General features: G+C 42.2%; 3 protein-coding genes and 2 pseudogenes across 6 annotated transcripts; all 5 read left to right on the plus strand.

Annotated features, from left to right (window-relative positions):
- Positions 1–40,279: 40,279 nt before the first annotated feature.
- IL1R1 (interleukin 1 receptor type 1) lies at positions 40,280–112,240 on the plus strand. Its single transcript, XM_035001849.1, is given in 14 exon segments — positions 40,280–40,569; positions 49,287–49,325; positions 87,695–87,835; positions 90,492–90,558; positions 93,309–93,543; positions 93,869–94,058; positions 95,038–95,206; positions 98,171–98,236; positions 103,460–103,577; positions 104,333–104,484; positions 107,144–107,287; positions 108,033–108,200; positions 108,956–109,320; positions 109,322–112,240. Coding segments are annotated over 14 exon segments (1,911 nt in total). The 5' UTR covers positions 40,280–40,566; the 3' UTR covers positions 109,376–112,240.
- Positions 98,424–101,711, plus strand: LOC118007493 (annotated as a pseudogene). The gene is made up of 2 exons (XR_004678427.1): positions 98,424–98,519; positions 99,950–101,711. The product of XR_004678427.1 is annotated as a small ubiquitin-related modifier 1-like (transcript).
- A 10,658-nt stretch (positions 112,241–122,898) lies between the features above and the next one.
- On the plus strand, positions 122,899–164,116 carry IL1RL2 (interleukin 1 receptor like 2). Of its 3 annotated transcripts, XM_035001852.1 has the most exons (12): positions 123,558–123,632; positions 124,091–124,160; positions 124,988–125,222; positions 127,709–127,904; positions 135,915–136,074; positions 139,990–140,064; positions 147,734–147,863; positions 148,635–148,771; positions 150,500–150,643; positions 159,394–159,555; positions 160,247–160,367; positions 161,244–161,347. In XM_035001852.1, exons 2-12 carry the CDS (start codon positions 124,103–124,105, stop codon positions 161,260–161,262), a joined length of 1,437 nt encoding a protein of 478 aa, XP_034857743.1. In that variant the 5' UTR covers positions 123,558–123,632; positions 124,091–124,102; the 3' UTR covers positions 161,263–161,347. The 3 variants fall into 3 exon arrangements, with proteins under 3 accessions (XP_034857742.1, XP_034857743.1, XP_034857741.1); XM_035001851.1 differs by lacking the exons at positions 123,558–123,632; positions 160,247–160,367 and adding an exon at positions 122,899–123,343 and having other exon boundaries at positions 161,244–164,116; XM_035001850.1 differs by lacking the exon at positions 160,247–160,367 and having other exon boundaries at positions 161,244–164,116.
- A 45,706-nt stretch (positions 164,117–209,822) lies between these two features.
- LOC118007579 lies at positions 209,823–220,730 on the plus strand (annotated as a pseudogene).
- Positions 220,731–245,928: 25,198 nt separating this feature from the next.
- IL1RL1 (interleukin 1 receptor like 1) lies at positions 245,929–279,411 on the plus strand. The gene is made up of 12 exons (XM_035001854.1): positions 245,929–246,234; positions 260,979–261,218; positions 262,036–262,232; positions 263,128–263,338; positions 264,582–264,756; positions 264,849–265,011; positions 267,343–267,414; positions 268,846–268,987; positions 269,087–269,226; positions 273,891–274,037; positions 275,005–275,172; positions 277,690–279,411. The coding sequence occupies exons 3-12, from the start codon at positions 262,172–262,174 to the stop codon at positions 278,073–278,075; spliced, it is 1,665 nt and encodes a 554-aa protein (XP_034857745.1). The 5' UTR covers positions 245,929–246,234; positions 260,979–261,218; positions 262,036–262,171; the 3' UTR covers positions 278,076–279,411.
- The last annotated feature ends 3,908 nt before the right edge of the window (positions 279,412–283,319 follow it).

Genomic DNA, 283,319 nt, shown 5'->3' on the forward strand with positions numbered 1-283,319 from the left:
CCCAGAGCCCAAGGTAGAAAATTAGGTTGAGACGAAAAGCTTGGAATTTATTCTTGACAAATCGCAAAGCCTTGCAGTGTGTCTCTTGTTGGTCAAAATCCAGGGCTGGTGTGTTCAAGTGAAACATGGTGATCATTTGCATTATTTGAGTTATACTCAACATCATGCTGTTTCAATGAATGGTTTGTCTAGTACGGTGGCTGTGGTAGAAAGTGATTCTTTTTCCTCTCCAGAGATGAGGGACACCTCCCTTGCTAGGAAAGCCCCTTGAGAACTGAAACGAGTCACCATTTTCTCAGGCTATGCTGAGAGCTCAGTGAATTGGTATTAATTAAAATTCCCCTTTTTGTGAGATTTTCCTTCAAGACCCGGAAACAAATGACTGGGGGAAAAAGAGTAACATGACACCTTAAGTATTGGAAGACCTGAAATGGTTCCATCTGCGTCGTCTTACTTGGAGAGGCAGGGAGATGGGCTTGCGCTGGGTTTGTAGGTGGAGAAGCTGAGGTGTCACCTGAGTCACTTGTCCAGCGTCACAGGCTAGTTGGGGCCCAGTTGGAACCCTGACTCTTTCTCTGGGTCTCACAAGCTCAGACACAATTGTACATTTGGGGGGACTTATTTTCATATCCTCCTGAGGAAACCAGACCTCCCGTAGTCAACAGAACTTAATACCACACATCCTAAAATTTAAAAACTCACCTGGCCAAAAAGACCTTGCAGTTTTACTCACTTGAACGGGCCTCATAACCTCCCACAGATCTTCCATGTCACACTCTGAATAAATAATCACTCCCCCTGTTATCAAATGTCCTTTGACCTCTTTTCAAGAACGCATGACCAGTTTTCTCTTTCAAACAGCTCTTTGAAGTCTGTTTACGTGTGAGCACAGGGCCTTCCCTCCCCTGTGGGTCACAGAGCAATTACTGGAAGGTTGGTGGGAGGTGGTTCTTGGCTTCGGGTACACATGAGTGCATCTATGAGCAGGTTGGTGTTTAATGTTCAGGAACTGGAGCCCTTTGGTCAGAAGAAATGTGCAGGTCACCTCAAAATACAGAAAGAAAATGCAAAGCTACTCCGGTTGCAGTCAGGGAGGGAAGGCAAGAGCCTGTGCCCCTGGGCACCCCCGAGGTGCATCAAGGAACCCTAGGGTTCCTCTGAGCACAGTCTGAGAACCACTGGACTGGAGTTTCTGTAAGAAGCTCTGGGTATAAGAACCTGTGAGGCCTATGGTGGGGGGTTGCTAGCAAAGACCTGCCCCTCACCAGGGCCCTCCCAGGAATAGACATTGGCCCCACATGCCAGCACATTCCTTTCCTCTCTTCACTTCCTACACACCAGCCAAGATGGTAGGTTTCAGGGGAAACAGAAGGCTATGACTTGACCCCTTTCCTCAAAGAACTTATCACTAAGCTTTCATAGTAAGTGTTCCATACATGTTTGATGAATAGATGAGAGAACCTATTTGAGGTATACAGAAGCCAAAACGTATGCCTAAAGTCCGATCCTCAGTAAGAGATACATTTGACATTGCACCCAGAACATACATCCATATATATGGATGCAATTGAAAACCCGGATGTACTCCATTCTCTTTCTTACATTAAAAAAATGCCAGTAGTGACCCACTAAAGTGTTTTCATAACCTGTTAATGGGGTCCTGCTCCAGAGAATGCTGGTGAAGGTATGCTCACTGGTCATTCCCCCGAACTCATACTGGGTTACCTTTAAGGTTCCCCTGCTACATCAAGGGTCAGCAAACTGCAGGCCCGAGGCCAAGAGCCACCTATCACCTGTTTTTGTATGGCCCGGGGCACTGGCTGAGCACCGTGAACCCAGGCTGGTGTGTCCCCCTCTACCCTGTTCCCCACTCTGTTCCCAATACCTGTTGGGCATTGTGCTTTGGGCTCCCAGTCTGGGAGCTGGAGCCTTGGTAACCTCACTTCTGGCCGCCTGAGGGCAGACAGTCAGGCTCTCCAGGAGAGGGTCTGGGTGTCATTTGGCAAAGAGGATTGACAGTGGGGGCTCAATCCCCTTCCACTCCCCCATTGCACTGATCTGGCCTACAGGTTGCTCTTCTTCCTGAGACTGTCTCCAACAGACGCACCTGGGCCCCAAATGGGCCTACCACCCAGTAGGCTTCTTGGCCCACAATGTCTGAAATATTTACTATCTAGTATTTTATAGGAAAAGTTTACCCAACACAGTGCTCTATAATGATGGGCTGTGCATGACATAATTCTATAAAAACTCATCCACTTTTTAAAAAATTAATTTTTAAAAAGATTTTATTTATTTACCTTACAGAGAGAGCGAGCAAGCAGGGGGAGGGGCAGAGAGAGAGGGAGAGAAGCAGATGCCCCACTGAGCACAGAGCCCGACATGGGGCTCAATCCCACGACACTGAGATCACGACCCAAGCCAAAATCAAGAGTTGGCTGCTTAACTGAAAGAGCCACCCAGGCACCCCAAGACTCATCCACTTTTAATAACAATAAACACTAGTATTAGCGATCACTTATTGTGGCTCAGAAAGGTTAAGTAACTTGCCCAAGGCCACACAGCTAGTAAGTGGCAGACTGGGATTTTGCAGCGATGGTTTGGCAGGAGAAGAGAAGAAACCACAGGGTTGATACCCTGCCAAGCTGCCGGTGTGTGTTGGCACCCCAGCCTCAGCTTCTCCAGGGCCCACCCTTGCCCCAGAACCGCAGGGCAGCTCTAGAGAGAGTCTAACTTAGAGAGAGTCTAACGGCTCTCCTCGTGAGCCCTCTCTGGGGTGGCTGCCAATGTTTCTTTTTAATTATCATGGTCCCGCATCGGGACACTGTGACCAGAAGCTTCTATCTGTCCGGCATTTTCTTTCCTGTGTGGCCTCCCAGATTTAGTGGCTCCTTTCTGACTTGGCTAATTCCCCTCCGGAAACTTAAGTTTCCTCTTCAGGGAGGAGACGACTGTTTTTAAGTGGTGCCCTGCTCAGTTTCTGGTGTGTCAGAGTTGACAAGCCCCCTGCCTCTTGTCCGCCCCTGGCTCATCCTCACGGAGCAGACACATCTCACTTACTGGGCATCATCCAGGAATGTGCTCTTAAGTGGATTTTCCAGAATTAGAGCTCGCTGCTCTGAGCACCCAACTTTGGAAACTTGTAACTATTTTGCACAGTCATCTTTGTAAGATAAATTACACCGCGTCTGGTGTTCTTAAGCAGAGCTCCTTGAGCACATTTAATCTTTTCCCGAAAATGTAGTAGACTCATTAAAAGCATTAGTTATTGTCAGGGCTGTGACCGAAAGGCAGTGTAAGGTGGTGAACTGCATGACTTAGAGAGATTTACATAAAACCTTGAAGTTTCTGTTTCTTTATCTGTGAAATGGGGATGATACTGTGACTGACCCGGTAGAATCAGGTGAGGGGGAAATGAGAAAATTCCCATAAAGTCTTTGGCAAAGTGATGGGCACGCAGTGTGTTCCCACTGGATGACTGATGTTATGATTCAAACATCATCCCACCTGGGATGAGTAGTTCTCAATCCTGACTGTGCACTAGAGTCCCCTGGGGGAGTTTTGAATGTATGATGCTGCCCCCCCCCCCATCAACTAAATCACGATCTCAGGTTGCTTGTGCTTCAGCATTAATGCTTTTGTTTTGATTTGTCTGCATCTACGCCTGCTTCCCTCCACCCTCCTAATCCACCACTGCCCTTGGCCTCTCTCAAGTGCAGCTAGAGCTGGGGACCCATGCTTTGAGGTGTGTCCAGCTATTTCCTCCAACACTAAATAGCCTGATCCTCTTGACAGTTTTAAGAATTTCTAGTTTTATTTCAGAGCTTTTCTGCTCCTCTTAAGAGCAGCTAATATTTATTAAGGGCTTTACAAGGCTCTTTGCCTGCCTTGATCAACCCTTCCCTGCACCCCACCTAGTTCCAGGCACCCAGGGAACACAATTTAAGGAGGCACTCACCCTTAGGGCCTTGCAAGTGCCCGCAGTGTGCATGTCATCATCAGTTTTGGGCCCTGGGCACCTGTTTGTCTCTCCCAAGTCTCTGCCCCATCCCACCGACCACGCTCCTCTGTTTTTTTCCCCTTCCTTCTCCATAAGGACTAGAATCTATGTCTGTTTTATTGTCCGATACAGCACAATGCCCCTAGAACTGCGACTGAACACATTAGGGGCTCATGCATGCACAAGCAAATGGTCCTTGCAGGAATCCTGTGCCTTAGGTACCATCACTATTCATCATTCCTCTTTTACAGATGGGGAAACTGAGGCACAAAAAGGCTAAGTAGTTTGCCCAAGGTCCCCAGAAAGTGGCAGCTCCAGCCTGGGCCTGAGGTCTTGTCACTTGCACCCTGCTTCCTGATTCCCTAACTCTCACTGCCGGGAGAAGCGCTGGCTCCCAAGTCTGTCTGGTCCAGGAAACCAGGAATCACATTTCAAAAAAAAAATTGGCTGGGTAAGTAACCAAGCCCTGAATACCTAAGAAATGTTATTTCCTTTCCTCTTCCTGATACTCGAAGCCCAGCTATTATTTTTCAACAAATAGAACTGTTAGCCCAGAAAGTTGGCAATGTCCTTTCTTTCTATAGTCACAGCCCAAATCCCAGGCCTGCTTGCTGTCACTGCCCTCCACCGCGGAGATGTCATCCCTGGGGGCGCTGCGGGGCCCACCCTGACCACCTCCGGCGCTTCTGATCCAGCCACAGGGGAACACAAACATCTCAGAGGGAGAGTTAGCCCCCCACCCCCCAGAAGGGGACGGCCCCTTCTCCCTCACGGGAACCTGGCCAGGGTGGGGGCCCTGACAAGCTGTGGACACGCAGCTTGCACCACTCTACCCAGCTTCTCTCTCCATGAATCAGCGGCGAGCGGGGGGTCTCCTGGCCAGCTGGGCAGGGCCCAAGCTCGGGTGGAGGAGGGGCTCTGAGGACCGAGGGGTAGGGAGTTGTCAGTGTGGCCGCTCAGGCTGCTCACCGCATGCAAGGCTGAGTCAGAGGGACGAAGAGGCGCTTCTTTCTGAGAAGCCGAGTGAATTCCGAGTCATGGCACACTCTGACCCTGTCTGACAGACATACCGCCAACCCTAGGTTTCGGGGCTTAGGGTCGAAACCCTGCCATGGAGCTCCCTCCTCCAGCCCAGAACCCATCTCCCTCGGGATTTGTTTACCAGATGCCCGGTTGCCCATTCATTCCCCAAATACGAACAATACGCTCGCCTCAGACTTTTCTAGACTGTGATTTTGAACTGTGTGCTTCGGTTGTTGCCTAAATTTATTGCAAATACACCACTAAAATCATACATGCTCAGCGCCTCAGAATTTTGTGTTGGTCTTTAACCTCTCCGCAAGGAGGGTTGGCTAATAATGTTGTAAAGACAGGGATAAAACTGGGCTCTGAACTCGTTTCCAGAAAACTCTACACTGGGAGAATCTGATTACATACACTCCCCAGTGTGCCAGGTTTTCTTGATACATCCCCTGAAGCGAGAACCTTATGTTGTCGTATCCCGCAGAGTAGCTTCTTTCTGTCAGGACCCATTGCCTGTCCCTGAGGGTGGGACTTCGTATTGAATTTCTGAAGTAGCATTAGGCTAGGTCTGCACGGCCCAGAGTGAATGGAGTTAACTAGGGCCACCCGTGTAATGGGAGAGAGCAGGTGATGGGATTATTGGCGAGTGAGAGCCCACCTCTCTCAGCTGGGCTGGTGCTCTTGTCTCTGGTCTGAAGTAGGTAATGGGGTGCACTTGGCGACAGGTTATGCTTCCAGGAAGCCTGATGTGGAGCAAATGTGCCCGGCAGAGAGCATCGAGGAGGGTTTTGTTTTGACTTTTGGTAAAGAGCAGAGAAGATCACGAACACGGGCCACTGGACACAAGACCACTCGCTCCCCAACCACCCTCCTTCTTTTCGATCTTGCCCTGAATGATGGTCTGGCTACTCACCAAGTCACCGCTTCATGGTTTACCCAAGTTCCTAGTGTTTTGTTGTTGTTGTTGTTGTTGTTGTTGTTGTTGTTTTAGTAGGCTCCACGCCCAGTGTGGAGCCCAACATGGGGCCTCAACTCACAACCACGAGATCAAGACCTGAGCTGAGATCAGGCGTTGGACACCCAAGCGACTAAGCCACCCAGATGCCTCCCCCCACTCCCCCCTCAATGCTCTTAATCTTCCAAAGTGCTGCTGCATCTGCTGCCAAAACATAGATTTACGTTCTTCCCCGTGTCTCCACTGCCTTAACCCAAACCCCATCATGGCTGGGAGTCGGGGGACAATTGTCCCAGCCTGCTAACTGATCTCCCTTCTTCTAGTTTCACCTCACTCCAATCCTCCCCTGACTCTGTAACCAGAGCATCTTTCTGAAGCCCAGACATCTTCCCAGCCATTACCAACAGCAGTGGCCCCTGACCGTCTGTTACCCTGCAGCGTGGGGAAGGTCCCACCCAGAGGGAGTGCTCTCCTACTCCCTCCCTTAAGAAAACCCAGCAGCCTGCACATGAGGGGGCTGCACTGCAGGGATCCCCTTGACAGAATCCTCGTTAGGAACACATTACTTGCACCACTCTACCCAGCTGCTCTCTCCATGAATCAGGGCATCGTGATTGAGCAACACTAGCCCAGAGGTAGAGTCCAGGAGGCCTTTCACAAACTCTCCCCAACCTACCTTTTGATTCTCATTTTCCATACAGTGGCCTCCACCCACTCCTTCTTTGCCATTCCTGCAGCCCACGGTTTGTGTTCTTCCTTGCACGGATGGGCGGTCTCTGCAGGGGAAACCCTTCCTTCTCTTCTCCATTTGCTCTGTTCCTTTGACTTTTCTGCCCCAGCCCAGTGGCCAAGGCTTCTTTCATCCCCTCAGTGTTTTGTGTGCATGCTTGTTACAGTGCTTTATTGCATCCTATTACATTTTCTCGTTCTGATTTTTTAAAAATCAATCTTTTTAAGGAATAATTCAAGAACAGGAAAAGGCACCCATTTTAAGTGTGCAGCTTGGTAAGTTTTGACAAGTGTGCAAACCTGTGTAACAACCACCACAGGCAAGATATAGGATATTTCCGGCACCCTGAAAAGTTCCCTTGTGTCCCTGCCTGGTCCCTGCTGCCCACCCCAGCCCCGGGAACCCACTAATCCCATTTCTGTCATTACAGGTGAGTTTCGTCTTTCCTGGCATTTCATATACACGGAGCATGGAGTTTGTGCTCTTTTGTGTTGAGCTTCTTCCACTCAGTGGAAGGTTGTGGGGATTCATCCGTGTGTGTGTGTGTGTAGGTCATTCCTTTTTCAAGAGCGCTCTTCCATTGTACAAATATGCCACCATTTTGTTTGACAGCTTTCCCGAGCTTTTGGCTGTTGTGACTAAGTTTGCTATGAAGTAAAGGTCTTTTGTGGACATAGGTGTTTATTTCTCTTGGGAAAATATCTAGGCTCGGACTCACTGGGTTCAAGGGTAGGCATATATATAGTTTTATTAAAAAGGTATCACTATTCCCCAAATTGGAGGCGTCCCTTATGTTCCCACCAGTGCATATGAGGTTCCTGCAGCACCATGTCTGTGTCAACATTGTTGTCAATCTTTTCGATTTTAGCCATGCTCGTGTGTGGTACTATCTCATTGCATTAATTTATATTTCCCCTTATCACGCTGTATTTTCATTATTTAAGAATGGTTCTCCCCCCTCAGACTTCAGCACGGGGACAGCTGTGTTCAGCTTTGCTGGTTGAGTGAACATGTTGTGAATACGGACAGTCTCTGCTCCTCACTCAACCTGGGACATCCTGAGAAGAGGCTATGTTAGCACCCGGACTGAGGAAGTTCTCGGGCCGATGTGTTAATCCCGGGTCGGTCCAGGGCAAACTGGGACGGTTGGTCACCCAGGGGAGGCGGGTAGCTGCTGGATGGCAGGTGTGACATTGAGTCACGATTACACCCAAATGGAATTTCTTGTGTGGATGGTGGAAAAATGCCATCTTTCCAGTTCAAGGGAACTCAGGCTCTCTCAGTCTTATGTATCTCCTCAAGTATTTAGACTGGTCCAAGATTCTCCACTTGCCCCGTCTCACTGGGAGCTGCCTGTTGACCTGGTCCCTGGTCTCATGAGGCATGTGCTTTCTGGGGGAGGTTGGAGAGCCGAGGAACTTTTCTGAGGCCTCCTGCAGCTCACTGAGGCTACTGGAACCCTGAGGCCTCCCTCAGGCCATCTTCCTAGGCATCCCGCCTCCTTCACCCCAGCCCCCTTGCTCCTAGCCCACAGGCTTCACGTTGGAGGTGGGGCTTCAGCGCAAGGGTTGCCTAGAAATCCAGACACAGATGCCTCTTTGTCTTGGGTCCCCTGCACCCCTCTTCCTCTGCAGCCCCAAACCCAGTCATATTCCCTCATACTTCTTGTGTTATGTGCTGGTTCGAATGTGTTCTCCCTCTCTGGTGGCTTCCAGGCTTTGGCCTCTTGATATATAAGGATATGGTTTTGAATTACAGCAAATAAAAGCAAAAATAAAAGCAAAAGTCTTTTCTCATGGCTTTTAAGATGAGCACGCTGACAGTCAACCTCGTAGCCATGTTGGCACCTGGCTTCTGTTAGGGTGGCATCCAGGGAAGTTTGCCTGCTGCCTTACAGGGAGGGTGGTGAGCTCAGGAGGGGAGGACGGGAGAGAGAGGCACCTCCAGAGGGTGGTTTGAAGGCTTCTTGGAAAGCTGAAACTGAAGACTGAACTTGAAAGGGAGGGCAAACTGTGCTAAGCGGGTGGCAGGCCTGGAAACTCATTTCAGAGGAGCCTGGCCTGAACCAAAGCACAAAGCTGGCTGAACTTGCCATGTGGGGACACTGATAAGGCAGCCTGACTGCAAGGAGGTTGTGCATTCTAGGGGAGATAAGAGTGGAGGGTGGTGGTACAGTTCCTTGGGAAGTTCACCTCAGATCACCCGCTGGTTTCTGATCGGCATAGCTGGACACCAAGATTGAAGTCCCCGCCATTCCCAGTGTCTTACAGTCACAGCGTGCCTTTCCTTGACACAACATTTCACCTCAGCCTTCACCACCATCCCACAGAGCGGGTGCAGTTATTTCCATCTGTAGAGAGGAAACGGGGCCCAACAAAGGCAAATCATCTGCATCAGGTCCTAGGGCCAAGTCATTCAGTCATCCCGCAAACACTTGTCAAGCGCCCTTGTGTGCCAGAGATGAGCACCCTGAACTTTCATTTCTTTTGTACTTCGTAAAATTTTCAAAAGACTCAGTAGGAGGTTGCCTCCTTACATGAAAATCTGCATGGATTTTGTATCTTTCCTGAGTCTCCATAGCACACAGAACATGCATGGGACTATCTCTGAAATTACATATGCCTACGCCCATGTACATATGTCTGGGAAAGGTAGGTTCAAAGCCAAGCCTGGCTCAACAAGAACTGCTACCCCGATAACCAACAATAACTGAGAGCAATTTAAAGCTCTACTGAAGGCTCTTAAAAAAATCAGTGTGTGTGTGTGTGTGTGTGTGTGTGTAACATTCATCACTGCAAAATGAAACAGAGCTGTGAGCTGGGATGGAAGGCGACCTCAAAGCTGGGCTCGGAGCCCCAGGCTGCTGGTTTCTGGGGAGACCGCGGCCCTGACTGACTGAGCTGCTTCTCAGTTCTCCTCCCCCGGGGGGAGGAAAACCTGGCTCCAAGTATCTGGGGGATGTGGCTCAAGACTCCACTGGCTGGAAGCTCTTCCTTTGTATTTTCTCATATTGAAAACAGAAGGTGACATCCAGTTAAGGAAAATTCCAGGGAATTTGTCTTGATTAATCCTCTGAAAAATGAGCAGGGCAGCCAGATGACTTTTCCAAGGCTCCTTTTCAGCTGGTTGGATCAGTGAGTCTAAGGTTCCCATAAAGGACCCTTCCTGGTTTCCCCGGGGCTGTGTTTGTAACCATGTCATTTCCAGAGGCAGGAGCCCCGGCCCATCTCCTGAGCTGGACTCAGGGAGCTTTTGCTTCTTCTAGGGTGTTTGAAGACACGGACTGTCCGAGGTAGCTTCATTGAGCTCCAAGCAAAAATAAATTTCAGGAAGGGCTCCCTTTAAGAAAAATGAAATAATGAGAACTGGCTTTGATTGGCCATTTTGTGCCAGGCCCTGTGAGGTATTTTCTATTTGTTTTTATTATTCTGGAGATCAAGACACACATTCTATTTCAAGGCAGGCAAGGAACTGGAGAAAGTGATCGAAAGCTAAATAAGCATAGGTTATGCAAATTGATCTCATGTAAAAACTGTATGATATTTGGAGACTAAGCCCTTAGTATCTGTTAGACCATAACTTTTTAGATGGTGGCATCTAGAACACTTCAGGGCTCTAAAACTGAAATACATATCTATGCATATACATGTACATTAGAAGTAACACGTATTTATTGCCAAAGCCTTAAAAAATCAGTTCATAAAGGTAGAAATAAAAGCTTCCTCTTCCCCTCAGATTCTAATCTATATCTCCCTCCATAGTTTATTTTTTTAACTAAATGGAGTGATACCAGGGGCGCCTGGGTGGCTCAGTCGGTTAAGCGTCTGCCTTCGGCTCAGGTCATGATCCCGGGGTCCTGGGATCAAGTCCCGCATCGGGCTCCCTGCTCGGCGGGAAGCCTGCTTCTCCCTCTCCCACTCCCCCTGCTTGTGTTCCCTCTCTCGCTGTGTCTCCTCTGTCAAATAAATAAAATCTTAAAAAAAAAATAAATGGAGTGATACCATACATATGATTTCCTAGCGCTTTCCTTATTAATGGAAATATGCGCACAACACTGCTTATACATCTATCTATACTTCTTCTTATCCTGTGAACAGGCTGTGCCATAATTTCTTTAACCACTTCCCTACTGATGGTTCTATCATGAGGTTTTTGGCTGCAGTATCAGAAAATGACTCAAACAGGCTTAACCAATGAAGAAAGTTATTGGCCCATGTAACTGAAGTCCATGGAAAAGGTAGTTTCAAGATAGGCTTAATCCAGTGTGGTTCTAGCTTCACTGGTTGTTGGTCTTTTTATCTTTGGCATTTCCTCTGATGTGCCCTCCTCTGCGAGTTGTTTTTTTTAGAAGGTTGCTTCCCCTCACTGTTGTAGCAGTACCAGGCTTTATAGTCTCTCCTCAGGGTGATGAGGGAGAGAGAAACCCTGCTACCTCCCATGCAAAGCGAGAGTCATGTGGTTCACCCTGTTGGAGTCCTTGATGTACGTGTGCCTGGCCATTGGCCAAGGACTGACCAATGGTTATCTATGGAAGCATTTGGGCCATACATCCCCCACAACGGACTCTTAGAATCAGTCCAAATCTTTCAAGGTTGGAACTGCTATTAAAAAAAAAAACCCAATAGCTTTATACTGTGCACATAGGGCTGCTTACTTGTGCCAAGGCCAGTTTTGGATAAACTTCGAGAAACAAAACTGCTGGGTGAAACGGAATGTGACTTTTAAATTTTGCTTGGCATTGGCACTTTATCCTCCAAAAAAGATTTTAACAAGTTCTGTTTACAAAAGCTGTGCCTGGTTCCTTTTATCTCACTTCTTAGAAATCTTTTGGTCTCTGCCAAAACAAGTTATTTTCCTATTATGTTAATTTATGTTTCTTTCATTTTTAGTAATCTTGAACATAGTTTTCATGTTCATGGGCTGCTTCTCTCCTTCTGTAGATTGCGTATTCATATGCTTTGCCCAGTTCTGTCTTGGATTTGTGGGAATTATTAATTTCTTATGAGCATTAACCCTTTGTGGGTGATGCATGCTGCCAACATTTTTCCCTAAGTTTTCAGTTGTTTGGTAAACTTAATTTTTTCCTAATATTGTCTTTTCTAGATGAAAGGATTTCGCTTTTATGTAGCTGAAATGATATGTTATTTTCCTTCACAGTCTCTGAATTTTAGGTCATGCTGAGTAGTTCTTCCTCTGTTGACGATTGTAAAAATAGCCTCCTACATTTGTCTTTAATTTTTTAATTTTAATCTCTGATCTATCTAAAATATGTTTGTTGTAAAAAGTGAGGTTAGAAGTTGGATTTGAACTTTGTCTGTCTGGCCCTCAAGCCGGGGGCCCCTCTCTGCCTGCCCCCCTCAGACAAGCAGGCCTTCAGTCTCCTTGCCAGCTTCACCTTCCAACGGACTAACCCCAGAACCACACACACACTCACACGTCAGGAAAAAAGATCAGGGCTTGTCATCTAGCCATGATATGCCTAGAAATAGTGTCAAAGAGCTGTCAGGAGGATGTTCCCACAGTGCAAGGACTGAGGGACTACACTTCCTGGCCAGTTTTGAGCTTGAACCAAGGAGAATGAGCCGATTGGTCTGTTTGGAAACAGCCCTGGGGGCTGTAGTTATAAAACTTCCTCTGGATTTCTTGGTCTGGAACATCATGAAACGTCTTCAATCTCTTCGTTTGTCCTAAATGTTCTTGTTTGATCCAGCCATTAGGTCTGGTGGTTCTCAGTCTCTAGAGTATGTGAGGATCAACCACTTAGAAAACTCAGTAAGAGGGGCGCCTGGGTGGCTCAGTCATTAAGCGTCTGTCTTCGGCTCAGGTCATGATCCTCGGGTCCTGGGATCGAGCCCCGCATCTGGCTCACGGCTCAGCAGGAAGCCTGCTTCTCCCTCTCGCACTCCCCCTGCTTGTGTTCCCTCTCTCGCTGTGTCTCTCTCTGTCAAATAAATAAATAAAATCTTTAGGAAAAAAAAAGAATACTCAGTGAGAGACAGATTCCCAAGACTCTGTTCCTGGTGCAGTAGGTCTGGGACCAAAGGGTGAGAGGCTCTGTATTTCTTCCGTTGCTATGGCCTGAATGTTTGTGTCTTCCCCAAATTCATATGCTGAAAGCCTAGCTCCCAAAGATGATGATATTAGCAGGTGGGGCCTTTGGAAGATGATGAGGTCACAAGAGTGCAGCCCTCACAAACGGGATGAGTGGTGATGAGAGAGCCCTCAAAGCTCCCTGCTCCTTCTACCATGTGAGGATACGATAAGAAGTCTGCAACTCAGAAGAGAGCCCTCAACTGACCATGTGCACAGTCTGACCTCAGACTTTCAGCCCCTAGAACTGTGAGAAATAAGTTTCTGTTGTTCACAGGCCACCCAGTTTGTGTTGTTGTTGTTGTTGTTTACTTTTATTTGTTTATTTGAGAGAGAGAGGGAGGGAGAGCACAGAGGTAGAGGGAGAGGGAGAAACAGACTCTCCCGCTGAGCAGAGAGCCCGAGCGGGGCTCCATCCCAGGACCCTGGGATCGTGATCTGAGCTGAAGGCAGACGCTTAACCGACTGAGCCACTGAGGCGCCCTCAGTTACAGCAACCTGGACAGACTGAGAAATTCATTGCTAACGTAGTAGATAGGTTTCTGTTCTCATGTAGCTGACATCCTAGTTGGGGGAGATAGATCCTAAGTAAATAAAGAAACAAAAACTCACCTGGGCACCTAAAGGGTCCATTAGGCAACATGATGGTTCTGAACATGTTGGGTTGGAAAGAGGGGCTGTGGCCTACACGAATTAGGACAGAAACAAGAATTCCATCACCGGAAAATCTCTGCTATTAGTTCCCTCCCTCCCTTCTACTCTCCCTACCTCCCAGGTACTGACAATTGAGAGTAGACTGGTAATGATGAAAAAGGGAAGCGTGGTGGATTTCTCAGAAGTTCATGGCGTGCTCCTCCATTGCTCTTGTCAGCCCTTACTTGGAATTTTCACAAACCCTCAGTGAAATGGCTTACAATTCTGAAAACGTACGAATCACCTTCAGAACTCTTTCTTGGATGTCAAATGGATAAAATAGTACCTCTTTAATAGCCTAGATCTCACATCATCTTGCCATTCCAAGGCAGGAGACAATAGTGCTCCCCTTTTGAAAAGCCATGGTTCATGGTCAACAAATCTCCTAGCTCAAAGACAAGAGGAGAGGCAAAAATGCAATCCTACCTTACCCAATAAAAAGATTCTTTTAAATGGTTTCATTTGGCCTTCCTCAGAACCCCCTAAAATTGGTGTTAATTGTATGATGAGAAGATGGAGGAGCAAAAGGTCAAGTGACTTACCAAGGTCAAACAGTTTACAAGTAGCTCAGTTAATTCTCAACCCAGCTGTTCCACTCTCAACCTCATGCTCTTTTTATCTGATCAGTGATGACCAGCACATGGTCCCCAAATTCACCATAAGACTTGAGGTTTGGTTTTTGAGTTTAGTTTTGGTAATTTTCAAAGAGGCTCAAACATTAAGATTTTTGCTGGCTGTCTTAATTATCTATTGCTGCGCAAGTACCCCCCCCCCGCCCCCGCCAAGTCCAGTAAAACCACCACCATTTTGTTTTCTCCCCTGATGTTGTGGGTGGGCTGGGGTCAGTCAGGCAGTTCTGCTCCACGTGATGTCAGCTGGGGCTGCAGTCATGTGGAAGCTTACTTGGGCTGAGGGGGGTTCAGTGTGGTTCTCGCACATGGTCGGCATCTTGGTGAGGACAGCTACTGACAGGGTGTCTCTTCTCCATGTCGTCTAAGGGCCTCTCTGCACGTATTTGCTCCTTTGGGGTAGGCTATTTCTTACACAGTAATTCAGAACGCTTGAAAGTATAGAACTGGAAGCCGCTGGGTGTTTGTGAGGTGTTGGCTGCAGCTGGAATAACACTTTCCCTGCTTTCCTATGGGTAAAACAGTCACACCAGATGCAAGCGGAAGGAAAACAAAGCACTCCTCTCAAAGGAGGGAGTGACAAAGATCTGCAGCCTTCCATCATCCACTGCAATGTCTCATCAGGAGTTCTCACTGACATGTTGCTAAGTGAAAATGTGGGAATTTTTTCACAGTGGCACTCAATAACTCAGAGTCTGTAACGTTCCTTCAATAGAAAAGGATATAGAAACTGAAGGAGAAAATTCTACAAAGCTGGCACTAAAATAGATGACTCCAAGGATGGGTCTCAAGTCCTCTACTTAACCAAGTAGGTGTTCAGGTATGGGTGTTGGTTCAAAGGCAAGGTGAGGATTCTGCCAGATATGAGAAGCTCTTTGCCATCCACAAAAGGGTTTATACCTTCCTTGGTCTCCTCCCACATGACTGTTGAAGACTCACGACATGTCTACCCACTCCCCAGGTGCAAATTTTTAGTGCAAAAACCCCCACACATTCCTAATTGTCTACTACAGTTTCCAGAAGTGTCCCAAGGAGGCCCGGATGCCATAGATCTATTTCTTCACAGCGTATGTAAAGGTTATCTTGACAGGTGAGAATGGAAAGATAGATTTTAGCCTTCAGAATTTATTGGGGGAGATTAGCAGCAGAGCCATTTAAATTTTTACCAGCAAAGGGTTGACCCAATCAGCTTTAAGAAGGTCAGTCTCCTGGCAATATTGGTGGTGGACGGCAGGTGCACGATCATGTGAATTACAATCTGTGCCATGAAGGGATTTATTAAGCACGCCTTACACTTATTACAGCCTAATTTCAAGAGATGTTACACCACTTCATGTATAAGAACCTTATAACACTTTCATTTGTCTCTACCCAGCATTTGTGCTGTTATTTTTCTTCCACATGTTACAAGGCCCATAATACATTGCTGTTATTTTGGTTCAATCACCTTTTAAAGAGATACAAATAATAAAAAAATATCTTATGTATATTCCCATGGAGTTGTCATTTCTGTTGCTTTTCATTCCTCTGTGTAGATCCAGGTTTCTATTTGCTACAGTTTTCCTTTTGCCTGGACGACTTCCTTTAACATTTCATGTACTGTAGGTCTGCTGGTGATGACTTCTGTCAGCTTTTGTGTGTCTGAAAACAGCCTCATTTCCCCTTCATTTTCAAAAGATATTTCCACTGCATAAAAAACTGTAGGTTGACTGTTGTTATTTCTTTTAGTGCTTTAAAGATACTCATCCAAGGTCTTCTACTTTGCATCATTTTTGATAAGAAATCTGCTGTCATTTTTATCTTTGTTCCTTTGGCAGCTTTTAAAGTTTCCTCTTTATCACAAATTTTAAACAACTTGATTATGATGTACCTTCGTGTAGTCTTTTTTAGGTTTCTTGTGCTGGGGGTTTATTGCATTTCTTGGATCTGTGGGTTTATAGTTTCCATCATATTCAGAAAATTTTTGTCCATTATTTCTTCAAATATTTTTTTCTATCACCTCATTCTGCCTCACTTCTTGGCTACCACTCTGGGGACTACAATTACACATGTATTTGGATACTTTCAGTTGTTCCACAATTTATCAATGCTCTGTTCATTTTTTAAAAAAGATTTTAGTTATTTATTTGACAGAGAGAGCGAGAGAGAGAGCACAAGCAGGGGGAGCAGCAGGCAGAGGGAGAAGGAGAAGCAGGCTCCCTGCTGAGCAGAGAGCCCAACGTGGGGCTTGATCCCAGGATTCTAAGATCATGACCTGAGCTGAAGGCAGACGCTTAACTGACTGAGCCACCCAGGCACCCCTATTTTTTTCTTTTTTTACAATTTCAGATTTTTTAAAGGCCTTATTTATGAGAGAGAGAGAGTGAGAGAGAGAGTGAGCATGAGTGGGGGGAGGGGTAGAGGGAGGGAGAAGCAGACTCCTCACTGAGCAGAGAGTGCGACATGAGGTTCAATCCCAGGACCCTGAGATCATGACCTGAGCTGAAGGCAGACACTTAACTGACTGAGCCATGCAGGTGCCCCCCTCTGTTCATTTTAATCCAATATTTTTTCTCCTTATTTTATTTTGGATAGTTTCTATTCCTATGTCTTGAAGTTTATTTTAAACATTTCTTTTGCAATATTGAATCTGCCATTAATCCCATTCATTAAAAAAATTTCAGACATAGTAGTTTTCATTTCATTAAATATGATTTGGATCTTTAAAAATCTCTTTCATGTCTCTACTCAATGTGTTTGATCTTCACTTTAGCATCTTCAACATGTGAAATACAGTCATGATAACTGTTTTAATGTCCTTGTTTATTAATTCTATAATCTGTTATTTCTGGTAGTTTTGATTGCTTGGCTTGTCTTCTCATTATGGGTTATATTCTCCTGCTTCTTTGCATGCTTGGCAGTTAAAAAATTTTTTTTTTCTTAAGTAGAATTGACACATGATGTTACATTAGTTTCAGATGTACAAAATAGTGATTCAACTTCTCTATACGGATGCTATGCTCACCACATGTGTAGCTATCATCCGTCACCATACAATGCTATTAAAATATTGACTACATCCCCTATGCTTGGTAGTTTTTGATTGGGTGGTAGACATTGTGAATTTTCCATTGGTGGGTTAGACCTAACAGACATATACAAACTACTCTACCCAACAACAGCAAAATATACATTTTTCTCAATTGCACATGGAACATTTTCCAGGATACAGTATACGTTAGGCCATAAAGTAATCTATACATTTAAAAGAATCGAAATGATACAATTCTCCAATCACAACAGGATAAAATTAAAAATCAATGAGAGAAAGAAATTTAGAAATTCACAAATGTGTGGATATTAAACAACACAATCCTAAATAATAAATCAAAGAAGAAATTAAAAGAGAAATTAGAAAATACTTAAAGATGCAAGAAACTGAAAACACAATATACCAAACTAAAGCAATACACAGAGAGAAATATAGGAATGAAAATTACTATATTTTTAAAAAATCTCAAATAAATAACCTATTTTTCCACCCTAAGAAACTAAAAAATGAAGAGAACATAGAATCCAAAGCAAGCAGAAGTATGTGCATAATAAAGATTAGAATGGAAATAGATGAAATAGAAAATTGAAAATAAAATAGAGAATATCAACAAGACCAAAAGCTGGTTTCCTGAAAAATGGGCAAACTTTTGGTTAGGTTGACCAAGACAAAAAAAAAAAAGAGAGAGAGAGAGAGAGACTTAAATTATTAAAATCAGGACTGAAAGAATTCACTTTACTAGTGGCCTCACAGACAGAAAGGGATTATAAGGGAATACTTTGAACAATTGTATGCCAATAAATTAAAGAACCTAAATTAGATGGACAAGTTCCTAGGAAGGCATCACCAAAACTGACTCAACAAAAAAGACAATATGACTAGATTGAATTGGTAACAACAACAAAAAACTTCCTGCAGAGAAAAACCCTGGCCCAGATGGTTTACTGGTATTCCAGTGAATATTCATTTTTATCAAATATTTAAAGAAGAATTAATGCCAATCCTTCCAAAAACACTTCTAAGGAACAGACGAGGAAGAAACACTTGACAGGGGTGCCTGGGTGGCTCAGTCGTTAAGCGCCTGCCTTCGGCTCAGGTCATGATCCCAGCGTCCTGGGATCGAGCCCCGCATCGGGCTCCCTGCTCAGCGGGAAGCCTGCTTCTTCCTCTTTCACTCCCCCTGCTTGTGTTCCTCTCTCGCTGTGTCTCTCTCTGTCAAATAAATAAATAAAATCTTTAAAAAAAAAAAAAGAAACACTTGACAACTCATTCTATGAAGCCCATATTACTCTGATACCAAAACAAAGACATGAAAAGAAAAGTAAAATGAAGATCAATATCACTTATACATATAGACAGCGAAATCCTAAGCAAAATACCAGAAAACCAAATAGAGCAACATATAAAAGGATTATATACGACGACCAAAAGGAATTTATTCTAAGAATGCAAGGTCGTTTCAACATCCAAAAATCAATCAGTGTAATACACCATATTAATGGAATAAAGGATAAAACCACATGATCATCTCAATAGATGCAGACAAAGCATTTAACAAAATACAACACCCTTTCATGATAAAAAGAAAAAGCAACAGTCTAGGACTAGAAGGGAATGTCCTTAGCTTGGTAATGTGTATCCTTGAAAAACTCATGACTGACATTATACTTAATGGTAAAAGACAGTTTCCTCCCTGAGATCAGGAACAGAAGGATATCTGTTTTTACTGTTTCTATTCAACATTGTACTGGAAGTGCTAGCCAGACCAATTTGATCAGAAAAACAAAGCATCCATATGGGAAAGGAAGAAATATCTTTATTTGCAGATAATTTTAAAGAATTCACAGAAAACTGTTAGTTCTAATAACTAAGTTCAGCAAGTTTACAAGATACAAGATTGATATACAAAGTAGTAGTATTTTATACAATAGCACTGAAAAATCTGAAAATGAAATTAGAAAACAATTTCATTTCTAATAGCATAAAAAGGAATAAAATACTCAGTAACATTTAAAGGAAGTACATGACCTGTATACTAAAAATACAAAGCATTGTTAAAAGAAGTAAAAGGAGACTTAAATAAATCGAAAGACATCCTATATTCACAGATCAGAAGACTTAACATTTTTAAGATGGCAATCATCCCCAAATTGATCTGCAGATTTATCATAATATGTACGAAATCCAAGCTGCCTTTATTGCAGAAATTGAGAGGCTGTTCATAAAATCCATATGGAAATGCAGGGGATTCAAAACATCCAAAACAATCTTGAAAATAAAACAAAAACAAAGTTCAATAACTTGTAAGTCATTTCAAAAGTTAGTGCAAAGTTGCAGTATTCAGTGTGGTGCTATCATAAGTCTAAACATAAAAAGCAATGAAAGAGAATAGAGAGTCCAGAAATAAGCACTTATATTTATGATCAACTGACTTCAGCAAGAGAGACAAGACAATTCAATGGGGACAGAACAGTCTTCTCAAAAAATGGTCCTGGGACATGGGGATATCCACAGACAAAGAAAGAAGTTTGCACCTCTACCTCACACCATATACAAAAATTAACTCAAAAGGGATCATAGAGCCAAATGTACAAGCAAGAATGATCAAACTCTTAGAAGAAACCATAGGTGTAAATCTTTATGATGCTGGATTGGGCAATAGTTTCTAAACTATGACACCAAAAACACAAGCAATAAAAGAAAAATAGAAAAGTTGCACTTCATCATAATTAAAACCTATTGTTTTTTGAGAAAATGAAAATATAACCAATGGAATGGAATAAAATTATATATCTGATAAGAAACTTGTATCCATACATATAAAAAAACTTTTATAAGTTAACATAGAAGGGCAAACAACCCAGTTGAACAATGGGCACAGGATTTGAACAACCATTAAACAACCATTTGAACAAGCCAACGAGTACTTGAAAAGATGCTCAACATCAGTCATTAAGGAATGTAAATCAAAATATAATGAGATACCAACTCACATCCACTAGGATGACTAAATTGTAAAAGACAGGTAATAGTAAAATGTTGGTAAGGATGTGGAGAAATTGAAACACTCATTCATTGTGGCAAGAGTTCACGGAGATGACCTAAAATAGTTTGGCAGGCCTCCAAAATGTTCAACATAGAGTTACCATATGACTCAGTTATTCTACTCCTAGATATATACCTAGCATAATTAACAACACAAGAACCTGTTCACCAATGTTCATAGGAACATTATTCATTATACCTAAGATGTAGACACAATCCAAATGTCCATTCACTGATGAATGGATAAACACAATGTGGTATATCCACATAATGGAATACTATTTGGCCATGAAAAGGAATGAAGTCCAGATTTCCCCCCACTCCTCATAAGTAGAGTGTTCCTAAGAAATGTTTTGTAAGCTGAAATGATGTAAGGGAAAGAAGATATTACCATATCATAAAAGTAAAAAATCTCATTGGAAATGTTTTGGTTAGTGAAAACAGGTACTAATGTCTTTTGTAAAAGCCAGTGGTATAAAGTGAACTTTCAGATAACGAGGGAGATCTGTAGTATGGTACATACTACATCGTGGACGAGCTTTGAAATCATTATGCTAAGTGAAAGAAGCCAGTCACAAAAGGCCGCATACTGTTTGATTCCATTTGTATGGAAAGTCTGGAATAAGCAAATCCATGGAAACAGAAAGTAGTTCCTCAGTGGCCAGGGGTGGGTGCAAAGTGAATGGAGAGTGACCACCTAGGCACATGAGGTTTGTTTTTGGGGTGATGAAAATGTTCAGAAATTAGGTAGCGCTGATGGATGCACAACTCTACAAATATAATAAAACTCACAAAATTATACAATTTTAAAAGGAAGAATTTTATGGTATGGGAATTATATTTTCAATAAAGCTTTGCTGAATGTATGAGTATCTGAGAATACCTATTTCAAAATGCAGAGGTTTTAAAAAAATCCTGTAGAAATAAATATACTGCATTAGTTGAAACTGGTTGGGAGAATTGGAACCACACTTGATGGCCTATCTGGCACTCTCCCAAGAACCAGAAATAAAATCTATCCTACAACCTACCAGAGCATCTATCAGTCAATCTGGCTCCACAGTGGTTTCAGCTGCTGCCCTACACATGATCAAGTTTTTCATAATAGAGTACAAATGAAGATTGAGTTAGACTAATTGTACCCAGGGACAGGAAATAACACTCCTTCCCCAATCTTGGGTCAAAGGTTTGGGAAGCACCTCAGCTACCACTGAGTAATCCAGCTTCCTGCCAGGGAAGAAAGCCAGAGATCTTGCCACCCCTGACTAGAAGGCCAGGGCTCATTAGACGTGAATGACACCTTGATTCTCCAGTGAAAACCAGAGTGGATATGCTGGAACACTTGTGTTGCAGGTTACCACTACCCCGGAAGTCATAGTAAAGGTGTCAAGTTGCTGGTGGGTTTGGGCTCACTGGACAAGGGCGGTTCCTGGGGCTCCTCTCTTGGTTATCTCAGGGACTGTACTAGGAACTGCCCATCCAGTCACTCATGGTTACTAATAGCCCATTTCCCTGGGACACTGAGGGAATGCACGAGACTGAGAAAATGCAGTCCCACCTTTAAAGAAGCAAAAATGTGGGTCACAGAATGTTCCAGATAGCCTACCACCCTGCCATTCACACACGCATTTTCTTCTTTTCCTCCTCCTTCGGTTTCTTCTTCAAATTTTCTTCTGTTTCTTTTTGGTTTTATAACTATCTTTGCTTTTGTTTCCCTCTCCTATATATTGCCTCCATAACATTTTGTATCCAATCTTTTAATTTGAATGTTATTTCTGGAAAATTTCTTTTCACATGGTCCGTTCTGGTTGAAAACACGAGAGAAGAAAATACTAATTGTATTTTCTCAAAAATGGTTGCCTTGTTTGTCCTGGAGCCAAGGATGTGTAGTGCATCTGGAATGCTTTGGATCAAAGTGCATCCTGTAAGTTTTCGGACATCATTGATTCACTTGATGTAAAACTCTGGAATCAGGGTAGACTCAGAGCAGTTTCTTGGAAACGTTGCCATGATGATCCCACACACTCCGCCATAGGCAGGTGATAACAGAGGCTTTGGTTTTCCTGCTTTTTCCTCTTCCACCTGCTCTGACCAAAAGAGCCCCTGGAGACAAGAGTCCTATCTTCCTAGCAATACCATTTCTATTTCTCTCTCTTGACATGCTCCCAGTGAGCATGCCATCAGTTGGGCTGTCTCTCAGAGAGATTTAGTGCCAGGAGCTGTTTGGTAAGTGCAAGTGAAAGTCTAGCTTCTAACATTGTCTGGATTTTAGAGATTGTTAGGGTTTTCCAATGTCTTTCTTAATTAACCATGTGATGAGCATGGAGCTTCGCACGTGAAGACCGACTTCTTCCCAGGAGCTGCAATCAGGGCTGGTGTTTGGGCCTGTGTCGGTTTTCTGAGAGAACCGGAATGATGTCAGAAGCATCGTGAGGCTTAGCGGGGGCCACTACCCTGGGACCGGAAGCTTCTGTGGGGCAGGCTCGTGAGTTAGCACGGCGGTAAATGCTGACTGGCTTCTGAGGACATCCAGTCCTGCCCTGGGCTCCAAGAAGGTCTGCTGTTGCATCAGGAGAGTAAGCTTCATGTGCTGACTCATTTCCACAAGTTAGAGGGCACTTTCTTTCAGTGGGTGTTCGGAAAGAAAATGCAAAATCGACATAACTTTCCTACCTGTCAGTTGCTGACTTATACTGAGGGTGCCTAGAATAGAATCTTTTTTTTTCTTTTGGGTAGTCACCTTCTCCCCAGCTGCTTTGGTCCCCAAAGCGCTGCAGTCTGGAGTGTGTGTAATGTAATCCTACCGGTGCCTTTTTCGATCAAAGAGCTGCAAGTTCTGAGTGGTCGAGGGTAATCCCTGAGCTGGTCTTGACCCAAGCATATGGGCTCTTCATCTCAGGCTACTAGGATCCAATGTCTGAGGGAAATAGCAGAACAGTTGCAATAGGTCTGAGCACTGCTGATGATTCAGTTTCTAAGTATTTTCCTCAAGTACCTGCAACCATAGTTACCAGTTATTTTAAAACAACTGTATGTGGGCTAGTGCTTGAGGCTCAAGAGAAAGGCCGTATAAAAACCCTGACTGGGAAAGCCTATTTAAATGAAGACCTGCGATTAAGAATTCCTCCTATCAGTGAGATCACTGATAGGAGGAATTCTTAATCGCAGGAAACAAACTGAGTGTTGTTGGAGTGGGGGGTGGGGTGGGAGGGATGGGGTGACTGGGTGATGGACACTGGGGAGGGTGTGTGCTCTGGTAAGCGCTGTGAATTGTGCAAGACTGTTGAATCTCAGATCTGTACCTCTGAAACAAATAATGCAATATATGTTAAGAAAAAAAAAAAAAAAGAAGAAGCAGGTAGTGGGAGCGGAAGAATGAAGCGGGGGAAATCGGAGGGGTAGACGAACCATGAGAGACGATAGACTCTGAAAAACAAACTGAGGGTTCTAGAGGGGAGGGGGGTGGGAGGATGGGTTAGCCTGGTGGTGGGTATTGAGGAGGGCACATTCCGCATGGAGCACTGGGTGTTGTGCACAAACAATGAATCATGGAACACTTCATCTAAAACTAATGATGTAATGTATGGGGATTAACATAAGAATAAAATTAAAAAAAAAAAAAGAACTCCGTGGAAGGTAGAGAGTTCTAAAGTTAAGCATCTTACAGGGGATTCTACTATGTAATATATTCAAGGGAATAAGGACTCAGTAAAAGGGTATATATTTAAAGAGAAATAGTACATAAGGTATGAGATGACCCATGGGCGCTTTTCTATTGCTGATGCTGGGTATTTAATGGCAATAAATTCCTTCTTAACTCAAATAAAGTAATGACAGATAAAAAAAATAAATGAAGACCAATTAAACACAGCCCACTGATGGTACAGGAGAGTGACAGTTCTAGAAGAGTGAACTCGCTCAGCCTCATGAATATGATGTTCAACAATTTCAAAAAATTGGGGGCCATTACTTTAACCAATCTGAAGGGGTTCACCACTTGGAGCGCATCAAATTGAACCCAAGGAAATTTGGAAAACAAAGAACTTTCTATTACTTGTTCCATAAGAAGGAGCCCGGGGGATAGCTCTCAAAGCCACTGTCTCCCTGTGGAGTTAGTACTGGTATCTGTATTCAGTGTTTTTAGGATGGGGGGGTGGGGGCGGCTTGCATGGAATTTTTGGTTCAATCGAGTGTGTCTCTCATGTCAACACGCTAGTGCATAAATCATATGTTCAAAAAATGGTGGAAAGCTCCACCTACAGGAGGAGATCTTTGTATTACAATGAACTAAAGGTAACATGAGGAGAACTCAAGGGGGCTTCTGCACAGGTCCTCAGCCAGTCTGGCTCAGACTGGCTCACATAAGGAGCTGTCAGGTGAGGCACCTGGTTGGGCTACTCCGTGGCTGGAACTGCTGATTCTGCAAAAACAAAACACATCCCTTCCCTGCCTTTGTTCCTTCTTGTCCTCCCTTCTGCGGGCAGCATTCAGCCCTCTTATTTGAATAACTTCCTGCTGTATCTTAGCTAATATTACCTCTTCAAAGATTGCTTTTGACTTGCTCTTTCTCTCTTTCCCTTCTAAGATTAATTTTACGTTAGACTTTCTAAGTATGTCTCACATGTCTCTGTGCTCTTTTAAAAATTACTCTTTTTTCTATTCATGCATTAGTTCAGACATTTTCTGTTAAATTGTCTCTCAATTCATTAACCCTGGGTCTGTGTGTAATTAGTTGTTAACCCATCAATTGCATTAAAAAAAAGTTTTATTTATTTATTTGAGAGAAAGAGAGGGGTGGGGGCGATGGGCAGAGGCAGACTCCACGCTGAGCCTGACGCTGAGCTCGATCTCATGACCCTGAGATCACGACCTGAGCTGATACCAAGAGTCTAGATGCTTAACCGACTGAGCCACTCAGGCACCCCATCATTAATTGCTTTCTTATTTCAAATGTTAAAGTTCTTAGTTTGAGACTGTCTATTGGATTACTTTTTATAGATTCCCCTTTGTTGATGTTATTATCCTTTTACCTACTTAGGTCATATTTTTCTCCATCCTCTTGAATTGTATTAATTGTAGTTATTTTACAATCCTCATCTGTTAACCATAATTTCTTGGTCATCTGTAAATAATTCTGTTGTCTGTTTTTTTTCTCTCTAGATCATTGGTCATCTTTTCTTGCCTCTTCAGTAAGTTTTTAATTTTGCCAGACAACATGTGCAAGAGGACCGTAGATACTTCAGATGTTATTATTTATCTGAAAAAGTTTCCTTTTTTGTTAGGCAGCTGAAATGAGGTGTTGGTTAGCTCAAACCAGTCAAGATTTGCAGCTTTAAAAAGACACATTAGAGCCTGGTTTCCCCAGGGGCGTCATGATTGAGGCTTTTCTGGGCTTTCCATAAAGAGCCTTGTGAGTCTTTGTTTCCTTAGCCTTGAAAAATCGGGAGATCCAGATATGCACGCGAGGCGTTCACAGCCCTGTTCTCCAATGTTCAGTACCAATGAGAGAAAAAATCTGGCAAAAGTCTTAAGAAGAGAACAGGTGATGTGCTTGAGGCAGACTCTAGGAGGTTTTGATTTAGAATTACTTCAAAACTCCAATAGATTTCACTCTGCTTTTGGAAAGTTTTCAGACCCTGTCTCCAGCTACCTGCCTTACTCAGGCCTCCGCAAATGTCCCAGTCATGTGTTTGAGGTCCCTCATTTCTAAACTGTCAGGGTTGTCCCACACAACCACTAAAAGCTTTACTGGTTTCTCTTTTCTCCAGAGGGGTTCTCTTCCCGGGCCAAGCTCAATTCTCTGCTGGCGGATAGAATTGGTAAATGTCATTAGAGAAAAAAGTGGTTGGCAATCATAAGCTCATATTCTAATTGTTCTCTACTGTCTGAAAATTTTTTCCAACTCCTTATTGCTTTCACAGTTCTCTGATGTTTTCAAAAATACAGCTACTTAAGTATTTCCTAATTTGTCCAATTACTGTGGCAAGATCCAGCGTATCTCTTATCTAGCACATCCTTCCCAGAAGCAGAAGTTCTTGACAATGTTATCTTGATACTCATTTCCAACAGATTATATAAACCCTGTGTTTCTCAGTGTTCTTTAAACCAACTTTTTTTTGGTCTTCCTTATTCATTTCCTCATTAATGAGTTAAATAACATTTTGGCCTGTGCTAAAAATGACATTGGAAATTCTACTTTGCACACCACATACGAACTCAGAGAATAGAACACAAGGAAGCTATTGTGGACATTTCTGCTATAAACATCGGGGTGCACGTACCTTTTTGGATCCCTACTTTTGTATCTTTGGGGTAAATACCCAGTAGTGCAATTGCTGGATCATATGGTAGCTCTATTTTCAACTTTTTGAGGAACTTCCATACTGTTTTCCAGAGTGGCTGCACCAGCTTGCATTCCCACCAAGAGTGTAGGAGGGTTCCCCTTTCTCCGCATCCCCGCCAACATCTGTCGTTTCCTGACTTGTTAATTTTAGCCATTCTGACTGGTGTGAGGTGGTATCTCATTGAGGTTTTGATTTGGATTTCCCTGATGCCTCACTGATATGAGGAATTCTTAATCGCAGGAAACAAACTGAGGGTTGCTGGAGTGGGGGCTGGTGGGGAGGGATGGGGTGACTGGGTGATAGACACTGGGGAGGGTATGTGCTCTGGTAAGCACTGTGAATTGTGCAAGACTGTTGAATCTCAGATCTGTACCTCTGAAACAAATAATGCAATATATGTTAAGAAAAAAAGAAGAAGAAGAAGAAGAAGAAGAAGAAGAAGAAGAAGAAGAAGAAGAAGAAGAAGAAGAAGGTAGCAGGAGGGGAAGAATGAAGGGGGGGAAATCGGAGGGGTAGATGAACCATGAGAGACGATGGACTCTGAAAAACAAACTGAGCGTTCTAGAGGGGAAGGGGGTGGGAGGATGGGTTAGCCTGGTGGTGGGTATTGAGGAGGGCACATTCTGCATGGAGCACTGGGTGTTATGCACAAACAATGAATCATGGAACACTACATCTAAAACTGATGATGTAATGTATGGGGATTAACACAGAATAAAAAAAACCACAAGGAAGCACACTTGCAGGACTAGTTCCTCTAGAAGCGGAGATCTCATTCTATAGATCTGGGGTTGATCTGCATAATGGGACACATAGGAGGGAAGCAAGAGGAAGCTGAAGTCAAAACTGATGTCTGAGACAACGGGGGTTGGAGTGGTGTCCAAGGCAAGATGTGTTTCCACGTTCCGGTTCCAGGACTAGGATTTTTGCAGGCAAAGAGTAGACTATCTTGTCAGTGTGAATTTATCCAGGATCATGTGAAGTTTTGCTAAAATGCCCTTAGAAAATTCAGAGTCCTGAAAGGGAGATAACTCTACTCCTAAACCAAAGGTACATATAGATGTCTCTCTGTGATACATCTTAGGATGAGAGCCTTTTGGAATGAGAGGCTGAATAGTAATTGGTTTCCACCTTTTATTCACGAAGAGGTTGATGAGAAAATAATATTTGGTATGATGGACTTGTTTGCGATTCTAGTAATGCAATGTAGAACCTATGTGGGGATTTAGGTTTCTGTGGTCCCAACTGCCCAAGGTAGGTGGTGGTGAAAGGTGGTCAGGGAAGGGAAGAGTGAGTTGAAGACCAAATGGAAAAAAAAAGAAGAGCAGTTATTCTAAGGGACAAAAAAGAAAATGCCCCCAATCTAACTCATCTTATTGAGAAGGCTAGCAAAACCCTGTAAAACTCTTGTGCGAAACAAAACAAAATAAAAAACTGAATAAAGCAAGCAAACAAACAAAACCCTTTTCTTTTCTTTCCAAGTTTTTATTTAAATTCCAGTTAGTTAACATACAGGGTAATATATTAGTTTAAGGTGTAGAATTTAGTGATTTTAGTGATTTAGTGAATTTAGTGATTCAACACTTCCATACAACACCTGGTGCTCATCAAAAGTGCCCTCCTTAATCCCCATCACCTATTTCACCCATCCCCCCACCCATCTCCCCTCTGGGAACCACCAGTTTGTTGTCTTTAGTTAAGAATCTGTTTCTTGGTTTTCCTCTCTTTCTCCCTCCCCCATATTCATTTGTTTTGTTTCTTTAAATTCCACTTATGATCATACAAATCATATGGTATTTATCTTTCTCTGACTGACTTATTTTGCTTAGCATAATACTCTCCAGCTCCATCCATGTCATTGCAAGTGGCAAGATTTCTTTCTTTTTTTATGGCTCAGTAATACTCTTTTTTATGGCTCATATATATATATATATATATATATATATATATATATATATATATATACACACACACACACACACCACATCTTCTTTATCCATTCATCAGTCAATGGACATTTGGGCTTTTCCCATAATTTGGCTATTGTTGATAATGCTGCTGTAAACATTGGGGTGCACATATCCCTTTGAATTAGTATTTTTGTATTCTTTGGGTAAATACCTAGTAGTGAAATTGCTGGATCATAGGGGAGTTCTATTTTTAACTTTTTGAGGAATCTCCATACTGTTTTTCAGAGTGGCTGCACCAGTTTGCATTCCCACCAAAGTGCAAGAGGGTTTCCCTTTCTCCACATCCTCAGGAACACCTGTTGTTTCTTGTGGTTTTGATTTTAGCCATTCTGACAGGTATGAGGTGGTATCTCATTGTACTTTTGATTTGCATTTCCCTGATGATGAGGGACGTTGAGCATCTTTTCATGTGTCCCTTGGTCATCTGTATGTCTTCTTTGGAAAAATGCCTATTCATGTCTTCTGCCGTTCCTTAACTGGATTATTTGGTGTTTTTGTTTGTTTGTTTGTTTGGTGTTGAGTTTTGTAAGTTCTTTATATATTTTGGATACTAACCCTTTATCAGATATGTCATTTGCAAACAAATAAAAACCTTTATGCAAGACAATGCATGCTCTATGGCTAGAGCAATTAATCAATAAGGCCTCCAGGTTTGCCACATTACCCCAGAAAAGCTATTAACCCATTCCTACCAAATTTTTGAATGTTCATTGTTACTGGATATTGAATCTAGGAAATGGCTGCATGTATTACTATATTCAGAGACAAGAATCTAGGACCTGGACACATGATGCAGGTCAGTGTATGCCTGTGAGGAGATGTTGCATTTACACTTAAGAAAGTGATGAAGGTGACACAGATTTTATACTTGATTGATTTTCTAGAAACAGCTAATAAAGCCTAGCAGTGGAGATATGTCGAAGGAAATTTCCTAGGAGAAATTTTTATTTAGCAAAGAAATAGTAGTCAGTTCTTTGATATCCTGATACACACGTGTGCATGCACACACACACACAAGCTAGGGAGAGGAACAAAGGCAGCTGTCCCCTAAAAGCTTAACCTTTGAACTTCACTTCCTCTCCCCACAACAGGGCTCTTTCTTACCACCATATCATGAACTGTCCATTTTTAAGATTTATCATAAAGCTACAATAATTGAGACAGTAGGATATTGGCATAAAGGCAGACAAATAGATTAATGGAACAGAAGAGAGAGTCCATAACTAGAGGTACACACATATGGACAACTGATTTCTGACAAAGCTTAAAAAGGTATTGGAGACAGGACAGTTTTCTTAACAAAGGGTGCTGGAACAATTGGACATCCATATGTGAAATGAAGGCCCACATGCCAAAAAACAAAGAAACATTGATCCCCATTTCACACCGCTACAAAAATTATCTTCTTATAGAACTAAAAGTAAAACCTAAGATGATAAAACTTCTAGAAGAAGTTATGAGAAAACACTGGCGATCTCGGGTTAGGCAAAGATATATACGACCAGAGCACAATCCATAAAAGAAAAAAAATGGATAAATTGGGCTTCATCATAATTAAACATCTTTAGCTCTTTTAAAGACACTCAAAAGAAAAGAAAGGTGAGCCAGAGAAAACATTGCAAATCTTGTATCTGATAAAGGGCTTATATCCAGAATATATAAAGAACTCTCAAGATGCAATAGTAAGAAGACAAAAAGTCCAACTTAAAAATGGGCAAGAGGTTTAAACAGATGCTTCATCAGAGAAGATATGTGGCTGGAAAAAAAGCACCTGAAAAAGATGCTCAACATCCTTAGTTCTTTGGGCAATATCTGTTAGAATGGTTAAAATTAAAAAGATTGATCATATAAAGTATTGGTGAGAATGTGGAAGAAATGGAACTCCCGAATACCACTGGTGGACATGTGAAATGGTCCAATGCTTTGGGAAGCAATTTGGTAGATTCCCCCCAAATTTAAAATATACCTACTATCTGATTGAGACATTTCATTCCCAAGTATTTACCCAAGAGAAGTGAAAGCCCACAAAGATTTGTACACAAATGTTCATAGCAGTTTTACTTATAATAGATTTAAACCAGAAACCATCCATCAACAATGGAATGGATAAAACCAGTGGTATATCCATCCAATGGAATACATGCAGCATCAAAGGGAACCAACTACTGATACATACTACAATATAGATGAATCTTTTTTTTAATAATTGAGATTTTATTTATTTATTTGTCAAAGAGAGAGAGAGCATAAGCAGGGGGAGCGGCATGCTCCCCGATGAGCAGGGGGGCCAATGCGGAACTCGATCCTAGGACCCCGGGATCACGACCTGAGCTGAAGGCAGATGCTTAACCGACTGAGCCACCCAAGTGTCCCCCAGTATAGATTAATCTTAAAATAATTACGCAGAGTGACGAGAGACAGACAAAAAGAACATATACTGTATGATTTCAATTCATATAAAATTCTAGGAAATGCCAACTAATCAGTAGTAACAGAAAGGCAGATCAGCAGTAGCCTAGGGAGGGATAAGAGGGATGAATTTACAAAGGGGTTTTAGAAAATTTTAGGGATGATGGATATATTCATTGTCTTGACTGTGGTGATGATTTCACAGGTTTATACGTATGTCAAAACCTAACCAAAGTCCACTTAGCAGCATTTCCCAAGAGTTTAACCGTTGGCTTTTACCTCCCTGCTCCATGCCGGTGTCCTTTCTTACTGCCACATCATTGAACGAGACATTTCCTCTGAGAGTCACATACATCCAATTCCCACATGGCCAGCAGTGATGATGCCGGTTTTTTGGTAGTAATGATGGGGGAAAATACAATTTCTGTCATGGTAAAAAGGGGTTGCAGTGATGATAAAGAATGTAGGAAAGGACACCAATGTATCTATGAGGAAGAAAATTTCTGCTTGTTTATAAATTGTTTTATCTGATGAAGTTTCACTCCAACATTGTTTTCTTTTTCTTTTTTTTTTTTTTTAAATATTTTATTTATTTATTTGGGAGAGAGAGGGAGAGCACAAGTAGGGGGGAGGGGTAAAGGGAGAGGAAGAAGCAGACTCTCCATTGAACAGGGAGCCCAATGTGGGATTTGATCCCAGGACCCTGGGATCATGACCTGGGCCAAAGGCAGATGCTTAACCAACTGAGCCACTCAGGCGCCCCCGTTTTGTTTCTCTTTAAAAGAAGGATGCAAGGGGTATCTGGGTGGCTCAGTCAGTTAAGCGTCTGTGTTCGGCTCAGGTCATGATCCCGGGGTCCTGGAATTAAGCCCTGCATCGGGCTCCCTGCTTATCAGGGAGCCTGCTTCTCCCTCTCCTGCTCCCCTTGCTTGTGCTCTCTCTCTCTCTTTCTCTGTCAAATAGATAAATAAAATCTTAAAAAAAAATAAAAGCAAGAAGGCGAGAGAGGGGCATTGATTACTTTTTTAAAAGATTTTATTTATTTATTTGACAGAGAGAGACACAGCAAGAGAGGGAACACAAGCAGGGGGTAGTGGGAGAGGGAGAAGCAGGCCTCCCGCAAAGCAGGGAGCCCGATGTGGGACTCCACCCCAGGACCCTGGGATCGTGACCAGAGCCGAAGTCAGACACTTAACCAACTGAGCCACCCAGGCACCCCTGATTATTTTTAAATTACAAAATACTCGAAATTTACAAAGTGATAAATGTAAGAATTAGGCCGTAAATTAAAAAACCTATACCCATGAACCCACCAAGTAATCTGAGAAATAGAACATTATCGATGTCTTTAAGGTTTTCTGCATGCCCTTGCCCCTTCCCACTTGAGGGCTGCAGTTAGAATCCGAATTTCTCTTCCCAGATAAGGGCCTTTTCTCCCTTGGCAATAGATAGAGGAGAATATCAAGAAAATATCTTATTAAGAATCATCCCTTTAGGGCGCCTGGGTGGCTCAGTTGGTTAAGTGACTGCCTTCGGCTCAGGTCATGATCCTGGAGTCCCCGGATCGAGTCCCGCATCAGGCTCCCTGCTCGGCGGGGAGCCTGCTTCTCCCTCTGACCCTCCCCCCTCTCATGTGCTCTCTCTCTCTCATTCTCTCTGTCTCAAATAAATAAATAAAATCTTAAAAAAAAAAAAAGAATCATCCCTTTAGACAAATAGCACTCACATGAGGAAGAGAGGAAGTTGGAGAGAAAGTGGAAACACCACTTGTAAAGGAAGAATTACTTAAAATAACTTTAGGGAACATGATTAGTTAGATTCCTCCACATTGAGGCAACTGGAGACGAAGTAATGAAACTGAGCTGGTGTTTTAAGGAGAACTACTTGTTACAAAGAACAACAGAGTTTGAAATTGAGTCAAGAACGGAGTATAGTCCCCACAGCCTTTTGTTAACCAATAGGTACGTTTGGGCCTTTTTACAAATTTTTGTGGTTTCTATGACTGAAGCCACGTTGGCAGTAAGCTGGAAAATGAATGTATTTTTGCTCATGAAATCTTCATCTCTGAGGATATAGGAATAATAAACGTGGAAAACTATGTTTTCAGGCCACACACACACACCCACCCCCTCCCAAGGCACTTCATAATGGCTTCTGACGTTAGGCGAATTAAAATAATACAAGATCTATTGACTTCCTTGTACTGAATGTAATGGTGTTTGTGATTCCTGTTAAGTATCAGCACATGAGTGCTCCATTTGTAGTGACTGGGACTTTAATGTCATACTCTATAGATTTTTGAAGTTTCTATTAGAAGTAATACAGACTCGTGGTAAGGTATCTACAACGTACAGAAAAGTATGAAGAGGAAAACAATCCTGGATTATTGACAATTCCTTCCTTCCCAAATAACCACTGTGAATGAGACAGAGCTGTCCATCCATCCAGACTCTTAAAATGTAGTGTGTGAATATAATCTGTTTAATTTTTAAATGTAAAACAAAAGCCACAAAGGAAACTACGTAAACTACCCGTAAAGGGACTTCAGAGAAGGGGAAATGTGTCAGAATAGGAGGTGGTATGCACTATGTGATAATTTTGTACTAAAAATGATAATTAGGAAAGCCATGTAATAGCACAAAAAAACCCTGCTTGTGATGTAATGTTAAATCAAAAGCGATCATAAAGAGGGGCACCTGGCTGGCTCAGTTGGTAGAATATGTGACTCTTGATCTCAGGGTCATGAGTCAAGCCCCACATTGGGCACAAGTTACTTAGAAAGAGAGAGAAAAAGAGAGAGAGAGAGAGATTACAAAGACATATGTGCATAGAAAAAAAGAGTAGATGGAAATATTCCAAAATGCTAACAATGATCGGGAAATAGGTAGCAAGATCATGGAAGGACTTTCTAAACTTTATTTTCCCTGTCTTCCGTATTGTGGTTATATATATTTTTAATAACAAAACTACTTAAAAAATCTGTAGTAATCAGGACCTTTTGAACCTTCTTACAGTTAGTAACAGCATTAAGTTCTGTCAAAGAACTACTGAAGATAAAATAGTTTCATTTAATGTTTAATGGCACAAGAAGTCAGACACTTTTACTGGGCTGGGACTCATTTAGAACTTGACATATAATGAGTACAAGCAATATATCACCTTACCTTATTAAAGACAGTGAATTCCTTATTCACTGGAAGAACTGAAAACGGTACCCAAAATTCATGTAAGTGTACAGCTAGAGAGAAAATGAGGAAAGGACTTGAAGTTTGTAGATCTAAATTCTAGACTTGGGGAAGCCCGGGTGGCTCAGTCAGCTAAGCATCCGACTCTTCGATTTTAGCTCAGGTCACGATCTGCCCCGTGTTGGGCTCTGTGCTCAGCTGGAGTCTATTTCAATCCCTCTCTCTCTGCCCCTCCCCCACTCATGTGCATTCTCAAGCTCTCTAAAATAAATAAATAAATCTTAAAAAAAAATAAATTCTAGACTTGGATTGCTCTTACTAGCCCCAATTTCCTATTTCAGTGTGTGAATGGTGAGAAAATGCCCTTCCTAACAGTGATTGGCCATGAGAGCAAACAAACCAAACCAAACCAATCCACAGACTGAAAGAAAAATCAGGGGGCCAAGAAGGGATGGCAGAAGGGAGTCCTATTAGATGTTCATGCCCACCCCAAGTGGCCTTTGTTTGAGTACTTCAGGGTTGGGGCACACACATCATCTTTGGATTTGGTGCATTTCATTGCTGAGAGCTCTATTGTTACAAAGGTCTTTCTTATATTGGCCTCCAGAACTTTCTGCCACATTGTCCTAGTTCCATCTCTGGGTTAGGATACCTTGGCCCCTGGCATGGCCTGATGGTTTCCAGGTGTGCAGCTATCAATCCCCTTGATTTATGGGCCAACAGGAGAGTCTGGATGGCCTTCTCAGGCCAGGAAAGCCCTCGTTATCATTTTGTCAGTGTGCCACGATGGGAACATGTTTAGAAAACACTGTTCTGAAGACTGATCTTGAGAGTGACCACCCTCCCTTGTGTTAGAAGTCACACTTCCACCAGAGCAGCTAAGCATGCAGTCTCCGATCCCACTCAGGATTCATCAAGGACGTCTCAGTCAATCAAGATCCCCCAGTTTGTTTGGTTTTGTTTTCCACCAATGTTTCTGCTTTTTGTGTGCCCTGGCCTGTACTTACAAAATTAGGTTTGGGAAGAAAGAATAGGGTTTTACATTTGTCTCTGTTAAATTTTGTTTTGTTAGATTGGCCCTGTGGTTCCCTCCTAATGGGACATTTTGGTTTCCTGATTTACCCACTCAGTGAATTTTCAGTCCATTCTACTTCCGGGTCCCTCATCATGTAAATATGCCAACTTTGCCTTTAGGCTGCAGGAACTTGCACTCGGCCCACCAACTCTGCCTCCAGCCTCTAACTTGGCTTTGTTACCTTCTCTTCTCATCCATACATGGCCTTTGGAAATATTACCAGGATCTACCTCTACATTCTCTGGATCTTTTTGGCAATGCTCACTTGCTAAATTTTTTGGTTTCAGATTCTTCCAGTTCTGCTTTCTACCCTTGAATTTGCTTTTCTGGGGGGGAAATGTATTCCTTCCAATCCTCCCTCCCCTCATTCTCCTTTACTCTTGACTTACTACAACTAGTGGGTCACCCGTGACCGTGTGTACACCCAGCCTGGCTGCTATTTTCCTAGGAGGGACCAGAGAGGGCACCTGAGGTTTTTCACTGGAGACCACTCTTCAGGTTGATCCATTTGTCATGGAGCATGGGTGTTTATGAAAGTATCCAGTTCTACCAACCGTATTCTTCATTTTGCTCACAAGAAAGAGGTTTGCAAATGCTTGCATGAGTTCTTGATTCATTAAGTCTGCAGTGTTCTGCATAATCTTCCCATCTATAACTCCATCAAACAGATTTAATGAGCCTCCCCAGGCTTGGCTCATTCTTAGTCAACTCATGTTTTCTCTTAGTGATCATGGCTTCATTAAGTGCTAAAAGACTAGCTCTATAATAATTCATCCAAAATCTTTCCTGTTCACTAATCTGTACTTGCAAAATCCCTCAGACCCAGTGATGGATGAGGAAGCTCTCTGGACGTATGAAGTATTAAAAGATGGCGTACTCTTAAGAGGTTTGGTAGGAAGCTGGAAAACACCACGTGACTTGGTGGTCTGGAAGGGTCAGGCGGACAATCCGATTTGTTTATATGTTGGTTGCCTGGAGCAGGAGTGAAATCAACATGCAAGTATCAAACCAGATTCTCCCAGGGCTTAACCACAAAGGTTACAAGGCAGTCATTTGGCATGATGTGTTAATTTTCCTGTTTAAAGGAACAAAAGTTAAACTAACAGAATGTGTCACTGGAAGGCACTTCAGAGATCATGCAGACCAGTGCTCCTCAAACCTAAATATGCACTCGAGTCACCTGGGCACTTTTATTAAAAATGCAGATTCTGATTCAGTAGTTCTGGGGTAGGGCCCCGAGAGTCTGTATTTCTGATCTGCTCCCTGGTGATGCTCTTGGCCTATGGCTACACTTTATGTCACAAGGACTTAGACTACACTGCATTTTTTTTTTCAGATGTAGAAACTGAGGTCCAGAGAGGTGATTGCTCCAAAAGCACAATGATGAAGTTAAAGCAGTTTCTTTCATTCAGGTCTCCTGGGACCCAGGTCAGTGTCCATTTAATTGCAAAATTGCTGGACTGTAAAGCAGAGGTTTACCCTTTCTTAAGGACTCACAGCCTATGGTAGGAGAGTCAAGGTTAGAGTCCAGGTATGGCCATGGGTGCACACAGATACACACACATGCACCCACACACAAGCTCATGCTCAAAGATATTGCATGTGCTTCTTTATAGTCTTCTCTCTCATCAAATGTGATGTGTAGGAAACACATGAATTACAAACACATTAAAGATATTCTTAAATGCAAGTCAATCCTGAATGTGTAAACTTTTTCTTAAGAATATTCTGGGAAAGTACATGAGTTGTTTCTGACTTAAGTATAAATACAGAATGTTCCGGGGTTCTACAGAGACCATGTTACTAATAAAAGTGTGTCATAATGACGTTTTCTATAGTTTGAATAGTCAAAGCTCTGGGCTTGGCTCAGTGAGTCCTATGCGCCAGCATTTATAAAGGACCCTGGAGTTTGGAGATTTTCCATTAACTTCTGGTATTGAATTTTTGTTGCCAACTATGACTACTTGTTTTTATGAACTCTGTGGAGGAACTAAGCAACTGAGAAATCCCAGGAACAAGTATGTGTGTGTGTGTGTTCACACATGTTAACTAAACATTGTAGACTCCTGACATTTTTTTTCTCCTGGCTGAGAAGCGGAAAGAGGAAGAGAGAAGAAATTGTCTGGAATGGAAAAAAGGGTCAGAAAAATCCTTGAAATGAAATCTCTCCCCTTCACTGGAGGTTTAGATAAGATGATAAACTAAACCGATTAGAGAAAAATTGGGGTCACAAACTTCTATTTTGGGAGGCAAATACCTTTGGTGGATTAAGCTCATTGTTGCATCTGTAGCCAACTATCTACTGGATAGTAAGCTTCTTGAGGCCGAGGCTGGGTCTTCTAGGTCTTTTTTTTTTACTAATTCCAAAATGCTTAGAAGAGGGTCTTGCACCCAGTGGGAGGCCAGAAGCCTCTCAGGAATAAAATATCATTCATCTTCCAGCATCAGTCACTCCTGGCCAGCAGCCCTGGAACCTGCTAGCGTGTTTCAGAGTGTAAAAGCCATGTCTGGGAGCTCATGAGTTGGTGTTTGTCTGGAAGTTGCAAACCACTGCTGACTGTGGCTTCTTCTCTCCTCATTGGCCTCTTCTTGTCTACTCAGAATCTCTGTTGGCGTTCTCTCTTTCTTTATGGGAGGAGAAGGAGGAGAGGGAGGAGAGGAAAGAGGGGGAAGAAGGAGGCCAAGGAGGAGGAGGGAGAGGAGCAAGGGGAGGAGAGGAAGGGAAAGGGGATGGGAGGAGATGGAGGGGCAGGGCTGAACTGGAGGCAGAAAGATAGCAAGCTTCTTGTGCAGAGGAAAAGTGGTCAGCCTCCTTCCCCTGAGATGCCTGTCTGGGAGTCTGTGTTAGTCAGGACACTTTGAAAACCCAACTTGGCTGACCTGGCTACACCAAAAGGTATATTCCAGAGATAATATGGGTTGGATCAGTCTCTAGCACTTTCTCTGTAGTTCTCTGGAAACCCCTCCCTTGTGTGTGAGCTTCATTCTCAAGCTTGTTTCTCTCATCTTAAGAAGGGTTCACGTATCAGTCTTAAGTGGATGCTTCCTACCATTGTCAGGTGGAAGCCCCAAGCCTTGCTCTGACTAGACCGCCCCCTGAGCCCTTGCTAGGGCCAGGAGGATGCCGTGTGCCACCTGGCTTTGCCCTGTAGTGCCCATCCCACGATCTCTCCGGCAGGAATGGTGGGATGACCCTGGTTGGCTCAGACCAGTGGGGCCAACCTAGAGTTGGGGATGGAATTAGTCCCTCAAGGCTCATGTGTACTCCGCATTGGAGGAAGGGTGTCAAGTTCACTCTGAACTTTGAGGGTCTTCTCAACTTTCTCACTAGGATTATGTCTTTAACAATCTGTTGATTTACCAGATGGCCAAGACCTGAACACTCATGTTATAGATAGGTTTTAAAAATGTCAGCAAGGGGCACCTGGGTGGCTCAGTTGGTTGGGCATCTGCCTTTGGCTCGGGTTGTGATCCCGGGATCCTGGGTTCTCTGCTCAGTGGGGAGACTGCTTCTTCCTCTCCCTCTGCTGCTCCCCCTGCTTGTGTTCTCTCTCTGTCAAATAAGTAAAATCTTTTAAAAAATAAAAATAAAAAAATAAAAATGTCAGCAAAACTACTGCAGGAATGTTGCCTTAAACCTCAAGACCGTTGTGCTTGTTCTTAATGTTGTTAAAATCCCTGCCCATGGCTAAAGTAGAACATTTGGTCTCTCAATTAAATTTCATTAACCTACCAATTAATCATGGCTGTTTGGTAATTACCCAGAATGGGAATGCCTTCCGGGACACCCTCTAGAAAGGATACCAACAAGCGTGAGGAAACTGCCTTGTCCCTGAGTACATACATTCCCAAACAAACAGCACTGATTCCAGGTAAGACGAGAAGAGCAATGCCAGACCGGCTCATCTGGGCTCCACCCAGTCTGGGTAAGGGATCTTGAGGAAGGTGTTGACTTTTTTTACACGTTTTCTAAAATGGGTCTAAAAAATTTAAATGTCCTAGACAAATGTCTGATACATAATAAGTGGCCTCTCTTGCTGTCTGTTGTTATCATGGAGGCGTGACATGGGTGCAGAGCAGGAAGAATCACCCCAGGATGCAGGGGCAGGTTACGCTTCAGTGAATGGTGGTAAAGATCAGAAGCATGGGGAGCGGGGCAATGAGGAGGGGGGAAATGCGCATGGGGGTGCTGTCACATTCAAGAGGATAAGGAGAGATAATGGGAGGGTGGTGGCTACAGAGCATGTGCAAACAAAAGTTTGAGCAGCGTCTTCTAGAGTCAGTGGGTGGCCATCCAGATGGACAGAGCCCGAGGGGTTCTTGTGAAGGGCAGTGGGAACAAGGCAGAAAGGCATGTTGAGGCCAGCTCATGGAGGAACCTGAAGGCCAAAGTGGGAGGTTTGGTCATGCTGGAGATTTTTGAGCAGCACTGTGAAAAGCTGGACCCCGTGTCATGCGGAGAACGTGAATCTGAATCGGGGCATAGGAGGGGCCAAAGGAGAGAGATTAATGAGGCAGCGGGGCAGTACCATCTCTCCTGGATGGACTCGGCTGCCTCTGTTGGAAGCCAGAGGCTCTGGCTACAGCCCTGCCCTCCCCTTCTGCCTGCCACAATCCGATCATCACCCCAAGCTCAGGGCTGATCAGCGGGTCTCCCACCTCCAGGACGCTGACAAGAGATTCTGGCGGTGCTCCCAGGGCCTGTGGCAGGCGAACGGGCACATCACGAAGGGGCCCCAGGGCTGAAAGATAAAAGGAACTGAAAGGTCCTCCAGGCTCTTGTCTGTGGCTTTTGTTACAAGAAGGATCGGGAGGTTGGCAACCGAGGGAGAGTGTATGAGTCCCCATTCCTGGCCTTGACCCATCGGCTGATGGGACCCCTGCCAGGCTGGACATGCTGGCAAACTTTGTCTAGGTCTAACACAAAGTCACATGGGGATAGAGACACAGGCTTGTGAAGCGTTCGATGTGAGCGTGCGGTAAAGTGTGTTGGTATTTCGTAAGGGTTTGGCACGTTTTCGGAATGATTCTGGCTGTCTGCCCAGCTCTGAGTTTCCTGTTCATAGCTCCCCACATGTGTCACTGCTGAGGATTAAAGCCCACATAGGCTCTGACACAGACGTCACTCAGAGTCTCCTTTCAGCCGCGGTAAAACTGGGTCTGCTGACAAGATGTGAGGGACACCTCTTGGGCTGCACGGACCAGACCCAAAGCTCTCTGGAAAAAGAAAAGAGGAATTAGCAAGTCTCTCTAGGGCTGACTTCAGAATGCACTTTTGTTTTCTCAGTTGACTTATTTGGGGGAACAAACGCTGTGGGCTTACCCTCCAAGTCACCGCCTTCTGCGAGGCCAGCCATCCCCAAATGTCTCCACGATGAAGAAAGGAGATGGTAAGATGATGAATTGCACTTCTGGTTTTTGGTCCCGTGTTTCCCCCTTGTTTTCTTTTTGCTTGCTTCTATACGGATGAAAGATTTAGGAGGGACAAAAGGCTTTGATAAAACTGATCATGTTATGCTGTTCGTTGAAAACAGGATTTTAAGAATTTCTTGGAGTTATGTGGCTCTGTAGGCATATTTAACCTTAAGATGTGTCTGTGAGTCATATTAAAAGATCGCCTCTGATAATGCATATTTTACTCTATGGAAGATTAACTATGAAAGATGTGGGAAATATATTTTATAACTACACAGTACTTAGAAGCCATAAATAGTTGCATGACGGTTGGTAAATTGTGGGGTTTAAGTGAACAGTATTATAAATAAGAATCTTTTAAAAATGTTGTTGCTGATGTTAGAATTAAGACTTATTTGATCACTTGCCATTAAAATTTGTCAGTTTGAGAGGGGCACAATCTGGCCCGATGTTTGACTGAAGGCATTGCGTTACTATTAACAGATACCCACTGGTTGCATTTAAAGTTATAATGTGTTGTATTAGCAAGGCTTGTATGTGTTTCCTCCAGTAAGGGCTTAAAATGTCATTTTAAAAGCACAGCATTTTTTTTCCCCCAAGGCTTAACAAATGTTACACCCAGAGCTGTAAGGAAAACTCTCAGAAGAGATGATAAACAATGTCCAGTATTTTTTTATTAGACACGCTTGACTTTTATAATCCTATCAGTAACATTGTTGTGGGAAAGAATAAGAAAATGGGACAGAATCTGGAAGATTAAAGATAGGAAATGAGAACACAAAAAGGAGAGCAAAATGAGGTTTACTGTTCAAGACATTCAATTCGATTGACAACTCCTTACTTTTATGCAAAATGCTAGTTGGCGCTGTGGTGAACAGAGCCTGGGGAGCTGGGTTAGGGAAGGATGTTTCAGATGGTGCAGCTTGTTTGTGAATCCCGCTACCTGCTCACAGACTGCTGGAGACCACCGCGTGTGCTAGAGGCCAAGGGAGGGTTTGTGCTCCCTGGAAACGTGTGGATCTGTTGGGGAAAGGAAGAAGATAATGCTGCCCAGAAGGAGCAGAGAGCACTTCTTGAGATGAATTTAATCTTCCTAATTCTGGTGATGAATTTAGAGCGATACTTATGGCCTTTTTCAAGTCAGCGTGCTATTGCTAATCTTCTCTCCCACAACACCTTCTGGGCACACGCCTGCTTGCTTACTTAGGAGAAAACCTTGCCGGGCATGGTCAAGGAATGGCTGAAATTCACTTCTAAACTATCCCTTGCAAAACTGACAGGGCTAGCACATCCTCACTGTCAGAAATAAAATAAAGGACATATAGATTAGTAAATAAGATGAAAGATAAAAACCTATCACTGTGAGATAAACGCTCATTTCTTTCTACAAAAGTTGTTTGATCACATTATACAGAGAGTTTATTAAGTCATGTTGGTAGGTACTAGAGTGTTTTCTATTATCAACATCACAAAACCAATGTACTTATAATGAAACCTTTGTGTCTCTTCTTGATTATTTCCTTGGACTATATTCCCAGAGGGAAAACTGTGGGGTCAAAGGGCATGAGCATTTTTGAAGCTCTTGATCCCTGCCACTAAATTTAATCTAGGAAAGTGCTATTAATTGACACTCCCTCCAGCACTGTATGAATACCATTTTACCACACTTTCACCAATGTTGGGTTTTGGCTTTTTTTTTTAATAAATGTGCTAATCTGATACCTGGCAAAGGCTATTTTGTTTCTTGATTTGTTTTAAGGGAAGGCTTTGTAATACCTTTCCACTTCCTATTCTGCCCCTTTGGGTTCAGATTCTAGTCTTTTTTGGTTACTCACAGCAAAGCAATCATTTCTTACAGTAACTTATGCCAACCTAATTTCTGGGGACTTTGACCTCATTTGGTGTCGCTCAGCAGGCCTGCTGAGAGTGTGGGGACTCGGATGCTTTTACTCTGACTTTCTACTATTTGAACAACCCAGGGCAAAACTCAGTCTTTATGATTTTATTTCCTTTTTGTCTATAAAATTTAAAGGTAAGGATTGACATTTCATCCCACCACACGATTGTACTGGGAACAGAGATGAGACAGAGGAAAGTTCTTTGAATAGAAAAGAAGTGAAAAATATAAAACGGTACAATTACGATTGCTGTTATCATGAAGTTTATTTGTATTCTCATCTTATAAAGTATGTAGTGTTTGGAGAGCTGCATGCTGAAATTTTGACCATGTGTTCTAATTCTAGACTTGGAAAGTGTGTGTGTGTGTGTGTGTGTGTGTGTTGCAACATATTTCTTGGTTCTTGGATTCAGTGCTAGCATTTGGTATGTTCCAGCAGCACATGGAGATACTTTAGATGGAAGATGGTTTCTATTTTGTTGCTTACTTATCTCACTTGCATGCAGGACGGCACACCATTCTTCTTAGATTGCGTTGTTGTTGACCACTTGCTTTGCTCAGTTCTCCTTCTCAAAGGCGGGACTTGTTTATATGTGTTTCTCTCCCTAGCGCCTGGTCTGGGGTCTGATACCGAGCGGGGGCTCAATGAATGTTTCTAGAATGAGTCCACAGAAGGGAGCTAGGAACATTGTTACCTAACTCTGCAGGGAAAAGAATTTCTTAAAAAGGAATCACAGAAGATTTTGAAAATGGAGATTTTTCTGGGGCAGGTTGATGATTTTGTTTAATTTCATTTCGGTTGGTGCCCATTTTTATTGAGTGAACCTTTAAAGCTCTTCATGGATATTAAGCAAATGAATACAAGCCAAGGGTAGAACCAGGAAAATGGAGATCATAACTTGTAAGTGTAAGACTCATGAACTTGGTGTGAGGATGAAATGTGTTACAGGGGGGTACAGAGTTTCACTCTGACCCCCAGCTCAGTGCTAGGCTGTTAGAATCAGAACCAAACTGATAGCAATTGTTTGAACTTGGTACCGGATAAATAATAATGATGGCTAATACTTAATATGTGAGATCTGGTTTTAAGCGTTCATTGATGAGGTAGTCATTGTTATGATCTTATTTTGCAGATTAAGAAGCTGAAGTACAGAGAAGGGATTTGCCCAAAGTCACACCACTAGTCAGTGCACAGCTGGGATTCATGACGCAGTCTTACTTAGAGTCCACAGGTTGGTGGGGGTAGGGTTGACTGAACTCTAGAGACAACGGCATATAGGTTTGGGACCACTGATGATGTCTGTGCTCTTCACTTGGGTACATAGTCACCATTTATTGAGTTCCCACTAAGGAACATGTGCTGATCTGGGTTCTTGCCTCATTATGTCTAATCTGTTCACAACCTTGCAAGATTGGTATCATATACCTGCTCAAGGACCAAACCCACTGAGACTCTGAGAAGCTCAGTAAGTGGCCCAGAGGTGATGAGATGAGCTAGTGGTGAGAGGTGCCCATCAATCTATACCAAGTCTATTAAACTTTCTAGCCTATGTGCTGCACTGCTCTGGACAATTGAGTGCTGATGTGCTTGATTCTTTATCCAAAAGTGCTGAGTCCAGTTCTACCTTTGGAGGTGCTGGGCCTGGAAACTCAGCCAATCCATCCTTCACTTGAGGATAGTGGGGAGGTGGGGGGCTCTGCCTTGGTCTCTGAATCTATGTGGGCCATTGTGAAATGGTACCTGAAGTTGATTTTCGGGCCGACATTCCCAGGCAGGATTATCCAATTTATGACCTCATCCTAGACACGTTGAGTGTTTAATATGTAGGGACACTTTCCTTATACGTTTTAACCATTGAGCCCCCAATTCTGCACTAAGAATGTCCAAAAAATGTCTCCAAGGAGGATGGGACAGAGTAAGGCAAGTTCTAGCTTGGGAGCGGAGGCCGGCTGTTTTCTCCCAGGAAACTTACCTATCTTTTCTTTGTTTAGTTGTTCCAGCTAGAAGATGGGCATAAGAATATAATTCAAAATAGTATTTTACACAATTTGCTATTCAACTTTTCAGTAAGATTTTGGAATTTAAAAATACTTTTCAGCAAGGGGCGCCTGGGTGGCTCAGTTGGTTAAGCATCTGACTCTTGATCTCAGTTCAGGTCTTGATCTCAGGGTGGTGAGTTCAAGCCCCATGTTGGGCTCCACGCTGGGCATGGAGCCTACTTAAAAAAATTTTTTTCAACAATTAACATAGAGTTTGTGTACTTTTGAATAGTTAACACACAATTTAAAAGGCTATTCAGTGAAGTCTTTCCTCTCCCTTTTCCCCAGACACCTCTTTCCCTCTCTTTCACCAACAAGTAGCTAAGTAACTGTTAATAATTTTTTCCCACCTTTCCCACACTGTATTAGGGTTCTCCAGAGAAACAAGAGCAACAGGAGATAGCTACATCAATCTCCTATTGGTTTTATATGTAAAATTGGGTGTATCATTGGGATATTTTGAGAGAGAGAGAGATGAAGAGAGAGAAAAGAGATTATGAAGTATTGGCTCAAGTGGTTATGGAGGCTGAGAAGTCCCTTCATCTGTTGTCTACAAGCTGTAGACCCAGGAGAGCACATGGCACAGTTCTAGGGCCCGAGAGCTGTAGAGCCAAAGGTGTAGATTCTAGTCCAGGTCTGAAGGCATGAGAACCAGGAGCACATAGGGAAAATAGATGTCTCAGCTCAAGTAGTCATGCAAAGTGAATTCAACCTTTCTCTGCCTCTTTGTTCTATTTCAACCCCCAAGGGATTGGATGATGCCCACCCACACTGGGGAGAGCCTTCTGCTTTACTCAGTTCAAAGGCCTGTCTCTTCCAGAAACCCATTCACAGACACACACCAGCTAATTGGGCTCAGTCAAATCAACACATAAAATTAGCCATCACACACACTAATGGTTTATACTCTTCTGTACCCTGTTTTGTATGCGCATCTAACGAGGTGCATTTTTAACCTTTCGGTGGACTTTTTTTTTTTTTTTTTAAGATTTTATTGCTTTATTTGACAGAGAGACACAGCGAGAGAGGGAACACAAGCAGGGGGAGTGGGAGAGGGAGAAGCAGGCTTCCCGCTGAGCAGGGAGCCCCATGTGGGGCTCCATCCCAGGACCCTGGGATCATGACCTAAGCCGAAGGCAGACGCTTAATGACTGAGCCACCCAGGCACCCCTTTCAGTGGACTTTTAAGTTGTTTGCAATCTTTTGTTCTTACAACCAGTGTTGCAATGAATAACAGCGTCGTCTGTGTCATTTTGCAGAAGTGCAAACAAGTGTGTTTATTGGCTAAATTCCTAGAAGTGGAATTGCAGGCCAAGGACTTAGGAATTTGTGATTTTGATATGTATTTCAAAACTGCCCATCCACCTCCCTCCTAAATAATACTTCTGGGAATGTTAGAGAGCATGTTTCCCCATGCGCTTGTCAACATAGGATGCTAGCCAACTGGTTTTTATTCAACTTTTGTGGTCTTTTGTGGGGAACAGGTTGATTCAGTGTGTTTTTAAAATTTTCATATCTCATTTCATGATGGAGGTTTCTTTATTTAGACTTTATTTTTGACAGCAGTTTTAGGTTCACAGTGGAATTAAGGGGAAGGTATAGAGATTTCCCATGTATGTTCCTCTCCCCCCCATTATCAATAGGATCCCCCACCCCAGGGTGGTACATTAGTTATAGTTGATGAGCCCACACTGACACATCATTATCACCCAAAGTCCATGGTTGATTGTAGGGTTTTCTCTCGGTGTTGTGCCTTTTATGGGTTTAGACAAGTATATAATGACATGCATACATCATTACAGTATCATACAGAGTATTTTATTGCCCTAAATGTCCTCTGTGCTCTACGTATTCATTCTCCCCACTCCCAGCCGAAACCCCTGGCAACTACTGATCTTTTTACTGTCTTCATCGTTTTGCCTTATCCAGAATGCCATATAGTTGGAATCAAGGAATGAATAGTCTTTTCAGACTGGCTTCTTTTACTTAGTAGTATGCATTTAAGTTTCCTCCGTGTCTTTTCATGGCTTGATAGTTCATTTCTTTTTAGTGCTAAATAATATTTCACTGTCTGGATGTACCACAGTTTATTTGTCCATGCATCTACTCAATAATATGTTGGTTGCTTCCAAGTTTGGGCAATTAATGAATAAAGCTCCTATAAATATCTATGTTCAGGTTCTTGTGTGGATGTAAATTTTCAACTCTTCTATGTAAATACCAAGGCACACAATTTCTGGATTGCGTGGTAAGTCTGTTTTTAGTTTTGTAGGAAACTGTCTGTCTTCCAAAGTGACTATGCCATGTTGTATTCCCAGCAGCAATGAATGAGAGTTCCTGTTGCTCCATATCCTCACCAGCATTTGGTGTTGTCAGCATTCTGGATTTTGGCCATTCTAATAGGTGTGTAGCGGTATTGGGCTTGTTTTAAAAATTGTGATCATAATTTTGGTTCGCTCAGTGATTGTTTTTTGAGGCCTTGCTGGGTGTCTAGCCATGGGATGCTGTAGTGGCTGAGGGTGATCTGGCTGCTGCCTGCAAGGGCCACACAAAACAACTGGGCAGCAGTATGTATTACACCCATAGCGATTAGTACCATGAAAGAGGCAGGCTGGTGCTAAGATGGTGACTGATGAGCCAAGATCTGCCTTAGCCTGGTGGTGGGAGTCCTGGTGGAGGAGGGTGAGTTCAGAGGCACACAGGTGGAAGGCAGAGGGAACAAGTGATGTAGAGCCCTGTTGGAGGAACAGGAGAAGACATGTACAGGGCTGGCCAAGTGTGCGGGAGGGGGTTGGAGGTGAGCTTGGAAACAGGGGCAGGGGGCAGATCACTGTGGGCATTTGAGGTCACTGTCAGGAGATTGGATTTTATTCTGAATTTCGGGGAGTCTTCAGTTATGGGCTGGAAAGATGGTGGCAGAGTCTGTCAAATCTTACACACGCACATAGACTATAAATGCTCACCTGGGTGATGGATGCCGTGGGGAGAAGTCATTGTATTTGCCCCAAGAGATAGTGACATGGGTGACCTCTGGTAGAGGGCTGGCTGGCACCCAGGATGCTTCACTCTCTTGTCCAGCCATGAATTCCTGTGTGTGTTTGACAAGTGACAAAAGCTTAGTCTAAACATGTCCACGGAGACATACCACCAATACACATTATACCTCTCCCAGAGATAAAACTCAGTTTACAAAGGCCTTCTCCTTCATTATCTCACACCTTACTAAATTAACTGATCATTTTGACAAATTGTTGTTGCCATGTCCAGTCTGGGCTAGGCCCTGTGCTCCATGCTCTTGAGAGGAAGAGGAAGAGGAGGTGGGAGGCAAAATAGAAAAGATTTAGAAAATGAGCAGCAGCTTACAGTCCGGCTTTGAGACCGAATCAAATGTCAATAACCAAAAGGAAGGCAGGAAAGAAACAGCAAAAGTGCCCTGCCACTTCTGGGTTCCAGAGGAGGACTCTGGCTTGGCAGTGTGGGCCACTCGTGTGCCCGAGGGTCGGCTTCGTGCTGAGGACCCCTCCCAGGACCAGAGCTTCTCCCACATCCTTCCCTGGAGGTACAGGTAGTGTTATCATTCTAACTTCAGAGGTGAAGAATCGAGAGCTTTCCTCAAGGACACTGAGTGGGCCAGGGGCAGAATGGGACTGTCCTCTGAGCACTGAAGCCATGATTTTCTGTGGTCCAGAAGAGAGCAAATTCTAAGTTTTATTCTCTGGGGAAGGCCCTGAGGAGAGGGCTTCTCTCTACTATGTATCCTCTTGCACTCTGGTCCCTCTGGTTCCATTCTAATGGAGTTGCTTTGCTTATGAGTCTGCAGTGCTGGGAGAGTCCCGCAGAAGGGGTGTGGGTGGACCATAGCCTCAGGTGCCTAATGGTAAGGACAGAAGCCAAGAAGCGCTTCCATTTTGTGAAGAAACATAGGGGACCAAGACAAAGTATTGATGATCGGGTGGACTCTCGGGTCGTCTCAGTGGCACAGGTGGTCATTTGTGGCCAGAGCAGAGTGGGGATTAATGTGCGTGTGTGTGTGTGTGTGTGTGTGTGTGTGAGATCTGGGATGAAGGCTCCAGGATCTGTTGGCCCCAAAGAGGTGTGAAGGGATGCAGGTTTCTGTGGACATAGGAACATGGAAGTAGGAAGCAGGAAGACTATGAGGTCAGTTTCTTAACTTAAGCTCAGGAAGCTTCTCCTCTTGGTCCAGGGAAAAGAGGGCAGGTTTGCTTCTGAGAAGAAAGGACTCCTCAGGTGAATTCTAGGTACTCAACCTGGACAGAATCGTCCAATCAAAAGCAACGTGGGGAAGGGGATTGCTAAGTGAGAATGGCAGGTAAGAAAGGCAGCAAAAGGAAAATTTACCAAAAAAAAAAAAAAAAGTCCAGAAACATATTTGTAAAATTTGAAATGTGTCTGTGCTAATTATGATTGAAATAAATATTTTAGGATTCCTAGATTTTTAGGCTTTTGGTTTTCTTCTGTGTTCAGTTGGTCCATAACAATGGCGTGGTTTGCTTTAAAGACTAAAATTTCAGAAAGGATTTTAGCAAGTTTGATGTCTGAAGTATTCCTGGAATGAATGATTGATTGAATGAATGAATGAATGAATGAATGAATCAGTGAATGAATGAATGACATTGCTCTAGAACTAGGTGATGGCATGTTTGTGTCTTTTGTGGATGTCTGCCTCTTTTTATAGTTTGAGGGGGGAAATTATTGGACTGTGCTTATAAAGTATTCCCTATCTTGTTTCTAAAGATGCTGAACCTCTTGACAATGAGTTCCTTCTTGACTGAGGTAAGCAGTGCTGCTTTCGATGACTGTAGCCGCTCAGTCATTTTTGCCAACAGTAAATTCCAACATGGGCGGCAAAACCAACACATTCCAAAGCCATGAGTGCATCCCACCCTAAAACTGATGTGGCTTCCCTAATTCTATTCCCGGAGTTAGTGAGAGGGTAGCACTTGACTGGAAATCCTGGGGCAACTTTCCATAGATCTTTTATTATTATTACTTCATTTGTTGGCTTCTTGATCTCTTCGCTGTGGGCCGACTAGCAGCCGCTCTACCCTGGGAGCACCAACAATGCAGCACCCTGCCGCCCCGCCCCGGTCTGTCTCCTCCCCATGATTGCTGGGTGCTTTTCAGACATTACCTGTGTTCCTTACACAGATTTGGACTGAGGGAGACAGAGACCCAGAGACAGCAGGTGGTTTCTCAAGATGGTAGTGGTTGATTAACAGAATCAGGATATGAACATGTGTCTGGTGGACTCCCAAACTTCTTTGTATTTCATTGTGCTGAAATGATAGGAGAACTTGAAGAAGGGAAACACAAGTGTATGGAATTGTTCTTTTTCAGATGTAGTTAAGGTAGTCATATTTTTATGAGTGTTGCCATTTTTCAGAGTTTGTTCACAGGGAGCATATGATTAAGGCTCCCTCCTTCCACCTCTGATGGGAATTTATCATCCAAATTGGCACATGCTATCTGTAAGCTAATTTTTTAAAAAGGTATTATATGCAAGGGTTATTTTCTATGCTCTGAAATGGTCAGTAGGTAATATTTACACTAAAATCAATACAAAGAAATATATATATAATAGTAAGGTACAAATTAACTTGATAGCTAATTTCTCTGGAATGATTCAGCAGATGCTGCCTGAAGTAGATGGGAGAAACCTGGTTTTTCAAATACTATCATCTGTCCATTAAAGAATAATCTGTATATCAAAAAGGTAACTGATAACAGGTATTGGCAAGACTGTACAGAAAAGGGAAGCCTTGTGCACTGTTGGTGGGAATTTAAAGTGGTATAGTTACTGTTGAAAATAGTATGGAGGTTCCTCAAAAAAATTAAAAGTAGAACTACCAAATGGTCTAGCAATCCCACTTCTGGGTGTGTATCCAAGGAAATAGAAACAGGATCTTGAGGAGATATCTTCACTGCCATGTTTATTGCAGCATTATTCACAATAGCCAAGGTATGAACACAACCTAAGTATTCATCAACAGGTGAATGGATAAAGAAGATGTGGTATATATATGCAACGGGATATTATTCAGCCATGAGAAAGAAGGAAATCCTGCCATATACATATACATCCATATATAACATGGATGAAGCATTAGGCTAAGTGAAATAAGCCAGACAGAGAAAGACAAAGATTGTATGATATCGCTTACATGTAAAGTCTAAAAAAACTGAACTCAGAGCAGCAGAGCAGAGTGGTATTTCCAGGGGCTGAGGGGAAATGTGAGGGAAGTGGAGAGATTTTGATCAAAGGATAAAAACTTCCGGTTATGAGATTGACAGTTTTGGGGATCTAAGGTACAACATGGCGATTATAGCTAATGTATCATATTACATACTTGAAAGTTGTCAAGAGAGTGGATCGTAAATGTTCTCACCACAAAAAAGTAGTGGTAATTATGTGTTGGGTTGGAGGTGTTAGCTCATGCTATGGTGGTAATCATTTTGCAATATATAAATGTATCAGATTAGTACCTTGTACACTTTAAACTTACACAATGTTATACTGATACACATATACATTACACAGTTATATTGATGTACATATACATACACATATAATGTAGCTGGGAATGCAAAGACTCATGGGATTTCTTTCCTAGAAGGAAAATACAATATATAATTAGTATAATCAGTGGTGATAGACTGTGTGCTTAGATTTCGTTGATTTAAAAAATCTCATGTGAACTTGCCATGACTACCTCTTTTGAATACATTTCCCCAAGGATTAAGCATTTCTCTAGATGAACGCAGTGGGTTACTGAGCTGACTCACAAGGAGAAAGGGAGGTTATGGTTTTGCTATTGTAATAATGTGGGAAATTACACCCAACATCACTCACCATGCTTGAGTATTTATCATTAACCTCAAATTCTGAGATTTATTTAACTGCAAGATCAGAGATCAAAACTTCTTTTTCCGCATTGAAATTGTTAAGAATGCTGGTAAGATAATGTGACAAGTGTACAGAAACTATGTTCACAGGAAAGTGAAAAATGCTGGGGGAGGAGGGGAGGGGTGGTGGAGACAGGCACTTCCTTGAGTCTGGAACTGATGTCCAAATTGTAAATTATTGTTTTAGAGAAACCTGTTGTGTGTCCCTGAGGCTGAACTCTCTCTTCCTTTACCTGGCCACAGTCTGCTGGGGCCCTGTAGAAAATGGGTTTTGCTGTGTTAGTGAACCACAGTTTTGTACAAATAGAATAATCCAGGTCTGCTGGATAGGATCACCCTCTATGGTCTAGGCCAGTGGTCATCAATCCTGGCTGCGTGTTGGAATCACCTGGGGAGCTTTAAAAAAATACTGCTGCCCGGGTCCCACCATCCGAGGTTCTGATGTGATTGGTCTGGGTCTCAGCATAGGGATTAAAAAAAACTTAGGTGGTTTTACCATGCAGCCGGTATAATGTGGGTTGAGAACCACTGACCTGGGAAGTAGACAGCCATAAATTCAGTAAATTACATGAATAAACAAGAAGCTGGCTAGAACAAGGCATTCCAGAGTGATTGCCAAATCCTACCTGCTGGGGGAATTGAGGTCCATTTCCCAGAAAACCTTGTCCCCAGAAGTTATCAAAGGCTCTCTCTGTCCCGTCCGTGTGGTTTGAATTTTCTAAGGCATGGTGGGCATCGTCGTGTAAATGTCGCTGCTGTCATTTATTTGGCAAAGATGCAAATGTCTACTCAGTTCAAGCTACAGTCAGTCAGAGAAAGAGCCTACCTTCAAGCATTTGAGTATCAGGGGAGTGAAGAGCTCATGTAAAATGAAATTGGGGGTTGCCAGTGCCATCAGAGGGCGGGAGGTGAAGCCAAGCATTCAGGGGAGTGGGAGAGAGTAGTCCCCCCTTTCCCCTGGTTGGAGGGGTGGGGAAACCCTCTGGAAGGAGCGCACAATATTTGGGAAGGACTTGGAAGGGTGGGGAGGAGCGCTTGAACTGGAGGAGGAAGGGTGACATTCTTGGGGGAAGGAAAGAGGTAGCCCCTGGGAAAACTGGCAAGGAGGCAAATGTCTGCAAAGAGGTAGAGTCAGGGGAGAGCAAGGTGGCTCTAGAACCTGAAACCGAGTGATCTGGCTTCATCCCAGGAGCAGTGGGGGACCCTGCACAGCAGGGTTTGACTGCCAACGTTGAAGCAAAGGGCAAGTAGGGGCTTGCCTACTATTACTTATTCAGCTAACATGGATCGTTCGGAAGAAAAGTGTGTTTTGGTCTAACCATCCATTTTGACGGGGTGAGAAAGAAGCCCACATAGGTTACACAGGCCGGTTTTGCTTTGACAAGTGGGTGTATTGCATTCAGGTGGTTCAGACTTTTCTTTAATCTCCTTCTCTCTAGCTTCTACTGCTTCCTTTGTTCCTCCCCAGTCCTCCTGAGGAAGAAATGTAAGAACTTCCCCCTTTCCACCCCCACCCCCACATGATCTTGTCTAAAGTAGTAGCAGCGAAACTATGAATATAAAAAGATTAGGTATGTTTCCTTTGAGATTCTTTGGAGTGTATTGCTTCTTGGAAAAACAAACTCTTTAATGGATGAGAGAAAGAACAGGGGCATATGAATCGTGAAGGTGACTGGGTAGACGATTTTCTGTGATTTGTCCCAACTTTGAATTTGTGGTGTAAACCACAAATTGTAAAGTCATAAACAAGAATAATCTTTCTATAAAATTTTAATATTAGAATTCCATCAAATTATACCCTGTTCTTGAACGGATAAACTTTAAGCTTTTTGTCATTTGTAGAAATATGAATCCGAACTTCTACACTAATCAATAAATATTTAATTCCTCAGCAGTGGAAAAAAAAAAGATTGGGTATGGCCATTAAGAGGTTTGATGGTTAGCATGGTATTTACTTAACAAATTGGGACCACATTGGCTGTTAAGTAGATATGGCAACTTTTTTTCTTCTTCTTCTTTTCAAAATACAAAAATAAAATGTAAACGTAAGCTAGATTTTGGAATAAACGGCCAACACACTTCTGCAAATGATGTTTCTGGATTAATTTTATTTTATTTTATTTATTTATTTTTTAAGATTATTTATTTATTTATTTGACAGAGAGAGACACAGCGAGAGAGGGAACACAAGCAGGGGGAGTGGGAGAGGGAGAAGCAGGCTTCCCACTGAGCAGGGAGCCCGATGCGGGACTCGATCCCAGGACCCCGGGATCATGACCTGAGCTGAAGGCAGTCGCTTAACCAACTGAGCCACCCAGGCACCCCTGGATTAATTTTATTGCATCCAAATGTTCTTCAGTGTATTTTGGGAATTTTATTTATAAGAAAGTCTCTAAGTGCTGCTAGTACATCAGCCTAAAAGGGGAGTAGACACCACTCTCCCTATAGTTGAGATCACTTTGTCTAAGTCTGACTTTAAGGTGTCAAAATAGTATTTACTGAGTGCTTTGCATTGTGTTAGACACGTTGGAGGATACAAAAAAATTTAAAAATAAAAATAAAATTAAATTAAAAGGATGGCCATTGTCCTGAAAACCGCTTGAGTTTGCTTTTTTCTCCCTTTCTCCCATTGGAAGGAATGGGAGAAATCAGGAAATCATGTTAGCAGACTTTCTATACTCGATCCTAGTGTGTTTATGACCAGGCTACATTTTTCTTTTCTTTTTTTTTTTTCTGTTTCAAATTTTTATTTAAATTCTAGTTAGTTAACATATGGTGTAATATTGGTTTCAGGAGCAGAATTTAGTGATTCCTCACTTACCTATAACACCCAGTGCTCATCATAACAAGTGCCCTCCTTAATGCCCATCACCCATTTAGCCCACCCCCCACCCACCTCCCTTCAGCAACCCTCAGTTGGTTTCCTATGATTAAGAGTCTCTTATGTTTGCTTCTCTTTCTCTTTTTTTCTTTCCCATATGTTTTTTTTTTCTTTCCCATATGTTCATCTGTTTTGTTTCTTAAATTCCACATATGAGTGAAATCGTATGATATTTGTCTTTTCCTGTGTGACTTATTTTGCTTAGCATAATACTCTCTGGCTCCATCCACGTCATTGCAAATGGCAAGATTTCATTCTTTCTTATGGCTAAGTAATATTTGACTGTATATATATACATATATATATATATATGTATATATATGTATATATACATATGCCACATCTTCTTTATCCATTCATCAGTTGATAGACATTTGGGCTCTTTCAGTAATTTGGCTATTGTTGATAATGCTGCTATAAACATCAGGGTGCATGTGCCCCTTCGAAACTGTATTTTTGTATCCTTTGGATAAATACCTAGTAGTGCAATTGCTGGATCCTAGGGTAATTCTATTTTTAACTTTTTGAGGAACTTTTATACTGTTTTCCGGAGTGGCTGCACCAGTTTGCATTTCCACCAACAGTGTAAGAGGGTTCCCTTTCTCCACATCCTCACCAACATCTTTTGTTTCCTGTGTTGTTAATTTTAGCCATTCTGACAGGTATGAGGTAGTATCTCATTGTAGTTTTGATTTGTATTTCCCTGATGATAAGTGATGTTGGGCATTTTTTCACGTGTCTGTTGGCCATCTGTATGTCTTCTTTGGGTAAATGTCTATTCATGTCTTCTGCCCGTTCCTTAACTGGATTATTTATTTTTTGGGTGTTGAGTTTGAGAAGTTCTTTATATATTTTGGATACTAACCCTTTATCAGATATGTCATTTGCAAATATCTTCTCCCATTCTGTAGGCTGCAAAGGTCTTGTCAATTGTTTCCTTTGCTCTGCAGAAGCTTTATATTTTGATCAAGTCCCAGTAGTTCATTTTTTGTTTCCCTTGCCTCTGGAGATGTGTCTAGTAAGAAGTTGCTATGGCTGAGGTCAAAGAGGTTGCTGCCTATGTTTTCCTCTGGGATTTTAAAGGTTTCCTGGCTCATAGTTAGGTCTTTCATCCATTTTGAATTTATTTTTGTGTATGGTGTAAGAAAGTGGTCCAGTTTCATTCTTCTGCATGTTGCTGTCCAGTTTTCCCAACACCATTTGTTGAAAAGACTGTCTTTTTTCCATTGGATATTCTTTTCCACTTTGTTGAAGATTGGTGGGCCATAGAGTTATGGGTCTCTTTCTGGGTTTTCCATTCTGTTCCATTGATCTATGTGTTTGTTTTTATGCCAGTACCATACTGTCTCGATGACTACACAAACTACATTTTTCTAGATAAAATTTGCACATCTATATTTTCTTATTTCTGCTTCTAATTGTTCTCATATTTATTTGTTATTGCCATAGGTGTTTGACCTAGTTTGAAAGAATCTAGTGATAAATAGGGAAGGGGAAAAAAAACACTTTAAAAAGATAATGCTATTTCCATATGAATCTTAGATACATGACAAAGTAAATATTGTAAAGTCTTAGTTTTAACTTCTTGGTTTTAAATATTGGGAAGTAATGTCCCAAATCTCATCAAACACACATCCAATTTTGGATGGGGAAGACATCCTGACTCTACACTTAAAATTGTAGCACCTTCTCCACTTCTCTTTGGGGGACCAAAAATAACAACGCAAAGCACCTACCATGAGCCAACTACCACAATAGCCACTTTACCTGTGCTTTCGCCATCCTGGCAAGGTGAGGGAGGGGGGGACTGAAGCTGATGTAGCCCAGCTGGAAAGAGTAGAGCTGGAGGCATCTTGGTCTCTCTTATCGGTGGGTTAATGCCCTTTGTGGCGTCCCCATACATGGTAGTTTCTTGCTTGGCTCTCTTGTTGACATCACAAAATCAAGTGGTTGCATATATTACTGTTAGTTACCTCCGACTTCTCAGACTATTAAACAGCCGCCAACATTTCTCTTCAGTTACTTCTAGACTCGAAGAGCTGTCTTTGAGTCTCCATCCTAATTTTCTTCTGGCTTGTTCCCTGCTTATTTGTTTATGTAGGTGAGTCTCACCTTGTGCCTCGGGCACTTGAGGCAGCTTATTGTGTGTTTACTTGTGTCCAAGTCTGTATGGCCCCTCGGGGTTGTGTAACATGGGCTTCTCAGAAATGGCCTTTGTGGGTGGAGGACACTGCTGGGCAGAAAACATTTACTCTGTTCCAAACACTTGAGTTTCAAGGGTTATCCTCACTTATTAAGACTTTGGAAAAGTGCCAAAGCTGCTACTTCCTGGGAGTTACCCATCAAACTCAGTCCTCTGGCGTGGTAAAGAACGTTTTGCAATGTATCAAGAAAAAAAACATATATATACATATACATATGTATATATACATTATATGTGTGTGTGTGTGTGTGTGTGTATATATATATATATATATATATATATATATATATATATTGCTCCAAATAAAAATACAACTCTGGAAGCAAAGAAAAAATTTGCCAGAGGATAATGGTAAAAACTGTAACGTCATGCTGAAGTTAGGTTGGACCTTCTTTTCAATAACTCAAGCATACCTAATTACAACATAAGCTCCTTACTGCACTTCAAAAATATGCCTTTGTCCAAGGAGGGTTTCCCTTTGTACTCTCCTGTGAAGTTGGAATATTTATCATGGAAACCACATTGAATTTCCTTTGGTATATCGAAAATTAGGAAACAAATTATATGCAGTTAGTAGGTTATTGTTTCAAACATAACGGCATCAGATTAACTTCCGGAACAGAAATCCGGATGACACCATCTCACAAGGCAATTGTAACATTCATTTAAGCCCCAGGTGTTGAGAAAGATGTCAGGTACACCTGGTGCCAGATGTCCTTCTCAGTTTAGCAGGGACAGAGTTTGGAGTATTAGTGGGAATGACATAGTAAGCGCAGACCATTTGCTCTTAGCTGTGCAGGTGGATTTTAGTTGGAAATCATTCTCATGGCCATAAATCCCTTCAGAGAACTCTGTAAAGGCTCCTTTGGCAACGCAGGTGGACAAACGGTTTTGTCTGAACTAGCTCAATCAGAGTTTCCTCCTGAGGTCTTAAAGCTTTCAGTTACCACCTCAGTATAACTAACTTTCACGTGCTTATTTGACTTGATCAACTTTCATCTCCGTCATGTGGTCTTTCATGTGAAAATACTTTAGCACAGAGACTTTGATGTGTGTGTGATGTGAGCCTGTGAATGTTGTGTTTGTTGTATGTTGTTGAATGTTGTTTTTGGGGTGTGTGTTGTATGAATGTGTTTGTGTGTTGTGTGTATATTGTATGTTGTATGGCTGTGTTGTGTGACTGTTTTTTGTGTGTCATGTGTGTCGGTGAGTGTTGTGTGTGAGTGTATATATTATGTGTGTGTTGTGTTTGTTGTGTGTGTGTTATGAATGTTTTGTGTGTTGTGAATGTTTTATGTGTTGTGAATGCTTTATGTATTGTGTGTATATGGGTTGTGGGAGTCTCCAGTGCCTAGCATGTATTTTAGCAGGTGCTTGGTAATATTTGTTCCATGAAGAAAGGATATAATTCCTTCATAATTCCCATGAAGCTCGCTGACTGTCAGTTCCTTGATGGGAAGGTCTATCTCCTGTTCATTTTTCTGTCCTTCAGTGTTATTCTGAGGGAGGCAATGCTGGCGTAAGATAAGTAAGTGCAGGGGCTCAGATGAGAAATATATATAGTGTAGCTAACCACGGTCTTGCTCTCAAGCTTGGTCTTCCTGAGGCAGACACATTTTCCACATTCACTTTCTCATATACTATAGAGTTTCCTTCTTTATTATGTTTACTGTCTATTGTCTGTCTGCACCCTAGAGAATGTAAGCTCCATGTGGGTAGGGATTTTGTCTGCTTTATTCCCAGATATATCCCAAGTACCTAGAACACTGCCTGGTATGTAGTATGTGCTAAATAACCATTTATTGAATGAATAAATGTAAGAAGAGAGGAGTTCCAGCATGTTGGGTCCAAGTCAAGGTTTTTAGCCAAATACAGGTGTTGTCTCCGTCACAATTTACTTTCAGTCTCAGTAAGTCTTGGTAGATAGCCTTCCAGAGTTTCTCCCTCTTGCTTTTTTTCTGGTCCTCTCCCTAAGGTTGATCTAACACCAATAGGGATTTCTTCCCATGCTGGCATTGTGAAGGGGGTCCCAACCCAAGCTGGCCCTGGTGAGATGTCTCATTCCGCTTGGTCAATGGTGGCAGCCCTGTCCTTGGGTTTCTGCTGCAGTTTGTCTACCGTATGTCTACTGTGGTGTGACAGGTGTCACCTGGGTGTGGGCTATCAAGCTACCCCGTGCTGATACCTCTAAGCCTTGCCACTGCTGCGGATGTGAGGTCCCTGGACTCCACCCATCTTCCTGGTGTCAGGAATTCACTCTGCCCGGTGGCAACTCGCTCAGCTGTGCGACCCTCCTTGGCTAGCCGGAAGCCAGGTCTCACTCTGCACCCACCTTCTCTGAGGGAATTGCCATCTGCCCAAGCTACCTCAAGGGGAGGAGGCCACCCGCCCTCTGACCATAGGTTTCTGCCCCCCTTTCAGATGTGACTGTAGGAGCTGAGCTTTTACTTTCTCCTTTTTCTGTTTCTGTGGGCTCTTCCCATCAGCTTCAGGACGTTCCCCGCCCAGCTGTGTGGTAGAAAGTCTCCGTCACCCGAGTCTAGCACTGCTTAGTCTTCGGTGTATGGATCCAAGGCTGCCTCCCTGACTTTTAAGAGGTGTAGTCCAGTTTGCAGAGCTCCAAATAAATCCCTTTTGTCTCTCAGCAAATCCCGGCACCCTTTTCCAGTACATTTTAAGATTCACCTTGCAATAGATGATGTCATAGTTAATTGGCAGCATTTTTTTCTTTTCTCTTACACATATTACAATGAATGACATTTTAGCTTAGGCTATTGCCTGGTCATGGCCTTAGACTCTGTTCTGGAATTCAAAGATGAGCAATACCTTCTTTGTTCTAGCCTCTGTCTTCCTCTTCCCAAGGTAATGGATGCCTCTTCTTCAAAGGTATGAAGCCACCAGGCAAGCAGACACAAAGGGTGACCCAGAAAAAATATATGTTGTTTATATATTCAAGAAATATAAATCCTAGTATATAGGATCATTCTCTGAATTAATATAAATGGGATAGGAACAACTTAATGCAATAGATTGGCTTCCATGCTGTACCCTGGAATGCAGCCAAAGAAAATATGGCCCCATCTCAGAGAAGTCCAGCCTGCCATAGAGCAAAGACATAAGGACTCCCAGACAAATGGGGCAAAGCCCACCTAGGCTGTGGGCCAGTCACAGTCCCTGAGAGGTCCTGGGGCAGGGTGAGGATGAAGACCCCCAAACTGATGCCATTAAATACTAGAATAACCCTCCTGTCTGATTCCTTGATCATTCAGAACACTTCTGATGATATCTTGGTTTCTCAGTGTGTCCTTCCTGGAAGAAGAAAATGTATTATCAGTAAATAATAATACCTTGTCCCTTTGGCAGTCCTCTCTCTGTCTCTCTGCTGCTCTCTGTGCACCCCCCCCCCCCCCCCCTAATTAAATAAAGGACATGAAATATAGAAAAGCCAAATCTTGCAAAAAAACCAAATCTAAGAATCTACGAAAAAAGTCTGATAAGAATGAGGGCTGTCAGCTAGATGTTGATTACAGGCAATAGGAGTTGGCAACGGCAAGAGCCACTGGCATGTTTAAATGAATTAAACTTGCTCAAGCAGAAAGGAAGAAATTAGTCAACATTCACAAGTGCCTCCGGGAACCCAAGGGCAGGGAAGCAGCCTGGCTCCTAGAAGGGCCGAACCAGCCTTGGCGGCGGGGGCGGGCGGGGGTTGTCTTTCAGCGTCTGAAGGAGTCCCTTTTCATTTTTTGTCTCCACTTCTCGCTTTTCTCTTTCTCTGAAAACTGGCTTTCTTTGCTTCTCTGGTTCATATGGAGGAAAACGTGCCCCCCACCCCCCGCCCCGCATCTCCCAAAGGTATCCAAAGGAGAACAAAACCTCTGTTTTGACTCCATCCATGACACATAGAAATAAGCTCTCTATATTTCAGGCTTGATCCAAAATTCTTGGGAGAGAGCATGTAAATGTTCCAGCTTTGGGTCTAGTGAATACTCTTGGCCCAACCATCCATGGCCAAGAGTATCTCCCTAGGCCTACACCTATGGACTGGAAGTGGGGGTCAGGGAAGTTGGTTTACTTTCCCGAGAAATAAGGGTATGCTATGCACTGAGTAGACACCAACCCAAAGGCATCCATATAAGTACAGAAAGATCGAATGTAGCCTTAAGTTAAATATGCAAGTACATTAGGCTATTTCCTTAAGGTGACATAGTGTCCCAATTCAAGGTGTAGTGATTCAAAGGATGATATAATATAATGTCTAAGTTTCATCAGTCAGAGACATTTAACCACCAATGTATTAATGCCAGGCTACCCCTGTTACATTTGAAGTTGTGTTTTTTATCTTGTTAGGAAGAGCATTGTGAAGTCAACTTTGAGAAGCAAGCTGAGTTTTCTCATAAATACACTTAGTTTCTTTGGAATGAAGAATTCCCAGAATTCCATGCTGAAAGCAAATATGAGTACGTCAAAAGCACATTTACCACAGTTAATGGTAAATGAAAGGGCCAGGGGAGATGTTTCATATATGTGCTTTATATATATGCCACAATAAAATGTTATGGTTGAAAATAAAGTACCCTCATACAATTCCAAGAAAATATAGAAATATGAGTAGAGTGTCTTACATGGATTGTTCTTGGTTGATGGAGAGCGAGGAAGGGGACATAGAAGAAACTGTAGCGGGAAAGGAAAGGAGGGGAGAGGTTGGGGAGGTTTTTGAGTGAGGTTATTTCAGTGGAGCACCCAGATGCTATCCCCACTATTGAGCCAGGGAAAGGTCTGACAAGGGTAACGCAGGAGATGGCAGAGTGCCCATCCTCATAGCCCTTGAGGCTGATGGCTGGAGGCTCTTTCTCAGCTACTCCCCAAACATCTAGAACCCACTGATCACTCAGCATGTGCTGTGTTCTCCCTGCAGAGCAACTTGGTAGGAAAACCACAGTAGAAGATTTACTTTTGCAACTTCATCGTCTTGGCGCGAGAGAATGATTCTGAGCTGAGATTTAGTTTGGCACAGATAATGTTTTTCCCCCTTGGTCAGAAGTCTCAGTAACATTGTTTCTTGGACTGAGGGCTTCCTGGGAGAGTGAAGGGAAGAGTTTTTGACATGGGTTGAGGGCAGTTACAAAGGTGAATTCAGAATTAAGTTGCATTTAGCAGCCAGAATCCACCCGGGGGCACACAGGTGAGAAATGAGAATAAGGAAGATGTTTAAAAAGGTGAAGCACAACATGTTAAGAAGTTTCAGCCTCCCTGTGGCACTTATGGCTCTGGCATGTCCGCCAACCTGGTTGGGTTAAGCCTTTCTCATGGTCTTGGGTGTACTATTTCAAAGCGGGCTCACCAGGAAAGTGGAGAGGGTCTCTCACGGGCGGGGGTGGGGGGTGGGGGGGTTTCCCGTGAATTAAAGACTTCTTTTGTGATGCTTTGGATGTTGCAAAACTTGGAATTTGAAGTGGTTTTCCTAGAAGACTTGTCATTGAATAGGCCACCAAGTGAGATGAAGTCAAGGGTGAACAAATAGACAACAAGGACAAGTCAAAGACAGTAGTGATGTCATCTGCAACCAGTAGCCTTGTTTTGAGGGATGAATTAGATGGTTTTGATCAGTAGTTCTTAACTTCAACGGACTTAATGCTCTTTTTCTTAAAAAATATCTTATAAATGCCCTCTACTATTCTATAATGAAATTTACTGATAACATTTCCTAGCTACACATGATATTAAAAACTTAACGATAGGGGCACCTGGGCGGCTCAGTCAGTTAAGCATCTGACTCTTGATTTTGGCTCAGGTCTTGATCTCAGGGTTGTGGGATCGAGCTCCGTATCGGGCTCCACGCTCAGCACGGAGTTTGTTTGAGATTCTCTCTCTCTCTCCCTCTCACTCTGACCCTCCCTCCCCCATTCTTTCTCTCTAAAATAAATAAAATCTTAAAAAAAAAATTTAACTATATTACCCTAACCATGATGTGAAGGAGAAATGAAAGTTATTCCATATTCAGTTCCATATGTGCAGACATGGGTATGACTGAACCGGAAGACACAAAGAAGTTGTCAGATGCTCGCAGTGACACACAGAGATGTCTGTAATGTGGCAGCTGCAAACACTCTGAGAGGCAAACAGCCTGTCTCCCTGGAGATTCACCTATCATTAGTGGCATTGCCTTTGATGATGTGATTTTCCCCAGTGGTGAAAAATCTTTTTTAAAGTTCCAGAAAAAATAAAGTTCTACTTCCCCTCAATTTTTGTGGTAGCTGCATCTCCACTACATCTTAAAATGGCACAAAAATTACTCTGTGCTTCTTTGAAAAACAGAGTTAGGCTCCAGACTCAGGTTTTATCCACATTCTGGTCTGGTGGGATATTTAAAAGTTTTGTAGGATGGAGGACATTTTATTGTACAGTGCTGTCCTGGGTATTGCAGAACCTCTAGTATCCCCGACTTCTGTCCACTAAATGAAGCACCCGCCCAAAGAAACAACCCAAAGTACTTACATCTAGATTTAAAACTCCCCTAGGGCAAGCTCCACTCCTTCGAAGACCCATTATCTCATAATCATGGGTTGGAAGAGCCCTTGGGGCTATTGTTGGTTAACAGGTGTTGATCTATGGAGCAGTTGGTAGCTCTTTAGTCATACAGATTTCCAGGCACCATCTGTGGTGAGAGTCTGCTCAGGAAGTAGGGCTCTAGAACGTGTATGAGACGCTGGGGCACTGCCAAATGTGGGGCCCACTGACTCAGCCATTTCTCTATCTGATTCATGAGGCCCTTTTCCCATATCTAGGGCCAGTGGCTATCCAGTCTGTGTTGGAAGGAGGAGGGTTTGAACATCAATTCTCTTTCCAGCCCACTTATTAGTCCAAATGTAAGCCATGAATTGGAACAGTTCCTACATAGATCCGTTTTCTGGGTCCTTCCTTGTATACAGCAGTCTGGGAGATGGTTGATTGGTGATTTGGTCTTTAGCTTCTCTGCTGTGCTCATTCCCATGTTCAGACCCCCTCACTTCATCAAGGGTGAGAAACACTTTGCTCCAGGTCTCCATATTGAGAAGTCTGCTGAGTCTGCTCCCCACCTACCCTTAGAAGGATCCAGGACAGATAAGTTGTCTTCATGCTAACAACCTGCATATTCATGCCTAGTGCCTGGTGAGACAAAACAAAGATGGTTGAGAGAACTATACCTGGTTGTGGAAGAGTTGGGGCAAAGAAGATAAAACATTGTTAAATGGAAGGGATGAAAAATACTGAAATCAAACATACAAGAGCCTTCAATATGCAGAATTAAGTGATTCATTCATTCATTCATTCAGTAAATAATTGAAAATGTACCTACGACATGTCAGGCTTTCTTCTAGACAATGGTAGTACAACAGTGAACGATACAGACCCAAACCCTACCCTCTTGGGGCTTACATGTTAGGAGGCATAGACGGTTAAGAACCAAGATCGCAAGGGAATAGAGACAATGAGTTAGATGATACGTGCCCTGAAGCACCAGGAGGGACTTCAGATAGGACACGGGTGTGTGTGCACACTCATGTGTGCACGTATGCATGGGACATCCAAGGGCTTCAGCTACCTCTTTGCCAATGAGGTGGAGAATTTCTTTGGCAATAGTGATTTGGAGGTTAGTAGTGGAGAAAGAACGGGAAAAAGATATTTCAGTTGTCAAGACAGGAAATGATTCAAGTTTTGGTAGAACTTTTTAACAATGAAAAATGAAGAGAAACAGAACAACTTTGGCATGGCAATAATTGAATTTCTGAGTTTACGTAAGGAATGTTGAGAAACTTCTGGTTGCAAACTGACCTTTTGTTTGTTTTAAGTGCTTCATTATCTTTGAGGACTGCTCAGATTTCAGTGCCCGATAGCTCCTCACGATATCAACGAAATTCATTGTCCTATCCCACAGAGACCAAGTTCTTTTACATTTCACACTTGGTTACTTTAGACTTGTGTTTGCGCAGAAGTACCAGGCTTTTTAAATGTGGTTTTGGTTAGTGTTTTTGGAATGAGGAATTTATCAGCAGTGGTGACAAGTCCATACTCTTTCAGCCAGAAATACTGATGTACTCTTTACCAGAATACTCCCTATTCAGAAATGACATCACATTAGGAGTTCATGCCAAATAAAGCTTCTGTAATGTTTGCTTATTTGCATATTATTCAGTTAAAAATACTGTCAGGTATATTCATTATCTGCGATTTTCTCAGTAACTCTCCGATGTAACTGGGCAGGTATTTTATACCCATTTCACAGGTTAAAGATTGTGAGTAAGTTACCCAAATTTAACTAATGTATGGCAAATAATGATCATTTCTATTACTGACTATGTATTAGACCATGTTTAAATGCTCTTTACATATTAACTTATTTAGTCCTCACAATAACCCAATAAAGCAGGTACTATTAGAGAAGTTTAGTGACTTGCTCAGCACCACACAGCTAATACATGACAGAACTGGAATCCAAGCTACGGCAGTCCAGCTCCATTGTTTACACTTGTAACCACTAGGCTATTCTCCTTCTAGTTGTGGAAAGCAGACTTCCCATATTTTAGGGTGTTTTTTACTTCACAAACAACGACACAACAGTGATAAATGGCAGGGCAGTGAAAGGTCGCAATATGAATGGCAAAGACCATCAGCTTTGGAGAATGAGCTGAGTCCCCATTGGGTTATTCCACTCACTGGATAATTTTAGGCAAGTGCCCTAAGCTTTCTGTTTCTGTCTATAAAACAAGGGCATAGTGACACTGTTCATAGTGTGGAGAGCATAAATGTGATGTCCTATTAAAGCATCTAACTCACTGTCAGACACATAATAAGGGCTTGATAGTTAACACATTTCCTTCCTTCATAAATGATCTGTTGTTAGGCATGGGTCTGATGAAGAGTGGGAAGGTTATGGTGAAGGAGACTGGAAACAGCATTAGCAATTTTGCAAACCCTTTGAGAAATTCGGGGTGGGACATGTACTACCTAAAAGAACATTTCAGATCTCAGTGATGAGTTAAGACCCAGTTCTTTGTGGGTCTTACTGGTGACGCATATAGGGGCTGCTGTTCTGTGAGTTATCATTTCAAAGTCTGGGTAAAAGATGAAGCAGCTGGTGTTGGAGGTGATTCTCCCTTCTGACTTCTTGACCTGCCCTTCGTCCTTGTTCTTGGGGAGATACTTCCATGAAGTACACAGGGGTCTCCATAAGGCTGCAAAAGCTTTAGGTAGAACAGAGGTTCTCAGATGTATGGGCTAAGACCCCTTTAGGCTCTGAAAAATTATTGAGAACTTTAAAGAGATTAGTTTATGTGGTGAACTCTATTGATTAGAAATTATTAGAAATTAAAACAAATTAAAAAATAAAATTTTATTGATCATTTAAAAATAAAAATGAATTCGGGCGCCTGGGTGGCTCAGTTGGTTGGGCGACTGCCTTCGGCTCAGGTCATGATCCTGGAGTCCCTGGATCGAGTCCCGCATCGGGCTCCCTGCTTGGCAGGGAGCCTGCTTCTCCCTCTGACCCTCCCCCCTCTCATGTGCTCTCTCTCATTCTCTCTCTCTCAAATAAATAAATAAAAAAAATCTTAAAAAAAAAATAAAATGAATTCATTACCTATTAACACAAATAACATTTCTTTTACAAAAATATATTTTGAAAACAAAAAAATTGGAAAAGTGACACTGTTTCACATTGTTCTGGAAATCTCTTGAATATTTGGCTCAACAGAAGACAGATGAATTCTCATATCTGTTTCTGCATTCAATCTTTGAGATATACATCATGTAGCTTCTGGAAGACCCACTGTATACTTGAAAGAGAATATATGTGAAGAAGACACATGCCGTCTTTGAATCATTATCAAAGTAGTTTTGACCTTGTGGACCTGTAAAAGGATCTCAGAGACCTCTGAGAGCCACTAATATAAAATATTTTTTCTTTTTAACAATTTTTTGGAACACTCATAGAATTTCCTCTCAACTTCTCCCTCCTGATACCTGTATTCAACCCATGACAATTGCTAATAATTCTTCCTTTGAAATTCTTGGGTTTGGCAACCCTGGAGATAGATAACTTGGTTCTTTGGACTTTATGTACCTTTCTCCCTCCCTCCCTCCCTCTTTCCTTCCTGCCTTCTTTCCTTCCTTCCTTCCTTCCTCCTCCCTTCACTCTTCTTTCCTTTCCGCACCCTGTGGCACAACCTTGGTCTCTCTGCCTCTCGGACCCATGAGTTGCCACACTGTCCTTTACCTGACATCATTCACAATTTACTTCCTTCCTCAAAAGTCTCAGTCTTGACTAACATTTATTAATTCTGGGTTATGTTTTATAAATATTTCAAAATTTTCCAACAAAATTGAAAGGAAAAATTTTTCGAGACATGTAAAGAATTTTGGACATGTTCATGGCCAACTGTCATGGAAACTCTGGAAACTGTAGCCAAGTTCTGCTGCCAGCAAGATTGACTAATAGGGTCTGGATTTACTTCTCACCCCAGACAACAAAAAAACTGTATAAAATGCATGAAACCAGGGTTTTTAAGACATTGGGCCTCAACCATTGAAGGCCATGGACCCCTGAGAGACAGGGGAAAAAAAAATGAGATAAGCCCTGCAATTGCTCCTACTTACCGACTTGAGAGAGCTTCCAGGCTATGGAAGAGTGTCCAGCCACTTTCATGGGGAAGGGAGACCCAGGCAGAACTCAGCAAACTTCCAAGCAAACTGAATTGAGACAAGCTAAGGGTCAAGGGAGACCAAGGTAGCTATAGTTCACAGGACGGATACCAGAGGGGAGAGCTGCAATGAGGAAGAACTTCAAGTCTGCAGGTGGTCCTCCTTAAGAGAGTAGCAAAGTATGGGTGAGCATATGTGTGAGGGAACTACCTGAGGCCAGAAAATGAACCACCCTACAGGAGTAGATGAAATAGTAGACAGCACACAAGGCCAAGAATAATTTCTGTTCGCATCAGCCAGACTGGAGAACCTCATAACCTGCAGGCATTTGGTAGAGCATGAGGATCAAGTATTTCAGCAGTGGGGCAAAATGAGCCCCACAGTGAATGCTGTCACGGCCCTGCCTAATATGTTGTAAAGGCAAGACCCAAAATAATTGAGGCACTTCCAAGAACTAAAATGCATCCTCCAACACAAAAATATGTGGCATCCAACAAGTTAAAATTCATAATGTTTGGCATCTAAAAAGAAATTACTGTGATTGCAAAGAAGTAGAAAAATAAAGAGGAGAAAAAAATCAATCAATCAAAATGAACTAAAAACCAACACAGATGTTAGAATTAGAGATCAAAACATTTGAACAGTTATTATACCTACATTCCATATGTCCGAAGCAGTAAGTAGAGAAGTGGAAGATATTTAAAAAAAAAATATCCATCTCTAACTTCTAGAGATGAAGACTGCAGTGTCTGAGATCAAAATATATTGAATGAGATTAATATCAGATTGGATGTTGTGGAAGAATAGATTAATGAATTTAAAGACACAACAATAGAAACTATCAAAATGAAACAGAGGAGAAAAACAAATGAACAAACAAAAGAACAGAGCATCAGTGAACTGTAGAGCAATTTCAAGCAGTCAATTACACACATAATTGAGGTCCCCCAAATAAAGGAGGGGTGGCAGGAGAAATATTTGAAAACAATGGCCAGAACTTTCCCAAATTGGATGAAAATTACAGACCCATCAATCCAAGAAGTTCAATGAACCCTGAGAAACACAGAGAAAAATACATTCTGTGATAATCAAATTGGTTAAAACTGGTGGTACAGAATAATATCTTAAAAGCAGTCAGTGAAAGAACACACAGAAGAACAAGGATGAAGGATGGCAGATTTCTCACAGAAACAATGTAAGCTAGAAGACTTTGAAACATTTCTCAAAAGTACTGAAAAAAAAATACTGTCAACCTAGAATTCTATACACAATGAAAATATCCAAATACAAAGGCAAAATTAAGCTGTTTTAAATGTACAAAACCTGAATTAATCACCGGCAGACCTGCACTACAAAATATTAAAGGTAATCCTTTAGGCAGAAGGAAAATGATGACAGGTAGAGATCTGGAGCTATCCAGAGGAATAAAGAGCTCTTGAAATGGTAATGGAATTATGACTTAAATTTCTTTAAAAGAAAATTGACTATTTAAACAGAAGTGGTGATAGTGTGGTGTGATGTTTATAAGATATGCAAAAGTGAAATGAATGACACATATAGCAGAAAAGCCAGGCAGGGAAAGATGGAACTATAGTATTGTAAGTTTCTTCTTTAAAATTGAATTATAGTTGACGTACAATATCATATTAGTTTCAGGGGTACAACATGGTGTGATGATTTTCTACATTACAAAATGATCACCTTTACCCTCTGTCACCATACAAAGTTATTACGATATTATTGACTATGTTCCCTATGTTGTACCCTTCATCCCCATGACTTATTTATTTTAAACTGGAAGTTGTACCTCTTAATCCCCTTCACTTGTTTGCCCACCCCAAACCCCTCCCCTGTGACAACCACTAGTCTGTTCTCCATATCTATGAGTCTGTTTCTGTTTCATTTTGTTTTTTGGATTCCACATACAAGTGAAATCATATGGTATTTGTCTTTCTCTGACTGATATACCACATCTTCTTTATCCATTCATCTGTCGATGGGCACTTGGGCTCCTTCCATATCTTGGCTATTGTAAATAATGTTGCAGTGAACATAGGGATGTGTAAGCCTTTTCAAATTAGTATTTTCATTTTCTTCAGATAAATACCCAGAAGTGGAATTGCGGGATCATATGATAGTTCTATTTTTAAGTAAGGCTCTTACATGTGGAACTATATATCATTTGTGGAGAAATTTTTCAGCACAAAATGCCTATTTAAAAAGGCAGAAAAGTGTTGGGATGCCTGGATGGCTCAGTTGGTTAAGGGTCTCACCTTGATTTTGGCTCAGGTCATGATCTCAGGGTTGTGGGATCGAGCCCTGCATCAGGCTCCATGCTCGGTGTGGAGCCTGCTTGAGATTCTCTCTCTCCCTCTGCTCCCCATAGGCAGAAAAGTGTAAAATCCATGACGTTGGCCTCCACTGTAACCAGAAAAAGAAAAACAAATTGCACCCAAAGCAAGCAGAAGATAAGAAGTAGTAAAGATCAAAGCAGAGAGCAATGAAATAGGAAACAGAAGTATAATAGAGAAATCAATGACACCAAAAGCTGATGCTTTGAGGAGAGCAGTAAAATTGATAAATCTCTGGCCAGCATGATCAAGAATAAAAGAGAAGACAGAAATATCAGTATCAGGGCTTAGGTAATATCACTGCACTACACAACAAATATTAAAAGGATAATTATAGGGGTGCCTGGGTGGCTTAGTCGTTAAGCGTCTGCCTTCAGCTCAGGTCATGATCTCAGGATCCCGGGATTGAGCCCTGCATCAGGCTCCCTGCTCGGCGGGAAGCCTGCTTCTCCCTCTCCCATTCCCCCTGCTTGTGTTCCCTCTCTCACTGTCTCTCTCTCTCTGTTAAATAAATAAATAAAATCTTTTTTTAAAAAAGGATAATTATGCTAAGTGAAATAAGTCAATCAGAGAATGACAATTATCATATGGTTTCACTCATATGTGGAATATAAGAAATAACGCAGAGGATCATAGGGGAAGGGAGGGAAAACTGAATGGGAAGAAATCAGAGAGGGAGATAAACCATGAGAGACTCTTGACTCTGGGAAACAAACTGAGGGTTGCTGGAGGGGAGGGGCTGGGGGATTGGGGTAACTGGGTGATGGGCATTAAGGAGGGCACGTGATGTGATGAGCACTGGGTGTTCTACGCAACTGATGAATAATTGAACTCTACATCTGAAACTAATGATGTACTATATGTTGGCTAATTGAATTTAAATTAAAAAAATAAATAAATGGATAATGACAGAATATTAGGAATAAAATTATGCTAAAAGCATTGACACTTACATGAACTGGATAATTTCTTTGAAAGACACAAACTACCAATCTCACTCAAGAAGAAATAGATGACTTGAATAGCCTCCTATCTATTAAAGAAATTGAATTTGTAGTTGAAAATCTTCCCAGAAAGAAAATTCTGGGCCCAAATAACTTCCCTGGCAAATTCTACCAAACACTTAAGGAACAAATAATATCAATTCTGCCAGACTTTTCCATTAAATTGAAGAGAAACACTTCCTGACTCATGAGTTCTCCCCAACTTTTTGAGGTTAGCATTACTCGGATATCAAAACCAGATAAGACATTACAAGAAAAAATAACTATAGACCAATATTCTTCATGAAGAAAGACATAAAAATTCTAAGCAAAATACTAGTAAATCCATTCCAATAGTATATAAAAAAGCTAATACATCATGGCCAAGAAGGCTTTATCCCAGGAATGCCAAGTTGGCTTAGCAATGGAAAGTTGATAAATGTAAGTTACTGTATTAATAAAACCAAAAAAGAAAAACCATGTAATGATCTCAACAGATGCAGAAAAAGCATTTGACAAAACCCAACTTCTATTCCTGATAAAAATTCTCAGAAAATTAGGAATAGAAGTGCACTTCCTCAACCAGATAAAGGGCATCTGTGAAAGACCTACAGATAACATCATAGACTGGAAGCTTTCCCCTAAGATTAGGAACAAGGCAAGAGGGGCGCCTGGGTGGCTCAGTTGGTTAAGCGACTGCCTTCAGCTCAGGTCATGATCCTGGAGTCCCAGGATTGAGTCCCACATCGGGCTCCCTGCCCAGTGGGGAGTCTGCTTCTCCCTCTGACCCTCTTCCCTCTTGTGCTGTCTCTCATTCTCTCTCTCAAATAAATAAATAAAATCTTTAAAAAAAAAAAAGGGAACAAGGCAAGAATGTTAACTTTCCTCACTTCTATTCAGCATGGTACTAAAGGATCTAGCTGGTGTAAAAAATCAAGAAAAGAAATAAAAGTCATCCAGATTGGAAGAGAAGAAGTAAAACTCTTTATGTGCAGGAAGCATGGTGGTTTACATAGAAAATCCTATGAAATCAATAAAAAGCTACTAGAACTAATAAGCGAGTTTTGTGGATCACAAGATCAATATACAGAAATTGGTTGTATTTCTATACACTAGTAATACGTAGTCAGGCATCGAAAATTAAAAGCCATTCCCTTTACAATCGATAATATCATATCAATATTATTGACATCATTTTCTTATCAGTAATATGAAAAACCTTGGGATAAATTAGAAAGAAGATGTACAAGGTCAACATGTGAGGGGGTAGCAATGGAGGCGCTATTCTGCCCTTGAGCCCACCGTGTGCCTGCACTGTTCTTGTCTGTGGTCTCTGCTCCCTGCCCTGCCTGGCTTGGGTTTCTCTCTATACTATTTCAGATACTATTTCAGGCTTTCCCAATTGCTGCCTTTTACTGGGGCCTCCAGGTACCTACTTCACTACTTCCACACAGAGAGCACGGGAAGTGGAGAAAGTGTCCAGTACTTTCTAAGCATTGTGTTTTATTCTCGACTTCCTCTCCTTTTCCTGGGACAGCTTAGGGCTTTTCTTTGCATTCAAAATGCACTTATGTTTCTCACACTCTTAGGAAAGCCTGGACTCTGAATGCCACCTACACCTCTTCTCCTTGGGCGCCTTCTCTGAGACTCTTTCTCTGTGTCATTATTTTGATGTCCAGATTGGGAAATCGCCAAGTTACTTGACAAGCACACAGTTAATATGTCAAAGAAATAGGGCAAAGCACTGTAAATGATTTTTTTTCCCCTTGGAGAATAACAAAAAGGAATGACAAAAATGTAGTGTGGTAAGATTTTACTAATGCTAACATAATTGTATTTTAAATCTTTGGTCTCTCTCTCTCTTTTTTTTAAAATTGAAAAGTAATAAATATCCTATTGCTGATTTTATGAACTTGTGTTGCCTCTGCTAGAAATCATTGTGGGTGTAGCAAAAGTTTGGGGTGACACTTACCATAAAAAATTTCTCTGCACTCTCCTCCTTACCTGGTCGGTTGACTACTTTTGACATTCAGGGTTGTATATAAGTATTTTGGGACAGGGGATGGAAAGATCCACTCTTTCTTTAATACATGGTTCCTGTCCTTGAGGATTTTATGTTTATTTTCATTAGAAAAATAAAAATATAGACATGAAACAATTATGGTAGAGCATTATATTGATGAATGTAAAGTAATTACAAAAAAACAAGCACATAAAATATGGAGAAGACATGTGCTCTGGTGTGATTTAGCTGAGCATTGAAAGATAGACTGAACGATGACATGGTTGATTGGAAGGAAAGAGGAAGGTGTGAAGAAGATTCTTACTTAGGTATAGATTTAAAATGAGCAGATTGTTTATTTTGGATGCAAACTAGCATGCCGGAGAAGGACCATCTAGTCCAGAGGCCTTGAATTGTCTAGGCTCTAGAGTAGCAATGTCCAATAGAACACTCTGCAGTGATGGAAATGTTCTATGGCTGTGCATCCAATATGGTAGTCACTAGTGACGTGTGGCAATTGAGCTCCTGAAGTATAGCTAGTACAACTAAGGAACTGAATTCTTAATTTTATTTAATTTTAAATAATTTAAATAGTTTCATGTTTCTAGAGGTCCCATGTATTGGATAACACAGATCTAGAAGAATACAAGAGGGAGTCCTTGGACCTATCTCCTGAGAGCTACGCATAAGTCACACTCAGGGGACCTTCTGTGTCTCCTCTCCAAAGTTTGGTCTAGTCTGGATCCTAAATCTTTTATGCCATTTTTGGCAGAAATGGTATTATAGGCTTCTACTATTGTCACTCTCAGGAGGACTCAGAAGCCCAGCAGCACCGGCCTCCTATGAGAACAATACCAGCTATGTTCTAGACTGTAAGCCGAGCTCATTAGGTCTAACTATCCCAGAGTAGGAAAAGCTCAACACCCACCACCCAGGCTCCTAATTCAGTTATTTTCCTATGAGGATGCAAGAGGCAAAGAAAGAATCAGTGGTATTATGGCCTCTTCTCTCAACCTTTGGACCCAATACAGAGAATTTTCCCAGCTCCCATCCTAAGGGCAGTCATGGGTAACAGTAATTGCTGTTGGACAATAGTCCACCTGCTGCTGAATTGTGGCCAAATTGTTTGTTGTGAGGAAAAACAGAAGAATGGAACGGGTGTTAACATAATCTTTGGACATTAAGAAAATGATTCAACAAATATGGCACTCTTGAGTCTGACCAGATTTTTCTTTTGCTTCTATTGTCAGAAGTAGTGGCCTGCTCTTTACTTTTCCAAGTACCTTTGTCTATAGAGGCTTACTTCTCCTGGGTTTCTCTATTTCTTGGAAAACCATTGAATAACAACACTAGAAACTAAATCATTCTTGCAGTTAGCACTTGCTGAAAAGTACAAGGTTATAGCTATTTCTTTTACTCAAAATAGCATATTTAAAGCTAAACCTGTTTGATTATCCCATAACTCTCATTTTCCCTTTATTTGCTGGTGAGATAGTCATAATCACAATCTTCAGGAAGTCTGTAACTGGGCAGTGGTCAGAGGTGATGCCGGAGGAAGGAGGCTAGGTGTCATTTTAATTCAAAGGGACCTTGCATGCTCAGCTGACTCTGTATGGTACAGGACAGGCCAACAGAGAGTTGTGACACATTCCTGAGTAGGGTCATTGCTTTGCTTACCTATTATTGTGTTACAAACTCAGTGACTTAAAACAACAAGGAACTATTTTGTTTTTCATGGTTCTGGGGTTGATGGGACTCAGCTGGGTGGTTCTCCTTTGGAGACTCTCCTGTGGATATAGTCAGATAGCGGCTTACCAGGGTTGGCTGGCTTAACATCCAGAATGGTGCTCTCCCACGGTGGGAGTTGGTTCTGGCTGTCAGCTGGGGCTGTGGACTGGAGTGCCTCCATGTGACCTCCATGTGGTTTAGAATTTCTAATAGTGTGGCAGTCTCAGGGTAGTAACACCTCTTACCTGACAGCTTTGGGCACCAAGAGTAAGTGTTTCAAGAAACCTAAGAAGAAGCTGAAAGGTTTTTGATGATCTGGCCTCCAAAGTCCCAAAAAGTCCATTCTACCACATTCTATTGGTTGAAATTGGTTGAATAAGGCAGCAAGACCAGCCCAGATTCAAGGGGAGGGAAATTAGACTTCACTTCTTGATTGGAGAAGCAAAGAAGTTGCAGCCATCTTTAATCTACTACAGTGATCATATTAAAAGGGAACCATTTAGAGAAAACACATCGACAGGGATATTTGGAAAGGATCAAAGAATTGAAAGCCTGCAACATGAATCTGGATTTTGGAAGGTGCTTGTGGAAGAGAGAAAGTGACAAACATAGAGAAAAGTTACCGGAAACTTGCAGAGAACCAAAGATGGTGGGACTGTGTAGAAATACCAGGGAAACGCTTTCCCTGGTATTTCTAAGCAATGACCCTACTCAGGAATGTGTCTTATATATGACTGAGGACAAAAGCTTCGATAGGCCCTTCTCAGATGATGTGGGAAGCTGGTCACGGCTGCCTTCTGGATGGTGATGGGTGGTTTGGTTATTGGTGCTTTGACTTTCATGTGTTGAACCAACGATCGAATCAGGATCTGGCATAAGAAAGAGGCCACCAGTCTGGTTCCATTAGGTACAGCTGTTCTTAGAAGCCACTGAGTCTATGGGTCTCCGGAACTTGCTGTGCTGTTTCTGTGTTGTTAGCATGGAAAAAACCAGGTGCAAGAAGCCGCTTGCACTCAGCTGCTTTTGCTGAGCAAGATTAAAGCTACAATTAGGACAAGAAGTTGGCAGGGCTGCCAGCCTCATCCATCTTTTCGTCCTCCTCTTATAAAGGAAGTTAAGAAATAGTTTATTGCCCGAGGCAATTTTATGATATTCTCCACTTTCTCCTCCGCTCCCACCTTGAGGTCACAGGCAGCTTTCTGACTGGTCTTGCAAAAGCGGAGGCATTTGAATGGGAAGATGATCAGAGAAACTCACATCTAACTGCTTGGAGAAAGGGACAGTATTGAGCCAATTAAAACTGAGAAGTGGCAATAGTGGGAGGTACTAAGAGACACAGATTGAAAAAGTGGTTATTTGGAGGTCAGGAGGTGGAAAATGTGTGAAAGGAACGCAAAACAAGGCTGTAGAAGGAAGTCCATGTAGGACAGTGGTTTTTAAATCTCTCTCAGGGAACACTGTGGTTCTGTGAGCAGTTACTGGCAGTTCTATAAATAACAAAAAATAGGCGTAGCAAGAATCACAGAGGCCCTGTGTGCAAAGATGTAATTTTATTTTCCACAACGGAAGTCAACTTAGCCCATGGATCCTCATTTCCATCTCTAGCACTAGAAAAAAAAGTCTTGCCAGGTCAGAGTTGCTTAGTCTCCACGGGCTCGAGACTCCGTCTCCTCTATTCAGAATCCTTTTTCTTTCCCAACCCCTTTTGTCCTTCTGGACCGTAACTGAGGTTCTTTGGAGGTGGTGGAGGTGAAGGGCATGGACTGCTCACGGCTTTTCCTGGTGTCTGGGGAGGGTTTCTGTCCATAGGTCACCTTCTGGACTTAACGATCCCAGCTGGGATCACGCTTGCCCCGGTGTCTCCAGCTGCAAGGGCTGCTCTCAGTGTTGGCCTTCTTACCCCTTAGCAGCCCCTTTGGAGGCGCTGGGGACTCAGAACACTCTGAGAGTGTTGCATCACCGTTTGTGAAACAGCCTGTCCTCAGGCCCCAGGCAGCTCTGAGGTCATAGCTGCCCCTTGGCACACACCGCTCAGGACACAGGGCTTTGCTATGATGGTCCTGATGGACCGTGACACCAGCTCGGAGTCTCAGAGAAGGGAAGGTAGTGAGGGACACACACTCTAGATTGTGTGCAGATGCAAGCGCTGGAACCAGATAAAATTAAAAAAAGAAGGAAAGAAAGAAAAGAAATTGTCGTCACACCAGGCCACAAGGCAGCATTAGGATTGATGAGTTATTGCTGCTGGTTTCTTTATCTGGGCCAGCGGAGCCCAGGATTATCTCAATTCTTGGGTTTCTGACAGAGATATCACGGGATGGGTTAGGGAAACCAGCCCTTGCCCAGCCTGGAAGGGATATAGGAAGGGAGTGTGTGAGTTCCATTAGGAAGGAAGGCATTATCATCTACTCAATGTCTCCTCAGAGGAAGATGGCTCATTAGGTCCTCAAAACAAGTCAGGGTTGGGTCACTTGCTGGAGGCGCAGAGCGGAAAGGGAAAACCTGCTTCCAGGCCCCTGGCTGTTGGGCTTAGAGCCCAAGCCAGCACTGCTGGTACCCCAGCGTCCTTCTTTCCGCCACCAAGGTCCACGCAGGACCCTGGCCATTCATTGCATTCCTCTGAGTACTGGTTCTCATGTGCAAAACCAATGGATGGGAGTAAGCGGGTTTTAAGCTGAAAAGAATACCCGGTCTGGCCAAGAAGTCTGTTATCAAGACTGTACCACCTGTAAGCTGCTTTTTCATCTGGGCACATAACAATAACAAATAGCAGGTGACTCCTGTGTTGTATCAACCCCGTGCTTGGCGCTGGTTTACAGTATTAATTTGTGTCATCTCCCCATGAGATGGGTGCTGCGACGATCCTTTTTCACAGAAGAAACGGACGTCCCAAGAAGTCAGTGAGTCCTGCAAGTTCACAAAGCCAGGGCGAAAGAGCCAGGGCCAGGCCTCAGGCTCCAGCGGCTGACCCACACTGTCTTGTCTCTTTGGCTGGAAAGTGTGCGGCCTGAAAGCCCAGTGGCGGCTCGCGAGCTCCATTCGCCCAACTCATGCCCAGGGGCCCCGCTGTTGGATGGTAGGCAGGTTGCGATGTCCCGGTGAGTCGTCCCCAGTCACTTCGGGTGGGACCACCGTCGCTGCCCCCCCGTGGTGCGGGGACCCCGGGCCCGCGGGCATACGCGGGGCAGGGCGGCGTCGCCGGCTCCTCGGCTCCTCCGGGTAGGCGGGGGGCCCCGGCCAGCTCGCTCCCCCCCGGGCCCAGCCAGCCCCGGCGTCTCCGCCCGCCCCCGTCCGTCCCCGCCCGCGGCGCCCGAGCGGGAGCCCGAGCCCGAGCCGCGGCGCAGCAGGAGCCGCGCCCCGCAGTTCCCCGGCGCGAGGGCGGTGCGGTTCCTGCTCGTGCCCGCGCCCGGACCCCGGAGCCGACCCGGAGCGCGCGGCGGCGGCAACCGGGAGGGGCGGGAGCGCGCTCGGCCGGCGCCCCCAGGAGCCCGGGCATGTGACCGCCGCCCGCCCGCGCCCCGGAGCCCCGGAGCCCCGGAGCCCCGGAGCCCCTCGCCCGGCTCCCGGGGCGCTCGCCCTGCCGCGCTGGGCCCGGGGCCGCCCCGGGCTCGCTCAGGTAGGAGGAAAGTGCAGTGTGCGGGGCTGGCGGGGCAGGCGGGCGGGGAGGGGGGTACCCGCCGTGGTTTTGACACCTTCCCCCTCGGCACCGACCGCGCACCCTTGCTAGTCAGTTTGTTGTGGAAGAAGGTGATGGCGGTGAAATCTGTGGGGTTTTGTTTGTTTCTATTCCTGTGTGAAGCCGGAATAAGGGTTGTTCAAATCCCTTCGGGGGCGAATTTGCGATGGTCCTGGAGGGTTGTTCTAGGGTGTGTGTGTGTGTGTGTTTGTGTGTGTGTGTGTGTGTAAGTAAATTGCTTCCAGGCATTTGACTCCGGCCAAGTTCAGCTGCTTCGGGAGTGTCCCTCTCCGGGGTTTGGGCTCAGAGGGGTCATTCTGGTCAATAAGATTAGGGACAAACGGTCTACACAGTGGGGGAGGGTAACTTGTGCCGCCCCCCACCCCGGAAGGGCTGATGCTGAGTGCAGCTACAAACAGACATGCGGAAGACACTCATTCACAGCAGGCAGGGCCAGTACCTCACAGTTTCTAAGGCCCTTTACATTTCTCTTTCATCCCCCCAGCAGTCCTGCGAGAGACAGGCTATTATCCCTTTCCTTCCACAGCAGAGTGAAGCAGAGGCTTAGACTGGCACCCAGAAGGAGAGTGAGCCCTCTGGACTCCAAACCTATGCCTTCTGCTTTACCTGACGATGGCTCCCAGGGTCAGTGCCTACCAGGGCTTTATCCTCTGTGCTGCTGAGGGTGCCCAGATTCCTGCCAGAAACTTTGCCTCTTTGAATAGGGTGTGGGCACCCTGGCTGCCCACAGGCTGTCCCCAGTGATTCCCGCTGGCAGGAGATGCTCCTCAGATGGGCATGTCCTAGGGGTTTTAGCTCCACAGCCTAGGAACCAAGTAAGGGAAGTCTCGGCCACGGATGCCGTGGAGAAAAGGGGAGCTGAGATCCGTTCATCATTGGAAGGTGCTGTCTGGGTTACCCTGGCTTGGTATCAAGCTTCTGGAAGGTCAATGTATCAAATGGAACTCAATGAATATTGGTGAACTGAGGGGAGCGGGGGGATGCAGCGGGGTGAGGGGCGGGGGGGGCGGGTAGTGCTGGGGAAGTTTGCTGCCCCTTTCCCCACCCAGTTTATGTGCAGTTGTGGGCATCTTTTTCTCTCTTGACTGCTTTTAATTTCTCATTTAATATCCTATTTAATATTTCATTTAATATTCTGTATTCATATCCTGTATTATGTTTTGTGCTAGACAAAAACGTGGGGTCTTTGGGATGGGATTTGATGAGTGAAGGGATGTGGAACACCTTATTTTCGGTCTTATTTGGCTAGCTGCCACTGTACTGCGTGTGGAGCCTCACTTGCACCTGTCCACCCTTGGGTAGCCTCCATGTGGTTCCAGAAAGAACGTTTGACCTGAATTCTCATATGACCTTTGCATGGCCGAACTACAGCCTCCTTTTTAAATAGGCTTTGCTCAGCCCTGTGTGGCGTAATGTGGCAAGGACTTTCTTTATGGCTTTCTAAAAAAAAAAATAGCATCTTTTGAGTAAATCTTTCACTGTTGGCGAAACACTGTTTAAAATTAGATCCACTTATTTATTTAACAAATGTTTATTGAATATCTACTATTCCAAGTACTGAGGATAGAGCAGTGAACAGGATAGATGCAAATCCCTGCCCTCTAATGGACATGAATCCTCTTGGTGAAGTCCCGGGACAACTGCAGTCTCTCTGCATAAGGAGGTTCTGTGAATTTTGCCTCTTTGAATAGGGTGTGGACACCCTGGCTGCCCACAGGTAGGACACCATTCAGTGTCTCCAGTGGAGAGGGCAGAAAGGTAATGGACACAGATATGGCTCCTGGGTTCCTAAGGATTGGCAGGGGTGCTGAGATATACTCTAGGGCTCGGCTGTGCCCTCGGATCAGGGAAGATGGAAAACTCGTGGTTGGGAGGCATCGGTGGGAAATGGGCGTCCACCTGGAAGCAGGTAGAGATGTTGTCAACAGAGCTTCTCATTAGTCCATGTGGCAAAGCTGGGCAATTGCAGTGAAACTACCATAACACGGGGGTAGGCAGGTACAGAGATTCTGCTGCATGATGGACCCACTGTGAACTTGCCAGTTGAAGGAGGCAGGCCTCAGGAGGCACTGGGACTCACTGGCCGTGGTCTAGCCCCACGAAGTTTCCTATCTACTGCTGTGCACGGGAACTGGGTTTGTGTTTTCCTTTCTTTGAGGTTTCCAGGTGATCAGGTGGTCTTGCAGCCTCTGTTCCGTCAGCAGCTTTGTGCCTCACTCCCTGCACCCTTGCCCTTGCCTGTTGTGACCCCAGGAAATGTGCTGCAGCCTCCAAGCCATGCTCAGCACTTGGGAGCATGTGGAGGAGCCCTGGTCCCAAAGTGATCTCACCAAGTGTTGAAAGGGCCTGGGGTTTCCGAAGGTCACCTGCATACCTGTTTTTTTTTTATTTAATTTAATTTTATTATGTTATGTTAGTCACCATACAGTACATCAACCTGCATACTTTTGAACTCTGTGCTGTCTCTTCTCATACACGTGGCTGAATAGCAGAGGCTTTTTTTTTTTTCCATTCCTACCTGAGAAAGGATTTATAAGGTGCCATAGATTAAAAATCAGATGAAAGAAAACCAAGAGTGGAGATGAAGTGGCCCCTGCAATGAGTCTAGAAATGCGTCAAACATGAACCTTCATGAACTATATATTTGCAGAGTTGCCAATTGGGGCTGCAAATAGGGAAGTAAGCTGGTGCCCCAGCCTTGCCTATTCCTTAGCATTGCCTGAGGAGCTCTGATGAGAATGGCAGGACTTGACCACAGAGCAAACAAACTAGCATCTCTAGGGGTGCGCCCAGGCACTGGTATTTTTAAAGCCCCCAGGTGGTTCTAGCGTGGAGCCGATGTTGACAACACCGATGTACTTTCCTGGCGGCAGTGGGAGAGGGGGAACCTGGTGGGGCACAGCTGTCTGTGTCTTCAAGATGTAAAGGAAGTGCTCAGGAGAAATAAAAGAATTCCTGGGACGGAGAAGAGTGGGACCTTTCCCCTGCAGGTCCCCGTTTAGGAGGTGCCAAGAGCAATTTTAGGCTGTCTCTTGAAATGATTCCCCATTGCCAGTGCAGTTGGGTAACCGAGTTTCAGCTGGACTTAGGGTGCTAGTAGGAAATGGGGGAGGTGGTCTGTGCACCGCGAGTTCCGCATGTGTGGCCTCCCAAACCAGAGAATGTAGGGACCCCGGCAGATACAGCCAATGACTCCTGACCCTGAGTTCAATCAAGAGTTACATGCTGTCACTTCGATCAGTGCTTCTCAGCTCATTCAGAATCCGCTACCCCCTTTAATGCAAATATTTGCAATTCTGAAACGATATAAGAAAACTTACCCGCAACTGAATTTCCAACTAATCAGTATCATAGCTGGATGTAAAGAATCACTGTGTGGATGGATGCATGGGCAGAGCCAAACTAGAACCCAGTGAAGCCACTAAGTGCGTTATGGAGACTGGACTATAGGGTCGCAGGGGACGTCTCCAAGTGTGGTCCAGAACAGAGACTTTCTGGTGGGGATGCAAGTACCCCTGAATGATGAGTGACTTTTGCTCAGGGTCTAAGGTCTAAATGGTAGTCAAAGCCAGTCCTCTCTGTTTTCACAGTAATCACATTCCTGGAAAAGTCAGTATGTCTGAAAAGTGTGCCAACAATATATATTCTGTTTAAGTGTAGGATGGAGTTAGGCACTAGGCTCCCCAAATGATAAATGACGTGCACGGCTTGGAGGTCATGCAGGACAAGAGACAGTCTTTACCTTGCGGAACTGCCCTGTGTTGTTCTGGAAGTAACTCTACTACTCAGTGCTTCGTTGTGATCACCCAAAGTGTCCCCTTCTCCATACTTTCAAAAGTGCTCCTTTAGCAGCCATTCCAGCCCCTTTGAGAACCAGGGGTTTCCCCTCATCACTTGGTAGTAAGTGATTAAAGCCCTAATGCCACTGTGAGCCCTGACATAACAGGGCGTGGATGGGGTGAAAGCCAGCCATCCGGAGTGCACTCCTGTTGACTGTTACACGGGGTCATATTGGTGGTGATAGAAATCAGAACAGTGGGGCCGTGTGCCGTGAAGGGTGGCTAGTAAGGGACACAAAGGAACTTTAGGGGAGGATAGAAATGGTCTGTATCTTGATGGGGTATTCCTGGGGTATGCAGTTGTCACAGTTAACGGAATTATACACTTAAGACTTACTGTGTGTTTCACCGTATACAGTAAAAAAACCCAGAGGAGTGAAGACAAAGAAAAATTCATACAGAGAATGTCTAGTCTGCCGTGAGTGCCCATAACTCTCACTTTGAAACAGAACTGTTGTCACTGGACTGGCGGGCAGTGCTTGGGGACAAGCCCTGGGAGGCAGGACTCAGTATGGGGGCTGTGGCAAACAGAACTGGAGCCGTGCCGGAGGGCTGACACGGTCAGGCAGATCATTTGAGAGGGACAAGGGATGGGAGAGCAGGGCCTTTCCCATCACCGGGTCTGGTTGCTGTGATCCAGGAGCCCTAGCAGATTCGTTGTGGAGAAGTAGACCCTGTGTTAAAATTCAATCCAACCATCAAGAGGCTTGGGTCTGGCCCATTCCTGTCTGTGGCCCTCTGGTGATGGTAATCCTGTCCCTCTGTGCCTTATTTTTCCCTTTGCTGTTAAAACCCACGTGAAACCACCAATCTGGTGGCTTTGTGCCTTGTCATAGCTGAACAACTTAGACCGCCTAGCAACACCTAAAACCTCTGTGGCTATTTTTACTTTATCTCCATATCCCTGTGCACGATAGCCTTTGATGATTAGAAAACCTTCCTTGCCTCATTTGTGTGAGTAAATAAGCCAGATGAATCTGCTGTGAGCCAGGCTTTTGGATCGTCTGATAAGATTGCCAAAATTTCAGTGTTTCTCAGACCTTCTGAGATGATGAGTGTTTCTGTTGGCTCCGTCATGGGAGTGGTTTTGTTTGTTCATAGTTCTGTATAACTTTTTCTCTGGGGGAAAATCAGGGATAGCCATGCTGAACGAACACACGGTGGGGTTTTAGGATGTCTGTGTGTGGTGGGGTATGTGTCACTCTTCTCTGCAGAAGGGAAATAGTCGTATCGTACCGTGGTGACCCCCAGACTCCTTTGTGTCCGCATCCTGGTTCTCCTCCCATGTCTCGCGTGTGGGGCCATCCTGGGGGGCCTCCTCAGTGTTAGGGTGAGGTTGCTCTGTCTGGCCCCATGGGTGTGACGTTGTGTGGCCCCCATGGTTCCATTTCCCATGACTGGGACCGGGTAGAGATGATTGTTGTCTATGTAGGTAGGGCAGTGCCTCCCAGATTTTACCACCAAAGGACTCCTCTTGGGAAATGAAAAGTAAACGCTCAGGCTAGCACTCCAAAGTGGCTCACCGTAAGGGCTAGTTCTTTGATGACTCATGTTTTACCTCTGGGAGATTTTTCTTTCCATTTCATAATATAGCTGTGTTTTCTCTAATATAAAAATGACTCTGCCCAGAAAATCCTTGAGTCAAATCAATACCCCAGGAAGTTCGACTCCGAGTTCCCTGGCTGTCTACAGCTTCCCCTTGGGGATTTGCAGATTCTAGATTAAGAAATAGGGACTTGTGTAAGACCAGAATGCTAAAGAATTTTCCACAATCACGTGGTTCTATGGCTTTATGAGTAAGTTCCTTTACTCCTTGTCTTGAAAACTGACATTTTTGGTCTTAACGATACTGGAGACTGTTTAATTGCCATTTGAGTCCTTATAACAGATGAAGATCATAATTACAGGCTTGATTTTAATACCATGCCCTGCTCCCCATAGGCGTTCACGATGGTTCACGTGGAGGTGTGACAATTCAGAAAAAGCTGAAGAACTTGCTTTCGTCTTTGCTTCTTTCAGGGAACAGTCCCTTCTCAGTTTTACTCAATGTTGAATAATGCGTGGGATGAGAAGTCGTATTAAACAATGCTGTGTATGTATTTGTGAGGCACTCAGTGGGAAGAGTGAGCGGGTAGGAGGTGGAAATGTGACAACTACCAGTAGGATTTCCGTTTAAATTTCAGACGTGGGGCCCTTCAGATCCCTGGAAGGAGGAGGAGGCTTCTGCGGTTGTCTTCCCTCTCTTCTTGGGTTTCTACCGAGGTGTGGCTCCTGCAGAATTTCCCTTGGAGACAGGCGAGAGGGGTCTCATCCAGGCTCTGTACTTCAGAGGGTCCTGCGCTACTTCGCAGCCAGCCGCAGGCCTCAGCATGGTCAGGAGTCTGTGGGGCTAAAAGGCTGTGCCTCCTTGGAACGTGCCCACCAGCAGGGCCATAATCCAGGGACCCGGGACCCTGGAAATTCCTTGTTCCAAGAGCCTGGGCAGAGCTTATATATAGGTTTCTTTCTTAGGTCATTCCCCTGTGGACTCCACGGCCACTGCGCCTCTCTGATCTGCTCAGGGGCCCGGGCTGTACGGGCGGGGGGAGGGTAGACTTGGATGTGTGGATTGGGATGTCTACCTGTACGCTTGCTCAGGGCCCCTCATGATACGTGACCAAGCTGGGGAGCCATCCAGGGAGTCCAGCTGGGAGGTTGACGTGGACAGGAAGAGCATGAGCCCCACGAGGGGCTGCTCCATGCAGATGCTGTGTGGGACAGTCCATGCTCCCAGAGCCACGTGCCTGCTGACCCCCTCCCCAGAAGTGGATCCACACAGTGCACGTGTCTTCATGAGGTCCGGGGAGTGTCTGATGCCTGCCATCTCTGTCCTGCGCCTGGCTTCTGGCCTGGCAGGCAAGACACACAATGTGGGGGAATTCCTCAGGAATAAGAAGGAAATTCCTCAAGGTTGTGGGAAATTCTTCAAGAATAAGAAGGCGTTACTAGATGCACCATGACTACAACATGGGAATGACGGCTCCTTCCCTCTGCACCGGGGCCCTGGGCCTTGGGGAAGCCTCTTGGGTTCTGGTGACTGTCCCTCTGTCCCTCAGCTGTCACTTTTCCTGTGTCTGCACGGGGTACGGAGTTCCTTGCAGCTGGACAGGACAGCTCTAGGAGATGAAGCAGGGCTTCTGCTGGGGGGCCTGCACGTCCATCGTTAATTCTTATACTCCGTCTGTGCTTCTGTAGTTGAGCTCCTGCTGAAGTTGGTCGTGCTAGGTCTAGTAGGACATTGCTGTATGCCTCATGGTCACGTTGCCACTTTCTCTTTATTTTATTTATTTATTTTTTAAAGATTTTATTTAATTTATTTATTTATTTGAGACAGAGAGAGACAGAGAACACATGAGACGGGGGAGGGTCAGAGGGAGAAGCAGACTCCCTGCCGAGCAGGGAGCCCGATGCGGGACTCGATCCAGGGACTCCAGGATCATGACCTGAGCCGAAGGCAGTCGCTTAACTGACTGAGCCACCCAGGCGCCCCAACCACTTTCTCTTTAATAAACAAGAGGCTTCGCATGTATCCATCGTGTGCCACAGAACCATGGTGTGTACTGGTTTCCAGATATGTTGTAATTACCAAAAAGCAAGGGGAACTGTACTTGGAAAGTTCACAATGGCTCGCTTTTTCATGTGACTGTCATAGAAAGCTCTGCTTCCTGTTTTCCCACCCCGGTGCACTGCAGCGAACGGGCTAGACAGCTAGGGGCAGGGGGCGTGACCAGCCGAGTCGCCCGTCATTCTGGGTCCGGTGGGGCATCAGTAGCTCGGAGCCCCTGGGCCACTGCCCCCCAGCTGGAATCCACTCTGGAAGGGATGGTAGGCAGGGCGGGAAATTTCATATGTAATGCAGACATCACTGCATGTAAGGGAAGGAAAGGAGCGGTGTGTTAATTTTTGGGAGCATTAATCCTTTCCCCTTCCTTCATCCTTTTATTTTAGGTGGAGGGAAATTCATCTGAACAATAACACAGTGGAGTAAATCTGTGACGTTTTTTATTGTCAATACTTTCTAAAAATATTTTGAATTTTACTTGTAAACTGATTTCAAAAGTCACAGCAGGTTTTTGCTCAGTTTCCTCTGGACAAGGGAGGTTGACTTAGCCAGTATCCCTCCTGGCGGGAATCATGTCCAGTGTCTGGTCCTGCTCCTTCTGCTCTCCCTCTGTCCTCCCTGGCTTCCTGGCTGTGCAGCCTTTGTGTAACCCAGGAAGTAGTAATCTTCCTTTTCCAGTGCCATTCCCAGCCCCATAATGGTTCCCCTCGCATTTCTCTTCTCTGACTCACACTCAGTACCCGTATTCCATCCTTTCTCCCCCTTGATTCGAGGCCAGGTTTTTGTCCCTGTGTAGGGGTATGGGAGAGGGAGATGATCTTCTCTGTACCTTTCTCTCCTGGCCCAGTTAGGGAAGGCCAGCCCCCAGGGGAGCTGTGGGTGCCAGAGCCAGAGGTCTGAGGCACCAGGTGCCCTGGGCCAGGGAGAACCTATGTGACTTGATGCTCCTGGCTGTGGAGGAAGGGGGTGTCTACAGGGGCCCCCGGGATAGGCCTCAGATCAGAATCGGCTCAGAGCTGGTGGGAAGTCATAGAAGAAGCAGGCTGACTGGAAAGGGTAGAACCAAGTGACAGGCCTGGGGAGCACCGTGGAGGCGCCACAGAGGGAGAATGGCAGAATGCTTTCAGATGGGCAAGGAGAAGAAGCCGTGAACCAAGTAGCAGAGGATGGGAAGAAGAGATAGTGAAGATAAAAGTTCTTTTAAAAACTTTCTGGGGCAAAGAGGAAGAGGGAAAGTGAAGTGGTTTGGGGGACTTGGGAAGTCAACTCTGCAAAAGGTTTCCTGGACTTTCCAAATAAATTCATTCCTCTTGCCCATCCTTCTCCCCCTCCCCACCCTATTCATTTCTCTGACATTCTCCCTACAAGTCCCCCCACCCCAAGCTGTGCTCATTTCTGGGCCACACTGATGGAGGTGGGGAGGGTGTTGTGCTTTGGACAGGGGACAGGAAGACCAGGGAGTCTTTGATTTTGTGTTACGATTCATGTGGATAAGCCTCTCTGCCTCTGATCCCTTAATGTTAGGCTGTGTACCTTCCCATAAATCTGACATGAATGATCAGATGCTAGTTAGTCCATTTAATCTAAGCAGAGTGTTTGGTGTTGCATTAGTCAGGCTATTTTATGGATCGGGCATTAAAAGGCCTTATGCTTCAGCCTTACCAGCATTGCAAAGGCCTCAGGAAATGAATCAGACCTGAAACAAATACCAGACTCCGAAATATCAAAAGTAAACTGTAAAAACCAGGGAATGGATGGTGGGATGTCTATAAGACATAACAAGTAGGACACATCACAGCTCAGCTTTTTGGAAGTTCTTTCAGATTCTGTAATTTGGAATGCAGGTGTATTGATATGCTTGATAGAAGGAAGCCTGAGGACTCACAGTGTGCCTGTTCTTATAAAGGGCCTGTTCATTTTTTTTCCTGGCATCTGGTTCTTTCTCTGAGCTCTGTTGCCTAAGGGCATATAGTGGCGAGATGCTGTAGGTGGTTCCACCTTTCTGCCTCCCTGGGCCCAGCGAAGTGCCAGGTTATATGTGTTTATTCCAAAAGAGATGGTGGTTGTCAACCTCTTGGTATTCCTGACCCCCTGTGATTCAATTTTCTGAAACAGTTGTCTCAGAGGACTGTGGAACAAAGTGCTCTTTAAACATGTGACTCATTTTTATCAGCTTTTGTTGGTTATTTCTGGACACCTCTTGACGTCTGGGCAGCAGTCGGTAACTAGAAGCTTCTTCATTGAAGCTCATGCTGGCGTGCGTGCTTCCTTCCCCAGGTAGACTTGCCCCTCAAGGATGCTGACTCGGTCCTGAGAAGCAGGAGCACTTCACACAGGAAAGGGCCATCTCCAAGGGAACAGGGCTGCTTCCATCAGCCCTTTCTCACAGACGGCTGGAGTCTCCAACCTCAGCTTCAGGTGATCCTGGCGTCTCTCTCACTGCGTACAGAACGTTCTGTTTGTCCGTACACTTTCCTCTGTCCCAGATGACAGAGGGGCTCGGTGACCCCACTGAGGGCCACTGCTCCCCACTTTCCCAGGGTCACTTACCAATCACTACGGCTATGACCAGTGTGCAGATGGCTCCCAGTGCAGTGTGTGCTGTCCAGTTCCAGCACATTCCAGGCCCTATGTCCAAGTCACTCAGCTTTCAGCTGACACATCGGATTCTCCATTTCTGTTGGAGGCAACACTGCTAGCTAGCCCCAGCAGACCCAGGCCCAGTGGTGCTGTGAGTGATATCCTTGGGGCATCTCCTCGGGCTCTGGAGTGTGGGTTCTGGAACCTGTCCCTTTACCTGGCCTGGCCCTCGCTGGTACCCGGTCTGCATGAATTGAGGCTGCTGCATCCCAGACCCCCCCTCTCAGCCCTCCTCTTGCTGGCCTCTGAGCGAGTCTGTCTGTCCCTCACTGCTGGCTGGCTCACGGCCACATCCTCTCTCATCTGGACACCCTTTCACTGCAGCCTGCTCTCCCTGCCTACCCTCTTGTCTCCGGTTTATATTCCACACGGGTGCCAAGATTTCCACGAAATCTGATTGTACACCACCCTGTGGCTTAACACCTTTAAGTGATTCTCTTTTTTGCCATCTACAAATTGTAGCCCCAACTCCACAGCCGGGCTCTGTGTTCTGGGCATTGTCAGCTTCCCCAGCTTTGCTTCTTGGCTTCCCACCTTTGGTTGATGCTCCAGAACTGGTTGGGACTGGTCTCCTCCAAGTGCTCCCCACCACCTCATGAGGTTCAGGTAACCCCTCCTCCAGGCTAAGTTAGGGCCCTGGGCATTCCTCTCCCCATAGACACCCCCACATCATCAGATAGCTCTGTAGACCTGCCCGCTTTCCCCACTGGCTGATGAGCTGCTTGAGCCAGACCCTGGGTCATTATTCCTGTTTGTTCCCATGGCCACGTGTAGTTATTTACTACGGCATGTAGTAAATATCCAGTATACAATTGTTGAATTCGGCAGTGAATGAATAAAGAAATGAATGGATATCTGGAAACATTTCACCAAAGCTTGTACTTGTCATCAGCATGGGGGTGATTATAACAGCTAACATTTGAGGGTGACTATTTGCCAGATGGGTCTACACCTCTCACACCTGACAACTCATTTCACCCTCAACAGTTGTCAATGATAAATACTGCTCGCGTCATCCCCATCTGACGAGATGGGGAACTGAAGCACGGAGGCTGGGCTTTGATTCAGTGCGCCATTGACGGGAGGGTGTGGGACTCATCCGTGATCACATGGGGCTTATGCCTAAATTGTGGCCATCTTGAAGGTGGTTTCTTGATTTTATTATTTTATTTCATTAATTATTATTATTATTATTATTATTATTATTATTATTTGTCTCTGGGACTAGCACTCTGCCTGACATACAGCAGAACACAGATGCTGTTGAGAGACTTCCTCACTTGGCCACCCTTTCAACTATTGGCAGTGCAAGTCTAGTCAGGTTTGGCATCATCCTTGGAATTTCTGTGTTGTTTGGGGGGTGCCTAGTGGGGTTTGTGTTAATTTCTGCCCGGAGCATGGTTAGTTTAGTCTCAGGTGCATCTTCACCTCCCTTCCACTGTCCTTCCTTGGACATATGACCCTTAACCACATCTCATGGCCAGGAGCAGACCCCCTTGCCCTAAGGTTCTGGGGACTTATATGGATTCAGAAAGTCCCCTGTTGAGAGGAAGGGGCCATTCTCTCCCCTGCTTTTTTTCAGAGCAATTCTGGGGCAGGCGAAGCAAAACCTGGACCCAGGGGGCTTGGCTTCCATGTTTTATAGACTATCGGAGTGGCAATGGCTCAGTGATCGTCTGACTCCTTGCCCACGGGTATGTATGAGGGCATTGAGGCCTTGGGAGGCGTTGTGTCCAACATCACACTGCCCTGTGGTGGCAGGCCATTTGCCTTGGACTTGTAATGAATCAGCATTTCCCCACAATTAATTCAGAATTACATCTTGAGATATAATCTCTATAAAACTCACTCTGGCACCTTCCTTTTCTTCTCCCATGCTTAGTAATCAGACAAGTCAGACCTTGTAATTGCATGAACTAACAGCTAGCCCTGTTCACTTATTTTCCTGGTGTCTTTATATTGTTTTAGATAAACTAACATGAGCAGTTGATTGGCCTGGAACCAGCCATTGGGAAATAATTTAATCCTTTATTTTCTGCCTCTCTATCATGGAGCCTTAAAACACACACCCACACAGTTACAGAAAGAGCTAATAAGCCAGGCTGCTAGACTTCTTATTTTAATAATCAAAATATAGTTTAAAAGTAAATATGATAATAATGCAATTAATCTGGGCGAACTTGGGAGAAGGCCAATTTACGTGAATAAAATGTCAGAATTACAGGATATTTAAGGAATGCAGTCTTAACTGTTGTGAGGTAGGTTCCCAAATCTGACCAGAAGCATGATCACATTGATGTGGGGACACTAACCCATCATTGTGACTTGGGGATGAGGGTGGAGGCAGGTGGGAGTTAGTATATATGGTTTTAGAGATTTTTCTGGAATAGTAACATTTTTATTTTTGTTTCACGTCCATTCCTCTCTTTTCCAGGAGAATATGAAAGTGTTACTCAGGCTTGTTTGTTTCATAACTGTACTGATTTCTTCTCTGGAAGCCGGTAAGTTAAGCATTTCTTCGTGTTCTTGTCTGCTGAGAAATCCTATTATTTAGAATACATGAAGTACCTTCCCTGACAGAGTCATTCTTTTCCCTCACCTATTTCTGTTGAATTCCAGAATAGAGAGCCTCCTGATCCCAGAACTGTAGTGTACATTCTCTCATTTACGGATTGGGAAACTGAGGCACAGTGAGGCTAAGAGCCCAAGCTCACATAGCTAATGTCAGAGCAGGAGCTAAAATCCAGGCCTCCAATGTCAAGGCCAGGCCTCCTCCGACTTTGTTGCTGATTGAAGAGTGTGATGGGAGATCCTGGCTTTCATTCAGAAGAGGTGTTAAATGTAGTCGTTAAGAACCCACAGCTGAGAGCCATCAAGAGACAGTTCTTTGTTTGTTTTAGTCTGGCTTCTTTTAGTCAGCATAATTTTTTTTTTTTTTTTCAGCATAATTTTTTTGAGATCCATTCATATGGTATAAATTGATAGTTATTACTTTATTACATGGTAGTTGTCTATTGTATGGGTATATCACCATTTATTTATCCATTCACATTTGATGGACATTTCAGCTATTTCTAGTTCTTGACTATTCAGAGTAAAGGTGCTATGAAAGTTAGCGTTCAGGTCTTTGAATGGGCCTATATTTTCATTCCTCTTGGGTGAATACCTCAGAGGGGAATGGCTGGGTCATATGTTAGGCTTATATCAAACTTTTTAAGAACCTACTGAAGTGTCTTCCAAGCAGTTGCACCATTTTATACCCTCACCAGCAGTGAACGAAAGTTCCACATCTCACCAACACCTGATATTGTCGAGCTTTTCAATTTTAATACTGAAAGGAGTAATACCTGTTTGTAGTTTTAATTTCCATTTCTTGCTAGTGACAATGAATTTCTTTTCATGTGCTTTTTTGCCATCCATATATCATAATTCACTTTATCTCCTTTGTTTGGCATATACTAATAGCTTGTCTTTTTTAAAATAACTGCTCTCAGGCTTATGGTATCCGTCTTTAACTTACTGCTGGGTGATACTGTACTATTTCACATATACTATAAAAAACTTAAAACAATATACATCACTTCTCCCTTCTTGAACTTTGTCTAATTGTTCCTAAACATTTTACTTCTTTATATGTTATAAATCTCACAATACTTTTTTTAATTTTTGCTTTAAACATTCAGTTATCTTTGAAGAGATTTAATAATGCTATGGCTTGAGGTTCACTAATCTTTTTTTCTGTAGTGTCAAATCTGCCATTAATCATATCTAGTGTATTTTTTAAGTCAGCATTGTAGTTTTCAGCACTAGAAATTTAAGTTTTAAAAAAAGTCTCTATTATGTCTCTACTCAACATGTTTGATCTAGTATCTTGAACAAATGGAACACAGTAGTAATAACTATTTTAATTTTCAATCTGTTATGTCTGTCATCTGTATTATTTCTGGGTCAGTTTTGATTGATTATTTTCTTCTTCTTTTTCTAAAAGATTTTGTTTATTTATTTTAGAGAGAGAGAGTGTGAGCACAAGTGCGGGTAGGGACAGAGAAAGAGAGGGAGAAGCAGACTCCCTGCTGAGCAGGGAGCCTGAGGCCGGGCTCAATCCCAGGACCCTAAGATAATGACCTGAGCCGAAGGCAGACACTCAACTGACTGAGCCACCCAGGCACCCTGATTATTTTCTTCTTATCATTGATTGTATTGTCCCACTTCTTTGCACACCTAGTAATTTTTGATTGAATGCTAGACATTGTAGGTTTTACCATTTTGAGTGCTGGGTATTTTTGTATTACTAAAAATGTTCTTGAACTGTTCTGCCACAGGGTTGTCACTTGGAAATCATTGATCCTTTCAGGTTTTGCTTATAAGGTTTATTAGTCAGAATCAGAAAAAGGCTTATTTTAGGGCTAATTTGCCCCATCTCCAGGGTCAAAACCCTCTGGGTACCCTACTGATGTTCCATGATTAATGAGGTTTTCCATTCTAGCTGTTGAGAACAGAAGTATGTGCTCCAGTGGATATTCACTCTAATCCTTTTGGCAATTCTCACTCTGGCCTTGGGTAGTTTTCTTATATACTTATACTAATTGGTACTCAGCTGAAAGCTTGAGAGAGACTGTATAGATCTCCAAAACTCTCTGTCTCTCTCTCTATATATACAGCTCTAATCCCTTTGGTACTCTTTCCTGCAAACTTTGGTTTACCTGGATTTCCAGCTCTATCTTCTCCATTCAGAGAGAACCCTGGGCTTTGCCTATGTTTCCTCCTTGCAATGTCACGACCTAGAACCTTTCCCTAGGCAGTAATTTGGGAAATTGTAGGGCTCACCTACTCTGTTTTCCATCTTTCTGGTATTTCTGTCCTTTGTTCCGTGATGTTCAATGTCTTGAATATTGTTTCATATACTTGGTCCATTTTTTTAATTGTTTAGGTGGGAGGGCAAATCCAGTCCATTTTGTACTGAAGCAGATCTCTCTCCTGCTACATTAGCACCAATTTTCAGATGAATAAAGAGGGGATAAGAGAGGTTAAATAACTTTTCCAAGGGCACACAAATAGTTAGTGGCATGACTAGATTTGAATATAAATCTTTCAGACTTCCAGGATGATGCTTTTAATCGTAAAGCTGTTAAAACTCATATATAATATGAACTGATGTATTTTATAATTGATGTGTTTAAATGCTGATATTACATTAAGAAACATGGATGAATTTCTCACAGAAATTGCTTTCTCTTTTTCCCTTTAAAAGACATATGCGAGGAACGTGCAGAACGAATAATTTTAGTTTCAGCTGCATATGAAATTGATGTTCGTTCATGTCTTCTTAACCCAAATGAAAAGAAAGGCCCTATAATTTGGTATAAAAATGACAGCAAGACACCTATATCTGTGGAAGCAGACTCCAGGATTCATCAGCATGAAGATAAACTTTGGTTTGTTCCTGCTAAGGTGGAGGATTCAGGACATTACTATTGCGCCGTAAGGTATGAAAGGAATCCATATGGGGCACCTGGGTGGCTCAGTTGGTTAAGCGACTGCCTTCGGCTCAGGTCATGATCCTGGAGTCCCAGGATCGAGTCCCGCATCAGGCTCCCTGCTCGGCGGGGGATCTGCTTCGTCCTCTGACCCTATCCCCTCTCATGTGTTCTCTCTCTCTCATTCTCTCTCTCTCTCAAATAAATAAAATCTTAAAAAAAAAAAAAAAGAAAGGAATCCATATGTTGCAAACATGTGTTCTGTGTGCCTGCAATAGTTAAGGACAGAAACATCGTTAATTGTGCTGAATTCACCTATTTTGATTGATTTTAGGAATTCAACTTACTGCCTCAAAATTAAAATAACTATTAAGTTTGTACAGCATGAACCTAACTTGTGTTACAACACAGAAGCTATATTTACACAGAGACTACCTGTTGCAGCAGATGGACAGCTTGTGTGTCCTTACATGGAGTTTTTTAAAGATGAAAAAAATGAGTTACCCAAAATAGAGTGGCATAAGGTAATTTTACATGAAATATGGTATTTTACTTTTCCAGCAGATAAAATTGTTTTCTGTCCTAGACAATAGGGTGAATCTGCAGGGTACTTTTTCATTTGACGTATTGCTTGCTTTTGCGTGGTAAAACTTAATAGGAAAATTTTTTTTTTTTTTAAGTTGTAAGACTGCATACATTTAATGAAAGTCTTACTTTCTGTTAATTTTATTTAACAAGATAAAGTTGAGAAAAGGATAGTAGAAATAAAAGATGTAAAGATAAGGCTGATTATAAATTTAAGGTGTTTGAGAAATCTCTATTTATTATAAAATATATTTTGTTTTTGTTTTATTAAAAATATTAAGTGGTCCTTAAGAAACTGAGTGGTTTCTGTAACTGTCTTAAGAGTGGATTGGCTAGCATTCCATGGAACACGTCATGTTTTGGCACCTTTGATCTACCCAGTTTGTTGGAGCTTACATGGGTAATCATCTTATAGAGGTTAAGAAATACAAAATAAATAATATCAATGCAGAAAGGAAGTACAGCATTACTGAGAAATTATCACATTAACATTCTGTCCTCAAACATGATTTTCTTGCAAAGTAAATTTGTCTTCACTTGTCTTCAAAGTGCAAGGCTCATAGGCATAAAGATTTAATATCCTGGGAATGTAATTGGGACTATTGCCAAAAAAATACTATATTAAAACTTACACGCAAGGAACATAGTCATATATATTCACATATATGCTCAGCTTGTGATCATGTGTCTGGTTGACAACAGAGGAGAAATAAACAAGTGTATGATGATTATTCTTGTAAATTTTCCTGAGGTATTCAATTCATGTATGTAGAAATATCTATGAATATGAATATATATGTATATATACATGACATGCATAAGACATTTGTCAATGAGAAAAAATGGAGTTTCTTTTGCTGGTAGGCTGCGGAAAATCATTAATTGGTTTTAATACTTCTTACCCCTCCCTCTATCTAGGATTGCAAACCTCTACTTCTTGACAATATAAACTTTATTGGAGTGACAGATAGACTCATCATAGCAAATGTGACTGCAGCACATAATGGGAAATATACTTGTGGAACATTCTACACGTACTTGGGAAAGCAATACCGTATTACCCGGGTTATAGAACTGATGACTATAGGTGAGTCACAGCTCCAATCTTAGGAGTTTGAATCTGGGAAGGCCCAGAAACCATGATTCTAATACTACCTTCATTGTTCAGGGAGGAACTAAACCCAAGAGAAGCTTGATGACTTGCCAAAGGTCTCATGGCTTTAGCTTTTTTGTTGCCAATACTATATACATGTTTTGCATTCCTGCTTCAGATGCAGTGCTAATTAGACGGTAAGAGATGTTTTCCAACTGAAGTAAGAGGCTTGTTCTTTGCATGACTAAAGATGGTTCTTCCAGAGAGCTCTTGGGTTCCCTGTGACTGGTGTACGAGGAAGGACAGTTCTGAGCACTTTCGCTTGGGGAGTCTGAGTGTCTAGCAGTAAGGAACATTGACTTGATCTTTTTTGTTTTTTTAATTATTTATTGTTACGTTAATCACCATACATTACATCATTAGTTTTTGATGTAGTGTTCCATGATTCATTGTTTGTGCACAACACCCAGTGCTCCATGCAGAACGTGCCCTCTTTAATACCCATCACCAGGCTAACCCATCCTCCCACCCCCCTCCCCTCTAGAACCCTCAGTTTGTTTTTCAGAGTCCATCGTCTCTCATGGTTCGTGTCCCCCTCCGATTTCCCCCCCTTCATTCTTCCCCTCCTGCTATCTTCTTCTTCTTTTTTTTTTCTTAACATATATTGCATTATTTGTTTCAGAGGTACAGATCTGTGATTCAACAGTCTTGCACAATTCACAGCACTCACCATAGCACATACCTCCCCAATGTCTATCACCCAGCCACCCCATCGCTCCCACCCCACCCCCCACTCCAGCAACCCTCAGTTTGTTTCCTGTGATTAAGAATTCCTCATATCAGTGAGGTCATATGATACATGTCTTTCTCTGATTGACTTATTTCGCTCAGCATAACACTCTCCAGTTCCATCCACGAACGTTGACTTGATCTTGATGGGGTGGATGCTAATGGGCTTTGGAATATGTTGCATTCCCAGAGTGCGCTGTACCTCTTGTTAGTTTCTTGTTAGCTCAGTTACTTTCCCTCTCTAAGCCTGCTTCCTCCTCTGTAAGATGATACAACTTTCCAAGGTTGTTGGGGAGATTAGAGATCAAGTATGCTCAGCTTGTGACCATGTGCCTGGTGCAAAACAGAGGAGAAATAAATAGGCATAGATAATTATTCTTGTAAATCTTCCCGAGGCTTTCAGTTCTTTATTAATTATGTTTCACCTTAAAAGCTATTTTACAAGAAAATGCACTCCTACAAATTACCTGGGGATGGGCAGGATGCTCAGCCTTTCTGTAAATAGTAGATTTTGTAAGCTTTCAGTAATAAAAGAAGAGTTCCTTTAACCAGGACTTTAAAAGTTAAAGGGGCCTTATTAGTAATTATGCTGGGACAACCAACATAAATGGGGACTGTCTCAGATAAACCCTAAATATGATCACTGTACATATAGCTAGGTTTTCTCAATTCTCTAATAATTTATATTTTTCAAATGTTAATTTTATTTATTTATTTTTTAAACATTTTTTAAAGATTTTATTTATTTTTTGGGCGCCTGGGTGGCTCAGTTGGTTGAGCGACTGCCTTCGGCTCAGGTCATGATCCTGGAGTCCCTGGATGGAGTCCCGCATCGGGCTCCCTGCTCGGCAGGGAGTCTGCTTCTCCCTCTGACCCTCCCCCCTCTCATGTGCTCTCTCTCATTCTCTCTCTCTTAAAAAAAAAGATTTTATTTATTTTTTGACAGAGAGAGAGAGACAGCGAGAGAGAGAACACAAGCAGGGGCAGTGGGAGAGGGAGAGGGAGAGGGAGAAGCAGGCTTCCTGTGGAGCAGGGAGCCAGGAGCAGGGAGCCTGATGCGGGGCTGGATCCCAGGACCCTGGGATCATGACCTGAGCCGAAGGCAGACGTTTAACGACTGAGCCACCCAGGCGCCCTTTCAAATGTTAATTTTATTGAATCAAAATGAATTCCTTGCCCAAGTCCTACAAGCATCAGCGAATTATAATTTTCAACAGTCCTTATATCACACCCATCCTGGGTTTTTAGCAGCCTATCTCTGGCCATGGGGTAGTTCTGGTTTGTCTTTCTTTACATACAGCAACCAGACCAGCAGATAGAATTTTAGAGAGAACTAGGGAATTTTTTTTAATAGGTCAAATATGTTTTAAATACTCTGTCTTCTTTCCTGATACCCTTTATAGAAATAATACACTTCATCAGAGAAGGGGTCATATTTTGTTTTCGTAAAACAGATTCAAAAATATTAATTGAGCATCTACTATATGCCAGGCACTGTTCTAGGTGTACATTAGAGAACAAGAGAGACAAGATCCTGCCCTGATGGAGCCTACTTTTTTTTTTTTTTTGACTGTGGTGGAATATGGGCATTTCAATTCATAGTTTCTCAGGCTTGGCCACAGATGGACCTTTGAAGTCCATCTTCTTGTAAATAAAACTCAGATGAATTTCTGGAGCTCCTTAATACTCTTCTGCCCTTTTAAATAAATTCTGTCGAATCGCTTGGCATTCCACTCTTGGGTCATTACTACAATTACTAAAGACAAACAGGTCTAGCACTGGATGGTCTCTCCGGTTAATGCTTCCTCCACGGAAGTCCGTCCCCAGAGCTCCTTGTTGTTCCTGATTTGCTTCAAGAGAGGAACTTGTCTGGTGTCCTGGTGATGTGTGTGTTTGTAGCACCAAACTCGATGGGTGAGCAGGGCTCAGGCTTGGTAGCAGGTATTCGTGGTTTAGCTGTGACCTCCTCGTGGTTTAGCTGTGACCTCCTCGTTGACCTCCTTCCTTCACCTCTTGCCTTCTGTCCCCTGCCGTATACGCTTTGGGCACTCAGGGGAATATCTGGCCAGCTGCCACGTGGTATTTTTAGTACATTTTGCTAACTGTTGTCATCAGTTGAGATTCTGATCTGTAAGAGACTAAGAAGCCCTGCGGATGTTTGTCTTTCAGAAGAATACAAGCCCGTGAGGCCTGTAATTGTGAGTCCAGCTAATGAGACAGTGGAAGCAGGTCTGGGTAAGTGGGTTCCAATCACGCTATGCTGAAATCTTTATTCTGAACTCAAGATTAAGATAAACTGTACCTTTACTACACTTAACCGAAACCATTTACTGAAAAGATCTATAATTAGTGGGAAAATAGCACAAATTATGTCTTTAAATGTTTCTTTGGATTCCCTGCCTTTCATAGCAGAAATCTAGCCATGTCTGATTTGTCCACCCTCACTTTCCTGTGGATGCTTATTACCCATGAAAACATCAGCCAAAGGCTAAGTTCAACAGGACTAGAAATGAGAAATGTAATTTATCTGACTGGCCCAGGATGGAATTCTTAAGACCAGAGCTAAGCTTTTAGACTGAAGGGTAAGATAATAGACCAAAAAGGAAAAGTATTTTTCTAGAATGACCATCAAGTCAGTGAAAATTTTTTATTTCGAGAACAAAGACATAATCCTATAAGCATCCAGACCTATACAATACACTCCAATAGCCACTAGCCATATGTAGCTATGAATATGTAAATTTAAATTAAGTAAATTAATTAATTTAGTTCAATTAAAAATTAGTTCTTCAGTCACATTAGCCATATTTCAAGGGCTTAATAGCCAGATGTGACCAGGGATTACCATGTTAGCACAAATATAGAACATTTCTGCCGTCACTGAAAATTCTCTTGAAAACCACTGGTCCAAACATAAAATCAGATTTTCGTATCAGAGGATCAAAAACCAGGCTGGCATGCAAAGTTCTCTTCTGTAAAAGTCACTGCATGAAGACAGTGAATAGTTGTACGGAGATTAGAAGGTAAAAGTTTGTGACCAATGCGTTCTGTACTTGGCCAAGTTGTTATTCATGGTGGAAGGTAATATAAAGACATTCATAGATATAAACAAGCAGAGATGTGAAAACTCAAATTAAATATAGGCCGATAGAATCTACAGCAGTTTTCCTCAACCCTTTTTTTTTCCTCATTAATGCTCCCCTGTAGAGTCTAAAAAGGCATTTCCCTTCCCCAATCCTCTTCCCTTCCTTAGTTTTAATGCCACATATCTATTATATATCTGTTGATGTACCATGGCACTTGTCAGGGCCACAGACCATTGCAATATCTAAGATTTTCTTGCCCTCTCCCCAAGAACCACTTTTTGCCCTGTTGGCCCTAGCTTCTGTTAAGAATTCATATTCTAGTGGTATACATTTTAGAGTTCTGAAGTTCAGGTGGCATTGATCTCCAAATCTAAAAAATAGCTTCATATTAGGAAATAGTTATTTTAATATATCCTGTCGACCAGATGCACACATCACCCTGTCATATGATTATCCTGAAGGGTGTCAAACAGGCATCTGCTAAGATTCAATACCAATTACCAATAAAGTGACTTCAATACCAATTACCAATAAAGTGACTTAGAAAAATAGATACTTCCTTAACTTAATAAATAACATTGATTCAAACCAATAGTCACTAACATTCTTAATGGTGAACCACTGTAGTGTTAGATGTTCTACACGCATAGATGCCCAAATAAGGCAGCATTACTTAACATATTCGAGAATTGCCCACTTGAGGCAATCATACATAAAAGAACCAAGGCATGTTTACTGTAAGGGAGAAAAGGACTTTATTATTATTTTCAGATCATATAATGTATGTATAACTCTCAAGAGAATTACCGGGGAGAAGTTAGAATTAATATATTATTATATAAAATTAATATTCTAGGTGTAGTGGAAGTCCCCTCTGCTGTGGTGGTGTGCTGTGGGGAAGAGATGGATTTGTAAGTCCCCAGGCGAGGTCCTGCCTCCCCAAGGCCACTACTTTGCGGAGGAGACTCTGGGTGAAGCTATCATCATTACGTTTGACCAGGAGGCAAAACCTTCTACTGGGGACTTGAGGGATAAGGAAAGAGCATACATTAAACTCAGAGTCACTGGACATGGTGCAGTGAGATTCACTTTGAAGTGAGGATGGTGGACGACACATCTCCGGCAACTCAGAGAATCATATTGTCAAAGACTGGATGTTCCAGTGAATTCACTCAGGTTTCTCTTCGAAGGTCAGAGGATTGCTGATAATCACAGTCCTAGGGAGCTGGGAATGGAGGAAGATGTGATTGAAGTTTATCAGGAACAAACAGAGGGTCATTCAACAGTTTAGATATTATTTTTATCTTTTCTTCTTTCCCCCTTAATCCTCTTTTAGTTTTAAAAATAGTTCTTTTGTCATGTGGCGTTCAAGATGGAATTGAAGACTGGCACCTCACCTCCTTAAGACATCTGGTGATGTGAATTCTGGTGTCCATTAGTCATTATCATTTGTTTCCCTGGTGCTGAGTTTTGGTGATGAAACCTCAGTGCCCTTCCTGTTGCCCTCTCCTTTTTACGAATTACGCGGGTACACTGAGGGGCCACCTTTTCCAGGACTGTGGGTCTTCAGGCTTATGGTAAATAAGACTCACCAATGCAGTGTTCATAATGGCTTTCCGATTGGCCCTGAAGTTCTGGCAACTTCAGGAAGTTACTTCCTTCCTGGACTTGTGGCTTTCGGTGGGAAATGGAAGTTTCTCAGAGAACCGAGCTGTGGAAAAATGGCCTTTCCTTCACTTAAAGCTGCTTTGAAAATCTGAGGGTTTGGCCCCAAAGAAGAGGAATATCGGGCTGGAGTCAAGGTGGCATAGAGACAGTGAGAATAGGGACTAACTCCAAAGATGGCTTCACTGAAGATAAATCATTTTAAGATTAAAGAAAAATCTTGTCAGAAGATCCCCAAAACTTGTGATTTTCCTAGGTAGTTAATAAAGTTATTCATGCAGAAGTGTCTATAACAGAGCACTGCTCTTTTTTATTTTATTTGTACTTTTTGGCCTAGGCATCTGGGTTTTAAATGGACATTGTCTATACCAACTTCATTAAAATAAACAAAATATTCGTAAAAGCAAGCGAATGAATAAAATTGATATTCCAAAATGGTAAACTTGTTTGGCAATAACCAACTAGAAAACATAATGGGGAAAGAGATCCCATTTGCAACATGTCATAGAGATGTCTATAAAATTTCTTAGCAAAATCTTTTCAAAAATATATAGGATTTATAGGGGAGAAAAAATGCAAATTCTGACCTATATCTCAGGAAAATTGAGATTTAAAGCTTACATATCGACAAAGAGTGGGAGTGATGTTGTTTCCAATGGGGAGAAAATTGGTTCTTATTGGAAAAAAAAATCTAAAGCAATATCCTGTATGTGGTATTAAAAATTCACTGGGAAGGAGGCAATTAGGATAAAAATGTCTTAAAAGGCTCCAAGGGGAACAATAATGAAAGAAATCTTGAGAAACACCGATATAAGGAAAACTGTAATAGAAATGTATGTTTTTTCTTATATGGAAAACTGGAAATTGTAAAAATAGCGACTCTTAAAATTATAGTTTTAATGGAATTCCAATAAAAATATGAATGGGCTCGGGCACCTGGGTGGCTCAGTTGGTTAAGCCACTGCCTTCGGCTCAGGTCATGATCCTGGAGTCCCTGGATTGAGTCCCGCATCGGGCTCCCTGCTCGGCAGGGAGTCTGCTTCTCCCTCTGACCCTCCCCCTTCTCATGTGCTCTCTCTCTCTCATTCTCTCTCTCTCAAATAAATAAAATCTTTAAAAAAATATATGAATGGGCTCAAAAGTTGGCAGGTGGTTCTTAAAATTCACCCAGAAGATTAAAATGATGAGATTATTAAAATAACATTGGGAAGAAGAGCTCTAAATGATACTAACATTTACCCTAAAACTGTTAGATACTGTTGGCATCAGTATACACATTCAGATCAACCAAGAAAGTCCCAAATAAATAATTTATTTTCTAATAAAAATGGAATTATTATTCAATAAGCAGTTCTGAAATGATCCATCAGCTATTTAGATAAAAGCCTTAGGTTCAATCTCTCCCTCCTACCATACTCAATTATATTCTAGACAGAGTAAAGAACTCAAACAGTCAAAACAACAAAACAATGAAAACATTTTATATATCTCAAGGAAAATGTATATAGATATTTTCCTGATTTGGTGGTAGAGCTTTTAGAAAAAAATTGTGAGAACAGAGAAAACAGAAATTTGACCAAGTAAAAAATAAAAATATCTACACCAAAGAATTTCCATAAACAAAAATAGAAGGAAAGTAGTGAACTCTGAACAGTATTTGGAATATCATACGTGGAAACTTCCACGTATGATAAAGAGTTAATATCATGGATGAATAAAGAGTTCCTACGCAGCAGTGAGATTTATATGAGAATCAATTAAGTAATAGACAGTAAACATAACAACAAGTTCTTAAAGGCAAATTAATACTAAACTTATAAAAGACACGTTCATTCATCATGATTTCAAGAAATGCAGATGAATAGGGGCGCCTGGGTGGCTCAGTCCTTAAGCGTCTGCCTTCGGCTCAGGTCATGATCCCAGGGTCCTGGGATCGAGCCCCGCATCGGGCTCCCTGCTCCACAGGAAGCCTGCTTCTCCCTCTCCCACTCCCCCTCTTTGTGTTCCCTCTCTCGCTGTGTCTCTCTCTGTCAAATAAATAAATAAAATCTTTAAAAAAAAAAAAGAAATGCAGATGAATATTTAAATGGAATTTTTTCTTCTCTTATTGGGCAATGACCAAAAATATTTGAAATCTGGGGGTTTGGGAGGTAAAAGTCACTCATCTACACTGCTGGACAAAGTGTAGATACGTACAGTCTCACTTGGGGGAGGGGGTCTGGCTTTTTAAATCCGTACTTCCAGATTCAAAGAAGTGCTTCAGGATATATACGATATTAATGTACAAGAATGGTCGTTAGAATATTAATCCTAATCGTGAAAAAATTAGAAACCAATTGTGTTTAGCAATTGGAAAAGCATCAGTCATAGTGTGTTATGGAATACTAAACAGCCATGAAACAGACTATTTTGGAAGGCTGATCACGTGAGCTGGAATTCCCAGTATACAATATTTACAAATAATAGACAATAACACTCCATTTTTAAAATTGCATGTGAAAAAAATTGCATGTGTACACAGAGAAGATGAGGAATAAGATGCACGAAGTTACTAATCATGGTTATCTCCAAGTAGTGGGCTTAAGGGCAACTTTTCTTTTTCTTTGTACTTTTCTATAATTTAAAATTTTTATTCAATGGCCACTTATTAATCTAGATAAATCAGATAAAAGTCGATTGCTATGATTAAAACTACATTGCTTTGCAGGATCCAAGCTACAACTGATCTGCAATGTCAGTGGCCACATTAGTGACTATGTCTACTGGAAGTGGAACGGGTCATCAATTCAGGATGAGGACTCCGTGCTGGCAGAGGAATATGTACCGTAAGTATGCTAAAAGCCACTCATGCAATGGAGAAGTTTGGTATTAAATTTCACGTCATGAAATTTATACAACCTTGATGGTTTAATTGGATAGCAAAAGTTAGTTGATTGGCCCTTGACCCTTTGCTGCCCATATTGAGTTTTGCTGAGCTAAACAGGATTTATAAGATCTTACACACTTCAGGTAAAAATACGTGTCATTGTGGTGCAAATTCTGGACCACTTGGAAGGCTTTCTCTTGAATTTGGATAAACATGTTACAACATTCCAATGAAGCAACTTTCCTGAATTACCTGTCATGTTATTCCGTTTTTTAAACAGTTTAGGAAAGACTCATTAAGTGGGACTGAGAATCGGGCACTCCACCTCTCAAGTCTCTAGTGGTTTTCTGTTTCCTCTCTAGGGATCAACTCCTGACTCCTTAGCATTCTCCTTGGTCATCTGCTCCAGTCTCCTCTTGTTTCATGTATTCTTCTCTCTGCCCCCATGGCGACTAGAATGCACATCCATCTTTTTCTTCTCGGAAGCTGGTAATTTTACTTTGATCTCAACTACTGAGTCTTTGACGCACAGTGGTCTTTGGGCTATAAAATCTCAGATTAGTGTTGCTAAAAGCCTGATTATTATCCCTGTGCATAGGGCTGGTGATAATTTCTGCTGCAATTCATGTAGCGAAAAAAGAGATGAACCATGTATATGTGTCTCAGTTATAGTTTTACTTAAACAACTTCATTTATTCTCTCTCTTTTGAACAGAGTGGAAAATCCTTCAAATAGAAGAAGGAATACAATCATCACCATTCTTAATATTTCAGAAGTGGAAAGTAGATTTTATCTATATCCATTTACCTGTGTAGCCAAGAATACAGACGGTATAAATTCAGCATATATCCAATTAATACATCCAGGTAAACAACAGAATATTTGAAATGCAGTTTTGGTTTACTGTCTCAAGAGTCTATGACCTTGAGGTTTACAATGCTGTTTCCCTCTGACTGGAACGCTCTTGGATTCCTCTTAACCTGGCAAACTTCTTTTTTTTCACTTGTCAGATGAACTATTTCTTCTAGGAAGCTTTCTGTTCTCTTGCCTGCCCTTAACCAGCTCTCTGACCAAACAGACAATGCCTCTGTTATATACTTTCAGAAAACCCTATGTCCCTGTCACAATATCTGTCATACTTAGTTTTCTTTGTTGACTTAAATTCTGTGACAGTGCTGACCACTTATCTTGCCAATCATTCTATTTCTAGAGCTAGTAGTGACTTAAATCTGGCATATCATAGGTATATAATGAATATTTTTAGGTAAATGACAGCATAGGACAGCCTAAATATCCACTTTTCAGAGAGGATGTCAGAAGTTACTGGGTTTTTTTCAATTATATAATCAAACAATATTAAAAATATTTGTGAAATATTTTGATTATTTGTAGTTGAATTAAATATAGGGTATTTATGAATGTGTACATGGAAGAAGATTTAAAAACCTATAGACAAACTGTTAGAATTAATAAATGAATTTAGCAAGATCACTAGTCTCTACATGTAAACACATATATATGTACATATAGTATTTCTATGTACGTCAATAAATACCAACAACAAATAGAAATTAAATTTAAAATATTACATTTACAATAGTATCAAAAATTATCAAATACTTAGAAATAAATCTGGCAAAGGTTGTTTAAGACTTCTGTGATACAAACTAAAAGAATGTCATTGAGATAAATTAGAGAAGACCTAAATAGGTAGAAGGATATACAATGTTCATAGATTGAAAGACTCCGTGTTATAAAGATATCAGTTCTCCTCAAATGAATCTATAGATTCAAAAAAGTTCCAATCAAAATTTCAACAGTATTTGTGCAAGTGTGGGTATATATTTGTGTGGGTATGTTGTGGGTAGATTTATTCTAAAAGTCATATGGAAATGTTAAGGGGCAAGAATAATCAAGGTGGTCTTGAATAAAAACAGCAAATCTAGAAGATTTACACTACAGGTACCACAATCTTGTGTGAAGCTACCATAATTAAGACTATCAATGTGAACTATCCATTGGGCCAATTGGATATTGGTCTGGAAAATGGTATATCTCTTGATTCCTATTTCATACTCAAATCAGCTGTAGATGGATCAAAGACCCAAACTGGGAAATTATTTTTATTTTTATTTTTTTTTATTCTTGTGTTAATCCCCATACATTACATCATTAGTTTTAGATGAAGTGTTCCATGATTCATTGTTTGTGCACAACACCCAGTGCTCCATGCAGAATGTGCCCTCCTCAATACCCACCACCAGGCTAACCCATCCTCCCACCCCCCTCCCCTCTAGAACCCTCAGTTTGTTTTTCAGAGTCTATCGTCTCTCATGGTTCGTCTACCCCTCCGATTTCCCCCGCTTCATTCTTCCCCTCCCGCTACCTTCTTCTTCTTCTTCTTTTTTTTTTCTTAACATATATTGCATTATTTGTTTCAGAGGTACAGATCTGAGATTCAACAGTCTTGCACAATTCACAGCGCTTACCAGAGCACATACCCTCCCCAGTGTCTATCACCCAGTCACCCCATCCCTCCCACCCCACCCCCCACTCCAACAACACTCAGCCAAACTGGGAAATTAAATATAATAGAGCTTTTAGATTCTCTTTTCTGGATGCCTACATGACTCCTGACATTTAGAAGGCACTTTTTTCTTCTTTCTTCTCTACACCGCACCCCCTTACTTCTCCTTCACCTTGCTTCTCTGCCCTTCTGTAATCATTGGATGAATAATTAGGGAGTGAAGCTAGGAAAATGTGGAAGAGTGACACATTCTGGATGGCATCCCTATGCCCCTTTTTTCCTTTCCCCCAAACTTCAGCTTTCCTCCCCTGACTCTTCTACACTCCAGAAACTTCTGTAGGCTTTTGAGTGACTTTGACTTGTTTTACTCTGAAGTGCTCTATCCTATGGGCTTTGGCATCTTTTCTGTGTTATTGTATATAATGGACCCTTAAACAAAATGGGAATTAGTAGCAGCAACACTCCCATTCCCAGTCAAAAACTCGAGTATAACTTTGAGTCCCCGCCGAACTTTACTACTGATAGCCTGCTGTTGACCAGAAGCATTACTGATAACATGAACAGTTAACACATATTTTGTATGTTATGTGTATTACGTAATGTGTTCTTACAATAAAGTAAGCTAGAAAAAAGAAAATGTTATTAAAAAATCATAAGGAAGAGAAAATACATTTACAGTAATTGTATTGTAAAAAAAACTGCATATAAATGGACCCACACAGTTCAAACCTGTATTGTTCAAGGGTCAACTGTATTATAATATTTAGGTGGAAATTTAATACAGTGCACCTCAGTTTTATAAAGTATCAATTCTAGATGGCTTTGTATGTTAGTTTGTTTTATTAAGTGATGATAATGAACTGGTTAATATTATCTGGGATTTAGGATTGCAGAGCCGTCCGAAAAATGTTTCTCTGGGATGATAATATTTAATTTGGTATGCCCAAGTTTTTAATTCTTTTGTTTCTAACATATTTTTTTCCTCTTCTCCACAATAGTGCCTGATTTCAAGAAGCACACAATTGGTGTATTTGTCATGCTAACAGTAATAATTACATGCTCTGTTTTCATCTACAAAATCTTCAAGGTTGACATTGTGCTTTGGTACAGGGATTCTTGCTATGATTTTCTCCCCAGAAAAGGTACGATTTTGTATTCTATGCAGTGTTTCCTTGTTGGAGAAAGGGGATAGTTAAGAGATGTAGAAGATAACTGAGAGGGTTTTTACTTAAATTTTAAAATGAAAAGTGGCATATACAAGCATAGTAGTTATTCTTATACATAATTATAGTTTGGGGACTGAACAGACTGAATAGCATTGTTTTCCAAGTTACTGCTTTAGTGTTCATAATGGTGGGATAAACAGGCATTTAGAGCATTTGTTTGCAAATCCAGTTTGTATTGCTCAGTGCTGGTTAGGACATAGATGACCCCATGATCTGCCTTCAGAGGAAAGAAATGGCGATTTTCATGCATCAGGGAAGCTCTCACTTTCTCTTTTGTTTAAACCTTGCAAAAAATTTTAACACTACAATAATACATAAAAGGAAGAATGGATAGAATTCAGGGCTGAGACACCAGGGAAGAAGATAAGACCAGGGAGCTAAGGATAGTTCCCAGACCAAGAGGTAAAGAATCTCTGCACTTGAGGTGGCCATTGAGTAATAAAAGAATGCCTTCATAGTAAAACACAATAAATAGAAACTTGTAGGAGAGAACCACTTTAAAAAGTTATTGTATTTTTGGTATTGCTGCTTCATTCATACCCTCACACACAAAAATTAATTTATTCTGAAATGCATGTTTGGGATACTGACTTTACCAAATCTCTTGGGGTTTTTTTGTTTTTGTTTTTTGGATCTAAATATTTTGCATTTCCCCCTCTAGATTCAGATGGAAAGACCTATGATGCATACATACTATATCCAAAGACCCTTGGGGAAGGGTCCACCTCTAACTCAGATATTTTTGTGTTTAAAGTCTTGCCTGAGGTCTTGGAAGAACGGTGTGGATATAAACTGTTCATTTATGGAAGGGATGCCTATGTTGGGGAAGGTAAGTGTGTCGTGGAAAAAAGTAAAAGTCTTTGTTGTAAAAATAATTGCTAAAGTTATGTTTCATCTTTCTAGAAGAACTGTGGCAAAGGTATACAGATTTGGCAGTTTTAAGAACCTCCTCGGTGGTGTGTGATGATGATTTTCACATCTATTAAATGCAAAGTACTTATTTTTCTCATATTTTGCTGGCACAAGAATTAACTAAGTTTTATTTAGTTTTGAAAAACTTCACAACTAGTTAGATCCAATAGTTACTTTACAACTGAGATAGCAAAATAGGGGTGGAAGAGATCAAATGGTTTAGGGTTTTAGAATTTCTACTGGAAGTATTCTGAGTCCTAAATGAAATATTCAGCTTCTGTGGGTCAGGTTTTGAGCTGGTCTATAAAATCGGAAACTTCTTTCATCTTAATTAAGATGAGAAAAAAAGAGGGGGCATCTGGGTGGCTCAGTTGGTTAAGCGTCTGCCTTCTGCTCAGGTCATGATCTCAGGGTCTTGAGGTCGAGACCTGCATCAGGCTCCCTGATCAGCAGGGAGTCTTGTTCTCTCTCTGCCCTTCCCCCTGCTCATGCTCTCTCTCTCTCTCTTTGTCTCTCATATAAATAAATAAAATATTTTTAAAAAGGATGGGAAAAAAGAGCATTAGAAGACAAAAGGGATGGGGTGGGAAGAACCTTGTCAGGTTTTGGTTTGGGAGAGAATGATTATTAATTGAAATTTTACTTACTCTTGCTGTTCTTCATGTTTTTCAGACATTGTTGAGGTCACTAATGAAAACATAAGGAAAAGCAGAAGACTGATTATCATTTTGGTCCCAGAAGCATCAGGATTGGGCTGCCTGGGGAATTCATCTGAAGAGCAGATAGCAATGTACAATGCTTTCGTTCAGGATGGAATTAAAGTTGTCCTGCTCGAACTGGAGAAAATCCAAGACTATGAGAAAATGCCAGAAACCATTAAATTCATTAAGCGGAAACATGGGGCCATACGCTGGTCAGGGGACTTTAGAGAGGGATCACGGTCTGCAAAGACAAAGTTCTGGAAGAACATCAGATACCACATGCCAGTCCAGCGGCAGCCCCCTTCATCCAAACCCCAGTTTCTGTCCTTGGCCTCAGGGCCAGACTCTTAAGAAAACGCTGCAGAGGGAGGCGCAGGTGCCTCTCGGGTAGCAGGGAGAAGCTTAGCCCAGAGTTCCTTGGGTGACTCCTGTCTTTGGGCGTTGCGGGCTGGGCTGTGCCCCCACTGAATATACAGTCATAAAATGCACCTGTAGCATCAGGTGCTATCCCTGAGGTCATCTGGAATCGGATTGTTAAGGGAGCAAAATGTGGTGACGATAGCAGGTCAGAGCAATTCACACCTGAGGGCTTGGAAATCCTTTTAGAAGGCAACAGATGCCCCATCTGAATGTTTGCACTGCTGAAAACAGGCACGGGGACCGCGAATGAGAGGGAAGAACAAGCAGGAAATATTTAGCACCTATAAACGGTTTTATGAAGTTGTCTACAATCCGAGGGCGGGGCTGTGGCCCAGTCTGGGGATTGCCCGGTCCCTGGCCCCCCACTGGCTTTCCTTGGCAGTGCTGCTGGCAAAGTGAGACTGGTGTTTCACAGAGGAGGGTAGAAGTATTCTTGGAGAATTTTACATTTGCTTCCCACTTTCCATACGCATTGAGCAGCCAGCTGTCCGTTTCCAAAGACCGAGTTTCATGTTACAGACCGTTAAAATTCTCATTTCGGTGAAAAAAGGGATCCTGCAGGATTGCACGATTTTGAAATAACCTTAGCTTTTTGCTGGAAAGAGGAAATTTCAAAAGCAGGAGTAGCAGAGACCTGATCCAGCTCTGCATGCTTACACCCCCTGGAATGACCATTCTGTTCTACCTTCCTTTTCTGCGTTCCACTTGACTCATGGCTTCTTTGGAAGGACAACTTCAAGTCACTTCCTCTTTCCTCTGTGTCACACACCTGGCCCACGGATTAGCTGTCCATCATAAAGTGCAGCTCCAAGCTCCTCCTGCTCTTACTAAAACACCTCTGTGGGGTTTCTCCTGGTTGAGGAGCTAAAGCCCCCAGATTCCCCCAGTCCATCGGCACAGCTGTTCCCCTCACTGTCCTGCTCTGTGAGTTCTCAGGTCAGCCTCGTGCAACTTCACACCCGCCCCTAGGGCTCCCTCATCTCTGTTTCTCCTTCCTGTCTCCTCTGACCAGAATACCTTCTTGAATTTTCTCCAGCCGACCAGAGTTTTATGAAATTCAAAGTTTACTCCAACTCTGTTTCTCTAAGAGATTTCCCCAAGAAACTGCCCTAAGACACCAGCTGTCTCCTCTGAGTCTGATAGCACTTAGTCTGTTGGCTGTCACTTTATGAGAAGGCTGTTCTGCCTCGAACCAGAAACCCTGCTCCATGCCGGGGAGCCGGGGGGTGTGTCTCTCCTTGTCCGGGTGACTTCACAAATAATTTGCCCACTTGACATAGATTTGGGTAGGGCTTTCTTGTTGAAAAATGTCCACAGATTATCATATTTAAGTTTTGCAATCATCCTAATTTTATAGAGAAAGCAAGTGACCTATTTTTTAAAAGTTATGTTCTTAGTCCTCTCAGACCTAGGGCTCACAACAGTGTTGCTGCCTTCGAATGTAATGTCTTGAACACTTGACTTCAGGTCAATAAATGTCCCCCTTCAGTCCTACCCCTGGCACTTTTGTGAGAAGAAATGGTTGTTTTCTAGGATGGTGGCTGAGTCTAGGAAGGCTTTCATTTAAGAAACCAAATTCTAAACTTTTGAGTGTTGGAATTTACAAAAATTATGGTTAGGTTTTCTGAAAAACATTTCTGCTTTCATATATTCCTTCCCCAAAGGTAATTATTTCTTAGTGAATTAAAAATGAAAGCAAGTTGGTTTTTTGGTATAGGAAAGTATTTTTTGAAACTTGATGATAGTCAACCCCAGAAACCCCGGAAAACTGCAAAGCCAAGTTCATGTGCTAGTTGCCCCATTTTTTTTTTTTTTTTACATTTTTAATGTTTAATGATATGGGTGAACACAGACTTACACAGTATATATTGCACCCCTCCCCGCCAAAGTGATCAGAGCCAAACAAAAACAGAGTTGAATGCCCTGCTTGTTCTCCTTCCACCTGCTTTCTCTTGGATCCGATCTGGCAGCGTTGAGTATTTGCACTGTTTTGGAACTGCCGTTTTTTTTTTTGTTTTTGGTTTTTGTTTTTAAGTGCCTTATTTTTATTTGGCAGCACACACAGGGCTGGGGTGTGGGGCTGTCATGACCAAAAGGCCTATCAGATGCTTGCTGATGATGTTTAGTCTGTCATCTATAAAATACACTTGTATGTGTATTGCCAAGAAAGCCAATTCTGAAACTTAGACTCACAGCAAAGTTGGCCAGAAAGTAAAGAGCGGGGAGAAAAACCAGGAATTGCCAGTGGCATTGCATCTGGAATTTCGGGAGGGACAAGGGTCAAGGGATGTGCCCGGAGCCAGGAGGAGCCCCGACAGGAAAGTGCATGTCACTGTGTCACTCCCATTTCCCAGTGGAGGATTCTGGAGGAAGGAGCTATACTCCTAGTTCTCTGGGCACTTCCTCTGTTTTATTGTTTTCCCTGAAAACCTCTTTTAAGCTCTTCCTTTCAGGCCTTCCCCATTGATTAGATTTCACTGCATTATCTGATGGTGATTTTTTTTGGTCAGCCTAAGTGTTTGGAGGGAAGTTGGCCAACAAAGCCTTTCGCTTCCAGTTGTGAAAACGGGCTTAGCAGAATTTGTATTTTCCTTCTCCTACCCCTCTTTGTGTATTTGTGATAGAAGAAAAGGTATTGAGCCATTTTTTTTCCAGGGGTGTTTTTGATAAATTATATTTTTACTGGTTAATGATGAAGGGTTTTTAGAAACTTGTTTGTACAATTGTGAGCAGATACCAAGTATTTTTATATAGTAAAACTCCAGATCCATGTACAGCATATATCACTGGTCGATGGACTGAACTTATTTTCCAATAAAATTGGCAAAACCTGGTATTGAGTATTCTCATGAAAATCTGTTTCTGCACCAGCCCTGTCCTGGGCTCACTGGGCCACACTCCCACATCTGATAGAGGGTGAGGACCCCCGTGCTGCCTGGGGAATTCAGAGGCCATTAGCCAACCAAGGAGCCATGAATCCCATCTGTAGCCTCAACAGCAGTCCACTTGTTTGCTTGCTTTTGAAATGGATTAAAATGTGAGGTTTTTAAAAAAATTATTCACCCTTTACCAGTCCAGAAAAAGATAAGGGCAACATTTGTATGGACTTTCTCACATTTTACAAAAGGTTTCCGTTGATTTTCTCCTTTGACCCAGGAAGTGAACGAAATCCGCAAACATGGTGTCCACGATGCAAGCTCGCAATGCTCATGAACTCCAGGGATCAGAGAGGCCCGCACCGTCCACGCTGCTCTGTTCTGACCTCACAGCTGTTCTCACAAGCAGGTGGCTCTGGCAGCACCCGGGGAGCAGGCCTGGGGGAGGCAGTCAGCTCGGAGTCTGAGGGCCCACCCTAGATCCTGCCTTCTCCTTGGTGTGCAGACTTGGACAAATGATTTGAGCCCCAGTTTCCTCACCTATAAACTGGGTATAATATCTCCTTCGTAGAGCTATGTAAGGATTAGAAAGATGAGGTATATTCTGACAGGCACCGTGCCTAGCATACAGCAGATCCTCAGGAAATGGGAGCTTGGTTAGTAGCAATCTATGAATAAACTTGGTCATATTAGAGTCTGCAAATAGAATGGAGTTGCATAAGAGCATCTGCAAACCAGAAGTTGCAGCTGACACCGAGGGAGGTGGGAAGTCAAGCAATTAGAAGAATAAAGTACAAATGCTCAGATGAATCTGTGTGACTTGGAGGCCAGGAGCCCTGCTCCCGTCAGTCCTGGCGTTCCTGTGTCACCGAGGACCGGTGACTGATGCTCATTCACACTGACCCTCTGCTTCCCTGGGGATTTCAAGGGATGTCTGGTGTCTAAAGAAAGGGATTTCACACGTTCCTGAAGGATTTTTCAATAAAAATGAAAAAAATGCAAGAACCCCTGAAAATTTCAGGATAAGCTATCCAGAAAGCTATCTGGAAAACAATTTCTCACCGGAAAAATTCAGAAAAATTTTCACCAGATTTTGGTTATTTTACCAGTTAATATATATTTTAGCAAACAAAAATGTCAATGCTAACAACCATTTAAAAAAAACATTTAAAAGTGGGTTTTTTTTTTTTTTTTGTCATGAGAATTTTTATTCTCTTTACCAAATAACTTGCCCAGAATAGGGTTTTGTTTTGCTTTGCTTTTTGCTTTTTGGTCTTTGGAAATGTTTCTCAGTTGGGGTGCTATCTGGTGGAAAAAATGCCTGGTTATAAATTCCTGTACTGTCACAGTTTTGAAGCTAGAACAAAGCACTTTGTTTACAAAGGTTGTTTTGTACCTCTGTTTTCTCATCTGTGAAATAGGACTTCCTGTGTTTCGAGGCTTTTACATGTGGAAAGCCTCTGTCCAGAATCTGAGAGAGAATCTCAAAATATATTTTTTAAAAATTTTACCTTTTGATCAGATAAAACAAACAAAATTCATTTATCCAAAATGTATCTTTTTCAGATTCTGGGGTTTTGGTTGTGGAGGGAGAGGAAGGCATGTCATCTTTTATTTTATTTTATTTTATTTTATTTATTTATTTATTTGAGAGAGAGAGAGACAAGCAGGGGGAGGGGCAGAGGGAGAGGAAAAAGCAGACTCCCGACTGAACAGGGAAGAAGGCATATGTCTTGGAGTTAACTTCTAAAATGATAGTAGCTTTTATTTAATCCAGTTTTAGCAAGTCAGGATCTGGTTTGTTATATTTTATGTACACTTGACCCTGGAACAATGCAGGTTTGAACTGCGGCATTGTTCCAGGATCGACTGTAGCAGGTTTCCCAGATATTAATTGAAGGACTTTTAAATATAAGTATCATAGAGTTATAAAACCAGATTTCCTCGAGTTAATTTGTCAGAAGCAAATCTTTTCACCTCTGAGGTTAGAATCTGTGAGTGTGGTGAGTTGGGCTTGAGTGAAAGCCACAGAGAGGGTAGTAGGTGGCAAGACAATGTTCTGTTTGGAATGGGGCCAGTGGTTCCTTTTTCACCAAGATAAGATACACAAATAGATCACGACTTCAGCCAAAATTCATAAAATAGGAAAAGTAGATTACACATGAAAATGTACATAAGGAGATAGGTAAGAGGGACCTTCTTTTGGTTCACCAACATTTATTTTACAACCTATATGAGTGTGTGTGTGTGTGAGCGCGCACATACTAGTTTTAGGGAGAGGAAGAGTTACAGGAAACAGAGAACACTATCCAAAGTGAGTATTAACATTTCAAAACAAAAAACACGTTCATCTTAACACATGTTGCTCAGGTTTTGGCTGATTAAAGCACGTAGGCCCTGTGTGTTCACCTCAACATTAACACAGCAGTCGGAGATTTGTAGCTGTGAGACCAGCTGAGCCTGTAGCACCTGAATCTAGACGCACAGGATGCTGGGAATTGGGACATTAATTTACTCAGAGTGAAAGTCAGTGAAGCTTGTTTTTCTCAGAACCTTTGACCTGGAAGTGATCCCAAGTGTCACTTGGTTCACCCTCCTGGGTCTGGGACGAGCGGCACTGACACCCCTCCGCAGGGTTCCCTGGTTTTCCTTTCACTAAATATATCCTGAGAGAGAGAGAGAGAGAGACTCCCGGGACTTCCGCGGTGGGCGGGGCATTGCATGCGGAACAGCTCGCGCGAGGGAACCCATTTCCGCTTTTGCCCTGCGGTCGTTGCTGCCTGGCGGTGGCTCCTTTTTTTCTCCTCGGCCTTCTAACGTCACTCGTCCTGCTGAGCCTGAGACAGTCCAGCTTCTCGTCGCCTTCACGGCTGTGCACAGTGGCCATCTGCTTGAACACCATTGTTAGAGGACATCCCGTAATCCTGCCTTCTTCGGATTTCTTGTTTCCTAAAATTGGACTCCATGTCCTCCCTCAAATTCCCAAACGTAGGGGAATTATTTTTGCTCTCAAGTTTATTTTTGGATTGTTTTAAAGGTGCTAATTATGTGCCTCACATTATACTAGACGCTGAGAACATTTCAGAATCAGAAAACACTTAAATCTGGCCAAAGAGAGGAGTGTGAAGAGAAGGTACTTCAGGAAATGAACTCCTACTGTAGAAGGTCTTAAATCCCTGACTAAAATATCTGCTCTTTATCATTCAGAGATGGTATTAGGGAGTTATTGGAGATTTTGGTTGGGAGGACATTTGAGAAATGTTGGCTGGGAGGCATGATGATGCAGGGGGATTAGGGAGTAAAAATTTAGGGAGGCCTAGCCAGTGGGGATAGTAATCCCTCTGCAAGTTGATGGTATTAGAACCATTTTTCTTTTTTTTTTTTTTTAAGATTTTATTTATTTATTTGACAGAGACAGAGACAGTGAGAGCAGGAACACAAGCAGGGGGAGTGGGAGAGGGAGAAGCAGGCCTCCTGCTGAGCCGGGAGCCTGATGTGGGACTCGATCCCAGGACCCCGGGATCATGACCCGAGCCAAAGGCAGTCGCTTAACCAACTGAGCCATCCAGGTGCCCTAGAACCATTTTTCTTAAATGAATTTAAAAAAACATTTTGTATTATGGAAACAATATTGGTTTGAGAGAATGTAAAAATTTCTGAAAAGTACAACTAGGAAAAAAGTCACTCATAACATTACAACTTAAAAATTATTACTAATGGGATGCCTGGGTGGCTCAGTTGGTTAAGTGCCTGCCTTTGGCTCAGGTCATGATCCCAGGGTCCTGGGATCGAGCCCCACATCGGGCTCCTGCCTCAGAGGGGAGCCTGCTTCTCCCTCTGCCTGCCATTCCCCCTGCTTGTGTTCTCTCTCTGACAAATAAATAATTACAATCTTAAAAAAATAATTACTAACATTTTAAACAAAGATTTTATTTATTTATTTGAGAGAGAGAGTACGAGAGAGGGAGAGACTTAGCATGAGCGGGGGGATGGATCCCAGGACTTGATCCCAGGACTCTGGGATCATGACCTGAGCTGAAGGCAGATGCTTAACCAACTGAGCCAACCAGGCACCCTTAATTACTAAGATTTTATCATTTTCCTACTGAAGTAACTGAGATCATTTAATATGTGCAGTTTAATCCCCAACTTTTTTTAACTTAGTAAAAATATTTGCCCACATTACTATTATTTGAGATGTGATCTATGAGATGAGTGATGATTAAGCCTATCAAATGGACGGTCCATAATTTAGCTTTACTGCTTTGTTTGGACATCTAGACTATTTCCAGTTTTTAGCCATTGGTTGTGAAAATGAAATAGTCAACGTTGCCTAAATATCTTTGTCCACTTCCTTCATTATTTGCTTAGCAGAGATTCCTAAAATTGGTGGGCCAGAGGGCACTGGACCTTTTCAGGTTCTTCACTAATTGAATTTCATAGAGACATTTGTTCTGCCTTCCCACAGGAAGTATGTGGCACCGAAAATACTCATTTTTAAATCCTCATCAACTTGATAGACAAAAACGGTATCCTTTGTGATAAATATTTCTTTGTAAGTTAAACAGTGAAGTCAAAATTTCACTTGGCATTGACAGTTCCTGGGGGGCGATCCTTACCCGCAAATTCATTAAGACTCTCAGCCAATCAGCAAGAGGGCTGAGAATATAGCCCAGATGTTCCGGCTCCCAGATACATGATCTTTTTAACCAGCCACTGTTAACAGATGACATTGTCTAGGGATAAATGTAAGACCCTTCACTTCAATAAAGGAAGTGTGTAAGCACAGGTGCAGATAAGATGGCTTAGCAGCAACAAAAGTGAAAAAAATATTTAGCATGTTCGTGTACAATAATTCTAGAATGAATGAATGAGCAATGTGGGGGCAAAATAGCATACAAATCCAGCCAGAGCAGAGGTTATATCGAAACAAGTCTAACATTTAGAATTGCAGTGATGAAGTTCCCACGTCCTCCATGTTTCAGAGGCCAGGAGACAAGCCAGCAGCTGAGTGGCCTTGTGGCCTGGTGGAGTCTGTGATGTCAGGTACTTGGTCCAGAGAGGAGGATCGTTGTAGGAACATCAGCAACATTAGATGTGTGGCAATGTGGAAGACTAGGTTCCTCTTTCTATCGACCCAAAGGGTATAACCCTAAGTGGATGAGATTTCCTCCTCCCACTCAGAAGGATTGATTTGCTAGTAGGCCTACAATTTGGAATGGACTGCCTTAGAGAGAATGAATTCCTCCCAGTCTAAGCTAAGCAGGGATATGAAGAAATCCAAACACCAGATGTGAGATTAAACCAGGTGACGTATAGCAAGTGTCTCTAGTTGGGGGCTATGCCTGAGCCAAATCAACTGGTGCTGGGCGGCTGTGGGGGATGCTGCTATGATTGTGTGCATGTGTGGGTGTATAACATAAAAGTCCTTAAATTGTGAGGGCTTAAAAGTGTTGATGATTGCACCATGTGGTGCCCCATGTATAGGAGGGTGCTTAATACTCTACCCAAGAGAGAGCCAAACTGTAGGTTCTATTCCAACTCTGTGATTTTGTGATTCTCTGAATCAGACTGAAGATAGACTGCAATTGAGAAAGAACAGAGAGACATTCAAATGTACCCCCAAATGGGTCCCCATGTGTTCATTTCTACCAACATAGACCTAGACCTAGCCACATCACCTCTTCTTTGGTGTACTCTGGTAACCTCCTACCTGGAGCCATGTTTCTCCTCTTGCTACCCTGCTTCTCATAACCAATTCTTCATACAGCATCCCGAGTAAATTTTCTTTGCTTTTTCATTGAAGTATAGCCTACATTTGGAAAAGAGAACATACGGGAACAGCTCCATGAAGTTTCACAGACACAATATATCCATGCTGCCAGCATCTAAATCAAGAAAGGAAGATGCCCAGCACTGGGACATCTCCATCATGTGCCCCCTCAAGACACTTACAGCCCCTGCCTCTAGGGGAACCACCATTCTGACTTTCAACAGCATAGATTAATTTTTCCTGGTTTTGAAATTTATGTAAGTGGAGTCAGGTAGCATGATGTCTTTTTTAAAATCTATTTTCTTTTGCTTGATATTATATATATACACATACATATATACATATACATATATATATGTATGTATATATATATGTATATATATATGAGATTCATCTGTGAGATTCATCCATGTTGCTGCCTATATTTGTGTGTAGTTCCCCCTCATGGCTCTCCAGTATTTCATTATGTGAATCTACCACACCTGTTTTACCTGTTCTATTGTTGATGGGCATTTAGGTAATTTCCAGTTTTTGACTGTTATAAATACCACTGCTGTGAATATTCTGGCAAATGTCTCTTTTGTGAACATATGTATGCATTTCTATTTGGAGTATCCCTCAAAGTGAATTTGCTGACTTAGCTTTAGAAAATAGTACCAAATAGTTTTCCTAAGTAGTCATGCCAGTTTGTGCTCCCACCAAGAGTAGGCAACAGCTCCTGTTGTCCCACATCCTTGTCAACACTTAGTAGCGTCAGTTTTTATAATTTCAGTCATTTTGATGGGCTTTTGATGATCAACATGACATTTAAGAAATGTAAATAAGATTATATCTCTTTTCTGCTTTAGACCTTCTAATAGCTTTTAATTTTACCTAGAATAAAATCTAACCTTCTTTTTATTGCCTATGGGCCTGTGTATGGTCTCGCTCCAGCCTACTCTGTGACTTCTTTTACCCAGGGTTCCTGTTGATTCACTCTATTCAGGTCACACTGGCTTCATCTGTGTTATCTTGAAATGTGCAAACACTCTCCTCCTTCAGAGATTTTATACTAGCTGTCCCTACTAGAAGGAGAAGTCTCTCCCCTGATAGCTACCTGGGTGGGCTACTTGTCATCACTCGGGTCTCAGCTACGGGGTCCCTTCCTTAGTGAAGCCTTTCCCAACGTTCTATCATTTCATCGTATTTCATATCCTCTCTGGTTCTCACCAGCTTGAAACCATCTCTTACTCAGTGATTCTCCCATACCTATTGTCCCCCCACTCCACACACCAGCCACTGGACTGTAAGCTCTGAGAGGATCTGTCGTCTTCTCTACAGCTGTTGCCAGCACTCAGGATGTCTTCCGGTGCACAGTGGGGGCGGTGTGAATACTCAGCAAGTGAGCGAAACGGCTGATCATGGGGCTTGGGGGAGAGGGCAGGCACGGGAGGGACCTCAGGAAACCAAAGGCTGTCTCCCTGCTGCTTCTTCCGTCTCTGGAAGTTCATGTCATCGCAGCAACGAAAGCCTGCCACAGCATTGCTCGTGTAGATTTCAAGTCTCCCAGAGAGGACAAATGTGAGAATGTAAGAACCTTAAAGATATAAAGATCTGGGCAGAACCTCCACCCCCTCACTCCAGCCTAACCTGCGTTTCAGAGCATTTGTCCATTACACGTGAACATATTTCTGCTTCATTTTCACTGAGAAACTTTACATGCAGGTTCCATTCAGTGGGAAACTATCAGATATTTAACTAGAACACAGAAAAGCCACTGCACATTATATAAAGTGTGCATTCATATATGAGACCTTTAATAAAAATCATTGCCCTGCTACTCTTAGGTAGCTGCATCACATCCTTGTCTGAGGATTGAAGGTAAAATTCAGCCAAGCTGAACTCAGCAATGCCTCCATCATCCATAGATTGTTGCTTTACCCCTGCTTGTAGGATGAGGCAATGAATCTGTGGAGGGATACTTTCACTTCATAAAACAAACAAACAAAACAAAACAGCAAAACAAAACAATTGGAGAGAGTCCATTACCCAAGGCTTGTGCCTAATGGCATAAACTTCCCAGAATGTTCCCATTGCAAGAATGTCTGCAGTTGGGAAAGACTGTGAAGAGGAGGAGTCAGTGGGAGGATGAGGATAAACTGCATGCTCATCAAACATCTGTTGCTGTCAGGAACTCAGCAAGGAGGTTTTTACAAACGTCATCTCTGCAGAGTGGGTCTAATCATCCCTATTCTATAGATCAGGGCACCGCTGGTGTTTGAATTCCCAGGCAGGGACAGGGCAGCGAGATACATCTGTGCCTCCCTTTGAAGGCAACTACAGGAGACATCAGAGGTAGGACTTAATGAGCTCTCTGCAAATGGACAAGATGAAGATAAACAACCAGGTGGGTAAAAGGGCAATACACAAAAGGAAATATCACAGAAACACACACACATGGCTAATGAACATAGGCAAAGATGTCCCATCTTACCAGTAATTAGAGAAATGTAAAGTAAAATCACAAGATCACAAGATAGCTTTCTGCATCACTGGGCTGGCGAAACTGGCAACATGGAAAAGTCTGTCTGACATTACCAAATATTGACAAGAACACGAAAGGATGAAACTCTTATCCTCTAAAAGATGCTAATGTGGAGAAAATGAGGGATTTTTCTAATATAGTCAAAGATACACCTACCCAAAGATGCTGCAATTTTACTCCCTAGATAACCTCTCAAAAATCCACACAAGAGAACATTACAAAAATCTTTACTGCAGCACTATTTTTTTTTTAGAGGAAGTGGGGTGCAGGGAAAGGAAGAGAGAAGGAATCTTAAACAGGCTCCATGCCCAGTGTGGAGCCTGTCTCCCAACCTTGAGATATGACCTGAGCCAAAGTCAAGAGTCTGACGCTTAACTGACTGAGCCACCCAGGCGCCCAACCACAACATTATTTTTAAGAGCAAATATAAATTTGAAACAATGTCCAAAGGAGATGGATACATAAATTGCAGTACATTAATACAATGGAATATCCATACAGTAGTGGCCTTGCATGAACTAGAACTACACTTCTCAAAATATTTGCATATCATATTTTATATTGCTTAAGGGACACACACACACACACTGATCAGAAAGGTAAGCACTAAAGAGGATAATGAGTTTGGGTGGTGGGAGAAACACATATACAGGAAACTTGGTCATTGTGATTTCTGAGGCTGGGTCTTGCTCCCATGACTTATGACTTGTTTTGAATTACTTAGCTGTTAATTATTGCATGATGCACATTTAAAAGGAAAATTTTAAATATGAAAATCAGAGAAGAAGAATAAAGTGATTGAATTCAGGAAGTTCCTGCATAAAACAGCAATTTTCTCATGACTATAACAAAGCAAGCCTCGAAGCTCCATAAATAAATTGTTTTAATTTCTTCCTCCCCTTTTCTCATTAGCAAACAATGTTATCAGGTTTCTCCAAATTTTTAAGGTAATTGAGAGCCTGCAATAATGTTTTGGTTTTCTGTTGTTTTTAATTATGAAGTTTATAATCCCGTCCCACCTCTGCCCCCCATCAGTTCTGCCTTCAAAGCCATGTGGTTTGCTCTCCCTGTATCAGGAAACACACTTGGCATAGAAAACATCCTTCAAAGTCTAAGTTTCCGGTCCAGAGCCTCACCAGTAAAAGGAAATACCAGAAATGTCCCATAGGAGGTGCTGCCGGGAGGCTGGGGTGGCTCGTTGAAACTTCATAAGCTTTGGGGCAACTATACTGATTGGACTTGGCCCTCACACCTATATTCAAACGATAAAAAAATAAGATACGATCCAAATTTGTTCATAAGGTAGAAACCTGAAACAGACAACGAAAATTAAGAAAAATTTGGAAATAACTTTTAACACTGCTTATAGTAGTTCTGTATGTGAGTCACCTGATGGTTTTCATAATAACACCTTTGTTTTGTTTTGGGTGGGGGCTGAGGCTTGCAAAATGTGTATGTACAGAGGAACCTCATTTAATGCTAATGTTAGGGAAAAGTAATAAAGATCTCCATTTATAGCTTAGCAAAGGGGTCCTCAAAGTGTGAGAGCCCTAAGGGTCCCCAAGATCTGTGAAATCGTTTTGATTTCACAATAATACTCAGACCTTATTTATCTTTTAAATTCTCATTCTCTCCGCTGAGTATAGCGGACTTTTTCAGAGGCTGCCCAGCATGTTACATCCTAAGAGATTTGATAGAGAAGAAGGTATGGGAATCCAGCTGTCTTTTATTAGGTCACACACCAAAGAGATTTGCAAACACTAAGTAGGGGTATGTGGTAGTACGTAGAACAATATAACTTTTCTCAATAATTTTGTTTGTTTTGGAAAGTTCAGTTATTTTTCATAAGATGTACCCTATTTATGCTAACATTTATGTTAAGTTTATTGTTGTTATTTAAAATAAATAAGAACATAAATGTTTTACATGCTCTCCATTTTAATTTCTAATATAGTAACTATTGACAGACATAACCCACATAAACAAGCACTTTGGAATCCTCAATAATGTTTAAGACTGAAGAAATGTGCAAACAATCCACTGGCCTCGGGCCGTCACAGAAAGCGCTGCTGGCAATGCAGATACTGAACTCCTGGCCTGTTCCTCTGGTTGCCCCCCCCCCCCCGCCCCCGCCGCCGCCTCACTGTCTCTAAAACCACAAAGACCACCAGATAGAGCTTGGCTGGGAATCTGCTGAATGGAGATGACATTTTATATATATTTTCTAAGTCCCAGCGCCCCTCAGGGGGATCTCTCTGGGGGTGTTTCCTGAGGGCTAGTCCTGTTTGATATCATCTTATTTGGAAAATCAGACAGGACCAGACTTCGTGCTCCAGGTAGTTCAGGATCACACTGGGATGTCTGCTCTACAGAAGTTGACAGCACGACTCAGGCAGATAAAGGCTATTCCTTGGAAGCCACTTGGGGGCATTCTACATAGGCCGAGAAGGGCATGTAATCACTGCTCAGATGAGGTTTGGAAAGGAAAGAATTCGTTTACGGGGATAATTCGGAATAGATTTAAGCAGACATGACTGCCCATGAAAGACGTGTTAGCTGCCAGAAAATCAGGTAACACGCCTTTAAACCCACTTCTTAGTGTGATGCCACCGTTCCTTCCTACGCAACCCCTGGGGGAAGGTAGGCCTGCCCTGCCCACGGTGGCAAGGAAGTAGCGTGCTATGGAAACGCCTCACCTGGGTTCGGTGCCTGTGCGCTGGATTCTCCACTTTCCAAGATCCTGCGCGCTCCAGTCCCGTCGGGCAGGTAGGCGCCGGTTGGGAGTGTGCGGCTGAGCCAAGCGGGTGGGGCCCCGACCCCCGGAAAGGTGTGGAGGGAAAGAGGTGGCTGGCAAACATGTGCGCGACCGACCCGGAGGCCGGAGATCGGGACGCCGGGGCCGCCCCGGACCGGCTGGGCGACCTTGGGGGAGCGGGTTCCGTCTCTGGGCGAAGGCGTGCAGCTCCCGTCTATACCTGCCGGTCCGGCGGCGCTCCGGCTTCCTCTCTCTTTCCTGCCCGCCTTTGCCAGGTCGGCCTAAGAGGGCTTCTCCCAGGTGAGCCGGTAGTGGGGCTCCGTTTGGACCGCCGGGCCCAGGGGGACCCCGAGGCTAAGGACGCGCAGGGGAGGCTACGCGCGACGACGCGCAGGTGGGGATCCGGGGTGGGTGACGTGTCTCCCATCGGGCGCAGGACGCAGACCCTGCCTCGCTGCCAGACAGGGGCGACGGCGCACCCCGGGGGCTGGGGGCCTCCCACCTGCAGCCACCCTACCATGACTTTCTGTCCCCGGGCCCCGGGCCTCCCAACCCCTCCCGCTGATCCCTCTTCCAGCCGGGATTCAGGAGGTTCGTGCGGGGAGGAGGGAGTCTTTGGGGGCACGTCGGGCTAATGTGGGGCCAGAGTTGGAGGGCTCCCCACGAAGAAAGGGAAGGCCAGGGGCCTGGGTTAGGATCTCTGAGATTCATTGTCGCCGCTGTGCCCCATCCCCTCCCACCTTCTCTCTTCCTGGTAGCCCAACAGGGGGATGCTGGCCTTGGTGCTCTGCGGAGTGTCCCTCGCGCTTCCACCCTTTGTCAGAGCAGGTACGTTCGGCTGCCTCGCAGGCCACCCTCTCCTACCTGCCTCCCTGCGGCTCTGCAAGAGCCCCTGTGCAGACCCCTGGGGGATCGCATGACACCCGAGCCTTGTGGTTACACTTACCCTAGGGGACCAGGCAGAATTCCGTCCGAATGCGGAAACAGCAAGTTTCAGTTCCCAGCATCTGATTCTCAGCCCCAGTGTCACGTTTGAGTTTTGAGATGACTTTGGTGGGGATGGGGGTGGGGGAATAGGCAAATTTGGAAGTCTTGAGTCAAAATGCTCAAATGGATATAATACTATTTTATATGACAGAGGGTCATTTTATGACCCAGGGTAAAAACACAGAAACCATCAACACAGCAGATTTCTTCCAAGAAGAAACAGTTTCTTCAAAGCAATTCAGTAGAAATGAACTTTAAAATGAGCAGATTTTTTTCAACAGTCCTTTTAGGGATGGTATACTTACACCTTTTAGTGAAGACAGAGTGAAATAGCTGGGTGGCAGAGCAGAAAGAAATGGGACAAGGAGGGCTTGGAATAGGAACGTTTACTCTGAAGGAGGAGGATCAAGGGATTCAGGGTCTTAGAAAAGAATGGACAGAGAGAAACCATTCCAAATGGGGAGGATGAGTCAGTGTGTTTTATGAACACATTTGAAGGACTTCCAGTTATGCTTTCAAATCAGCAGACTATTTTAGGGAACTCCCACACTGAGAAAACTCTCCAGTAAAATTTTAAGTTGGATAGAAAATTAAAGAGGCATTTGTTAAAACTAATAATCAGTAACGCTAGAGTTCTCTTTCATGATTTCCCCCCTTTCTTTCCCTAGATGCATGCAAGGATGTTAGTATGCAAAACGAGGCACCTTCAGCAGGCCAGCCTTTTGCTTTTAACTGTACGCATCCGCCACTAACATCTGGGAAAGTACGTGTGACATGGTATAAATATCCTAACAAAATCCCAATATCCAAAAACACACAGTCTAGAATTCACCAGGAGCAAAACTGGATTTTGTTTCTCCCCCTGACACAGGAGGACTCTGGGATCTACCAATGTGTTATAAAGTAAGTTTCTCATTTAAAATAGAACTCTCTCTCTCTGTCTGTCATATATATATATATATATATATATATATGTAAAAATATATAATGTTACAGTTATATACATATACAATTCTTCTAGGAAAATTCTTAATAAACTCTTAATAAACGTAGAAAATTCAGGGAGAAGAATAAAATACAGTTTTATAATTGTTACCAGATGGTTTCCAGTGAACATATTTTAAAACAGAACAGATTTATAAAGCAGTCGTTGGAACATGAGATGCATCTTTTCCCATTGGAATGAGGCCACAAGCCAGGCCAGCTTAAAAACCTGTTTCTCCCAATATTATTGCTACCTTCTTTCTTGGAATTTGGGAAGTGTGTGTGGCAGGCGGCACAACCAGATAGGAATAAACCTCCTTTGAGCACCTTTTTGTAAGGGCTCTGTGATAGGAACTTGAGTGACTCAGCATCAGCTATGTTTCAGGCTCCATGATGAGCCCTGTGCTAGGAAATAGTGTAGGTGAGTGGCACAGATCTGGTGGGAGACCCCTGGTGGGGGCTGCGGTGAGCCAGAAAGCATTTGTCCCACCAAAGGCAGTGGTCTATTCAGCTCAAGTCCATTTTCCAGTTTTTCAAGGGAACCTGGAAATTGCGTTTGTGTGTGTGTGTGTGTGTAACTTTTCAATAAGCTTTGTGTGTGTAGCTTAAATAAAACACATTCATGGATAAATTTTGCCTAAGGCCCTCAATTTTGTTACCCTCCCTTACTGATGTGCTCGTCCTTAACAAATTATTCAATAAATTGGAAGTTTGATATTCCTATCTGTAAAATGTCAGCCTGATAGAGTTGAAGGGACAATTAGTGGAGATGATGTGTGAGATAGGTACTCCAGGAGGATGATTGTGCTCTCCCTCTGCTGCTTTGTCTCTGTGGTCTTTGCCTCTGCCTGTCAGTGTTACAGAAATGGGAGAGGTCGTGAGCCCCTATTTCCTGACTCCTTCCCAGGTGCTGACGTCTTGTGGTGGGGTCTGCTGTCTTGTGTGACTCTAGGTTAATGAAGTAAGAGGGGGGAGATTGTACGGCACACAAATTCCATCCGGATGTCTAGACTGGATTTGAAATACTTAAATCTGGGAGCTGTAAACGGGGAAAGATAACCTTTCATAGAAGGTAGACATAGATGCTATCCGTCATGAAATAAATGTGAATTCTCACAAATCTTTAACATACAGAGATGATACATACCTAGTAAATTGTGTATTTTTACTTTGAAGTAATTTCAAATTCACACAAAATTCGCAAGAATAGTATAAAAAAGTCCCATCTACCTTTTATCTAGATTCCTCTTATTTAACGTTTTGCCACATTTACCTTATAATTCTCTCTCTCTCTCCATATGCAACTGACCGTTGAACAACATGGGTTTGAGGTTCACAGGGCCATTTATACACAGATATTTTTTGATAAATACAGTACATTACTATAAATGTATTTTCTCTTCCTTATGGTTTTAACATTTTCTTCCTCTAGCTTACTTTATTTAAGAATACAGTATATAATATACATAACATACAGAATATGTGTTAATCCACTGTTTATGTAATCAGTAAGGCTTCCGGTCAATGGTGGGCTATTAGGAGTTCAGTTTCAGGGGAGTCAAAAGTTCTATGCGGATCTTCAACAGTGCAAGGGATCCGGTGATGCCCCTAACGACTGAGTTGGTCAAGGGTCAACTCTATATGTATATTTACATGCAATAGTTTTTTCTAAACCATTTTTTCCAAAATAGTTTTTGGGGATTTCTCCAAATTTTGAGTTGTATGCATCCTTAGCCTGGAGTAATTCAATGTGCTATTTGCTATCAACAAGAATATTCTTGTACATAATCACAGTATAGTTATCCTACCCATCATGCAATATTTTTATCTAATTCCCCATTCATACGCTAATTTTGCCAATTGTCTCGATTTTTCTTTATAATTTTTTTCTTTCCTTTCGGGAGAGGGTCCAATCTGGCCTCATGAATTGCACTTGGCTGTCATGTCTTTTCAGTCTCTTTTCATCTGGAATAGTTCCTCCATCTGTTCTTCACGACATTGACATTTTTAAGGAGTACAGGCGATTATTTTATATACTAGCCCTTAATTTGGGTTTGCCAGATATTTCTTCACGCGTAGGTTGAGGTTGAACCTTCTCGGCTGGAGTACCACGTTAAATCGTTTGTGTCCTCTTCGGACAACACACCCCGAGGCTCACGGTGTCCATTTGCCCCTCACTGGTGCTGTTCAGCCTGATCCCTTGGCCATGGTGTGGTCCTGCATTTCCACAATAGAACTATTTTCTTTTCTTTTGTAATTAATGATTTCTGAGACGCATCCTGCCTTGGCTGAGGTAGGGCATTTGCACGGTATCTTGATGATTTGGCAAGATTGGAAGATGCACAGCTTCATTTGATTTGTGGTTGTTTGAGTTTTTGAGGTTTCAATTTGTCATTTTCTTACAGCAGCACAAACACCTGTCACAGAATCCCCGTAAACCTCACTGTATTAAGAAAATACTGGTGTGGTGTTTCTGGAAAAGGCCAGCTGATTTTATCGGATGAATACAGACAAATATTACATGCTGGAAGGGACGACAGCCTTACCTGTCATCTGAACTTCCCACAGAGTTGTGTTTTGGATTCCCTAAAGTGGTATAAGGTAAAACACAAAATGATTTTCCTATTGCTATTTTTCTTCTTCTTTAAAATTTATTTGCTTTTTGGTTCAAGTTGGATCTTTCAAGGCAGAATTGGTAAAGAGATTTGTGTACCTGAGACAGATTTGTTAGCCTATTGCTACTGATAATTTTACCCTGCTAATTATTGTTTTTAAAATTAATGGTTATTACAGCCTTGTAATATTTTGTTACTTGTGTTCACCATCTCCCCACAGTTATAGTTTTCAGACTCTCCTTGGTTATTTTTTTTTTTCTGAAGAGATTAATTAATTTGTTTGAATGTGTACTACTTATGCCCATGATTCAATAATCCCAAAGTATAAAAAGTCATCCCTGGCAAGTGCCCTCCCCACTCCTGAGCTCTCTTTGCCCTGGGCCCATCACACCTTTCCTAACCTGTGGCTGCCAACTAGGTGCTTGCTTTCTCTGCATTATTTTTGTATAATGCTATACAAGCAAATGAAACTATACCCTTGTCCTTCCATTTTTATGCAAACGGGGAATCCTAAACTCACCTTTCTGCAGCTTGTGTTTTCACCCTCCAACACTCTTTTCTTGGCTCTCCTGGCAGATGATAATATTTAAGACATAATCCAAGGCACAGGGGAGCACAGGTTTCTTACTTAAGATTGGATTAGTTTTCCTGTAACTCTCTGCTTGTCAGCACTTGCCAATACAACCATCTGGGCGGTGAGTTTTCTCTGGGGAAAGCTTTTTATCTGCCGATTCAGTTTCTTTAATGGAGATAGCCTTATGCCAATTTCTCATTTCTTCCTGAAGGAGGTTTGGTAAGATTCCTTTTTTTGTAGGAAATCACTCGTTTCATTAAATATTCCAGATACTCTGGCACGTAACTGTTTGTCATCTTTGCTCTTTTCATGTCTGCTTCTGAAATAAGGTTCTTCTTTTAATCGCTGTTACGATGTATTTCTCTCTCACTCCTCACTTGATTAGTCTCATAAGAGAGTTGTCAGTTCTATTATTTTTTTTTCAAAGAATCAAATTTTGGTCTTGTTCATCCTTTCTATTATATGCTTCGTGTTCGTTTACTTTGTTTCCACTTTCCTGTCTCACAAGGACCATGGCAATATCCTTATCCATGTCTTTTTTTTTTTTTAAGATTTATTTGAGAGAGAGAGTGTGTGCCTGTGCATGCATGGAGGGCGGGGCAGAGGGAGAGAGAAAGAATCCTCAAACAGACTCCATCCTGAGCACAGAGCCCAACTAGGGCTCGATCCCAGGACCCTGAGATCATGACCTAAGCCGAAACAGTCGGCCACTTAACCGACTGAGCCACCCAGGTGCCCCTTATCCCTGTCTTTTAACGCACATTTGCCAGTGTGTGAGTTTTTTTAGGATACATGCTGATTAGCCTTATAACCATTAGATTGTAGAGTATGTATATGAATAAAGTATTCAATTTTACTGATGCTGCCAAGTTACTCTACAAAATTTTATATTAGTTTATACTCTCCTGTGCAATATTCTGGGGTCCCTAAAACTTTAAGTGGGACTTTGTATTATGAGACTTATATTTTTAAAATTAGTTTGATGGGTACAATTGCTACCTTATTTTTGTTTTAGTTTGCTTTTCCTTAATTATTAGTGAGGTTGACCAACTTTTTCATACGTTTATTGACTGTTTTTGAATCCTCTTCTGAACTTGTGATTCATGTCTTTTGCCCTATTTATTTTTTTTCATTTTTTTTTTACCATTTCATTACTGACTTACAGGAGATTTTATATATTTCTATATCCTGGGTACCAATGTTTGGAATGCAGGAACAGTTTTCATTGAAGTATAGTATATGTATAGAAAATGCATGAAGCATAATTGGACAAGCTTGATGGATCATCAGAAAGTGAATACAACTTTTGGCTACCCCTTCCATCTATCAAGGTCAAGAACAAAAATACTACTAGCACCTCAGAAGGTTCACTTCTGCCATCTTCCAAAAACTATGCCTCCCGAATCCCCTGACTTATAATAGCATAGATTAGTTTTGCCAGCTTATGAACTTTATTGAAATTGAGTCCTACTATATGTAGCATTTTGTGTCTGGCTTGCTTGGCTCAGTTGTAAACTTGTGAGAATCATCCTTTGAAGTGAGGATTGGTTCAGTCATTCTTTAGGGCCCTGCTTTTAGTGGTTCAACCAAACCACATGGCTTGGTCACATCCCCAATGACAACTAGAGAGTTTGGCCGGGATGCCCCTCATTGTCAAGTCCTGACTCTAGCTTTTGTCCCCTACATGCGTAGATCTGTCAGAAGCACTGTCGTATCAGTTTGTCAGCCATCACCTTCAGAATAATTGGTGATAGTTCTAAACATCAACTGTTCCATTCATGAAAAGTTCATCTTGATCGAATTTAAAGCTCCCACCTGTGCTGTCTCCACTTGCAAGGCTAATACCTGGCCCTTAGGTATTAGCCTTAGTTCAGAAAGTTTCTACTGAATAGGTGGATGGCTTCCGAGTTCTTCCTACCTCCAGTATTTTTCACTTTCTGTATCAACTATTGGGCTAATGGAAAAATTACACAGGTATTCATTTAATGTGTGTCAGGATGTATAATAAATGCTCTGCATACTCTCTCTCATTATCCTCTTATTAACATTGGATCTGGCTACAATTTAATTATTAACAATAATCCTGTTCCAGGGGGCGCCTGGCTGGCTCAGTCGGTGGAGCATGTGACTTTTGATCTCAGGGTTGTGAGTTCAAGCCCCACGTTGGGCGTGGAGCCTACTTGAAAAAAAAAATCCCCTCACAGTATTCCTGTTCCATTCAGAGGGTATTGGTTGCCAGGCCACAGTCCCCTCAGCCTCAGTTGGCTCTGACTGTGGCATTACCCATTTTCCAAGTTCTGCTTTGGCCTTCTCAGGATATGGTGAGTCTCAGTTCCTCTCCGAGGCTTCTGTAGACTCTTCCTCAAGCATCCTGTCTCCCAGCTTGCAGCCTTGCAACCATTATCTCATGGGACCAGCATTAGGACCCTCTTGACAGTAGGACTCTTCCGGAAATCTTTTCCTCCTGGCCTGGACCTGTTGTGGTCATAGACTGAAAAGCACTTGACATCTGTAGAAAGGTAGATGTTTACAATCAACTTTGTTACTACCTCAGCATTAAGAGCGATGGATTTTTTTTTTTTTTTTTTTTAAAGCACTTGCTTGGACTCTGCCTCTACTCACTGAATCAGATTATCCATGGGTGGGGTTCAGGCATTTTTATTTTTAAAATAATGCTCAGGGATGCCTGGGTGGCTCAGTCGATTGAGTGTCCGACTCTTAATTTCAGCTCAGGTCATGATCTCAGGGTCATGGGATCGAGCCCCATGTCGGGCTCTGCATTCAGCGGGGAGTCTGTTTGAGATTCTCTCTCTCCCTCTCCCTCTGCCCCTCCCCCCTCAAATAAATAAATAATTATTTTTTAAAAAATATTTTATTTGTTTATTTATCAGAGAGAGAGAGAAAGAGCACAAGCAGGGGGAGTGGCAGGCAGAGGGAGAAGCAGGCTCTTTGCTGAGCAGGGAGTCCAACGTGGACCTTGATCCCAGGACCCTGGGATCATGACTTGAGCCGAAGGCAGACGCTTAACTGGCTGAGCCACCCAGGCGTCCCAATAAATAATTCTTTTAAAAAAATAAAATAACTGCTCAGCTTGAGAAGACAGGAGGTTAGGAGCCAAGCCATATAACGAGGAGAGATCCTTCTGAAACTGTCCCACCTGTTCAGATTCAGTGACCTCAGTTATGGCTCTATTTTTGCTACTATCTAGTTCTCAGACCTTGAGTTACTATTTGGGCTTCAGTGTTTTCTTCCGTCAGATGAGAGAGTTGGAATCAATTCTTCCAGGATGTAGAGCTTCGTGTTAATCCGCTTGCAGCTGTGCTAGGAAATGCTTCCTGGAAGAGGTGACCGTTGCACTGCTTTAAGAATGAATCGCAGTGAAGCCGTGGCAGGCAGAAGGGAGGATGGTAATTAGAAAAAAACCCCAGCAGGTTCAAAGGTATCAGGTGGGAAAGAGAATGGTGTTTGGGCGCATTGGTTAGAGTTTGGGGTCCATGTCAGAGTGGAGTAAGGTGATGCTAGGAAATAGATCGTGTATGCTCACCTACACGTAGCCTTTTCCCCACTTAAAGTATGTCAGTTACACCATTAGGATAATGACATGCTCAGCTTCTTTATGTATTAGTCAACTCCTGTAGGCACCGCAGTGCACACATTGGAAGGGCTTGAGAATGGTAGCATGTGGGTCATTGAGGCTATTTCAGAAATTTAGTGAATGAGTGGGGACCATGTAGGACAGCGTATGAAGTAGAACTGATAGAATGAGGGGGAAGGAGAGGAGAGTCAGTGGAGGGAACTCGTTCCTGGTGGCCCCTCTCTTCTCCGGGATATTAGGTGGACATTTAGAAAGAGCAGCATAAGTGAATAGGTGAACGAGAGAGTCGAAGGCGAAGAATGTCTAAGGTGAGGACCATGAGTTGGTAGTGGTGCCACGATGCATGTCGATGTGATTTTCTCCTGTAGTGCTCATCGGGTTGTAGGCTTGTAGGAGGAGGATGATGGAACCGACACAGATGGGATTTTGCAGGCTGAATGTGCTGGATGGATAAAGGGTGACAGTATCGAGGAACCGAAAGGGGGTGAGTAAAGTAATGGCCACAGGTTGGGAAAGGAAGTGATGCCTGAAGGAAAGTGGTCATTAAAACAAAATAGAGGGGCCAAGGGGACTGTATGTCCAGGATAACATAGAAAAATGAGTTTGAGAGAAAGTTCAGGTAGAAAAGTATAATGAATGTGGTGGATAGACGCTCACTATCCATGGTGAGCTTCTTTAAACTAGAGCGGCTATAGAGCTACAAAATAAGAACAAAGCAACCCCAAACACACCCTGTGCTTTCCCCGAGTTGTCTGCAGCTGAGGTTCTGGATGTGATTCAGTTTCTTCAGCCGGCTTCCCCGAAAGGCTTAAATGAGAACAGTAGCTCTTCTTGCTTTTCTGCTAGGCAGCATGGCCATGGGGATTTTCTGCAGCGGTGTTCCGGGCCCAGACCCTAGCTCTGTGGGAGCTGAGAGGCCGCGCATCTGCCTTCTGATGTTGTTGTTGGTGTGGCTTTCGTTAGAGATGACATGGCCTCGCACACACTGGCCGCACCGTGGCAACCCCTGGTCTCTGACTGTGGTTCAAGGTCTTGAGTCCCACCTCAGCGCTGTGGTGGAGGGTAGCAGGTATCCTGCGAGCTAGGTCCGCAGTTCTGTTCTGGCTTAGATCTCACTCCCTGCGTACTTCTTAAAATTTTGTGAGCACCAAATACCTTGTGTTAAATCCTTTTCCACCTGGAACAGCCAGAATGCTTTTTGTTTTCTGCAACTAAATCCAGTCAGAGGGACATAGCCCCCTAGATTTGTTTTGAAGAGTAAATAAAATAATCTATCCATTAGGCCCTTAGTTCAGCATGGATGCATAGTAATTACTTGATAAATAAACATCAAGTATTATTATTTGGTGAAAATAAAGGAATGGAAGAGAAGGAATCATAAGAAATGACGATCAGAATGGTATAGATGTTTTTAGGAATTTAGAGACATAGCAGTTCTGGATCATGACAAAGTCCAGCTTGTAGGTGGGAGAATTGGAGATGGAGAAGAGTAGAGGTGGTCCTTGAAATTGAGGTGTTATGGAGGACAAGGTTCAGGTATTAAAATATCCATTCTCGTAGATAGTGAAGTATTCACATTTGGAAATGCAGTGATGTCTCCAGGTTTGTTTGTTTTTTTTTTCAATTCCAAATTACTTCCCAATACATTGATTTCTGCTTTGCCACTGTGCTAAATCTATATTTGCTGAGATCATTCTCAAAGGCAAATGGAATCATGTTATTCCCTTGCTGGAAAAGCTTCAATGTTCATCCCCTTTTCATGATCTTCTGGGATTGGGCCCCTGGCTGCCTGACCAGTTCTATCTCCATTACTCTCCTATAGGCCCTGCACCTTAGCCAGAGTGCTCTGAGCTATTTTATGTCTCCAACCAATGTATATGCTGGGTCAAAAGTGTTCTTCTTGGTGCTTGAAAGACAAAATATATTAAAATGTTGGCTGCTATTGGTATTAATATTTTAACTTTAAATCTTAATGAGATGTCGCCCACAAATTTTTAAATAAAAATCAAGACCTTCTGAGAATTTAAACTCTAAAATGATGCTCTGGTGGATCACAGTAGAAGCAGTCTTAGTTACCGTAAAGGGACAGAATGGCTCTTCAGCTATCAAGGCTGGGTTTTAATATGATTAAATATTTGTACATCTTGAAAGAAAGAATGAGTTGATCAGAAGGGGACTGGTCAAGGATGGAAACATAGAAAGGGAGGCCCAGGGATTGCCCCTCTCCAAGCTCTCTCCAGAGAATTTTTCATAGTCAAGGACTCAATACTTTTTGTTTGTCCCTACTCTAAAGAAGGTGGCACCACATTATTGGAATCTGATGCCTTTACCCATCTGACTCTTAACTAGTAATTCCCATTCTACTTGGTAAGCAATTGTCCAATTATAATTGGGTTTCCCAAATAGGGTATAATGTAAGACTTCTAGAAATTCGCATTGTAAATAAACAAATGCTCATTCTGGCATGATTGCATTTCCTCTTCCAAGGTGGATCCATTCACATTGTTCCAGTGGTGATGAACAGGCTCTGATGCTGAGCTAGCTACAGGTGACTCAGTGATGAGAGAGCTGGACACTTGAGCAATTAAATTTTTATTAGGGCTTATAAGTTTGTCTTCTATATTAGGATTGTGAGCTTTCTAAGGACAAGGACTCCATCCTATTCCTGCATGACAGGGCCTCTCGCAGCCTAGCAAAGAGCAGAAACCTGAATGCTTGAATGAATAAGCAGACTCAATAATCCAAGAGCTCTGTAGAGTGGCACTTTCCAAAGAAACTTTTTTTTTTTTTAAGATTTTATTTATTTATTTGAGAGAGAGATAATGAGAGAGAGAACATGAATGGGGGGAGGGTCAGAGGGAGAAGCAGACTCCCCGCTGAGCGGGGAGCCTGATGCAGGACTCGATCAGGACTCCAGGATCATGACCTGAGCCGAAGGCAGTCACTTAACTGACTGAGCTACCCAGGCGCCCCACCAAAGAAATGTTTTGAGAGAGGGGAAATGTTTTGAGAGAGTTCAGAAGTGGGTCTATGAGATGGAAGGAGCATGAGAATGTGAGCTTCTGACAGTGTCCTGCCAGTGGATGGTGAGGTCTGCCCTGGGAGTGGTTGCTGAGGATGACAAATGAGAAAGGCATTCCTGAGGCTAACCAGGCCTCAAGTTGGTTTGGCATGAGGTTGTTCTTGTTGATGCTGTGGAAACATGGGTGATGTAACAAGCTACGTGACGTCTGTCCATAAGCCTAGCCAGCATACTTTGACTGTTGTTCAGGCCTCCAAGCAGAATGTTCTTGAAGAATTATTTTGGACCTCTGTGAAGAGGTGTATTTGGGCCTGGAACACAGCGGAAGTGGTCATTAATCACCTGGGCTTGCAGTCTTGGCATAGGGCCTTGGTGCCATGAGATAGTGGTCCACTGGGAGATATAGGCCCATGTGGGTGGAGGGCTTTCCTGCCTGTTCACACCCGCCTACCACACTACTTTGTGGGCCCATGCAATCTTCCTCCATGTGGTCTGCCTTCTAGCTCATGTAGGCCTCTTTCCTTTCAACTTTCATTAGACTTAATATTTATAGTACTCACTGTAACCTATAACATATTCTTTGTCAAATCTATATCTATCTATCTGTCTATCTATTTTTCTATCTACCTATTGATATCTATAGATATAAATATCGTCTTCAGTTAGATTATAAATTACCCTGGGGATCACATATGTTTCTTGCATCTCCCCACAGTTCATAGGATGGTGCTAACTAGAAATGTAACTGATACACCAAAATACTCTTTGAATTAATTTATGTATGTATATATACTTTTGTATTTAGGGCTGTGAAGAGATTAAAGGAGAACGGTTTATTTCCTGGGAAACAAAGCTTTCAGTGAGCAATGTTTCAACAGAGGATGGAGGGAGCTACGCATGTCAAGCCCGACTGACACACACAGGGAAACAGTACACTGTTTTAAACAGCATCACTGTGAATATTGGTAAGTATGCTCATATCCATTGCCTTGGCTTCCTCTTGGCTTTGCGTGAGATGGCTGGCTTTTTGGGCAGTAGTGATTCTTGATCTTGATTTTCTTGAGGGTCTGCAGGCTCTCAGACTTGCCATTGTTAGAATCAGAGGTAGAAAGAAGAGGGCAAAAGGCATGAGCAGTTTCGTTTCCTCATCTGGAAAAACAGAATACCCAACACTCTTGGTATGAAAATTAAATGAGAACATGTATGTAAAGTGGGTACTGGGGTCCCTGGCAAAGTATAGGTGTTCATCTAGTGGTAGATATTATTGTTACTCTTATTTCCCTCAGCCATCATTGGTGTGACTACTTTGCTGGGCCATTCCAGGTTTGGCCTCCCCAGCCCAGGGCATGCAGAGTTCAAGGTCTCTAGACTGGGCTCCAGGATACTTGATGCTCATGGGGCATCAGTTCTCAACCCAGAGCAGCCAGTTTGCTTGAACATATGACCTGGAGATTTGAAAACAGAATCTTTGGGGTAGAAGGAACCCTAAAGATAATTTAGCTTAAGCCATTAATTTTATAGAGACCCAGGAGGGGTGACTTAGGAAGCTTCTAAAGCTGGTTAGTGACAGAAACAGGGCCAGGACAAAGACTTTCAGTGCCCAGATGAGCATCATTTCTTCTCAACACGTTCAGCAAGGAGTTCTTGCTACATTGCCTTTTTTTCCTTTGTCAGTAGATAGTTGTCTTCTATGTTGACTCATCTAAATGGAAAGAACTGAAGACGGAATATTTCTTTGACTTGGACCATCATGTCTGTCACTAATTTCTGTCAGACTTCAATGTATGGGGTGGTACCTAGCAATTTCTTGATGGCATGGCTGTCTTGGGGCATGTGATCAGCATGGGTGGCTTCCTGCTTCCCACCCAGAACTCTTTAATTAAGAAAATTAATTGTATTACATTTCATGATTTTTATGCTCTTGGGTTTTATGTTACCTGTTATCTCTCCAGATGTAGACAAAAAAGATCTTTGTCTTGTTCAGAGTTGAATCTCCCACACCTAGCCCAGTGCCTGGACTAGACTAGGCACAGACCCATTTAATAACTGAATGGTTGATGACTATCATGCTCAGTTTTCCACTGGTAGCTGAAGGAATTCTTTGAAAGGCAAAATGAAGACTACCTCAAGTAAATCCCATAGGGGATTCAAGAGGTCATTGAGTTCAATAGTCTGTATATCGTGTCGTTGCAATAAGCACTTATTTATGATCTAGTATATGCCCCAATTGTTGGAACCTAATAATTAAAAATTAAAAAAAAAACCCATCATTTCTTCTATTGAGAAGTTGTCATCCTGGTGGTAGTGGAGTTATAGATATAAATGAATCATTTTCACATTATGTAGTAAGGATAGAGTTATAAATAAAGTTATAGATAGTGTCTGGGGGACCAGTAAAAGAATCAGAATTAGCCACAGGGGTGGCAAGTAAATGGTCTTAGAAGGCTTTCAAGAGGAAATGGCTTTTCAGCTGAATTTTGAAGGATGAGTCAAATTTATAAAAGTAAAGAGTGAGGCAGGGCAGAGAGAATACTATAAGACAAAGCATAGAAGTGTCTACTAGCATAGTTTGTATTGGACCTAAAACTAATTTTGTTAGAGCAAACCTAAGCATGAGGTAAGGAGTGGTGGGAGCTGAGGCCATGGAGTTAAATAGGGTCAAGGTTTAGGGGGCCAATTACATGTAGGCTTTACCATGTGGCCCCCAAAGAGCCCTTGGATGCAGAGCGACAAGGCTGCATTTGTGATGGACAAGACCAGTCTTGAGATGGTTGAGCAAGAGTTGAGGAGGGTCTTGAAGCCTGTAGGCCACTTTGGCAGCTGCTGCAATACCCAGTATTGATAAGAGTGCTGATCATCTGAACTTGAGTGGAAGTGGCAGGGGATTCTTCTTCGGGTAGTAATTTAGTGGCTCTTTACTGAGTGCCTAATAAAGTCAGGTCCTGTGCTTTGTAGAGAGAGCACGAGAAGGAGGAAAGCCACCATGACCACCACTCTGATGGAGCTTTGAAGTCTGAGCAGGGAAGGGAGGCAGAGATAAATCAGATAATCTGTTAATGAGATGTGTAATTACCAAGGAGATGAATGCCATGAAGGAATGGAAAGTATAAGACTGAACAGACAAGGACCTGTTGAGAAGGCAGAGGGTCAGGGAAAGCTTCTTGATAATAGTGACGCTGCCGGTCAGGATGCATTAACTGAGTGATGGAGTGGGCGAGATTTTTCCAGATTGAGGGAGCCCTGTGACAAAATAGACCATGGTATGTGTGAATAATGGGAAGTAGGCAGGGGGGCTGGAGCAATGCTGAGTGGGGGAGGTCATGTGAGGTAATGAGGTTGGAGAAGTAATCAGGGCCAAGAATTGGTAGGAGCATGCAATCCAAAGCAGAGAGTATGGAGTTTATTCTATGAACAGTGGTAAACAGCCAGAGGGATTGAGAGCAGGAGAGTGGCACAATGTGACTTACATTCCAGAAAGCTCAGGGTGGCTGCCGTGCATGAAATGATCCCTATAGAGTTAAGAGTGGCAGGGAGGAGGCAGGTACAGAAATGAGGGTGAGATATCAGGTAGGCACAGGCAACATGGTGGCACTGGAGATGGATACATGTGGATGGATTCAAGGCATCTGAGGAGGTAAATCCCACAGGGATTGGTGTTGGATTGAATATGGGATAAGGGATGTGGCAAAGTCAAGGGAGCTAGGCCTTTTGGCATATGCAACAGACTAGATGATGATATTATTCAATGAAATAGTATAACTCTGGAGGAAAACTGGATTTAGGAGTGAGATCATGAGTTTGGTCATGGGTAAGCTGAGTACTTGGAGGTGCCCATGTGGAGATATCAAGTTGGCCTGGTCCTGGTCTAGAGAAAGGTCTGGAGATGCAACTTTCAAAGTCCTTGTCCTTTAGATGGTAACGGAAGAGGTGGATATGAATAAGAGTACCAACGAAAGACTAGAGAGTGGAAAATAGAGGGTTTAGCCATGAAGAAGGAGGCACACACAGAGAAATGTTAGGAGCTGAAATTAGTTTGGTTTTGTGATTGATAATTTGAAGAGGTGAGAAGAACTGTTGCCTAGAGTGACTTCCAGGTTTGAGCTGTGTGAGATCTAGTGCAAAGTGGTACATCACTGGCCCATGATGACCTCTGTTTGGGACACACTGAACTTGAATAGTTTGTAGAATGTGCACATAGTATTGTCATTATACAAGACACATGTTTTTGCATTTTCCTAGCTTCCCTCTTATAATGTCTCCGCATCCCACCCCAAATATAGAGGACGAATGTGGAGCTAGGTAGGTGATTACTAGGTGTTGGTGGGGAAGGGAAGAAGTAGAGAAAAACAAAGGGCTGGGAAGTCAACACGAGGAAAGACAGTCTTACAGCAGGGTGAAGGAATGGAAGAGCTGAAGAAGAACAGAAGAGGACAGGATGTAAAGAATACGGAAAAGCAGGGATGGAGGATGGAGCAGCGGGACCGAAGATAAAACATTGGCTCATGCTCTCTCTCTATCTGGGACCTAGACTGGAGCTTGGCTTAGAGCCACTGTTTACAAACTGTATTTGGATTATTAGGTAATGAGATTTTATTACACAACCTCATCAGTTTATATTTATACCAAATATAGAACGGCAAAGCAAACTCTCCTGGTAGCCCAGCTTTTAGGGTTTTTCCTTAGCATTCAATTATTTGTGGTTTAAAAATATGCATTTATGCGGTGGTAGTTTATCACGCCATGAGTTTTTTTCTTTCCTTGACTCATGCTTATTAAAGTCCTGCTCAGTGCCATGTTTTCTTCGCACTGTCATTGGATAAATAGGTGGGAATGTATCATACATGATTCTAATGCAATTTCATGTGGGTATGATTTCTTAGCAGAAACAAATGGATATGCCAGAAGAATTCCTAAAATCATTTATCCAAAAAACAATTCAATTGAAGTACAACTTGGTGAGTAAAATTATCAAAGCCATTGAAATCACTAAGGGCAGATTAATATAAATATTTAATATAAAACCAGTTAAATTTCATTGAATGTCCTGAAACTTGACAAAGCATTTTAAAAATTCATGTTGAAAAATATTGGAAAAATTTAGCAGGAAAATAATTGAATAGAAGAAATAGAGATCTTTTCTAGTGAATAGTAAAGTATGTTTAATTATAAAGCAACAGTAAGTAAATACTGGTATTTGTATCCAAATAAGATTAAAGCAACATAATGGAAGATAATAAGCATATCCTACAATATACAACAGTTTAGTAAAGATTTGTGGCATTTAAGCATGTGTAGAGAGAGAGATCTAGTATATATGTGATATTAGTGTAACTTTTTAAATGTGAAGAATATGTAGTTCATTCTTTACCTCATATCAGACATAAAAATACATTTTTGATGAATCAAGGAACAACATATAAAAATAAATCCACAGAAGTACCATTAAAAACTGAGATAAATTTATATCTAACCTCAGAATGATGTACTATCTACACATAAAATCAGTGGAAGACATCACAGAAGATTAAAAATTAGACTCACATAAAAACTGTAAATATCTGTATACAGGAAAAATGGTAAAGTGAAAATGTGATGACAAACTAGGAGAGAATGTTTGGAACAGAGACATAAAAAAACAGGTAATATCATTAAATACCAACAAATCAAGGACTAGGAATAATCCAAAAGAGTCAAATGAATAATTCACAGAAGAAAAAAAAGACTAACAAAATATGAAAATATATTCATCCACAATAAAAGAAATGCACACAAAAAAATGATATGTATCTATGAAATTGGTAAGGATTAAAAATATAAATACCAAATATTAGGAAGGGTGTTCTAATACATTACTGGCCATGAATATGAGTGCTCCTTTTAAAACATTTGTGTTTAAAGCTCTCCAATGGTTTCCCATCTCACTCAGTGAATAAAATTCCCACTCACTTGAATAAAATTCAAAGTCCTTACATTCCCAACATGGGCCTCCATGGCTGACTTCCCCTTACCAGTGTTCACACTGGTAAGCTCACACTTGATCCCCCTGGTATTCCTGCTGTTCCTTGAACATCTCAAGCACACCTCTACCTCAGGGACTTTGCACTTGCTGTTCCCTCTATTTGAAATGCTCTTCCCCACACAGCTCCATGGTCCCTTCTTTCACTTCCATCAGGTCGCCAATGAATGTCATCTCACTTGACCACCACATTAAAACAGCACACTTCTGGGGTGCCTGGGTGGCTCAGATGGTTAAGCATCTGATTTCTGCTCAGGTCATGATCTTGGAGTCCTTGGATTCCAAGGTCATCAAGCTGAGCGGGAGCCTACTTCTCCCTCTGCCCCTCCCTCTGCTCATGCTCTCTTTCTTGCTCTCTCTCATATAAATAGATAACATCTTAAAAAACAAAAAGTAGCACACCTCACCCACCATCATGCTCTATCCCCTGAGCTCTCTCTATTTTTGGTAAAGTACTTATCACTACCTCACATATTTTGTCCTGGTATCTCTAATTCTATTTGAGTCAATGCTCCTTAGGAGCAGGCTTTTTGTCTGGTTTGTTCCTTCCTATATCACCAGTGCTCAGAACAGTTTCTAGAACAAAGCAGATACTCAAGAAATAGTTGCTTATCTTTTTTTTTTTTATTTAAGATTTTATTTTATTTATTTGACAGAGAGAGAGAGAGACAGCTAGAGAGGGAACACAAGCAGGGGGAGTGGGAGAGGGAGAAGCAGGCTTCCCGCCGAGCAGGGAGCCCGATGTGGGACTCGATCCCAGGACCCCGGGATCATGACCCGAGCCAAAGGCAGACGCTTAACGACTGAGCCACCCAGGCGCCCCAAGAAATAGTTGCTTAATAGCTAAATAAATGAATGGACTGGTATAAACTTTGTAGAAGGAAATGCCAGTATGCATTCAGAACCTTCACAATAACTTTTGACTCAGTAAATTCTAGATGGTAAACCACATACAACAGAAACAGACCCCCAGGGCCCCAGAGATAGATAGATAGATAGATAGATAGATAGATAGATAGATAGATAGATGATAGATAGATATTAATTGTGCTTACTATGTGCAAGGAAGGAAAAGACATGATTGCAATTTTCAGAAGACACTGCAAACTTTTTAAAAAGGACTATATCAGATTTGAAAAAGAACAAATAAAATATCAGAATTGGCAAGTACAATAACCAAAACCAAAAACTCAATAAAGGGTTTAATGGCATATGAGACATCTGAAAAAAGGATTACTGAACAAAAATATAGGTCAGGAGAAAATGCCTATGATTAAGCACAAAGAGACAGAAGAATAGGAAGTACAGAGGTTAGAGAGAGAGGATACCCAGAGCTAATATGTATGTAATTGTAATCTCAGAAGAAAGAGAAAAGAGAAAAGGGGAGCAAAGGCAGTATTATTTAGGTGATAATCTGAGAATATTCCAAACTGATAGACACATTAATCCAAAGACTCTGGAAGCTAAGGAGACTCGGCAGGACAAATAAAGGCAAACCTACACCTTGAAATACCAAAGTGAAGCTGCAGAAAAACAAAGGAAAAATATCTTAAAAGTTAGGAAAAAAGGAAAAAAAAATCTGCTGTGCACAACAGTAAGCTCACTGTTTGAATTTTTGATGGAAATAATGGAGGTTGTCTGCTGAAAAAAGAATGCTAATTTTATAGTCAGTGAAAATACGACAAACCTAAAATGACAAAATTTGCTAACCACAATCTTACATTAAAGGAGCTACTCCAGTGTTCTTTAAGCAGGAGGAAATGTTTCTAGATCGTGAATCAGCTTTGTAGGAGGGAAGGAAGGAGCGCATGTTGGCATAAATATGTGAGTAAATCCAAATGAATCTTGACTGAATGAGGCAATAATAATGACGATTGTTCATGGAATTTAAAATATATATGAAATTAGAATTCACAACTGCATTTGCCTGTCTGCTGGGAGAAGGTTAAATGCAATTGCATCCTAATACTTTACATTCTCTTAGAAGACGATAGAAATAATCAATAATATCAGATTTTGATAAGTTCGAGGATCTATGTTTTAATATTTAGGGTAACACTAAAGTAATAATAATTTAAAAAATACAGCTTTATATGGAATAATAAAAAATAATCAAGAGGAAGGTAAGAAGGAATCCAAAAGAAGGAATCAAAAGACAGCAAGAAGGAAAAGACAGATATAGGACAGACGCTACAAATAAAACAAAACAAAAAATATATATATAAGATAGTTGATTTAAACGTACATATATCACCGATTACAGGATGGGCTAAATGCTCCAAATAAAGATCGTCATACTGGATTTGAAAGAAGAAATCAAAACTCTGGGCTGTTTACAAGATGCTGGAAGAGAAAAGACTAGAAAATGATATATGTTATAAACACTAACCAAAATAATGTTGGTATAATTATACAAGTATTAAAGTAGATCTGAAGGCAGAATGCATTATTAGAGGTAAACAGAGATACTTCATAATGATTAAAAGTTCAATGGTGAACCTGTAGATACATAATAACATGGCCTTAGAAGTGTGTGTGTGTGTGTGTGTGTGTGTGTATACACGTGCAGGAAGAGAGAGAGTTAGTTCAGGATTATGGAGAGAAATTAAGTCCACACTAATAATGGAATAATAATAATGACACTTTGCAAGGTAGCTGGTAGAACAAAGCAAACAGAACACCCTATAACGACAAACAAAATGTGCCCAACAGATGGCCTAATGTTCATATTATAGAGCCCTGAGCCCATCTACTACAGATTACACATTCTTTCCAAGCACAATAAAATGTTTAATAAAGAGACACCTGGGTGACTCAGTGGTTAAGTGTCTGCCTTCAGCTCAGGTCATGATCCCAGGGTCCTGGGATTGAGCCCCACATGGGGCTCCCTGCTCAAGTGGGGAGTCTGTTTCTCCCTCTCCCTCTGCCCCTCCCCCCAGCTCGTGCTTGCTCTCTCTCAAATAAATAAATAAATAAAATCTTTAAAAAGAAATAAGAAAAAAAAGACATGTTTAATAAAATCCACCATATATTGGGTTATAAAGCTAGTCTCAACAAAATCCAACAGATTGAAATCATATAAACTATATATTCTCAGACCATAAGACACTGAAGTTGGAAATAAGAAATAAAAAGACAGAATAACTGCATAGGTTGGAAAACAATCAAATAAAAAAAACCCTCCAGATAGCCCATGGATAAAAATAGAAATCAGAAAATAATTTGACAATGAATGCTCATGAAAAGATTACACCAAGTTTGGTGGGATACAAAGATTTGATCAGGACATACTTGATAGTCTGAATTAGAAAAGGAAGCTAGTTGAAATATCCATGAGCTGCACGCTCACCCCTGAAGACAGAAAAGGAGAAGCAAAATAAATCCAACAGAAATGGAAGACATGAGGTGAGCAGTAATAGCGGAAAATAGTGAAATAGTAAATGAACATGCAATTGAGTGATTAACAGAGAAAGAAGTTCTTTTTTTGAAAAGTGGAATGTGATTGCTAACCCCCTGAATGATTAAGAAAAGAGGGAAGGCACAATCTGAAGGAAAAAGAGGCCATCACCATAGATAATATACACATGAAAAAGGTCATAAAAGAATATTCTGGAAAACCTAGCGCCAAACAATTTGAAAATCTAAAAAGAAATGGGCAGTTTCCATAAAAATCAGCACAAAGGATCTGGCAAAAGAAGATACAGATTTCAGAATAGACATATGACCAGAAATGTAAAATCTTACCACAAACAGAATTCTAGATCCACTTGGCTTTACTAGTGAACTCTACAAAGCATTTAATAAAGAAATTTGACAGATTTAAACAAATTGTTTCACAAAGTAGAAAAAGAAGAAATAGTTGTTAACGCATTTTATTAGGTCCGGAAAATCTTGACAGTCAGACCCAACATGGACAAGGAAATTTCAGGCCAGTCTCATTCCTCAACACAGATGAAAAATTTTAAGCACATTATTAGCAAATTTATTTTAGCAGCATACCCAAAGGATGATACATTGCGGCTCAGTTAGGCTTACATGAAGCAATGCCAGGTTGCTTCATATTAGGTAAGTCTTCCTTTTATTTTACATTAACAAATTAAAGAAGAAAAAATACATTCGTAGATGCAGCAAAGTCACTCAGAACACCTGAACTAGGAATTTATTATTTAAAAAAAAAACTTCTAAACTAGGAATGTAAGGGAATGTCCTTAATCTGATTTTTAAAAATCTGTTTTTAGAAGCCCTTAGAAGAAACAACACACTTAAGACTGAACTATTAAACATATGTCCTTTGTTTTGAGGGAGAGCCAAAATCTCAACAAATTTTAGTTTTTGCTGAATTTGATAGGTTGATTATAATGTTGGTATGGAAAAAAGTAAAGACTGAATAATAGTCAAGATACTTTTAATGAAAAAGGACTAGCTGAGGGGATTTGTACCACCAGATTTCAAGATTTATGAAAAATCTACTGTAGTTTAGACAGTGTAGTTCTGATGCAAAGATAGACAACGGGTTAGAATTGAAGGCCCAGAAATAGATCCACCATAAAACACACTTGATTTTGGCAAGGTTGACACTGCTCTAGGTAAGGTGTGATCTTTTCAATAAACGGAACTTGACAATGGGATAAAGAATAAAATAAAGACCTGACCCCTTTCTCACACTATTTATAAAAATAATTTCCAGTGAGTTGTAGATCTAAAGAAGTCAAAATGATGCATTTCTAGAAAAAAAATCCTTCATGATTTGGGGTAAGGAAAGATGAAAAAAAAATAAAGACATGCTAGTCAATGACTAGTCTTGAGGTAAAATTTGATAAGTACGACTACGGTAAACATAGTAACTTCCGTTTATTGAAAGACAAGTCAACCTACCAGAAGGCGAGACAGACCGCTGTGACAGTTTACAACAGAGGGTATCAACACGGCCAATGAAGGTCGAAAAACGTGCTGCGGCAGGTGCAATCTAGGGCAATGCAAATTCAATCCACGGTGTGATGTCCCAACACACACATCGAGCTGGCAAAAATAAATAGACTGACAACACCACATACTGCTGAGTAGGTAAAGTAACAGGTGCTCTCCTACACCGCTGGTGGTGGAATCGTTCTCCAACCACACTGGAAAACGATTCGGCATCTCCTTTAAAGTCGCAGATACCCATAACCTAAGATCTACCGATTTTACTGGTAGATAGAGAGGCACATGCACAGTCACGTACAAGGGTGTGTATACAAGAAAGGTGTGCACCGTGCCCCGGGGGGCATGCAGCGGAGAGCTCACAGCAGCCTTACGCATCGAGGCAAACACTACAACAATGAGATGTGTGCATAGCAGCTGTACAAGAAATAAACAAGTGCTAGTGCATTCTCTTATCTGAATGGAGTCAGCTACATGCAGCAGCACGGATCAGCATCACAAACAAAATGTGGGCAACAGAAGCTACAGTTCAAGAGCAAATGCATAAGTGATAAAGTATAAAGTAGGCAGGGGCATGTGGGAGGCTTCTGGAGTTCCGGCAATATGCTGTTTTCCTGATGGGGTGAAGGTGGTATGGATGTGTGCTTTACATTTATGTTCTATACTTTTTACTATACATGTGTTATAGTTCATGATTTTTGAAAAATAAATTCCACCTAGGGGCGCCTGGATGGCTCAGTTGGTTGGGCTTCTGCCTTCGGCTCAGGTCGTGATCCTGGAGTCCTGGGATTGAGCCCTGCATCCGTCTCCCTGCTCATGGGGAGCCTGCTTCTCCCTCTCCTCCCCACTCGTGCTCTCTCTCATTCTCTCTCCCTCTCTCTCTCTCAAATAAATAAATAAAATCTTTCAAAAAAAAAAAACAAATTAGAAAAAATAAATTCCACCTAGAATAAAGAAACATGAAGTAGACTGTGTAGAAATAAAGTAATTTTTTATGTAGAGTAAATAGATGGGATATATTAGGCTCATGGAGCAAAATCAAATAAAAATAGAAAATAAATAGAAAAATCAAATAAAAATATAAAATTATTAAATATAATTTGTGAATGTGTGCAGTGGAGTCAGGAGAGGGGTCACGACTGGTGAAGTAGAAATATCACTGGATTTGGAAATAGAAAACCAGCGTTCATGTCTCATTTCTTTCTCTCTTGTGTGACCTTGGGCAAGTCACCAATCTCTCTGAACTTCAGTGTTCTCATTTGTAAAGTGGGCATTACAGCTCCTCCTCTTTCCTGATTGTAGGATGGTTTTGAAGATAGGAAGACTGAAGAAGACAATGCATGTGAAATACTTGGTCCGAGGGTTGTGGGTTATTGTTCAGCTGTGAAATACTTTGTAAAGTTCTTTGTTAAGTTTCCTAAGACTGGTGGTAGTATCTGTGTCCCTGATATTCAGGAGGACATTGGCCAGAAGCTGGTGGTATTTGGATATCACATGGATATCTCTGTACAGTAGACACTCTGGAAGGTAACTTGTCCCTTATCATCTCTGTCCAGGGAGAGAATAAAGTAGAGGAACATTGACCTCCAGGGTGAATTTTTGGTAATCAAAAGATGTTCAAGGATATTGTTTAGCTGATCACTTTTTTGTAGGCTTTTCATGTAACATTTATAAATTTGTTTTCATAGGCTCCCCCCTTACTGTGGACTGCAATATCACAGACACAAGGGATAATACAAATCTCCGATGCTGGAGAGTCAATAGCACCTTGGTGGATGATTACTACAGTGAATCCAAACGCATCAGAGAAGGATCCGAGTAGGTGTTGTGTTTTTCTGGCTTCCCTAAAAGCCGACAAGAATTTCCTCACTTACATTATTTTGGTGCTAGTACTACTTCTTTTAGATGCTTCTCACTGACCCCTCATCACTCCTTTTGGCTTTGCCTCTCAAAGATGTCCTCAGCGCTCGGCAGGGCTGAGCCTCCCCTTCAGAGAAGTGTGAGGGGCTCATCTTATCAACATTCCCACATCCTAGTTAGACAGATGAGGCAAAACATCAAGTATGGGCCTCACACAACAAAATCCATTTCTCTCAGCTAGTCCTTAAAACCAGCCTCCTTCCTATTTTGTTATATCATGAGCCATAAATCTTCAAGGCTCCAGTAGCAAAGCAGGGAGCAGCGTGGGGACTCTTGGGGGAGACAGGACTTAATCATGCGCTAATTACGTGGTAGAAACCCAATTTGTGGTGGTATAAATTGGGTGGCGTAAAGCAAGATTCACTAGTCCGAGGGCGGAAGAACTGGTGTTGGGCCCTGCAGGGTAGACAAGTTAGCCTATGTGGAGACAACCAGAGGAAGGCTCTGGAGGGTTCAGGATGACATCTGTCACTGTCCAGAAGAAAATGGAAATCCGGAAGGGCCACAACTCACGCACCTCACCGAGCTAGTCCGTGAAGCATTCCCAGGGTAACTGTGATGGCCTAAAGTGTTCTCCAGAGAGAGAATTTTATTCTCTGGACTGAAGATGATACACTATGCTGGGTAACTATGCCTCACATATAAATGGTTGGCTCCTTTCTTTTACAGATCCCACATTTCTTTCCAGAAACATATTTTTTACACAGTGAACATAACCTTCTTGGAAGTGAAAATGGAAGATTATGGTCATCCTTTCATTTGTCACGCCGGAGTGTCAGCAGCATATTTTATTTTAAAACTCCCAGGTAACGGTTCGGTGGGGTACACGCTGTTCAGAAGGTTCAAAACAATGACAAGGAGACACTTGGTGTGAGGCAGCAGAGTGATATTCAATAAGGAAACTCGACATTAATTTCTTGTTTGGAATTTGTTGGTTTCAAACTCATTTCCAGAGTGGGGGGAGGGGTGTTAATGCTCCTGAAGGCAATGAGTGACCAACTCAAGAATTGCCAGCCATCACTCCTGTCTACTTACCAGGGGCTTTATGAATCTCATAAATATTGCATGGCACGGTCTTCTTATCATGACCATTGCAGTACCAAGATCCCTGAAGTCTATACATTACAACTTCCCAGACCTGGGTCCTCCCAAAGGGGGAGGTGGCATTGTTGCTCCAAGATCTGGGGAAGGACAAAGAGAAGTTGGAAGGATGGGAGGGAAGGGCCAATCCATCTAATAGAAGCTAGAGGCTCAAACAGGTGGTCAGGATCAGATCGGGCGCCCGCGTGCAGAGCAGATCCACTTGGTTGTGCTGGGACTTAATCAATGGATTGCTATTTCTGTTGACCCAGAATGTGTTTTAGTTATTGTGCTTTATTGTATTTAAAGACATACTGCAGTGCATAGGGATGTCTTTGACCTCAAACTGTTTGCAACATGGTGTGACCTAGGGCAGGTCATGATAAACTCCTTAGGGAGTATTTTTTTTTTTTAAATGAATGTGTTCTGGGGGGTTCAAAGAAAAGACAATTTCCCCTTTTATCCCCCCCCCCCATACACACATACATACATACACACATTTTAGTGGAGACTGGAGCATCTGGAAGGGGCTGATGAAGGAAGTGGTGTATGCGGTGGATTCTAAGAATGGAGAGACTTTCTCTTCCTTTGTCCTTCTTCCTCTTTCCAAATTCTCTCCTTCCTAGAGCCTCCTTCCATGGCATCATTGTTTTGGCCTGTGGTAAGGGAGCAAACTGTACTGTTCCTCTTCTGGGATGTGTAGGAGCCTGTTTTCAGGGACTTGACATTCCAGGGGAACCGGTTCTGCTTCTTGGTCGTCTCCCACCCACAGCTTTTGCCATAATTGCTCTGCAGTGTGTTTGCAAAGCAGAGCAGGGATAGACACCCTTTCTGCCCTTTCAGAGACTGTGCCTTGCAGACAGGCCCCCGGCCTGGACCTTGTTGGCACAAAGAGGATGAGGGGGGAGTTTGGCTCTCTGCCAGTCTTCCGGAGACAACAGAGTTGGCTTTCAGGGGAGGCAGCTGATGGCTCTTTATTTACGACAGGTGCCCTGCTGCTCAATTTTGAGTGCCCATGAAAGCAGTTATGACAGTGGAATAATCAGGAATGTGCAACAGAACCACCGGGGAAGGTCTTCCAATAAACATGTCCAAGGCTCTACCTCGGGAGAGTCTAGTAGAGTTGGCTTAAGTGAGACCTGGCCGTGTGTGTTTTGAGAGAAGTCCTCATGCACTCCAGCCAGCCCCATCAGGAGCTAGGCTTCTGCAGAATTTCCCTCCTCAGGTTCCCAAGAGCACATTTGCTTTCTGAAATTCGTGGGCCACACCAGATTATTCTACTCCCATATACCTATTATATTTAACTGTAAACAAATATTTAAGCATTATCCTCATTGACCTCTAACCCATTTCCATTTGGCACTTGTAATGTGATCTGTATAAGTAAAGCATAGAGTTGACTCTTTGTTTTATCATTATTATTTGTTTATATCTTTATTTGCTGTCATTTGTAGCTCCAAATGTTCAAGCTTACTTGATAGGTGGGCTTCTCGCCTTGGTGAGTGCAACAGCATCTGTCATGTACCTCTACAACATTTTTAAGATCGACATTGCACTCTGGTATCGAAGTGCCTTCCATTCTACCGGGACCGGAGAAGGTAAGCGTGGGTAACCACCGAAGATTGTCTCATACTTGGCATCCGCTCATCCGTATAACCATTGTAAATACACTTTATCATATTTTACTAGCTTGCCTTTCATGTTGTTGGCAAATTGGGAGGAAGGACTCTCCCTGGACTTCTCATGCTTCAGGGAAACCATTGGTCCATGGTTACCAGCATTGTTCAGTCGCATGAGGCTTGCAGGCTAGTCGTGGCCGAGCAAATCTTTGCTAAGAAGCAGGAGCACGTCATCTTCTGGGTCCCACTGTGACTGTTTTAGAGAGGTTCTCACATCTACTGCTGTTTGCCAAGGAAGACAATTTCTCCTAGAGCATCAAAGGGCTCTCCATCCACGATACGTCTTCAGCACGATGGGCGCATGAGCAGAGTTTACGTTATGGAGAGAGATGAGCTGCCTGTGGGGGAAGCTCTTTTAGGCCCTGTACTTGGGGCCTGAAAGATTTAAGTCCCTGACTCGCAAGGCTAGAGAGAGACCTGGGTTTGCATCTGGTTCTCCCCTTACTCCCATGTGATCTTAGGAAGTGTTGAATGCTCTTCTCTTTCTTGGCTATAGAATGAAAGAAAAAAAGAAGCAAGGAAGAAGAGAAGGGAGGAAGGAGAGGAGGAAGGAAAGTAGGAAGGAGGGAAGGGAGGAAGGAGGGAAGGAAAGGGAGGAAGTGGGGAGGGAGAGAAAATGATCAGAGCCTGCCTCTCAGAGTATTGTAGGAACAACTGAGTTGAAGTCCAGGAAAACCCTGAGCAGGGACCTGGGGCACAAGGGGCACCCTGTAGTCTGAAGGCCAAAGTGAGCTGCCTCTGCCCCTTTGCCCCAGGTTTCAGCGTGGTCTCTGGAGCTCTCGTCCTGCCAGCACGTCTCAACACACAAATGCCTCAGTGCGGTCCTGAAACTCTGAGGAATGAGCACGTCCCACCATTGTGGTATTTTTTTCTTTTTCTCTTTGTTTTATAAGTAGGCTCCATGCCCAGCATGGAGCCCAATTCGGGACTTGAAATCATGACCCTGAGATCAAGACCTGAACTGAGATCAGGAGTCGGACACTTAACCAACTGAGCCACCCAGGCGCCCCACCCCCAACCATTGTGGTTTTTTAAAAACTCTGTGCTGTTTTCTTGTTGTCTCAGAATGGTTGTGGTCTATTAAGGCCTTGAAAAAAAAAAAAATAAGTCTGCTTTAATGTCCTCTGATTGGATGGAAAATTAATACACAGCCGAGAGAAGTCTATGCGCTTCACGTACACGGAAATACCCTCATTTATACCATTCAGGTCTGGAGACCAGCGATGAGGACTAGAGTTGGAGTTCAGGGAAGTGGGTGTCCAAGCACGTTTTATGAGTACCCACCAGTAAGAAAGGCATTATTTACACCGAGGGTCTGCTTTGCATATAAAACACACAGTACAAGTTGTTGTCCATCTATTTGAGAAAACAGGTGTCCTAACTTGGACTTCATTCTAAGGTAAGTTTCCGAAATCAAAACTGGCAGTCCCAGAGCAGTGTAGAAAGCAACACGTTCTTTCTTGAGGGCCAAATTCAATCGCGGAAACGCAACTGTGCATGTCCAATGCCTCTTGAAGCTTCTCTAGTGCTGAGGCCCGTCGGCTGGATGTGGGGTCCCCTCGGAGCCTCCCTGTGGCTATGCTCCTGCCTGCGAATGTGGCAGAGGAGACCAGCACACCACCACTTGCTTTCTGTTTACTGACTGACTGGACACTGCGGGGACTTCAGTGGTGTTCCCAGATCTCTGGTCTGGGTGCGCGTCTCACTCCATGACTCACTGTGACTCCCAGGAGCATGAGAGCCGAGGGCCAGTGCAGCTGCCTGCTGGTGAGGTCGAGTTTAGCAGGAAGAGAAGAAAGGAATGGTGACTCACCCAGAGCAGGGGAGCCGAGCAGATGACAGACTCAGGGAGCCCCACCCTCTGCTGAGACTGGGCTCCAGCCCAAATTCGGGCTGAGAATTTGGACATCGGGGCTCACAGTCAGCCAGGGCTCCTTTTTTTTCTTAATTCAGAGAAGTACTTGCATACTTTATGACTAAATCTCTAATCTCTACAGCTCCATCTATGAGAACGACCCCTGTAATTCCTCTCTGAGTGTTGGCTTTGACAATGAGCTAGAGATGAGACTTAAGATTTGTCCCTGATGCTATTTCCAGCATTGTGTCCCTGGGAGATATTTTCTGAGTTATTGGGGGGAACCTGTGGAGTAAGGGGTGGCAAATACAAATGAAGAAATAGACAAATTGTGTCCTTCTTATGACAAAATATTTCCCCAACTAGATGAGTTACACTTTATAACATGAGTAACAGGTGGGTATAGCTCAGTTTTACTGAGTCATCAACAGCCCTAATCCATGAGTTCTGTATGTTCTCTAGTAAATTATGGGAGTTACTTTAAAAATTCTCCTTCCGGGTGTGCATGCGTGTACAAAAATAAAAGGGCCAGTTTCCACATCTAGAGAGATTTGCATATGTCTCACCGCCTTCCAAATAGGTTTGTGGAGAACATACATGTAGAACACAACGATTAAAAACAAAAACAAAATAAGTATAGTGAATGGAGGGTAGAATGGTAAAATAAAGCTTGGGGGTAGAATTAATGACAAATTCCGGACACTTTTTAAAGATGAGTTAGCTTTAGAAGTAAAGGTAAAAGCAATGACAAGACACATTATGTGCTGTTCACAAATGCACTTCAATTGCTTACGAGAGCGCGTAGCTTTTTCTGGGACAGTTTTCCAAGGAAAAGCTTTTGTAGGGAGACTCATTTTTAAAGGGTGTAATATAATGCATCTTGTCTGCAACAACTTTCCTGTGGTAAATGTAGTAGCATGTTGAATGTGGCTTTTCTTCTAGTGTCTTCCATGCTAGGGCTAAAATGCCAAACCTCATGCAATCAAGTAAAAGCACTTATGTGAAGACCAAACTGATTCTGTCTGATTTTTCCATTGGTTCAGTCTGATTAGGTTTGAAACTTAAGAAAAGAAAGTAAGGGGTTGAATAATCTTTAAGCAATCTCTCATAAACATTAATACATCCCAATAGACTTTTGTATTTCTGCCAACGGCCAATAAAGGCATATGCAGATGTTTTAACATCAAAATTAGGGCTGAATGTCTTCAGGAAATTAAAGGAGCTTGGCCAGAACCTAGATAAACTGTCTAGGTTTATCCACTATATAAAGGCAAGTTGTGGGAGTATCTGCTAACAGGCCCTTTCCTTAAAACACTTACTAGTAGGTCTACGTTTCTACAGTTTTCTGGATGAAATAAACAGTTGGGGGGGGCATGTCAAACTCATCATTATCTATTGCCATTCATTGTTACCTTCCCAACCGCTCTTACAGTTACTATGGCTGGGAAGCAAATTACCTCAAAACTTTGTAGCATAGAGCAGCCATCTCTTTTGCTGATGGGTTCTGCGGGTCAGGACGTGAACAGGCACAGCAGGGATGGCCTGTCCCAGCTCCATGATGTCTAGGGACCCCTCTGGAGGACTGGCAGTTGATTTTGGCTATCAGTTGGTGGCCTCAGTGACCAGTGCCCTCTCCATGTGGTCTCTGTGTGGGTTACTTTGGGCTTCCTCATGGCACGGTGATTGACTTCCGAGGGCTAGTGTTTCAAGAACAAGAGAGCCAGGAAAAGCCATATTTTCTCTTACGACTCAAACCCTAAATCTATAGAGTCAATTCTACCACATTCTATTTATCAGGGCAGCTACAGAGTCCTCATCAATTTTAAGGGAATGGAAATAGATTTCACCTCTTTGTGGGGAGGTATGGTCGGTTCTGAAAGAGCATGTGGAACTGGAAATATTGCTGGGGCTATTTTCTTTTTCTTTTCTTTTTTTTTAAAGATTTTATTTATTTATCTGAGAGAGGGAATGGGAGACAGAGAGCATGAGAGGGGGAGGATCAGAGGGAGAAGCAGACTCCCCGCCGAGCAGGGAGCCTGATGTGGGACTCGATCCCGGGACTCCAGGATCATGACCTGAGCCGAAGGCAGTCGCTCAACCAACTGAGCCACCCAGGCGCCCCTGCTGGGGCTATTTTCTGAAAAAAATGCAGTCTGACACACTTGCAAGGGACTAATCAGGTATATGCTTTGTGACGTTTCCTCCTCCTGATTCTCGTCTCAGCCACACCAGAGGGAGTGGTGGACTTGGATTTGAATCAAGGCTATGCACTTAGCAGCTCAAAGACGAGAAATAACACAGCCTTGTCTGTCTCAGCTCCCTTTCCCGTAATCCAGGGATACAAATGTGACCCTCACAGTGACCGTGACGGGCAAAGCTGGCAGGCAGTTGTCTGAGAGCGCCCTTCAAAACCTCAGGCAGAGGCTAAAAGCAAAATGGCCTCAGCTTGATATTTTTTGCTAGACTGGTGAATAAAGGACGAACTGATCATTTGGAAGTGATGAGAACCCACTGCATTTTTGAGAATAAGCCACAGAGGTTACATTACTACCCAAAAGCTTAGAAAGAAAAAAATAAAAGATGACCCAAAAATTGGGAGCATTTTGTATTTTGCTTTTCGAGAAGGTGTGAGAGTCCCTTGCTGCCTAAGTCTCTTCTGTCTCAGAGTCTGCATTTGCCCAGCATGGAGCACCTGTCTTTTCAGACACCTCGCCTAAAAACAGGGAACGTGGAACACAGTCAAAAGAGAGAATTCACTCAGCAAACATAGGGTTTTGTTTTGTTTTGTTTTGCTTTTTAATGAGAAGGAAGAAAGAGAAATGGCCTGAGAGAAGAGAGACACCGTGGCAGGGTTTCAGACAAAGGTGGTGATGAACACGGATGTTTGCTGTAGTTTACAGACCAAGAAATACTGTATTCATTTGGGAGGCTCTGCTATGTGATGAGGAGAATGCCAACCCAACCAACCCTTTATCATAAAAGGATTAAATATTATCAAATTTTTAAGGACATTTAAATCCTTTTTAAAATGTTTAAAAACATAAAGCCTTTATGAAATCCTAAGAAAAAATTTTTTTTTCATATGTCCCCTGGCTTTAGAAAGTCAAGTATATGACATTAAATTTAATTCAGAAAAATATCCACTTATGGAGTGGTGGTATAGACTAGTAATATTGAAGACGTTACAGAAGGAGTTTTAGCTGGGTTGGGTTTCTGCCGACTCCAAACACAAATTAATCATCCCTTGGGTACCTGCCTTATGACTCCAATTTATTAAAAAGCTGAATCAGCTCATGATCTAAAACTTCTCTCTCCCCTCACAGATTTAACCTTCTTGAGCCTCTGTAAAATCAAGCTCCATTCAGACATTTGGCAACTACTGATAGGACCTCCTCTGTCTCAGTTCCTGCTCCAGGCACTGGGGGTGGAACCCCACCAAAAAAAGTCCCCATTCTCATACGGCTTCCTTTTATGACAGGGGTTGGGGAGACTGAGGAAGAGTGAGTGTGCATGGATGCCCATGTGTGTGTATTACCATTTCCACAGGATGGCCAGGAATGGTGGGCAGAGACTTAAAGGTTGTCAGTGGTGGTTGGCGTGAGAATTTATTGAATGGGAAAAGGCTACAATGTAAACTCTAAAGTTCTGTACACATTTTAACTACAGATCTTCCTTGATTTATGATAGGTTATATCCCAATAAACCCATTATAAGTTAAAAATATCATAAGTTAAAATGCACTCAAGGGCACCTGGGTGACTCAGTTGGTTAAGCAACTGCCTTTGGCTCAGGTCATGATCCTGGAGTCCCAGGATTGAGTCCCACATCGGGCTCCCTGCTCAGTGGGGAGTCTGCTTCTCCCTCTGACCCTCCCTCCTCTCGTGCTCTCTCTCTCTCACTCTCTCTCAAATAAATAAATAAAATCTTTAAAAAATAAAATAAAATGCATTCAATGCACGTAACCCACAGAACATCACAGCTTAGCCCTGCCTACGTTCAATGTGCTCAGAATACTTACATTAGCCTACAGTTGGGCAAAATCATCTAACACAAAGCCTATTTTATAATCAAGGTTGACTGTCTCATGTGACTGATTGAATACTGCCCTGAAGGTGGGAAACAGCAGGTGTATGGGGACAGATGGTTGTCCGTGTATCGACTGTTGACCCTGGAGATTGCGTGGCTGACTCGGAGCTGAGGCTTTTTACACTGCCTACCATAAGAGAGAGGAGAGGACCGCATATCACTAGCCTGGAAAAGATCAAAATTCAAAATTTGAAGTATGGTTTCTCCTGAATGTGTATTGCTTTTGTACCATCATAAAGTCAAAAAATTGTAATCGAACCCTCCTAAGTCAGGGACTGTCTGTACTATTATTTAGACAAAAACTAGAAGTATCCAAGATTTTACCTTCTTTCTTTGGGCTCAGAGCCACCCTTCTTTTCAAGTCTGTTCAATCAAACAAACTTCCATAAAAAGGGAATAAAAAGGGATGACTTCTTCTTGGGTCCCATTAGGTTAACTGTGAATTTCCAAATAGCCTGGAGCTCAAAAAAAATATCACATTTTCTAATGAGATGTTCACTCAAACCTTCCAGCCCTGCTAGAATTTCTTACTCATTCATATGACCCCTGAGTAGAGCATAAGCATCCCCCTTCCATGTGCTTCTCAAGCTCTTCCCCTTCTTGGACTCTTTATCCTCCACTCCTAGCGCCTCATTTTTTTCTAAACCCTTTAAAATCCAGGAACTGCCCTCCATCCTTTATGAATTTTCCCCAAGAGTTTCATGCTATGGGGAAGTTTTGTTTCTTTCCATCTCTCCTGTTCATTCAGCCATGTGATCTTGTAGCGCCTCATGTTTTTATTTCCAAGTCTCTGAATGGTCTTTCCAGTTAGATCTTGTGTCTTGTTCATCTGTCCAGGGGTGAGCACAGTGACTGTTACCTGTGGTTGGTTGCTCAATTAATGCTTACCTCATTCCAGTGATGACGAAATGTGCTGTTGTATTGGACTTCTCTGTACTGCACAGCAGATTCCTGGAGTCTGCTCAGAGGCTTGGTCTCTACAATGCCGTGTGCAATTGCAGTGACAAAATTCACTAGTGGGTCTGAATCACAGAGACTTGGCCCATTTTGCCTGGTGCAGTTTACGACAGTCCGCCATTGCACAGGACCCATCAAGAGTGAAGATGATGGAGACTCCTGCTTTCAATTCTCATTTTCACCATGGGGACTGGTGGACTTAGAGTCAAAGGTGTCAGGTTGGAATTGGGGCTGGGTGACCTTGGAGAAGTGATTCTTATGTAACGGGGATAGGACCACCTTCCTCATAGGTCAATGCCAATGGGGTAGGAATACCAATTGTAACTGACAAATCACTGGAGGCTCAATGTGGATAAATCTGAGACTTAAATTCTTCAGGGAACCTAGTCATAAGGAGTAGAAACCCACACTTTTGTGAGTTTTCCCTCCAGAAGCCTGACTTGGTTCTGACTGTAAATATCAGAGAAAAAAATCTCTTTGTGCTTCCAGCAGGGGGAGGAGAAAAATCATTCTGAAATATCCTAGAGCACTCAGTTCTTATTAACAAGGCCTGCCCTCAGGAGAAACTAGTTAATGAAAGCCTTACCCGCTAAGGCATTATCAGAGTCTAACTGACCTGCACAGGAGGAAATATCCAACTCCAGCCCAATCTAGCCAACCTGCCCCACCTAAGTGGGGATAAAAAACGGAGAAATGCTTGTGAAGTTCATAGTCCAGAGTCACTAAAAGACAGATCTAATCACAGGACCATAGAACATGTCCCCTCCCTCCACACCTCACCACTCTGTAACTAAAGGCCAGTTTATAGCACTTTCTTTTACCGATACATTCTATCCAGCTCTCAGAGAAAAGTATAAGGCATATTAAATGCACAATTTGAAGAGAGAGCAAACTTGAGAGCCAGAAATGGCAGGGATGTTGGAATTATCAGACTGGGAATTTAAATCATCCCTGATTAGCATGCTAAGGGATCTAATGCATAAAAGCAGACAGCACACAATGACAGATGAGAGATGTAAGCAGAGAAATGAAAATCCTGAAAAGAACCAAAAAGAAAGCTAGCAATTAAAAAAAAAAAAAAAACTGTAACAGAAATGAAGACTGCCTGTGATGGGCTTACTAGTGGAGTGGACATGGCTGAGCAGAGAATCTCTGGGCTTGAGGCTATCACACTAGAAACCTCCAAAACTGTAAAGCAAAAGGAACAAAGACTGGGGGGAAAAAAAGAACAAAGTATCCAATGAGTGTGGGACAACCACAGAAGGTGTAACATAAATGTAATGGGAATACCAAAGGAGAAGAAAGAGAGAAAGGAACATAAGTATCTGAAACACTAATGACTAAGAATTTCCCCGAATTAATGTCACAATCCAGGAAGCTCAGAGAATACCAAGCAGGATGAACAAAAAAACAAAAACCTAGGCATATCATTTTCAAACCACAGAAAGTCAAAGGTAAGGAAAAAAAGTCCTAAAAGAAGCCAGAGGTAAAAAACAAAACAAGACATTACCTATCGTGAAACAAAGATGTGAGTTGCATTCACCTTGTCCTCAGAAACTATGCAAGCAAAAGAGCATTAGTGAAATATTTAAAGTGTTGAGAGAATGAGAACCTAGTGTGGCAATGCTTGGAGCCAAGGGAGCCAACTGGGTACTCTGAAGTCATTGAACCCAAGGGAAAAGGACATCATGGTAGCAAGTCAGACTTTCGCTCTGTTAACATAAGAGAATTTGGTAGGAATAATTCTGAGTTTATCCCATTTCCTTTTCAGATGGCAAGCTGTATGATGCCTATGTCTTATACCCCAAGCCTCAAAGAGAAATCCAGAGCCATGAGGTGGACACGCTGGTGTTGAAGATTCTGCCCGAGGTGCTGGAGAGGCAGTGTGGATATAAATTATTTATATTTGGCAGGGATGAATTTCCTGGACAAGGTATGTTTTGAGTGAAGTGTAAAAGCCACAAATAAAAAGGAAAGGGAAGTCTCTTTTCCTTCACTTTAGAAGTGGTGGGGTGGGAGGATCTGCTTGCTTTCCCCAAGGAACCATGGGGAGTCTTGCACCTCCTCAGCCCACAGCCCCTGAGCCGAGTTAGGACCAGCTCTCTTCTCTCTGGGGCTCATTCCTGTAACAGGATAACCGGGATTCCTGGTTGAAATAATGTGACTCTCACTATGAGTAACACGAGCAGTTGGCTGATGACAGCCTTGGCCAAGGGACCAAATGGAGAAAAGAGGTCATTTGCCCTCATGCCCTTGAGACTAACTGCTGAGTATTCTCCATCAGTTCGAATATGTAAATCAGCTCATGTTTAAAGATGATTTTATAAACCTTAACTGCCCAGGCTTCTCCTACATAAATAAAATAGAATTTATTTATTTACGTCTCCCTTTGAACAAGAGTGTAGCTTTGGGCAATGAAGGCAACATCTCTGAACCTTATCTGTCGAATGGGGAGGAGAATACTTCCTTAACTCGGGCGACAGAATGAAATGAGGTAAAACCTGAGTGGGGACCAATATGGAGCTTAGCGCATATTAGACATTCGACAGATAAAGTTTCCCTCTTGACCTACATGTTTTCTTTCTTGGAACGCTATACAACAAATGGCTGAAATTTGAAATAAGCATCCTGCACTAGTCAAGAGGAAACCAAGATGACGACTTTACAGCATTTGGTAGTGGCCTTCTCTGGGTCATTTGGAAAGGTTGCTGAGTACTTTGGATTTGTAGGTTGCCCATATCCGTGGTGAGTGACAACTATATCTCAGCCCGCATCTTTTCAAGTTATAAGATCAGCCTCCATGAGGAACTGAAAATCTGATCTAGTGCTCGCCATAAATGTGTGGAAGACTTCAAATTTCATAAGCATATTCTTTCACTCACTTATTCAGCAAATATTTATTGAGCACCTGCTATGTGCCTTGTAAAATTCTAGGGGCTAGAAAAATAAGCCAAAGAGAAGAAGAACATGAACTTGGGGAGGTCACAGTGTATTTTTATATTCTAAGAAAAAGGAGGATATAGAAGTTAGTCGTTATGCTAAAAAAGACCAAGTTTCATCCATAGCTGGATATTTCCAGAACTCTCCCCAAGAAATCATCAGGGGGTGTTATTTAGTTTCAAGTTAGTCCTATAAATCCTGGGCATTTAGCTAGCTACGAAGCCCAAGAGGAAAACACAAATAAAGATTCATACAACTTTGGAACTACCTACATTTTCCCTGTCCTTTTAAAATCTATTTATTTAAAAAATGTGTTCATCATCTAATATATACTAGACCTTCAGTTAAGTTGGTGATACAAAGTTAGGCACGGTAAGACCCTTGTTCTGGGTAGGTCACGGTCTGTGGGTGCAGTCAGTGGGCTAAGGAAAGTGACCTATCAGCAACTAACTACCAAAAAATATGACTTATGAACACAAAGGACCAATTTTTCAGGGAAAATCAGGAAGGCTTCACAGAAGATAGGATATATGTTAAAAAAAATCACTTTTGTTACCCATTCCTAAGTCACATTTATTTTAAAGCCCATGTTGCCTTTATCCAGGGCCCATTTCTAATATTCTCAGAGATCGATCTAGGCTCTTCCACTCCTGAGACAGTCTGCATCTTCTTTATTTGCAGCAGTGGCCAATGTCATTGACGAAAACATCAAGCTGTGCAGGAGGCTGATCATCATCTTAGTTCCTGAATCCCTGAGCTTTGACTTGTTAAAGAACATGTCGGAAGAACAAATTGCAGTCTACAATGCGCTCATCCAGGACGGGATGAAGGTCATCCTGATTGAACTGGAGAAAGTCAAGGACTACGCGGCCATGCCGGAGTCAATTCAGTACATCAAGCAGAAGCACGGGGCCGTCCAGTGGAGTGGGGACTTCACAGAGCAGTCACAGTGTGCAAAGTCCAAGTTCTGGAAAAAAGTGAGGTATCACATGCCACCCAAAAGGCCGCCACCATCTTCTTCTGCCCAGCTGCTGAAGCACACGTCCTGACACCTCCTGGCTGGCTAGTGGGGGGCCAATGTGGGGTTGGTCACCCGTGATGGCGTGGTCGGCATGGGGTGGCTCATGGTTGGACAAGGACACATGGCATTTGGGCAGTCGGCTTGAAGCTTGCCGTTGTGTACTTGTTGCTACAGGTCCTCTGTTTGCTGCTCATTTTGATCAGAGCTCCTTCTTTAGGGAAAGGCATCACCCTTCCAGAAGGCCCTCATTCACTTATGGGCTCTGATGAACACTCCCTGAACACAGAGCAGATGTAGCATGTGAGCCCCTGGGGAACGGGACATGGAGGACTGTAGAGCGGCAGTTGAGTTGTCAGGAAGTTTGGTGCGTGGTGTGGCACCCATGGGGCCAGAGATGGAAGTCAGGGGATGGCAGGAGGCAATCTGTGGGCTTGGGGAGGGCTGGCAAGGAGAACCGCACTTTTTTCGTGACCATGATTTTAGCACACTCATACTGGAAGCCACTGAGTGGTCACACAGACCAGTGGGGACCAAGTGTGGCCCCACTGGGATTGCCCATTAATCACCATCCTGTTGGGCCCCAGCCTTGAAAGGAAAGGATTTGTCAAGTCAAAATAAGTAACAATTCACTTGTTTTTCCAGCTGGCCAAGAAGGCTGGGATTCTGAGCAACATGTGAGAGAAACAGCGCACCAAGATGATGCGATTCTGGTCCACGTAAAACAAAGTAATCTTTCAGTTAGCCAGCGTCCCCTCATCACAGGTCCATTTATGATTTAACAAGGTGCAAGGACTTTTGATGCTCAAAATTAGCTGTAAACTCATCACTACTTTCAAAGACCCCCACCTGAGGAGCTTAGATAGAGTCCACGTCTCTCGTTCTGTGGCTGATGACATCAAGCCCTAACAAGTGGCCTGCTGGGGTCAGAATGTTTGTGTCCCCCAAATTCACATGTTGCAGTCCTAACACCCAGTGTCATGGTATTGGGAGGTGGGGCCTTCCAGAGGTGATCAGGTCAGAAGGGTGGAGACGTCCTGAATAGGATTAGTACTCTCGTAGAAGATACCCAAGAAGTCCATTGCCACTTCGGCCATGTGAGGACACAGCAAGAAGTCTGTGATCTGAAAAAAGGTCCTCACCTGACCACGAAGGCACCTGTTCTCAGACTTCTTGTCTCCACAGCTGTGAGAAATTAATTTTTGTTGTTTGTAAGCCACTCGGCCTATGGTATCTCATGATAGCGGCCCTAATGAAGAGTCCATGGGGGCTGGAAGGGGGTCAGCCAGTGGGCAGGACAGGGGAGGGGGAGGTGGGGAGGAGCAGGAGGGGTGAGAACAGGGACCCCAGCATGCAGGGAGGAGCAGAGTGTATGGGGAGCAGGGAAAAGGACCAGGGGCTCTGTGTCCTTCTCGGGCTGCCGATTGCATAAAGTGTCTGGTGGGACTTTGTCATCTTTCCCAAATGGAACTCTCTCCCTGTTAAACACTACCTCCCCCTCTCCCCTGCCCACAGCCTCTGGCAACGTTCTGCTTTATGTGTCTATGATTTCGGCTCCTCCAGGCACCTCATGTAAGTGGAATCATACAGGATTTGCCCTTTTGTGCCTGGCTTATTCCACTTAGCCATAGGTCCTTAAGATTCACGTGTAATATTTGCTTTTTGTTTCATTCTTCTTATGGAGTGCCCCCTCCCTTCTTTCTTTCTTCCCTGGGTGAACGGTAGCAGGTATCGATTTTATTATGGTGACAAGGGACAACCAACAGAAATAAGAAGCTCAGGAGGATTCTTCTAATCAGATGTTTGTGAATTCTTTGCTTCTCGGTTTCTGTCTCCAACATGGGAGTCGTGATTTTTCATGGAGAATTTGCCAGTTTAAGTAAAGGAAGCTGCTTCTCTTGGTGCACCCAGGAGCGAAGTGATGGTGGCTGATGTGTTCCTCCTTCTGTTCCTCTCACCCCTGAGTTTTCTCTCCTCTGCTTGGTACCTGGAGATTGCCATTGATGCTGGAGAAGGCTCTATGGCCACAGACATCAGAGGGGCACTTTGCCCTTCACTGTGTCCGATGTGGAGCCCATCCCCTACAGCCTTCCCCTCCCTTCCAAGCCCTTTCTCTCCAGAGAGTGAAGAAAGGCAGAGCAGCCCCACGAGTCAGGAGACAGGGTGAGACCCTGGGATGTGTCCTCTTGTCAGGCTGTCCCAGTTGCCTATGAATTTTAGAAAGAGATTCTCCAGGATTCTTCAGTGACTAACCTTTTATAAATAAATGACAAGTTGAGGGTGTCAGAAAAAAAGAAAGCCAATCCATCAGAGGTAAAGGTATTTTCTGAAAATCTGTGACTTATGGGAGACCGGTACTGTTGGTGAATTTCTTAATTGGAATGATTTTTTAAGTCAAAAACTTCCTTCCCCTCCAACCTGTGCCTTTTTTCTTTTTGTCTAAAAGTATGTAAAGCTGTATTATTAATGCAATAACATGAATGAATTATATCCGCACATTGCAATTCTGTTGTTATTAAATATGTTTTGTGTCCTATACAAGAGGTGCCTTTTCTCAAGGGTTCTGGCCTTTCATGTATTTGGACATGGTGCTGGTGTTCTCAGGCTTGAATATACTCTCCTAGTGATGGACCAAGTGCTCTGAATCAGGATTTGTACAGTACAGCCACATGGCTTCAAAGATGGATAAAACTTGTCTTATCCCAGTAAGTTCTGTCCTTTTAAACAGTGGCCCTTTCTGATAATTTGGGGAGCAATGTGGATATCTCCCTAGAAAAAATGTACATACACACAAAATTTTGGCTGCATTTTGAGAAGGTTGACAGAGTTTTTCAAGCTCCTCAATGGGACCTTACAGAAGGTCCCCAGGCTGTGGGAAAAAGACCCCTTCCCTGGAGGGACTTTCATTTCTGTACTTATAAGATGTGATCTCGGAATTTTACATGGTTCTGTGTAGAGATCCAGTGATAAACGTGCCGAGTGAGCCATTTGGGGGTCCTCCTAAAAGTTGTTTGGAAAGGAACACAGACTTGGGATTTTCGTGGTATTTTAGTCATCATCTAGACCAGGGCTGCCTTACTGGTCTGCCACAAATGAGCTGCAGGTCTCCGAGGACTGTTACTCCTGAGATATTTCCTCATGGCGTGTCTGGAGCTGTAGGCCTTACCTGTGTGTGCACCATGATGTAAAAAAAAAAAAATTGGGAAACAGATCCTAGTCAGATAGGGGCCGGAAGAGTGAAGGGAGTAAACTAAAGACGCTTGATACTTGGTGGCAGAGCTGGGACAGATGTCTCCTGTCTTCTCACTGTGCCGTGGCTCTTATCCTACGACAACTTTTCTGACCCTCTCAGTCCTGTGACAACAGCCACTCAATGGAACTAACTCCTAGAAATCTGAGAATGGGCTTCTAGAATTACACAGTTAGGGCTTCAGAGTGATTTCCCTTGATTTACTCTGGGCTTTGTCAGGATCACACACATTTTTTGTTTGGTCTTGTTTCTACCTGGCAGTAAACAAAACTGTAGCATTTAGGTTCATACAAAATTTAACATTCAGGATTAAGGATTTCTTCAATAAGTTTTACCTTTCTTGAATGGATCCATCTGAATGGCTAGAGGTTTTAGATGAGAGAGGTCAGTGAAGGAGGCTATGTCCTTTCCTGGGACAGCTTTATCACAGCTAACACAAAGCACTGGAGTTAACTGAATTTTACCTCTTGCCTGGAGCCTCATTACCACTTGGGGGCCTGGGGGTCCAGGGCTCTTCCTAGTGGGGAAGAGCTTGTATTTGAAACTTGACTTTTCCACTCACTGTGGGGCCTTTGAGAAGCTGGTCAACCTCTCTGAGCTTGTCATCATTCGGGGTTGATGTGAGGAAAAAAGAGATGACATAAGTGAGTATGGGCATGATAAGTGGTTGCTATTTATGGACAGATTGGACACACTTGAAAGAACTCTGGTCATGATATTCAGGGGAAAAAGTTCAATTGAAAGGGAAAAAAAATCCATTGGCACTGAATGTTTTGCAGTAGGCAGCTCATGGCTTTTGGAGAATCCTAAATTTTCTACTAGCTTCTTAAAGTCACACACACAAAAAATACCCCTGGAGACGGGGTGCTCCGTATTGGCATCGATGGATCTATGACTGTGCCCCAAGCTGTGGGCTCTCGGCTGGAGTAATTTTCCAAACCATCCTGCCCTGTCTGCTGGCTGGTGTCCTCTTCCACATATGCAGGGACCCCCAGCCTTCCTGATCCCCTGGGTATCCACACAGGAATATCTGCTCTGATGGAGACTTTGATTATTGTCCTTGCTTGCTGCTTGGTCTTGATGGTGGGGAGCTCAAGGAGCTTTGAAGCCTCGTCCTGGGAGATGAGTGCCAGGAATAAGCTTCAGCAATACTCATTCTACCACACAGTAGCCCAGGCCAGAAGAGTATTTGAAGGAAGTACCTGAACTGGGAAGACCCAATTGACAATCCTATCCCTCTCCTGGGCCTCTGGAGGATAACGCTGTTACCCCGCCCCTGGCCTCAAACCCGTCCTACCACCTCTTAGATCATGTTCCCTTCCCCCTTAGACACTCAGTAGCTGTGATTCCAAGCACCCTGCTACGGTACTGGGGATTGTTCACTTCTTTTCTCAAGGGTTTCACCCGAACACTCCTAAAATGAGATTTCACCCGAACACTCCTAAAATGAGAATTGACAATTTGCCCTGAAGACTGCTTCCAGAATTTCTGTAGCAGGGGATCAGAGGCACTCTTTGGTTGGGGGGTGGTGGTGGGAGAGAAGGGCTTGAAGTAGCATTTGTGTCGACAGCCCTTGGTCCAAAATGGAGAAACCATTAATGACTCATTAATGACTCATGTCAGAGAATGGGCTGATTCCTAACAGAGATTTCAGGGAAGGGGTGCTGGAGTTTCACTGAGCTCCCTCCATTTTATTCATAACGCAGTCTCCAAAACGTACATTTCCACTGTTTTGTGGGTGTTCTTTAGCATTTAATCTCAGCATTTAGACCCATAATTAAGCTGCTAGAGATCAAGGAGCATTAAGCCTCATACTAAATATTTGTCATTTTGAATACTTGGTGATACCCATCTCATTTTCCATTTTATTATTATTAGTTTACTACTTTGAGCATTTCCATTGTTAATTTCCATGAGTATTTAATGGAATAAAGGGATACAATCTGGTAAAGATATAAGTAATTGAATTGCCACTGAAATGGTGGTTAGAAGGTAAGATTTATTTGCCAGCTGATGGACTCATGTCTAAGTGTGCATAAGAAAGAAGATTTAGATGTCTGTGGATAATGGACAAAAAGGCAGATTATATGAAAGCTGAAGGTCACCACCCATTCTCTCATGTCTCCCCAGCGGGGCTTGATGAGGTAAAAGAGGCCTTCACCCCATTCCTTGGGGGCAGGCCCCAGGTCTCTTGGGATAGCTTGAGGGGACAGGACTGACCTGAGGGCAAGGGTGAGAGGTGAATGGGTCAGAGGAAAGATGAAATATAGGTGTTGAACCCCTTGGTTACCTTTTGCCTCACCTTCCTATAATGAGTCAGCCCCAGAACCCACTTCCTTTGGTTTCTCCCCCTCAAATACTGTGAGTCTGCCCATGAGAAAGTCCTGGGTGAAGATTGAGTCACATCAAATAAAGGGCCCAGGAAGGTCTGGTCTTTTCCCAGAAGGTCAACCGAGATAAAGACACACGTGAAAGTGCTTGGCAACCTCACAGAGCTACAAGGAGCTATCTGACCTACATGGGGACTGGGGGGCACAGACCCTCAGTGTCTTCTGCCCCTGCTGAGCCCCACAGTGACTCAGAGAGCTGCCTGCTGTGGCCCAGTCCGTTGACCTTTCCTTGGCTCTTGATCCTGATTCATATTTTCATAAACTTTCCTTCAACACATGCTTTGTTTGGTTGATTTATCCAGGGCTGTGTCTGGAAAATTAAGAAAGTGGAAAATTCCTCCCTGGCTTCCCTCTTAGAATAAAGACTATCGATGACAAATCCATGATGTCTAGAATAAGTGACTGGGAGTGACGCTGGCTCTCACAGCTGCAGAACATCAGGTCTCAATGGCTGGAGGCCACACATCTCAGATGGAATTCTTCTGGGGTCCTTGACGGATGGGAACCCTTCTCCCTTCCATACACAGGTAGCTTCGAAGGGGTGCTGCCATTTGCTTTTTTTTTTTTTTTTTAAGTTTTTATTTATTTATTTGAGAGAAAGAGACAGGGATTGGGAGACTGAGTGTGGGGAGGGGCAGAGGGAGAAGCAGACTCCCTGTGGAGCAGGGAGCCCAACGTGGGACTCGATCCCAGGATCCTGGGATCATGACTTGAGCTGAAGGCAGATGCTTAAATGACTGAGCCTCCCAGGCGCCCCTGCCATTTGCTTTAATAAAAGTCAAACCCTAGTCCTCAGAGAGAGAGATATTCTCCCCTTAAGAAAAGAAATTAGACCCGTAGCCCTGGCTCTTGTCCTCCAGAGTCATCTTTCTTCAGAGGCTTTCTTATTAACAACACTTGTCACTGTCCACCTTGGATGCTCCGGCCTAACTACCGTTGACTAATTCCTAGGAGCACAGCTGACATCTGCAAGGACCAAAAAGATTTTACAGGAGGAGAAGAGATAACAAAACAGAATGGAATCAGGGCTTCTGGGTGGCTCAGTTGGTTAGGCGACTGCCTTCGGCTCAGGTCATGATCTCAGGATCCTGGGATCAAGCCCCACGTCAGGCTCTCTGCTCAGCAGCGAGTCTGCTTCTTCCTCTCCCTCTGTGATCTCTCTTACTCTCACTCACTCTCAAATAAATAAATAAAATCTTAAAAATAAAACCAGAATGGAATCTACAGGGATACACCTTCAAATGGTTTGGGCTACAAGATACAGGTTTTCTTGTCTTCCTCAGGAGACTACTCAGCCCTCACCTCCTCCCACCTCAGAAGAGGAGAAAGCACATCTTTTCCAATTCAGGCCCAGAATGGGCTCAAGGCGGACACCCAGCTGAAAGACGTTGCACCAAAATGTTTTTCGAGCTTATGCTGTGTTTTGCTCTGTTCCTTCTCTCCTATGTGACAGCAATCTCTTGCTGTGTGGTGGGGCTTCTAGCAGCTCAGTCACGGGGTGGGGGGCGGAGTTGGACATGGTGAGAGCTGGTGGAGCATCACCACGGGCCATGGTAGGCTCAGTCCTACACGGAAGCCTGCACCCTAACAGTGTGTCCCCCTTCCCCTCTCTGTCCACCAGGAGACATTAAGCTGCAAGTCTTGGAAATCTCAGAAGTCCATCAAGTCAATTTCATTCTCAATTTTGAAATATAAATCATAGTTTTATGTGTTTAGAACGCAGATGAAAATGACAATTTTTTTTTAAGAATCTAGAAATTAAAAACCCTTTTCTCCTACAACCAAGTAACCAGTTTGTCACCATTCAAATAGTTACAGCTTGATGACACTCCCCCGGTGGTTGTGTCAACTGAAAAATTGGGTGAATCCCAAACTGTGATTATTGTTATAGAAAAATGGGAGAATGATGCATAATAACTTATAGACTCTAATTTGAGTCACTGACACCTACTCTTTTATTTGATTTATTCATGTTGTCCCTTAACTTACCCGGAGAACCCTGGAGACCAAAGGTTTCATGGTGATGGTTTTGTGGTCACTCCCTCATTTCTCTGCCCCTTATTGCTCTCGATTTCCCACCTTCTCTTTCTGTTATCAGCGGGATGTACTTGCCCTCCCCCTAATCATCACCACCACCACTCTGGTTAGCATTTTTCTAGAAAATGAAACATTTCTAAGGCGTGAGCCTTGCACGTGGGCTGGATGATTTTTCAACACACCTATCAAATGTGGCCAGCCTGAAGACCCACATCTTAGTCTCATCCCACCCCAGATGGAGCCACATGCAAGACAGGCCAGGGGTGCAGAACCTAGAGTCCTCAAGCTGAGGTTATAGGTGAAGTGCTGGCATTTGCTACCAAAGGCATTCATATTTTGAAAACTGCAAACTACAGGATTAATTACATTTTACATTGCAACTCAGTACACACACACACACGTAGGGAGAATGGGAAAGAAATCCTGTTTCTTATTATGGGTTCAATTCTATTTTGTTCTAGTCTGGCTCAGTTTTTCAAAATGCGGGTCACAGTCCACCAACCTATTTAATGACCAACTTCTGTGTTTCCAGAGCAATTTGAAAAACACAGCTCCAGCTTCCCAGACTGCTGGTGACCCATTCCATCATGACATTCTGCTTTCTTTAATCAACAAGGCTTTATCAAGAGCTTATTATGGCTCTTCTTTGATTATCTAACTTCCCGGTCAATTAGCTTTGTTTGTTATTTTAAATGACCACAGGACAGCAGAAGTCTCCCCAACAGCAGTTTTAAATGAACAGCATTTCCTGCCTGTGTAAAAGGATGACATCAAGAGGAAAAGAAAGCAGCCCCGTGGGTGACAAGCATTGAGAAAGAGAAAAGCATTTCCTCTCATGAGACAGAAGAAAATGAAATTCACGCCTTAACCTAGCAAAAAAAAAAAAAAAAGGGGGGGGGGGGGACAACGCAGGTGCCCCGCCCCCTCACGGCGCCACGTCGCCCTCTGCTGGCGGCCGAGGCAATGTCCTCCATCCCGCCCCTCACCCGGCCCACCTTCCCAGGCAGAAATGGGTGTTTACAGGTGCGCATGCAAGAGGACACCGGCGGCTTTTGGAAGGTCTTTAACTTAAAGCCAAGAATATCTTTCTTCTTCTGAGGCCGTGGGAAAGGTTGAGGTAGGGTCATTTTCTTTGTCTGTCACCGTGCTCCTAACCCATGGGCTGCCTAGACTACAGCAATCTGCCCAAGAGTTGTGAGAGGGGCCAGGAGGTCCTCCTTTTTCTGTGTCCACAAGCCAGGGGTCTCAGCATGGTGGTTCCAGAAAGGTGACCCTGACCTCAGACTGCCTGGACTGCAGTCACTGCACTCCACTACCTACTAATTGAATACAATTGCGAAACTGGTGATTTTTTCAGGCAAGTCACAAACTCTGTGCCTCAGTTGCTTTATATGTAAAAAGGGGGTAATAAAAGTAACTTCGCTGCAAACTAACTAGCAAATAAAATGCCAATTGGCACGTAGTGAGACTTCAATGAACATTGGCTCTTAGTATATTGTAATAATCTCGTTTTTACTATACTTTCATTTTTACTATAATTATCATTTTGCACTTATTATTGTCATTACTGCATTAATGCTCAGGATGATGATGATGCTAGTTAACATTTGTGGAGCACTTACAACCTTTCAGATATTCTTCTACATGCTTTACATGCATTAATCTGCTTTGCAGAGGAGAAAAAAGAGGCAGAATATGCGTTCAAGGGATCTAATCCCTCTGTTCCATCAGCCACAGTGTTTTAGCTCCAGGATCCAGGTGAGAATAGTACTTCCTTGTGAGGGTGGTTGTCAGTATATTTGAAAAGCACTTTGAGCCCTAGACAAGAACTGGTTGGTGGTATTGCTGTGAACATGGTGAACCCAAAATTATCTTATATACTTTATAAAGTTAATTTATAGAGTAGCTCTACCATAAGAAAAACCTGATTCTGTAAAAAATAGAAGCTCATGAATTAGAGAATGATTACATTTTTGTGTGTGTTTTAAATGAAAGAATAGATTACAGATTACATTTAAAGAGTGTTTCTCCAAGTTTATATGTGCCAAATGAAAAACCAGGAAAACACAAAATATGAGAAAATATAGATTTATCTTATAATAAGTCAAAACGAAAGAAAGGTTGACATATTTTACTACATAATCATAAGTTAAATAAAAAAGCATAGAATAAACTGAAAAACTGGGCAAAAGTATGAAGTTAAGGATTGATATCCTTAATGCTCACTAGAAAAAGGGCCAGAGGAAATGAGCAGGAAATGTACAACATGAGGGCTAATTCATACAAATGCCTAGTGAGTGAGAAAGTGTATAACATCACAAATCATCCAATGCTACTAGTTAATGATGTTTAGAATGTTCCAGATTCTGTGCTAACCTCTTTAAATATACTGTCTCGTTCAATACTCTCAACTAGCCTATATTTTCTCTTTTTTAAAATAAAGAAATTAAAGATGTAAGAGATTAGGTAACCCAACCAGGGTAATACAGTTGTAAGAGATGGCCCCAGGGAAATTCATCACTGATTGGCTGTTTGATGATTTTGGAACATTACTGTTAATAGTTTTTGGCATGACAATGGTAACATTGTTATGTTTCCAAGAGTCCTTGTGTTTTAGAAGTGATATACCGAAACACTTATGGATTAAACACCATGATATCTGAGATTTGTCTCCAGTGCCGGGAGAGGTGGAAAGTGTGGGAGAATTGATGAAACAAGATGGCCATGAATGAGGTTCGTGAGGGTCTAGCATACTATTTTCTCTATTTTTGTATATGTTTAAAATTTTCTCCAAAATAAGTTTGAAAAATGAACCAGTTAAAAAGAAGATTTTTTTAAAAAAACAAAAACCCAGGGCTCCTGGGTGGCTCAGTCGGTTAAGGGTCCAACTCTTGATTTCCGCTCAGGTCATGATCTCAGAGTTGTGAGATCAAACCCTGTGACAGGATCTGCACTCAGCGGGGAGTCTGCTTGAGATTCTCTCTCTCTTCTGCCCCTGCCCCTCCCCCTGCTCATGCTCTCACTCACTCTCTCTCTCTCAAAAAAATAAAAATAAAAAAATAAAAAAACAAAACACAACTCTCTGACACTTGAGCAAATTTGCCTGGGGAAAAAGAAAGACTGAGTGTTCTATAGGGTAGGATGAAGCTAGGGAAGGAGGCATTTTGTTTTGTTTTATTTTGAAAATATAGACAGATTTTTCTTTTCTTGACTCTGCTCACTAGAAAAACTCATAAGACAGGAAATTATGTAAAAACAGTATTTATTAGCCTTTTAGTATATCACTTCTAAATATATGAATATTTACAAAGATTTGATCTTGCAATACATACCTAATTGTTCTCCATTAAATATTAATATACCAACATAGCAATATAACACAGACATAGTTATAAGCCAAGAAACATAGAATTACATTTTTTATTGAGGTATAACTGACATATAACATTGTATTAGTTTCAGATGTACAACATAATGATTTGATATGTGTATATAGTGTAAAATGATCACCGTGATAGTCAACATCTGTCACCACACGTGGTTATGATTTTTTTCTGGTGATGAGAACTTTTAGGATCTATTCTCTTAGCAACTTTCAAATATGCAATACAGGTGTTATTAACTAGAGTCACCATACATCACTTTAATGGTAGCATAGTGTTCCATTGGATGGATGTATTGTACTTGATTTAATCCTCGATTTATGGATGTTTAGGTTGTTTCCAATTTATAATTTGGCAAACATGGTGCATTCATCTGACGATTTCCTTGGATAAATTACTGGAAATACAATTTCCAGATTAAGACATCTGATACGTCCTTCCAATGTTGATTGAAGGTGCCAGAAAGTGAAATAGTCTAAGGTGTCTCAGTGAAGAATTTCAGGCTCATGTTTAAGTTCCTATGTTGGTAACGACAATGGGAAACTTCTTGTTTTATACGTTTTTGTACATTTCGAAGAAATGATCGACAGGACGTGGGGGGGGGATGTTTTTGATCTAGCAGGACCCAGTAACACACGTCTCCGTGCTGGGATGTGGTTGTGTAATTCCCAGGGCTGTCTCCCTCTAGTGCACCTGTTGGATGAGCATGCTCTGTCCCTGGTGACTCTTATCAGGGCTTCTTCTCTAGCAGGGTTTCGTCATGGTGGCTGGGGCGCTCCTGCAGGTCTGGGCTCTGCTACTGCTCCATTCATTTGAGGACATCTTGAAAACCTGACGGTCCACACTACAGGGTGAGGAGAAGCCCAGGCTCCACATGGAAAGAGAGAAACATCCAGCCTCCCACTAACCACTCTGATAGAGTGACTTCAACAACAGTGAGGACAAAACCCACCCAGGGCAAAAGAGGCTAATGTTGTGTTTTGGGGTCTTTTGTATTAATGGCCCAGTGGGGAAGACCTCTCTTCCCAGAGAGGAAAAGGACAGAGACCGTGATTGAGGCAGGCAGGCAGCGGAGGAGAGATGCTCCCTTATGGGGATGTTGAGATCCCCTCAAACTAAGAGGGGGTTTGGGGTTTTAGGATGTTCCTGGTCCTGCTTTGATGTCATCCTCTTGATTTCATTTCCTATACCACAACTGATAGAGCACAGATATTCTTTTTTCTTTTTTAAGTTTATTTACTTTTTTTTTTAGTAATTTCAACACCCAACAAACTCACGACCCCAAGATCAAGAGTTGCATGCTCTTCCAACTGAGCCAGACAGGTGCCCCAGGGCACAGATATTCTTGGGAAGAGATGTTTGAGGCACTGAGAAGGTCTTCTTAGTAGGCATTCAATGTCTGTTGGAATAAATCAACAAAACCAAATATCTTATTGAGGGTGGGTGGACAAGAGCTAGAAATTCACCCCTAACCGCCATGCTTGAAAATCAATTCCCCACTCAGTTTTCCAACTTTTCTGTCTCAAGCATTACCAGCTAGCTTTGAAAATCCCCACAAAGGACTTTGTGAATGATAGACCGGCTTTGTCTATCTTATTCAAGGTGAAAATAAAGCGTCGTATCTCTCAACTCGGACAAGAGCTTGTTTGTGCCCCAGCAAGTGCAGCCCTTTGCCTCGTCTAAAGTTGAGCGCCCCCCCACCCCGCCCCTGCATGGTGCCGGCCCCTACAGGGCCCTCCCAGGGGTCTGCCAAATGAATGAGTAATGGGAAAGGGGGGCTCAGGGGCATCGGTGACATGGGCTCGCAGTCTCCTTCCTGTCCAAGTTTGATTGGTGAATCTACATAATGGTTTCCAAGCAGGATAAGGATAATCTGGCCTGACTTTATTTGAATCCATGCTTTGAGATTGGGGTTTGAAGGACAAATATCAAACGGGAAGCAGATTTCTGTTCTACTGCTGCAGTACCTAGTACTCCTTCAGGACTTTGCACAGTGGGCTCCAGGGAGAGGAGGAGGGCAGCCCAGCCCCGGAGCTGTGCCTGTCGCACATCTCAAGGGTGTGTCCTGAGACAGAGAATCCAAAAGATGTGCTTTGCTTGGGTTCCTGGAAGTTCTTTAAGACCCCCAGCAGATGAGCAGTGGGAATGTCCCAAACCCATAAACTCCGGTGAGGCCAGAGGCTGCCTAAGGGGCTCCCATGATTGCTCCAAGTGTCCTGCAGAGGGCGCCCTGGCATTTTTTCTTCTATTTTGAAGGGCTTCTTTTTTTTTTTTATTCTTATGTTAATCCCCATACATTACATCATTAGTTTTAGATGTAGTGTTCTATGATTCATTGTTTGTGCATAACACCCAGTGCTCCATGCAGAATGTGCCCCCCTCAATACCCACCACCAGGCTAACCCATCCTCCCACCCCCCTCCCCTCTAGAACCCTCAGTTTGTTTTTCAGAGTCCATCGTCTCTCATGGTTCGTCTACCCCTCCGATTTCCCCCGCTTGAAGGGCTTCTAAATAGAATTGATTTGACACAAAGCAATATAAATCAATAGTGACCTCTACGCCTGAAACCAACAATACATTATATGTTAATTAATTGAATTTAAATAAAAAATAAAAAGCACACTTATGATGGAAAAAATAATAAAATAATAATTAAAAAAAGATGAATAACTTCCCAGTATCTAATGTATAATAGGTGACCGCAGTTGATAATACCATATTGTATAATAGAAATTTGCTAAGACATTACAACTTAAAGGTTTTCATCCAAAAAAAAAAATAGATAAATATATGAGGTGATAGATGTGTTAATTAACTCAATGGTAGAAATCCTTTCATGGTGTATAACAAATCATCATGTATAATTTAAATATCTTACAATTTTATTTGTTAACTATACCTCAATAAAGATTTAAAGAAAACCCTATAGTGCTGAATAACATACAGCGGAGAGTAGATTGGCACACTGATCCTACATTCCTCTTTTTTTGCCTCAGAAACATGCAGCCTTGGGCTTCTTATATGATTGGATGGGTATTTTCCTGTAAGACTTTTCTAGAGATGTCTTATCAAGGAAGGAAAAGTGGAAAATGAAATCTCACTTTATCATCCCAACCATTACGTTAGGCTGTTGCAGCAGGTGGAAGACAGGGGTACCCAGGTCATTGAGCTCAATGAGCGTGGTACAAACATTTTCCCTCCAATGCTGAGCCCCCTTTCCCACGAGGTCCCTTAATGATAATTTGGCTAGATTTTATAGCTTCATAGTCACTTTTGGTACTTTGGGTTTATAGGATGCAGCTCTAGTCCATATTAAAATGTCAGTCATTTGATTCAAAGCCTATCTTTTCCTTTTGTTCTCTCAGGGGAGATGGGAGACTACCCTCCCGTGGCTGGAGTGAAGGTGGGCATGGGGTGCTGTCATGCACCTGTCCCCTTGCTCTGTCTCTCCGACCCTAGTTAGAGCAGTGAGAGACAGAAATGAAAGATGTCTACCTCTTTGACTGCACGTGGTGGCAGCCCCCTCCCTGTGGCATCTCAACTGCAGTCCTCGCTCATTGCCCATGGGCCTCAGGTGGGTGAATGGTGACTCCTTCACGTCCTACCTACCAGGAGCTCACATATGTCTATTTTTCCCACTGATGAGCAGTGGGGGCCTTGTACCATGTACTTATGATGCTTGTGTTCCCTGCACCTGAAGCTCCCAGCTCAGCTTCCTGCCGCAGTCTACTCTCAGCCCTGCAGGTGCATGCCGATCCATCATTCTTACTTGTTGAAACTAGAACCTCTGGTGGCTGGTGCACACATGGGCATGGGAGCTGGAGCGGAAGCATGCATCCATGTCCTGCTCTACCTGGCCGTGCTCACCAAACCACCTCTTCTCAAGTCTACTTTTCTCTGGTGCAGAGGCCCAGGGGCAGTTGTGTAATCTATCAGCTAAGCAGACAGAGCAGGAGTTGAAATTCCATCCCCTGACCTCTCTCCAGATGTGGCGTGGTTGTTCTTTGGTGAGGGGTGAGGTGCTGGGGGTGGCGAGGGGGTAGGACCAATTCCTCTGTAGTGTCCTTCTCTGTGGGCCTTTGGCTAGAGCTGTTTGTACTTCTGTTATGGGGAACCAAGCACATTCTCAGTCTCACTCTCAGCTGAAAATCAGGGACCAGACAAAAAGTCTTGCTTGGGTTCCTTGTTCCCAGATCTTCAGATGAGAAAGAAGGGAAGATTTTAGGTAACATGGTTGGCACTCCATGATATGAGAGTTAGGTCCCTTGATCCAGTGTTCTTTGTGGTATCACCCAGGGAGGCACAGGGCTAGAGATGGCTTCTTTCCCTTTACTCTTCACTGGACTCCGGCCCTACACACCTACCAATCAGTATCGGTACAAGAAAGGAGATGGAAAGGGCCATGAGGGTCGCAGCCAGATTTGGGGGGGAGTCCTGACATGGGTTAAGTTCAAAGCAATGCTTTTTTCCCCCTTTTTTAAATTTAAATTCAATTAGCCAACCTATAGTACATCATTAGTTTCAGATGTAGAGTTCGGTTAATCATCAGTTGCACATAACACCCAGTGCTCATCATACTTGATGAGCTTGCCCTTTTTAATGCCCATCACCCAGTTACCCCATTTGCCCACCTACCTCCCCTCCAACAACCCTCAGTTGGTTTCCTAGAGTTAAGAGTCTTCGAAGCAATGTTGGTGGAAAGCTGCAGAAGGGTACCCACCATAGGTATACTAGTTAGACATAGTAAAGATACAATAACACACAAAACAGTGCTATGTGTTATTTATGGCTATGCAAAAATGTTATGAAATTGTGAACATGGTGGCTACCTTGGGGGTGGAAGATAGTGAAATGGGCCTGAGTGGACCACAAGGGGGTGTCTGGTTGCATCAACAAATGTTCCATTTCTTTGAAATAAAGAATAAAGAAGAATGAGGAGGAGATCTGGAACAAATGTGACAAACTGTAATTTGGGGAAGCTGAGTGGTGGGTGCATGTGTGTTCATGATATTGTTCTATGTATTTTCACATGCATGAAACTTTTATTATTAAGCTAGGTTTGAATAGGTGCAGAGTTTCAGCTGGGGAAGATGAACAAGTTTTCAAGATGGGTGGCGTGATGGGTTGCACAATGATGCAAAGGTACTTAGTGCCACAGAATTGCACACTAAATAATGGTAAACTCTATATGTACATTTTACCATAATGAAAAACTTAAAATTGGTCTGACTCTGTGTGGTTCTTGCATTCCTATAGTATGCTGATGAAACAAAACAAAGGGTGATCTTAGTTGTGAGCTTATCGTAATCTTACTCACCTTGAACTCGAAGGCAGGATCTTTTGATTCTCATTTGTCACTGTGGGCTCAAGCTTTTGAGAACAGCATGTCACTGGACACCAAAAACCTTTGGTTCTGTGCTTGTTACTGACTTAAATGGTCCTTGACGCCTATTACGTAATCTTGTGTCTCAATTAGATCTGGCTTTCTGCATAGTGCTTAGCTACCTAGTAACATTTTAGGGGTTCTAGAAAGCTGTGTTGCTCCAAAAACATCTCCATCAGTCTACAACTACATACCTTTCTGGAATTAAAGGAAACAAAATAGTAAGTGTACACAGGATCAGCAAGAGTAGGGTTTTGTTTTGCTTTGTTGTTAATGAAAATACCTCCAGCAACTTCATTCACACACTCGCAGGCAGGGGTAAACTCAGTTGATTGAGTTACAATGTGATGGCTAGCTGAGACAAAACAGAGAAATAGGGGCGCCTGGGGGGCTCAGTCAGTTGGATGTCTGCCTTCGGCTCAGGTCGTGATTCCAGGGTCCTGGGATCCAGCCCCACGACGGGCTCCCTGCTCAGCAGAGAGCCTGCTTCTCCCCCTCCCTCTGTGGCTCCCCCTGCTTATGCTCTCTCCCTCTCTCTCTGTTAAATAAATAAATAAAATCTTGCAAAAAAAAAAAAAAAAGAACTGAGATATAACATGGAAGCTTTGTTTCAGGAAAAGAACAAAGAGCTGACATTTAATGTGGGCCACTGTGGGGAGAGGATAGCAGTGGGTACCACACTGGAAGCAGTGTATATGCTCTTTGTAACCAGGAGAAAGCAGGGCAAGGTTGACTGAATGTAGGTATTTTGCACAAACACATAAACATGTCACAGAGAATGACACCTGGTGTCTCCAATGGTACTTCTGATGACTATTGGGATTAACATTTTGTTGAGCCTCTCTTATGTGCCAGGCACTTAGCATCCAACTCCTCACACCACCTTTCCCAAATATACAATACTATTTGACACAGGGTTAGCTGACTCCAAAATTCAGTATGCTATGATGGCCTTATGTGATGGTTTTCTTCCTAGTTTTGCTTATTCCTTGACAGGGTCCAGGTTTGTGGTGGACTACACTTTGGGTCTGATCCTTCTTTTGATTCCATTAGGAAACTACTTCTTGTATACATATGGATCCCATGGTCCATGATCCAGGCTTGATCCGTCCTAACATGGAATGGTTTGCACAAATTCAACCACAGCCTTGTGCCCCAGGATGGGTAAGCCAGAATCATTCAAGAATATTTTCAGCTGGTCTAAGTGGGGAAAATTGTATGCTTCTCTGTCATTCTCTGCTCCCCCCACCCCCCACCGCAACACACTCTCTCTCTCAGAAGTAGATTTGCCAGTAGCATTTTTTCTTTCCACGAGCTTAGAATTTGTCAGAATCAAGAAAGAATCTTGCCAAAAATGAAGAGCTAGACAGATAAGCACAATCAGAGAAGGAGAGGAAGAGCTAGAAAGAATAAGAAAGCCCTATGACGTTGTTGATCTTGGATCTTGGATCTTGGATCTTGCCATGCCTGAATTCCCTTGGAATTCTCAAGTTCAGGAGTTAATTCTTCCTCATTTCTGCTTAAGTTGGGTTTCTATTTCTTGCAGTTGAAAGAATTCTGACAAAGTCTCCTCAACATTCAATCTTTCCTTTTAGATTTCCTTTCTGATCAATATCAACCATAAACAATGCAGATATTTCTCCAGAATTGTGTTGCAAGTTTCTTCCCTTAGAAAAGAGATAAAAGAGACATATTAAGTGTGGGACTTCTATGATGAACATGTTTGGGTTTAAATTATAAAATGACACAATGGCTCAGAAGCAACTTTTTATGTATCTATTTTGTGTAACCTAGTCAGATACATGTTTTTAATAATCAGTAAAATGAAATTAAAGTTGAACCAACATTGTCATGCTTCCCTACCCCTCCCTCACTACCCCCTCCCTCCACAAACCTTGGGAATCAAAGAAAGAGTGAGGGCTGATCTCTGCTTCCAATGGAGCAGCTCGGAGTAGACTGGCTGGTTATCAAAGGGTCCCTTCTGGGGGCCAGTGGGCTAGTGAGGGAGAGTGGGGAAAGGCATATTTGGATTGTTGAAATGATGCTTCAGGTCACAACTTTTTTATAGGAACAAGCCAAGGAGCCACAAAAATGGGGGTTGAACACAGGCACGTGTTGGCGTAAGGGAGGATCGCCATCACCTGCCTCTCTACCTTCATCCGCCCTGAAGTGGAATGCCCAGATTGTGAGCATAGCCCATCTTGGTGCCAACTGGGACAAGGCAGGACACTTTTAGGTTTTCCTTTTTATATCTGACACATCCAAATGAAAAGAAGTCCCTTTCTTTATCTCTTTTTTTTTTCCCCCAAGAGCTAGTTTAAAGACTACTAAAGGAGAGAAGAATATACCATCCCCAAGTATGCCATTTTTGGCATGTTGATTATTTTGAATTAAAGATACTTGAGAGGGCGCCTGGGTGGCTCAGGTCATGATCCCAGGGTCCTGGGATCGAGTCCCACATCGGGCTCCCGGCCCAGCGGGAAGCCTGCTTCTCCCTCTCCCACTCCCCCTGCTTGTGTTCCTGCTCTCGCTGTCTCTGTCTCTGTCTCTGTCAAATAAATAAATAAAATCTTAAAAAAAAAAAAAAAGATACTTGAGAAACGGCCAGCGTAAGGAGGACACTCCGACCTTCCTTTGTCCCCCCGAAAGTGGGAAATACATTTTCCATGTGAAAGGGACCCTCTCTGCAGAAGGAAGGTAGAAAGCATCCTTATCACCAGCGGTAAGGAATTCACAGCAGAGAAAGCTGTATAGACAAACCTTGTTACTTCCTCACTACTTTACCACTCCAAGCCCAAACGCCTTTGTCTTGTCAGTTCTTCACAGATGGATTGTTTGTCTAAAAGGTATAAAAGCTGCTCGCTTTGATCACTTCTTTGGTTCTCATATTATTATGGAACTCCTGCGCATAGGAAATTAAATTTGCTTTTCGCCTGTTCATCTGTCGTATGTCAATGTCATCAGTACATCAGTGGACGAACTTAGAAGGGAAGAAGCGAAGCGTTTTCTGCCCCTACACTGCCTGAATCCCTCCACAGAGATGGGCTTAGATGTGGCATTATGCAACAGCAGTTTTGCCATCGTGAGGCCAGTTCTGAATGTGGTTGTGGCTTGGTGCTTTGGGTTTTGCTTTGGTTGTTTGAAAGAAGGGAGGGGCGCCTGGGTGGCTCAGTTGGTTAAGCAACTGCCTTCGGCTCAGGTCATGATCCTGGAGTCCCGGGATCGAGTCCCTGGATCGAGTCCCGCATCGGGCTCCCTGCTCGGCAGGGAGTCTGCTTCTCCCTCTGACCCTCTTCCCTCTCATGCTCTCTGTCTCTCATTCTCTCTCTCCCAAATAAATTAAAAAAAAAAAAAAAAGAAGGGAGCCTATAGGAGGGCCCTTCTGGGACAGTTGTAAGAATTGTGCCTTTTATTTTAGCTGGAATCATGAGCTAGAATAATCAGTGCATAGCCAAGTCCGTCTGTCTGTCTTTGTTCTTTCTCTCTCTCTCTCTCTTCCCTACTTTGTTTCATATTGCTGCCGAAGACATGTAGGATAGACTATAGAAACATGACAAGAAAATTCTGCTGATGATATGCACTTGTGTGTTCTGGCCCGGAAGCCCTCATTTGCTTACCACCCCACCACCCTTACCATGTGTGAATTTTTTGTAAAGAGGTAAGTTTGTTTACTCCCGGTCACTCCTGAACAAAAGAGCTGATTTTTTTCATGGTTACAAACCACGGAGCTCACTAATTAGGTGTCCCTCTTTAAAGAAAAAGAAAAAGCCGACAAGCAGATACTGTAGAGGAGAAGGAAGAATCACGAGGTACCCCTTGGGGGGAGTTCAAAGGAAACCGTTGAAGACCAGAAAGGTCAGAAAGAGATTTGGATCGCTGATGCTAGAGATAAGCAGAGAAGCTGGGGCCACAGAGTATTTTGAACAATAAAACAAGAAAATGTAGCGAAGACCACTTTCATGAACCCACTGTGCCTAAGAAACCTCAACAGAGGACTGACTTATAAAGACTTTCAAAGTCTCTGAATTTTAAATTTCTTTGTGCCCATTTTCAAGCAGACTGTTGGAATTGGACTGAGGAGCAAAAAAAACTATAAGCATTAAATATCCCTAGTAATAGAACCAATCTGTGTTTAAAAAAGGATTGAAGGGTTGTAGAATGTCCCCCTCCCTCCAAACATGCTTCTTGGGCACGAGGATTGTTTTGAGCTGATTCTTTTTAAGAAATGAGAGAAGCGCTGAAAACAGAAGTAACCCTTTTGTATGGAATATTTCCATTTATAAGGGGAATGTTCTTGTAAGTTTCCCTCTCTGTACTAGGAGGAGAAGGATGACTCTAAATTATCAGAAACATTCACCAGGGGGGAAGACCCCCTATTTAAGTCTGCCTAGCAACCTACTACTGTGCTCTTCCTCCTAACCTCCCATAACTACACCCCTGTGCCCCCCACCCAGCCCCCAACAGCTTTCTTCCATCTTTAACTGGAGATGGTATTGGGCCATTTCAGGGAGTTTTACTCAGTTTCCTGTTATCTCCCATGTATACAAGAGATATACAGGTTACCAAACTTCTGTTTGCTTTTCTGCTTTGGCTGCATTCCAGAAATTTGATATGTGACATTCTTCTGGTTATGATTGTATTACTTTGGGGATCTTTGAATTTTGATTTTCATTTTGACCAATATGGTTGCCTTTTTTTTCCCTTAGTGGTTCAGTTTGTTTGCATGTAACATTGTTATTTCTGGCTTTGTTGCGTCCTGACCAGAACATTTGTTAAATAATCTCTTGGCACTTATTGTCATAATTCCATTGGCATTAGAAGCAGGATGATAATTTTTCTATGACGACTTTAGTGCCCAATTTGCACATTCTCAAATCACTTTACTCACAATTGTTAAGCCTATGGTACCATGTCCAACCAAACATTGCTGGGACACAAGTCCAAGTGCAGTTAGGATACCTATTGCCAAAAAAAATGTGAAGGGACCCTCACCTTTAATGTCTGTTACCCATGCTCCTCACTGCTCAGGGACTGGGAGAGGTGCTGTCACCTCTGGGGCATGAGATAGTGAAGGTTTGGGCTACAGAAAACTGGCATTTTGGGGTCTGGAGTAAGTACAAGGTGGCTGGGACAACAAGATGGTGGAAGACACAGGGACAGCCTTGCAGGGAGGTGAGGTGTTCCCCGTGTAAGCAAAGCTGCCCCCGCAGGGCGCATCCAGAATATCGTGGGGGATGCTGTGGTCACTGTCCTGGCTGCTCCAGTGGACACTGCATCACGGGGCCTCCTCGTGCAGGCCACTCTGTGGACCACGGCCACCATCTGCTCTGGTCTCTTTGGCCATAGCTCCTTCTCCCAAGTGGGGTCACCCTTTCCCCCCCAAGAAAATAGCTCCTCTTTTCCTGGGACCTACTCTTCTAAGGGAAGACGCTGTCAGTGCGTGGAAGGTGATAGGACTTTCTAAATGAGTATGGCCTCCCACGTGATCTTTTATCCTCCCTGACATTACGGCATAATGGAAACGTCTCTCAGTGAAGAGCACTATTCCTTGCACATACACCCAAGTTTAATTTCTGGTTGGCTGTCCCTCTGGTAGGGCCATTTATTACATAAGAAAAAAGAAATATCCCCTGAATTTCTACTTTTTCTTTTCTAAAAATTTCACGTTTCTGTCTTTCAGCTTCTAACTGGACCATAACTAGTTGCTTTGCTAGGACTCTGTTATCCTTTCATACTGTCTGGGCCTTTTTAATTATCCCTGAACATTTTTTCCCCTAAAATTGACATTTTGGCTCAAAGCCAGTATCTACTGCCTATTAAAAAGTGTCCAAAGTCAGTGAGAAGGATGTCACTTGCGTTTAAAAAAGCCAGTTGCTCATTTTGATAATCTAGGCCCTTTCTCATGTGAACCCATTTTACCTTGTTCTGTTGAAAATTCTACAGTTGCTCATGAGTTCGGTGCCTTGTGATAGCAATAGAAAGAGCATGTGTGACCCGGGTCAGATCCTAACCTGGTGACACAGTGTCTGGGTGACCTTAAGAATTAGCCTTTGTGTTCTGATCCATAGATAGAATAATGTTTACTCATGGACGCGTTTTGGGATGAGAACACGAGCCCAGGACGTGGAAGTCTCTCCCACTGCCCCTGCTCGTGGTGTGAGAGCCAGCCAGCCTGCTCTCCTTGTAAGACTGCAGACAACCGTTTCGTTCTCCAGTCTGTGCCTTTCATAAGTGCCCCCCGCTGATGCTCTCCGCACCTGCCATGTGTAGAGGGGTCAGGGATGCTGCTGGACACCCTACAACGCACAGGACAGCACCCCCAACAAAGAGTTACCAGGCGCCAACGTCAATTGCGCTGAGGTTGAGAAGCCCTCAGAACCATCTGGGAAGGGCCTCCGGGTGCAGTCACCTAAGGATCCCGACGTGCCCAAAGTTTATCATAACTCTCCAAAAACAGGAAAAGATCATCTCCTGGATGAAGATGTTCTGGTTTCTCCAAACACTTAGCTGCTTTGTCCTTTGGCTTAATTGCTCCAGCAAGCAGAATGGCTTCCGGGAATGTTGCTGTTCTTTGTCTCCCATAGGAACCTTAAGGGAAATGAGAATCTTGCCTGCGGGGTAAGTTGTGAACCCACTCCCCCTCCCCGTTTCTGTAGCCTAAGCTCTTTGGGGTCCCCGGCCATGTCTGCTGCCACTCCTTGCAATGCAGGGGAGGGGGCTCTCATTTACAGAGTTGTTCACTGACTGATCAATACCAAAACCAGAACTCTGTCCGTTTCATTAGCGGGAGTGGTAAGGTGGATCTAGCGATAGGCAACTCAGACTTTCAAAACCACAAGCTGTGTATCTCCTGAGAACAGTAAATAGCAAAGCAAAAAGACCTTTTCTTTCCGTTCTGAGAATGTTTCCTTTCTCAGAAAAAAAAAAAGGTGCTACAATCACTTTCTTGTAAAGTGGTAACTGGGAGCAGCCATTGGTCACAATTGCTAATTCAGCTGGTCTCTTAAAAACAATGCTTGTCAGGCACGATTCCTCAGCTTCTCCTGCCCAACACACACACTCACACGCACACACACGCACACACATGCGCGCATACACAATTCTCCATGTGCTTATGTCTGCAGGAAAGATATGTCACACCATTTACAGTTCTTCTTTAACTCTAGTTAAGTGTAACCTAAAATAAATACAAAATCCAATTGTGCCCTCCTGCCATTCACTGAAGATTCTTAAAGCCACAAAGCTACAGTATTTCCCTCCCCCTAGGAAGTGTTTTCATTTGCAAGTGCACGGTTTTGTTTTGTTTTGTTTGCTTTGTTTTCCCAACAAAGAAACAGTTACTTGACTTATACTATCAGGGTTGATTTTTGTTTAAAAAAGAATTTTTGTGTCTTTTTTTCCTTTGTCTTGACACCAACAAATGTACTTGTTGGAGCTTTTTTAAAAATAAACTTTACTTATTTTGTAAAAATAAATTAATGCAGCGTTTATCTATGGGAGTCCATGCTCCTTTCCTCTCTTTCTTTTAAGGATAGACTTTTTTTTTTTTTTTAAAGATTTTTATTTTTATTTATTTGACAGAAAAAGACACAGCGAGAGAGGGAACACAAACGGGGAGTGGGAGAGGGAGAAGCAGACTCCCTGCTGAGCAGGGAGCCCTATGCGGGACTCGATCCCGGGACTCCAGGATCATGACCTGAGCCGAAGGCAGTCGCTTAACCAACTGAGCCACCCAGGCGCCCTTAAGGATAGACTTTTAAAAATGCAGGTTTTAAAATGAGCAATTGGTGATGAACGGATTTTGTGAGAATGGTTTCTCCATGGAATGGAAGAAAGATTAGCATTCCTTCTACTCTATGTTCTTAAAGAGTCTGCAGACTAAGAATGAGATTTCTAATATAAACACCTAGGGACTACCACTCTCTTATCCGTAATTAACTACAAGTGGTCATCACTTTATTTCCCATCTAAAAATCATCATTTTCTTTTTCTTTGTCTTTTGGATATATTTTCATTTTTGTTCCGCCAATGGGTCAACTTAAGCAAGTTACACACTTTCTCTGATGCTTAGTTTCCTCAAACCTGGAACATGGGGTTTGGACTACATCAGTGGTTCTCAAACCCGGCTGCACAGAGTCACCTGGTGAGCTTACTAAATAGGTAAGGCCCCGCCTGGCCCCCAGTGATTCCAGTGTCAGACAGGGATGAGACCCTCCCTGTGGATCATCTCTTCGGTTATTTTCAGCCTTAAAACTCCATGATCTGAAACACCCATGTTGGCAAGGGTGGTGAAATTGGCAAGTCACTGATCTCAAAGGGGAAGGTCAGGTGGGTATGGTGATTCTTGGGGCAGGTTTAATTACAGATGTCAAAAGCCTTAAACATGTACCTGACCTTTGACCCAGCGGTTCAATTTCTAGGCTTTTATTCTTAAGAGAAAATTTATGTTGTATCCAATAGTTAGGTACAAGGATGTTGACTGCAGTATTACATAAAATAGAGAAAAATGGAAGTCTACCTATTTGGGGAATGTGTAAATAAATTATGGTACAATTACCCAGCAGGATACTGTGCAGACATTAAAAATATTATTTCCATAGAAAATATTTTATATCATCAAAAATGCTTAGGTTATACTAAGAAGTAGGTAATACATAAATCTCATTTTTTTTTAGTAAATCATCAATATATAATAACATTTATAAAATTACAAAGCAAAATGAGGATAATGGTCATCTGTGGCTGGAGGGATTAGGAGTGATTTTGATTTTGTTTTACCTATCTGTGTTTTTCTAATTTACCTAGGGTCATTGTGTTTGATTGCTTTAATTTAAAAAACCTATTTTAAAATCATTCTCTAACCTGGCCCCTTCAAAATATACATGTTTCCTCCTTCAACTCTGCTCTATCCTTTTATTTTCCAGATATAACCCAATAGTGCTTAGCTACAAATTCAGGTTTGCCAGGAATACCGACCTCAGAACAGCAAATGTGAATGGGTTCTGCTCTGGGTTTTGCTGTCAGATGACCCAAAAACAAGTGGAAGAGATAGATTCCCAACCAAAAGCACAGTCCAAGCCAGAGTGACATAGTCCTCAATAACTGTGTTACCAGGATGTGGACTAAAGAGGAAATTCCAAGTTGGTGGGATGCACAGAGCCTTCCCAGACCGAGGAGCATTAGAGAATGAGCTTTTCCCCAGGAACACAATCAAGGGACAAATTGCTGCAGAGATGATGGAGACACACCCTGGGCTGTTCGAGTACCTGGTATATTTGGGAAAAATGAAAGATTTGAGTCTGAGTATCAAGTAGCAGCAGGAAAATATATGTATTACAGAAGAAATCTGGGAAGTCCCAGTCCTTACTGAAGCATTGGGGAAATTAGGGAAAGGCTTCTTCCAGCTCAACCAGAGACTCAGTTTAGGCCACTGATTTGGTGATTGGAGCATGAGTTGGATTTTAGTTTCAACTTGTTCCATCATCTGGGTACACTTGTGCAGTGTACAACCTGAGCAACTGCTCCTACAACAACACTGTGAGGCTCAAAGAAGGCAAATAATTTCTCCATAGCCTTGCAGCTCTTTTGGAGTAGCGACATGCATCCAGAGTGAAGACTCTTAAGCAATGAATTTGGACACTATTCTATGGGCTGTGTGAACCAGTTTTCTAGAAGGAAACTAAATTAAGTGCACTAAGACGACACTAAATGTGGAGAGTAATTAGGAAGCCATTGCACTAGTCCTGGTGAGATGATGAAGGCCTGAGTCAGGGTAATGTCAGTGAGTACTAAAAGAAGTGGGTGAACACAATGCATATTGTGTGGGTGGCATGCAAGAATTTGCAAGTAAGGTGAAGTGAGGGGGGCTGAGACAAAGGTCTACCTGGATGTGCTGATGGTTGCGGTTGTGGGAATCCACAAGAGTCCCCGGGGAGAGATGTGGTGGCAGATCTTGAGAGCATGCCTGCATTTGAGCTGTAGGGGGAGAGAGGGATCAGAGTGGTAATCCAAAAAGAGCCATCAGCGGAGGGAGGGAGGGCAAGAAGGGAGTGGGGTGTGGGTTGGAGTTTCGAAGAGGAAGTGGTCACGGCGTCAAATGGTCCCCGTGGAAGGTAGATGAGAATTGAGAGCATGCTACTTGAAAGGTCTTTCAGTTACCTTTGAATTAGCAGTTCATGTAGGACTCTAGAAATCATAACCTAAGTGTTCAAGGAGTGGGTGTGCAGTGGGGGGTGGTGAAGGCTGGACTAGGGCTTTGGCAAGCACTGGGCAGGAAGGAAGGACAGACGGAGGGCAGCAGTTGCTTAGGAAAGTGAATGCAGGGGAAGGCTTCTGTTTGGGCAGGGAGTCCGCACCAGCTATAGAGACTGGTGGGGGTGCCTGTAGACTCATAAGAATGGGACAAGGCCGAAGCCTTTAAGAGATAAGATTGCACTCAGGGCTGGGGAGATTGAGAGATCACACAAGGGGAGAGCACACAAGTGGAGGGGCTAGCTATGGGGGAAAAAAGGGCACCTTTCTCAGGGAGGAGGAGTAGCGGGGGGAGGGAGAACATGGGTGAAAATCCCAGAAATTTTGTGTTGGGGAAGACAGGTGGGGATGGCCCATCCGATGGTGTCCGGTTTCCTTTGTAGCTAGAAAACAGGACCAGGGACGCATAGTGAGAGATTCCAAGAGGGATTTTCAAGCCAAACCTCGGGTCAGGAAGCAGCTGCGGGGGAAGATAAGGGAAACAGGCTGGGGTGGGGTGGGGGGGCGGGAAGGGTCCCTCAGCACTGTGGCAGGCCTCCCACCGCAGCTGGGTAATGTGAACGTGTGAATGCTGGGAGAAGAGCAACCACCTTTCTCTGGTTGATGAAGAGAAACTTGCGTTTCTCTTACCATTGCATTTCCAGTACACTTGCGTGATGTAACAATGCCTGGCCTGAGCAGAGGCCCGGTAAATAGCGGCTTAGTGACTAAATTCTGTCGATGTGCTGATCAGTAAATGAGCTGAGTGCCACCACGTTTATTCAGTAACCAGTGGAGAAAACAGGATTAGGGAACGGGAAGAGGCATGACCAAATGGGAACCCCACCCTGGGTCCACTGCCAAAGGCAAGGTCCCTTTGCCGTTGATGCCCATGAACTTGCCCATTATCGCTCTCAAATGATTACAGAGGGATATACCTCGGCCAGGGCGCACGGAGGTTTTTCAAGTTCTCCTTTTCGTTGGTTTCCTCTTCTCCAGCCAGTCCACCGAGCACAGCCCAACCCGTGACAGGCACAGACGAGTCCTGCTACCCAGGCTGGCATTGATCTGGGCCACAGGGCCTGCTGTAGCTCAGCCATGAGGGAAGCCCTCTGTCACCCCAGTTCTGCGAATGCTCTTCTTTAGAAGCTGTGGCTGCTACCACTGGCTTGATCTTTTTGCACAAAGATTTTCCCTTTTGATTTTTAGTTCACCTTTAATTTCTATCCTCCAGTCACACACCCATCTGTTCTCTTGAGCCTCCTTCCCATTCCCTGAACCCCACCCCCAATTCTCTTCTCATCTTTGAAGGCTGAAGACCTTTTCCTTGCCTGGAATCTCTGCCCTGACCCTCTTTGGCTTCCGGCTGGAACATCTGTCTGGAAACCCATGGCCTTACTGCATGGCTGATATTCTCTTCTTTCATGACAATTCGTGAATCTCATTTTCCGTAACGGGTGTTCTCACTCTTACTCAGTTTCCCTGTGTTGGATCATACATTTCCAAGACCGCTTGCAGGTGGGGTGTTGTCTTCCGCATTGAATTTCCTGGGAGGCCCCTCATGACACTCTTCCAGCAACTGTTTAGTTCTTGTATATCTTCTCTCGATAAGATCTCTGGCTTTCTCTCCCGCTCCCTGAACTCGCACTTCCACCCCCAGCTCTCTCTACCCTCCAGAAACTTTTCTCAGGGCCACCAGCTTCTCCGGACCCTCTGGAGGCTGTCTTTTAGAATTTATAGGTCTTAGAACCAAAAAAAAAAAAAAAAAAATTCTACTTGTGTTGCTGAAAAGCAAAATGACACACAGATGATGGTACCAGAAAGTGATAATTTCGAACAGAGAGTATTGAAAAGTATAGGAGAATTATTCTGAATTTGAGGCCAAAGAGTCTCGTAATTTTATGGAAACGAGTAACTTTCCTTTCAGGAGATGGAGGCTCATTTCTCCTGCCACATGACTTTCTCTGTGCAGTTTTTTGTTTTTTGTTTTTGGCTCCTTCTGGTGTCCCAGAGGCTGCAGGGGAATGAGTCACAGAGTTGGTGAAGCCCTGACATCTCTGTGGTGCTGCAGGCCATGGGAACGTGTAGCCCCTGGTGAAAATAAGCCTCTTAGAGCCACTGAAACCACTGCCACGGGGGCCAGGTCCAGTGCTGGAAACGTAAGGTGTTGAAAGGTCATCCACGGCCGGCTCCTGGGCAGGCTTAGAAACCACATCCCTCTCAGTATGAAGCATAAATGTAGAACCAAGTACCCACTGTGCTCCATGCCCACAAGTCAGATGGGGGAGGGACTACTGCTAGTTGGAGGAGGCCACTGTGTGACCCGGGCCCCGCGTGTCTGCAAACGCAGCCAGCCACGTCCACATTGGTCAGCTCCGGCGGCCGTAACAAAATACTGCCGCCTGGGTGGGCTCAACAACAGCCGTTTATTTTCTAATAGGCCTGGGGGCTGTGAGGTCAAGGTCAGGATGCTGGCAGCTTAGGTTTCTCCAGAAGCCGTTCTCTGTGGCTTGCTGATGGCCGCCTTCCCACTGTGCCCGCAGGTCCTCACATGGCTTTTCCTCCACGTGCTCCCATCCCCGATGTCTCGCTTCTAACAGTGACATCAGTCCTATTGGGTGAGGGCCCGGCCACATGACCTCATTTAACCTTCATTACCCCTTTAAAGGCCCTATTTCCAAACATAGTCACATTCCAAGGTGTACTGCGGGGTAGGACTTCAACCTATGAATTCTGGGCGGGGGGCGGGGTGGGGGGACACAATGTAACCAGAATGCTATCTCTAGCAAAATCAAGAAGATGGGCTTAAGTAGCAGAAAGGCACTGTGCAAAAATGCTGGATTCTTAACCCAGGGCTTGTGGGATTAAAACCACCCTCTGCGGGCGTCTGAGTGGCTCAGTTGTTAAGCGGCTGCCTTCGGCTCAGGTCATGATCCCAGGGTCCTGGGATCGAGCCCCGCGTCGGCCTCCCTGCTCAGCGGGAAGCCTGCTTCTCCCTCTCCCACTCCCCCTGCTTGTGTTCCCTCTCTCGCTGTGTCTCTCTCTGTCAAATAAATAAATAAAATCTTTAGAAAAAAAAAACAAACCAAAAAACCACCCTCTGCTATGGTTCTGCTTTCCCTTGGGGATGTAACGCCAAGTAAAATAAGCCAGTCACAAAAGGACAAGAACTGTGTGATCCTACTTCTGTGAGGGACCTAGAGACAGAAAGTAGTACAGGGTTGCTGGGGGCTGGGAAGGTATTAGCTAATGGGTCCGGAGCTTGGAGGCGAGATAATTTGGGAGAGGGACGGTGGTGATGGTTGTACAACAGCGTGAAAGGACTTAATACCATTGAACTGTACACCTGAAAATGGCTAAAATGATAACTTTTACATTATGTCTATTTTAACACAATAAGAAGAGAGGGTATGAGCTGAGGAGACCAGGCTTTCAGCCCCTGTCGCCCCCTGCCCCATCCCTGCCCCCACCATTATGGCACTGTATTAAGCCGCAGGTTTTGGACCTGCAAAATCAGGATAATGTTTCCTACTGTGTGAAAAAGGAGATAATGATGCTAAGGGGTTAGTAAAACCTTTGTCATACAATGAGCATTCCGCCAGCAATAGCTAATCATAGTTACGATACTAGAAGGATAGAACATGCAATATTCAAGTGGATGGTGGCATTTACTTTTGAGTGATTTGTTTCAGGATGGGGTCAGAGTAAGCAAAGCACCCCACATGGGCTCAGAGACGGAGGCAGCTTCTCATCACGTCTGAAGCCTCTGGGCCTGGGAGGCTCTCCAAAAAGTTTCAAGGGAGTCATGTTCTCAGCATTCTTGATTCTTCATCGTGCATGCGGAAAAGTCTAGCAGATGCAGGAAGAACATGCCAGAATCATAAAAACACTGTTAGCCTTTGCCTTGTTTCTTGGCTTCTGGATTCTGTCATGGCTCGGGGTAGATCCTTGGAGGCCCTGGCCTCGCTGCTGGCTGCCAGGCCAGTCCTGAGCCTGGTCGGTCATGTGAACCTGGTCTCATGCCCATCTGCAGCATCCTGCCAGCACATGTGGGCCTTTGGGTAGCCTTTCCCTCCCACAGCCGCCCCCCCCCCCCCCCCCCCCCGCCCTGTCATGGCCCACATCTTGAACCATGGGCTGCTTCGTTGTCCCAGGCCTAGGCTGACTCCTGTTACTGTCTCCTTGCCCACAGTGACCTGAAAAGTAGCCCAGGGCCTAGACACAATTCACTCTTAGACATTTATTGGGATGTAATGACATTTAATTGCTCTTAATAAGAATATAACCCAGGGTGATGGATATTAAGGAGGACACATGATGTAATGAGCACTGGATATTATGCTGAATCACTGACCTCTACCTCTGAAACTAATAATACATTATATATTAATTAATTGAATTTAAATTAAAAAAAAAAAGAAGGATACAACCCAGAGCTTCCACCTGGTGCCAGAGGAGTAGTTTCCAAACATGGGTGTAGAGCACCTGTACCAAAGCTTGAGGATGGTTAGTCCAGAGGCTGACCTTCCTAGGGGAAGGAGGGTGGGGCCTGGGTGGCAGAGTCGGGCTTTTCTGAGATCTATCTCACTGTTGTCTTCTTAATTGTGGCACTGCTGTGAGAAATCCAGGTGAGTGCTGGTTGCTGGGTCTTCAGTGCTCAGCCCCCCCACCCCCGCCCAGCCCTGAAGGGGGCCCACAGCTCCCCTGAGCATCACCCCCTCCCTGGAGCTCTCGCCCATCCAAATTTCCGTCTCCATTCAGGGCACACTGAGCCCAGCTCAGCTCACCAGTTGCAGATTGGTTGGTCCAGGGGAATTTCCAGTTTTCTGGGTTTTACTCTGCCTTTTTTCACCTGTCCACTTATTTATACTTTCTGATGCTGCTGGCTTCACACTTCACTCACATTTTCCTTATTACCCCTTTTGGACTGGGTAACCTGGCTGAGACTAAATGCATGATACTAGAGGAGGCTGCATTTGGGACTGAACCCAAATCACACAGGAGTGCTCCCAGTACCTCAGGGTAAGCGTACCTTCCCAGGCCCATTGATTTCCACTGCCAGGGGTGAGGAGGGGACCCATGTGTTCAGAGTAGAACTGTCTCTCCCCCTGCCTTCAGGCCTCCTATGAGGTCCGGCTGCCCCCTTTCCCATCTCCCTAGTTCAAGGTCTCACCTACGTCGTCTATCTTGGGATCTCAGGTCTCAGCCTCTCACCCCTTTACCCTGACTTGAGTCCGTCACTGGAATGCCACATACCCCAGATCACCCCGTCTCCCACAGCCTGCGTTACCCATGTTCCCCAAACCCCCATAAATCTCTAATTCTGTTTCCATCTCTTGCCCTTCCTTAACCCTTGAAGACCTTTCCTGGTTTCTCTGGAACTCATCCCCCATCTTTGTTAAAGAAAAAAAATTATTGAATGGCGCTTGTTCAAGACGGTAAGACAGACTTTATTCAGGACCACTGAGATAGGTAGAGGGCCCAGTGCAGGGGGAGTTTGCAGTGGGGGAGAGAGAGAGTGCTCAACCTCTCACACAGCAAGGGTAAGTGGGGGCTTAAAGCCAACAAACAGGGTAGGGGTGAGTAGGTGGAAAATCACTGAGAAGAAACATCAGGGCTAAGTGGGGGGCGGGGGGCGCTTCTGGCTAAGCCTTGCTGAAGGCAGGCCTGAGGGGGATTAGACATCACTTGGGGAAGGGTGGAGGGTGACAAACCTGGTCAGACATTGAGGTGATCAGATATTGAGGGTGGGGGTTTCTTGCTAAACTGATGAAGCCGGGTTCTTGCTAAAACTGGATTTTATGGGGAAGTGTACAGAAGGGCCTAGGAGAAGGTTCAGGAGCCTGACTAAAGTTGGATCAAACAAAGAGGCTTTCTCATCCTCAGCAATGTCCCCTGGATCGGAAGCTCTTCTGTGATCTCACTAATCATCAGGGAAATGCAAATCAAAACCACATTGAGATATCACCTCACTCCTATTATGACGGCTACTACCCAAAACAACAAAAACAAAAAAGATAACGTGTGTTGGCAAAAATGTGCAGAAATTAGAACCCTGTGCACTGTTGGTGGGAATATAGAATGGTATAGCTGCCATGGAAAATGGAGTGAAATTTCCAAAATTAAAAATAACTTCATGACTTTAAATCAAATCAATAGGCTGATAAACTCTTAAATTTATATCTCTGGCCTGGACTTCTCCCCTGAGCTCCCAACTGTCTACTCAAACTTGCCACTTGGATATTTAATAAACATTTCAGACTTAACATATTTAAAACAGCCCCTCCCCAAACCTCCCCTACCTACAGCCTCTCTTACCTTATTGCTGCCTGTTCCATCTTTCCAAGGGCTCAGGCTGAGAGTGTGGGGTCTCCCTTTCCTTCTTTCTTGCCCTCACACTCAAACCCAATCCAATGGCATAACCTGTTGGTTTCCTTTCAAACTGTATCCGGAATGGAACCACTTTTCATGACCTTCACCACCCTAGCCTGATCTCAGTCTGCCATGTAGATGACTACAGTCCCCAGCTGTGCCTCCTGCTTGCTCTCTTGACCGCCTCCCCAATCTATCAGCCGAAGTAACAATTTTAATAGCAGGTTAAGATTTTAGATCATACTCCTCAAGCCTCTAAAGGCCCGCTGTCCCAACCAGAGTAAAAGCTAAATGAAGTCCTTACAGTGGCCAGCAAGACCTCCCCATTGAGTCTCCCTCAGTTTGTGATGCACTTCCTACCCTTCTCTTCCTCCCTGCCCACCTTCCTTCCTGCTCCAGCCTTGCTGGACTCCTCCCTGTGGCTTGAGCATTCCAGGTCCCCTAGCATTAAGGCTTTTGCAGATGCTGTTCCTCCTGCCTGGAGTGCTCTTCCCCCAGCTATCCCTATGGCTTGCTCCCTTATTTTCTCTGGTCTTGCTCTAATATCATTTTTTCAGTGGGGTCTTCTTTGGCTCTTGTATCTAAAATGTTTCATCTCTCCCTAGGTTCAACACACTCTCTCTCTCTCTCTCTCTCTCCCTTCATCCTTTTTCACTGTTTCATTTTACTCCTTATACTCATCACTTTGCAAAATTCCAATTATCTTATTTATTATCTCTCCACCAATCTATAAGGGTGGGGGTTTTTGTGTCTTTAATTCACTAGAGTGTCACCAGCCCTTAGAATAGTGCCTAGCCCTCAGTAAGCTTTGATGAATGAATAGGTAGGATGGATGGATAGATGGATGAATGGGTGGATGGATGGATGGATGGATGGTTGGATGGATGATGGCCCTTAACTTGCTACCCATGCACCAGATCTGAACTTCATCACCAGATTTCTGTTTGGACACCTGAACAAATGTTGAGGACCCTGCCTGCACCATGATTAGTGGAATGCTACTAATGAAGTATCAAAAACAGAGATATCTTTAGACTGGAACCACAGGCAGAGTCCTGCAACTCATTTTGTTCCTCATCCAAGTCCTTCTTCACAAACCAAGATCCACATACCTCTGAGTGACCTGCTTCCTCTGGCTCATTCCAATACTTCCTTATTTTACTTCCCTGTTCACTTTTTCTCCCACTGCTACCCCTGCCGCCCCAGACGAACCCTTTTCACTGTGAACTCTGGATCTCTATTCAGAGAATGATGGACTCATTCATTAATCCCACACATTATTTATTGAGTTCCTATTATGTGGGGTTACAATAGTGAAGATACTAAATACATTTCCTAGCCTCCTGGAGCTCTCAGTCTAGAAGAAAACAGATTTTGAACAAATTACATATATGAAGAGTGACAGAATGGGGAAAGTATCCCGGGCTATACAAAAGAAATAGTTTGAGTCTAGGATTCCTCAGGAAGTCATTTAAGCTGAACACTGGGGATCTGAGGAAGGAACTAGTCATGGGGTGCTGGGGGAATGGGAGACAGGGCAGAAAGAAGGGTTACTGTTCCACTGTTGATAGACTGCCTTCATCCCTAAATTCTTCAGAGAACATTCTTTATAGCTCCTGGACTTAGCTGATACCTGATTCTTCTCTGAGTATACCCTGTCTCCTGTGGGGGCTTCTTCATCTCCCCCTTTACATGTCTCTGAGAGGAGAAGATTGTGGTGTTCGGATTCAAATGGCAATTTGCCATTTGCCAGCCCCCACATGTTGAACTTCATTTCTTTCCAACCCACCTAGGATTTCTTTCCAACCCACTCTGTCCTGCCCATGCCATCCTCAACACCTCTGAAATCACTTTCAAAAATGTCTTTAGTGACTGCCGGGGTTGCTAATGGAAACCTCTCCGTCCTTCTCTGTCTTTCCCTTTCCTGTGTGAATGCCAGTCCCTCTCTTGCCCACTAGGAGTTCATGCTCCCCAGGGCTCTGTCATTGCCCCTTGCAGTTCTTGCTCTGTGCTCTCTTCCTGAGTGATCCCAGTCATCCCCATGACTTGACTACAATTTATACACTGAGAAATCCCAAGTTCACAGGGCTAGCCCATAATTTTGCTGACCTATATTTCTAACATCTTGATGTCAAGACAGCACCTCAAAATTAACATATCCAAAGATGAAGTTACCATTCTTTTCCTACTAACTGTTCTACCTCCAGTATTTGGTATCTCTGTGAATGGTTCTCTACCATCCCACCTTGGGTGTCCCCCAAACTCCTCCCCTCTTTTCCTTCCAATGCAAACTAAATTAATAGACCTAATTAATTCTACTCTTAAACATAGAAAGACAATTTGCTCCTCCTTCCTACTCCATTCTAAAACACATTTTATAAATTTAAGCCCTTACTACTACTTGGTGGGAGCCTTCCAACTAGTATCTCACCTTCTCATTGGTTACTTCTGATCCTCTATGCTGTTACCATAAAAATTTAGAACCTAAACTGACTCTTGTATTTAATTACAATGAAGATTGGGTTTCATAGCATTATGGGATGAAGTGAGAACCCTTCCCTATTTCTCCTTTCTTCTACATTTCTTTTCTCTGCATAGCTCCTTCTCTTCAACCATAATCCCTTGGATCACTATTATTTCCTGAATATTCTAATGAGTCCTGCATAAACACAGAAACAAAAAATGCCATAGATATGTAACCTCCGAAAAACATTTAAAGTCAAATTAAAAGGAAAAAGCTTAAATTTTGCTTATGTATTTCTCTTAGTTTCAGAGAACCTACCTCTAAAGAATGGGGAGCCATATCTGAACACACTAGGATTTGGTTTGGGGGGACTGTCAGGCACAAACGTTCAGACTACCACCTGCCCCATTCTCAATATACTGTTTTCCTCATGTATCTTTTTATGTTCCATTCTTTGTCATAGAATTTCAACATGTAGTTGTGATGTTTTGTTCTTTTAACAAAAAAATGAAAATTCATCTAATTTTAAATGTTGTCACAAAAAACTATAAATTAATTTTTCAACATTTCTTACAGTAATTAATTCATCTGTAACATCTTTGCTTTGCATTTTATTCTAAGCATGTAAAATATCTTGTATTATCTTACAGCATTGGGTCAATGTATTACTATTTTCAAGTGTTCTGTGTTTAAGAGAGCTCGGAAAATGCTGATCTAGAGAACTCTTGAGACCCTCTGTCATTTCCAAAAACATGTTAACTTTTTGCTTCCAAAAGCATTTCTTTTTCTCTTTTTTTTAAAGATTTTATTTATTTATTTGAGACAGAGAGAATGAGAGACAGCATGAGAGGGAGGAGGGTCAGAGGGAGAAGCAGACTCCCCGCCGAGCAGGGAGCCCGATGCGGGACTCGATCCTGGGACTCCAGGATCATGACCGGAGCCGAAGGCAGTCGCTTAACCAACTGAGCCACCCAGGCGCCCCAAAAGCATTTCTTAAATAGTCTGTTCTGTTGGACACATATTTATACTTCTCTAAGCATATATGTTTGTCTTCAGATACCTTATCTGTCTCTGTAAGTGCTGTCAATACATCTGTCTTGCCACAAAAAGTTCTAGAGAGCAGGAAGCTTCTGTGTGGTCTATTCTCATAACATGTTTAGATCGGTGACCTTTTAAGGTCTACTGGGCATCAGTTACAAATGTAAGGCCACCAAGGTACAGCAATTGCTTTTGTTACTGCTAATATTACTGATTAGACAAGGCCTGACTTCCTTACTCTATAACTCTTGCTACAGGGAAACCTTTTCTGAAAGGAAAGAGATAGACCGGTCCCAGGAATTCCAAGGTAGAGAGGCATAGTGGTGGGCAGTAGGATGGCCCTACCCAAGACCCTCAAGTTGTGAGTATAGACTGGTGACCAGAGTTTTAGGCACTTACCTAAAAGACAGGTGAGAAGTGGACAGTAAACACAAAGGTTTGGGAGACAGATGTTGCAGTCCAGTGACTTGATTGAGACTTGGATCCTGGCTTTCCCCCTTATTAATGATGTGACAGCTACTTCTATGTACCTCAGTTTCTTATACCACAATGGTGTTAATAATACCTTAATCTGGGGCGCCTGGGTGGCTCAGTCGTTAAGCGTCTACCTTTGGCTCAGGTCATGATCCCAGGGTCCTGGGATCGAACCCCGCATCAAGCTCCCTGCTCCGTGGGAAGCCTGCTTCTCCCTCTCCCACTCCCCCTGCTTGTGTTCCCTCTCTTGCTGTGTCTCTCTCTGTCAAATAAATAAACAAAATCTTTAAAAAAATACCTTAATCTCAGAGTTGTCTTTAGCATACAAATGGGCTAATATATTGTAAAGAGCTTAGCTCAGGGCCTGGCATATAGAAAGTTCTCCAAAAAGTGGCAGCCACTCCCTGGCAAGTGTTAATATCCTCCTTCTCCATTGATTTCTTTTGTAGGAAGCTGTGGAACTATCTTTGTGTTTAACTAACGCATGTGGAAATATTGAGTGTATTGATTTCAACAGCTGCTATGATCACAGAGGCAAGTTAGTTCCTCCCTTGGGGCTCTGTTGAATACTCAGGTGCAGCTTAAAAGCCAACATCCCTGGTTCCGCAGGAGATGCTCCCAATGGCTGTGGATCTTCTCAACTTCCCCTGGAAGGTACATGTCATGGTTGTCAACATGCCGATGGCATAGCATATCAGCTGAACACTTGTCTTCAAATCATAGGCTTTCTGACCCTAAAGAAGGTAGCAAAAAGCCACTCGTCCAATTCCCCAGGTCCTAGAAAGACTACTTCCCTGGGTGCAGTGATTGGAAAATGGACATGAGAGACATCTACAATCAGACCTTTCTTCTTTGCAAGTTCTCAGATGAGTTTGAATCCATGGAAAGATCAACCTAGTAGTAAATCTCTAGAACTGACTCCTCTAGTTGAACATGTAGGTGATCTGTTGAAAATTAAGAAATGAGGACAATCTTTCTGTCCATTCCCTAGTAACTTTCTGCCTCAGGGCTTCTGGAATGGTTTACCTGATGTTTTCAGACTGGTGAGTCTCTCTGAGGCCAGCAAGGAAGAGGAGGTTGGCTTAAGTCAGATGCTTGTCTGCATACTCTATCTGCAAATGAACGACCATTGTCAACAATTCTTGATCTCAGTAATCTGACCACAGGTGCAAGACTTGGACTGTTGCATAAAGATTCAGAGAGTGCAGTGAGTCATTCCAAGAGGCAGTTCTCCCCAGTGGACCTCTCATTCAATGGCCCCACAAAATCAAAATGGATTTTTGCTTTTTGGTCAAAATTAGGCCCTTAAATAATAGCATACTTTTCTTCATTAAAAATCCTTTCCAGTGATTGCACATACTATCTCCAAGGGGGCATTCAAGGGGGTCTGGAGTCTGATGCCACAGTGCTCCTCTCCGCACAGTTATTGCTTGGGTGGCCATGATGCTCTCAGGATGTACTTGCCAGGATGTACTGACCAGCCTCAGACATGCCCCTTTCCAGGTTGCACTCCTTGTTTTCCAGTGGATGGCCAATGTGTTGAGAACTCTGGTCACCAGTCTATACTCACAACTTGAGGGTTTTGGGTAGGGCCACCCTACTGCCCACCACTATGTCTCTCTACCTTGGAATTCCTGGGAACAGTCCATCTCTTTCCTTTCAGCAAAAGTTTCCCTGTAACAAGGTCTATTCCCCCATAGAGACAGCCCATCCAAAAGAAGTTTCAGGGGCGCCTGGGTGGCTCAGTTGGTTAAGCGTCCAACTCTTCTTGGTTCTGGCTCAGATTATGGTCTCAGGGTCATGGGATCGAGCCCCGCGTCAGGCTCTGTGCTCAGCAGGGAGTCTCCTTGAGGATTCTCTTTCTCTCTCCTTCTGCCCTTCCCCGCCCCTCTCTCTCTTTCTCTCAAATAAATAAATAAATCTTTTAAAGTTTCAATTATATTGTTCTCTGAGGACAGTGACTGCCAACTCATCTATGTTTCAAACCTAAGAGCACACTCAAGTGACCTCACTCAAGAAAAAAAAAAGGTCTGTTCCAAGATAACTATTCATCTTCCAAAGAAGGTGGGGTTGGAAAGGTCTTAGGAATTAAAAAAAAAAAAAAAGAAAAGAAAAGAAAAGAAAAGGCCACCCACTATTACATATAAAATGCTACCATTTTGGGTACTTTTATTATGGACCCAGCATTTTACATTTGCATTTTCTCATGTAGCATTGCAATAATCTTAGGAAGTCGTTAATAGTTACCTCCATTTTACAGATAAGGAAACTGAGGTTTGGAGATGCTAAATAACTTGCCCAAGATTACACTGCTATAAGCAGTAGGGGAGTTTCATACACAGGTGGTGTGGCCTCAGAAGTCTGTTCCTAACCGCTGTGTTTGTCTGCCTTCTGGGTCCTGATGTGGCTAGCCAAGGCCTTGAGTTCCCTAAAACATTTCCTGTTAGGTTCTGCACTGTTCTCTGTCACTTGAGGTAACAAACAGGTTGGGCAGTTTGCTGATCTGATGTGATCAGGGGATGTGATGTAATATAATTTGCGTAGATGGTGGGGACATTTTCAAAAAATCTGAAAAGGGGAAAAAAAGCAAAAAAAAAAAAAAAAGCTCTAAACGAAGTTTGATCTGTATAAGCAAAACAGCTATCCTGGAATTTCTTGGTCGGTAAACAATAACAGAGGTACTATTACCAGCTCACTTAGTGGGCACTACCAGTGTCTTGGCACTTGGAGATTGAAGGGCAGCTCCAGCTTGCAAGAGGACACATCTGTGTAGGAGGGCTTTATGCCCATTCTTCAGGTCAGTGACAGAGTTTAAATCACTATTAAGTGAGGTCAACTCCTAAAAGCACCCTTCCCTACTAGGAAAGGAAAGGCTTCTATACACATACACATACAGAGAGAAAGAGATGGAGTCAAATAGCCCCAGTGGGGTTTAAAGTTCTTGTTTCATTTTTGGAGTGCATGCATCACAGAATTCCTTTATTTGAAGGGGCTGATGTTGTAGCCTAAGGAATTTCTTCTTCTTTCTGCAAGTACGTATTGTGCTAAAACAGACCAGCCTTCTTGGAGTTACTTTGAAGGTGGTCGCTTTCTGGGACGGCAATGCCATCTGTGGAGCATGCTGGAACCTCTTGCCTGGTTGTTCTGCTCACTCCTTGGGGATTCATTTCATCATCTCTGGATCTTCCCTTGAAGACGTCACCCCACTCTCCTCTTGGCATGCCCCGCCAGAGGACATGCCATGACTGTTTTCTGTGCTTTCTGGTACCACAAAACCTGTCAAAAAACATTTAAAATATTCTACCCTGATCCTCTAGATCTGTCTACACGTGCATAAACCACGCTGTCTGTCTCTAAGTGAGGACTTCCCAAACACACCGTTGTCCCCATCTTGAGTTTAGGAAGCACCTTCTGGCAGTTCTGAACTCGGGGCTCCCTCCCGGGTGGCCATCCCAGCCCACTCCTGGATCTTCCATTTCTCCCCTTCGTAGTTGTCTCTGGGTCAAGAGCTTGCCCCAGTCTTCAGGAATAGTTAGGTCCAGTGCATCTCCCTTTCCCTTTTTTAAAGGTCTATACTATCCTTTAAGGTCATTACTTTCTTCCTAGCAAAATTCCTCTCTTCTCCAGCTGGATATTCATGTGTCCTCCTTCATTTAAAAAACAAAAGTTCTAACACTATACTTGTTCCAACTTACAGGACCAACACTTGTTTTTGTTTGTTTGTTTGGTTTTTATTTGTTTCTTTAAACAAACACCATTCTTCTTTAGTGTCAGATCAACAGCACTCTTAAAGATGAGGCAAATCTTTTGAAATGTCCTTTAGGTTCTTGTTGAAGTTTTGTTTGTTTTTTGTTTTAATCTCAATTCAAAAAGCTAACTGACTTACTATGTGATGAGATCATCCATCCTTTTTATGAGGATCCTCTAATAAAAACCAGCCACCCCTGGTGGTTGAGCTTACAGCCTGAGTCCCACAAACTCATCAGACTTGGTGCAATTACTGATCCAGAATTAACATAAAGCTTTGAAGCACGGGGTCTTTCTCTATGCTTGAGGGATTGTGCGCAGGCCCCTTGAACCCAAAGATAGCCCTGTTGACAGTAAGTTCCATCACCAACTGGGGGATGGGCATTAAAGAGGGCACGTGATGTGATGAGCACGGGGGGTTATAAGCAACTGATAAATTATTGAACACTACATCTGAAACTAATGATGTACCCTATGTTGGCTAACTGAATTTAAATTTTAAAAAACCCAGTAAGTTCCCCCTGTATTTTTTAAAGAGGGACAGAACGTGGGCTGCAAATCTGGTGCTGTCATGGTCCACCCCCCGCCCCGTCCTGGGAATGATACCAGAACAAAAAGTCTCATGCACATGTGCCCTGGAACTTTTTCAATTTATACCTCTAGATTTGAAACAGAATGAAGGGGAGAAAAATAGATGGACTTCTGCCTAAAATCCCATGCACTTGAGATCCCCTCGTCTTTGCCTTCCAGTCCCGGGGGGCCCTAGTCTTTAAGGCACTTAGAGACCCACCCATCATGTTGTTTTTGAAGCCTGCAGACTCACCTGAAGTTGAGAGGTGAGGTCTTGCTAGAAGATTGGATTTCCAGGAATCCACTTAACCAGAGCACCTGAAGCCAAGTGGCTGCCACCGCAAGTCAGAGTTTGGTTCCTCGGTGTTGGACTTTGCCTATCAGAGGTCACTATGGCAGCTGGCTTGGTAGTTTCCTGAAAAACACAGTGTGTGCTGCACATTTGGGAATGTTATCCCCCGGACCTTGTCCTAGGTAGGTTCTATGTGGTGGATAACAAGACCCCAAAGACCCAAGGCTCCCTCAGTGAGAAGGGGGGTACAGAGGAGGATTTCTTTTCCTCCAGGATGTGGTGAGCACAGTGCCACAATTACCATTTAGAGGAAAGCCTCCATCCACATGTGAGGAAGTTCAGAGGCTAAGGATGCTGAGAAAGAGTCACAGACTAGCCAGCATCTTGGTAAAGCTAACAAAAGACTTTCTCCTTTTCTTTGCATTTCCTTGCCCATGCTCCCTCCTCCAGGCAAATCAGATATCTTCTGTGGTCTTTGCAAGGCGACAGGACACTGGTCTAGAATGCACTGTGTCCTGGGCTCTGACAACATGCAGTTCATCCTCCTTATTCATGGATTCTGTATTTGTGATTTTGCCCATTCGCTAAAATTTCTTTGCAACTCCGAAATCAATACTCCTGGTGCTGTTGCAGTGTTCATGGACATGCACAGAATGGCACAAATTTGACTCACCCACTGTGCATGTTCCCACCTGATGTGGAGCAAGGCAATGCTCTGCCTTCTTGTTTCAACTCTCATATTGCAAACAAGGGTCTTTTTTGCGGTCTAGTTAGTACCAAGATCTTTGCATTTTTGTGCTTTTTGTTGGTGATTTCATGGCTTAAACTGGCCTCCAAGCCTGATGCTGAAGTTGGCTAGTGTCCAAAGCACAAGAAGTATTTGCAAATCAGTGTTCACAGTGACTTTATAGAGTAATTACTGGGAGTAATGAAAATCAATTGTATTTGATTGGGAGATGAGTTGTAATGGCCGAGATTCGTTTTTTAAGTTTTACGAGTATCAGTGGGGTTGGTGATGTAAAAATGCTTTAACCTTGGAGCATTTTGGGAAAATACGATGCATGAAGGATACCATTGGATGAAATACACTGTGGAGGGGTATCTGGTAGGAAAGGACCAAACTGATGCTAAATAAAGGGATCAAGGACTCCCCTGGCTGAGTCGTAGAATAAAAGAAATAAGTAGAAAACGACTTGGATTTTTGGTTTTTAATTCAGAGTAAATTGACTTAGAGGTTAATTTCTTCTTGAGGTCTTAATAATGGAAACCAATTTAAATTGGGGACTTTTTTTTTGTTGCTGGAATTGGGATATGATTGTATTATCATCCTGATTTATTGTTTATTTCCCCTGGTCTATAAGAATATTTTATTTGGCTTCACTTAAGGCTAGAAGGAGATTAAGCCATGAGTTTTTGTCCTCAGTTGAGAAATGTATTTAATGTCCTGTGCTGACCCCTTGTAGAGCTGTTTCAGTGCTCAAGCTAACCTTTCTCCTAGGAACAGAGGATAGTGGAACAGTCTCAAAACAGGAAACAAGACTCCCCTAATCAACCACAAATCTCTTCTCCCAAAGAAGATATCGAAAGAGTAAGTCACACGCTTGATTGCTAAGCCTGAGGAGTCAAGAGAACTAATAACAGGGGAATGTTAGAAGTTGCCTTATCCTCCCTTCTTCATGTTTCTCTTAAAGGGCTTTTGTTACTGATGAGACTGGGGTCTAACTTTCAAGCAGCACCTTATTGAAAGGATGGACCTGAAATTCTATCAGGGTGGGTGACTCTTTATCTCCCTCTGTCCCCTCCTTCTTGTCCTTAATTCTCTCCTTCTTTTTATATAGAAGACACAGGCTTACCTTACCCATGGAGTTATGAAGGTAAATCAGAGTCTTATGGTTCCAAGTCTCGTGTTGAGGTAAGAGGCTCTGCTTTTTTTTTTCTCTCTAATCCAGATTTACTGTTAACGTTGACTGTATATCTTAATCCATAGCAGATGTTTTGTACGTATTCATCAATGATAAAACCCAGAGAAGATTAGTATCCTGGAAACCCCATTAAGAAAGAGCACAGGGTTGAGCCAGAACCATGATATCAGGGAATGACTCCAAAGGTGGTCTGAAGGGGAGTGGCTGGGTGGCTCAGTTGGTGAAGCATCCAGCTATTGGTTGCATCTCAGGTCATGATCTCAGGATCGTGAGATGGAGCCTCACGTTGGGCTCCACACTCAGTGGGGAGTCTGCTTGAGATTCTCTCCCTCTCCCTCAGCCCCTCCTGCTCACACATTTGCTCTCTCTCTCGAATAAATAAATAAATATTTTAAAAAATAAAACAAACCCCCCCCCAAAAGTGGTCTGAGGAGTCCAATATCACTGGTCAAAGGTGTAGAGGGCAACCTCAAGTTCAATCAGCACCTGATTTAAATCACAAAGAATCCGACCTGCAGAAGAGATGAACAGTTTCAAAACTTCTGTTTGATGTTTTATTTTCTTCAAGCGGGCATCTGGGTTAGTGATTCATAGATATCTGAGGACTAGAATCTAACATGGGAGAAGGAGAAAGTCAGCAATGAAGTGAGGCTCAGACTCCTTGGCCACTGGTGCCATTGAGGGTTCATCTGAAGGGGAGACCCGAGAAGGTCAGGCTTCTCTCCATTCTGCAGGTGCAGTGAGGGGTGTGGTCCTGTAGGATTTCAGCCTGACAGGTGCATACACAAGGAGTTGCTCCCACTGGCATGCTCACTGTGCTCAGGGACAGAGATTTTCAGATCCTCCTTGTTAGGGAAGAGAAATAGCAAAAAAAAAAAAAAAAAGCAATTGAATTAAAAATGGTCAGAGGACCTGAACAGAATTTTTTTTTCTGAAGAAGACATACGAATGGCCAATAGGTACATAAAAACATGCTCAGTATCACTAATCGTCAAGGAAATGCAAATCAAAACCACAATGAGATATCACCTTACACCCGGAAGAGTATCTATTATCACAGAGACAAGAGAGAACAGGTGTTGCTGAGGATGCGGAGGAAAGGGAGCCCTCATGCACTGTTGGTGGGAATGTAAATTGGTGCAGCCACCATGGAAAATAATATGGAGGCTCCTCAAAAAGTTAAAAACAGATATGATCCCACATATGATCTTTCATATGATCCCACAATCCCACATCTGGGTATATATTTAAAGGAAATGAAATCACCACCCCCAATAAGATACCTGCACCCTCATATTCATTTCAGCATTACTCACAATAGCCAAGAGATGGAAACAACCTAAGGGTCCATCTATGGATGAATGGATAAAGAACATGTGGTATGTGTATGTATATATACATACAATAGAATCTATTTCAGCCACAAAAAGAAGGAAATGCTCCTATTTGTGACAACATGGATGGATCTTGAGACATTACACTTAGTGAAACAAATCAAACAAAGATAAATACTGTTTGATATCACTTATAGATAGAATCTAAAAATGTTGAACACATAGAAGCAGAGACTAGAATGGTAGTTTCCAGAGTCTGGGGGAAGTGGGGAGATTATAGTCAAAGGGCACAAACTTTCAGATATAAGATGAATAAGTTCTGGGCAACTAATGTACCACATGGTGACATAGTTAAAAATACTGTATTGTAGGGGCTCTTGGGTGGCTCAGTCGGTTAAGCATCCAACTCTTGGTTTCAGCTCAGGTCATGATCTCAGGGTCGTGGGATCAAACCCCACATTGGGCTCTGTGCTCAGTGTGGAGTCTGCTGGAGATTCTTTCTCCCTCTCCTTCTGTCCCTCCCCCTGCTCACTCTCTCTCTCTCTCAAATAAATAAATATATGAAACCTTTTCAAAATACTGTAGTGTATAATTGAAAGTGGCTAAGAAAGTAAATTTCAGTTGTTCTCACTATACACACACAAAAGAAGGTCATTATGTGAGGTGATGGATGTGTTATTGTGGTAACCTTATTGTGGTAATCATTGAGCAACAGATATGTGGATCAAATCAGCATGTTGTGCACCCTAAACTTACACAATGTTACATGTTAATTATATCTCAATAAACCTGGAAAAAAATGTTCCAGAACATTCCAGAAGCCTCTGGTTCACTTCTGTCCTTAAACTATCCCTTTGTTCCTGTCACACCTGACCATGGCTACTTTTTACACATATCTCAACCCTCTTCAAACAGAAGGAATGCAATTCTGAAGGCCCCTCTTTACTTTCTTACCCAAACATCTGCCTCCACTGTGTCATCTTCAACCTTTGGTTTCAGTCTGGTTCTACTTACCTTCAGTGTTTAACTGAGACAATCTGTGACAGCCACTGGATCCTCGTGACTCTTTTGAAGTGGTGTGTTTAAATGGTTACATGAAGCTTGGGAGCAGGCTGCCTGGGTTTGTTTCCCAGCTCCAGTTTTTACTAGCTTTTTGACTTGGGGAAAATTTTTTAACCTTCTCTGTTTCAGATTCATCATCCTATAAAGTGCCTGCAGAGCCTACCTCCTAGGGCTGGTTTGAAAAAAACATATAATAGCTATAAAGTGCTCAGCGAAGTGTCTGCCCTCTAGCAAGTGCTCCTACATGTTGGCTTTTATTAACATGTGGAAGCAGAACAGGTAACTCTTCTTGAGGTCTTCCTGTCAGAGGAAAACAATCGTTGAATGGTTCTATCCAGTAAATGACAAAGGATTTTTGTTTTGTTTGAAAAAGCATGTTTATTTTCTGTACAACTACTTCTGTTTATTTTCTGTATGGCACCTACAATCACAACATGCACTGGATATAGTCTTCACATAATACTTCACATAATACTTTGGATAGTCTGTTGAAAGTTTCCATTGGTAAATTATTCCACCACCAATGGCCGGTGGGTCAAACCAAGAGGTTACCATATGGTTTCATTAATACCACATGTTTTTTCCCAAGTAGCCATTGCAACAACGATTGAGTTAATCCTCGTACAATGAGCGAAGGCACAGCAGTATCATTAACCTTAACTATAAATCTTTAAAAATTTATGTGGAATGTTTTTTTTTTTAAAGATTTTATTTATTTATTTGAGACAGAGAGAATGAGAGACAGAGAGCATGAGAGGGAGGAGGGTCAGAGGGAGAAGCAGACTCCCTGCCGAGCAGGGAGCCCGATGCGGGACTCGATCCCGGGACTCCAGGATCATGACCTAAGCCGAAGGCAGTCGCTTAAGCAACTGAGCCACCCAGGCGCCCTATGTGGAATGTTTTTATAACCAAATCTAGGTCTGTAATGTCACCATGCTGTAGCATCCATGTTGCATTCACAGTGATATTACAAATACGACAATCGCCATAAGCAACTGTCTCAGAATTGTCTGATGGTGGTACCCACATCCTGGTCTTGCCCGTTTTGCACGTGAACATGATCACCTGCTGAAAGTGTTAGGAGCTATAAAGAGAGTTGCTGGATCCCCAAGGGTGTGTTTTCTCAAAGTGGCCCACTTCTTTTGACAGATTCTACATCTCCATATTGTTTAACGCAAAGGCAAAATGCTAGGGCAACTTGTCACGACCTGAGGAGGTGTTGGTGGGTCTTAATTGATCCATAGTTTAAAATGTTCTGGGTCAGGCATTCCTTTTAAGAGCTCTTTGTAACAAACAGGTCTCTAAGAGATAACTGTACCTGCATAAAGGAGACAAACTAATAACATAAAAGAAGCAAAAGAACAAAAGTTGAACCATATCAGCTTCTAACAAACATTATTAGTAAGTCACATGTCATAGAATTTTTGGAATTGTTATGGAATATCCTAATACTTTTACTGAGATTAAAATATAGGCCTACTTCTGTTTCATCCAATGTTCTTACCGAGGATTGCGTTTGACCTGCAATTGGGGCCATTAATTCTACCCTGTAACAAAGAGCAAGACAAATAACAAAATAGCAAATAGCACCAATCAACCTCAGAATTCCTGCAAGAATCTGGATGGAGATTCAGAATTTTTTTTTAACATAACACTCCAGGGAACCATGCCAAAGGATCAGAGTGGACAAGTTGGAATCTTTCAGTCATTCGTAGTTTTCCATAGTCTTCCCCTTTCTATTTTAATGAGCCAATCGCATCACAGGAGAGTGACACCTCAAGAAGATGACTTTGAGCCACTCTTATCAGGGAGCCTGATGTGTGCGTCCTAGAGCCACACACGTGTAACCCTGGATCTGGCTTACTGCTGTGAAGATGGCGATTCATGGGAAGCGAAGCCAATGCAGGAGACTACCCTGACTGTGTGTGCTCATGAGAGGCAAAAAGGCAGAGATGAGTGCAGGAAGCCAGGAAGTAGCAAAAAGCAGAAGCTGATGTCAGAATTTGCGATGTAGGGAACTAGAAACAGAGAAGAGCCTTTGGCAAGAAAAGTATATAAGACTACTTTAACTTCAGGTATGGGACATTGTTTGCTTCAGCAACAGACTCCTCTGCATTTTGCCTTGGAAACAGCCAGAAAGAAAAGCTTGGGCATAGGAAGAAACACCTGGGATAGAGATGTGCGTCTAGGCTGCCATCTTGCAGGCAGGTGTGCAACCTCGAGGTAAGTGAGGCTGTGAGGGAGAGAGCCGACGCGGGGAAAGTGGATATGGGGCCGGGACTGAGTCAGGAGGATGCCCGCAGGTAAGTGGCGGGTAGAGGAAGACAGCTAAATGAAACACAGTAGAGGGTTTTCTGAGGAGTATACGTTTGCTGAGAAATAAAAAATGTAACCAAAGAGGTGCCTTCAGCGATTATAGAGGCAGAGTGATTAAAAGTGCCAACAGTGGCAAAATCATTTACTGGATTTGACCACACTGAGGTCATCGGTGATTGTAGAATGAAACTCTTGGGTCTCTTTCCACCTCCATTTCAGACAAGCTTCTTCCCATTTTCTGCGATGGAACAAATCTCACGATCAATAATAATCACCTCCCTGCACTAGATCCTCAGACCTCTTCTCATCTAGCCTCTCATCAGCATTTGACAATGTTGACCACTTTCCTTTGCTTAATTCCTCTCTTTTCTGGGATTTTGATGTGCAAGCTACTCTTTGTTTTCTATTAACTCCAAAACTGCTCTTCTGTCTCCTCTCCCTGGCTGTTGTCAAAGTTGCTCGAAGATTTATGCTTGTCCCTCTTCACTTCTCACTTTATATTCCCTCTCTGATCCCACCTGCATCTGTGATTTCAATGACCAATGAAATAGTAACAACTCCCCATAGTCAGTCCCAGTATCTCTGTTGAGTCCATACACTTAGCTGGTTACTTGACTTTCATTTGAACGTCTCAAAAGTCCCTCTCAACTCAGCATTTCCAAAACCAAATTCAAGTTATCTTCCTCTCAAGCCAGACTGTGCATGCTCCAGTCTTCTACCTCTGTTCCACAGCTTAGGAGTGGGAGCACTGTCCGTTCTGCTATGCAATCTGGAAGCCTCTGCTTTCTCCTCATATCCATTCTATCACCAAGTCCTGCTAATGTAACTTCTTCAGTACTTTTCTCCCCCTCTGCTACCACCACATTGGTTTAAGCTACCCTCCTCTATCACTATCTCTATTGAGATGACTTTATTACTAATTTTGCTATTTTAAACATTGCTCTGAAGTTCTTTGATGTATCTCACATTGACAAATGAAGTTTTATGTTCTGTGCCCTTGAAATTGGCTGCACTTGGGACTGCCCTGACCAATAAAGTCTCATTAAAGTAGCCCTGTGTTACTTTAGAGTTGGGTCATTAAAGGCAGGCAGCTTTATCTTGCTTGCTAGAATGCTCATATTGGAGCCCTGAGATGCTCAGATCACCATGCTCTCAGGAAGTCAAGCCACGTGGAGGGGGCCACATGTAGGCATTTTGGTTGGCAGTTCTATTTTTTGCGCTATCTCAGCCAAAGCCTAGACAAGTGAGCGATCAAGTCATTTAGATGATTCCAGACCCTTCACTCCCAGTTTTTAGTCTTCCCAGCAAAGGTCCTAAGCATCATGGAACAGTGGCAAGTAATGCCTGTTCTCCCTCTGCCTTCTGCTCTCTCCATCTCCCACCTCCACCCCAACTGTACAAGTTGCAGAAGCACTAAATCAATCAGCATAATCAAAGATTGTTCTAGGAGATGAAAGGTACAGCAAAGGGAATATAGTCAATGGCATCATGATAACAGCATTGTATGGTGTCAGATGTGGTGAGCGTAGCCCAATATACAGACTTGTCCAATCCCTATGCTGTGCACTGAAACTTATGTAATAGTGAGTGTCAACTATACTTCCATAAAAAAAAGGCTGAGAAATTTAGGGGTAATTTGTTGAGCAGGAATAGCAACTGAAACACTGATATATCCCATCTATGTCTGCACATTGCTACTTTGTTCTTGACACTGCAGAGCCAGAGTAATCTCCCTACTTAAAACTGTTCAGTCGGGTCCCACTGCTCTTAGGCTAAAGATGGAAATTCTTTTGTTTTTTTTAAGATTTATTTATTTATTTTAGAGAAAGAGAGAGAGCACGTTGAGTGCACAAGTGGGAGGGGTGGGAGAGGGAGAGAGAATCCTCAAGCAGACTCCCTGCTGAGCGCAAAGCCCGACACAGGGCTCAATCCCAGGACCCCAAGATTGTGACCTGAGCCAGAATCAAGAGTCAGCCACTTAACTGAGTCACCCAGGTGCCTCTAAAGATGGAAATTCCTAATGTGACCTCAAGGATTGAGCAGGCGTCTCCACCCTCATCTTGTAGCACACACACAACCTTTGTCCTCTGATTTCAGTTCTCTGTGTCCCCCACCCTCCTTCCTGCCATGGTGCTCTGCTCCATTTCCTTTGCCTGCTCTACTCTTCCCCCGCCTCTTCCCTGAAAAGGGCCATTCATGCTGCAGGTCACACAGCAGTCATGCTTCCTCAGGGAGACCTCCCTTGGCTGCACAACTCTAGGTCACATTTCCTCATTGCATGCTTTCACTGACCCCCATTCCTCTTGGCATGACAGTTCCCACTGTCAGAGAGTTTGCACTTTATTTGGAAGGTAATAGGAAGCCACTGAATGATTTTGAGCGGGTAAATGACAATGAGATGTAAAATATATCCAAGCAAGAAGCATGGATACATTTTACATATTTTGTTGTGGTTGTTTGTTTTTGTTTTTGGTAAATATCGCATTAGTTTCTGTTTCCTGCATTAGACTGTCAGCTCAACATGTCAACAGACCATGTCTGTTTCTGCTCCCAGGAGTATTCTTGCTGCTTTGCATGGATCTTCGGTTTTTAATTCATGTAACACTGAGTATACACTTGGGAGGATGAATGAACAAACCTTGGGGGTTTAATTACAAGGTCAACATTTTTAACCCTTATGGTTTATGGCACAGCTTTAGGTTATGGGGAGGGTAAAGAGATGAAGTAATAAGTCTGTTCTTCAGGAAATTACAGTCTGCTTGGGGAGAGATGCATAACTAGGATACGTACATCACTACCTCTGATGGTTGAGCATCTATTGTAAGACAGACACCATGCTACGTGCTTTATATCAACTATGGTATTTATTCTTCACCACTCCTATTTTATAGATCAGAGAACCAAACCTCAGGCAGGGTTTGAACCAAAGACTGATTCTAAAAACTAGGCTGAACACATGAGATTTTTCTTGGTAGAAAATATTTTAAGAACAGCAGTGGGAAATAAAGTAGATTGAATCTGATCTTCAGGCTAAGGAATTTTGAGTTTATTCTGTAAATAGTGGTTGATCTACTAAAAGATTTTGAGCAGGAGACTGCTGTAATCAAAATTGATTTTTCAGTACCATGACAGAGCATCTGGTGTTGGACTAGCCTTCTTACCACAAATAACTAGAGGAATGGACAATGCTTATTAAAAATTCATCCAGACTTTGGACGGCAGGCACTGTATACCTTGAAAGAAGGAAAGCTATTTAGGTAACTCCCACATTGCCTGAGATTTTTGCTTGCAGGCACTTTCTGAACTGTAGTGCAGGGCAGGGAGCACAAGCATTACTGTGGTCATCCTTAGTTGATAAGACAGTGATCTGAGTTTGGAGATGTCTTTTGGAGATGTCTTGATGGGGAAAGAATACCAGAGAAAAGGGAACTATACAGAGAAGCACCAGAAGTCCTTTTGGGGATTTGGCTAAATACGAAGCTGCACACACACACAGTTTGAACAAAGAACATCTATTGAAGCTGTGAGCTAAAAATGAGATCCAAATCTCTGTGAGAGGTAGGAGATATTTAAGTTTTTATCAGCCAAGCCAAAGTGGAGAGACCTTGCTGAAACTGAGTAGTAAGTAGATCTAGTCCACCATGGGTAAAGGCTAATCTAGACCCACCCAAAGAAGCTTTATAATAAGCTTTCAAAGGATCAAGTGGATCCACAAGTAAATTACTTCTTACTAGAACAATAGTCACAATTCAAGGAAAATAACAAAATCCAGACACAAAACAGCATAGCATCCCAAATATCCAACATAAAATAAAAAAAATCACAAAACATTCAGAAAATCAGGAAAATGTGACCCCCAAACCAAGAGAAATAGAAACAAATATGAGAGAGATGCTGGAATTAGCAGACAATGATTTTTAAAATAGCTATTTTAATTACTTTCAAGCTTTAAAAAAATGTGACCATAGTAAGGACCAAATAGGACATCTAAAGAAGGAAATGGCAATGAAAAGGTTAAAAAAAAAAAAAAAACCCAATGGAAATCCTATAACTAAAAAAAAAAAAAAAAAAACCCGAAAAACCAATACCTGCCATGAAAAAGTCTTTCAGTGGGCTTAACAGTAGATTGAATCATGCAGAAGAAAAAAATCAGGGAACTTGAAGACAGGGTAATAGGAACAGAGACTATAGCATAGAAAAAGGAAGAAAAGGTGGAAAAAAAGAAAGAAAAGAGATTCAGGGACTTGTGGGACAATAAGAGTCTAACACAACATCAAAAGTCTCAGAAGGAAGAAAGAGATTTAAATACAAAAAATATTTAATGAAATAATCATGAGAACATTTCAAAATTGGGATGAAAAAAAAATTCCAGAATTCTAAGAAGTTCACCAACCACAGACAGAATAAATACAAAGCAATGGCATGCATAATCAAATTGCTGAAAACCAGTGATACAGAGAAAATTTAAGCCAGAGGGGAGGAAAATATATTACCTATAGCAGAATGATAAAAATGATTGCTGTGTTGTCAGAAACAGTGCAAGCCAAAAATAATGAAACAACATCTGTAAAATGCTGAAAGAAAAAAAAAACCACTTAACCCAGAATTTTATATCCATTGAAAATATCTTTTAAAAAGGAAGGTATGTGTTGTGGTGAGTGCTGTGAATTGTGTAAGACTGATGAACCACAGACCTGTACCTCTGAAACAAATAATACATTATATGTTAATAATAAAAAAGGAAGGTGAAATAAAAAATATTTGTATGCAAAGCAAAACTGAGAAAATGTATTACCAACAAACCTTCGTGAAAAGGCAGGTTAAAGGCAGTTCTTCAGGGTAAAGGAATGTGATCCCAGGTGGAAACAAATTACACGAGGGAACGAAGAGAGTAAAACATGGTAAATATGTGGGGAATATGTTTGATAGTGGATTTAAGACATAATTTACTGTTTAGAGGTGCCTGGGTGGCTCACTGGATTAAGCGTCTGCCTTCAGCTCGGGGTGTGATCTCAGGGTCCTGGGATCGAGCCCCACATTGGGCTCTCTGCTCAGCTCTCTCCCTCTCCCTCTGTGTTCTCTCTTTCACTCTCTCTCAAATAAATAAATAAAATCTTAAAAAAAGACATAATTTACTGTTTAAAGTAAAAAGTAACTAACCATGTATTGTAGGGCCTTAATACGTGTACAAGTAATATATATCACAACAATAGCCTAAAGGGGGAGATAAAACATATTGCTTTAATGACTTTAATGTTCTTTCATTTTATTTACATGGTCTGAACTACTGGAAGGTAGACTATGAAAAGTTAAAATGCATCTTGTAAATCCTAGGAACCTGTAGCAATAATAAAAATAAACAGGTTGAGATAATAAGCCAATGGGGAAAAAATGCAATATTAAAATAATTAATCCAAAGGATGCCAGAAAATGATGAATAAAGAATAATAAATAGGAAACAAACAGCACAATGATAGACACAAACCCAATATTAATATTTACATTAAAATATTTACTTTGCTAATTAAAGACAGAAATTGTTAGACTGGGTAATAAATAATAAATAATACCAGTACTAATAATACAAGTTTCTGGTGTCATTCAGATAATACTCGGCTACTTACTAAGTAAGTCAAGTCATGGTGGCACTTATCATTTTACACAGTGCCTCTCTTGAAGAAGAAAATCTCTCTGCTAACAATGCTTTTGATTTCTTCCACAGCAAATAGAACTTACAAATTCAAAACTAATCTTCTGTAATTCAATTCTGCAAATATTTGAAACAAATTAGGAACGTTTATAATTCCATGTAGTTACCACATCTGTTTTGAAATAATGTTTCAGAGTAATGAGAATGTATAAAACAAAGCATTTGGCTATGGAAACATTGGAAAAACAAACAAATTTAAAGGATGTTGTAAATTCTAGATCTTTATCTGATAAAGTTAATCACTTTGAGTACGACCTGAATAAACATTCACAGTGGATTCAATAATATGAAGCTAGTAACGGGATAAAGAAAGGTTTATGGAGAGGGGAGGAAAGTAATGGGAATTCAGTTCACTGTGTGCATGAAGCAAATACAACACAGACATGTGAGTGTCTAAGATATCCTTAATATTACCAATGAGTAGGATCCCAATCCACTCAAGATAAAGTAAATTATACTACAGAATCATAGGATTTTAGAGCAGTTAAAAGAAACGAAAGTAAATGGACTAAATCCCCCAATTAAAAACAGAAAGTATCAGTCGGGATTATTAAAGCAAAGCCCAAGCATATGGTGTTTACAAGGCACATAGCCAGTAAAAAGACACAAGTAAAATGAAAGTGGGAAGTATGCCATGTAAACTCTATCAGAAAGCTGGAGTGGCTATATTAATATCAGACAATGTAGATTTTTAGGACAAGGAGTACTGCCAAAGAAAGAGACATTTCATAATGTTAAAAAAAAGCAATTCATCAAAAAAGTAATAATTATAAAGCATATGCACCCAATAAAAGAGTTTCAGAACACAGTAAATAAAAATTGCCAGAGCTGAAGTGAAAAATCACCAAATCCACAATCATAGCTGGAAATTGCTTTGATTTTCTTTCAGGAATATACTCTTAACCTTAAAACAGATCCAAAACACCCCCAACCTCTTTATGATATAAAAAACTCAGTAAACACAAGTGATTGACCCAAACTAACTGATGTTTACAACACTTCACCCAATAACCACAGAATATTCTTTTCAAGTGCATATGGACCATTCACCATGATAAACTATATTCTGCATCATAAAACGAGTCTCAACACTTTAAAAGTATTAAAATCATACAGAGTGAACTATCTGACCAAGAGAGAATGAAATTGGAATTCAATAACAAATAGGTGTCTGAAAAATTCCTAAATTATTTGGATATCAAATAATGCACTTTTATATAATCAATGGGTCAAAGAAAAAGTTATAAGAGAAATTAGACAATACAGGGAACAGAATGTGTGCACATGTGTATGTGTGTTTATATGTATATATTTGTGTGACAAAATTAAAGCAGTGCTTAGAGAGAAATACATAGCTCTGATTTATAATATTCATGAGTTATAATAGAAGAGAGGAAAGGATTAAAATCAGTGACCTAAACATCTATCTTAAGGAAGACAGGAAAAGAACAACATTGAACAACATAGGATTGACCTGCCTGGGTCCATTTATACATAACTTTTTTGTGATAAATACAGTATAGTACTGTAAATGTATTATCTCTAACTCCTGCATTGTTCAAGGGTCAGCTGGAATCAAACCCGAACTTTATACTTCAAGGTAAAAAGCTGAATATTTTCTCCTTAAGAACAAGCAAGATACCTACTCTTCCCATTTCTATTCAGTATTATACTAGAGGCCCTAGGCTGTATAATAAGACAAGAGATAAAAGACATAAATACTGGAAAGGAAAAATAAAATTATCTCTGTTTCCCAAAGAAATAAGTCTGTATGCGAAAAAAATCACTCAAAGGAATCTAAAACATAAAAGCTTCTAGGGCTAATAAGTGAATTTACAAGGTCATAAGATGCAAGATCAATATATGGAAATACTTGTTTTTCTATACCAACAACGAGTAGTTAGAAAATAAAAATTTTTTAAAGAATATGATTAACAATATGTGTAAAACCTCTACATTTCAAACTATAAAACATTGGTGAGAGAAATTAAAGTAGATATAAATAAATGAAGAGATATAGAACATGTTTATGGGCTGAAAGTCTAAATAATTCTAAAATGTCAATTCCCTTCAAACTGATCTACTGATACAATGTAATTCCAATCAAAATTCTGGAAGATTTTTTTTTTTCTTTTGCAGAAATTGCCAACCTGATTCTATAACTTATATAAAACCATAAGGAACCTAGAATAAGCCAAAATAATTTTGAAGAAGAAAAAGTTGGAAGACTCATAATACCTGATTTTAGCACTCACTATAAAGCTATGGTAATCAAGACTGTGTAATACCAGCATAAAGATAGACAAACAAATGAATGATGAAATAGAGAGTCCAGAAATAGGCCTACAAGTATATAGTTTTGACTAAGACCTTAAATTACTTTATTGAGAAAAAGATTGTTTTAAGAAATAGGAATATAAGAGCTACATATCTCTATAAGAAATCTACCTAGGGGCGCCTGGGTGGCTCAGTTGGTTGGGCGACTGCCTTCGGCTCAGGTCATGATCCTGGAGTCCCTGGATCGAGTATCACATCGGGCTCCCTGCTCGGCAGGGAGCCTGCTTCTCCCTCTGACCCTCCCCCCTCATGTGCTCTCTCTCTCTCTTATTCTCTCTGTCTCAAATAAATAAATAAAATCTTTAAAAAAAAAAAAAGAAATCTACCTAGATTCATATTTACATTACATAAAAATCTTAATTTAAAATGGATTAGAGATTAAAGGTAAAAATTAAAAATACAATACCCCTGTAAGAAAACAGAAAAAAATTCACTTCACAATCTTGGAGTAAAAAAAGATCTCTCAAAAAGGACGCTAAAAGCCTTAACTTAGAAAGAAAAAATATGTATTCAACTTCATCAAAATGAAAAACTTCTGCCCATGAATATTTACACAGCATCATTATTTATAATAACTCAAAATGGAAACAACCCAGTGGCCCATCACCTGGTGAATGGCAAACAAAATGTGGTCTGTCCCTATGATGGAATACTACTCAGCAGTAAGAACAAGTGAAGTTCTGATACACAGTAAACATGGGAGGGCCTCCCAAACATCCTACTAAGTGGAGGAAGTCAGACACAAAGACCACAGAGTGTGTTTCCCCTTGCATGAAATGTCTACAGCAGGCCAATCTACAGAGACAGAATGCAGATGTGTTTGCCTGGCACCAAGAATGGGAAGAGTGGTTCACTCTAAGTGGGCCTTCAACTGTCTTGTTGCAGTGGTGGGGATGTCCTAAAACTGGATTATGATGGTGGTTGCACAACTTGCTAACTTCACGAAAAATCATTTGATTGTACACTTAAAATAAGTGAATTTTGTGGAATTTAATTTTGAAATGGGTTACACATACTCACTGTAAACATTTTAAAAGGTACCTTCCATTTCTATCTTTTGTACTGTCCTTTCATTTCTTTCTTCCAACTCATTGTACAATTTTGAATGATTTTCAACAACTGTATTGAGTCATAATTTAACACATTTAAAAAAAAACAATGACTTTGGGGGTAAACAAAAAAGATGTTGATAACAATGGAATATAAATATCAAATAAATAAATAACAAATGTTTGAGCAAGAGATCTGAAAGACTTCTGTGATTAAAATCTCTAAATCTGTAAAACTTTTTTTATAATTTTAGGTTTTTTTCTTTTTTATTGTTAGTCACCATACAGTACATCATTAGTTTTTGATGTTGTGTTCCAAGATTCATTTTTTGCATATAACACCCAGTGCTCCATGCAATACTTTTCTAAAAAGCACAGAAGAGGACTTAAATACATGGAATGGCATACCAAGCATCTGGAAAAGGACCCTCATCATTGTAAAGACAGCCATTATCACTAAATCAATCCATAAACCAAATCAAAATTCTGAAGACTTTACAAAATGAAACCTAGAAACTTGACTCTAAAATTTATCTTTCCCTATCAAATACACACATATATTAAATAGAAAGTTACTGGTCTAATAATTGACAAATAGAACAACAGGGGAAAAATAAAACTTTCCATAAGAAGATTCAAGCCGGGAAACAGGTTCAAATATCAAAAATTCCAAGGTGTGAGTACTTGATAGGCATCAAAGGACAAGAGTTCATCAGTCAGATTCAAGCCAGTTACCCTCATCTACTTGAACAGCTGTTATCTACTTCAGACAACACAGAAGATGAAAATGAAAATGTTGAATCACCAATTGTCCACCTGAAGAAAACCGTTCAGAAGACGCAGTCATGATGAACACCCCCGTGGTGAAGGCCGCCTTGGAGATGGGCTTCAGTAGAAGCCTGGTGAGGCAGACGGTGCAGAGTAAGATCCTGACCACTGGGGAGAATTACAGAACCGTTAACAATATTGTGTCTGATTTTACTTCACGTGGAAGACGAAATAAAGGAAGAGGAGAAAGAAAGAGCAGCTGAGAACAGAGAATCAGACGACGTATCATTGATCCAGAAGAACAGAATGGTGCTTTTCCAGCATTTGACTTAAGTGCTCCCAATCCTGGATAGTCTGCTAACTGCCGGAGTGATTAGTGAGCAAGAACACAGTGTGATTAAGCAGAAGGCACGGACGTCTCTGCAAGCAAGAGAGCTGATTGATACTGTGTTAGTAAAGGGAAGCTTTGCGGTCACCATATTTAAAAACTCTCTACAAGAAACGGACCCCGTGTTATACGAGCGTTTCTTTGTGCAACAGGACATAAAGTATATCCCCCCGGAAAATGTCTCAGATTTACCAGTGGAAGAGCAGTTGAGGAGGCTGCAGGAAGAGAGGACGTGTAAAGTGTGCATGGACAAAGAAGGTTCCATAGTGTTCATTCCTTGTGGCCACCTGGTCGTGTGCAGAGACTGCGCCCCGTCTCTACGAAGATGTCCTATCTGCAGGGGCGCAGTCAAGGGCACAGTGCATACGTTTCTTTCATGAGGAAGATCCCAAACTTTGTCTACACTTTAAAATTAATGGATTACGTGTATTGTAATTTTGACTACTATGCTGGTTGGTTTCCTTAAGATATTTATCTATTTGCAACTCAGAACTGTTTGATATAAATATATATCTAAACGCTGTGAGCCGTGTGTACCTAAGAGAGAGTGAGAACGATAGGCTTTTGTTCATGTGAACAAAGAGACAGAACTACAGGCACAATACTAAATCAGAATTTCCGCACTACTGAACTCACAAGTGAATGAAGCTTTCAGAATTTTAAATACTTTGGAGTCGTATTAAGAAACAGGAGCATGGATTATCTGCCTTTCTTGATCCAAATCCTGTATGTAGAAGGTCTTGATATTTGTTGAATGACTTTTTGGGGACCTGGTGGTTTTGTAAAGAATTCTGTGATGAACATTTTAATAAAGCCATAAAATTAAAAAAAAAATGAGGACTCATTGAATTTGATTTTACCGCCAACCCAGTAAAAACAAACTTAAAGTATAGGTTCAAGTTAAGTAGACAGGGAAGAGGATGTGGCACACTTCTAAACCCGGTGCCTGTTTTCATGTCACATTGGGATGCCCTGAGTACGGCAACGTCTCTGTCAACCTTGTCCAGGTGTATCCCACATCCAAGCTAAGGGCCCAAATGTGGGATGAGCCGGGGAGCACCTGACAGGGGAATGGGTGGGGTGTGTTGACAGCTTTTACCTGCCTGCGGAGTCTCCAGGAGGTATTTGGATCTCTGGGTCTTTTCCCAGGAATGGTAAAACCCTAGCCAAATGAGCCTGGGATCAGGAACGTGCTGGCAAAATACCTTTATCCCTTATTGGGGCAGCCAACTTGGCCTCCTCTGTACCCTTTCAGAATCCAGTTCATAGACCTGGAATCATGGACAGATCCAGCTTAGTTGTGGCCACTCTTAGAGAACCATTTGGATCCAGCAAATAATAAATACATACCTATATACTTCTGCTCATACTGGAAGACAGTGTTAAGAAAATGAATAGGCAAGGTACAGAACAGGAAAAATATTCACAAAAATTTACATTTGAAAAAGTTCTTTTATCCAGAAAAATAAATATATATATCCAAAATAGATGTATGTTCCTTATGACCCCACAGTTCCATTTCTAGGTATATGTTCAAGAGAAAAGAGAACAAATATTCACAAATAGACTTGTACAAGAATATTTTTAGCTGCCTTTTTTTCACAGTATCCCTGAATTAGAAATAATTCAAAGTCTGTCAACATGAGAACAAATTGATATAAATCCATAAAATGAACTATTATTCAGCAGCAAATAAGCATGAACTACTTGAAACCCATAGCAATATGGATGAACCTCAGAACCCTTATGCTAAGTTAAAGAAGGCATGCACAAAAGAGTACGGAATATTTGTTTTTACTTATATGAAGTTCTAGAGTAGGCAAGTGGAATCTATGGTGACAGAAATCTGAACAGTGATTTCCATCAGAGGGTGAGGAGGTGGGAGTGGTGGAAATTGCCTGAGGTGATATGGTAGCCAACCTCCAAGATGGCCCTTGATGATTTCTCCCCAATATTCACAATGTTGTATAATTCCCTCTCACATGGTACCAGGCTTGGCCTGTAATAGAATAAAGCAAAAGTGAAGGCATGGTATGCTTCTTCTGAGATTAGGTTACAGACATCATAGCTTCAGCCTTATATTCCTATTCTCTCTCTCTCTCTCAATCTTCCTCCTTCTCTCTCATTCTCTCCAGTACTCTGGATCATGTCACGAACATCCCTATGGAGAGGCCAACATGGTAAGGACCCAAACCTCTTGCCAACAACTGAGTGAGTTTAGAAGTGCATCCTCCAGGTCCAGTCAAGTCCCCAGAGACTGTGGTCCTGGCCCCCGGCTTGACTGAAGCCTTAGGATAGATGCTGAGCCAGAACCACCCAGTTAAGCCACTCCCAGACTCCTGACCCTCAGAAACCACGTGAGATAATAAAACAGAAAGCTTGTTGTTTTACATTGCTAAGTTTTGGGGGATAATGGGTTATTTAGCAAGACATAACTAGTATTGGTGGGCATAGGGGAGCTTTCAGGGGTAACAGAAATGTTCTATATCTTGATTGAGGTGTCAGTTATACAGGTTTATGTATATGCTAAAAAAACCCATAGTGCTATACTCTTAATATCTGTGAATTTATATAAATTGTAACTCAAGACAATATATTGTCTATATAAAAACATTTAGGTTTAAGAAGTTTCTTAAATATCCAACACTCAGGCACAGTCTTGGGAAGGTGTGAACCTTTTGGCAGACACCAGAGACAACTGAGTAGTAGATACTGTTGCTTCTAATGGCTTCCACCATACTTTGTAATATCTGAGCAGACTCTTCAGGTCTTTCCTATGGCTGGCAGTTTGGGTGGTTAGAACGTCCCTGTGAATAGGTGCCCAATATGAAAGTATAATTCTCAAATTGTTAAAATCATAATTCTCATAGGAGTAGGTAGTATCTGTCAAAATTTAATTAATGGGGGAAACAACAGGACATCAGACTAATTTCGTAAATTTATGAGAAACTGGAATGTTGAGATAATATTGCTGAGTTGGTTACAAAATTGCTTAAACCATGTCTGTTATGTTATCTTATATGTCAGACAGGAACCAAAAACTCATCTGACTTATCAGTTTTCTGCAAACTAATCTCTAACTTTGCAGAATTGCAAAGTAGCTGAGCTCTAACCAATTTTGAGTCAAAATTACATTTTTTTGTGTGTGAGAAAATGATGATTTCCAGACTGGCTTGTTAAAAAATGTCCTACTCTTTTTTACATTATTTTCAATATACCTTAAACACAAGTAAGCCTTTTGTTGATTTCAGATTGAGGATCTCCAACTTATTTTTGTCTTTTGTCTTTGGTGTTCCTTAGAATGAATGTGTTGGGAAAACCAGTCGGCTAAGCAGAGGGTATGCAGGAAATAAGAGGAGGCCTCAAAGATGGTCCAGGTTATGGCCTATGAATGCCTGAGGAGATGTTGGTGGTGGAAAGTAGGAGGACATAGGAGAAAGATACTGTGTTGTTAGAATCAATAAGATTTGGCACCTGGTTGAACACGAAGGGCAAGGGAGAGAGTTCCAACGTGTTGAGCCAGGGGACCAGGGGCCCATTAATAAACACAGAAACCTTCTGCACTTAGGGGCAGAAGGAGAGGGAGTGGAAATTGGAAGGAGGGGTCAGTGAGGAAGCAGAAGAGCCAAGACAAAGTAGCAACTTGACTTGGGGCGCCCTTATTTGATGGTTCAGAGCATGGCGTAGGAGTCCTATGAATAAGGGTTTACACTTACGTACACTGTGTATGCTTAAACAAGTTACATCATCTCTCCAAGCCTGTTTCCTCTCTTATAAAATGGGGGAAATAATAGCTCCTTCCCTGGATCATCCTGAAGATTAAAGTAAAAGAGAGTGTAACTATTCAGCGCAGTGCCTGCCACATAATAGCAATGCAGGAATAAGTCCACAGCCAGCACCATTCTCACAGAGTCCCGGGTACCTAGCATAGAAGGGGAGAGCCACAGGATGACGTGGCAAAGACAAATTCAGGAGACTGGAGACTGAGAAAAACCCACTGGATTTTTGTACTTTGGGCATTGCAAACTTCAATGAGAACAGTTTTACGAGACAAGCAGGTGGGGGTAACTGGACTTCAGTGTTAAGCAGTGAGTGGGGCACAATGAAAAAGTTGGGCACAATGAATGTAGGGGTTATTTTATTATTATTATTATTTTTTTTTGGTGGAGTTGAGAATGCAAGCCTAGGGTGTAGATCAGGGAGTGGCAAGGCTGAGGAATGTTCTTCGTTCTGGCTTTTCTGAGAGTGGGGAAGACTGGGATATGCTTGTAGACTGAGAGGGAGAGCCTTGTGGAGGACACAAGAATGATAGTTGGCAAAAGATTTTGGGGAGACGAAAACAGAGTGGGTTGAGCGAAATTTTTTTCCTCAGCACAAGGAGGGAAGAAGGAGAAAAATGGGAGAAAATAAAGGGAGCTTGAGTTGAAGACAAATGCAGTGAAATATGTATCTGTGTTATCGTCATAGAGGGGTGACAGGCTGGTCTGCAGAGACTGTGGAAGTGGGGTGTGCACTTGAAGGAGCTGGGAGCTGCATGGCGTGGGCCCACATGGGGGAGAATCTGATAGGGAGACCATGGAAGAATTGAGAAGCGGGTATGGGGGCTGGGTAGGAAGGAAGGAGGGGTGACATGGCCTATGTGAACAGGAACGGACTGAGGACGAGGATGGCTAAGGTCAGGACAAAGAGCAGCTTAAGGAAGAGTGAGTAAGGCATATGGGAGGCTGGGAGGAGGAAGAGAAACTTCTAAGATCAAGTTTTAAGTCCAAGGATGATCAACTACAGATTGGTTCCAAGGTATGTCTCTGCCTAAGTGTGGTTGAGGCAGAGTGGAGGTGAACTTTGTTCAAAGTATAGGAACTTCCAGGTGTGAAATAAAGCCACAGAAATGGAAGCAAGAGAAGTGGGGCAGCCAGCCCCGGGGGTCACACCTTCTTAGTGTGGGGGTGTCCAGGCCAGAATCACCTTGTGGGAGTCCCGTCAAACGGTCAAAGTGGGACCAATTTTGAAACCCAGTCTGTCCCCTGGCCTGTGTGCAGAACAGCTTCAGAAGGCCTGCTGGGGACAGGGAACTTTTGGCTCGTGTCAGGGAAACAGCCTCCATTCTCTTGTGATTTAGCTTTGCTCAGTGAGAACTCTCTTGAAGGGTCTGGGATACCAAGTTGCTCTGCCAGGTGATACTCACCAGAAATAGAAGTCTCTTGTGTTTAGAGCCCCCAGAAACCCCAAACCCCTTGTAACCACCACTGCAGTGGGGGGAAATGACTGTGTTTCCAATTAAGCAGTATGGGTGGAAAGGCTGGGAATTTCTGAAGAGAGGAAGTTGGTTTGGCCTCAGAGTTCCTTTCCTGTTTGTTTGTTCAAATTAACATTTCATTTTGAAAGTCTTAAACCTCCTCGGGTTATGATTTCTATCTGTTTCTGATGGGACTGTTTCACCCTGGAAATAGGAGTATGGGACAGGCTTGAGGCAAGTTTGCAAACGAGAAGACTGCCAGGCATCTCTTTTTTACAGATAGTCCCAGGCAATTCTGGCTCATTATGTGTGGGAATCACAGTTGAGAAATACTGCTCTAGGTGCATATTCCAGCTAAAACTCCTCTCACCTATGTGATAGGCAAGGAAAGGAACCTGTACTGATTCGTACTAGAATGTGAGTGACTAATAGGAAATTATTGCATTCAGCCTCTGTATCTCAGGATACAGTTACATCTCAGCAGGGACACACACTTAACTCAAAGGAATGACAGTGGTGGTGGAGTGTCTTCCCAGGTCCTGTGAAATCACATCACATGGCAGAGGACTATAAAGAAACATGCCCTCATAAAGAATGGAATGTGTTTTATAAATGATGAATGAGTAAATATTCTCTTGACTGTAAAGAGTTTATATGGGTAAAAGGCTTTTCTACCACACACATTCATTAAAAAAAAAGAAAAGCAACATTCTTTGTGGATTTATAAGTCTTTTAACGAGCTTCCGGGCCAGATAATAGATCAATGAGATAGGAGCCACACCTTACGACTGCATAACTCTGTCATTTTATAAAGTGTTCTTCTTACTATATCCCCCAACAATTCTATTAGTACCATGATTATCTTTATTTCCTAGATTAGGGTCAGAAAGCCTGCTTTGCTCTCAGTGGTAGAACTAGAACCCAAACCCATGTCTTCTCATTTTAGCAAAAAATCTTTCTGGCTCTTCACAGCGGCCCCTGACATCATAGCTGACCCCGCAGAATCTTCTTCAGACCTGTCCTCCAGCAGCGTGGTCCACAGGCCGCCACTGAACCTGTCAGGTAACTTCTGCTCTCAGGAGATCATAATGTTTCCAGTGTTTGTAAATATTTAGCTAAATTTGTTGCAGATGTCTGGTTTCATGTTGAGAAAGAAGACTTGTTTCTGTTAGGAAAATATATCTAGATGGAGAGCAATAACAGCAGTGTTCGGCATTAAAGAGGGTGAGGCTTGAACTTGAGTAAAAGAAGCCAAGCAGCACAGCCGGTAGGTCTGGGAGTGGAGGGAAGGGTTACTAAAGATGTCAGAGAGAGGAAAAGAGGCACAGAGAAAGGAGTGTGGGGAGTAGGCAAAAGAGAAAGGAAGGGAGCCAGGAAAGAGGAGTGATTTCTTTCAGGAAGGGGTGAGGAAGTATAACCTGCCTGATGGCAGGTGGAGGGTTTCTCTGTGGGTGACTCTTAACGGTTTAACTACTTCTTGGGGGAAGCAGTTACATGGGGAGTGTGATATGGGAAATGCGATGTGCTACACCTTCGCAGCTGGGATAGATGCCATCGGCAAGAAGCACTTCTTGTCAAAAAAGCTTACAAAACCCTCTTTGTAGTGTCCCTTGGAGAATATGTCACCAAAGCAGATCCCTGCAGTCTGAACATAAATAGTACCTACTTAGAAATACGGTGCGCGGAAACTTCCTCCAGAGTCAACAATGAAAGATTCGTCACTGAGACTAGTAGCAATGCTTTATTTTTTATTTTTTTTAAAGTTTTTATTTAAATTCAATTAGCTGCCATACAGTGTGATATTAGTTTCAGGTGTACAATCTGGTGATTCAGCATCCATACATCACCGCCGTGCTCATCACAAGGGCCCTCCTTAATCCCTGTTCCCTATCTCACCCATCCCTCCACTCCCCTCCCCTCTGGAAACCACCAGTTTGTTCTCTATAGTTAAGAAGGAACAAAGGGGCGGTGCCGAGCTGTCAGGACTGGTGGAGCAACCCCACTGGTAAATATTGGTGACATAGGTTTGTCTTTATAGTCTTAGCGATAGGAAGTGCGTCCTTTAGAACTCTGTCAGCTGCGCTTTTTAAACTGCCTTTGAGGGCAGTGTTTTTTTCTTGGGTAGAAAAGACTATTCAGAAGTTGTTTTTGGTTTAAAACTAATATTCAATTTATCAAAGCTAGAAATTTTTAAATATATACTTTATTAAGGGGCGCCTGTGTGGCTCAGTCAGTTAAGCGACTGCCTTAGGCTCAGGTCATGATCCCAGGGTCCTGGGATCGAGCCCCACATCAGGCTCCCTGCTCAGCAGAGAGCCTGCTTCCCCCTCTCCCTCTGCCTGCTGCTCTGCCTACTTGTGCTCTCTATCTCTCTGTCAAATAAATAAATAAAATCTTAAAAAAATTAAAAAATAAAGATCTACTTTATTATGAGTGAAGTTCCCTTAAAAATCATATTATGCCATTTACGACTCTAACATTTTAACAAACTTTAACATCAGGTTACTCCATTTACAGATTTAGTAAACTAAATATCTTCAAATATTTTCAAACATCATATATAAATTTAAGGTATTTGATTATGTTTCTTTTCTTTGGCTAAGATCTTTCTAAGTATTTAATTCATTAATTCTTACATGTTTAAATTCTCTCAGGGCTTCCAATGATACATATAAATTTAAATATTCTGTATAAATAAGATTAGTGAGGATTCTACTTAAAATTGCAAGTCTAAGTCAATTACTCAATCACACTTTTTTTTTTTTTTTTTTAAGTAACCTCTATGTCCAACATGAAACTCAGGACCCAGAAATCAAGAAGTTTGTGCTCTACCAACTGAGCCAGCCAGGTACTCCTTAATTATATCTTCTAAAATAGATTTAGAAAACTGTCATTCCAACAGGTTGATCTCTTAGGATTCAAAGTACATGGTTTCAAACATGCTGATTCCTTAACACACAAAAATCATGCTACTGTCATGATTCTCATTACATAGATGTGTACATCTCTTCCTCCCCAGGTCTAAGTACCAATGAGCCCAACGTGGGCCCTGCATTTCTAGTGCCTCAAAACTTTTAATGATTATTAAAAAGTGACCCAGTTATTTATGGATATACTTTTTTGGTTTGGTTTTGTTTTTAGGAACTTTAATTAAGCACTTTATTTTGTATTTCTTTCTTTCTTTTTTTTTTTTTTATGGATACACTTTATGGCTGTACCTTGATATGTGGTCCCAAATCCAAGGTCATTCTATTGACAAATTGTATAAAAAATATGCAAAATAAATTGCATAGACTTCTCATTTCAGCTTCTGTGTTCAGATTTTGTTAATGAATCCATTTGAATCGTACATAATGTCCTGAGTCAGAGAAGCCATGACTGCTATGTAGTAATACTTAGTACTGCCAAAACGGTATTCACCTCTTAGGGTCACCATGCTCATGCCCAGAGCAAGCAAAATGAGGCAAGCAGCCTCCCCTGCAGAGTGGTGTCTGGAGTGTTACAAGCCAAAAAATCATTTGGGGTTTTGCAGTGAAGATTAAATGAAATAATCTGTAAAGGCACCTAGCTGGGATTCTGGTAAGTAGCAGGTGTTCCAAAAGCTAGCTGCAAAAAGAATGGCCTGAACAGAAATTGAAATAGAAAATTAGAGATTTTCAAGTAGTTTTAGTTCCCTGTTGTGATCATCTGCTTGATCTCTCTCCTTACCTTTACTCTTCGGGAAGAGACTGTGAACATTCTCAGACAAGCTGTATTTCAAATTGTTAGTAACGATCAACATGGCTTAGTCATTCTGTATACATGATGCCTTTCACATTAGTCAGAATAGAAAAAGAGCTCAAAAATAGAGTGACTCAAACAGGACACACATTTATTCCTCTCTCACATAACAGTGATCGGGTAGCCAGGTGCTCTGGGGCTCGCAGATGGATCCACTTCAGGAAGTCATTCAGAATCCTGGATTCCATCCAGCCGGCAGCCCAGTCATTCCCCAGGGTCTAGCCCTCATCCCCACGGAGGGAACTGATTCTCCACTGATCCTCCACTGCGGCCCATCGAGAGAAGAATGTATACTGTTTCTGTTCAACTTGTGGTATGGATACCAGATGCTTGTCATACAGAAGGTAGTCAAGAACCTTGATGTTCATTTTACTGATACTACAACACGTCTTTCTACAGAAATATTTAGTTTAAAATTTTATTCTGTTACTGTATAAGCCTCAGGATGAAGGCTTAGCTTGTAAAAACAGAAATTATCCTATATTTCGGCAAAACATGCTATTCATGTGTTATAATTGGAGAGGACACCAAGAAATGATTTCTTCTTTAAAATAGCCCCTCCATATGAATTTCCACCATTAACTGTGTGTTCAATTCTCCCCATTTTTCTCATTGCTCCAGTGGAAGGGGTACATGTAATTATTAACTTAACTTGTATAATCTGTGCTCCGAAGTGGTTAGTCTACAGTCGTTTGGGAATAATGTCTTTAGGGTTGGAAAGGAAACTAACAGTTAGGTTTCTACTTTTGCTAGACATTGTGCTAGCTTTTTTCACATTATCTTATTTATACCATCCAACAACTTGCTACTATCCCCCTCCTACAGATGAGCATCTGTGACTTGTATTAGAATTTAAGGGACTTCCTCCAGATTAGACAGGTAGAAGGTTCCTGGGTGGAGCAGTGGTCCTAGAGAGAAAAGGAAGGTCAAAAGACACATGTCGACTACTTTGAGTAAAGAGCTCGGGCCCAATGGCCTTATTGGGTCTGCCTTTGAATTGGTCACAAATTGGTTGTATATGGCCTTGGACACATCCTATCATATCATCAGGTTTCATTATAAAAGAGAGAGTTGGGTGTAGATATTCTTTAAATTATCTTTTGTTCAAGATTTCTACTCCATTTTCTCAACTTTGACTTCTACTGAGTATTCTGAGCACATGCTAAACTGATAAAATCCATTTTACCAAGAAGGTTATCTGATGACACTTTCCCTGAGTTTCTAAAAGTGCAATGTCGTCTTTTTGGCAGCCTTTTTGAAACAGTGTTCACTATCTCCTGTTTCATTTTTACAGTTGGCCTTTCAGTGTCAAGTGTAACAGGAGGCTGCTGAGATGTTCAGAAGCTCTCTTACCTAATGTCACTCAGCCGATGGGGGGGCTTTGGTGAAGGAAACACTAGGCTTCCTCTCTGATTTGGCCCTCTAACCCAACTATGGATCCTAGAGAGTTAATGCCTTTACTCTTAAGCTGAACATTAAAAAAATTTCTGATCTTTACTGATTTAGTAGTAAAATGTTGGTACTGTAAAACCCTGGTATTGATCAGGATTCTGCACCCAATTCCAATATGTGTGTATGTGTGTGTGTATGTCGGGGTGTGGTTCCCACACCAACAAACAATTCTCAGATAGCGTCAGATCCCATAGGTTAAGGGTTCAGTCCCACAAGACTGACCCCACCCCCACCCACCACCACTTCAAACACCAGTTGCAAATCCAGGTGTCTCCCATGCTTCTGACCAACTGGCTGTAGATCAGAGGTTCTAATGATCCCCTCCTTGGGTTTGATTAATTTTCTAGAGTGGGTCACAGAACTCAGAGAAGCATTTTACTTACTAGATTATAGGTTCATCACAGAAGGATATAACATAGGGACATAGGGGGAGGTATGGGGACAGAGCTAGGAGCTTCCATGCTCTTTGAATGCACCACTGTCCCCAGATCTCCATGTGTTCACCAACCTGGAAGCTCTCTGAACTGCCTATTATTGGGATTTTATGGAGGCTCCATTTCCAGCCCCTCTCCCCTCTCTGAAGGATTGGGAGAAGGTGGGACTGAAGATTCCAAGCTTCTAATCATGGCTTGATCTTTCTGGTGACCAGTCCTTATCCTGGAGTCCACCCTGAGCCGCCTCAGTAGAACCAAAGATGCTCCTACTGTTCTTCTTACATAGGAAATTATAAGGGTTTTAGGAGCTCTGCCCGAAACCAGGGGCAGAGACCAAAATATGCATTTTCTGTTATCTCACAGGTAGATAAAAAATGCAGTAATTCTTTAAATTGCATTTTTCATAGGATGGCTCAAAACATTTATATGCACTTATTGGTCATTTGCATTTTTCCTTTGTAAATTGTGGAGTTTATTAATTTGTTTTAAATCATTTTTCTTACTGACTGGTAACATCTCTTAATGAATTAACTAGGAAATGAATCTTTTTTCTTCCAGTTTTTATTTGCCTTTTAATTTGTTTAAAGGTTTATGTATTTATTTAAATTGTAGATGAGAAACAGTTAACATTTTCATCCTGGGAGGCCTCAAATTTTGGGAGATACCACTATTCCTAAGGTTTTATTGACATATAAAATTTAAAATTTTATGTGATTATAGCTATCTTTTTCTTGATGCTTTCTTGTGCATTTTATCATGGTTACCAGTCTAGATATGTCTCCATGAAGATAGGAAATGCCTGTTATTCCAGCTTATTCTTTTAATACTTAATAGTGACCTGAAATATAGAACATGCATAATAAAAGTTTCTCTAGTAGATAAATAGAAGGTGTATGAGAAACAATTGTCCTATTTGCATATTGTCCCCTGAGTCACTTTAGCACCATTTGAGTAGTTAGAGTCCATGTTCATCCTAGTCTTGGCCACAGTGGGCTTGGACAACCTGGAATGGAGGTCGTTGACCACTGGCAGTCAGGTATAAATTACACATGGAGACAGGAGAACAGAGTTTGTAAACTGGTTTTAAATGATTACAGAAAGTTACTGGAGGAGGAATTTCCCAGTGAGAGACAATAAACCCCCTATGCCATTACTGAGGCATATATTATGCCATAATTTCCTTTTCTTGAGTCTTTAAAATAAGGGGATTTGTTGTCTAAATTTAGGCTAGGTGTCATTTTGCCTGGACTTAGAAGAAGGATGAAATACCCTCTTATGTTTACTTGGGACATGACCTTCTACAACTCAGAGCCAAAATTCAGAAATTTGCCAATGCCCCTTCATTGAGAATATCATAAAAATGTGTGTGTGTGTTTGTGTGTGTGCACGCACGCAGGAAACAGGAACCCTCCTGATATAAATAGGGATATCTAGGGCTATCTTTTGCTTTAGCGTACGTGGTCTTGAATCACCTTTTAACTCATGTGATATCCTTGACCCACAGCTATATCCTTGACTTTTGAACAGCACAAACTTTTGGATTTGTATATATTCTAGGGTCTGCTTTTGCAGGAATAGAGGTGTATTTTCCCAGGGTGGAGACCAAAGTTGTTCATCATCACTCTTACGTAGACATAATATATAGAAATGTAATTTAAAAATTCACAAGTTAAAGTCAGAAACACATTTGCTATAATACAGTCCACACATAATACATTTCACTGTAGGAAAGTAGAAATCCTGAAGGGGAGAAAGGAAAACAGAAATCATTTACACTCCTACTCATGCAAATAGTCGTTGACAAGAGTTTAGAGCTACTTCTCATAGAGCTTTTTTCTGTGTGTGCGTGTGCACATATGTACTTGCTGCAAGTGTGCATGTTATTACAAATTGAGGTCATAACTTATATTCCACTTGAAACCTTTTTTAGAGCTTTATTGAGATATAATCGACATACAGTAAATTACACACTGAAATTGTACGATCTGATAAGTTTTGACGTATGAATAAACCTCTGAAACCATCATCACAATCAGAATTATTAACATATTCTCTACCCCCAGAAGTTTCCACAGGTCCTTTAAAGTCCTTCCCTGCTGCCTCTCCCACCCCATCCCCAGGGATCCACTGATCTTTCCATCCCCATAAATTAGCTCATGTTTTGCAGAATTTTATGAATGGAATCATACAGCATGTGCTCTTTTTCATCTAGCTTCTTTCATTCGGCACAATGATTCTGAAATTCATCCATGTTATTGCATGTATCAATATGTCATTTCTTATTAATTTAAAAATTATTTTATTAAAATTATTTTATTATTTTCATTGTTCATAGTGGTGTCAACGCTCTCAGTAATCCTGATATTAGAAATTTATGTCTTCTTTGTTTTGTTTTTTTTTCACCCAATCAGTGTGGCTAGAAATTTATCAATTTTATTCATTTTCTCAATGAACCAGCTTTTGGTTTCATTGATTTTTCTCTCTTGTTTTTCTGTGTTCTATTTCCTTGTTTTATGCATTGATTTATATTATTTCCTTCCTTCTGCTTACATTATGTTTCATTTGCTCTTCTTTTTTCTAGTTTCTTCGGGTGGTAACCAAGACTATTTATTGATTGGTGGACTTCATTCTTTTCTAATTTAGTGCTATAAAATTTCCTATAAGGACCACTGAGCTCCATTTCCCCAATTTTAATATGTTGTGTTTTTGCTTCCACTCAGTCAAAATACTTTTGAGTTTTCCTTTTGATTTCTTTGACTTGTGGGTTATTTAGAAGTATATTATTTAGTTTCCAAATATTTGAGGATTTTCTAGCTATCTCTGTGGTATTGATTTCTGATTCAATTCCATTATTGTTATAGATATGTTATAGATATAGATATTATAGATATAGATATAACATATAGATATGTTAAAGATAACATACTTTCCTTGTATGCCTTGAACCTTTTCAAATTTACTGAGACTTGTTTTAGAGACCAGAATATGGACTCTCATAGTAAATTACCCATGTGACTTTGAGAAGAATAAATATTTTGCTGCTGTTGGGTGAAGTTCTATAGATGTCAGTTAGGTCCAATTTGTTGACAGCATTTTTCAAGTTTCCTATATGCTCACTGATGTTCTATTTATTCTATCAGTTACTTAAATAAGGATATTGAAATCTCTGACTCTAATTCAAGATTTCTGTATTTCTTCTTGCAGCTTTATCCATTTTTCTTTCATGTATTTTGAAGCTCTATCATTAAAAGCATAAATATCAAGGATTCTTGCTCTATTTTCTTGATAAATTGACGCTTACACCTTTATGAAGTAAATGTCTTTATTTCCAGTAATAGTTTTTGCCCTAAAATCTACTTTGATATTAAGATTGCCACCCCAGCTTTGTTTTCATTGGCATTAATATGGTATGGTATTGTATATCTTTTTTCTTCCTTTTACTTTCAGCCAATTTCTATTGCATTTAAAGTTGGATTTGTACAGGTAGTTTTTGCCGGGCTTTCCTTTTTTAATCCAATCTGAAAGTTTAATCCAATCTGATCCACATTTAAGGTGGATATTGAGATGGTTGGATTTAAAACACTCATCTGAGGGTGCCTGGGTGGCTCAGGCAGTTGGGTGTCCGACTCTTGGTTTTGGCTCGAGTCATGATCTCAGAGTCATGAGATCGAGCTCCACATTGAGCCCCCTCATTGGGCTCCGGCTCAGCACTGAATCTGCTTGAGATTCATTCTCCCTCTCTCCCCCCCCGCTCTGCCCCTGCTCACGCATATGTTCTCTCTCTCAAATAAATAAATAGATAATAAATAAATAAATAAATAAATATCTTTAAAAAATTAAGTTCTCATCTTGCTTTTTGTTTTCTATTTGAGCCAATTTCTCCTTTTTCTGACTTTTTTGGATTAATTTTTAATGCTTTTTATGATAACAATTTTCCTCCTTTTTAAGCTCTTCACTGTTATTCTGTTGTTATTTTAGTGGTTTCTTGCGGGTTTGAAGAATACATCTCTATTTTATTTTATTTTATTTATTTTTTTGAGAGAGTGTGCATGAGTGCATGAGCAGGTGGAGAGGATGGGCAGATGGAGAGGGAGAAAGAGATTCTCAAACAGGCTCCACACCTAGCACAGACCCCAACGAGGGGCTCAGTCTCACAACCCTCGGATCATGACCTGAGCCAAAATCAAGAGTTGGATGCTTAACTAACTGAGCCCCCAGGTGCCCCATGTACTGTACATCTTTAAATACAGTCTACCTTCAGTTGATATTTTACTAGTTTACTTACAGTTTGAGGGATTTAGGGCAGTACACTTCCATTTCTCCTCTCTTGGCTTTTGTGCTATTGTTTTCATATATTTCACTTCTGCCTGTATTATAAACCCCACATAACATTGTAATTCATTTTTATTTAAACAATACATTACCGTTTAGGCGATCCTAATAGTAAGAAATAAAAATCTGTATATTTACCCACATAGTTAACTTTTTTGGTCAACATTCCTATGTGTAGATTTAGATTTTTATCTGGTATCATTTATTTTTATGTGAAGGCCTTTCCCCTGAAATATCTCACAGTACTGTTCTGTTATAGATGAATTTTTTTCAGCTGTTATATGTCTGAAAAAATATTTCACATTCATTTTTGAACAATATTTTTATTGGATTAAAGGTTTCTAAGGTGACTTTTTCTTACAGTACTTTAAAGACTTTGTTCTAGTGTCTTCTTTCTTGCAGGAAATCTGATACAATCTTTATCTTTGTTGCTCTGTAGTAATATGTTTTTTTCCCCCCTCTGACTTTTTTTTATTTTAAAAAATTTTTTTAAATTTTATTTTATTATGTTATATTAGTCACCATACAATACATCATTAGTTTTTGATGTAGTGATCCACGCTTCATTGTTTTCGTACAACACCCAGTGCTTCATGCAGTATGTGCCCTCCTGCATGGTCCTGGCACAAAAACAGACATATAGACAGTGGAACAGAATAGAAAGCTCAGATATGGACCCTCAACTCTATGGTCAAATAACCTTCAACAAAGCAGGAAAACATGCAATGGAAAAAAGACAGTCTCTTCAATAAATGGTGCTGGGAAAATTGGAAAGCTATATACAGAAGAATGAAACTCGACCATTCTCTTACACCATACATAAAGATAAACTCAAAATGGATGAAAGACCTCAATCTGAGATAGGAATCCATCAAAATCCTAGAGGAGAACAAAGGCAGTAACCTCTTTGACATCGGCGGCAGCAACTTCTTTCAAGATTCATCTCCAAAGGCTAGTGAAACAAAAGTAAAAATGAACCTGTGGGACTTCATCAAGATAAAAAGCTTCTGCACAGCAAAGGAAACAGTCAACAAAACAAAGAGGCAACCCACAGAATGGTTGAAGATATTTGCAAATGACACTATAGATAAAGGGCTGGTATCCAAGATCTATCAAGAATTTCTCAAACTCAACACCCAAAAAACAAATAATCAAGTCAAAAAAATGGGCAAAAGACATGAATAGACACTTCTCCAAAGAAGACATACAAATGGCTAACAGACACATGAAAAAATGTTCATCATCATTAGCCATCAGGGAAATCCAAATCAAAACCACACTGAGATACCACCTTACACCAGTTAGAATGGCAAAAATTGACAAGGCAAGAAACAACAAATGTTGGAGAGGTTGTGGAGAAAGGGGAACCCTCTTACCCTGTTGGTGGGAATGCAAGTTGGTATAGCCACTTGGAAAACAGTATGGAGGTGCCTCAAAAAAATTTTTTCCCCTCTGACTTTTAAGAGTTTCTCTTTATCACTGGTTTTGAGCGATTTGATCCTGATATGCCCTGGGGTAGTTTTATTTGTTTTTAATGTTTGAGTTTCACTGAGCTTCTTGGACTTAGGGTTTTTATAACTTCCATCAAATTTGGAACATTTGGGGCCATTATTTCTTCAAATTGCTTTTTTCCCTGTCTTCTTTCTCGCTCCTTTCCTTCAGACTTAAATTATACTTATAATACATGAGTTGAAATTTTCCCACAACTCACTGATGCTCTGTTTTTTCTGGTCTTTTTTTCATTCTGTGTTTCATTTTGTATAGTCTCTATTCCCACACGATCTATTTTTTTTCCAAAATATTTCATTTTTATCTGCAGGAGTTCGTTTTTGTTTTTGTTTTCGTTTTGTTTTGTTTTTTTAAATAACTGCCACGTCTCTGCTTAAAACAGTCTTTCATGTGGTTTTTGAAAACATATAGAATTCAGATATAATAGCTGTTTTCATGTCTTTTTCTACCGATTTTAACATCTGTTTCAGTTCTGGGTCAGTTTTAATGGACTCTATTTTTTTTTTCATCAGAGGTCGTATTCTCCAGCTCCTTCATGTCTTGATATTTTCTTTTTTTCTAAAGATTTTATTTATTTATTTGACAGAGAGAGAGATAGCAAGAGCAAGAACACAAGCAGGGGGAGTGGGGGAGGGAGAAGCAGGCTTCCCGCCGAGCAGGGAGCCCGATGTGGGACTCGATCCCAGGACCCTGGGATCATGACCTGAGCCGAAGGCAGACGCTTAACGACTGAGCCACCCAGACACCCCATGTCTTGATATTTTTTGATTGGATGTCAGACCACATTAATTTTACTTTGCTGGGTACTAGATATTTTTGTATTCCTTTAACTGTCTTTTGGTTATGCTCCAGCGCACTGTTAAATTGCACAGAAAACCATTGGATCCTTTTGGGTCTTCAAGTTTTCTCATGTGTAACCAGTGAAGTATTTAGTCTAAGGTTAATTTACGTGACTGCTCAGACAAAACCTTTCTAGTAGGCTGTTTGATGACTCATGAATTACATCATTTTCCATTCTTAGTGGGAAGAGGTACTATTCCTGGTTCTGCATAAGCTGTAATGATTATTCTCGGTAATCTTTTGGGTGTTTCATTCCTTGGCTTCAGATAACTTCCTCACAAGTGTGAGCTGTTCAGTACCCCTCTGAGTAACTGACGGGCCCCTTTGCAGATGTCTCTCTGCAGTGCTCCCTAAACTCATTACTTTGGCCTTCCCAGACCCCCAGCTCCGACACTTCAACTCAGAGTGACCACTGGGCCCCATTTCTTTCCCAGTCCCATGGCACAGCCCAAAAACTGTCCAGGTGATCAGCCAGAGTGACCATGGGCCCGCCTCGTGTGCCTCTCATCTCTCAGTCCATCGCCATTCTCCATCCTGAGAGCTGTTGGCTCATGCATTTTGTCCAGTTCTTAGTTGTTTATTTAAGTTGTTTTGGGAAGGAGGATGAATCTAGTCTCTGTTACTCCATCTTGGCTGGAAATGTAAATCACAAGATCTGTTCTTTACACACTTCAAATATGCCACAAACATCTCCTGTTTCTTTAAATATCATTAGTCTACATAACTTTTTGATGATTGCAAAGTATTTTATTAGTTAGAAGTAGCAGAGATTATTTAATACATTAATGTGCATGGTTATTTCCCCACTCTTACCCACCGCATTGCCAGTGAGAAGCTCAATATTTTTGAACATCCATGATTTCCTCAGATATATTAACAGAAAACAAATTACCAAGTTGAAGAGGATTTTAAGTGTATATACTACCCTCTAGAAAGGTTGTGCCCATTTGTACACCCAGCATCTCCCTTCCCTTTTTGCCAGTATCAGGTATTGTAATTTCATAAAGCTTTTGTATAAATTTGGTAAGTAAAAATGGTACTTTTATTGATTTTAATTTGTATTTTTTGATTACTTTTGAGGACTAATATTATAATTAGCTTATTGAAAGGTTCTATAACCTCTTTTTTATGTTGCCTATTCCTATCCTTTGCCAATTAAAAAATTTAAGTTATGCTTTGTTATTGATTTATAGAATATATTTCTATAGAAAGTTTATGTGTGTGTGTGTATAAACCATATAAGCCATATATAAATATATAAATATCAAATATTTCCCCCAGGCTTTTGCTTGCTATTTGGAATATAGTCAAATGTAATGAAATTGATTTGACTTTGCCATTATGGTTTCTGTCTTTATCATTTTGCTTTAGAAAGCCAAATATTACTCCTACCTCATAGCCAAGTCAATATTTTGTTCTATTTGTTGACAGCCTAAATTTCTTTTTTTACTTTTAAACCTTTAATTCATTTGGAACTTAATTTTTTCATCAACTGAACTTTATTTTTCCACTGATTATATTTTGTAATGGTTATATTAAAACATTTACATTGCTTAGGTAAATTTAAATGCCTTGAACATTATTTATTTAAAACCTGTTCTTGCCCCCAGATTTGTTATGCTGTTTTTTATCATCTTGTGATAAATTCTTCTGAATGTTTAGATCTGCTTCTAGATTTTCTATTCATTCCATCAAGCAATTTGTCTCCTCCTGTGGCTGTTCCATTTTATTTTAATATTGGAACTTTATTGGACAGCAGTAGGCCCATGAGAAAATATTTGGAAGGATAAATCATCCATTCCCTCACCCGTGTATTATTCTTTTATTATTTTTAACATTTTCCTGGGAAATGCTATTCATTTTTTCAAGTATTCCTGGACAGTTGAGAAGAAGTACAGATATTGGGTATAGTGTAGGCTTCACTTTCCTGGTCACTGAGTTCAAATCCGAGGTCCCCAGCTGACTCAGCAAATTAATTCAATTCTTCATGGCCCAGTTTCCTCATCTAGAAAGTGGGGGTACCAATAGTCACTACTTTATAAGTTTATTATGACAATGATTGCTCATATGGTGGCTGGAACCAATGCCTAGAACACATGAGAACTTAATAAAGTGTTAGTTTTGCTGTTTTTATTTATTCTCCAATTTAATTTTAGAATTATTTTGCCAAAGTCCAAAATCATTCATTGTGCTTTTTATTGTGTTTTATATTGTTATGTTATTATGATTTATTATTATTATCTCTTCTAAAAACATAACATGACTCTTCTTTTCCTTGTTTTTTTCTGGTCTCTTCCATGTCTTTTTGTTGTGTGTGTGTATATATATATCACGTTTATGCATAATTATATATATCTTGCACAATTATATTCGTACACACACTCTTAGAAGTAGGGCTTAGAAATATATGGACACGTTAGGAATTATTATCTGAGAGTACTAGAGATAACATTCAGAAATACTCAAAATATCTTCTCTAAACATCACTTACATAGTCAGAAACACATGATTTTAAGATGACTCTGGTTAGTCAGAAACACATGATTTTAAGATGACTCTGGTTCCCTAGTATTATGTTGTTTTGTGCTTCAGACATTAAGGACAGCACCTGTTAGATATTATGAGCTATGTATTATGCAAGTACGTTGGCAAATAAATTTTTTTTTTTTTAAGCAAAAACAAAACATGTTATCGATGAAGGAAGTTGATTTTGGGAGAATTGGACTTGATCTCAGAAGGTGGTTTGTTATGAATATTTACAGGAGTGAAGAATTTCAGCAAATAAAGGCCATGTTTAAGTGTTTAGCAGCCCCAGAGGGAAGCTTGCTTCGGGATTTCAAGGTTTAGGAGATGTAGGGTCATGAAGGAAAATGTTGACATTTATTTAGGTAAGAGCAAAGAATGAGACGATGACTACAGGTTAGCCTTCCTCTTAGGCTCTTACAACATGAGAAGGTAAGAGAAGTGACTGAGACACCAGAAAACAAGGGCCTCCACACAGTGGAAATTTGGAGGACATGACCTACAGATTGGATTTTCCTCTTACACACTCACTGTGTTAGAAGCCAAAGCATTTTCTTGAGAGTCCAGGGAGCAAAGTCCATGACAAGAGAGGCATCACATCACAGTAAGAACATTTCTGATCTAGACAAAGACAGTTTTCCCGAAGTCACAGACCCCCTGCCCCCAAGACCGGGCTGTGGCTCCCACCCACAGCTCTCACTAAATCCTCCCTTTCCTATTGCAACTTGTGCTGTCTCTGGCTGTGCTTCCGGTAGCCACACATGGATCATCTCACTGTCCTTAGAGACCTGTCACCATGAGGCCTCTCAGATGCCATTGCTGACCAGTACAGACATGGTACAGACCCTAAACTTCAAGGAAACCACCATGCAATGCTGCTTTCTATGATAAAACAAATTGATTTCCTTCATGGGGCACCTGGGTGCTGCAGTGGGTTGTCTGACTCTTGGTTTTAGCCCAGGTCCTGATCTCAGGGTTGTGAGATCAAGCCCTGCTTTAGGCCTCATGCTCAGCGTGGAGTCTGCTTAGGATTCTCTCTTCCTCTTCCTTGCCACTCGCATGCACTCTCTCTATAAAATAAGTATGTAAATCTTAAAGAAATGAATTTGTTTCCTTCTAATAAGTGGGCAAAGATCTGTTTAATAAATAGGATTGTTCATGTAGATACTTGATCTGATGAGACTAGCAGAGGAGTGCTTTGAAGAACTGTGGAGCAGTTTCTCAGATAGGAAGTCCTGACAACACAGAGAGCAAAAGGCCTATTAAGTAGGAGAAGAAGTTGAATTTTTGATACTTTGCAAGGGAAATACAATGCAAAAACCCATGGAGGTCAAGTCATTTTATATTAGCAAGGACCCTGACTTCTAACTCCTCATTGACAGAACCACAAGGAAAATAGTTGTAGACATGTTATTATCAACTAGTAGTTATCTACTGCTGTATAAAAAATTACCCTAAAATTTGGTAGCTTACACAATAAACCTTTAGTATCTCACACATTTTCTGAGGGTCCGGAATCTGAGCGTGCCTTAGCTGGGTGGTTCTACTTCAGGGTCTTTCATGAAGCTGCGGTCAACCTGTTGGCCAGAAGTTGTCATCTCTCCCAAGGTCTGACTGGGCCTGGAAGATTTCCCTCAAGCTCACTCATGTGACTTGTTGGCAAGAGGCTTTGTTACCTCTCCACGTGCACCACTCCATGAGCTGGTCACTGTACAGCTTCTCTTAGAGTGAGTGATTCAACAGGAAACCCTAACCTAATCCTGGAAGTGACAAGTGCTCACTTGTTCCATATCATATTGGCTGCATAGACTTGCCTGGTACAGTGAGGGCAAGGACTACACAAGGGAGGTAGAGATCACTGGGGGCAATCTTGGACGCTGGTTGCCACACCTACTGAAGGTGCTTTTTCTTGGGACCTCACAATTTCTAGCTACCCAATTGCTCATTCTTTTGTTTAAACTACTCGAGTCTGACAGGGAACACATGAACCTTGTTAAAATGTGGAACAGTCTAAATATATTTTATAGAAGTTGTTTTAGATTATATTGGGATAAATGGGAGTCAATTATTAAGGGTAATTGCTTCAATAAAATCATGAACAGCCAATTAAAGTCCTGAAGATAGAAAAATTTTTACCTATATATTCAATCATAAAAGATCTGAAAGAACTTACTATAGGGTGACTATGAAGTAAGGTTGAATTTTTATTTCCTCTTAAATACGATGAGGAGAACAGGAACTCAAGGTGAAGGATGAGGTAGAGACACAGTCTAGTTTAATGAAGAAGTAAAGTTCCCAGTTATATGTTCAACTTGATTTGAGTTTTCTGAGTTAAAACACTACTCCTACAGTTTTCTGTTTTTTTTTCCATAGATGCTGAGATTATTTTGTAAGTTATTCAGATTTTGTATTTATAAGGCTTTCCTACTTTTCAAGTAATTATCTACTCTTTGGGAGAATAAAGCAGCAAGGCTTACCAGTCAATATATTCAGTGGGTTGTAGCAACCATGTAAGAGGTGAGAAGGTGCTAGAAGGGGGAAAAAGTGATCATGAGGAGGGAAAGGTGAAAAAAAGGTGGATGTGATAGAGAGAAATGAATTGGCAACTTATAGTTTCAGCTTCTTTCTCAAAGGGATTGTAGCCTTTTTTAGCTGCCTAGCACCTTGATGAATTTGGGGTGCACTCATAGGAGGACAGGCACTGGGAAGAAGTGAAAGGCTTCTGAGCCCCTCTGGGAGAGAAGGGGTAGTGATGAACAGTAAGAGGGGATGAAGGAAAGAGCGCCCGCAGATGGTAGGAGGCCATGAAATCTGCCACGGTGCACAAATCTTTGCTTGGTGCCCCACATTTTAGAGCTGTTTGGTGTAAATGGATTTCTTGTGTACACATTGGAAAAAGAACTGAATTCTAGGTTACTGCGTGAGAAGAGCAGAGATGGGACTCCTAGGGACAGCTGCCGGAGACAGGGGGGACCTTGACATAATGAGCCCAGGAATTAGTGGACATCATAGGGAGGACCTGGGTTGTCATTTGGTTGTGAAATTGGCAGTAAGTCTGAGGCAATTATTCCCAGTTCTCCAAGGTGCAAGGAAGACCAGCTAACCTCTCAGTTTGGGCAGTTTGGTGAGATTTTTGACATTTGATGTTCTGGGTTTGGGTGCAGAGCTAAGATATCCTCTCCACGTGGACAAAACTCACATGTAAACACACAAACAAGCACCTGTATACATGTGCGCACACACACACACACACACACCAAACACATTTCTGCCGTTCCAACAGTGCCAATCTTTTGTTTTCATTTCAAATGAATGAGTTCAGCCAATTTTGATCTTTCCTTTCATGTCATTGAATGGCGAGTTGCCACAGTATGTTGCTCTGCTTTCTCATAGAGAAGCATCAACTTCTGTTGGTTCTGCTGTGCTTTTGTTTAGGAGAGTCACCTCCAAGGAGTCCAGTCAGTTCTAGTGGATGTGGCCTGAGGAAAAATCATACTTGGAGTGCACCAACTTCAGGCCTGGGAAGAGACTCTTGAGGGGGTGGGCTCTCGTCTCTCACATAGTCCCGTAGTCTTTCCCTGCCAGCTGGGTGCATCAGCAGGCATCTCTGAATTCCACATTTTTCAGAGCCCTTGCAGATAGAGGGATGGTTAAAGAGAAATTTCCTGAAGCTGCCCATGGCTATCAGGTGCCTCTATGCTCCTTAAAATAAACCTGATGGACTTTGAGAGGCACTGGCCTCGCTGAACTTCAAATCGCTTAAACTGCTGATGGAAACATTGAAAATACCATTACTCATTCTGATAACATTAAAGCATGTAAGTATATCAATCCTGAGAGACTCTTTGAAAGATAAATTCTACAGCAGAGTTGGCCCGAGTTTCTAAACACTGCTGTCTCAACACTCCTATGATGGTAAAGTATATCAAGAGATCTAGAGTTAGAGGAGACCAATAGCTCAACCAAGCCAGAAAGATTTTTAGAATTCCACTCTTGAATAAAGACGACTCAATGGTCTCACAATAACCAACCCTATTTTTAAAATATATGCAGATTGTGGCGAATTTCTTTCTAATTAATTAATTAATTAATTAATTTATTTATTTTTTAAGATTTTATTTATTTGAGAGAGAGAGAATGAGAGAGAGCGAGTACATGAGAGGGGGGAGGGTCAGAGGGAGAAGCAGACTCCCTGCCGAGCAGGGAGCCCGATGCGGGACTCGATCCCGGGACTCCAGGATCATGACCTGAGCCGAAGGCAGTCGCTTAACCAACTGAGCCACTCAGGCGCCCGAATTTCTTTCTAATTTAAACTCAAAATTTTTAGATATGTAAAATGCTACCCCCCCCCATCTTATTTTTTCTTCATAAAGTTTAAATTCCTTGAGGTCTGGAATGAGTCTTAGAGTTCTCTCACATGTTTCACAGTACCTGATAAGATGTTGGGTGCATCCATGAGTACTGTTTGGTTTCTTTTTTTCATTTTTTAAAGATTTTATTTATTTATTTGACAGAGAGAGAGATAGAGCAGGACACAAGCAGGCAGAGTGGGAGAGGGAGAAGTAGGCTTCCTGCCGAGCAGGGAGCCCAATGCAGGGCTTGATCCCAGGACCCTGGGATCATGGCCTGAGCCAAAGGCAGACGCTTAATGACTGAGCCACCCAGGTACCCCTATTGTTTGGTTTCTTGTTTGAGCATATTTTCCCCAGGTCTCTAGCAGTGGACAAGAGATGATAGATGACCTCAGGTAAAAACATGTTCCATATAAAGATGATGTAATGTGTAATTAGATTCCACTGTCAGTTTTTCATCTGTTATGTATAGTGGCCATAGGTAAGGAGAAGAGGTAATTTGACTCCCTTGTTGAGACTGGGTTCTTGAAGCAACGATGAAAGAAAGTATTTGGGGGGAGTGTTGCATGCATATGTGTGTATATGTGTGTATGTGTGCACATGCATGTGTTTAGTATAATTGTGATGGGCAGAATAGGTTGAGTATATGATAGGGCAGAAAACCATCAGTATCCATTAATATGGCTGACCCCTTATACAGATTATTCATTTAATATTGATAACAATACCCTTTGCACAAAAGATGTAGAGAGATTAAGGAATTTGCCCAAGGTCACACTGCTGGTAAGAGGAAAACCAGGATGCATCTAAGGCTCATGCTGTCTCTGCTATAGTAGAGAATTCTTTAGCAGATGGTACATCCTGATTGTTTGAAAGTCACCAACATTTTGAACCAAAAATCATGAAAGTGATTAATGCTGGTTCATCCAGAGCTCTAATGATTGTAATATGTGTTCACGGATCTGTATTACCGCCATCCAAGACAAGCTATCCGGTGGCACATGGAAAAAGCTCAGTTGCGGAGGCTTTGGAGCCTGGCTTTTCCTTGTACTGCCTATTGCCTTGGGTAAGGGAATCATCAGCCTCTCTGAGCCTCCGATAAGGCTCTGAGGAGTGCCTGGGATTGCATGTGCCAAATCCCCGCCCACGGAGCCTGGCTCCCACTTACGTGCCCGATATGTATTAAGATTTTCAAACCATTCACACTGAGGCACCAGCAGTTACACTTGCTGCAAGAACGTGCACAGTTGGTTTAGGAGCTGCAGCTTCCAGGAAGTTACAGCTGCCAACTCACCCTCAGGGCACTGAATGACCTGCCACCTACATGGAGTCGGGGAGGTTTTGCTGAGAAAGTCACCCACAAGGGAAGAAGAATCTACTTAAGGTGAAATGTAACCATCTAGGGAGATGATGTGAACATTAGGAGGGGAGCATGATCAGAGATCTTTGAAATAGACAATGTGGTGAAAACTAGTCGGCGTCTGTTAACAGCACCGTTCATGAGTTTAGCTTATCGGGAACCTGGTTTTGTGTCTTCGCTGATAAAGAAAATTGGAGGCTTTTTAAAGAAAAAGTGGCTATTGTATCTAGCAGAGACCTATTAAACAAATCGGTGTTCAGAGTTCAACTCTGTTGGTAGAAAGTGGGGGAAGAAAGAGCTCAAGTATGACTCGCTGATGGTAAGTGCCCTTGGGTTATTTTTTAAACACTTTTATCTCAAAGGGAATGACATTTTAAGGCAGAAAATTAGGTTAAAAAGAATAATTGCTAGCCATCTTTTTTTGTTGTTTATGGAAAAATAGTATTACTGATGGGAAAATCCAGTTAGAGATTGATGGAGTCTTTGGTAGTCTTGTTTGTATAATATGGAACTTTGGCCTCATATGTTGGAAAGTTCTGGGAGAGGGTGGGAAAGCAAGGGGGCCTTGCTGTGGACACACAGAGTGTGCATATTCCAGCTATTCTTTCTGGAGTCCCTGAAAATCCTGATGTGTTGGGGAATAGAACTCAGGAAGTAAGGAGCTTCAGGACAGTAGGGGTGAGGGAGAGGCACGTAGTGTGGGAGGGGAAGTCAGCCATCAGGGAGAAGGAAATACAGGATGGAATACAAGTGGAGGGTATAAGAAGGAGGACTGGGGTGAATAATTGATTTCAGTTCACATTTGTCATTGGTGCCTGCTCTGAAGCTCTTCTTGATGGCTCCATTCTCTTTCTCACTGAAGGCTGCCCAACCAAGGGTGTCAATCAAAATATGGCAGAGCTGGCCCCAAAGCCTTACCCACTGAGCATCACCGTTTCCTAATAATTTCCTCCAGGAGCAGAGACATGGGAGGTGTGCTTCTCCATGGCTGCAATGGTTCTCTTACCAGCTCCTGAGGCCAAAATGTCACCGTGTCATTGTCCCCCGAATATCAGTCTGAACATTGCTATCCCATTTATGCTATTCTATGTAGAGAATTTGAGTCAGAAAGCCCTGGGGTTGTGCAGAATTGCATCTAATCCCTGCTCTTGCACTTATGTGATGCACGACTCTAGGCAATTCATCTAACTGCTTTCATTTTTGTATTCCTTACCCACAAAACCAGCATATTAGCACTAATGCCAAACTCCGAGGGTGGTTTCTAAAGAAGAAATGAATGCAGAGTACTTAGTTCAGTACCTCGCTGACAGTAAATGCTGAGTAATGTCCGTCCTCATCGTTGTCATTATGTTTTTCCTTTCCGGCTCTGGGAACTCTTATGTCTGTGCCCTGCAGACCGGCTGTTGGGATGCTGATTTGGACTTTAAGAATCCCCATCAAGTCATCAGGTTCTCTCTGCTCTCAAACTGGTTGTCTGCAAAGTTTTGGGCGACATTGGGATCCAAGAGCAAACGCACTGCTGTGGGTAGGCACAAGGTGGGAGTCTCCCAGCAGGGGTGAGGCTGAAATGGTGTGAGTGTAGTGCACGTGTGTGCACGTGCATGACATAGGGTCCTCATTCAAGGTGAAGGGAAAGGTCCCTCTGGTCTGGAACAAAACTCTGACAGCAACCAAGTCCAGTTTCCAGAAAGAAAAAGGGAAAAGGGCCAGCCAGGTTATTTGAATTCTAAACAGGGGCCTTTAAATTTGTTTTTAAATTTAATTGTAAAAATTCTTAATATGAGACCTACCGTTCTAACAAATTTGTAAGTGTGCCGACATTGTTAACTAAATGTTAACTAAAAGCACAGGACTGTAGAGCAGATCTCTAGAAATTATTCATCTTGCTCAACTGAAACCTTATGCTTGTTGGTTACCAACCCCCACCTTTTCCCCTCCCCTAAGCTCCAGGAAGCCACCATTCACTCTTTGATTCTATGTATTTGACTTTACATCAGTGGAATCATGTAATATTTGTTCTTCTACGACTGGTTTATTTCACTTAGCATAATGTCCTCAAGGTTCGGGCTGAATATTATTCCATGGTATGTATATACTCCACTTTCTTTACCCATTTACCTCCCCATGGTCTTATATTGTTTCCACACCCTGGCTATTGTGAAGAGTGCTGCAATGAACATGGGAGGGCTAATATCTCTTTGAGATTCTGATAAATACCCAGAAGTGGGATTGCTGGATCACTTGTTCTATTTTCTGTCTTTAACTTGTTCAGGAACCTTCATGCTATCCTTAACAACTGTCGCATTTTGCATTCCCCCCAGCAGTGTACAAGGGTTCCAATTTCTCCATGTGCATAGCAACGCTTATCTTTTGCTTCTTTGATAATAGCCACCCTGGCAGGTGCGAGGTGCTATCTCATTGTGGTTTGGGTTTACGCTTCCTGGATGGTTAGCGATGTTGAGCATCTTTTCATGTACCTGTTAGCCATCTGTGTGTCTTTTGGGGATAAATGTCTATTCAAGCCATTAGCCTATGCTTTAATTGGGTTGTTCTTTCTTTGCTATTGAATTGTAAGAGCTCCTTATATATTGTAGAAATCAATTCCTTATGAGACATAGAGTGTGCAAATGTTTTCCTCTATCCTGTAGATTGCCATTTCTGTTGATCATTTCCTTTGCTATGGAGACGTTTTTAGTTCAATGTAGATCCTCTATTTTTCTCTTGATTTTTGTCTATTTTACTATGCTTTTGGTGTCTTATCCATGAAATCATTGCCAAGACCAATGTCATGAAGCTTTTCCCCTATATTTTCTTTTTAGGAGTTTTACTGAAAACTGGGTGCAGACTCAGGAGAGACTGGAGATGTGGGGTGATGAAGGGGAGCTGGGTCATGGTTGGGGAGGCTCCAGCCTGTGTGGGACGCAATTGTCTTTAGTTCACTTGTAATAACATAGCAGAAGCAGCAACAATAATTATATATTGAGGGTTGGCTCTGGGCCAGCACCTGAGCCATGTGCTCTTCATCTACCATATCCTGTTGTCCTTATGATAATTCTGTGAAGTAGGGGTGAACCCCAGCTCTGGCTGATTCAAATCCCGTGCATTCAACTCCTATGCCATGCCAATGCTGGTGAGAGCTTGGGCTCACTGTGGCAAGATTGAATATGAGCACAAAAAGGGTTGGGTTGAGTCTGTGGGATTGGCTCTGGAGCCATGTGTGGCTGAGCTCCCGGTGAAAGGGGACAGTGCCCCAATGGAAAAACAGAATAAAGATGGTGTCCACTACAGTGTAACTGAGAATTAAACAAGACCTTATAACTTATTCCCTGGGTGGATGGTTAACATTGAATTTCAACAACCACAGACCCTATCCAAGACCATTTATGACAACTTCCTTCAACGTGACTGAAGTGTGGATGTTAGGTGCCCATTTGAGGCCGCTGTAAGCTGGCAATCAAGACTTCCCTCCATGTTCCTCTCAGAAGCCTTGTGGTCAAGGTGCTGAAGGGACTGGGGATGAGCCATGGTGCACTGGAGTCTCCACACTCTTGGCCCCACTTGCCCAACTGAGGACCCCAGGACACAGGTCTATCCCTGAGGAAAGGGAATGGGATGACGTGAATGGATCTCAGGTTGTTGGTCCCTCTCCCTGCTCCTCACACTCTTGGCCCACTCCCAGGACCAAACAGCACTTTCTAAAGTCCTTTTCACCCCAAGTCCTTAGTTGGCCAGAAAACATCAGCCACTATCTGCTGGAAGCTTGGCTTACTGTACACTGGTATATGAAGGCTTTAATTCACCAGCTGAGCAGTAACCTTAAATGCCAAAAAAATCAGTCTCTTGACTCCTGCATTCAGGGGGGACAAGTTTCCTTGGGTTTCACTACTCTGTAGGAATGATAAGCAGAGAAGTAAAGACAAAGCGTTCAGTTGTGAATTCCCTCATCTTTTTTCTCTCCTTGTGCAGGACTCTGATAGATTCTGGCCTGGAATGTTTCAAAGTGCTTTATCTTCATTTTGATTTATTTTTGGGGGGGGCAGTGTTTCTGGGAAATGTAAGCATGTCACACCCCACAAGTCTCCGTTAGATCACTGCTGACATAAATACCAACTTTTAAAAGACATCAGGGAAATTACTTTTCAAAAGATAAAACAAAAAAATTAAGGTTTTCAAAAAGTGATCAACATTAAGCTTTATATAATGAAGACATTTTAAAACAAATCATGGTGACCAAGCAAATGATCTTAGAATGACTTTGCCTCCTCTGTCATTAAGGAGTATTTTGAACAAATCAGAGGTTGAATTCAAACCTGACTACTTTTGGCTTTTCTTCTTTCTCTGTCCTTTAGTATATGTGTGTTCCCACTTTAATTCCCCCTTTCTTCAATCTGTTAGTGATGGTTTGTGCCCCTGGCCTCTGACCCAAATGCAGAGCTACTTCACCCACCTCCTATTTCTCCTTCCACCTTTATAATGAAAACATCCTTAAACATGGGATTCAATTCAGTAACAATCTATTTGGAGAGTAAATTAATCTTCATGCTTACCTAACAATGTTTGTTCATTTGTTCATTCAAAAGCTATTTATTGAGGACCTATAATGGGATACATAAGGGAATAAAACAGAAAAAAATATATATGTGATGCATAAGTCAAGGATTTTGTGTGTTAGGAGGTTATAAAAGTCATGGAAAAAATAGAGCAGAATAGGGGGACTGGGAGTGTAGGATTAGTTGAGGAGGAGGTAGACTTCATTAAGGAGAAAGTGAGGGAATGAGTTGGACAGATACCTGGTGGAGGGGAATCTCAGAGGAGCCAGCTAGTACAAATGCTCAGAGGTGGTGGCAGGTGTGCGGTGTTCAAGGAAGAGGGAGGAGAAAGGTGTGCATGGAGTGGAATGAGGGTAGGGAGCACGGAAGAACCTGAATCAGAGAGGTGTGAAGGGTGGCAGACCACGGAAGGGCCTTCTAGTCCATTACAAAGAATTTGACTTTCACTGGATAAAAGGGAAGGCTTGAGAAGAGGAGTGATCGACAGGATCATGATGGTTTCTGCTCCAAACAGATTATAAGACGCAAGGGAAGGACCAAAGAGACTGGTTTGGAGGCAACTGCCATCATCCAGGTAAGAGACAGAGGTGGCCTGGACCACCAGTGAGGGCCATGACAAGGGGGCACGTGCTTGGGCCCTGAATATACCTGCAAAGTAGATTCAGCGGGACTTGTTGATGGATTAGAGGGAATGTGTTGGAGAAAAATAAGCATAAGGACACCTCCAGGGATTCTTATCTACGCAGCCGTAAAGATGGAGTTACCATCAACCAGGATGTTAAAGGGCTATTGGAAGAGCAGGTTTTGGGGGAACAGCAGGAATTCAGTCTTGACAGGTTGATTTTGAGAGACCTAGGACATGGTGGAGATGTCAAGTCTGCAGGTGAATACTTGAGCCTGAAGTTCAGGGGAAAAGTCTGCACAGCAGGTTTACCAGTGTGTAATCAGTGAGTAGGTGATGTTTAAAACCAGGAAACTGCTGGGGGAGGTCACCGAGGGGATGTGACAGGTGGTTGCCCCTCAAGCTGGGAGTCAGAGACTCCTCCCCTCCTCCCCTATCCTTGGAATGTGGGTCCTGCTTGCTTTCTCCACTCCCAGAGGCTGTTCCCAGGGCATACACTTGAGAAAGCAGTGTGGTGCTGAGACCGTCTGGAGGGTATACATTCCTGAACCCAGTTAAGTCCTCTATACAAACTTCTAAGATTTGGCGGGCAGGTGCAGAGGTCTATTCGTCTTGCTGTTACCTCTCAAGTAAGTTCCCTTGCTCATTAAGACTGCCACCTACCTATCCGGGATGGCCTGCCTCTTTCTTCAGCCTCTCTCTGCGCCCCTCCCCCCACCCCACGTATGGGGGCCAGTTTCAGATGACGCCCGGGAAGCTCCCGAGGAGGTTGGGAACCAACAGAAACTGGATGACATCACATGAGGGATGAGTGAAGATAGAGAAGAAAAGAGCTCCAAGGGCTAAACCATGAAGTAAGGGGAGAGGGGAGGCATGAAGGAGCAGCCAGTGGGGGTCCTGCAGGAAGATGCAGGAGAAGTCATTCACCTGTGACCGAGACACCTTCAAGGGAAGGTGAAGGCGGAGGACTGACCCTGGCTTTAGCAAGGACATGGGGGTAATCAGTGACAATGACAATAGCATAGTGCCATTATGATCTTATCGATTTATTAACAAATTGAAATTTAAAGAAAGAAATAATGCAGTGTTCCCCAAGTGGATTCAGATTCCATCAAGTTATTTACAAAACAATCAAGCAAACTATCCAAACAAGAAAAAGAAAGAGAGAGAGAGGATGCTAAGTTAACAACTTATTTTAACTAATGCTGAATTCTCAACACTCCTCCAGTATTTTACACAGAGAGATCCAAATTTATCTTTTAGGGAAAAGTGAATACTTCTCTGCAGGGAAGTTTTATAGTGAAAATAAGAAGTTGCTCCTTTGTGCCCTCCTGGCCTGTCTCCTTTCACTCTTGGAGATCTCATTTAGTCTCCTGGGCTTAATTTCATCTATACACTGATATCTCCCAAATTTGTTTCCTTAGCCTGAATGTGTTTCCTGAACGTCAGGAGCAAGCCCCCCTGTTAACGTGCCATCTTCAGCAGTATGTCTAATAGATATGTCAAACTGAATATGTCTCCCACCGAGCCAATCTTATTCCAAAATCTGTTCCACCTGCAGTCTCCCCATCTCAGTGACTAGTAACCCCTTTGTCCAGTTGCTCAGGTCAAACCTTGGAGTCGCCTTTGGCCACTCTCTTTCTCTCACGTCCCAGATCCTATCCATCAAAAAATCCTGTCAGCAGTACGTCAATGTATATCCAAACTCTAGCCTTCTCTCACCACCTACACTGCCATCTCCCTCTCGCCTGGAGGACGACAGAGCCTTCTGATTTGTTCTTCTCCTTCATCCCTAGTCCTCCTTAAGGGCATTTTCAGCTCCCATGCCATTCCTTGGCTTGAAATCCTCCAACAGTTTCCTTCTCACCGAGTATAAATCCAAGGGCTCAAAATGACTCATGGAACTTTGCAGGCGTGGATCGTCAGACCTCCAACCTGCTCTTACTTTTCTGCCATTTCTTACTCCACTCGACCACGTGGCTCCCTGCTTCTCCTCTGACCCACCAGGCCCCCTCCGCTCCAGCGCATCCACACAGCCTGCCCCTTCTGCCCAGGCTCTGCTTCAGCAGTGTATCCAATGTCCCCTTCCTGGTTGGCCTTCCCAGGCCCCCCTACTTAAAGTTCCATTTCTCCACCTCTCTTTCCCCTCCTCCTCTGTTTTCTTTTTTGGTTTGTAATACCATCTAAAATCGGCTATAAATATTTTTTACTTCTCTATATTGTTTATGGTCTTTCTTCTCTGCCAGGAGGTAAATTCCACGTGGGCCGGTATTTTCTCCTGTCACTGTTTCGCTTGGTGCACTGCTGTACCCCCAGGATCCGAAACAGTGATAGACATCTAAGAGAGGCCCTCACGGGGGTCTGGTTTCAACATTTTGCACTTCCAAGCCCTATTGATGCAGAATTGGTATGCAGGTCCATGCTAATTATTAAAACACTGAAATACTTCCTTACTGATGAGTCCGTAGCACCCCTCAGCACTCCTCCCCACAACCACAATACCCTCCACTGTACTCCCCTGGGACCTCCCCCTGATCCAGAAACCACAGGGTTAAGCCCAGCTCCTTTGCAGTGGCCGGTGTCCTTGTCACTGGTCAGTGCCAATGTGATGTTGTCTCTGTCAGATATTTCAAGCATTACCTTTGCTCTCACCCAAGAAACCACCAATAAGCCAAGCTGGTTGCTCATAATCTTAGATAAAAAATTGAAATAAATTCAGGGAAGAAATTTACCTAAAAGTCTTTTTTTTTTTTTTTTTTTTGGGAAAAGGGCAGACCACAGAGTTTGTTCTAGACAACTTGTTTCTGGAATCATTCTCCTCCCTCCCACAAAAAATTAACAGTTTTCTCTACAGGAATATTTATTCGGGGAAGTTTGATGATAAAACACTGTCAAGACCTCCAGTGGAGATTTCATCCCAGAAATGAAGCTGGGTCTCTTGACTTCAATACAGTGCTTTTCCTATTACATATGTGGGAAAATAAGACGTTATTTTATTTTACTGTTTTATTGGGAAATAACTAACTCAATTGAAACCAGAGACCTTAAATGCTGAATGTGATTTAATGATTATATTCAGTCATGTAATTACCATCCCAAACACCATAGAAAACATTTCTTCTTCCCAGAAAGTTCCTACCCACCCTTTTCCCACCAAATTCCCACAATTTCAAACACATGCTTTCTGATTCCCAGCAAGAGATAATTAGCTTGCCATTGAGCTTCATAGAAGTGTAATACATAATATATATTCTTCTGTGTTTAAGCATAATTTGGGGGGATGGGCAGCACTTTATTATTTTTTATTTTGCAACAAACTCAAACTTACTGGATGTGATCTTTTCAAGATTCATCATGGTGGCGCCTGGGTGGCTCAGTTGGTTAGGCGACTGCCTTCGGCTCAGGTTGTGGTCCTGGAGTCCCAGGATCGAGTCCCGCATCGGGCTCCCTGCTCAACAGGGAGTCTGCTTCTCCCTCTGACCCTCCCCCCTCTCATGCTCTCTCTCTATCTCATTCTCTCTCTCAAATAAATAAATAAAATCTTTAAAAAAAAAAGATTCATCATGGTATTATATCAGTAGTTCCTTTTTTTTAATGCCTTTTCTTTATCCATTCTCCTGCTGATAGATGTTTGAACTGTTTTCTGTTTCTGATACATGAATATGGCATTCATAAACATTCTTTCACAAGTGTTTTGTGGACATGTGCTTTTAATTCTCTTGGGGAAACACTAAAAGTGGAATTGTGAAGTTGCAGAGTAGATGTTCCTTAACTTTTGGTTTTGTTTTTCGACTCACCAAGATGTACATGCAATCAAGTGCACACATTTTAGGTGTAAAGTTCAGTAAGCTGTGACAAATGTATACCGTATGAAACCATCATCTTAAATTCAGATATCATCCCATCAATTTCTCTTATTCTCCTTTACAGTTCATTGACTCGCACAAACTCCCTCCCATTACCTTTGCAGTTTTAGAACATTATAGAAATGGAATCATACAGTGTGTACTCTTTTACACCTGGCTTTTTTCACGCAGCCCAGTGTTTCTAAAACCCATTCATATCGTGTTCTTCCTTTATTTATCACCAGCAGCATGCCATCATGTCCATTCATGTGTTGCTGGTCACCAAAATTCTGTGACCGTTTGGGTATGAGTCTTTTTGTGGGCGTAAGTTTTGATTTCCTTTGGGTAAATCCTTAGAAGAATTTCTGGGTCACATGGTGAGCCGTTGTCAGAAGCTTCCAAACTGTGTTCCAAAGTCGTTTATCATTTTACACTCCCACCAGGGATGGATGGAATTCTAGTAGCACCACAGCCGTTTGCCAACACTTGGTACTGTCAGTCTTTGTGATGTCATCAAATAGAATCTCATCGTAGTTTCAACTATTTACATTTCTCTAATGACTAGTAATTCTGAGCATCTTTTTTATGTGTTTGTTGGCCATCATGTATTTTGTGAAGTCGCAGTTTGAGTTTTTTTCTCATTTTTTAAAATCAGCCTGCTTTGTCTTCTTCACATTGGTTGTGTGAGTCATTTATAAATAATAGATACAGGTTTTCCATCAGATGTATAAATTGTATTTTGCCTGCCTGCAGCTTGGCCTATTCAAACCAATGAATTTAGTTTTCTCTCATGATTACTGAATTTAGTTTTCTTTCATGATTACTGATTTTCATATCTAGTCTAAGAAATATTTGTCCTTGTCCAGTAGGAAAACTATGAAGATTTTCACTATGCAATTTTTTACAAATATGATCCATTTTGATTTTGATTTTGATCTGTGTATAATGTGAGATAAAGATATGTCTTTCATCCATACAGATAGCCCGTTTTTCCATCATCACTTGTTGAAAACTATGCTTTCCCATAGACTTATGTTGTTGCTTTTATCAAAAATCAATTTTCTGCATGTTTGAGTCTATTTCTGGACTCTTTTCTTCTGATCCTTTGATCTATATGTCCATCTTGATGCCAACACCACACTGTTTCATTATTATAGCTTTATATTAAGTCTTAAAGTCAAGTTATAGAAGTTCTCCAACTTTGTTCTTATTTTTGAACAGTGTTTTGGCTATTCTATGCACGTAAACTTCCGGGTACATTTTAGAATTCTCACAGAAATTATAGATGCTGATTCTAATGTTGGGAAAATAAAGGCCAGACTGAGCCCAAGAGAAAGGAAGATATACAAGAAGTAAACGAAGAATGACAGATGCGGGCTACAGGTTATAAAATCATCATAAAGTGTTAGTCTTAAGCGGATCTTTAGTCATTGCACAAGACTGCTGGCTGGTTTTCATTTGGCCAGCGCCTCTGTTTCTCCCTCCTCTCTGTCCCCAGTCCCCAGAGATCCTTCTGGCTTGCACAACACTCTCTTCTTGGCCTCAGGAGTTTCCATGGGATGTTCCAAGAGTGACTTAGGCCTCACCTTACCATAAGATAGAAGGGAAAAGCCAGAGTTTCAAGGAAGAGATGGAAAAGCACAGCCCAAAGTACATTGTTCCTGCTCAGATTTGTATACAGACCTTTCCTTTCCAGACCAAACATTTCAACCCCTAGTCGGTTGTACCACTTCATTCAACGAACATTTCCAAGCATCTACTTTGTGCTGGGCACTCTGCCAGGCATGTGAGCTGTATCCATGGACACAACTCACAAAAATTACCTCTCCTTCTAGAGCTCATAATCTAATGGTGGAAAAAGAATACAAACAAGAAACACAAATTCATAAGTAGAAAATTAAAGGCTGGTGGGTGCCCCGTTAAAAGGCCAGAGCTGGGTAAGAAAATAGGGAATGGGGGAAGAGAAGCTGCCATTTAAAGTCGATCGATCAGATACTCAAATGAATGTTTTGACATCAATGTCCATGACTGCACTATTCACAATAGTTGAAGGTAGAAGCAACCCAAATGTCCATGATTGAATGGATGGATAAAGAAATTGTGGTATATTCATACGATGGAATATTATTCAACCACTAAAAGAAATGAAGTACTGATATATTCTTCAACATAGATGAGCCTTGAATATACTCTGCTAAATGAAAGGAGCCAGACATAAAAGGTACTTATCGGATGATTCCATTTATATGGAATATTCAGAAGAGGCAGATCCAAAGAGGCAGAAAGCAGACTGGTGGTTGCTAGGGGCTGGAGAATGAAAGGAAGGGGGAGTAATTACTAATGGGAATGGGATTTTATTTGGAGTGATGAAAATGTTTGGGAACTAGACAGAGGTGGTAGATTCACAACATTGTGAGTATACTAAATGCTACTGAATTGTCACTTTCAACTGATTTTGTTCCGTGAATTTAAGCTCAATAAGAAAAAAGTTACTCAGAAGTAAGAGAAAGGATAGAAAGAAGGAGGGAAGGAAGGAAGGAAGGAAGGAAGAAAAAGAAAGAGAAGAAGAAAGAGAAAAAGAAAAGGAGGGAGGGAAAAAAATAAAATTAAGTAGTCAGGGTAAGTCTTTCTGAGACTGTACCACAGGGACACTGACTTCGAGGAGGTGAGAGAATTAGCCTGGTGGGTAACTGGAAGAAGCTGTCCAGACAGAAGGAAGAGCAAGTGCACAGTAGAAACTGCCCTCGTGTGTTCAGGGTTGGAAAAGAGGAGTCAGGAGAATGATGGATAGCCTCAGAGCTGCTGTAAGGGGGTTGGCTCTTCTTCTGGGTGCGGTGGGAAGACATTGGAGGCCTATATGATCTGACAGGTTTTAATAGAATTTCTGGAGCCTCTTTATTAGGAACGGTCTGAAGGGGGGGACTGGTGGAAGCAGGGATAACTATCATAAGCTATTGTTGCCATCGAGGCTAGAGGTGAGGGTGGCTAGGGAGAGGAAGGTGGCAGTGGAGGTGGGGAGAAGTGGTTGCAGGTAGAATGTGTTCGAAGGTGAAACCTATAGGATGTCCTGATGGATTACAGGTCAGATGTGTGAGGAAAAGAAGAGGCAATCACACATGGCGAGTTTTGGCTTGAGCAACTGGAGGGATGGAGTTGCCATCACTGAGATTGAAGAAGACTATGGGAGAAGTTCCTTTTCTTAGGGGTGAGGCAGGGAAGGAGTGTTGAGATCTCCTAGAGTTTGAAGTGTGGCAAAGAAGAATCAAAAGATAAGTACTCTGCCCAAGGTGACACAGTGGATGGTGTTGCCCCCCAGGGCCTCCCCCCCAGACCACCTACCACCACACACGATCTGCCCCCCATCTGTTGCAGGCTCTAGAAACACCCCATCAGGAGAAATGGGAGGAAAGGGACATCCAGAATGCTCTCTAATGAAACGGGGAAAAGATTTCCCCTTTGCTTATTCTTGTGAAAATTCCTGAGTGAGACCCTGACCCACCTGGATTCATGTATGTGTAATATGACAAAAATGTCCTCGCTTTTAACATGGCTTACAGTAAGACCAGGCCATACACGGCCAGCTCTGGAATATGATACTTACATCTTGATTTAGTTATGATACCAGGCAAGACAAGTGAAGTCTTGCCTGATATCTTGTAAGTTATGAAATATTTGAGTGCCACGGTCCAAATGCAAGTTGCTAGCTGTTACTCTGAAAATAAGGGCTTTTGGTTTTTGTTTATTTTTTGGCAGAAATGTCAGTGAGTTAGATTATAAATAGGGACACGCCAGATTTCAAAACTATAATCTAAAATCTGAAGAAAATTATGGCCAAACTCAAAAGTCAGATCGAAGTTATGGCCAAATTAAGTGAGATTAATTTTTTTTATTTTTCTTTTAAGATTTTATTTATTTATTTGACAGAGAGACATAGCGAGAGAGGGAACACAAGCAGGGGGAGTGGGAGAGGGAGAAGCAGGCTTCCCACCGAGCAGGGAGCCCGATGTGGGACTCGATCCCAGGACCCTGGGATCATGACCTGAGCTGAAGGCAGACGCTTAATGACTGAGCCACCCAAGTGCCCCTAAGTGAGATTAATTTTTAAAATGAAGAGTAGTTCTGAGAAATCTTAAGAAGAGGGTATCTGCTCGAGAAACAAGCAGACACTGAAAGCTTTCTTCTTAACTTGACAGGAATCAAAATCTCTGTTGTATTTATTAGTTAGAAACCCTTGCCTTTCACATTTTGTCTAAGTTATTATGAACCATTATATGTTTTTGTTGGATGGTGTCATAGTAGTGAGAAGCCAAAGTGGCTTATAGAAAAGAGACTTTCGGGAAATTAGACTAGCTTATTTTGTTTAATGACCCAGCCCAGAATTATAAGAAAGAAAGTTTGACTCTCTATTTTTTTCTCTTTTTTAGTTGATTTTCAAGGAAAAAAAAAAAAGCTCATGGGTTTTATTTTAATTTGTAAAAGTTGAGTGGTATTGATAAGTACTTCAGTACTTTGAGTGAAAGGACTAAATCGTTGAATGGATTACTGGATTATCTTACCATAATCGTTAGATTTTACGAAACGTTTCTGCCAGGTTTCAGGATCATGTTAACATTCTAACTGAAGCCTGATTTTTAACTAAGAAATCTTATCTGAAACTAGGAAACTCATGGAAATGTGGCCTAGTCTCATGAAGAAATGCCTATATTTAATCAAGCTTTTTGAAAGATATTTTAGTGTGCAAAATAAAAGTTCATATTCAAGTATAAGAATGTTCAAGTTCATATTATTTTATTTAACAAATGCTATCCAGAGTTTAACCATGCCATAGACACTGTTCCCAGTTCACCTGCTCCTGATTCTGTGGTCTCATCGTGAAACTCATATGATCTTGATAATAAGAGTTTGGACAACTAAATCAAGAATAAAGATAAGCAGACCCAGTTCCTCAGATTGACACCAAACATGTCATGGTAAATCTCCTAGCCGTGACAGGACTTTGTATTTCTTCCTCTCAGAGCACATGACTGATGTCCAAACTAAGACTGAATCCCCAAGCAGATGGGCATGCCTGCTCAAGAGCACTTCACCTTGCTCACCCAGTGGCAGTGTGACCTCATGATTAGGCATCTAGTCTTTGGAGCCAGACTGCTTGGGTTCTATCTCTTAGCAGTATGTAACTCGGCCAAGTTGCTTAACCTTTCTGGGCCTCAGTGTCCTTATCTGTAAAACGGGCTTTATGACAATAGTGCTTGCCTCCGTGGGTATTGTGACAGTGAAGGAGTTAATACATGTAAGTCACCTAGGACTGGATCTTGGCATGGAGTGAGTTCTAGATAAAGCTTCACTATTATTACATTATTGCGCGGGTCTGCAATTAGTCCCTGAATCCTTCGGAGATGTGGTAAGTTTTAAAAGTGAATTGAATTTACTCGTGATAGAGTCCTTCCAGCTATGCATAGCTAAAATCTAATTTTGCAATTAACATTCGTTTTACATGGGGTCTGAGAGTTGAAGGCTATGGTCTTCCTAACAGCCCCCTTGAGGTAGCCTTCTTACTCATAGTTTCCCTCTATGCTCCTGAACTCCTTAGAAAAACTGCCCTTTTCCATCCAAACTGATCTGAGTCCTTACAGGGACTTATATTGGAGGAGCTGACATGCTGGGGGAACTTGGTTTTGGACGAGACTGTGTCACATTCTGGACCATAAGCAGAGCCTTTACAAACCTCTGTAAAGTCTGGATTACTTCTCATTGCTTGTCCCCTCATTCGTTTTTGGAACTCTTTGCACCAAAGCTGCCAAAGCTGGATGAGCTTGTTTAGCTAGTGTTTGCCAAATGAAATGTTGAGGGATATCTGGAAAGGCAGACTCAAGGCCCCAGGACTTCAAGATCACTGAGAACCCAATGAGTAATAATATAAGGACAATAAACAGCAAGCATTATTTAGCTAAAGAAACTGATGCTAAAATAAGGGGAGATGGTTTGATTGCTTCATCTAGAGGGATTACTCAGTGTTGTCCTTATGTTTAAATATTTATGTACCAAGCTCAAGAATTCTCGGGACATGATGCACCAGTATTTTTGAACAAGTCATGGATTATGACTAAAAATCAAGTTTCAGTGTGGGTGGAGTGATGAATTGCAGGATGCCTTTGAGTGTCTCCCCTTCAAAAGGAGAGAGTGCGTGCACCTGAGGAGACTTCAGGGGCAGAAATCACAAGAGTTGGAAACTATTCTTAGCTCAGCCATGGACTTGGAGTTCATTCCCTTCCGTCCTTCAGTTTGGGTAAGCATCAATTACTTATCTAAAGTTTATAATAAAAACTTTTCCATACACATAATAAGAAAAGTACCAGTAATTGATGTTTAGAGGAAATGTGCTTTCTTAAAAGTCTGTTTAGGGTTGTTGTGTCTATTGTTCTATTTGCTAGTTTCTGTATTAGCTCAATCCCTTCCCTGACTTTTTAAGAAAAAAACATCTAGTTAAATGATTCTCTTGGTGAAAGGAAAAAGAAAAACACGTAATATTTTTCACAGACCTCCGACTATTCTCAGAAAAACTCTGGTGAACCTTGGGGACAAGTGGAAGCAGGGACACATTTTTGAGGGTTTGGCATTGTGTCTAGGACAATTACTTAATGATTAACACTCGACCCGTCACTTTCCTATATTTTGAGTTGTTCTGTGATGACTATGTGCGTGTACGCCTGCATGTGGGTCACACAGGCATGCAGGCAGCCCCCAGCCTGTGTGGCTATCTGTGGTTTTACCTTGGCATTTATAACATTGTATTTTCCAGGGTCTGTTGAATTTTATAGCTTTAATTTGTTTCAAAAATAGAAACTAGTTTTCTTTCCTCCTAATTCAGCTTCTTCCAGTACATTCTCATGATACTATGAAATAGGGTGACTATTGTAAGCCCTACATGGCCCAAAGTTTCAGTAGGAATAAATGCAATGTTTCATGTCTGAAACCCTGCTGTTATACATATTTATACCTAATAAATACCTGTTGATTGATTAGTTCTCCTGGGGGGGTATTGAATAAGTAAAAATCATGACAATAAATATTTTGCTTGTGATTTTGTATGATTTATGTTTCAGTAAAGACATTGAAACTCTATCCTGCTGTAAACCATCAACCTCCTAGGGGAGACCTTCACCATCATATGTCACGGATTCACCTTGAATAATCTCAACAATCAATTACCAACACTTGCTCTGGATTGATAAGCTGACAATGAGACTTTGGGTCTTGGCACTTTTAACAATTCTCGTACATTCCACAGCAGCTAAGTTTAGTAAGTACTGCTTTTCAACTAAAATTGTAAAATTTTTAAATTAAGTAATTCCAAAACCACTTGACTTTTTTTTTTTTTAAGATTTTATTTTTTATTTGAGAGAGAGAGGCAGCACGAGCTGTGGGGAATGGCAGAGGGAGAGGGAGAAGCAGACTCTCAGCTGAGCAGGGAGCCTGACACAGGGCTCGATCCCAGGACCCCGAGATCATGACCTGAGCCAAAGGCAGAGGCTTAATGTAACCAACTAAGCCACCTAGGCACCCCATCACTTGCCCTGTTTTAAACTGCTTGCTTCTGGTTGTTCCTGGAAAATTCATTTATGCTCTGCAGTCATTCTTTATCACTAATCTCTCAGGACAGATTCTTCACAACAAATATATCATAATTTTAGTTTTACCTATTTAAATACATCAAAATTTAACCTGCTGCCTGCATGTAGAAGAGAGAGAGATGTGGCTGCTTTCTCACTAGAGCAATGTCGGAGGGTTAGCTCCAAGTTGATGCACTAATCTGTAGTACCCAGTAGAACATTTCATAGAAGATCTTCATCATTTACTATTCTTTTTTTTTTAAGATTTTATTTATTTATTCATTAGAGACAGAGAGAGAGAGAGAGAGGCAGAGGGAGAAGCAGGCTCCCAAGGAGCAGGGAGCCCGATGCGGGACTCGATCCCAGGACCCTGAGATCATGACCTGAGCCGAAGGCAGATGCTTAACGACTGAGCCACCCAGGCGCCCCATCATTTACTATTCTTTCTCAATGAAAGTGTCACAAAAATGGTCCTTTCTATATTTAATCCTAGAAGGATAGAATATAAGAATTATAATGCTGTTCTATGATCATTTCAGGATCCCATTTATGCTTTGTTTGTTTGTTTGTTTTTTGTATCTGCAGGCAAATCATCCTGGGGCCTGGAAAATGAGGCTTTAATTGTGAGATGTCCTAGGCAAGGAAAGTCTCAATACCCTGTGGATTGGTATTACTCAAAACCCAACAAAAGTATAACCACCCAGAAAAGAAATCGTGTATTGGCCTCGGGGGAACGTCTTAAGTTTCTCCCTTCCAAAGTCAATGATTCTGGAATTTATACTTGCATTATCAGAAGGTATTAACCAGGCAGCCACCATAATCTTCAGCTTGTTCCCTTTTCTTTGATAATTAATGGTGTGAGCTGTCCTTCCTTTCCTTTCCTTTCTAGACCTTTGTGGGACAGCTGAATTTATAAAGTGGTTTGAATAGAAGAGTACTTCTAGGAACACCAACAGGTTGGGGTTGGGTGATTATGAACTACTTAGAGGTAGAATAGCAAGAATTAATTTGTAGTCCAATTAGGAAAAGACCTAGATTTCCTAGTGACCAAGAGAACTGAGAACAATCACTCACTTTGGCTGGAAGTAAGAACAAACCAGCAAAAAGACCCAGTAATCTAGATGTTGGGCATCAAGGAGGCCTATGGTGGGTGCAAAAGGGCTCTCACCAGTGCCTTAAACCTGAGAGGTAAGCTGAAGAGGGTTGTATAAGATTGTGTGCCTGCAAATTACTTACCCTACATATATATTGTTAAATGTTTTGATTTTGTGCCTGTATTTGGTACATACAATATGTCAGATGAACTACATCAAAATGCAGGATGTGTATAGTTAGGTGCCTAGGTTCTGAGGTCAGACCAGCTTTAGTTTCAAATTCATGTTCTGTCACTAGTTGGCTGTGTGATGCCAACAAGTGACTTCTCTGTCCCTCTCTGCCCTTATCTAAAATACATATGATAATATAGCCTACTTCAAAGCATCCTTATGAGAATAAAATAATGAAATGTTAGCACCATGAATGGTACATAGAAAGCTCTCAATAAATACCACTTATCTTTGTAATATCCTTGGCATGAAAAGGAGATCTAGTGTATAAAGAAATGGCGAGGGAGTCATTTTCAGGGCTACCACAGGAGTTATGTTTTATTTCAAACGCAACACAAAAAGTATTTATAACTCTAGATTTTTATAGATGTTTATTTATTTATTTATTTATTTGGCAGAGAGAGACACAGCAAGAGAGGGAACACAAGCAGGGGGAGTGGGAGAGGGAGAAGCAGGCTTCCCGCTGAGCAGGGAGCCTGATGCGGGGCTCAATCCCAGGACCCCGGGATCATGACCTGAGCCGAAGGCAGACGCTTAACAACTGAGCCACCCAGGCGCCCCTATAGATGTTTTTAAATAAGAAAACAGTCCCTGTACATCAGTTGTTTGAAGAAAAAAAAAAAAGCAATATTAAGTAAAAGCTTAGAATTGGATGAAGTCATTTCATTTCATAATCCTGAGTAACTTTTTAAATCGTTTGACTTATTTTAATAGTCCTACCTTCAATAAGATTGGATATGTAAACGTCACCATATATAAAAAACAACCAGAATGCAATATTCCAGATCATCTGATATATTCAACAACATGTGGATCAGAAAAAAATTCCAAAATATATTGTCCTACAATTGACCTCTACAATTGGACAGCACCTGTTGAGTGGTTTAAGGTAAAAGGACATTTGGGGGAAATGAATGAAAATTACACAAAACAGGTGCAAGTAAAGAGTTGCTGAAAATGGAATGGAATTTTTCATTGCAGAATTGTACAGTTCTTCATGGGCCAAGGTATCACATACACAAGACCTTTGTGCTGATTGACAATGCATCTAGCAAGGACGCAGGTTATTATACATGCAAATTTATGCACAATGAAAATGGACTCAATTACAGCGTGACGGCAACCAGATCATTCGTCATGAAAGGTAAGCTACTGAATTTAACAAAATACAATATTTGAAAAAAAAATAATGTGGGAGGAATTGTGCCCTTCTTGTTGATTTTCCTAGACTGCAGACCCCCTTATTTGCAGGGGATATATTCCCAAACTCCCAGTGGATGCCTGAAATAGGGGATAGTACTGACCTTATATATACTATGTTTTTTCCTACCCATACATACCTATGATAAGGTTTAATTGATAAATTGGACACGGTAAGAGATTAGGAACAATAACTAATTATAAAACAGAATGATTACAACAAAATACTGTAATAAAAGTTACCATAGATCTTAGCAAATCAGCATATGATGTTTTTGTCTTTCCTTATTAAGTCGAGAGCTTTTACCTTTTCACCTCAAGGAAGTGCTCAGTGGCCTCTCTCTGGCTTTTCTGCATTGCCTGCATCATTACTCTTGTGCTTTGGGGGCACTATTAAGTAAAATAAGTGTTACCTGAACACAAGCAGCGGGATACCGTGACAGTCTGCTCATAACCAAGATAATCTATTAAGTGGCTAAAGGGCATGTGGCAGATAGAGTATGGATCTGCTGGACAGAGGGACGATTCATTTCCTGGATGGGACGGAGTGGGGCACTGTGAAATTTTATCATGATACTCAGAACAGTGAGCAATTCAAAATTTATGAGTTGTTTATTTCTGGAATTTCCAATGTAATCTTTTCGGACTGAGGTTGACCGTAGGTAACTGAAACCCTGAAAAGTAAAACCGGGGATCAGGAGCACGATTATGCTTCATGGTCCTCCCTGAGATGTCCTCCAGCTTCATCTCATCTTGCACATTCTCTGCAACAGAGCAAAGAGCTTTTCTAAATGTGCTATCTAGATCTCAGGAATTTTAGAGGGAGTTTACACTACTAATCTAAAGCCAAATCTGTTCTCTCCTCTATGACTTAAACTTTTCAAAGATGGCATGATCTGAATCCTAACTTAATAAACTTTTTTTTGGATGGCAACATAAGTATTCGCCGAGCCAGATTAACTTTCCTTCTCCCAATTTGTTGTCAGAAGTTCTGTAAGTAGAAAAAAATCTATTTAATCTCTAATATAACTAACTGGATTAGAAATTTAGTGAGAAGTTCTATAAAGGGATAGATAGATATTGTTGGGTGGTTTTTAATCGTCAACCCAAAGTTATCAGGAGGCAATAAGTACGCAAGACTGTTTATTTGGGATCAAATAATTGCAATTTGGGGTACACAGATTTGGGTAGCAACCCAACTAGTGTCCCACTAGGGAGCAAAAGTCAGGGGATTTTAAAGCAAAGAGGGAATGCACGTAGACATCGTTTACAAATAATTCTAATGGGTATTAGCAGTAGAAAGCTAACCTTCATTTAATATAATTGGTGACTAAGGCTATCACAAGCAAGTCTCTTATTGTACCAAGTTGCAGATGTTTGGGCTCATTCTTGGAATATTTATAGTCTCACTAGTTCAAAAGTTCATGGTTCTACCAGTGAGGACATGGGGCCCATCTCCTTAATGGCCTCCTGGCTCCATTTCAAAACCTCTTGACGTAAGTGACACCATTCCATTTCACCTTTCACACAATTCTGGCTTGCAATACCTTCTACATTATCAGTGACCTCAAGTAGATAATTTGATTCTAAAGAGTGTTTTTCAAATGTTAAAGTCTATAAAACCTATTGGTGGTGAAATACCTCACCACCAAGGGTATCAAATCTATAAGGAGTCAGGGTTTCCTTAGCATCACACTATTCTGAAATAAATGAGAATCAAGGGGTGTAGAAATGCAGCAGTCCTCCAGAAAACCCTCTTCACTGTCTCTAGGCATCAGTGCCACAGAATTTCCACAATGGTGAAACTCTGTGAGCGGAAGTGTGGGCCTATGTGTTTATCATGGTCATAGGGCTTTTTTTTTTTCATTCAACAAGCATTTGTTAAGTACCTTATATATGCTGTTGTTTCATGGGACTGTTGAAATCTTCCTTCCTGTAGTGCTGTGCTTATTCTGTAGAACTGTGGTTTTCTAGCAATTGCCAGGCCATGTAATTTATTTAATGTGTTGGATTAACATTTGTTTTAATGATATAAAAGAGAATAGGAAATATGAAAGAGTATCATAGGTAGTAAGGGAAAGTATTACTTGAATATTTTCTTTTTCGTTTGTGTGTATGTGTGTGTGCGTGCATGTATTTGTTGCTGTGTGTCATTGTCAGAAAAATTTGAGAAACATTGCCATGAAATAGGATAGAAATATGAAAACACGAGCTTTATAATGATCACCATCCAATGCTATCTTAATATTTATATTCTCTTTGTCTTTGATTTAAGAGGAGGAAAGCTTTTCTTGGTTTCCAGTAATTATAGCCCCTCCGCAAAATGAAACAAAAGAAGTGGAAATCGGTAAGAAAACTTTAAGAATGCTCTACGTGTTACCTGGAGAATCCTTCCATATGACTCTTGATCTGAATTCCCCAAGCATGGGTCAGGCAGTTAACACGATGGATCTTGGGGATTAAATGAAATGTGATGTGTGGAAATATTCACCTGGGCACTTGCTAATATTAGGAATCCCTAGCGATTACATCTGTATTGTACTTGTAACTCATGGTGCTTTCACACGTACATTTTACTTCATCCTTACTTCTCTCCAGGAGGTAGACATTGTTCCCAATTTATGCTTGTGGATATTTAGGCTCAGGTAGGATCAATGACATGCCAAGGGGTGTGAATAATCTATGATAGAAGGATAAGAACCCAGGCTTTCCGACTCTGCTCATCTCTGTGTTCTCTGGTTCCCCACCAGAAATGAGATACAGCTCCAAGCTCTTGGCCTATAAGATAAGTCCCTTCACGAACTGGTTCTCACTACATCCTGGCTCATCCGCAGCTGTTAACCCCACCTGCCCCGTGTCCCCACCGCGCTGACCCCGTCACAGTTGTTACACTGATTAAGGCAGCATTTCCACATTCTTTCTTGCTTTTGTCCATGTTGTTCCTCCTTCTCATCTCTCAACAGTGAGCTCAAACACCACTCCCCAGTGCCACCCTCCTTGCCTGCCCCCAGAACCTCCATCCGATCAGGTCCAAGGAAACCATTGTCGCGTACGGCATGGCAGTCCTGCTCCCTAGAATGACTTCTCCCTCTGTATTCCCAAGTCACTTGTCAGCTTTTCTATAGAAGACTAGAATACCTTGTATTTTCATCATTTGAGTGTGCTATTGTCACCTTCTGAGACACTCTGCATTCCTCACCCCTCTGCATACTTCTGGACCCAGGAACCAAGGGCTCAGTAAGCGATGGCTAAATGCACGTCCCCAGGCATGAGGGCAGCCCCCATGCTTTCAGCTCAGGGCCGAGGAAGCCTCAAGTAAAAGGAGTTGTAATAATGGAGAGTGCTCTTGAATGATTCAATACTGGGACTGTAGCCGGGTCCAGCAAAACACAGTTTTACCAACCAAGGGGCTTCCAGAAAGATGAAGAGGACTCAGTAAAAGGAGGAAGATGTGGAAGAAAGAAGTTACAAAGAAATTCCAATTTAGATTAAAAAGAAGCCCTACCTTATAATCTGGGATTGATGAAGCCAGAGTTATTTAGCTCCTTAGTTTACGCAGCAGATGAGAGGCAAGTGGGAGCAGAGCTTCCTCCAAACTGAACGAAGGGGGTGGAGGCAAGGCGAGGGCCTGGGACAGAGAGGGAGGTGCTAACGATAAGGGAGGGGAATGGAATCAGTTCCCGGCACACACCAGATGTTCAATGATTTTTTTCACATTGAACGCACTACTATTGGCAGAACTGAATTTTACCGGTGAATTTCTTCACTTCTCACCTAGGAAAACCAGCAAACATACTCTGCTCTGCTTGTTTTGGGAAAGGCTCTCGGTTCATGGCTGGCGTCCGGTGGAAGGTGAACGGAACCACAGTTCGGAACTTTGGTGAAGCAAGAATTCAAGAGGACCAGGAGAAAAATCAAAGGTATTTTTATATGGAGGTTAAAGCATTCCCTTTTCCTCCCGCACAATTCGCAACAGCAAAGTAAGCATTGAAAGTAACATGTCCCCTTTTTAATTTTAGCAGTGAGCTGACTTGTCAGAACACCATTTTAAGAATAGATGATGTGCGAGAGGAGCATTTGTCCCTGAAGTATGAATGTCTGGCTCAGAGTTTGCATGGTTCGATACGGCACACCATAAGACTGAAGAGGAGAAGTCCAAGTAAGGAGTGCTCCTGAGACTTTGGTCACCCGAGTTAGCTGCATCAACTGTAAGCTGAAATCATTTTCTTAGAGACCAAGGTGTTGGAGTGTGGCTCTCAAGGCCATGGAAGTGGCCCATCTCGTAACATGTGCTTCTCCTCTTAAGAACACTGACCATTTGTAGTGTGGTTTCCCTAGTTGCTTCTCTACAGCTTTACTTTCCCCTTCTTCCTCCCCTCACTCGTCTCCCTTCTCCCACCCCTTCTCCTCTCCTGGCTTCACAGTATCCCATTATACATAGGAACCATCATTTATTTCACCAAATACATTGTTTGGCTGCATGGCTTTCTTTTTCTGTCTTTTTAAAGATTCAATGTATTTAAACTAAAAAAAGAAAACACAACCTGTTCACCCATTTCTCCCACCCCCACCCCTATCTCTGGTAACTACCAATCTAAATGTAGGTAAAACTCACGGGAAGTCTGGTAGTTCAGCTCATTTCTTTACTACATCTGTTATTCAACATGCAATTCAGGTACCACCTTTTGTGAGGAGACTTCCTTGGCCACCAGTTTGGAGTCTATATTCCTTCCCGGTGTTCCTGTAGGGCCCTGTCTCTATCTCTACACTCATCACACTTACAAAAATCTATGTGAGAGTCTGCTGAACGTGACTCTAAGCTCCATGAGGGCATGAATGGCGTCTCATCCATCTTCGTGGCCTCCGTCTGTAGTGCAGTGCCTGGTACCTAGCCTGCACTCAATAACAATTTGTTGAATGAATAAATGAACGCATACCAAAGTTATCAAGGAAAATGATTTTTGTACATTTCCATTGCTCTAGCTATAAGGCCTAATTATTCAACAAAGCAACGGTTTACATTTATGTTTGTTAGGGTGGATAACCTTCCCAGTAACTTGGAAAGGCCAAATTGGTTAGTTTTATCTGAATCTAGCATGCCTTTAATGACTTCATTATAATTTGATGCAATAAAATATAATTATAACAAAAATAGGAAACTGACTACTCTTCAGTAGATCACGTTCAGACACTATATATCATCTTTTAAAATGTAACATTCTCTTTCACAAATAATCAGCAGCATATGGAAGCAAGGTGGAGAGAATGATCTGTCTTGGGTACAGGTAATAAGAAGACACATTGTAAAGAATCTGAAACAGCAATAAGACCATCTAAGTCATTGTGCTTTTTTAAAAAAGATTTTATTTATTTATTTGAGAGAGAGAGTGAGTGAGAGAGCGAGAGAGAGAGCATGAGTGGGGGAAGGGGCAGAGAGAGAGGGAGAAACAGACTCCCCTGCTAAGCAGGGAGCCCAACACGGGGCTTGATGCAGGGCTTGACCCCAGGGCCCTTGGTTCAACTCCAGGATCCTGGGATCATGACCTGAGCCGAAGGCAGATGCTTAACTGACTGAGCCACCTGGGCACCCCAAAGTCATTGTGCTTTTAATCATCACCTTACCCAGACATCACTAACCAATGTCAGTGATGACATATTTCTCCTCTGGGGGGGAAGACTGCTTCTTCCTCCCACTCCCTTGGTATGTCATTGCATGCAATGATGTCAACAAAAATAGTTTTACAACCATTTCCTTCCTGAGCACCTGTCAACTTCCTCCCCTGTTTGCATTTCCAGGCAAAGACATCTTGTTTGTTAGATGAAGCACTGAATCCAGTATAAATGGGTGGGGAGAAAAATATGGTATTTTTACACTTGTCACTCCATGCACAACTACGTGGAAATTATTTAATGTGTTTGTCACGTAGCCAAAGGGAGAGTTAAGCCCTCAGTTTATACCCCTAAGTGGGATATAGCCCAGATTGATTTGGATAAACACCCAGAGGTACAATGTGATGAAAAAAAAATTGGGGGTGATAGATAAGCAGACCACCAATTTGATGTGTTCATGTTAAGTCTCTGCCTGAGGTGGTGCTTGGAATTTTTCCTTTAATTTAGACTTAAACCACTCATTTATAAGTTTTTATCAAACAAACAGAATCATGACATTGAGTGCTATCGAGTTCCATGTGTTGCCAGGTTTCTACTAGTAATAACGGAGTCGCCCCAGGACATATGGACCACATCATAATGTAATATGACGGCAGTCTGGTGGGGCTGGCTGGCACAGTGGATCCCCAAGGAGAGGGAAGCTGTGCCCCGCCCCTCGCCTCCCCCCGCCCCCGCGCCAGAGCTGCCATTGCCTTGATGTCCCCATGCCTTGCTTACGTTGTCACTTTATGAATGTTCTCTGATGACCTGTGTATTGGAGTTGTTTTCATGTTACATGTACTTCGTGACTTTTTTCCTTCTAGTTTATTCGTATGTGCTACCCTTCCCCTGGTTTTCTTCAAATAACATGGTTACACTCTGTTTTGACAACTGCGTACATTAAACAAAAACTATTGCTACAGCAGTTTAATTGTCACAGTTAATTCCTTTATTTCTCATCACAAAATAAATTACATTATCTCGAATTTCAACAACAAGAACTTTAAAAGCTTATGTTCCCGTGATTAAATAAATATTTGACACTCATAATAACAGTAGTACACATTTATTCATTGTTTCCTTTGGACCTGTCTAAATATTTTCCATTTCATTTCTTATTTATTTGATCAATATCCCACGAGGAAGAGACTGTTACTAACATCCAGTTTTGCAGATGAGGAAACTGAAGCAAGAGGAGGTTGAAGAACTTACCAAATTAGAGTTAGAGCCAGGACTCAAACTTAGGCAGTGTTTTCCTGTTTATAAACACTTTTGGAAAGTATTTAATGTTTAGTTACATTTAGTTACAATAACATACAGAGTTATTTATACAGATGTAAAGTCATGAACAGAAAGATATTGAACTTCAACTTTCTTTACTGTCTTGGATTAACTTCTTTCCTCCCAGCGGAGGCAGCCAGCCATATGCGCAGTTACTTCACCACGGTCACCCCCAGAGATTTGGGTTCCCAGAGGGTATCCAGATAGGACTTTTCTTTTCTTTTTTTAAAAGGTTTTATTTATTTATTTGACAGAGAGGGCGAGAGAGCACAAGCAGGGGGAACAGTAGAGGGAGAGGGAGAAGCAGGCCTCCCGTGGAGCAGGGAGCCTGATGTGGGCCTCGATCCCAGGACCCTGGAATCATGACCTGAGCCAAAGGCAGACGCTTAACCACCTGAACCACCCAGGCGCCCCCAGATAAGACTTTTAGAGAGAGTGACCTGGAGGCAAATCCTGTTGAAATGCTTTCCTTAGGGAGTATTTATCATTTAAACTGATGACAGTGCAGATAGTAAGCTCTCTGCCAATTTCCAGTAACAGGCCTCCTCCATCGCCCCCTGGTTTTGAATCTCTTCGCCTTGGCCATTCTTGATTCACAGGGCTGGATACTCAGGATGCTGATGAGCTATGGGAGGAATCTGTGAATATGGATGAATGATTTTCTATGGAAAGACTGGGACCCCCTTGCTTTGAGACTTCAGACAAAAAATGCAGGGAAAACGCTATAAGAGACAAATCTCCTTTGAGATTCTTCTCATGGTCATCTTTAAGTGGAACTACTTGTAAGAGGATAGTTAATTCTAAAGAGAGAAGTAAACTTAAGACAGCCAAAAATACCATTAATGAGTACAACTCTTGTATTCAATTTGTACATATCTGTTACAAGTCCTTGAAATTGGGAACCATCTCGTGTATGCACTTTGTGCAACAGTGAGTATGGGACACAGTTCAGTGACGAGAAGAGTAAGGGGTGTGTTTAGAACCTAGGACCCCAGTAATCTGACTTCTCCATCAATTATGCTTTAGAGACTTACACGGCCCCTGTCTCTTCCCTGCTTTCCAATGCAGTAAGACCCCAAGACCTTTTGATTTGTTCTCCTTAATGCCCCAACACCAGGTGTATCCGTTCCTTTCTCGTTATTACATGAGTCTGAACCCTCCTTATCTTTCACCACAAGTATTGCAGAAACTTCCTGTCCATTTTCCTCTAAGTAATTATGTCTCTTCTCACAGAGACAAATCTTCCCCTACCTTCAGATTAATCTTGCTTGTCAACCCCTTTCATTGTTAACACCCCACTCAACACTTCTCAGTGGCTCCCATAACCTTCCCAAATAAAGGGAAAATGCCTTAACGGGAGCCTCAAGTCTGGTCAGAACCTAACCCTGACCCACATTTCTTATTGTGTCTTCCACTAATTCCACACACTAGATTACTCTAATTCCTCAGAGAACACACCACATCTCTGCCCTCGGGCTCACAGCGGCCCCTCTTGCCAGGAGTACATTTTCCTTGTTTTGCGGTTCTATAATACTTCCCTCCTCCTGCAGGAAGGCTCCACTGCCCAGCCTAGCATGGAGGGAGCACTCCTAAAAGCCTCTGCCAGCTCAAATTACATGTTTACCTCCTATCTTAGTGAAGTTTACATTTGCCTCGACACCTTTTATGCTTTGAGAATCCCCTACAATGCCTAGCCTGCTGCCTTACCCAGAGTAGACGCTCAACAAATGTTCACTTAGTGATTCTCAAAGCAGCCATGAAAATCCCAGGTAGGCATCTCTTGTATGAGTCTCTTGTACTCCCAGTGGAGGTCAGCAGACATGCATTTGTTTATTTTACCTTGTTCTAGTAATAATAGTGATCATTTTTGTCTTCCCCTTATCTTTTGAATAGATGACCAGCAAAGCACCTACTACATACTGGCGGGATTTAGCACCTTGTTAATGCTAATCAATGTCATGGTGATAACGCTGAAAGTGTTCTGGATTGAGGTTATTCTGCTCTGGAGGGAGATAGCTAGACCTTACAAAACTAGGAATGGTAAGTGGCAAATTTCACCTTTTTCTTCAAAAGAAAAGGATCCATAATGGCTGTTGGTTACTTGTCTATTGATCTCTTAATAGCTATGCTACTAAACCCAGATTTTGCTTGCTAACATATTGTGGGCAGATCTTTTTGTTTTTCAGTCCACTTTGAGGCCGTTCTCTAGCCTTTTTTGTTGCTCCTTATGGTTCTGAGATTCATCTCAACAGCTCAAATTTCTTCCCCAATAGGCTTGCTATTCCTACTAAATCAAGAACAGAATCAGCCCAAGCCCAGAAAAGTTTAAACATTTTGGAAAATGTGCATTGGTAAAAATTTATGGAATTCAAAACATTAACAAAAGTGTTCCTGCTTTCCAGATGTGAACAGCTTAGAAAGGGCCATCAGAATGCAGGTGTATTTTACCAGAAAGCCCACTCCATAAAGAGTCCTACCTATGTGCATGAGTATACACATGAAAGAATACATTTATGCCTGCTAAATCAGACAACATTCTTTCCTTTGGAGGCAGATATACTTTACATTTTCCATATGGTCCAATCAACTAGGGCTAATGATTTGATTCTCCTTTCGCATTTTCACTTCCTAGGTTAGGGGAAAACAATAGCTAAAATTGAGATCTACTCCAAACAACAGAAGACTCCTTATCCATGACAATAAATATTTACCAATAAATTGTAAATTAAATTTGACAATATGGTCTGTGCTAAACTGGACTGGCTCTTGCCTATTCTCTACCATTCAGTCTGAGGCAGTAAAGGGGGGAAATTTGGGATTAAGATTGATTTTATGATAATATCTGGTAGTGGTAGATTGTTGTCACCATCTCTGGATTTTAGAATATTTTGGGAGATAGGATACATGCACCAACAACAATAAAATTCAGTGAAGAATGTCTAGGAAGAGTCAAATGGGAATTTTCAGAGCCAAGTAATAAAGCTGTACTTCTTGACCTCATTTTCAGATGGAAAGATCTATGATGCTTATGTCATCTATCCACGGAACTATAAAAATAGTCCCGAGAGGGCCAATGCCGTGGGGCACTTTGTTCACCAGATTCTGCCTGATGTTCTTGAAAATAAATGTGGCTATAACTTATGCATTTATGGGAGAGATCTGCTACCTGGAGAAGGTAAAGCCATCAACATACATCAAGGACAGAAATTCACATTTATCAGAAGGCCAAGAGATAGGTGGTCTTATCCCTATGTTGGGGATAGGACAATCATTATTCCAGGTCTTAAGACCAGAGTTTTTAAATATTTCTCCAGAAGAAGGAGATATTTATTCTTGTTCCTCTTGCTCCTGTGGCCAACCTGATCATGAGGTCTTCACAAGAGTATCAGTGATGTGAAGACACAGCTAGGTGGATTGAGCAAGGCACTGCCCTATTTGACTTCCCATGTCCACCACTAGGATAACTGACATATATCTTAATTCTCTCTAGATGAGCCAAAAGAAGACTCAAAAAACAAAGAATTTTGTTCTAATATCCAGAGGCATTGGCTAAAATATTTGCAAGGATTCAGAGAGTCTTTATGATTTTCCTTGTATTGGAGAAACATTGCAAATGTATATTCTCACAACAACCACTAGAGCTGTCTTCTGTTTCTTAGTATTCCTAGTCGATTTCATGTACCTTTGACCGTTTGTCACAATTCTGGACTCTCAGTAGCTGTTCTCCTCCTCCCTCTATATTTATGTCAAGTACCCATGAGCCGTCCTTATAGCTCTTCTCGAATTCCTCAGAGAGCAGGAAGTGTTTGGAATGTGAGTGAAGCAGGAGCATCATGAGGGTAAGTCCACTAAAGTTAATGCTTAGTAGACTGTGAATTTAAACTGGCATTTCCACTGCAAAGAGGGATTCAAGCATCTATAGATTTAAAGGAACACACAGCAGGTGAATCTGGTTTGTCCTGGAATATTTGGGCAATGTTAATCATCCCACAATGGCAGGGGAGACTTGTAAAATGAACAATTCAGGAAAACGGAATCCAAGTTTTCTCTAGAGGCTTTCTTTCTCCTCCAGGTCTCCCTCTGGCTACTCATTCCAGGAGACAGAAATGAGTACCGGTGCTCAAATGCTCTTTTCATGTTACACAACTGCTCAGGAAGCTGGAGGGACCCCAGCTGTTTGCGATGTCTGCCACGTCTGGCTGCAAACGCTTCATCACTTTTGTCTGGCTGCAAACACTTCATCACTTTTGTCTCAGGTCCATCGCCCTCATTTCTAGTTCTACCTCCCTCCAGCCCAACGTGAATGCCAGCTCGCTGAGGCCCAAGCTTGCGTGGCTTTCATTGTGCTGTTTTTCACTGGGGAACGTTCCCACTTCCCCTCCCTCAAGGATGTCCTCTGACCTTACTTTAACCAAAGTAAGATCAGATCTAACAAAACAACATCCAACTTCATTCGTCCCTTCGGAAGAGTTCATGACTGACTGCATCAGTGTATTTCTTCCCATGCTAGTTACCATCCGGAAGTTTGCTCCTTCAAATCCACTCTGCACCCCGCTCCATCCAGTGGCCCTGGGGGGCTGGTCATTATGGAATCCATCACGCCCCTGCTGGGTTTGGCCGATGGAAGCACTGGCAGGAGTTCAGAGGCAGGCATCCCGTGAGGTTGCCAGGGTAGCTGGGCTCTTCTTTCCTGGAACACAGGCTTCTTTAGCTGCCTTTATATTCATTAGCTTCCATAACTGTTTCCTCCCCTTCACACCTAGAGGAAGGTAATGCCTCCCTGTTATTTCCCCTGCTGGGGTCCTGAGGCACCTCTCACTGATTTCCCTTGGCTCTACCCACATCTTTTATAAATTGTCCTTTCATTAACCTCTCTTAAGTCAGTCCTTTTGAGTGTGTCAAGTTTTCTGTTAGGATCCTGAGGTCTCTACCTGGCACTATTCGACATTTATTTCCCTAGTTCACACTACAGGGTTTGGCAGTCTTTCAGCTGCCACCCTCTGAGATTATCTGGAGTGGTTTCATTCGTGGTTGCGTTTCTTTGTTGTCTCTGTTCCCTCCTCGCTGTGAGAGCTGAATATTTTACACATTCTTTCTAAGTCTGCCCAGAAGTTACCTGCCATCACTATGGAGTTGATGCTATATAAACTCTAACTTGATAAGGGGATCTGGTCTTCCTTAAGATTTTTCTAGTCTGGATCAAATCAGCTTCTCAAATAGAGATATTGGGGAATGACATGACTCCAGGACACCCTTAGAGACTTTAATCAGTTCAGAGGAGCAAGGGTTCCTAAGAATGAAAGTACTAAGCTCTCGTAAAACACATAAGCTAATATTCTAAGAAGATAATATGTAGCTAATGAACTTGAATTTTAATTCTCCCACTAAATATCTCTACGTAGCTGCCATTTAACTCCAAGGACTCTGTTTTAGTTAGGACTGATCTACCTGGGAAGGAAGAGGGGCTTGGGACTGATGTGCTCACAGCAAGAGGGGTAAGTCGAACATAACAGGTTGTCCATCCAAGCCCATTCCCCCTTTCCTGAATAAAGAACTGATCAGTGTCAGAATGTCCTGCCGGATTGAAACCATAATGTTTTGTTTTGCTTTTTAAGTTCAGAACATTTATGATCAAAGCATTAGACTTAAAAATGCAGCAACAGGAAATGTGATCCTTGTCTTTTATTTCCAGATGCAGCCACTGCAGTGGAAAGCAACATACGAAAGAGTCGGCGGCAGATTTTTATCCTGACTCCTGAGATGGTGCAAAGCAGGGAGTTTGCTTACGAGCAGGAGATCGCCTTGCACAGCGCCCTCCTCCAGAATGACTCCAAGGTGATTCTTATAGAATTGGAGCCTCTGAGCAAGCCCGGTGGACTGCAGTTTGGGGAGCTTCAAGATTCCCTCAAGCATCTCGTGGAAGTGCAAGGTACCATCAAGTGGAGGGAAGACCACGTGGCCAACAAACAGTCCCTGAATTCCAAATTCTGGAAGCACGTGAGGTACCACATGCCTGTGCCATACAAACCGCCAGGGAAGACAACCAGTTTGGCTTCCCTGAGTGCCCAGGGGCAGTAAGGTCTGCTTTGATATGCTGATAATGCACCCGATTTCCATTGACCTGAACTCTTCCTCTCTGGATGAAGCCACTGGACAGGACACCAGAGCAGAGCCATGAGGAGTGGGGATGTCGAGTGTGCAGGCCTCCAGTTTCATCTAGCAACTTTACTTCCATTTTCCTGATTCTGGGGGGATGCAAAATGTCCAGAAATTTTTATCCTCCATTCCCCTCTCTTCACCCCACTTTTCCTTCCTGTTCTCCTTTTGCTGGTTTTTCTCCATGTGGCCTAGGATCTTTTCATTACGCTTTTTTCCTCTTTCTCTCTCTTTCCTGTTCTCCTGCTCTTGATCCCTTGTCAATATTCTACATGTGGAACTTTGGAACTTCAAACTGGAAGTGTTAGAGCTAAATTTTCATGTAACCTTGAAGAACACTCAGATTCCCACAAGCAGAATATTAGCAGTGCATCTCGTTCCCAACAGACCAGAATTTATTACATTTTATTTGACTGGATGCTAGGTTTTATCATCCCAATGTTGTTGATGTTATTGGAGGGACTTACCCGGTTACCATTATAATCAAGTTTTTGCGGTTCTAAAATTTCTTACAGAGATGTTCATTCTCTTTAGAAATATGTTTTTCTCACTCTAAAAGTTACAGAAGAACAGAAAATATGAAAGAAGAAAACAGCAAAAATTATCGATAAATCCATCATCCTAAGATAATGACTTTTAAACGTGGTAAATTTGTATTTGAAAAAAATTTGAATTTGTGCTGAAACATACCATTTATGTAGCTGAGCTCACACAACATGTAGTTTTACATTTTTTTCTGTTTTCGATCATGATAAAAACATTTGATGTGTCACTTAAATTTTAACATTTTAAATATTCATAGAATTCTATTTCATGGTTGTGCCACAGCTGATGTGCCTCATTAGTTATCGTTGTATATCTGAGTTGTGTTGAATTTAAACGGCCATCATTATAAGTAATTCTTCAATGACCATGTCAGTATATCTTAGATTTCCCAATTATAAGTTTTGTTTTTTTTTTAATTTGAGGAATTGGTTTGTTGTGACATTTCCATGAAATCAGTAGGGCATTTTGGCAGAACCATTTGGCAAAAGTGAAGGTAAGCTGCACGGTCAAGGCCACTCCCATTAATTCCCTAAAGGAGTTCAAATGCCCTCAGGGGCCACAGAGTCCCACTGTGGATCCAGAACTCAGCAGTGTCTTCTCGGCCTGGGAGTCCTGTCAGAGTTCAGATTTTACAAGTGGATGGAGATCCTACCCTCAGCTGAGCTACTTTAAAAAGTGTATGATTTGGGTTTCTTTTTTTTTTTTTTTAAGATTTTATTTATTTATTTGACAGAGAGAGAGAGAGAGCAAGCACAAGCAGGGGGAATGGCAGAGGGAGAGGGAGAAGCAGGCTCCCTGATGAGCAGGGAGCCAGACATGGGACCTCTATCCCAGGACCCTGGGATCATGACCTGAGCCAAAGGCAGACATTTAACCTACTGAGCCACCCAGGCGCCCCTATGATTTGGGATTTAACTGCAAAAGAAAACTACACACCAGACCCTCGGCAAGGAGTGTAATTTTGAACTGTCATTCAATGCCTGAAAAGAAATTTCTGTTAGGTTGCCTAGAGGATCTGTAGTTACCCATCCCTCTATATACGGTATAATCTAAATCTATACTCCTCAGATTAAGGTTGCCAGATAAAATACAAGACATCAGTTGAATTCAAAGAATGAAATTTCATCTGAAATTGATCTGAAATTCAAATTTAGCTGGGGCTCTTCTATTTTTATTTGCTAAATCTGGTTCCCCTACTCTGGTTGGTTATTGTGCTTTTATATGGTGATATTTGATTTTATTGAACTACTAAAACAATTAGCCTGTGGGAAGGATGCCCTCTAGTTGATTAGTTAACATCACATAATTTGGAATCAACAAGCCATCCTCTGCTATCAACCAGCTGTGTGACTGTGAGTAATACCATCAGGAAGAGATGTGCCTTTAATCCTGCTTCCCCACCCACCAAGACTTACAGACCTTTTTTTGATCTGTGGACATAGAGAATTTTGGAACTGATTTTATTTTCCTCTTTACTTTAGCTACTTGAACGCATAGAGCCAAATTTGGGCTTTTTCTCCAGCAAGTATGTAGGATATAACAAGGAAGTTCTAATAATCTCTTCCCTGTTTTTGACATATTTTATTTTTAAATATATTTTAACTGTCTATATTGTAAGCTGCTTTGCAAATATTTAGCGCTTGCATTTTTTGAACATGAGCTGAATATCTCCTTGAGAAGGGCAGGGAGAAGAAAGGCTGTGGAGGGGTACACAGGGGAATCAGGCACACTCCTTATTGACCTTATGGGGTTTGAATCCACTGAGGAAACCCAGAGGGATGAGTGAAACACTTCACAGAACCCAGACAGAGCTGGCCCCAGGGCAAACTCGGACATTGCTGAGCTCTCTTCTCCAGCACTTCTTTTCCCAAACCTACACATCACCTCCCAAGTTACCTGAGCTTCAGTTTCTGCAACTAAAACATGGGAGGATGGAGGAGAAGAGCTCTGAGGGCTTTCTCAGCTCCAGGAGGCTGATTCCAAGTGCATGCTCACAGAGAGGCTGCAGAACCACCAGAAGTCTGGCTTCTCTGGCACCACCGAGCTCTCCCGGTTTCTTCATCTGTGCAGTGAGCGTAACAGATGCTTCACCTACCACACAAGGTAGCATGAATAGAATGCACTCAGCCAAAACCAATGGGGTGTCTACCATAGGACCCTGGTAAAAATTCTGGTGAATTATAAAAACACAAGGAATTGCCTTTACTCTAGTCAAATTTGCATGCGATAAAATGTAGATCCTAAGTTTGACGAGTCTTGACAATAACACATACCCATGTAGTTGCCATCCCAGTAGAAATATTTCCATCAGGGGAGCCTGGGTGGCTCAGTCAGTTAAGCATCTGAGTCTTGATTTTGGCTCAGGTCATGACCTCCTGGGTCATGAGATCGAGCCCCAATGTCGGCTCCCCAGTCAGTGGGGAGTCTGCTTGAGATTCTCCCCCTCTCCCCCTCTCCCTACTCATGCCCTCTCTCTCTCTAAAATAGAGGGATAAATAATAAATCTTAAAAAAAAAAACGGAAATATTTCCATCACCCCCCAGGAAAGTTCCATCCTGCCATTTCCCAGCCAATCCCTCTCCTTCCTCAGAGGCAAACAATGTTCTGATTTCTATCTCCATGGATTAATTTTGTGAAATCTTGAAATTTCTACCAATAAAGTCAGACAGGGAGCACTGGGACTCCCTCCTTCCACACAACATAACGTTTTGGAGATGCATCCATGTTTTGCATGTGTCCATACTTTGTTCCTCTGTGTTACCGAGTTGTATCCCATTGTGTGGCTGTACACAGTTTAACCTCTCCCTGGTGATGGACGTATGGGTTGTTTCACGTGGTACCTATCGTGAATATGGAGACTGTGAACATTCTTGTGGACATGTGCTCTTATTTCTCTTGGCTTGATACCGAGGAGTGGTCCCTTTTAGGAAATTGTCAAATTGGCAAACTAATTGTACCATTTTACTTTTTCTCCAGTCATGTACGAGACCGCTCTTGTTCCAACTCCTCACCAATGATTGGTACTGCAGGTTTCTTTGAATTTTAGTTATTTCAGTGGGTGTTAAAAGAATCTCATTGTGGTTTTAATTTGCAGTTGTCTGATGATTAATGATGTTGAAACTTTTTCATGCTCTTATTCACCAGGAAGATTCATGTATCACTCAGTGAAAGTAAAATCTTCTACACATTTTAAAATTGTGTTGTTTCTCATGTTGTTGATGTATGGAAATTTTTTATATATTCTGGATACAAATTCCTTTTCAGATAGATGTAAGGTGACAATTTTTCCAGGTTTACCTTCTTACCTCTTCATTTTTTTAATGGTATTAGCAGATGTTTTTAATTTTGATAACACTAAATTGATCAGTTTTCCTTATATGGTTAGCGTTTTCTGTGTCTTATCTAAGTTTTTTTTTTTTTTTTAACTTCAAGTTCTGGAGATATTCTCCCGTGTATCTTTATGAAATATTCATGGTTCCAGATTTTATATTTAGGTCTATGGTGGGGTAGATCTATGATATTTGCATATAGGATTAGGTAAGTGTCAACCTTCATTTTTTTTTTTTTTCCCATAGAGATGCCAGTTACTCCACAACACTTGTGAAAGACTTCTCTTTCTTTATTGAATTGACATGGTGCCTGGTCAAAAATCAATAGGCTATATATGTGTCTATTACTCTACTTTCCATTATTTTCCATTTATATGCTCATGCAAATATCACACTGTCAAGATTAGTATTGCCTTACTCAATAAGTTGGCATAAGTCCTCTAACTTTGTTCTTTTTTCCCAAGATTGTTCTAACTATTCTAGGTCATTTGCATTTTCACATAAATTTTAGAAACAACTTCTCAATTTTTTTTGAAAATTCCTCCTGGGATTTGGATTGCATGAGAAATATAGACTCTATAACCTATAGGGCCTAAAATGTATAGACTATAAACTCCACAGTTTGTGCAGAATAGATATCTTAACAATGAATCTTCCAATCCATAAACATGGTATATCCCTCCCTTTTTATGTCTTTTCATTTCTCTTGGCAGTATTTTGTAGATTTCATGGTAGACATCTTGCACATGTTTCAAGGGATTTATACTTCAGTATTTGAATTTTTATGGTATTGTAAATGGTATTTTTAAGAAATTTCATTTTTCAAATTTCCATTGCTAGTATATGGAATTATAATTGATTTTTGTAGATTGACTTTTTATTCCAGGATCATGCTAAACTCACTTATGACTTCCAGCAGCTCTTTTGTAAATTTCGAAGGGCGATCTACATAAAATTATGCCCTCTGTCAGAACCTGTAGTTGTATCTCTTCCATTCCAATCTGTATGCCTTCTATTTTTATTTCTTTACTTATTACAAAAACGATTGTCCCCGGTGAGAGACAACATCCTTATCTTGTTTCCCATCTTAGAAAAAAGCAAAGTGTTTCACTATTAATGATGACGTTACCTGCAGGCTTCTTATAGATGTTCTTTATTAGATTAGGAACGTTCCTTTCTATTTTCAGTATTCCTAGTGTTATCAATGAAGAAAGGGTATTGAATTTTGTCAAATGCTTGTTCTTATTGTGTTATTGAGATAATTGTATGATCTTTCTCTTTTATTATATGA

The sequence above is a fragment of the Mirounga leonina genome, unplaced genomic scaffold (assembly GCF_011800145.1).
Source record: "Mirounga leonina isolate KUSES-001 unplaced genomic scaffold, KU_Mleo_1.0 Mir_125, whole genome shotgun sequence".
Taxonomy (NCBI): domain Eukaryota; kingdom Metazoa; phylum Chordata; class Mammalia; order Carnivora; family Phocidae; genus Mirounga; species Mirounga leonina.

Coding starts and splice junctions, on each gene's coding strand:
- IL1RL2 (XM_035001851.1), top strand. CDS start 124,103: ATGCTGGCCTTGGTGCTCTGCGGAGTGTCCCTCGCGCTTCCACCCTTT. Junction 124,161..124,987: donor TCCACCCTTTGTCAGAGCAG/GTACGTTCGGCT, acceptor TTCTTTCCCTAG/ATGCATGCAAGGATGTTAGT. Junction 148,772..150,499: donor TTTTATTTTAAAACTCCCAG/GTAACGGTTCGG, acceptor TGTCATTTGTAG/CTCCAAATGTTCAAGCTTAC.
- IL1RL1 (XM_035001854.1), top strand. CDS start 262,172: ATGAGACTTTGGGTCTTGGCACTTTTAACAATTCTCGTACATTCCACA. Junction 267,415..268,845: donor AACAAAAGAAGTGGAAATCG/GTAAGAAAACTT, acceptor CTTCTCACCTAG/GAAAACCAGCAAACATACTC. Junction 268,988..269,086: donor GACCAGGAGAAAAATCAAAG/GTATTTTTATAT, acceptor TTTTAATTTTAG/CAGTGAGCTGACTTGTCAGA.